The sequence below is a fragment of the Engystomops pustulosus genome, chromosome 10 (genome assembly GCF_040894005.1).
Source record: "Engystomops pustulosus chromosome 10, aEngPut4.maternal, whole genome shotgun sequence".
In the NCBI taxonomy this organism is placed as follows: Eukaryota; Metazoa; Chordata; class Amphibia; order Anura; family Leptodactylidae; genus Engystomops; species Engystomops pustulosus.
In genome coordinates this window covers 62,473,757-62,748,926 of record NC_092420.1, presented here as the reverse complement: position 1 = coordinate 62,748,926, position 275,170 = coordinate 62,473,757, and the positions used below count along the sequence as shown (strand labels likewise).

Below are 275,170 nucleotides of genomic sequence, written 5' to 3'. Positions count from 1 at the left end.
AATTTCATCTTTTTTGGTTCACTCCTTAGGGTGCATTTATTTGGTGCAGTTCGAATTGCAGGTTTTTGTTTTACATGTGAAATATGTTTTTAAGCAAAGAAACTGTGCCAAAAACACTTTATGGGTAAATTTATTTTCCTCAAACGCTTTACTGTAACTTGTGACTATATGATGCTGTCTGTGGATCAGCCATATCTAATCTTGGAAGCTGAAGTGATATTAGTCTAAATCTTTTATGTGGGAAGTTGTTCATCAGCGGGATCCTTATGTATATGCAGGGGCGTTGCTAGGTCAAAAGATCCGGGGCACGTGTCCCGGATCTTTTGGCCGGTGCCCCGGATCTCCTTTCTCTCTCTTCACGATCCAAGTCCTCTGGACATAGATCGTGATGAGACAGGCACAGTGTTCACTGCTTTCCCTGCAGGACCTGTGATGATGTCTCGATCACATGACCTGCAGGGGGCGGCAGTGCACGGATCTGCAGGAGTGAGTGAGGTGAGAGGGAGAACCTAGGAAGATGTATATGGGCACATAGCAGGGGGATATATATGGGGCACATTACAGGGGGATATATATGGGGCACATAGCAGGGGGATCTGTATGGGGCACATTACAGGGGGATGTGTATGGGGCATATTACAGGGGGATGTGTATGGGGCACACTACAGGGGGATCTATGTGGGGCACATTACAGGGGGATCTGTGTGTGGGGCACATTACAGGGGGATCTGTGTGTGGGGCACATTACAGTGGGATCTGTGTGTGGGGCACATTACAGGGGGATCTGTGTGTGGGGCACATTACAGGGGGATCTGTGTGTGGGGCACATTACAGGGGGATATCTGTGTGGGGCACATTACAGGGGGATCTGTATGGGGCACATTACAGGGGGATCTGTGTGGGGCACATTACAGGGGGATCTGTGTGTGGGGCACATTACAGGGGGATATCTGTGTGGGGCACATTACAGGGGGATCTGTATGGGGCACATTACAGGGGGATCTGTGTGTGGGGCACATTACAGGGGGATCTGTGTGTGGGGCACATTACAGGGGGATCTGTGTGTGGGGCACATTACAGGGGGATATCTGTGTGGGGCACATTACAGGGGGATCTGTATGGGGCACATTACAGGGGGATCTGTGGGGGGCACATTACAGGGGGACTGTGTGTGGGGCACATTATTGTGGGACATTACAGGGGGGATGTCTGGGGCACATTACTGAGGGAGATTACAGGGGGGATGTGTGGGGCACATTACTGGGGGACATTACAGGGGGGATGTGTGGGGCACATTACTGAGGAAGATTACAAGGGGGCTGTGTGTGATATTACTGGATGGATGTGTGGGGACATTCCTTGGGGTGTGTTCACACGTGGCAGTAGGAAAGGCCTAGGTTTGATCTCACATGAGTCTCCAGTGAAATGCATGTGATGGATAACGAGCGCCTGGTGTCTTGTATTTGTTTAAATGCAATCGTGAGAGCGCAACCTTAGGGTGATGTTACACGTGGCGTTTTAAACACGTTTTTGGCCCATTTTTAAGTAATGGACTGAAAACGCATGAATAAAACCGGACTAACAGCGGGTTCATAACGTCACGTGTGCCACCACCCTAATAGTGAAGTGGACAAGTCACCAGCAGTCACTGGATGTAACACGTAGGGATTTCTCTGGTATTTCTGTAGCTGTATATACCCTCAGTAAAGTTGTTATTGGCACAGCCACATGTGAGGGGGTTATGTACAGGAGGGGGCATTACTGAAAGTGAGATACACATGCATTGGGACCCGTGCCCCGGATCTTTTTCCATCCTAGCAACACCCCTGTGTATATGTGTTTTAGAAATTACTGTTACATATCTTATATACATTGGGGAGATTTATCATGAAGTTTCTGAGGTTCTGTTCTAGTTGCCCATGGAAACCAATCAGAGCTCAGCTTTAATTTTATAAACGGCTGTGGGAAAATGAGCTCCGATTGGTTGCCGTTGGCAACTAGAAAAGTTCTCCTCTAAGAGACTTATGATAAATCTCCGCCAGTAAGCTCATGTTAGGTTTATACTAAATTTGCATATAGTAAATGTCACGGGTGCTCCCGCGTACACCTGTGCCCCGCTGTGTGCCGGTCCCCCTCCCCCTTGCCCCCGCTTACCTCTCCTGGATCCTGTCTGTGCTCCATGTGGGCCGCACGCCTCCTTCCTTGCAGGCCGCGCACTCCCGCTTCTAGGGCACTTGCACAGACTTCTCAAGACTTAAAGGGCCAGTGTCCACCTGATTGGCGCTGGCTAAATCCGTCTCAGCCTTTATAATCTTGCACCTCCCTTCCTTCCTGGCCGGATCTTCAGCATTGTTACAGCATTCTAATGGAACTTCCAAGGTTTCCACACCTCGCTTCCCACAGCGGTTCCTGTTGAAGTGATTGCCCGTCAGCGTTTCTAGGTGCTACTGTCTTCCAGCATTTCCAGACGCCTCCGTGGTCTTCCAGCGTTTCCAGATTCCTCCGTGTCTCCTGTCTCCAGCTTTCTCATACGCTCCTGGTGTGTCCTGTCTTCCAGCGTTTCCAGACGCCTCCATGTCTCCTGTCTCCAGCGTTCCCATATGCTTCCTGCTGTGCCTTCCAGGGTTCCAGTCCAGCGGTGTCTTTAGTCCGTGCCAGTGTTACCAGTGTTCCTCCGTGTTCCTGCTGTCATCCGAGACTCGGACTGTTTCCTGCAAATCCTGTATGTTGGCTGCCATGCGGGCCTCATACCATCTACTGCAGTGGTCCAGAGGGTCCACTGGTCCACAGACTCCTCCCTCCGGACTCTTCCCATAGAGACTTTCCTCCCGGGTACTCCCAGGTACCTTCAGTTGTCTGTGTGACCTGTCACAGTAAATTACATATGCATTCTGAAACCAGGGAAGATTGTTCACAGCTAAGTGATTGGTTTGGGTTTATAATTCATTGCTGTTTTAAAAGATCCCTTAGGTTACATAAAAGGGGTCGTCCAGTCCTAGCTAAGACAGGTTTCCACTCCAATTTTTCCTTTGGTGCAAAATGTTTGTTGGCCACTTTTTTTCTCTTACAATATATTTTACATGGGTTAGGGCATTTCTGTCTGTGTTTGTTAATAGGGATTTTTATGTTATAATTTCATGCTCTTGATTGATCATTTGTGAGGTCAGCATAGAAATCTTATGCTTCATTGTAGACGATATCAAATAATCTACAATGTATTTGCATATATAATTACACTTCCTTCCTGTTCTGAGAAATCAGAGATTTACAATATCTGCTATTAAGTCCATTGACCTTTAGCCCCTTATCTGTGTTGTCTCTGACACTTTATGGTGTTTGCCAAATTTTCCTAAGAGGGTTATTCCCATTTCAGCAAATTAATGTTATTAAATGTCATACAAACTTCCAATATACTTCCTGTATCAATTACTAAAGATTTTCTAGATCTCTGCTTGCTGTCCTTCTATAGAAAGCTTCTATTTTTACCACCAGTGGACAGAACCTGACCATGGTCACACAGGTGCAAGGCTCATTATATCACACAGCTCTGATTACTCTGTATGATACTAACGAGCTGTACATCATGGTCAGATTCTGTCCGCTGGTAGAAAACATAGAAGCTTTCTATACATTGACAGCAAGCAGAGAAAACAGTTAGGAATTGATACAAAAAGTATATTGAAAAATTTTAGAGCTTTTTAATATACAAACAATAACATTAATTTGCTGAAATGGGAACACCCCTGTAAAGCAAGAAAAGGTTCTTCAGAGACCTTGCACACTAGTGTATAAATATTGCATACATTATTACAATATGAAATTATACATTATGTCCTAAGAATGATGCAATAAAAAACTATGCAGTTGAAAGTTTTAAAGCAGGCCCGGCTCCAGAACCCGGCATACCTGAGCAAGTGCCAGGGCCAGAGAGCTGCCGGGGCCCACTCACGCTGCGCACATCTTCTATCTCTACTTCCTGTGATGAGAGACTGTGTCCTGCACTGTTCCTCCCCCGAGAGGACACAGAACAGGCAGAGGCTTCAGAGCTGCCTGTGTGATGCAGCACATCATAGGTCAGTGATGGCCAACCTATGACACGCGTGTCAGCACTGACACACATAGCCATTTTCAGTGACACACGGCTGCTGGAGAAAAATTGCTGTAGTGCAGTTGTCTGTTGTCTGGGGCCGGTCGGGCGGTCGGTTGACGATGTGGTCTGCAGCGAGCGGCTGCATCTCAGTCAGAGAGATCGCAGCTGCTGCTCCTGTCCTGCTCTGCGGAGGCCGCCCAATGACGCCAGAGTGGAGCGTGGAGACAGAGCAGCCCCAGCTCGCAAAGACGCAACCTATGCTGTGCCTGCGCGGGAACATCTACACAGGAGCTGAAGCGGCCTGAAGAGGAGTAACGGAGGCTCGTGGTATCGTTGGAGCCTGTGCCAGTTAGTCAAGTTAATTTATTGCGTTGAGCTCTGCCGGGCTGGGCTGTGATGTACACTCTTTGGGGGGCACTTCTCAGGACACAAATGTCCTTAAAACTAGCTGTTGCTGGACTGCCACAGGTTCGCCATCACTGGAAGAATTCCCCCTCCCCCTCACTTATCTTAGTTCATGGCACCCCACACAAGTTAAATAACAGCAAGACCAACAAAAGAAACCAACTGACAGATTAACAAAGAAGTCACTAAGCAGGTAAGTTAAATAACTATACGTATTTGTTATTTAAACTCTAAATATCACAAAATTAGGTTTTTTTTCTCAAGGTGACACACCACCCGAGTTATGCTCAGTTTTTTGGTGAATTTTGACACACCAAGCTCAAAAGGTTGCCCATCACTGTCATAGGTTAACCCCCCCCATCTCTACCTTCCCCCCATCTCCTCTTCTCATGGAGCTGCAGTAATGCTGAAATCTGGCAGCTCTGAAATCGGGACGAAGAGGTGGAGGAGGAGAAGCCTGAAGACTCCTCTGTGTGACCCCAGGGCTGCTGCAGACACCACAGGGAGTGTGATGGTATGTGACATGTATGGTTGTGTATGACTGATCCATATAGTGAGTGTATGGTATGTGTGATGATGTGTTTGCCTGCACGTGTATCTGTCTGTCAGTGTGTGTGTGTTTGCCTCCATGCTTGTCTGTCTGTCTGAATTTAGCTATACTTGCCTGTATGTGTGACTGCCTGTATATATGTCTTGCTGCATGTGTGACTGCCTGTACATATGTCTTGCTGCATGTGTGACTGCCTGTATATATGTCTTGCTGCATGTGTGCCTGCCTGTATATATGTCTTGCTGCATGTGTGCCTGCCTGTATATATGTCTTGCTGCATGTGTGACTGCCTGTATATATGTCTTGCTCCATGTGTGCCTGCCTGTATATATGTCTTGCTGCATGTGTGACTGCCTGTATATATGTCTTGCTGCATGTCTGACTGCCTGTATATATGTCTTGCTGCATGTCTGACTGCCTGTATATATGTCTTGCTGCATGTGTGAATGTCTGTTGGTTTATAGACTAGAAATATTAATCACCTCAAATGTACATGAGAAGGAGAGAGGCTTCTGTTTCAGCAGTGATGTGTATTATGAGATTCTGCAGCAGCAAAGTTGTGTATTATGATGCATTGAAGCAGCTGAAGTGTGTATTATGAGGTTCTGCAGCGGCTGAGGGGGTGTATTATGAGGTTCTGCAGCAGCTGAGTTGAAGCTTCAGTTTTATTACTTGGCAGAGGGGAGGGGCACAAATTTTTAGGTTTGTCCTGTTGGTTAAATGACCTCAAAACTGCCCTGACCGTGACACGGCTGTTTGGGATGATAAACTGGGGAATATTTCAGGAAACAGGAGACTATTTTAGTTTCTGAATTTTAAATGCTGCCACGTGAGTTCACTGCAAAGGGGCCCACTGAGGCACTGTCGCCCAGGGGCCTACTGAAATCTGGAGCCGGCCCTGCTTTAAAGGAAATGTTTTAAAATGTTCTTTTCATTATAAGTTCATTAATAGCGCCCAAATTAGAAAATGGCACTTTTTTGCAATTTTGAAAAATGTTCAAAACTCAATAAAAAGTGATCAAAAGGTCCTAAAGTCTGAAAAAATGGAAGCATTGAAAATGTAATCAAAAGTCACACAAAATGACACCACCCACAGCGCCAAAATACATGAAAACATGTATGAAAACATTATAAAACCTACACAAATTTGTCATCCCTCTGATTGTACCAACCCAAAGAATAAAGTAGACATGTCATTTGGGGCGCACAGTGAAAGCCACCCACAAGAAAAAGGTGCAAGTGCGTTTTTTCACCATTTCCACTGCATTTGGAATTTTTTTCCCGCTTCCCAGTACACGGCATGGAATATTCGATAGCAGCCCTATGAAGTGCAATTCTACGCAGAAAACAAGCTGTCACAGAGATCTTTATGTGTAAAAATGAAAAAGTTATAGATTTTTGAAGGTGGGGAGTGAATAATGGAAGTGAAAAAAACAAAAAAGGGCCAGGTTGTTAGGAGGTTAAAAAAATTTGGGGATTAGGGTGTGAGAGTGGGTTCAGGATATGCATTGTATCAAAAATTGGGGGTCCAGAGTGTGTAAATGAAGTAAGGCCAGGATTTTAACTTTTTAAAAGAGATGACTCTAGTAAGAATGCCTATAAAGGCATTTTTAAAATTAGCATGGAGAGGGCTATACCACTACTCCAGTAGGGGCATCAGCAAACAGTCAAATGCTGGATTACTACATAGATCTTATAATAATTAAACACTGTCTGATCACAATAAGATTGTAATGTAATAGGATTATAATGTAATGAAAGCGTTTGATTAAAGTTCATTTCAAGGTTAAAGTTCTCACGATAAACCATGTAATTTCTACTTTTATAGCTATTGTTTATTACAGTGACGTTTTATTTTTCTTACCACCCACAGAATTTCTTGGCTTCCCTCTCTAGACCGAGCGCATGGGTAAAGCACAATAGGCTGTTATCAACAGTGTCTTTCTCTTCAGCTTTCTAGCTCATATTACAGGGGTTATATGAACTGAGTATAGATTTCAGCCATATTTGCTTTGTTAAATGCCACTACAGCAGTTGTATCTATGCTGCTCCCATGGAGATGTTTGTATGATTGGTCACGCTGTAATGGCTGCAAAGATGTGTCATTTGTAGTTCAGAAGCAGAAATATATGATAAAAAATTATCATTTAAAATGGAGTCCCGGTTACTGTAGTTGTAAGGGTAATAGATACTTTATGTGTTTAAACTTACTATACGCGGTTCAGAATCTGGTTCCTTCATAAGTAGTTGCTTTAGATGAAGCCCCTTTATATTTAAACAAAATATAAAAAAAATATACATCACACTTATATTCCCTTACGATTATTTTCATTATAGCAAAAAATATCTAATTTAAAACAATGTTAAATAAAAAACTAACATCCTCACAATGATCCAATGAGCAATAATGACCCATTGCTGCCGAACTTACATGTTTTGCAACAATAACACGTAAAAGGTCTTGAATGGTCTCACGGTTTTACCCATGATGACCAGAGATGAGCGAGCACTAAAATGCTCGAGTGCTCGTTACTCGGGTCGAACTTTTCATTTTTTAGCATTTTTCACTGAAAGAACACGTAGAAAGAACACTAAAGAAGAACACATTGCAGATGTTCCGTACATCTGCTAACTCAGAGGTCCCCAACCGCCGGTCCGCGGACCAGGACCGGGCCGTTGGAGTTTATCAGCCGGTCCACGCAGGGGCGGCACCGGCCAGCACTGAGCTCCCGCACCGGACGGGACCACGTTGCAGCCCTCCATCCGGCACCTTGCTCCCCGACGCTGCCAGCACCTTACGCCCACCCTCCGACGCTGCCAGCACCTTACCACGGCCCCCAGAACCTGCCGGCACCGAGCTCTCGGCTCCCTGCACCCAGGGGCACGCCTGCCATGAGGCGAGCTGAGTATCTCGCCTCAGGCGGCGCGCCTCCTGCTGGATGAGGGCGCAGCACCGGGCTCCAGCCCGCCGGCGGACACATACTCTCACCCGCCGCCACATGCTCCGGCTAGCACAACCCCCTGCCAGCACATGTACCTGTCTCGCGGCTGGCATATCCACATGCCCGCGGCCTGGCATATCCCCCCGCAAGCCGGCACTTCCCCATGACAGAGGCACAAAATAAGGAATACAAATAAGATAACATTAACGTGACAAGAAACTGTAATAAGAGTGTCAGAATCAGTCGCTCGATTGATAGTATCAGAGACAGTCGCTGGAATAAATCTCCCCATAGAAACAGAGAGACAAAGGAAAAAAAGGCAGCACACCAGATTGTAGTTAAAAATACCTTAGTGGATTTGTTCCATGTGAAAGAGCTAAGGTATTTTTCACTACAAACTGGTGTGCTGCCTTTTTTTCCTTTGTCTCTCTAACTGAAGGACTTGATCCCGGCCCTCTTAGGTGTGCACCCGCTTTTTATAATTATTTTTGTTTACCCATTTTCTGTTTTGATAGCACTGCTTGGATATTTTCTTACTGCATAGAAACAGAGAGACAGATACAGAGACAATCAGAGAAAGACAGAAAAAGTTGGAGAGAGACACAGAGAGATACAAATACAGTCGGAGAGAAAGATACACAGAGACTGTCAGAGAGAGACAAAGAGACAGTTGGAGAGAAAGAGACAGTCAGAGAGAGACAGTTGGAGAGAAAGAGACAGAGAGAGACAGTTGGAGAGAAAGAGACAGTCAGAGAGAGACAGTTAGAGAGAAAGAGACAGTCAGAGAGACAGAAAGAGAGACATGGAGACTGTCAGAGAGAGACACACAGGGGCTGTCAGAGAGAGACCCACAGAGACTGTCAGAAAGACACACAGAGACTGTCTGAGAGAGAGACACACACACAGACTGTCTGAGAGAGAGACACACACACAGACTGTCAGAGAGATACACACACAGACTTTCATTTAGACACACACACACATAAACTGTCACTGAGACACACACAGACTGTTATTGAGACACAAACACACAGAGACTGTCAGAGAGAGAGACACACAGAAGGTGGGAAAGAGACACATAGAGATAATCAGAGAGAAGGAGACACAGCGACAGTCAGAGAGAAAGAGACACAGGGAGTATGAGAGAAAGAAAAACAGAGACAGTCAGAGAGAGAGAGATAGATACATGTAAAATATTTGTTGTATTTTGTTATAGCTTAGCCCAAGACCGGGGCCGTGGAGCACCAGTCCCAGGCTGGGGTCAAAAGAAATTAAAATAAAAAACCTGTATACTCACCTCCGACACTCCTCTTCTCCCCGCGGCTCCAGGTATTTCTGTGCCCCTGCAGCATCCCGGCAGACATCTATGTGTGCCATCAGTGCGCACGCACTATGACGCGGCCAATTACTTCATACTGAGTGCGCAATGGAAGCAAACATAGATTGCTGGGAGCCCACGGGAGAAAAGGGGGTCAAGCAGGGAACATTACTTTGGGGGATGGGCAGGGGACATTATTATTTGGGGCTGCCATGGATGACATTGCCATTGGGAGCTGCTATGGGGACATTATTGTTGGTGGCTGCCATGGGGACATTACTATTGGGGGCTGCGCTGAGGACATAACTATGGGGGCTGTGATAGGGACATAACTATGGGTGCTGGGCAGGAAACTTCACTGTGGGTAAGAATGTATGAGATATGTGTGTGATGCATGCATATGCCTGTTTGTATGTTTATGTGTCTGCATGTGTGTGTGAAATAAATGGACATGCAGGACATACCTTGTGTGTGTGTGCCTGACATACATATCTGTGTGCATATATCTGAATGTAATCGTATATATAAGTTTGTATATTTGTACTTATTAATGGGTATATATGATAATATGAATGTGTACATTTCATTTATGCAGGCGATTTATTTGTATATAGGATATTATTTATCAGAGATGTATAAAACAGTTTATTAAATATGTAAGGCTCCTCTCCATTGCACCTTTTGTCTTCCTGTTACGTTGTTTATAACAGCGAAAATAAAGCTGCAGTGCATTTTTTTTCTATTTCATTGATAAAAACACAAGATGTACACTCACCGGCCACTTTATTAGGTACACCATGCTAGTAACGGGTTGGACCCCCTTTTGCCTTCAGAACTGCCTCAATTCTTCGTGGCATAGATTCAACAAGGTGCTGGAAGCATTCCTCAGAGATTTTGGTCCATATTGACATGATGGCATCACACAGTTGCCGCAGATTTGTCGGCTGGACATCCATGATGCGAGTCTCCCATTCCACCACATCCCAAAGATGCTCTATTAGATTGAGATCTGGTGACTGTGGAGGCCATTTGAGTACAGTGAACTCATTGTCATGTTCAAGAAACCAGTCTGAGATGATTCCAGCTTTATGACATGGGGCATTATCCTGCTGAAAGTAGCCATCAGATGTTGGGTACATTGTGGTCATAAAGGGATGGACATGGTCAGCAACAATACTCAGGGAGGCTGTGGCGTTGCAACGATGCTCAATTGGTACCAAAGGGCCCAAAGAGTGCCAAGAAAATATTCCCCACACCATGACACCACCACCAACAGCCTGAACCGTTGATACAAGGCAGGATGGATCCATGCTTTCATGTTGTTGACGCCAAATTCTGACCCTACCATCTGAATGTCGCAGCAGAAATCGAGACTCATCAGACCAGGCAACGTTTTTCCAATCTTCTACTGTCCAATTTCACGGACATTGTTTTGTCTACGGACTGTGCTTCTTTATTGTCAAAAGGTCTTAACTTTGCTATTAGTTATACCTTTGACCCTGTTGAATTCGAAGTTGATATGTTTAAAGCCACGCGTAAACTAAATTTACATAAATTATTTCAGGATAAAACTGATGTCCCTGGTAAGCAATGTATTGGTGAAGTCCCTTCTACTGTAGCCCCCTTGGGTTTTTTCCCCATGATGTTGCAGCTCCTATCCAGTATTCCGACATCCAACTACTGTTAGATTTAGACCAGGCAACGGGTGACTCTGACCATACAAGTAGGCCAGACTCCATTGTGGAGATACTGGCCTTCCGTGGGGGTATAGGCTCCACATTTTGCCCCCCTGTCTCGACCGGTTCTCCTGTCAAAATCTTCAGCCAGATGGTCATTAAGGATATTAAATCCCTGGTGTATCCAGTGGCCCCCAGTAACCTTACTGAGGGCGAATCACGTGCCCTCCGCTGGCTGAAGGCCCCTACAGATATATTGGTAAAACCGGCCGATAAGGGGGGCAACGTGGTTCTGATGACTAGGGACTATTATGAGAGAGAAGCCATGAGGCAGCTACAAGACAGGTCCACGTACACACCCCTGGATAGCAACCCCACTGTTAAGTTCCAAACCAAATTAAGAGACTTTCTTAGATGGAGTGCGAACAATGGCATTCTGTCAGAACGCACAGCCGAGAAACTCTTCCCCATAAGTCCAAAACACCCGTGCTGGTACTTCTTACCAAAAGTACACAAAACCCTCGTAAGTCCCCCCGGCCGTCCGATTGTGGCAGGCATTGGTTCTCTGTTTGAACCCTTATCCCAATTCTTAGATTGGTTATTACGTCCCTTGCTCCCCGAGATTCCATCTTATTTAAAGGACACCAACACCTTTTTGGAAGTTATCCGTGATGTACAGTGGCAGGAGGGAAATCATCTGGCATCTGTAGATGTCGAGAGTCTGTACACACAGATTCCGCAGGAGCTAGGAGTGGAGAGTGTCCGGGATGTATTTAGAAATGCAGGCCAAAATAACACGTATATTGATTTTGTGTGCAACGGACTTCGCCTCGTATTATCCCACAATGCCTTCACCTTTGATGGTAAATGGTACGTCCAGAATACGGGAACCGCTATGGGTACCCCTGTCGCCTGTCCCCTGTCGAGGGCCGCTATATTTTTTCTATGGACAACCCGTATACCACCAGGTTGAAGGCATTCCACAGATACGTGGATGACGTGTTTATTGTGTGGGAGGGTGACGAACAGTCCTTTCTGGATTTCGTAAAGTACCTAAACCAGGTCAACCAGTTGAATATGAAATTCACTGCAGTCTTTGGTGGGACCGAGTTAGACTTTCTGGACGTTGAGGTTAGAGAAGTGGATGGTAAACTTTGTACTTCGGCCTATAGGAAACCTACGGCCACCAATTCACTCCTCCACTACACTAGCCATCATCCACAGCACACCAAGGAAGGTCTGCCTTATAGCCAGTTCTTGCGCCTTAGGAGACTTAACAGCGAGGAGTCTAATTTTCGTAAACAAGAAGATGAGTTACAATCCAGGCTATTGGAGCGTGGATACCCTGCTCCCTTAATTGAAAAAGCCCGATGCAGGGCTGAAAAAGTACCCCGCGGTAACCTCCTCAAGACCAAGAAGGGATCACGGCAGCAAGAAGGGAAGAGTGGTGATAGACGTTTCGTCTTCACTTTTGATTATGGACCGTGTGAGTCTGCCATTAAGTCAGCCATTAACAAACACTGGCATATACTTGAGCAAGACCCTCAGTTGGCAGAACTTACCACTCATAGACCCATTGTAGCCTTTAGAAAATGCACTACCTTACGGGATACCCTGGTCCGGAGAAGGTACTCCCCTCGTGATGATTGGCTACAGAGAGGGATCCCCAGGGGAAATTTCAAGTGCAGGTCCTGTCGCCATTGCAGTTTTAACAGTCAGGCCAAATATATCACTTTTGGAGGTATCACTCAAAGGGTTAACACCTTCATCTCCTGCAGATCTACTTTCGTCGTGTATATAGTTTTCTGTCCATGTCAAAGATACTACATCGGCAAAACGATCAGGAGCCTCTTCACCAGATTTAGGGAACATAAGAGGTCCATAATCACAGGAAATGGCTGTCCCCGCCTGATCGAGCATGTCAGACAGCAACACGATGGGAATGCCGATGTTCTAAGGTTTGCGGGCATAGAGAGGGTGGAATGTGGTCCCGAAGGTGGGGACCGCTCCCTCAATCTCCTACGCCATGAGAGTAGGTGTATTATGAAATTCGGAGCCCTGGGTGCACTGGGACTTAATGATCGCAATGATATGGAGGTTTTTCTTTAAGCCTCTATAATGTGTTCAGAAATTGTACATCTTTACTGCTTTGTTTATGAACATGATGTCGTGTCTCCAATAAGTGTGTTTTTAACAGGCAACACGGTCTATACATTGACCTCTCACCCATTCACACGTCACCTTACCCTGCTGCCGGACATGATTTCCGTTTATCTGTACAGCTATCACTGCCCAGTATTGGAGTGGTACAGAAATTCTGTCTCGATTTAGGATTTTACTGCCAGCACGGTATGTTTTATTAGATTGTTTATTATTACCATGACGACGAGTGTGCGCCTCCTCCCCTTTATATCCGGTGAGGTGTGCGCATGCGTCGTCACTGCCTTGAGAAAGCGTCAGCAGTCACGAAACGGCCCGTCGGCTCAGCGACATTGCGTGCCCCCCTGTGTACCCACTGTATGAACATATGAATAAAAGAAGACTGTTTTCACGTTCGGTGAGTGCCACTCCACCACTTTACTCTATGTGGACTGTACTTAGAGTTAGAGCACAACAACAGTGAGACAGCACAAATCTCCACTCTGGATGTGCCCGTGATGTATCGATCTCTGTAATTGAGTCTACTGTCCAATTTCTTCTGCTGCTGTAGCCCATCTGCCTCAAAGTTCGACGTACTGTGTGTTCAGAGATGCTCTTCTGCCTACCTTGGTTGTAACGGGTGGCGATTTGAGTCACTGTTGCCTTTCTATCAGCTCGAACCAGTCTGCCCATTCTCCTCCGACCTTGTCATCAACAAGGCATTCCCGCCCACAGAACTGCCGCTCACTGGATGTTTTTTCTTTTTCTGACCATTCTCTGTAAACCCTAGAGATGGTTGTGCATGAAAATCCCAGTAGATCAGCAGTTTCTGAAATACTCAGACCAGCCCTTCTGGCACCAACAACCATGCCACGTTCAAAGGCACTCAAATCACCTTTCTTCCCCATACTGATGCTCGGTTTGAACTGCAGGAGATTGTCTTGACCATGTCTACATGCCTAAATGAACTGAGTTGCCGCCATGTGATTGGCTGATTAGAAATTAAGTGTTAATGAGCAGTTGGACAGGTGTACCTAATAAAGTGGCCCGTGAGTGTATATTTAGGTTTTCCCCGTGTGTCTCTCTGTTGTGGATCAATATAGAGCTTTGTGTATAATAATCTATGTTTTCCATGCCCTTCCTATTCTTATTATAGTATTGGAGAAGTATGCTGAACACTGCTATAAACATCAGTTACTAAACACTGCCCAGAAAACATCAAACATTTGTCTTGTATTAATGATTTACCCTATGAGATAATGGGGGTCATTTATCTTTAGTTTTCTTGCTGTTTTTCTGTCTTTTTTGAGGCACTTTTTGGCGCATGCAATTTTTGCGTCGTTTGGGGGATATTTGGAAATGGACATTTGTTTTTCGTCAGTAAGACACATTTTTCTTCTATTCCGGATGTGCTAAATGTCGCAATTGACATAATTTCAAATTTGCTACTTTTTTGGCACAAAAAACTCAAGACAAAACCATCCTTAAGGAAAACTTAGAAAATGGAAAGAAGTGACTTGTGTCGTTTGTGCGACATTTGTAACAAATGTCTCAAAAAGATCTGAAAAAAATCCTCCATTTAACGCAAGGAAAAAGTCAGATTGCTAAATTACCAAAGAAGCAGATGGGAAAAAAGACAGGAAAAAACAGCCAAAACAAACAGAGATAAGATAAATGACCCACAATGTGTTTCATTTGGGAACATTTGATTACAAGGTTCAAAGGTTTCATCTTTGTTTCTACCTGACAAGTCACATTTTTTCTAATATTTCTAATATTACACATCGATGGCATTACAACATATACGGTACTTACCTTTGAACTTCCTTTTACAATTAACCCACATAAGAATTTGCTAACGTCGTTGTGATGTAAAAATGCATTCACAATTACCTTGACAATGACCACACCCTGTTTGATGGAGGGCATATTTTTGTATCTGTATTTGTGTATCTGTTTTTCTTCTAGGCTCTTTATTTCACAATGGTGTTTTTTTTATACCTCTCAATACTTTACCCATATTTGCGATTCAATCGTTATATCAGGTTGCCTTTGTTGCTTCTGACCATAGCTCGTAGTGGGTTATTAGCCTGAACAGATCATGGTTGTAAGTGTCAGGTACCTGCAGTACAATAACATGTCTGTAGACGCTATATGTTGGACACTTGCCTTCTGTTGTATATGAAGCAGACACAGCGGGGGTCATTTACTAAGGGCCCGATTCGCGTTTTCCCGACGTGTTACCCGAATATTTCCGATTTGCGCCGGTTGTACCTGAATTGCCCCGGGTTTTTGGCGCACGCGATCGGATTGTGGCGCATCGGCGCCGGCATGCGCGCGACGGAAATCGGGGGGCGTGGCCGAACGAAAACCCGACGTATTCGGAAAAACCGCCGCATTTAAAAACCGAAAAAGTGTTGCTCGGGAAGCGCTTACCTTCACCTGGTCCGAGGTGGTGCATTCCGGCGCGTTGAGATGATTTTCAGCGCAGCAGCGCCACCTGGTGGACGGCGGAGGAACTACCTTCACAAATCCCGGCCGGACCCGAATCCTGTGCAGAGAATGCGCCGCTGGATCGCGAACGGACCGGGTAAGTAAATCTGCCCCAGCATGTTAAACAGTTCTCCATTTACTTCTATTGGACTGCCAAAGGAGAAAAGGTTTATTTTTAGTTTGGTAAACGTTTTCTTTGGTTTTAAGTATAATGATGCTATACAAAATATTGGTATCACATTCTAAATTCTGGGATGAAAACGACTCTTACTGTGAATTGGATAAATATGAGACATTTTATTTTACATGGAAATAATGTTTATTTGCTAAGAGAATATACTGTACATGGATGCTGCAAGTTGATCATTTTTCCATATTAGTAAACATAATGCTTAGGTTCTCATACTCTCAGTTCTGGATTCTTATTTTTCCTTTGGCAACTGATAACACAGGTAGTAATACTTATAATAATACAGATAATGATTACTGATGAACATACTAACAGTGTAACTGTGGTTATATTTAAGCCATCGGACGTGTCTTTTGATGGTCCAGTGGTGGGAGCCGGTGGTGATGGAATGACAAGAGCGGCCTGGGCTATGTTGGAAACATCTGATCTTTTATCAGCTTTATCAACAGCAACTAAAGCCAAGAAAAGAATAGTCCCATTTTCTATAACAACATTTTCTGGAACAAATGAGAATGTTTCTATGTTTCCAGCTTCTTGTGGGGAGATACTGGATATATTCACTTGAGTTGATTCATCAAAGTTCTCTCTCAGGTCTTTAGGATTTAGACTCATCCTTAAGTCATAGCTTGTAGCTGGTGGAAGATGCATAAAATATATCAGGTTAATACTTTAAGTAGCCTCAAAACATTGAGTGTGTATGCATTGGAACAGTAACTCTAATATGTACTAGATTCATTACAGTGTATGAGGTTGGATGACAAATTTCATCTTTAGACTGTCTAGTTTATTTTTCACTTTTGTTCATTGTGTTCTTAATTTGGACCTAAAGAAGAGAGTGATCTGCTCCCAAAATGTATATTTTACTTTCACACCCACAAGACATTAAGGGAGTCATTTATATTTATTTTTAGACATTTTTTTGGTGCATGGCAATTTTTGTGTCTTTTTGGGGACATTTTGAAACGTCCGCCGGACATTTGTTTTTTGTCAGTAACACTCATTTATCTTTTGTGCATTCATACAAAAGTACTCACCCAAAATGTTACTTCCCTTCACATCACCTATTTGCTTATTTCTTGATTCCTTTTTGTAAGAAGAGGCTAAAAAACTGTCTAAATACACAATATCATGTGGAAGCCACCTGTTTGCTGAAAATGGAGCAATAATTCTGGCACATTTAGTTCTCTAAGTTTCCCTAATAATTTATAAGGCCCTGCAATGTTGATCTAAAAGAAATTAAAACTCACTGAAGGTTCGAACCCAAATTTCCTAATCTTGGGGAAAAATGTATCCCCACTTTCCTGCGTTAATGACATATCTTTAGAATTTTATTAACCATAATGTATACGATTATTAAACTGAAGAAAAGCATGAACACACCAGCCAAATTCACCATCACTTATTTGAATACCGTATCTACTCGTGTTTAAGCCGAGTTTTTCACCACAAAAAATCTGCTGAAAAATCTCACCTCGGCTTATGAACAAGTCAATAAAAAAATAAACTTACATACTCACCCTCCGGCATCCCCGATGCTCAACGCGGCTCGTCGTGGGTCCTCTTCTGTCTTCTATCTGCAGTAACAGCCTTATCATAGTATGCGCCGCCCGCCACTGGTGATATCATAGTATGCGCCGGCCGGCAGATCACATGGACGCATCTCTGCTGGCTGTTACAGCGGAAAGAATACAGAAGAGGACCCGCAACCAGCATCAGGAAGCTGAGATGAGCATCGGGGATGCCAGGAGGTGAGAATGTAAGTTTATTTTTTTATCCGGGCTGTAAAGTAAGAGGGAGTAAAGGGGACTGGCTGTATACTTAAGGGGGTTGGCTGGCTGTATACTTAAATGGGCTGGCTGGCTGTATACTTGGGGGGGCTGGTTGGCTCTATACTTAAGGGGGTTGGCTGGCTGTATACTTAAGGGGGCTGGTTGGCTAAATACTACTGGGGGCTGGCTGGCTATATACTACTGAGGGCTGGCTGGCTATATACTACTGAGGGCTGGCTGGCTATATACTACTGGGGGCTGGCTATATACTACTGGGGGCTGGCTGGCTATATACTACAGGGGGCTGGCAGGCTATATACTACAGGGGGCTGGCAGGCTATATACTACAGGAGCTGGCTGGCTATAGTCTACAGGGGCTGGCCAGCTATATACCACTGAAGGCTGGCTATACACTACAGCGGGCTGGCAGGCTTTATACTACAGGGGACTTGCTGGCTATATACTGGGAAGCTGTGACCAATGCATTTCCCACCCTCGGCTTATACTCGAGTCAATATGTTTTCCCAGTTTTTGGTGGTAAAATTTGGGGCCTCGACTTATACTTGGGTCGGCTTATACAGTAGTAAAGTCAATGGATGTGTACACAAGACTGGTCATGCCAATACACAGCCCATTCATTTCCTCTTAATAAATAAAATAATCAATAAATAAATGTTAAAATAACCAATAAATTGCTTAGCAAAGTCTCACCAGTTCCTTGATCCAATTCATCACCAGTGGCTGTCCAGGATAAAACAATACTTTCATCTACTATCTGTGCCTCTAAGTCAGTTATTTTATCTGGTTGATAAATGTCTGTGGGAAGTTGTGCTGGTACATCAGAAATCACAAAAGATCCACCCGACGCAGTTCTACTAAATGTATCCACCACAAGTTGTTCTTCATCGATGACGGGTCTTGGTGGATTCATGGTGACTACACCTAATTCAAGCAAAAATAACAAGTATGGTATGTGTCAAGATATTTTTTCTGAGTTTTTTGTGCACTCAATTTCACGAGTGTGCACCACATTTATTCGACACCTCTGCACCCATTTAGGCGCAGAATTTTGTGGCACCGCACCCACAGACTTCTTTTACAGACATCATAAGGTGGATATATTCTGTTTGAGGGTTTCAGCTTTTGCTGCAGGAAGCGAACTGTGACAGAAAGCCTAAGTGCACATTACTGTACATTTTAAATATGATAAAACTTATGGAGCATCACTGGAGAAATTATCACTACTGAAATATGTGTCATCAGTGGACTTTGCAAGACCTGAATATAACAAGACGTATCCCAAAAAAAAAACCCTACAGGATGATCCAGGGATTCAGCAGATGAAAGTAAATATATCTTTCTTGCTTCCCCCTGATTAAGTCTCTCAGGGGTTACCCATTGAAACTGGAAAACCCATTTTAGTTGAAATGTGACTCATGAATAGGTTTCAGCGTCTTAATGTGAACAGTCACTAACATGTATATGCTTGTATGATAACAGCAATAACATATATACCGTAATATTAATAGAAAATGTACATAGTTTCATACCATCTTCTATATAGCCTGGTATATAAAGAGCGCGGTTTCGGTGAAGTACCAAACGAGCATTTTTTTGGCTACTTTGAACTCGCACTTTTAAGTTATATCTTCCATTAACAGAGAAGGATGTAAAGTATTTTGAGTAGATACCGTCATTCTTAGCAATGTCAGGACCTTGTGGAAACAAAAGGACACTTGTAATTCTACAATAAATAAATATGCACCTCAGTTCCTTAAATTCTAAATCAAATATTCTGGAAAAAGCTCTAGAAAACATTTAGACATCTACTTGGAGTCTTATTCTAGATTATTTGTTTAACCCTTTACACTGATGCCCTTTTTTGTTTTTGTATTTCCATTTTTTGTTTTTGTATTTCCACTTTTTTATTTTTCCATGTACAGAGCTTTATAAGGGCTTCTTTTCTGTGCAGCAAATAGTACTTTCTATTGGCGGTATTTAATTTTCCATGTCTTGTACTGGGGAGCAGGGAAAAATCCAAATACAGTGAACTTGCCTAAAACATGTGTATACTGTGTGGACCGTCTCAGGGGGCAAACCTAAAGTAAGCCCAAAATCCCTCCTATAAAGTGTGTACAATATACAATAATTCAAAATACCTAAACCTAAACACACGGTAAAGAGTAAAAAAAATCATACACCGCCCCTAAAAGAATCAATGCATAATGTGTGAAGACGAATCCAGTACAAAGTACAGCAAAAATAGGAGGGAGAGACACGGACACATGGGTGTATGGTAATGCCCATTTGGGCTGTACTTCATTTATTTTTCTTACTCTTTACTGTATGTGCTTGCTTTAGGTGAAAGTATTGTGATTTATTGTCTGTTGCTAACATTGGCTTGCACTTTATAGAAGGGATTTTGGGCTTAGTTTAGGTTTGCCCTGATATGGTCCGCACTGTATACACTGTGCATTTTTAAGTGCTTTATGTGTTTTTTTATGTGTCCAGATTGCACTGTTAATAAAGATGACTGTTTTGATTATGTTTTTATATGCATCCACTCTGCTTCTCCTTTTTCTTAAAGCCTGGAGTCTCGTACAAACTCAGGTCTGTCGTGATGATGGATTGTTGCTCCCCGATGATGACACGGGGATTGACTGTCACAGCCAAGATGGGGGATACCCACACAACTTTGCTGGCGCCATGTGAAGTGCCAGTCCGGGTGTGAACTCTGAGTCCTCTCCATACACTCCTTGCCGCATGTAGACATAAGATTATGTTGATTTGCGGCAAGGGGTTAAATACTTTGCTTCATTGAAATAGCAATGTGTTTCAGTCGGACACCATCTTCAAGTTTTCAGAGTTGTCCCGGAATCTAAATTGGAAATCTTTTTACCCATATACTACTTAAAAATGAGTTTAAAGTTAAAAATGTAGGTAATATTAAAATATAGCCTTCAATAAAAGAAAATATCCCTCTGATTTAGTGTATAAAATTCTTATGGCCCTGTTAAAATAAACTACAAAAAAAATGTAGAGTTTATCCTGGAAGCTAACCCCATTATATTTTAGGTGACTGTTATTGAATACAGCAACATAAGTGTAAAGAATATAAAATGCTTTCATTTTGACATTCCAGATGATATTCCTCCTGTATATGTGTTTTGCATTGCACATTTACCTGCTCCGTTATCCAGAAGTTCTAAGGTCTCCGATTTTCCATTAACTGCTTCTATGATGGCAGTAACCTTAACATTTACCACAGGCAGTAAACCTTGACTAACAGAGGCATAGACTACAATGGGATTGGGGTAGGTAATGGTGTCTTGGTTCATATGGGCATTTACAACAACAGGAGGAACGTTTTCATCCACAGCCTTGGAGGTCACAGTTATTCCCATTGCTTGAGATGATGAAAGGCTATTGCAAAGGCTGTACTGCCAGGGTCCCCTCTAGAGACAAGAATTAAGCAAGTGTTAACACCTTTAAAAGTTAATGTCACAAAAAGACGTACAATTATAGTTATGACATAAAACACAGTTTTGCATTTCTCATTAAGTCTAGTATCTTATATCTTTATACTTTGTTTCTGAAAAATGTAAATTTTTATTAGAATATTAGAAGATGGATGTTAGTTATGTGTTGAAGGCTATAGCTGCTTTTTCAGTGAATTCATGTAAAATGATCTGTAATAGAATATGACTTTATATCTAACAACAGAGTTTTCTTTTTTATACAAACATCATGTATTTGTAAGAGACAGTTGTATGTGTAGAGGCAGTAGATAAATTATTAAATATTTATAATATTTTCACGTGGCTTCATGCCTTATTTTAAAGGGAGCCTACACACGATAATATAATTCCATGTGTAAATACTGCATTGTGTATACTGCATCTTTTTCATCTAAGATTTGCAGACATACCGGGGAGAATTTATTAAGACTTGTGTATTAAACGCCAGGCATGAAAAGTCCGCCTGATCAATCGCTTTTCCACCAGATCCTATCGTAAATATAGCTTCCATGACTCGCCCCAACAAAGTCCACCTACTCTTAGAGAAAGTGGCATGTGGCCTAGGAAAACTGGCAAACAAGGTATAGTAAATGGCCCCACATTTTCTCTAACTCAGTTATGCACTGTCAATCTCATTTGCATATGAGAAAAAAAAATCTAATTTTCCATGAAATAAAAGATCACCGTGAACTAGTAAAGGATTCTTTGAAAAACTTAGATAGTGCCCTATGCAATGCTAACCTATGACATAATTTGAGGGAAAAAAAGACTTCTTTATGGATTTCTATCTAATTCCTAACATATACTGATTTTACTCAAGTTACTAATGTCAGGAGTAATGGATACTGAACCACCACAGACAATGACGTAAGCTGACACCTGGGAGCGGAGTCAAAGTGGTACCCGGTTTTCACCAGAGCCCACACCAAAGTGGGTTGGGCTTGCTGTGGCGTGGTACCACCAGGTCACTCCACAGGCAAGACTTTGTCTGCGGTGGTGGCCAAGGCGAGGTGCACAATCGTGAGGCAGAGACGAGGACAGACAGGAGGCTGAGACAGGCAGCACAGGATCAGAGTCGGGGACGTAGTGGTCATGACAGGTGGCAGAGAACTGGTCAGGAACAAGAATCAAGGTCACAATGGGAAATCACAATAATCGCAGGGAAGTTTTGTTGAGGAACAAGGATCTGGCAGGGAGACACAGGAAGGGGCCTGGAATTTAAAAGGGAAGGGGACCAGCCAGCGCCAATTATCGGTGCACTGACCCTTTAAACCTCAGAACGCTGGAACGCAGCGAGGAGCGAAGAAACCACCCATGGAAAGCTGACAGGTAAAAAGGGCTGATGCTGTCATGAGGGGGCAAAGAGAGGCTCAGGTGCGCCTGAGACCTGGGACATGGCTCGCAGGAGCACCCAACTAATTTCTATGTTATAAAGATTTTATGGAAGTGACTATTGCATACCTCTGCCGTTCCTGGTATTTGAAGTCTGGAAGATTTGGTAGCACTGTCACTAGTAAAATCTGCTGCTGTATACAATTTTCCATTTGGATCCTCCAAGTTAATAATCGGTACTGCCGATTGCCAGGTCACAAGGAAGAACGTGTCATTTCCCACAGTGTTATCAATGAAAACTGTGCCGTTTAAGCAATTCCCGCTTGAAATTGTAGCTGCTGAGCTCTCCAGCTGTGTGTGGGTTGAAGCATTTGAAACATAAGACATTACATTGATAGAAATTATACAATAGCATGAAACTGACGAATATTTCTGTCTTCCTAATCAATTTCATCAGCTCTAGAGTCTCTCAAAATGGAAGATCTAGCAGATATATTAAATTGACATACACTAATTTCATGAATCTGTTGCTCTTCCAGTCTTGCCAAAATTTCAGCAACATTCAATGAAGTTACATTTGACAGGAATGTGCACCATCAATGCAAACTAGTTTGTAAAATCGTTTGCAAAAAACAAGTGTTACATATTACATTAAAAAAAAAAATATGTGTACAGTAATACCTGAATGGATTGTTTACTGATGTCTCCACTTCCAGATGGGATTGAAGAGAAAGCATCAATCAAACCAGTTGCGTCAAAGCTATCTGTAGCAAAAAACTTCAAACCACCTGAAAAGTATAAATTGAATTTAAAGGAGTATTTTAGTTTCACATTTTTAAGATATGTTTCTTCATGGAATTGGAAATCACAGCATTTTATTATTTGTTTTATCATTTATTTTATTATTTATTATTATTTTATTTATTATTTGTATTATTATGTAAAGGAAGTATTATTAAAGAGGACCTACCAGGCAAAATAAACTCTCTGGTAGCCCTTACTAAAGTTAGCAGCTCTTTAACCCTACCCCAGTTATAGAAGTGCTAAATCGCTTGTTATAAATGTGTGTGTAAAATGTTCACCATTGTAGATTCCCCCTATTGGTTTTTGGAGCACAGATTATGCTGGAATAAATTTTAGGTGCTCAGGCACATTTGCAGAACCCCTTGGAGAGAAGCCCACCCAAAGCGTGGCCTTAACCCCCTCAAGGGGATTACCAAGTTGTATAATCATTTTAACACACAGGTGTTGCATTCATTTATTTTTTACAGATAAAAATTATGAAAAGGGAACATATGCGGAGGACATGTATCAAGGAAGTGACAATGTCCACTACAATTTTGCCAAAATTTGGATGAAAATTAGACTGTAGTACCTGAAGATGAGCACCAGCCATCCATTATTCCTTTCAAGTGTCGCTAGATGAGCCACATTCGACCCCCTGTGTTAGCCCCTATAATAAATCTAGCACATCTCTATACTCCCTGATTTATGTTTGTCTATATATCCAACAAGGTGACTATATATCCAAAGCTGAAGTGCAACCATTAACACTCTCCTCCTTATCACAATTTACCTGTTTTTGTTGCAATTTCTTCAAGGGCCGCTGCAGCGCTGTCTCCTAGAGCGATCACATGAATTATTGCTCCACTGTTTATTATCTCATTGTAGCAAGTTCTTGGGAAATTGCTATCTTCCCCATCTGACAGTAAAACTATTTCAGTACCATATGTAGTTTTATCCCTAGTTCCTTTATTGACCTGGAATATAGATTTAGTTGAAATCAAATGATTACACAAGTGACAAATTCCACATTTACATAAGAAATAGAATATAAGCCGCAGACACAAGTATTGATGCAAAATTTCTTATATTATTCTTTCCAATAAATACAAGAAAAATACATTGTACAAAAGTGAAAGTTTATTTCAACATTAGCAATCAAACAAGCACGCTCCGCTCACAGTTTTGCATGTGAGTTTTGCATCCCCCGTAACACTGGCCCAAGCTGCAAGAAAAGTGCTTTGCAGCACACAAGCCAGGAGCACACCACTCCTGCATCTGGGGCCCACAGCTCTCTGCAGGAAGCTCAGATCAGATATTTAATGGTGACAGCAGCGGCCCTCCTTCTTCTGGCGGGCCCGATCATTACACCCCAGCTAAGAGGGTCCAGCCCCTGAGTAAATCCAGAGGTGCACTTGGCCATAATGAAATCTGTCTGGTGGTATTCCTTATAGTTTTTGCTATGTAGTATAGTAAAGATGCCTGGCCTCTCCCTGCTTCATTACGCCACTTTTAGAAAAAGTTGTGTGCATGTTGGAAAACCTTCAAAAGATGGCACTTCCTGCACCAGGTTTTGTGACTTTTGTTACCCCTTGTCCTCCAAAAAACTGGTGGGTAAGACAAAATAAATGCCCCTATAGTACGATATTTCGCTGTAATAATATGAAATGCAACATTGTTTTTGCAATAAAAATAAATGGTAGGTAGATCACCACTGCGATGATAGGGGGAATCTGCAATGGTGACAGCTGGGGCTAGGTGTGGTGCTGAAGGGACAGAGGTACTTTGGTCACAAAAATGTGAAATAGAACGATACTGAAGACTGCTGTGCAGTGTATACACCACTAAGTGCAACAGCAATAACATGCTAAAAAGAAATCATACAAAACAGAGTTAAAAAAAGGTTAGATTAGGGCCCACAGTTACAACTATGTTGTAGGTCCTTAAAAACACATGAGTCCTCTTTTGGCATTACAATTTCATAAAGAGGCACATGCGATAATTTTTTTTTGTCAGACGCCATGTTAGTACAACAACAAAAAAATATTGTGTCATGCTCCATTGGATGATGTGCTTATTGAGGTATTTTCCACCTCCAGAAAATTCGCCGTCCATCATTACCCTGGGCACTGGCATACAAGTGGCATACTTGGCTCTTCCTCGTTTCAGAGAAGGCCTTCCCATTCGAGCAGCACAATAAAATAATGATCTACTTTTAAAAGAGTTTGTTTCTTTCTTTTTGCTCTATAATTTTCATCTCGGGCGTGTACCTATATAAATAAATGGGGATGAGTGCTAGGTGTTGGAACAATGGCTACCCCACATCCAAAATTAGCATTGTAGTGCATAAGCCCAAAATGCAAGCTTCGTATTAGGCCCAAATTTAATTCTGTATCTTTTAGATCACTGTCACCTGTAGTAAATTCCATGAGTCTTCCAGTATAGTGTACTCCATACAAGAACAATTAGAAAATACACTTTTATAGGCAATTATACATAAAAATACATTTTCATTACCTCAAAACCTTTCCGAATTCCATCACATATGTTTGTTCCTCCATTTGCTTTCCTTACGAGGAGACGACTTAGCTGCTTACGCTGTTCCTCAGTGAATATTTGCACCAGGTTTGAAATAATTGTAGCAGAACTGTGAAATTCCACAAGTCCAACAAATGATCCATCTTCAACTATCTGCATGATAAATACTTCTGCAGCCTGGATGAGTCTCAAATCTCGATCACTCTGTAAATGTAACAGCAGACACAGAAAGCTAACAAGAAGGCAGGACAAACGTGACCGTTTTTGGATTGTGGTAGTATTTGTGGGAATCGTTGTTCTGCAATCGTTGGGCAGCTCCATGATATATGAAAGGTGGTACCTCTAGCTCCGCATCCTCTCCAGCACAGTGAAGAGGAAGGTTATATTGAGGCTAGTCTTGCTGGCGAGAAATACCATTGCATTGTTATCTTAGTGATTGCCTCTAGATTGTTGGTGCATCGGAAGGTAGTTTGGGTGAATAGAAAGGTTTTGTACCACTGAATAAGGTCAAAGTTTGCCCCTAGTTCTTCTTCCCACTTATGTTCCCAGTGATATATTTGTTTTTTTCCATTGTGTTTTTAATACCTAGGGTTCTGTAAATGCAGGAAATGCCTTTCCTCATCTTATTAGGGTCATCAAAAAATTTTAGTAGGTGTTAAATAATCTCTACTTTTTGTGATAGAAACTGTCTGATTTTAAAATAGAAAAAAAAATTCATTATCTGGCAGTTCAAACTTGTTTTTTAGCTCAGAGAAGAGGAGTAATGCTTAGCCAGAAAATATGTTTTGGATAGATTATATTCCATTTTCAATCTTTCAGTGCTTAGGCCTAAGATTTGGAATTTGGGTTTCTAAAAAGGAGAAAGGAATCTGGGAGTATTGTATAGAAGCTAAGTCTTGTTTAGCTAACAGCAGAAGTTGTTTCAATGCCCAATTAGATGTAGAGATAGCTGAGTATTGTGTTGGGGGAGGTATGAGGTTGCTATAATTCTGTAAGTAATACAATCAAGAAGATTCCAACACCACCTGGGAAGATTCCCGCTCCCTGACTAATTCTGGGGTGCAGCTGGATAAACGTTAATCCATTCATATGCAAATAATTTTAAAGGGCCAATAAAGGGCCAATAACAAGAAAAAGAGAAGTAGGGAGATGGGTATGAAGCGGCTACTAGAGGCATGAAGTAGTATTCACCCCCAGAAGCTTTTGAAAATAATTTTCATATGAATGGATCATACCGAATATAAGCCGAGTTTTTCAGCTCAGAAAATGTGCTGAAAAACCCTAACTCGGCTTATACTCGAGTCAAGAAAAAAAAAAAAAGTGAACTCACCTTCCGATGCTCCCCGCCATCCATCGCGGCTCTGACATCAGGCCCCGGTCCGTCGCAGATTTTGTGACTTAGGCCAATTGCTGCCGCCTGTGTGTGCCGGCATTGGCACACAATATTATGTCAGCGTGCGGCTGACATCATCGTGCCTCCGACGGACCATGTGCCGATGTCGGAGCCGCGATGGATGCCTGGGAGCATCAGAAGGTGAGTTCACTTTTTGTTTTTTTCCTACAGGAAGGGGCTAGCAGGCTATATACTCGAGGGGACAAGCAGGCTATATAATCTAGGGGGCTGGCAGGTTATATACTACAGGGGCTGTCAGGCTACATACTACAGGGGGCTGGCTGGCTATATATTACAGGGGGCTTGCAGGCTATATACTGGGGGGTCTGTGACCACCCTCGGCTTATACACGAGTCAATAGTTTTTTCCAGTTTTTTGTTACACTAGTACAGTAAACCCCCAATGGAGCTGTAGAATGACTGAGACTTCTGGAGGAGTGTAGAACATTCATGGACTGCAAAGTTGCAGAGGTCGATGTTACACACATGATTATATACAAATACACATGAAACACACTACAAAACACCATATAGTGATATATATCAAGAATACGTCACAGCATACCGCAACAGGAACTACTTCAGAAACTAGTCTCCAAGTGGAGTGGAAATTACTTCACTACCCACCAGGTTAACATTAGCTGTATCAAAAACTGGAAAATTAGTGCTAATAGTGAATGACAATTTCTACTTCTGGCACATGAGCCAACCAAGAAGAACAGAAATTAAAAGGAGTGCACCACTTAAATTTTTTTGGCAATTCATTCAGATCTGGCCACTTATACATATTTGGATATTACATTCTAACACAGTTACAAGTATTGCAGTGATGGGACCTCCATGGAGTACATCGTTTCCATAGTTTTTTTAAATGGACACACGTGTGAACTCAGGCTATTACTATTATTATCTATTACTTATATCAGTAACACCTTAAATCTATTCTGTATACTGGCACTTTATTTTCCAGGGCAAGGACATTTTTGACCAGTGTAAAATGCTGAATTTGTTTGCAACTTCCAAAAAAATAGATGAGCATGAAAGGTTGCTTGATATCTTCATTATATCATTCATATATACAATTAAAGGACCACCACTATCAGGGACTGTAAACCAAGTACGCTTGGAAGGATCTGCTCTTTGTTTAGCTTCTTATTCCTTGTTTTTTCCGAGAAAAAAGGATTTTAAAATTATACAAATGAGCTTGAGGGGCTCTGGGCTCTAGAGGTTTAAATGCAAAATGTTTAAACCCTTTATTCATAAAAAAAAGGGCATAAGCAGCTGTGGAAAAGTGGATCCTGCTAGAGAGGGCACACACCAGAATGTAAGTGTGCTTGGTTTACAATACTTAATCCTGGGGATAGATTTCCTTTAACAACAGAGATGATCCAAATACTTACTGCACCCATACTTCCTGACACATCAGACACTAAGGTGACCACCCTGTCTGACACCTGATGAAGAGTGATGTTGGGTTCAGGAATATTTGCATTGGTTATTGCTGGAGTAGTCTTTATGTCAGTTGAGTTCATGATTACATCCCATGTACTGCGATAGTTGCACATTCTGTTCTGTAAATTTGGAGCTTCTGTGTTGTGGCTCTGAGCATCACAGAATTCAGACACCTGAGAAAATTAACATTTGGTAATATAATTAATTTATGTTGACTTATTTTCAGTAATTCCAGAATTGATGGACCATGGTCTTACATTTCTACAGATTCCAGGTCACTTCTGTTCAGCTAATCTTTGCCAAGGCAATAAGGAAATGGAAGTATGTATTTTAAATTACAGTATACTGAGAACCTAGACTACTGTGTTACTCATGGCCCTGCCCGGCATGAAAGAGGCCTGTTCACCTGGACAAAGCTACCTATGACACAACTAGCACTATGCCATGCATTACGCCAACACTGTACCGTAGTCATCATATAGACTATTTAGTGTAGCAGTTTAGGCTATACAGGACTATCATACCATTCCACAAAGGTTTTCCCCTGAACTATATAAATATCAGGAACAAAATAAACAGATATTACTTTGAAATTAGGGGACCTTCCATGTGTCTTTGCCAGTCCCCAAGTGGAATATAAAACCCACCTACAGTGGTCACCCAAATAAATTTTAAGTGACAAAACGCTACAATTTAACAAATTGGAATTATTACATTCCTTTTAATAGATAGTTAATAAAAGTTACATTTTATACACAACATTCCCCTTTCTTTTCCCCTTCCCCTTTTTGTTCCGTTGAAAATGTAGCATTAAAAAGTGTGATGGCTTTCAGGAAATGCTGCAGATTTTTTACCCGCTATTATTATAATTCAGCAGAAGAGCCTAAAGGCTATGAACAGTACCTATTTTATTTATAAAGAGACTTAATCATTTTACTGATATGGACGATTTTGAAATGTCCTACCCTTTATGCCAATCAGTTTCCCTGGATGTCTATATACAGGAGAACTCTCCTGTTCCCTCTCTCCGCTAATGTACAAGCTCCAGTGAGTACTATGCCTCATCTTCCTAAGCCACACACCCTCTCTTCCCCTCTCACAGCAGACAGCTCAGACAGATAAGGCGCACTCCCTCTGCCTCCCTTCTTCAGTCACACCCTCCCATCTCACAGCAGACAGCTCAGACACATAACGCTCATTCCCTATGCCTCTCTCCTTCAGTCACACCCTCCCATCTCACAGCAGACAGCTCAGTCTAAAATATTGCCATATTGTAGCCATATTGTAGCTGCCACAGGTAATAATTGTAACTTACACTAGGTATAGCCTGCAGATACATTATGGACTGTTTGGAAGCCACTTTTTTGTCAGGAACAAAAACGCAGCCATCTTCATACAATCCAGTGTTTTGGTACCTTTGGCACTCACATTTGTTCCCTTTACATTGTTCTTTCATATAAACACCAGTTAGTCCAACGGGACATCTGACAAAAAGTAAAAAACACATCATTATATTGTATATGCCAATCCAGGTTAATGAGATTCAGTCAGGAATTCTCTATGCTACATGTGAACCTAGCCTTGGACTATTTGTTTACAAGTGTACTATGGGCACATTATGTTGACAGCTGTGACAGCTCCTAGAGCGTTATGATGGTATTTTGGTCACTGACACCTGTCCGTCATGATTTTAACCTCTTAAACTATAGCTGCCTTAAAAGTGATCTTTAGCAGAGGATTGTTAGTGGCAAAATTCAGAAACTACTACTGTTCTACAAATACTGAGTTTTGTTAGAACTGATTATTATATTTAATTTTTTTAATGCAAAATTGGTTCCCATACCTTGTACTTTCAACATCACCACTATTAGCAATGTAGAATGGTGATAAGGAATTGTACTCATCAAAGACCCCCCATCTGAGGTGAGCCCACTCATGGACAAAGACTCTTCCTACAACAACAGAGCAAGATTCAGAAAATTTCCCTTCAAAGTCATTGTCCGCTGTTAAGTAATGCATTAAATGGGTTCTGTGGGTTCTGGGGCAGAGGCAAAGAAAAGAAAGCATACCCTAGATGGGACCTGGAGCTATCTTATTTTTTGGCACTCATGCCCCAGATTCCTGGAAAACACCATTGACATAAAGGTAATTAAACCAATGCCTTAATTATGCCATAACTGCTTCTGTTATTTGTAAATTTAGAAAATAAACATAAAAACTATAGTAAATCCATGTTAGATAATAGTCTGAGGTGTTCTGGAAATTGTATCAGCATTATATATAGGATGAAGAGATGGGATCATAAAAATGCTGTTTATGACTTTTATTTAAAGGGAACCTGTCACTACATTTGCCCAAACACAGCCAGTGACAGGTTCTTATAAAGCTCTATTAACTGACCCCCTTCTTAGCGCTTGAGTTCTACTGTATATGTCCCTGTTTACATTTATTATGCAGATTATATTTTGGGGTTATGCGACAATTGGAGATGGACATAAGACTTGCAACTTCATGCATGAATGTTACCATATTTTTCAAGTCAACTTTGTGAAGGAAAAAGCCCACTCTTGCAATTAGGACTAGGAATTCTAGGAACCAAACATTAAAAATTAAACATTAAAATTAAAAATGTTTACCTCTAGGTCCATAAACTGATAACAGTTTATCATCTAAAAGAAAATCTGGAGTTAAATGAATGTATACTCCTTTTTCCCCACATTGGCCATACTGTAAAGTGTATGGGTCATTTCCGTTCTTCAGGTGTGATTTGGCAATAATGACATCTGCCTAGTTAAAAATAAGAATATTTATATTAAAATAAAAAGTGAAAATTATTCACATTATTCCACATTCTTACTTCTATTATAGACATTATCATATAGAATTTGTTGTACTATGTGGCAGACACCCTTTGCTAATGTAACTGCCTGCAGGATGGGGCATTACGAACCAAACCAGTTCTAGTCGGTTTCCTTGCTAGTGCACAGCTCTGTACACTAATTCAGGTAATTTTTTCTATTTCCACTGGACACCCTCCTCATTTCTTATCCTATACTACCATATAGTGATATTTTGTGGTATCACATCTGCCATATGCTGTTTAGAGGGTTATTGTTCACACTTTTTATGTGGTTGATAAACAAAGACTACCTTGCAGGTAGCTCCTCCTAAGTTTATAAGAGGAAGCTCCTTGCAATGCTCTAGGTTTGGTCAGTGTCTTTCTCTCAGCTCCCGTCTTAGACACAGGTTCCAGTATTTCTCCCTGCCGCTGTGTGTGCCTAATTTCAGAGATTGCTCCGGAGAGCAGCCTAAGCTTCTATACAGTCTATTGGACCAGGGCTGAGATACTATACCAAATGAGCTACAGATCCAACCAACCACTGTCTCGTGGAACCCTGTGCTTGTAACCTACTGCTGCATTGGACTGTCATCCGAATAAAGAGACTGTGAGTTTATTGTTCATCATCCCTGTCTCCACGTGTGTTCCCTGCTGCCGATAACATCACGGGCCTCCCCTTCACCATCTGTCCAGGGTTTCATCACTACATGCACACTTGGAGTGCCTCTCACTACATTGCCGCCTTGCCCTCTTCTTGCATCCCTTTGCTATCCCTGACTAGTGTGGATGAGGCCTGTTCACCTAGATCAGTGATGGCGAACCTTTTAGAGACCGAGTGCCCAAACTACAACCAAACCCAATTAAAAAAATGTAAAGTGCCAACATGGCAATTTAAGCTGTAACGTGTTGCTACCTGTTGTATCACAGCTTTTACTGTCACTAGGAAATACAGTTCATCCTACAAATAACAAGTCACCATACAACTCTGTAATTCAATAAATAATAAGAGTTATGGCTTTAGGACGGTGAGTAAAAAATGGAAATGAAAAAACAGAAAAGGACTGTAGGATTAAGGCTACATTCACACTGCCGTTGCCCACCCATACCATACCGTAGCGGGCAATGGGGAGAGGAGGTGAGCGCAGCTCACCCCCGCCCCTCTCCATAGGAAGTTATGGTGCACAGCGCCATACTACGGACAAAATTGGACATGTCCTATCTTTTTCCGGAGTACGGAGCGGTACAGTGCTGCACGTGTGCTGCAACGTACCGCTCCCGCAGGGTGCCGTGCAGCCATTGGCGTCTATGGGGGACGTATATCGGCCGTATATACGTCGGCCATATATACGTCCCCCATATGTCAGTGTGAATATAGCCTAAGGGGTTCAAAACACTCACATTGATAACTCACATTGATATCATTCCAAAAGGTGTTGTAAAGGTTCTAAGGCTGAAATGATGAAACTTTTTTCTTTAATTTAATTTGAAATGTAATAGACTTTTACATTTAATATTAATTTAAACATTTAGTTAACTGTTTTGCATATCCTACCTTATCATATGTTTCCGTTCTTGTTTTGAGATAGTTGTTTTTTTTCCAAGTAATGGGAATTAAGATCTTAGCACTCTGTATGAAGAGTCTGTTTTTTGTGGCAAAGAACAAATAGCTTGTGGCATCTTTCAACATGTTCTTTATATGAGGCAAAGGAAAAATTGGAGTTAATTTTCACACAGGCAAAAAGTACTCCATCACATAATATTTTATCACAAAATATACATCCAACATGTACAAAGAGAGGATGGAAAGAAGTAGACACTGAGGTTTACATATTGAAGAAGGAGATTGAAAACACTTATTTCAAATATTCCAAAATTTCCCTGGTTCGCTCTTATGTCTGTTGGTATAGGCATTTTTATAATGGAGCATGGAGGATGCAGTCCATTTTTTATTGTATGTAAAGATTTTGCAATGATCTGAATATTCAGCAAAATAAAAAAAAACACTGATCATATCTGGACTTGTATTGTTTGGAGGTAAGAAGAGCATAGTTGGATCGGGGTAGCCAGTTATCATCAATATGAAACCCTGGCCGCCAAACTACTGTATGAACTCTTCCCCTATAACTGAGCCTCCTATGGACAGAAAAATTACCAAGATACAAAGAAAACATATAAAACTACTGAATCCAACAGCTCTCATGGTTACACAAAACATAATACAAATACCATTTTGATTTCACAGGTAATACAATCTTGTGAAGAAAACTGCTTCCAATACCTTACAACTATTTAGAAAATTAAGCTAATTCATACTTTTTACTTAGTCAAACTATTGTTCAAAGAATTCCCTACAAATTCCTATATATTGAATGCATTATCTGTTTTTCTATGTTGGATTTTATTACTATTTCCTCTGGTTTCAAAGTCTTTTTATTGTTTGAACAGTAGTTAAGTGTTACCAATGGATTAGTGCAGTAGGAGGTTTCTTACAACTTCTAAGTTTCATCTTCTGCTCTATTTATAATTTAATTTTAATGTGTATGACAGACAATGTAGATATATTAACCAGACTCTGTTCTTTACAGAGTAAAATTTCAATATTTGCAGATGATACAAAGCTATGTAAAGTAATGATTACAGACACAGATAATATATTATAGCAGAGGGATTTGTAGAAGCTGGAGGCCTGTGAAGAGAAATGGCTAATGAAATTTAATGTAGAAAAATGTAAAGTAATGCACTTGGGCTGTAGAAACAAAAAGTACAACTACCATATATACTCGAGTATAAGCCTAGTTTTGTGCTGAAAAACCAAACTCGGCTTATACTAGAGTAAAAAAAATATAGATTTTACCAGGTTTTTATGGTAAAATTAGGGGCCTCGGCTTATACTTGGGTCGGCTTATACTCGAGTATATACGGTATATTTTAAATACTGAACAACTTGGTAAAACTGCGGTAGTAAAAGCCTTGGGGATATTGGTGGACAGTAAACTTAATTTTAGAGACCTCAGGCGGTTGCTATTGAGGGAAATACAGATATGTAATTAATCAAGAGGCAAAAATGCTCATAATATGGACATATTTTGCCCTTGTACAAATCACTTGTCAGACCACACAAAGAATATTGGGGCATATATACTTACCTGTCTGACAGAGTTCACCGAAATTGCATTGCATTGGATTGCGACAAAATTTGAAAATTAAATCCCGCGCTCAGTCTGAATCAGTTGGATCAGCACCCCCCCCCCCCAATTTGTGTCAGATGAAAGCCGGCGCAGCTGCGTCAAAAAACAATAGTGTGCGACACAATCACAGCGCAGACACCTGTTAAATACATGTAAAAGGCGTGCAAATCCGAAAAAAGATGATCAGTACAACAAAACTGAGACCTACGACCCCATTGTGTACATTTTAGGGCTTATAAATGAACTGGGATGGGTGCAGAGAGAGTAAACGATTGGGAGGACGAACTACAATATTATTATTGTGCTTATAAAAAAGACAACTAAGGGGAGACCTCATTACCATTAGATAATTTGTACTAAATGATTTCTATACTGCCGCCTGTGACCCCCTGACAAGGGGTCAAGCTCCACGTCTAGAGGTTCTACCATCATCATAGACAGAGATTTTTTTGCTGTAAGAGCAATGAGACTATGGATCCCGGTCGCAGGATGTTCATATGGCTGATGCTTTGTGCATGTTCAAGAGGGGCCTCAATGCTTTTCTTGAGAACAAAAATATCATGAGATATGGGAACAAAGCATTTATCATTTATCAAGAGCCGCATGCTATAAGCAGTGTGCAGGTGCGGGGGCAGAAACACCTTGCGCAAGTCCACTCAGCGTAGAGGCGCTTCAAGGTTCAAGGGGTGTACAGGCCCAATGTCTTAAAGGTTGGTCTTGATCGTCCTGTGTCTTTTCTAATTCATATACAGGCGGTCCCCTACTTAAGAACACTCGACTTACATACGACTCCTAGTTACAAACGGACCTCTGGATATTGGTAATTTATTGTACTCTAGTCCTAGGCTTCAATAAACAGCTGTAACAGTTATCACAGGTGTCTGTAATGAAGCTTTATTGTTAATATTGATTCTTATGACAACCCAACATTTTCAAAATCCAATTGTCACAGAAACCGAAAAAGTTCTGGCTGGGATTACAATGATAAAATATACAGTTCCGACTTACATACAAATTCAACTTAAGACAAACCTACAGACCCGATCTTGTATGTAACCCGGGGACTGCCTGTACTATAAAACTATGCTACTAACTCTCTTGGTAGAAACATTTCTCTTTTGAACCACCATCCTGAAATGTTTGACACATGTTATGTATCGTTTTAACTCTTAAATGTAGGGGTTTAGTTACAATAATATCTAAGTCCTAGTGTTTGCAGGGCCTCAAATTTCCCAGTGAAAATACATTAGTATTAAAAATGCCATATGATAGATGAGGGGCCCTGTTAAAGATTATGTTAGCATGTTTTGTTTTTCTCTGTCTACTGCTTTTGAGAGAAACTGAATGGTTACTTGACCATAACCTGATACCAAATAGACCACGTGCTTAGACCCACAAAGTCATTTTAGAAGTCATTTTAGAAGAATTTGTCAGTATGTATTTTACCAAGCATTACACAATGCCATTTGAAGTCAATGGAGAGGGGATATTTATCACAGTGGGGCACATTTACATACCCGTCCGCTCGAGCTCCCCAAAAGTGCATTGTCCGACCAGAATGCACTCTGCCATGATTCACTAAGATTGCGTGCCCGATATCTTGATCGTGTTGCTTCCCCGCTCAACTCCACCGGGGTTCAACTTCTTCCCGGTGTATGTAAGTGTTCAGTCCGAATCAGTCGGATTGTCCGATGGCACCATACCCCCCCAGATTTCTATTGCATGAAAGCCAGAGTAGACACGCTACAATCCAATTGCCTGCGATGCTATACCCAGTTATATACCTGTCAAGGAGGCGCAAATCCCGCAGAAATTGGAAAATTCTACGAAAGTGTGATCCACTGACCCTTAGTGAATAACCCCTACTGTCTGCTTTCTTATACTTATTTTTGAGACTTTTGTTGTCGCAAAAAAGTCTCAAAAGAAGAACAAGAAGGCAGACAATTTGGGGATAACCTCCCAAATTTGCCAGTGACTTAAACAATCTATAACAAGAAATGCTCTATCAAACCAATCCCCTCCAACTTAGCCAGAAGATGAGGACAACTGCGAAATCTTTTTAAAGAAAGAAAAACATAAACGCCACTTCTGAGCCAAGCAATGAAAATAATAATTATAATATTGGTAAAAATCTATCAAATGTCTTGACCAAATCCTCAGGAAATATGTTTCTTGTAGGGAATTGACCAAACAAAACATTGTTATGATGAATAAAAAAACAACATTAGATATTCCACAATTTAACTCTTACCTGTACATTTTCTATAATTTTAGGATTTTCAGGTATTCCTGGGTGGATTGCAATAACAATATCCTGATAGCCTCCATTATTAAGTGTCACTGGAGAACTGCTGCTTATAGAAAACACACTGAATAGTAAAAAGGAACATAAAATCGCTCTTCTGGCCATCCTCTTCTCTTTGCTCCTTTTACACTCACTGCTTATTGCTTATCCATTTTAAGAAGCTGTACATGGTGCTTTTTGTTATCAGTGAATGTAAATGGACTTTGTTTCTTCAGATTATTATTCGTTCTATTGCAGTATGGTTAACACCATGAGTTGTAACTTATTAATGGCAGCGCAGAGTTGTGTAATTGTAGGAAGGAAATGGAAACCCAATGAATAGGAAAACTTAGATTTGGTAGAGGAAACAGCATGACTATATGCTTTCCACACCCTGCATTCCTATGGATTTACAACCCGTACATTGCAATAGACATGCAATAAATGCCTTCGAGGTTAATAGTGGAGAAGCGCTTACAGGGCAGACAGAACTTTAAAATTTATAAAAATAAAACGCTTTGTGTTGCCACATTCTGGCACCTGCCACTTTTTTATACTTTGTTGTATGGGCAAGGTCACTCTGGGCAAGGCTGCATTTTTTGCAAGACGAGATGATGTTTTCATTGATAATATTTGGACAACTGTACCACCTGCGCTCACTCCATGGGACAATATATGTTGGTTATTTTGGAATGTAAAGGTACCTAAAATGTTTATTATTATTTTATTTGTTTAATTTTAAATATTTTTAGGGAAAGGTGGGTGATTATTCTTTTTCTACTACTTTTCTTTTATTTCATGCCCCTAACCCCCTTCCCCCAGGCTACTAGAACGACATAAAGATCTCTGTGAGGGCTTGTTTTCTGCATAACAAATTGCACTTCATAGTGACAGTATTTAATATTCCCTGCAGTGTACTGGGAAGCGGGAAAAAATTTCCAAATGCAGTGAAAATGGTGAAAAACACATTTGCACCGTTGTCTTGTGGGATTTGAATTTTTAGGGTTTTTATTAATACAATTTTTCCATTTTTTAATTATTATTTTTACTATTTTTCAGACTCCCTAGGGTACTTTAACCGTAGGTTGTCTCATCGATCCTACCATATACTGTCATACTACAGAATGGCAGTATATGGGGATTTTCCTCCTCATTCATTACAATGTGGTAAAAGCACATTGTAATGAAGGGGGTTAACACGAGTCAGCCAGCTGTCATGGCGACGGATCGCCGCTCCCCAATGACGTCACGTGCAACGATCCTCAGTAAGATGGTGGTGCCCATGTGCCACCATCATTTTGAAGCCGCTGCTGGCGATCGGGGGGTGTTACTGGTAGGTCTTTGTTGCAATATGCAGCAAAAACTTACCGGCTATGGAGAGGGCTCAGCCCGTGAGCCCTCTCCATGCACCGGGACCTGGCACACCGCGTACTACTACGGCACGCGTCGGTTAGGAGTTGAGGAGTTTGCTCCCTTTTACAATATATAAAATATATTGCTTCATCATTAATCATGGCAACCATATAACACAGCTGACACCCACCGTTTATGGAGAGGGCTCACAGACTGCTGCCATAGCCCTGTATCCCATGATGAAGCCACCCAATCTTGTCATTTTAGGCTTTTGCTTTTATTGTAAAAAGCCTGGCAATACACTGAATGTAGGGCAGATATTACAGACTTGCACTCTACTGATAGATGGCAATTAATCCTCAGAGCAGATCTTATGCATCCCCTCTAATAATGCCCCCTTTCCTGCAGCCCACTGTAATCCCCCTTTTCCTGCACCCACAGCCCCTTATGATGCCCAATGTGATAACAGCACAGCACCAGGGAAAAGCCGAAATGACACAGTTGAGGTACTGCAGCCCCCAGGAGGATATTACTTCCTGGATACCAGAGAATACCTCTCAACTTTTGTAGGAGAGAAAATTATTTTTGCCATGAACCACACCTTTGCTTTGCCCCTTACTCCACCCCCTCACAGTATAATTTCGCCCTTAGTGCCTCCATCTCCGACTTACATTGGGGGTCATTTACTAAGGGCCCGAATTGCGTTTTTCCATCGCGTTACCCGAATATTTCCGATTTGCGGCGATTTTCCCTGAATTGTCCTGGGATTTTGGCGCATGCAATTGGATTGTGGTGCATCGGCGCCGGCATGCACGCGACGGGTATCGGGGGGCGTGGTCATAAGAAAACCCAATGGATTCGGAAAAAAACGCCTTATTTAAAAAAAAAAAAAAAAAGTGTCGCTTGACACGCGCTTACCTACACCCAGGCTAGCACGGTGAACTGCAGTGAACTCCGACGGAATTCAGCGCAGCAGCGACACCTAGTGGACATTGGGTGCACTACATTAGTGAATCGCCGGAAGACCCAACTCCTCCACTGAGAACGCTCCGCTGGATCGCGACAGGACTGGGTAAGTAAATCTGCCCCATTGTGTCTCCCAACTCCCTGTCCCATTGTAGCAACTTTGATACTGTGCCTGGAATGGGGACCGGAGGGCTGTCCTACAGCCTGGCAGGTCTCCAGCAGGTGGTGTGTGCAAGAAATTAGATCAGGGAGAGGCTGTTGTACTGGTTTTCCCTGGGGCAACCCTTAGAGTCTGTAGTGTGTGTCCCTGGATGGTGGATGAGGGCGCCCGTGATGGTAATACAGCCAAAGCAGGGACCAGACCGAGGCAACATTGTGCATAAAATAACTTACAGTTCTTAATTCGAACCAACAGCAGCAACGGGCCAAACGATTCTGTACAAAGGCAGGTTACCGGGAGTGATCTTGGGGAGCCAACCTGAGGAATTTGGTCACCAGCCTGGTTGCAGATGCAGGGTGGGATGTAGCTGGAAGCTGCAGCTCTAATGCTGGTTCTTCTGCGTGAACTCACTACAGGGGTGAGGCACACGCTCCAACTAATCACTTAGTGTGTGGTTAATGTGCTGAGGCCTGTGGTCAGAGCACGTGCTCTGAGGTCTCTTTGATAAGAGAGCTGGATTCCAAGAGAGCTAACTCCTCCCCTGACTAAGGGTTTTGTTAATCCCTGGTCAGGTGATCTCACTCTCCAATCACATTCCAGTTACAAAGATGGAACATCATTGGATGATAAACATTAAACATTCTTAACCCTTGCCTATCCAGGCAGTATCTACCGCTGCATATTACCTCTATAAGTACTGCATGGTACAAGGGGCTTATTCGCAACTACTCCTCTGCCATGTGCCCCATGTCTTCTCCTCACACAGCCTGTAACCCCATGTCCTCTCCTCACAGCCTGTAACCCCATGTCCTCTCCTCACACAGCCTGTAACCCTATGTCCTCTCCTCACACAGCCTGTAACCCCATGTCCTCTCCTCACAGCCTGTAACCCCATGTCTTTTCCTCACACAGCCTGTAACCCCATGTCCTCTCCTCACACAGCCTGTAACCCCATGTCCTCTCCTCACAGCCTGTAACCCCATGTCCTCTCCTCACAGCCTGTAACCCCATGTCCTCTCCTCACACAGCCTGTAACCCCATGTCCTCTCCTCACACAGCCTGTAACCCCATGTCCTCTCCTCACAGCCTGTAACCCCATGTCCTCTCCTCACACAGCCTGTAACCCCATGTCCCTCTCCTCACAGCCTGTAACCCTATGTCCCTCTCCTCACAGCCTGTAACCCCATGTCCTCTCCTCACAGCCTGTAACCCCATGTCTTCTCCTCACACAGCCTGTAACCCCATGTCCTCTCCTCACAGCCTGTAACCCCATGTCTTCTCCTCACACAGCCTGTAACCCCATGTCCTCTCCTCACAGCCTGTAACCCCATGTCTTCTCCTCACACAGACTGTAACCCCATGTCCTCTCCTCACAGCCTGTAACCCCATGTCTTCTCCTCACACAGCCTGTAACCCCATGTCCTCTCCTCACAGCCTGTAACCCCATGTCCTCTCCTCACAGCCTGTAACCCCATGTCCTCTCCTCACAGCCTGTAACCCCATGTCCTCTCCTCACACAGCCTGTAACCCCATGTCCCTCTCCTCACAGCCTGTAACCCCATGTCCTCTCCTCACAGCCTGTAACCCCATGTCCTCTCCTCACAGCCTGTAACCCCATGTCCTCTCCTCACAGCCTGTAACCCCATGTCCACTTCTCACAGCCTGTAACCCCATGTCCTCTCCTCACAGCCTGTAACCCCATGTCCCTCTCCTCACAGCCTGTAACCCCATGTCCTCTCCTCACACAGCCTGTAACCCCATGTCCTCTCCTCACACAGCCTGTAACCCCATGTCCTCTCCTCACAGCCTGTAACCCCATGTCCTCTCCTCACAGCCTGTAACCCCATGTCCTCTCCTCACAGCCTGTAACCCCATGTCCTCACCTCACAGCCTGTAACCCCATGTCCCGCTCCTCACAGCCTGTAACCCCATGTCCTCTCCTCACAGCCTGTAACCCCATGTCCACTTCTCACAGCCTGTAACCCCATGTCCCTCTCCTCACAGCCTGTAACCCCATGTCCTCTCCTCACAGCCTGTAACCCCATGTCCTCTCCTCACAGCCTGTAACCCCATGTCCTCTCCTCACAGCCTGTAACCCCATGTCTTCTCCTCACACAGCCTGTAACCCCATGTCCTCTCCTCACAGCCTGTAACCCCATGTCCTCTCCTCACAGCCTGTAACCCCATGTCCTCTCCTCACAGCCTGTAACCCCATGTACTCTCCTCACAGCCTGTAACCCCTATAAAAATGTCCTATATTTGCCCTTACACCTCTTTGACATCTTCGCAGGTTTTGGTCAATGGTCTCAAGGAGAAACGACCATAAGGGTCTTTTGATTCACGAGGCTTTAACCATCCTCGTCCACGTTGCAAGAGTGAGTTCCGAATTAAATGAGTCTGTATCCAGCGCTGGAATTTGACTAACTTGAAAGAAAAGACAATACCTGTCCTTAACTGAAGTTAGCAAACAAGACTGATGTGTTTATTGTGGGACCAACATTTATAGAAAACCATAAGGCACTTTACATAAGGCATGTAATTAGAAAAGCAGCAACTATAATTGGGTGTTCTCACCCAGGAAATGTAATACTATTTGGTAACTTCACACAAAGGAGTCTAATACTATTGGTTACATGCAAATACTGAAACTTCCCAGGTGTTCACCTGGATACCTTCCACTAGGTGGTGCTAGCGAACACTAAGTCTTTTGTGTGCTGACGGACACACCTAAATTTTAGTTATCACTACACAAAATTATATGAAATGAATGCTGAGTCTTTAAAATGTCCGACAATATAGAAAATGGTGTCTGAGTCCAGTGTAATATCTTTAACATTTGTAAATTCCCTCTCCTTGTTCTCCTGCTTCATGACAAACATCATATTCCTCCAACTAGGGGGAACTCAGGGATCTGTACAGCTTCCTTTGACTTCCATGGTAGCCGCAGTGATTCATATGTAATGAGCGCCCCCTAGTGGTAGTTCTAATGTTAATGTTTTTGTAAGTAGATTGAGCAACATGATGTTGAAATTAACCCCTTTAGGACGCAGGGTTTTTTCCCTCAATTCTCGCTCTCCACCTTCAAAAATCCATAACTTTTTCATTTTTACGTGTACAGACCTTTCCTGTAATGTTATTTATTTTTAACATGCCGTGTACTGCAAAATTCCAAATGTGGAAAAGTTGAAAAAAAAACGTCACGTTCTTGTGGGCTCAGTTTTTACGACTTTGACTATGCGCTCCAAATAACACCTCAGTTTTATTCTTTAGTTCGGTGCGATCGGGGTGATACCAAATTTATATAGGTTTTATTGTGTTTTAATACATTTTCAAAAATGAAACGAATGTGTACAAAAAAGAAAAAAAATTTTTTGCCATCTTCTGAAGCTAATAACTTTTTCATACTTTGGCGCACAGAGCTGTGTGAGGTGTCATTTTTTGCGAAATGAGCCGACGTTTTCATTGCTATCATTTTGAGGTCTGATGTAAAAAGGTGTAAAAGTCGCATTTCGGACATTTGGGCGCCATTTCCCGTCTCGGAGGTCACCGCCGGTCGTAACCGTTTTTATATTTTGATAGATCGGGCATTTTGGGACGCGGCGATAGCTAATGTGTCTGTGATTTTTACTGTTTATTATGTTTTATATCAGTTCTAGCGAAAGGGGGGTGATTTTAATTTTTTATATTTTATTAATTTCTTTAATTTTTTTAAACTTTTTTTTTCACTAATTCTTAGACCATCTAGGGTACATTAACCCTAGATAGTCAGATTGCTCCTACCATATACTGCAATACTTTGCAATACATTTTTGCACATGATTCATTACAATGAGCCACTGGCTCATTGTAACGAATCTGCAGAAGCCATTAAGCCTCAGGTCAAACGAAGACCCGAGGCTACCATGGCAACCAATCGCCACCCCCCGATGACGTTCTGGGGCGCGGCGATCGGAACAAAGATGCGGGCGCCGCTGTCTTTTAAATCAAAAGCACCGACCGTGGTTATTAGCGGTGGGGGTTTGCTGCAATATGCAACAACCCCCACCTTTGTATGAAGAGGGCTCAGCCCGTGAGCCCTCTTCATACATTCCCTGTACCTCTGTGCCGTAGAGCTACGGCTCAGAGCGTTAAGGGTTAAGTATTATTTTTACAAACCACCTGTAACAGAAGTCCATAAAAGTGGGTCATAGGCTACATTCACACAAACGTATGGGGGACGTACACTCACCGGCCACTTTATTAGGTACACCTGTCCAACTGCTCTTTAACACTTAATTTCTAATCAGCCAATCACATGGCGGCAACTCAGTGCATTTAGGCATGTAGACATGGTCAAGACAATCTCCTGCAGTTCAAACCGAGCATCAGTATGGGAAGAAAGGTGATTTGGGTGCCTTTGAACGTGGCATGGTTGTTGGTGCCAGAAGGGCTGGTCTGAGTATTTCAGAAACTGCTGATCTACTAGGATTTTCACGCACAACCATCTCTAGGGTTTACACAGAATGGTCGAAAAAAGAAAAACATCCAGTGAGCGGCAGTTCTGTGGGCGGAAATGCCTTGTTGATGCCAGAGGTCAGAGGAGAATGGGCAGACTGGTTCAAGCTGATAGAAAGGCAACAGTGACTCAAATCGCCACCCGATACAACCAAGGTAGGCAGAAGAGCATCTCTGAATGCACAGTATGTCGAACTTTGAGGCAGATGGGCTACAGCAGCAGAAGACCACACCGGGTGCCACTCCTTTCAGCTAAGAACAGGAAACTGAGGCTACAATTTGCACAAGCTCATCGAAATTGGACAGTAGAAGATTGGAAAAACGTTGCCTGGTCTGATGAGTCTCGATTTCTGCTGCGACATTCGGATGGTAGGGTCAGAATTTGGCGTCAACAACATGAAAGCATGGATCCATCCTGCCTTGTATCAACATTCAGGCTGGTGGTGGTGGTGTCATGGTGTGGGGAATATTTTCTTGGCACTCTTTGGGCCCCTTGGTACCAATTGAGCATCGTTGCAACGCCACAGCCTACCTGAGTATTGTTGCTGACCATGTAGATCCCATTATGACCACAATGTACCCAACATCTGATGGCTACTTTCAGCAGGATAATGCACCATGTCATAAAGCTGGAATCATCTCAGACTGGTTTCTTGAACATGACAATGTGTTCACTGTACTCAAATGGCCTCCACAGTCACCAGATCTCAAACCAATAGAGCATCTTTGGGATGTGGTGGAATGGGAGATTCGCATCATGGATGTGCAGCCGACAAATCTGCGGCAATTGTGTGATGCCATCATGTCAATATGGACCAAAATCTCGGAGGAATGCTTCCAGCACCTTGTTGAATCTTTGAGGCAGTTCTGAAGGCAAAAGGGGGTCCAACCCGTTACTAGCACGGTGCACCTAATAAAGTGGCCGGTGAGCGTATATACAGCAGACGTATATACGGCATATATATGTCCCCCCATACACTTCAATGGCCTCACGGCACCGTACAATAGGACATGTCCTATCTTTCTACAGAATATGGCGCCGCGCACTATGCATTATGCAGCCATAATGTAAGTTTTTATTTGTATATTTATTCACATGTTGGCATATAAAGCTTCTGGGGAGGAGATTTATGGTGCGTTGCCGGGAATTGTAAGTATTTACCCCGTTACACTGTCTCCATGCCAGATGGACGTGAAGGGGCATAAAGCCACACGATGTGTAAGCTGCTACCTAACACAAAGTGTGACTCCCACCTCCATCACACTAAAACTTAAACAGAGCCTGTCACTAGGTTTTACCCCATTAAACTACCAGCCATTTCAGATCAGGTATGAAATGTTTCTCGTAGAATTCCCTTTTATATGTGAAGTTCCACCCATTTACTCACACAAATTCTCCCCCAAAGTCAGAGAAATATGACTCTTCTCATCCCAATTTCACCTGAGACGAGTCAAGTTTAGTGGTTGCAGGGGTATTGTCACTTTAGAAGGTCCTATCTTCTGTTCTATAGCACCTCAAAACATGTTTATTGGATCGTATAAAAGATAAGGATCTCATCTTTCAGATCACATGGCTTTGTAATCTAGGTGAAAGAGGAGATCCATATCTTTAATATGACACAACAAACATGTTTCTAGGTGCTATAAAACAGAAACAGATAGGGGCAATACCCCTAAAACCACTAAACTTGACTCCTCTCATGTGAAAATGGGATGAGAAGAGTCATATTTGAATGACTTTTGAATATTTGAATGAGATTTTGTTTGGGTAAATAGGTGAAATTTCACCTAATAGATGAAATTCTAGAAAGGACATTTCATCCTCTACCTTAGGGGACTGGTAGTTCAATTGGTCTAAAACTGATGACAGATCCCCTTTGAAAATCATGCTTGACTTTGATAGATTTCCTTTAATAGAAGGATATCTAGTTAAACAGATTCCCTTGAAATATAGTTATTTCAATGGATGCAAGACCCCCTCTAGTTGGTAAGTTGATCTAATCATCACAAATGAGATATTTCATGAGATGAATTAGACTGTGATTAAGGACAAAATTTGATGTCTGGAACACATTGGGGGATTAGAAGGAGATGTGATATCATATACTTTTAAATATGCCACAATAAAGGATGAAGTTTTAAATTGAAGTTTACAGATTTCAAGTGCTGAATTATTCTCTTTGTATTTTGAATATATATTTGTCTCCATAAAATTCATGTAAAATGAGAAATCAGATCTCTGTTTAGAAGATATAGTTAATGTTATTGGTCTCCAACACCAAGTGAATCGATGGTAAAACAGCTTGAAAATTGAGCTGATCAGACTTGTGTACCTGGGGGCGGGGGTGAACATTGCTAATCACTGGTAATACATACCAAAAACTTCTCTACATTTTCTCGGTTACATCTGCTGTACGGGACACAACAGGTTAAAAGGAAAGAAAAAGAATCCAATTGGAAGCTAGAGAATTGTTTGCATATTTTTGTTATTTAGTGATATGGTATTGAACAATTGTAAGAGTATATATTATAATACAAAACATTGATTACAGCATACAAATCGTCTATTCATACATGGTTTACAATTGAAATACAGCATCATTCAGGTTCAGTTCAGATCCGCATTGTTCATAGCAGAAAATATTTTTTACTAACACTGACAATACTCTCAAATAAAAACTTATTGGTAACCTAACACATCGGGGGAGATTCATTATGGCTTCTCCCTGCCGGTTTCAGAGTTCTACAGGCATGTTAGGGCTGAGAGCTGGCGGGTTGGGTTAGGACAGGCCGGGGTGTGAACGTCCGACCCATCACATTTACTATAGTCTCATTAAGGATCCCTTATAGCTGACACTGATCAGCCTTACAATGTAGTCTCCCTAATGTTTTCTTTGTTCATGTGGAGCTACTGAGCCGATCTGTCTAAACTACGATACATAAAACGTTCTATATACATATGACATTTTGCCATAATTTTTTTGCCATTTATGTTTTCTATTTATTTTAATTTATTTTTTGTGAGAAAGTCATCCTGCTTTAAGGCTCTGATCAAATCATAATGAATTATGGATTTTGAAATATCCTTATACAAATGCCTTAATACAGCTCCAACGGATGCTGTAATGCAGCAGTCATCACTCACATCAGTCCTGTCTCTTATGTGCCTCACTGTGATCTGTGAACGTGTTACCAAACTTTCTTAAATGGAACCTAGCAGCCAAAATTGATCTAATAAACCATTATGAGTTTGTTGTGAATGAGCTTCATACCGTTCAGTTCACGTTTCTTTCATTGTCCAGTGTGGTGATATCATCTGGAAAATCAACTTTTAAGTGAGATATAAAATGGTTCTATAACGTCATGGAGGCAGAGAGCTCAGCACTGAAGTCCAGCTCACCCAGCCTCTGAATGCCCACTTTGCTGTGATTGGTGACCCAGCTCTATAGATGTTTGGTGAACGATGTCTATCACAAGCTAGGGGACATTCTGCGGTGAGGAGAGCTTGACTCCAGTGCTGAGCTCTCCGGCTGCATGACTTTATAAGAACCAATTTGTATATCATTTCAAAGAAACATGATCTGGAAGGTGATCATCTGCTTCATAAGTGTTAGTGGTTTATTGGGTCAACTACTGCAAATGGCTTGTGTTGAATCTTAACACTTTTTTACAACAGATAAGATAAATCAATAATTTTTAAATATTTACAAACAAGTTTACAAAAAAAATACCATTTCTAATAATGGTGAATATGGATAGGTAGAAGAATACTATATGCTGTACGGATATTGTCTATATCTTTTTTACTACCTACACAATGACTTACAAATGTAATTATGCAGAGACAAATAAAATGTTGTTTAAAAAAAAAGTGAATACGGAAAACACAGCTTGTGCTTGGTAAATGGTTTTTGTAAAATTAGGTGAAAGGCAGTTTTTTCCACTACATATCAACTCTTTTTATCCTTGGGTTGTGTCTGGTTTGTGGTATATCTGCTTTTACTTAAATGAGGCCACTGCAATAGTGTGAGTGACATTGTTTGTTAACAAAATAGGCCCCTTTTCAGTTCCCACACAACCCCTGTGATGTGGTTCCCTACAAACAATCCCTTCCACTTAGAACATTGTCTAGCAGTGAAAATAATACTAGTAAATAGGTAACATACTTAGTGCAGTATTATACAATATTATACTAATGTGGATCTGTATCTACCTGTTCTGTAATATCTGGAAAAGTATACAATAAGACATATAATAACAGCCAGTACAACGGCAGTAACACACACTATGACTACAACTGCGGTCACATTTATATTACTACCACCTTGCTCAACTATGATGCCAGTTGTGGTTAATGTTAGAGAACTGTTAGTCGGCGTACTGTTAAATATGTTTGGAGGCTGCGTCAAGGTAGTTGGTGAAATGGTTCTTGAAGAAGTTGAAAGTGTTGATGTAACGGTGGAATCGGTGTTGTTGGAGGGATTTATACTAGTACTTGGTGAAATGGCTCCTGAAGAAGATGAACGTGTTGATGTAACTGTGGTATCTGTTGTATTGGTGGGCTTTAGACTAAAAGTTGGTGAAATGGTTCCTAAAGAAGTTGAAAGTGTTGATGTAACTGTGGTATTGGTGTTGTTAGTGGGCTTAATACTGCTAGTTGGTGAAATGGTTCCTGAAAAAGTTGAAAGTGTTGAAGTAACTGTGGTATCTGCGTTAAGGGTGGGCGTTAGACTGGTAGTTGGTGAAATAGTTCCTAAAGAAGTTGAGAGTGTTGATGTAACTGTGGTATCAGTGTTGTTGGTGGGCTTTAGACTAATAGTTGGTGAAATGGTTCCTAAAGAAGTTGAAAGTGTGGATGTAACTGTGGTATCGGTGTTGTTGGTGGGGTTTATACTAATAGTTGGTGAAATGGTTCCTGAAGAAGTTGAAAGTGTGGATGTAACTGTGGTATCGGTGTTGTTAGTGGGCTTTATATTTGTAGTTGGTGAAATGGTTCCTAAAGAAGTTGAAAGTGTGGATGTAACTGTGGTATCGGTGTTGTTGGTGGGGTTTATACTAATAGTTGGTGAAATGGTTCCTGAAGAAGTTGAAAGTGTTGATGTAACTGTGGTATCAGTGTTGTTAGTGGGCTTTATATTTGTAGTTGGTGAAATGGTTCCTGAAAAAGTTGAAAGTGTTGAAGTAACTGTAGTATCTGTGTTAAGGGTGGGCGTTAGACTGGTAGTTGGTGAAATGGTTCCTAAAGAAGTAGAAAGTGTTGATGTAACTGTGGTATCTGTTGTATTGGTGGGCTTTAGACTAATAGTTGGTGAAATGGTTCCTAAAGAAGTTGACAGCGTTGATGTAACTGTGGTATCATTGTTGGTCTGCTTCAGACTGGTAGTTGGGGAAACAGAATTACTTACAATGGACAATGTACTATTTGTGGGGAGCGGGGTAAATGATGTGACATCAGATGAGTCTGTGCTATTAGACAATGTTATTGTGCTTCTACTTGCTTCAAAGGATGTTGCGTCAGTTGCAAAACTAGAACTGTTGTATGTTGCATCCGTAGGTATTGAAGAAGGTTCTGGTGGTGTGCTGCTTGGGATCCCAGCCTGGGCTATGTTTGATATATCAGATTCTTTATTATCTTGATCAATGACAGTCAATGCAAAGTAAAGAATAGTCCCATTGTTATTTCTAGGTGTAAACGTGAATGTTTCCATGGATCCAAATAGTTTTGGGATGAGATTGGAGATTTCTACTCGAGTTGAGTTTTTATAGTTGTCCCTGAGATCTCTTGGGTTGGTGCTCATTCGCAAGTCATATCGCGAAGCTGATAAATAAACAACATGACACTTGTGAGCAATCAGAATAGCAGCAATAAAGCATTGATAACAACGGTTTCTGGCAACAACACCTGAACAAATGTAATTCTTAGACAATATGATCTAGGTAACATAAAAATATATTGAAGGATGGAAAAGGTTGTAGAACAGAATATTCTTGGTTGTCATATAGTGTACATCCTTGATGTTCTATTGGGTGGAGACTAGAAATGTATCAATTGACCTTTGGAAAACTAAGGTAAGAGCAAAAGGAGCTGAGCATAGTGTCCTATAAAAGTAGACAGCATGTTCTAGAGCAGGACATTGGGGGAGATTTATCATACACCGGCCCTGCGTGCGCTGGCATTTGATAAAGCACTGCCAGCACGGTAGATACATCAGGAGACTTAGACCTCCTAATGTATCTGCCAGCCATGCTGGTGGCCAAAACTATCCCTGGTCTGACCTGGCATATTTTGCAAAAACATTCAGGCCCAAAGAGGCTGAAGTGTGCAGGCACGGGGCAGGAACGCCCTTATACTCAATTATATCCATCCATCAGAGCTAGAAAAATGTTAAACCTCAGTGCAGAGACAAGTAAATCTCAATGTGAACCTATGGGGCAGTAGGTGTCAGCCGGTCTCTGCATCAACATTGTGAGATTATGGGGCACATTTACTTACAGGGTTACTTATGGAGTTCACAGAAAGTGCATTGTCCAACGATAGTGCGCTGTGCCACAATTCATTAAGATCGTTTGCCCAATATCATGAATATGTCGCTTCCCCCGCTCAGGTCCAATAGAGTTCACCATCTTTTTAGTGGTGCATCTAAGTGCTTGGGCTCGCAACACAGTTTGAAAGTTAAATCCCACGCTCAGTCCGAATCAGTCAGACTGACGGCACGTCCTCTAATTTGTGTCGCATGGAAGCCAGCACAGCTGCGCCACAAGAAGAGTCACGTGCGCCACAATCCCAGCGCACACATTTATTAAGTAGCTTTGTAACCCTTTTTAGCCCCGAAAACTGTGCACAGTCCAACAAAAGTGCGTGTGCGACCCTTAGTAAATGAGCCCCTATGTGTTGAATTTGATGGACCTGTGTCTTATATGCACCGTTTTTACTATGATACTATGTTTCTGGTGCTTGTTTTTATAATTAGCAGCAAAAAAATTACTGCTTTGTGTTTAGTAATCTATGTACAAAATATTGCATTCTACATTGTTTATTCACGGACAACACCTGCTATAGAAAATCATAGTGTGTTATAAAGATGGGTGCGGCATCTTCCCACCTTACACAAATAGGATTGTTATGTACATACAGTTTTTGTTTAATTTTATAGCATTGATGAGACTGAAATGCCAAATTATGGTAATCGTAAGAAGCCAACAGTGTTTTATATAGGGGGGATTTATCATGATTTTTACACCCGAATAACAGTGTTCTAGCCATGACTGGGCCAATGTAGGCCAATGTAGGTAGAACCTGATGTAGAAATACATACTGCGCAGACACCTGACCGGATACATCAGGAGGACTCAGCCTCTTGATGTATCCGCTCATGCAGAAGGGGGCAAGGATTTCATCATACACCATCACACAAGCACTGACATATGATAAATCTCATAAATCCCCAATTTTCCCAACTCCAAATAAATAACATACCTTGGTTTTGATCCAGATCACCACCAGCTGCCGTCCAAGACAAGACAATTGAGTCTTCTTGCCTATTTGCTTCTAAATCAATTATTTTACAAGGTTTATAGTTGAAAACTTGTGGGGTTCCTGGAACATTATACACTATGAACAAACCCCCAGAAACAATTCGACTGATGTAGCCTCCAAGAATATGAAGATCACTATCATTAAATGATGGTTCTGGTGGATTTACGGATTGTACACCTAGAAAAAAAGTACAACGAAATAGTTGGATCATTTACTGCCATAGACATAGACATTTACTGTCAATATTATGATGCATCTGGCTCAGTTTTATCAGCCAAAATCTTGGAATTCTCATTCGTTGAATTGCCTTGCTACTTTTATTTTTTAGGGGATCATAGAGATCAAATGTCAGATCATAGTGAGTCTGACCAATAGGATTCCCTTCAATTATCCAGACAGGGGATTGTGTGGCACGTACCATTTTCTGTATATCCAGGGATGTAAAGAGCACGATTTCTAGGCAATGCAAGTCTGGCCTCTGCATATTGACTTTTTACATGAACTATTAAGCTGTAGCTTCCATTTTCCCTGAAGGAAGTGAAGTATCTTGAGTAGACGCCATCATTTTTGAACACATCAGCACCTAATAGGATAAATGTATCGATATTAACCTTTAAAAAGGTCTTAAATTAAAGATTGATATTTTTGTCTAGATTATTTACAATTAGAAATCAGTCATTTTAGTTATTTGGCTTATCCTACCAGCACACAAACTAGTGGACTCTTGGCCTGTGCGCAATTGGCCCTAAGCATGCATGCTACAATACAAACACATGCAATATAGGACCTGCTCTATAATTTGTTAACCAGGACAACTGGGATGATTTATCAAGCTGCCTAAGAGTAAGAATGTGCGTAGTTGCCCATTGCAACCAATTACAGCTCCCCTTTAAAATATTCATGAGCACTGGTAAAATGAAAGCTGAGATGTAATTTTTTGCCATTGACAACTAAGCACATTCTTACTCTTAGGCAGCTTGATAAATCTTCCCCAATGTGTGTGAGCCTATAGAAAAGTATTTGTCTTTGTGCTGTTCATTAAATCAGTGAAGAGCACATGGACAAATTGCACATTCATATGTATGTAGCCTTGGTGTGGGAAAGTGTGTGTAGACTCTTTAGCTCCAGATTTATCAAATGTGTAAATCTTATTTTTAAAATTAGTTGGAAAAATTGCCACACTAGTAGAGGGGTGTCACAGAAAACATTTAAGGTCAGAAGTTTTTAAGATGCATCTAATTTCCCAAATATTGGACCAGATTTATTATTCTGGCTGTGCCAGTTTTTTGTTGTACGTTGCACTGAAATGAACATCTTTGGAGCTTGTGTTTGCCCCAGTTTTGTGTTGCAGCAGCTTTGTGTCATTTTGATATAGGGGTGAGTTATCGCTTAGTTGGAGTTTGCAACAGATTTAGTACAGCAACTTGACAGAATTGTGACACACAATGGGGCAGATTTACTTACCCGGCCCATTCGCGATCCAGCGGTGCGTTCTCTGCGGTGCATTCGGGTCTTCCGGTGATTCACTAAGGCAATTCCTCCGACGTCCACCAGGTGTCGCTGCTGCGCTGGAGTTCACGATCCGATGCTTGGTGAAGGTAAGTGCGTGTCCAGCAACACTTTTTTTTAAAAATGCAGTGGTTTCTCCGAATCCATCTGGTTTTCGTTCGGCCACGCCCCCGACTGCCACAATCCGATCACGGGCGCAAACTGGGGGCAATTCAAGGAAAATCGCTCAAATCGTAAATATTTGGGTAACACATCGGAAAAACGCGAATCGGCCCCTTAGTAAATGACCCCCACTGTATGTTAAAGGTGCACTTAATAAAAGATACTTCCAGAGCAGTGCAGGGTGCGCCAGATTATGGAAGTATTCAATTATCTGGTGTACTCTGCACACTTGCAAGGCAAACTGCAAATTTTGATAAATCTGGCCCATTGTATGAAACTCAGTAAAAATTACAATGTAGTAAAACTTGCTTTGCAAATTCCCTTCATAATCCATCTCCAATGATTATCAGCAAAATTTGAAGTGTTTCCTAGAAAAGCTGAAAATCTCTTACCTGCTCCATTGTCTAGGAGTTCCATGCTCACAGTTTTGCCACTTTCTGACTCAACAACTGCTGTCACATGTAGATTTGTCACCGGCATCTGACCTTGGCGCACTGATGCATAGATAATCATTGGGTCGGGATATTTGTTTTTCTCCTTATTCATATGGGCATTTACGGTAATTGGAGGAACATTTTTATCTGCAGCCTTTGAAGTTACTGTCAATCCTATTACTTGACTTGTTTGGATGTTATTACAAATGGTGTAATTCCAGACTCCAGTCTAAAGAAAATAAATGTGATATGAAGGTTAAATACATTCACCGGTGGATGTTTGCTGATCTTTAAAAATGGCGCAGACATGGGACAGAAACGCCTAGTGCCTCCCCCACCTTTCTGCAAGCTGTGCTTTTTCATGAACACATGGTGTGAATATGGCATGGTTGCCCAAATAATTACAATTTCTTGCAGTGTGCAAGAAATTGCTATTAAATAAGTGCTTTTACATAAATAAAACTGTCATCGAAGCACTGAGAAATCTTCCCCATACAGTACATGTATGTTTAACAAATCTGGTCATCATCTTACACATCTGGATAAGCAGCAAACTGCAGCAACAAATGTACAATGCTGTACATTTATTCATCACTAAATTAGCCATCCAGTTATCAGTAAATGTTGTACTACCTCTGCCTTCCCAAGGATTCGAAGTGTAGATGAATTGGAGTTTGTATTATTGGTGAATTGAGCCGCATTGTATCTGTTTCCATTAGGATCCTGTAAACTGATGCTTGGCAGATAGACTTGCCAGGTAACTTGGATGAAAGTGGATTTGCCAACTGTGCTGTCAATAAAAATGGTGCCATTCAAACAACCTTCTGACTCAAGATATTTATTTCTGCTTTCCAGCTGTAATAATACAAGAATAAGAAATCAGGATATTGATTCAATTTTTTTATAAAGTATATTATAGAAAAAAATGTAGGAATAAATAAAGTAATTCACTTGTATACACATTGGTTTTGCCGGAAAACTTTTTGAATAAAGCTACAGAGTTTAGGGGCTGAAGGGAAAATAAGGGAAAATAACATATCTAAATCCCCAGCAAGTAATGGGTGAGGTGGGCCTTTTTTTTTTTAAAGGAAACCTAATATTACAGATGTATCTAATAAAGTAGATTCAATGGCAGGTTACATTTGTCTGCCCTAGCCCTATAGTAGTTTTGATTAAACTATTAGTTCAGCAGAAGCTTTAAAAAATGTTTTCTTTTACATATGCAAGTTATCAGAGGCTACTGGGGCATGCGCAGCAGCTGCGGCTTCACAGACCAGTGCGTGAAGCTACATTGCAGATGTCTGGCTTTGCAGGCGGGTGTGTGCAGCTACAGCGAGCTGCACTAAAAAGAAGCTGGGCAGAAGGAATCAAAAGAGGCTACTGGGCTGTGGAGTAGCCATAGCTCCTGCTCCACAGTGCGGCTACTCCACTATCTAAGATAGCATTATTAGAAGCTTATGCCTTACTAAAAAATGTTGTACCATAGAGCTAGGGCAAACTAAAGTAACCTGCCATTAGATCTATTAGGTAGACGGAGCCTGGCTGCCATCATTAAAGTCCCCATGTTAGATCTTTGGTAAGTTTTTCAAGTGCGAAGGTGGTCATGCAGCATATGATATAAGAAAATAAATTCTTCAATCAGATTTGCATTATTTCTTGTGTTTCAAAGGATATCAAGGCAGAGTGGTAACAAGAACCAGGAATGTTCCATGTGATTCACAGCTATTTGACCTGTTCAATGTGTTGTCCATGGTGCTGAATACAGAGCTACTCGATCATTGTGAATATACATGAGAATCTCTAAAGAATTCTTGTGTTGCTAACTTTAGAACCATAAGAGATATTGTGAATATGATTTGTGCAATTAGTTTTTGAGACGATTATTTGTATTTCTTTGATATACATGACATGCAAAACCATTGATCCATTGAAAAAACTTGCAAAATTGCCCTTGATCCAATATGTCAGCTTTCAAGATGCTGATCATGTATCATAAAAGATAGACCATTCACCCAATACTTGCTGGGATAGTCAGGTATATCATTGTCCCTTTTGTTTCGGAAATAAAAGGGTGTCGTATGCAGTTATTGGCCAACATATGTGGCCATGGCTTTGATCATGTGCAAATGCTGCATTTGTGGCTACTAGATCTGTTTTCAAATGAAAAGGAAAAAAGCTTGGTATAAGAAACACCGCACACACGATTGTGCGCAGTCTGTGGATACGTGTCCGTATGCAGACCCATGGTTTTCAACACCTGCACTTTATCAGTTAATACAGTGCTGGTGCTGCAGTCTGAACGGCAGACGTGAAGTTCTTGCCCCATATTCTTATAGAATGCAAAGTCTTCAGTCCGCTGCAAGGTGTGCAAAGTGTGGGGCCTCTTTTTAATTTATGTTGGGATGATAGAGAGGCGGTCCTATCTCTATATGCACACTGGCACTGCCATTAGAGCACAGGAAAAGCAAAGACAAGTGATACAAACGTTTTATTTTACAAACCTACAATGGGGTTCATTTACTAAGGGTCCGCGGACGATTTTTGTGTTGCGCCAAATTGCCCTGGGATTTTGGCGCACGTGATAGGATTTTGGCGCATTGGCACCGACTTGCACGTGACAGAAGTCGGGGGCGTTGGCCGTCGGACAACCCGACGGATTCAGACAACACGCAAGATTTTATATTTAGAATTGTGCACTTACAAGCACTGGGAAGAGGAAGATGAACTCTGGCGGACCTCGGCGTGGAAGCGACGGATGCAGGAACTTGGGCACACAATTTTAGTGAATCGCGGCAGACCCGAATCCTCATCGGACAACGCACCGCGGGATCGCGATAGGACCGGGTAAGTAAATCTGCCCCAATATTTATCAAACTTCTCATCACTAATTGCTCTATAACATGATTTATGGACATTACATGGACCCAGGTCTGCTTTGCATCACTGACCTCAGTGTACATTTAAGGTGAGGTGTAGAAAGGGTTAAAAGCAATCTTATATCTTACCAAGAAAGACTGGGTAGTGAGATCACCACTGTGACTAGCAATTTCATTGAAGGCAATGAAAATGTCATTAGCATCAGGAACATCTGCTGCAAAATGTTTTTTTCCTCCTGAAAGACAATGAAATAATAACTAAATATTACACAACAATACTGACATCAGTAAATATATTTGGAATGGGCACATGTTGTTTTAAAGGGGTATTCCAGGTTCACATGATAAACATTCAAAAATGCATGCATTTTCAGACGGCCTAAAAACTCATGCTTTAAAACGGTTTAAAGAACGTGACGTTCGGCACCACCCTTAACAATAAGTCACTACAAGTGCAACCTTTTCACATGTGCAAATTATGTATATTACCTGACCCAGAGACATCAAAGCTCTACACCTACCAGTCATATCCACAATGCGCTCAAGTTGCTTTGATGCTTCAGAGCCAAGTGCTATCATATGGATAACTGCACCACTAGATGATATCTGCTCGCTGCACTTTGCTAAGTTTGAGTCTCCATCTATGGCTACCAATATTTCAGTACCAGCAGCCGAACCGTTCAACTCTTGATTCACCTATAAAGAGAATGAAAAATCAATGTCATGCACGTTTGACACTTCTAAACTTAAAGGGGGTATACCCCTGGGCAGTCACATTTAATTAAATTAATGTCTGTCCATACTGCCACTTTGCTGAATAAAGTTTGAAAAAATGTTGAGTCCTACCTGACCACCTGGCTTCAGCAATCATTACTACAGGACGGCTGCGGGACATGTAGTAACTCCAGGACATTTCATATACAAAAACTTTTTGTTTCTTTGTACAATCACTCCAGCAGTGGTGGCCGTATCCGAGGACACAGTCTTGTTTCTAAGGGACCATATGACTACATTTATGAGAAACTATCTTCACCCAGGTAAATTTATTTTAATAACATCTTATTGAAGAAATGTTTATATAAATGGCAGATTAATGACACTGAATGTGAATGCCCAGGCGAGAATACCCCTTTAAACATAAATTTTTGCCAGTACAGTAACAAACCTTAATGGCCTCAAGAATTCCCCGGCAGATATCAGCATTCTCATTTAGGGTGGTTGAGGGGAGCAGTGATATCAACTCTGATAGATTTTCTTCAGTTATTCGTACGGGATTAGAAACAACAAATGCAAAAAAGGCAAATTCAACAATCCCAATGTAAGTTTCCGTTTCAGCAACCTGAGTAAGGAAATATTCAGCCCCTTGCAATAATCGACCAAGGCGATGTGACTGAAAAAATAAAACAAAAAAAAATTAAATCCATGCACAGCATTTAAATGGGTTTTCCAGCATTCTGGAAAAGCCAACTGGTTTCAACATTGAGTCAGTCCTTGGCATTGACGCAACAGAGGACCTGGGAGCAGGGCGAGTACAATCCTGGAAAGACCCTTTAAGAGCTTATTACATGTCATATTGTCTCATGCTACCTGCTTTTCTACATACTTTCAATGAAAATGGGAGTGTTACCATAGAAATATCATCTTGGTGTTTCTTGTTGTGACACATTGTAAAGAAGTCATTCAATGAATGAGGCAGGCTTTCTTTTCTGGAAGACAATCCTCTTTATCTGGCAAATATTCTCTGATGCCTAAAGTTGTATATATCGTCTAACATAGGTGCTCAAATATCCAATAGAAAGATTCAATTGCTTGGTCATAAATGGGCCAAGTGTCCAACAATATAGACTTATAAACTAACACTACATGAGATTTCTAGTACCATATGAGGGAATCTTATTGAGTACACAGACTCAATAGAGAACATGGTAATGCCTTCTAGTTACATTTCAACATTCCTGTACGGGGACTTTATGCTCAAAGTTATGTCTGTGGGCTCTTATGCATATCTCTACTCTGAGTACCAAAGTAGAGACTTTTTACTTCCTGCTCTGCTATAGATTTAAACTTTATTAACTTCCTCTTAATTTTTAGTTTTAAGTTTTGTTGATTGGGAGGCAAAATGTGTACAATATGTGGGAAATATAAATAGCAAGATAAAGTCAATAATGCACAATATCTGAGGAATATAATAACATACAAAAAAGCACAACATATTGACCTGTTGAAATGTTTACGTATATTTGTAAGCATAATTTCTTTGTCTTTACCATAAAAAATTTATGGATGAAAAAGAATGCTGGAGTGGAGTTTCTTTATTTTTTAAATTGGGCTATTCTCCATTTCATTCTCAGTCATTAGCATAATGTTAAATGTTGACTTTAGAAAGAAGGAGGCCATGGAAAACTGGATCTATGAGGAAGTGTCCCTGGTCTATCCTGCTTGATTTTAATAGTAGATATCCTTTAAAAAGAAGTGAGGCACATGGAGTTGCATTCCACCCTTCCTCCCTCTTGGTGTTCAGGTGCCTCAAGGAATTACATATGTCATGTTATAGGTATATCCTCCCCTGTTTTTGCCATTTACCATTAACATAAAATACACTTGTTTTGATAGTAAACTTACTTGATCCATGCTTCCCGAAATATCAAATGCTAATGTGATCACCCTTTTCCGGGACTGAATAAGCGTAAATGTAGGGACAGGAAGATTGGTTTCAGATCTTGGTGGAGTAGAGATTATATCTACAGAGTTCCTGATAATGTCCCACGTGCTGCGACAATTACACATCTTATTTTGTAGACTTGGAGCTTCAATGTTATGGCTACTGTCATTACAAAAAGATGTTATCTATGCAGAGAAAAAAAAAAAGAGGGTCACAACTTGTAAGTATCAGCTAAGTGTTGTCCAGGGAATACTTTCTTACAGAGGAATGAAGCTTGACAATTACAGTTCTTAGTCAAAGCTCGCAACTTGATCATTCTGAAACAGCAACATCCCTTATACGAGTTTATAGAGGACCTGTCACCCATAAAAAAAGGCACTAGGAGCTGTTTACTAAAGTAAGCCTAGCGCTGGCCCAATTTTAGCAGTGATAAACTTCTAGTTTTATCAGAACCTTCCGATAAAGCTAACAGACACAGCCACGCAGTACAAGAGGAACGCCGGACCTATAAGCCGGGGGTGACTGCCAGGCTTCATGTGGCAGTCACCACCTCCTAGTCCCTCCCCCTCATGAATATACCGGACCGCTTTGAGCAGTTCCAATAAAGCATGCAGCGCGGTGGATTAGTGGTTAGCATTACAGCCTGGGGACCTGGGTTCAAGTCGCAGGGTCAACATCTGCAAAGAGTTTGTATGTTCTCTCTGTGTTTGCGTGGGTTTCCTTCGGGTCCTCCGGTTTCCTCCCACACTCCAAGTAACATACTGGTAGGTTGATTAGATTGTGAGCCCCATGGGACAGGGACCAATTTGGCAAGCTCTGTGTAGTGCTGCGTAATCTGTGAATAAAGGAACTCTTATCATTACTGCTAAAAATTGGCTAGCGCTAAGTAAGGAGCTCCTAGTGCCTTTTTATGGGTGACAGGTCCTCTTTAATAATAATGATAATGAACTAGCCATAGGATAGGTCATCAGTATTAAGTTGGTGCAGGTTCAACAATTAGGACCCCAGATGATTACAGCCGCCTCCTAGTGCCAGAATAAGAACATGAATAGGAACTGAAAGTCCAGACCCGGCTGTATCAGCAGCACCGAGAACTACAGCTTGGTTGGTTACACAGAATATACACCTGGTAGTAGTATATTACCAGGCCACAGTTTCTTAGGGCACATGGATAATTATCATTATAAAGCTTTATTTGTATAGGGCCATCATATTCAGCAGTGCTGTACACATCAAGTACTATGGCCTAAAAGTGCCAGAGGATGATGTTTATATAAGAAAATATTTGCCTTTGCCTTATCAGATCTTATCAGACATCAAAAACATCAAACTAAGGAGCAATCCCGCAGTTATGGAAAAATTCGGAGGCATGTCACATGAAGTGACACTCACAGAAATATTTTTTTATACTGCTTCACACCCTGAGTGTTAACAGTCATAAGATAATGGAGCTGTTTGGCGATGGAATATGACTATATTGATGTAATGTCAAGGACAAAGTGTAATTCACAAACTCCAACTTTAACCACTTATAGTCCATCAGATGTTCAACCTCAATGAATACTTACAGATTGAAGCCCTGAGTGATACATGATGGATTCTTGTACATTTTGGACCTTCTCAGGCAAAAAGAGACACCCTTGTTCATAAAGACCAGTGTTATAATCAATTTTACAGTCCCTTAAAGAACAGATGTTATTTTTACATTCCCGCATCATGTAACTGCCTGAAAGACTGGCAGCGCATCTAGGTTAAGAAAAAGAGAAATGTTTGTTGGTATAAAAATGTCTAACAGTGGATTCTTACGAATTTTGCTACTGTATACATTATTAAAGGGAGTCTTCCAGATGCTTCTTACTAAAGTTAATTAAAGTTCAATATAGGGGATTACTTCAATTTGCAGATAGATTTAGCAGGGTATAAAAAGGCCACATGTGTCCTACATCAATCCACTGTCTGCAATTGCACTAATCTTTATGACTATACCTTATTCAATGCCACCCACCACTACCTTCAAAGGAGCATTTAAATAATTAACATCCGTTTGATCAATAAGGCACATAAGCAGTTAATGTCTGAAGTGGACTAAGGACTTTTTATAATTTCCTAAAACGTCTTAAATTTGGTGCAGCTACCGACTAACTTTTTCCTGCACCACGGGGGTGTGTGGCATAGAATTGTGCCTAAATTTGCAATCTTTTCCATATTACAGGAAAACAATCCTGGAACCAACAAGTTGGAAATCAGGACAACCCTTTTATTATCCCAAAACCAGAAAACCCACCATAACCAACACAACAAAACACAAAAATGTCTATAAAACGGTCTCTAGCATTCTGCAATAACACTCATTGCAAACTGGAAAATCCTGTTAGTGGTTAAAATGACAATGAACAGATTACAATTCAGTGTTTTCCAAGAATAAATGAACAAACAGTAACAGGGTCAAACATGCCTGGAGGGGTCAAGATGACTCCACCATTTTACAACCATTCCGCCTCTATGGACATGGGTCTGTTGCACACATGAGGTCTCAATATAAGTTGTATTTTAACCAAGAAAATTACAAAGAGCCCAATCAAGAAAGTCAATCGTCTATAAAATGTATGAGGTATTTGCCATAATTGACAGTGAGCAAACAGATAAGTGCAGCACCAAAGTGTCTTTCTGTCACCTTGACATACAGAAATGTTAGGTTTCTGGATGTTATAAAGTCAGAACTAAATGTGGACCAATGGGGACATCACATATAATATTCAGAATGACTATAGTTGTTTACTGCTAGAGTTACCTGGTAGCTTCTACTTTCAGTTCTCCTGAAATGTAATAGGGAACTTTATCATTTGTTTCCTCAAAGACTCCCCAACGAAAGTGCGCCCATTCATGAACAAATATTCTTCCTAAGAAAACACACAAAGAAAAATAACAGTGTACAATAGTGATGACGAGCCTTTTAGAGACAGAGTGCCCAAACTAGAACCAAAGACCCACTTATATATTACAAAGTGCCAATAGAGAAATTTAATTTATGATTTAGCGCCTTGCTCTATCACAGCATTCATTCATATCAGCACCCTGAGGATACCAATGAAGCAGAAAATAGGAGAAATTTGGATGATCATTGTAAATTCCCTGCAAGGTCCTCTTAGCAGAAAGAATTGTCTGGGGCCACAATGATAATCCATATCTGTCCATATCTTCCCACTCCTCCTGTAGTCCCAGATAGAGCTGTCACTTTAAAATAGCTCCGTGCACAGCAAGTTCTAGGCAGTCTGGGACTGCAGGAAGATACCTCTACCCCTCTCTGGTGAAGGCCTGGGTGCCCACGGAGAGGGCTCTGAACACCACCTCTGGCACCCATGCCATAGGCTCGCCACCACTGGTCTACACAGTAATAGACATCAGTTTTGTGGAATCCACATTATGGAGTCAGATACAGAGTCAGTTTTGAGTGGGGCTGGTGGTAAAGTATTGACTGCAACAACTGCACCAAAATGACATTTTCTAAAAGTTATATTTACCTTCACTGGAAATTTAAGACATTTAAATTATCTACCCATAAAGTATGTGACCAAAAGTATAAGGGCAAACCTCCTATTTATTGAATTCAGGTTTCCCCTGCAGGGCTCACCACATGCACTGGGAGCCAGGTAATGTGAAATAAAGTTTTATAAAGTAGTGGCAGTATTCAGAATTATGACAAAGTTCCAATGACAGGTGTTTAACCGGAGCTGTTAAATTCCTTCAGGACTCCCCTCCCCCCCACCACTATATACATCTTCCCACTCAGCGATATAGTTGCCGCTGAGCTATTGCTGCCAGTAGAACACCCACAACATTTAATTGCTGGTTGATGTAATTATTTTCTGTTACTCAGTTTATACTACTGCTTGATATTTATCGTTGTACTATGTACTTCCCAATGGCGGCTGTTGTTTTTTGCATGCCGTCATACCTTTTAAAATTGAAAATAAAGTCTTTAAAGGGCTTATCCAGGTATACAAATTTACTTATGGCCAGGCTGGGGTGGGCTATTTAAAAATAATAAACGTGTACTTACCTCCTCCGGCGCCACTGATGTCCTGCGCCGCGGTCCGTCTCATTTGTGCGCCGGTTTGTATACAGGGGCGCACAGGGAGCTTCCAGCCGGCCGGAAGCTCCCATCCGACACCATCTCCCAGCGCTTACAACGCTGAGAGATAGGGACGGATGGGAGAAGCCGGCCACATCGCGGACCGGAACCTCCCTGTGCGCGGCTTCTGTGCCCCTGTAAACAAACAGGGCACGGATCAAACGGACCGCGGCGCGGGACATCAGCGGCGCCGGAGGAGGTAAATACACGCTTATTATTTTTAAATAGCCCGCCCCAGCGCGGCCATAAATAAATTTGTATACCTGGATAACCCCTTTAAAAGAAAAAAAATACTTGTGTATTGATGACCCATAGAAAGAAAGTAACATGTTTATTAGGCTATACGATGAACACCAAAAGAAAAAAGTAAAACAAATCTATTACAGAATTGATAAGTTTCCTAACCCCTCTCCCCCCAAAAATTAGTTTTGATCAATAGTGCATAACCCCTCCAACACTTCAAAAAATGATTCTCATCCTGCAAACAATAAGCCCTCTCATGGCCACATTAAAAGAAAAGTAAATATTTTATAGCTTCCTAAAAACTGTTACATCTTATAGGGTAAAAGTGGCTTCCCTTCTACATTCGCTGTGCGCCCATACAAGCACAAGGAATGTGGAATGGGTCTGGCTTTGCACAATAATGAAGGTATTTTACATGAAAAGTATCATATTGGTTTTGAGTATCGTGATACTTCTCCAGGTATGGTATCGCACTTAAAATTCTGGTATCGTTGCAACCCTAGAGCATAATGGAACAGATTTTCATAACTGCAAGCAGTTACAAGCCTTACATCATCAAGCACAATACCAAGCAAATTATGATGTGGAAGAAGGGGCCTTATATAATCAGGGTCAAAAGAGGATTGGCTGTGGACAAATGTAATGGATGCTAGCTCTTTAATTATTAACAGAAGACTTAATGCACATCCAGTAGGACAACATTAGTAACCATAGAGGTGAGCATTCTTCGGGACTATAAAAGTTTCTAGATGCAAACTTTCTATATAGCAAATAAAAATTCCATATTTAATTTATCCGTGCAAATACAGTGAACTTTATTCTTGCAAAATTTAATATCATCCATGTAATGAGCATGAAACTGGTTATCTGGTTATAAAAATTTACTTATGGCCTGGCTGGGGCGGGCTATTTAAAAATAATAAATGGGTACCTACTTCCTCTGGCACCGGTGACGTACCGTGCCGCGGTCCGTTTGATCCGTGGTGGCACAAAAGCCGCGCACTCGGAGCTCCTCCAATCCGTCCCTATCTCTCAGCATTGTAAGCGCTGGGAGATGATGTCGGATGGGAGCTTCCGGCCGGCGGGATGCTCCCTGTGCACCCTTGTAAACAAACCGGCACACAGATGAGATGGACCGCGGCGCAGGAGATCAGCAGCGCCGGACGAGGTAAGTACACGTTTATTATTTTTAAATAGCCAGCCCAGCCCTAAGTAAATTTTTACACCCGGATAACCCCTTTAAAACTTATAAAGCAAAGAGAATTATGAAAGTTGAAACACCAAAAAGGCCCCATATGCAATCTATACCGCCCTCCAAACATCAAATCCAACAAAAAACAAAAAACAAAAGAGCTAGTGAATATAAAAATGTTTTTACTTTATTCAAAATAATTCATACAATGTATAAACACCACTTTCAAAAGGGATTCTTGAAAGTCGGAAAAATAAGGGGAACAGGCAATGTCCCAGATGGATGTGGGACAGTCACAAAGAACCTATGGCCCCCCTATCCTGATTCTGCCTCATAAATAGTGCCAAAAAAGAAATAAAAAAGGAAATGTTGTGTCCAAACGTAGGACTAATTTAGGAAGGTAGTGGACCTCTGTACTATAATGGCAAAATTGGTCAACCGGAGGTACCATCCGGTATTAGTAACCCAGGTCAGAAGGCAGGCCACACTTACCTAAAGGCATGGTATAAATGGCGCAGAGGCAGTCAGAGGGAGGACCAACAGGAACACCCCTTTTGTTTTTTGGTTTTTGTAGAATTATGAAAGTTACCTGGAGATCCATACACAGCTGACAGATGTGTATTTAGCAGATAGTTAGGTGTAAGATGAATGTGTTCTCCTCGCTCTCCACAGCCTCTGTACTGAAGAGTATATGGGCTGTCATCAAATTTCAGATATGGATTTGAAATAATAACGTCGGACTGTTGGAACAAAACATGTAGGTTTAAAGGGTTATAGGGTTGTATTCATCACAATACAGATATTTTCAGATATTTATTATACAGCAAGAATAAAACTCCAGGTAGTTACTGGTACATTTTGTTTTCTACAGTGCTATAAAGCTTTAGCTCACCTGCTCTATTACTGCTCTAGTAAATTTACCTTTATATTGTGCTCATACACTGCTTGACACACATCTGTATTTACACATAGGGGCTTATTTACTAAGGGTCGCGGATCGCACTTTCACCGGACTGTTCATCGTTTCCGGATTTACGCAGCTTTGACAGGTATTTAACAGGTGGTTTTCATGCAACAGAAATCGGGGGCGTGCCATTGGCCGATCCAACAGATTCGCACTGAGCGCGGGAATTAAGGTTTAAATTGTGTTGCAAGACAATGCACTTACATACACCAGGAAGAAGGAGGTGAACTCCGCCGGACCTCAGCGGGGAAGCAACAATCTTAGTGAATTGCGACAGAGTGCATTATCGTCATTGCACTTTGGGTGAACTCCACGTACCCGGTAAGTAAATTAAGTCCATGGAAAACTTTACCTTTTCATATGTTTCTCTTGTGCATGATTCATAGTGGTTTTTTGATGTCCAAGTTAATGGAATTAAAATCTTCACATTTCCTATAGAAAGACGGTTCTCTGTAGCATGGAATAGGTAGGCCGATGCATCAGTCACCATATCCTAATAAAAGAAATGAAGCTGATACAGAGGAACTGAACAAGCACAGCTTAATTAAATATGTTATATTTTCCCAGAAGACACTTAAAGGAAACCTACCACTTGTAGTGGCAGGTTTCTGATGGAAATACCGTGCACCAGCTCAGGCTGAGCTGGTGCCGGAGCTTATTTTAGTTAGTGTTTTAAACCGCGGTATCGCGGTTTAAAACACTTTTTAAACGTTATAGCCGGCGCAGGCAGGTACGCGCTCGGCGCTTACCGTGCACGCGGCTCTCATTCACTTCCTATGTAGCCGCGTGCACGGTAAGCGCCGAGCGCGTACCTGCCTGCGCCGGCTGTAACGTTTAAAAAGTGTTTTAAACCGCAATACCGCGGTTTAAAACACTAACTAAAATAAGCTCCGGCACCAGCTCACCCTGAGCTGGTGCCCGGTATTGCCATCGGAAACCTGCCACTACAAGTGGTAGGTTTCCTTTAAAGGGGTTTTCCTGGAATCACTTGTGGGGCCAGGCCTTAAAAGTAAGTTTACTTATTTTGCTCTGGTTCTGGGTTCCTGCACTTTGCCAGACAAAGTTGGGCCCTAGGCTAAACTAAAATGTTATGAACAGTCACAGTCAGTAAGAGGCTGCTTTAGCCCTGTACAATAATAACACTTTGTAGTTATACACACGAGTAAGGTAAGAGAATCTGTTATATGTGACTGCGGGAGAATTTTATAGGAGAGACAAATGATAGGTAGATTAATAATAGAAGATAATTATGAAAGATGATTTAGATTTATAGATATATAGATGCATTAATATAAAGTAGATTATATATAGATAGATGATAGATGATAGATATGAGAGATAGATAGATACAATAGAAGAGAAATAGTGCAACCAGCACTTCAAAGATAGTGTTGTATAATAAAAAAGTATGGACCCTCATGAATAATTTAATCAAGAATAATCAGTTCTTGGCTGTTCCAGGGTTTGCAGCCTGTGAATCCACATCATGATTTGTGGTCTCTATTTGCTTCAGCAGCAACTATTAAAGAATGTTAAGGAATGCAGTAATTGTTGTTGGTGAAAAATTCTCTTTAAGAAAATAATAGGAAATGTCCCCAGTGATCAATGGGTTCTTACTAGAATATGTTTTCAAATATATATGGAAAAAAAGTAATTGAATCATAACATCAAATAAACAGAGGCATTAAATGTAGGCCACACCTGTAGGTTTAGTTGATGCAGTAGCAACTGTTATTTATGACCCTAAACATGTGTCCTTAAAGACCGTCTTTACACAGTTGCCTCAAGTTTTTCAAGTTTTTGAAGAAGTTTTGATGTCAAACTCATATCACAAAGAGTGAAGTAAAGTATTGAGGACAGGTACTACTACTCATATTATTTAAGTCAACAACCGGTTCTAGCCTCAACAGTGTATCAAAAATCCAATGCAGATCCTTAAAGGGGTATTCCTTAAAGGAGCATTTACATTTCATTAAATTCATTTGCCATATGTAAACATTTCTTCAATTGGATGTTATTAAAAAAATGTTCCTGTGTGAAGATAATTTCTCATAAATGTAGCCATGTTGCCCCTTAGAAACAAGATGGCTTCCTCGGATACGTCCACCTCACATTTTGGCAGCAGTGGCCAGACATGCACTGTTGACCAGTGCCTGACCTCCTGGATCACCATTACCATTACCACATGGCGGCTGTGGGACATGCAGTAACTCCCGGACATTTTATATACAAAAGCTTTTTGTTTCTTTGTGCAATCACTCCGGCAGAGGTGGCCGTAACCAAGGACACAGTCTTGTTTCTAAGGGACCATATCACTACATTTGACATTGGGGGTCATTTACTAAGGGTCCGATTTGTTATCCGAATATTTCCGATTTGCGCCGTTTTTTCCTGAATTGCCCCGGGATTTTGGCACACGCAATCGGATTGTGGCACATCGGCGCTGGCATGCACGCGACGTAAATCGGGGGGGCGTGGTTGAACAAACACCCGATGGCTTCGGAAAAACCCCCGCATTTAAAAAAAAAAATTGGTCGCACGCGGCATACTTACATGCACCAGGAAGAGATCAGTGAACTCCGATGCAACTCGGCGGACCTCGGCGCAGCAGCAACACCAGGTGGACATCGGGAGCAGGACCTTCATGAATCGCCGAAAGACCCGCACGCTCGTCCGAGAAGCCGCCGCTGGAACGCGAATGGACCGGGTAAGTAAATGTGCCCCATTATCTTCACCCAGGGACATTTTTTTTAATAACATCTAATTGAAGAAATGTTTATACATGGCAGATTAATGAAACAGAATGTGAATGCCCAGACGAGAATATCCCTTTAACCTTTACCAGAACCCTTACTTGACCTACTGTTACTTAAAATAAGATATTATTGTTGGACCAAGTTATCAAGATCCAAGGTAATTTTTTGCATCTAAGAAATCCAAAAAAATAACTCCTACCTTAATTTTTTGAATAAGCATGTCATCTTCCTGTACTCCAGGGTGGATTGCAATGACAATATCATCATAGTTTCCATTATTCAGTTGGATAAAAGATGTATCTATTACTGAGAGTATATGAAAAAATATGGCAAGACTGAATATATTCTTCATCGCTGCTTGTCTTCTTTCTCAATGTTACGGCTCACTGGTGGTGCATATCATAAGAAGGCTGTCATATCTTTTTATAACAGGCAAATGAGGTCAATCAACATTATAGGGTGATTTACAGAATTTTAAAGGAATATTGCATTGTGTGTTATTGTTTTTTCTCCCCCTGAAATATCTTCCAAAATAGCTCGCATGTGAACTTATCATGAAACTACAAGATAAAATATTTCTATTTTAAGGAATCACATGTATCCAGTGGATTCATGACATGCCTCGAGAATTGGCGTTCTGTATGAACAGAGGTGATATGGACAAGGATAGAAAATTCAAGGCGTTCATCACTGATTGCAGTCTGTTATATTGCTGGACAGCAGTGGCCTACAACCAGTGTATTCCGTTCTGTGGCTGTTGTGGTTAAACAGTTCAGATCCTCTCAAGTAGATCCTAAGTAGAGATGAGCGAACACTAAAATGCTCGGGTACTCGTTATTCGAGACGAACTTTTCCCGATGCTCGAGTGCTCGTCTCGAATAACGAACCCCATTGAAGTCAATGGGAGACTCGAGCATTTTTCAAGGGGACCAAGGCTCTGCACAGGGAAGCTTGGCCAAACACCTGGGAACCTCAGAAAAGGATGGAAACACCACGGAAATGGACAGGAAACAGCAGGGGCAGCATGCATGGATGCCTCTGAGGCTGCATAATCGCACCATTATGCCAAAATTATGGGCAACAGCATGGCCATGACAGAGTGACAGAATGAAGCTAGATAGCATCTAAAACATCCAATAATTGACCCTGACACTATAGGGGACGGCATGCAGAGGCAGCGGCAGCAGGCTAGAGAGTGTCATGGCGACATACCCTAAATGGACTCAGGCTTCAAACCAATGGGTGGCAGAGAGGAACCAAAGGAGGTGAGCAAGAAGCGCTCAAATAATATCGGTACATGATAAAAGTTTGCCAGTATATTTTGTGGATTACACAGCAGGGTGGCGACAAAGTTAACATGGAAGCCATGAAAACAACCCAAAATTCTGCCTGACACAGCTCGTTTGATAAGGGGACCATGTATGGAGGCAGTGAACTAGTAGTAGATTAAAGGTGCTGCAGTTAAAACTATGTTAGTTGGATCTTGGCATGGAGCTGGCGCTCCGCTGCCAGGCGAGCTTTCGCCAATCCAAGCCCCTGTCTATAGGCTACTCCCCAAACAGCACTTCTAAGAACCTTTTGTATAAGATCAAGTGTAGTAGCGTTCTTATAAGTTTAGGATATGGCGGGTGAGGGGAATGTAAACAGATGCGCAAGAAGCGCTGAAATAATATCCCTAAATGGTAAAAGTTTGCAAGTATATTTTGGGGATTACACAGCAGGGTGGCGACAAAGTTAACAACTTTGATGTGGAATGCCCTGTAATAGCTCTTGGGCGGTGTGCCTTTTATCGCCTAGGCTCAGCAGTTTCAGCACCGCCTGCTGTCGCTTAGCGACGGCACTGCTGCTGTGCCTAGAGCTACCGACTGATGGCGCCATGCCCACGGATGGTAATTCGGAGGAGGAGGAGGTGGAGGAGGGGTGGGAGGAGGTATAGTAGGCCTTTGAGACCTGGACCGAGGTAGGCCCCGCAATTCTCTGCGTCGGCAGTATATGACCAGCCCCAGGGTCAGACTCGGTCCCAGCCTGCACCAAGTTAAGTGTAGTAGCGTTCTTATAAGTTTGGGATATGGCGGGTGAGGGGAATGTAAACAGATGCGCAAGAAGCGCATGATGCGCATGGAGCTGGCGTTCCGCTGCCAGGCGAGCTTTCGCCAATCCAAGCCCCTGTCTCTAGGCTACTCCCCAAACAGCACTTCTAAGAACCTTTTGTATAAGATCAAGTGTAGTAGCGTTCTTATAAGTTTAGGATATGCCGGGTGAGGGGAATGTAAACAGATGCGCAAGAAGCGCTGAAATAATATCCCTAAATGGTAAAAGTTTGCCAGTATATTTTGTGGATAACACAGCAGGGTGGCGACAAAGTTAACAACTTTGATGTGGAATCCATGAAAACAACCCAAATTTCTGCCTGACACACCTCGTTTGATAAAGGGACGATGTATGGAGGCAGCTATATGGACGACTTTTGGAGGTAGCAATGGAGACAACGTGTGGAGGCTGCTATGGAGACAATTTAATTTGGATAGTGCCTGTATGTGGCAGTCCCAAACATTTTTCAAACCAGAGGAGCAGGTAGGTGGCCCTCCAGTAAAATGGGATAGATTGAGTGCCTGTATGTGGCAGTCCCAAAAATGTTTCAAACCAGAGGAGCAGGTAGGTGGCCCTCCAGTAAAATGGAATAGATTGAGTGCCTGTATGTGGCAGTCCCAAAAATTGTTCAAACCAGAGGAGCAGGTAGGTGGCCCTGCAGTAAAATGGAATAGATTGAGTGCCTGTATGTGGCAGTCCCAAAAATTGTTCAAACCAGAGGAGCAGGTAGGTGGCCCTGCAGTAAAATGGAATAGATTGAGTGCCTGTATGTGGCAGTCCCAAAAATGTTTCAAACCAGAGGAGCAGGTAGGTGGCCCTCCAGTAAAATGGAATAGATTGAGTGCCTGTATGTGGCAGTCCCAAAAATTGTTCAAACCAGAGGAGCAGGTAGGTGGCCCTGCAGTAAAATGGAATAGATTGAGTGCCTGTATGTGGCAGTCCCAAAAATTGTTCAAACCAGAGGAGCAGGTAGGTGGCCCTCCAGTAAAATGGAATAGATTGAGTGCCTGTATGTGGCAGTCCCAAAAATTTTTTAAAACAGAGGACCGGGTAGGTGGCCCTCCAGAAAAATGGAATAGATTGAGTGCCTGTATGTGGCACTCACAAAAATTGTTTCAAACAGAGGACCGGGTAGGTGGCCCTCCAGAAAAATTAAATGCATGAAGTACTATAGCAAGAGCCAGTGGGCCCTGTCAAAAAATAGCCATTTTCCTCTGCTTTACTGTACAAAGAGGAGGAGAAGGAGGAAAATGAGGAGGAGGAGGAGGAGTGGATCAATTATTCAGGTTGAGCTTCCTTCACCTGGTGGAGATTGGAAATTCTGAGAAATCCAGCCTTTATTCATTTTAATAAGCGTCAGCCTGTCAGCGCTGTCAGTCGACAGGCGTGTACGCTTATCGGTGATGATGCCACCAGCTGCACTGAAAACCCGCTCGGACAAGACGCTAGCGGCAGGGCAGGCAAGAACCTCCAAGGCGTACAGCGCCAGTTCGTGCCACATGTCCAGCTTTGAAACCCAGTAGTTGTAGGGAGCTGTGTGATCATTTAGGACGATGGTATGGTCAGCTACGTACTCCCTCACCATCTTTCTGTAAAGATCAGCCCTACTCTGCCGAGACTGGGGACAGGTGACAGTGTCTTGCTGGGGTGACATAAAGCTGGCAAAAGCCTTGTAAAGCGTACCCTTGCCAGTGCTGGACAAGCTGCCTGCTCGCCTACTCTCCCTCGCTACTTGTCCCGCAGAACTACGCACTCTGCCGCTAGCGCTGTCAGAAGGGAAATACTGTTTCAGCTTGTGCACCAGGGCCTGCTGGTATTCATGCATTCTCACACTCCTTTCCTCTCCAGGGATGAGAGTGGGAAGATTTTGCTTGTACCGTGGGTCCAGGAGAGTGAACACCCAGTAATCGGTGCTGGAATAAATTCTTTGAACGCGAGGGTCACGGGATAGGCAGCCTAGCATGAAATCTGCCATATGCGCCAGAGTACCAACGCGTATGAATTCACTCCCCTCACTGGCCTGACTGTCCATTTCCTCCTCCTCCAACTCCTCCAACTCCTCTTCTTCTGCCCATACACGCTGAACAGTGAAGGACTCAACAATGGTCCCCTCTTGTGTCTCGCCAACATTCTCCTCCTCTTCCTCCTCATCCTCCTCCACCTCCACCTCCTCCGATATGCGCTGAGAAACAGACCTCAGGGTGCTTTGGCTATCAACAAGGGAATATTCTTCCCCCGTCTCTTGTGACGAGCGCAAAGCTTCCGACTTCATGCTGACCAGAGAGTTTTTCAACAGGCCAAGCAGCGGGATGGTGAGGCTGATGATGGCGGCATCGCCACTGACCATCTGTGTTGACTCCTCAAAGTTACTCAGCACCTGACAGATATCAGACATCCACGTCCACTCCTCATTGTAGACTTGAGGAAGCTGACTGACCTGACTACCAGTTCTGGTGGAAGTTGACATCTGGCAGTCTACAATCGCTCTGCGCTGCTGGTAAACTCTGGATAACATGGTCAGTGTTGAATTCCACCTCGTGGGCACGTCGCACAACAGTCGGTGAGCGGGCAGTTGGAGGCGGCGCTGCGCTGCCCTGAGAGTGGCAGCATCTGGGCTGGACTTCCTGAAATGCGCACAGATGCGGCGCACCTTCGTGAGCAAATCAGACAGATTGGGGTATGTCTTGAGGAAACGCTGCACTATCAGATTTAACACATGGGCCAGGCATGGCACATGTGTCAGTCTGCCGAGTTGCAGAGCCGCCACCAGGTTACGGCCGTTGTCACACACAACCATTCCCGGCTTGAGGTTCAGCGGTGCCAGCCACAGATCAGTCTGCGCCGTGATGCCCTGTAATAGCTCTTCGGCGGTGTGCCTTTTGTCGCCTAGGCTCAGCAGTTTGAGCACTGCCTGCTGTCGCTTAGCGACGGCACTGCTGCTGTGCCTAGAGCTACCGACTGATGGCGCCGTGCCCACGGATGGTAGTTCGGAGGAGGAGGTGGAGGAGGGGTGGGAGGAGGAGGAGGCATAGTAGGCCTGAAACACCTGGACCGAGGTAGGCCCCGCAATCCTCGGCGTCGGCAGTATATGAGCAGCCCCAGGGTCAGACTCGGTCCCAGCCTCCACCAAGTTAACCCAATGTGCCGTCAGCGATATATAGTGGCCCTGCCCGGCAGCACTCGTCCACGTGTCCGTGGTCAGGTGGACCTTGTCAGAAACGGCGTTGGTCAGGGCACGGATGATGTTGTCTGACACGTGCTGGTGCAGGGCTGGGACGGCACATCGGGAAAAGTAGTGGCGGCTGGGGACCGAATACCGAGGGGCGGCCGCCGCCATGAGGTTGCGAAAGGCCTCGGTCTCTACTAGCCTATAGGGCAGCATCTCCAGGCTAAGCAATCTGGAGATGTGCACATTAAGGGCTTGGGCGTGCGGGTGGGTTGCACTATATTTGCGTTTCCGCTCCAGCGTCTGGGGTATGGAGAGCTGAACGCTGGTGGATGCTGTGGAGGATCGTGGAGGCGACGATGGGGTTTTTGTGCCAGGGTCCTGGGCAGGGGGCTGACTAGCAGCTGACACAGGGGAAGGAGCAGTGGTGTGCACGGCCGGAGGTGAACGGGCTTGTTGCCACTGAGTGGGGTGCTTAGCATTCATATGCCTGCGCATACTGGTGGTAGTTAAGCTAGTAGTGGTGGAACCCCTGCTGAGCCTGGTTTGGCAAATGTTGCACACCACAGTCCGTCGGTCATCCGGTGTTTCCTTAAAGAACCTCCACACTTCTGAAGATCTAGCCCTCGCCGCAAGAGCCCTCACCACGGGAGCTTCACTAGTTGACAGTGGCGCTGATGCACCAGCTCTGGCCCTGCCTCTCCGTCTGGCCCCACCACTGCCTCTTCCAACCTGTTCAGGTCGAGGACTCTCCTCCGTCTCAGAAGCACTGTGTTCACCCGGCCTCTCAACCCAGCTTGGGTCTGTCACCTCATCATCCTCCGATCCCTCAGTCTGCTCCCCCCTCGGACTTCCTGCCCTGACAACAACTTCCCCACTGTCTGACAACCGTGTCTCCTCATCGTCGGACACCTCTTTACACACTTCCACTACGTCAAGAAGGTCATCATCACCCACAGACTGTGACTGGTGGAAAACCTGGGCATCGGAAAATTGCTCAGCAGCAACCGGACAAGTGGTTTGTGACTGTGGGAAGGGTCCAGAAAACAGTTCCTCAGAGTATGCCGGTTCAAATGCCAAATTTTCCTGGGAGGGGGCAGACTGGGGGGGAGGAGGCTGAGGTGCAGGAGCTGGAGGAGTGGGGATTTCGGTGACATGGGTGGACTGCGTGGAAGACTGACTGGTGGTGGACAAATTGCTCGAAGCATTGTCAGCAATCCACGACATCACCTGTTCGCACTGTTCTGGCCTCAACAGTGCTCTACCACGAGTCCCAGTAACTTCAGACATGAACCTAGGGAGTGTAGCTCTGCGGCGTTCCCCTGCTCCCTCATCAGCAGGTGGTGTCTCACCCCGCCCAGGACCACGGCCTCTGACCCCTGCAGTAGTTGGACGCCCACGTCCCCGCCCTCGTCCTCTACCCCTAGCCCTCGGGTTAAACATTTTTAAAATGAGAGTTATAACTTTTTTTTTTTTTTTTACTTCTTTTTGTTTTTTTTGGTGTTTTTTTGTGTTTTTTTTTTTTTTTGTGTTTTTTGTTTTTTTTTGAGTTTTTAAAACCAAACAATCCTATCCTATTGCTATGGCTATTTTCTAGCCAAGTATCAAAGGAAGCACACTACTATGCCAGATGAGATGACACTGAGTTATTGCCTAATAGAAATCCAACCCCTACTGAATTTTGCCACTTCGGCCTTTGCTATGGATATGTGCGCCACTAAGCGCAGAACACAGCGGTCGCAAGTCTCACTACAAATTGCTCAGAATTGGCAAGTACATGCACTGCAGAAACTACAGCCACCAGCAGATCAACCAGAAATCAAATATATAGAACGCTACTGTAGGCTTCAAGAAGCTGTTTGTATTCTCCTATGGCTATTTTCTAGCCAAGTATCAAAGGAAGCACACTACTATGCCAGATGAGATGACACTGAGTTATTGCCTAACAGAAATCCAACCCCTACTGAATTTTGCCACTTCGGCCTTTGCTATGGATATGTGCGCCACTAAGCGCAGAACACAGCGGTCGCAAGTCTCACTACAAATTGCTCAGAATTGGCAAGTACATGCACTGCAGAAACTACAGCCACCAGCAGATCAACCAGAAATCAAATATATAGAACGCTACTGTAGGCTTCAAGAAGCTGTTTGTATTCTCCTATGGCTATTTTCTAGCCAAGTATCAAAGGAAGCACACTACTATGCCAGATGAGATGACACTGAGTTATTGCCTAATAGAAATCCAACCCCTACTGAATTTTGCCACTTCGGCCTTTGCTATGGATATGTGCGCCACTAAGCGCAGAACACAGCGGTCGCAAGTCTCACTACAAATTGCTCAGAATTGGCAAGTACATGCACTGCAGAAACTACAGCCACCAGCAGATCAACCAGAAATCAAATATATAGAACGCTACTGTAGGCTTCAAGAAGCTGTTTGTATTCTCCTATGGCTATTTTCTAGCCAAGTATCAAAGGAAGCACACTACTATGCCAGATGAGATGACACTGAGTTATTGCCTAATAGAAATCCAACCCCTACTGAATTTTGCCACTTCGGCCTTTGCTATGGATATGTGCGCCACTAAGCGCAGAACACAGCGGTCGCAAGTCTCACTACAAATTGCTCAGAATTGGCAAGTACATGCACTGCAGAAACTACAGCCACCAGCAGATCAACCAGAAATCAAATATATAGAACGCTACTGTAGGCTTCAAGAAGCTGTTTGTATTCTCCTATGGCTATTTTCTAGCCAAGTATCAAAGGAAGCACACTACTATGCCAGATGAGATGACACTGAGTTATTGCCTAATAGAAATCCAACCCCTACTGAATTTTCCCACTTCGGCCTTTGCTATGGATATGTGCGCCACTAAGCGCAGAACACAGCGGTCGCAAGTCTCACTACAAATTGCTCAGAATTGGCAAGTACATGCACTGCAGAAACTACAGCCACCAGCAGATCAACCAGAAATCAAATATATAGAACGCTACTGTAGGCTTCAAGAAGCTGTTTGTATTCTCCTATGGCTATTTTCTAGCCAAGTATCAAAGGAAGCACACTACTATGCCAGATGAGATGACACTGAGTTATTGCCTAATAGAAATCCAACCCCTACTGAATTTTCCCACTTCGGTCTTTGCTATGGATATGTGTGCCACTAAGAGCTAAACACAACGGTAGCAAGTCCCCCTGCTAATTTCTCACAAAATGGTAAAAGATGCAAATTAAAATAAAAAAAGTAGAACGTTATTGTAGCCCTAAGAAGGGCTGTTGGGTTCTTTGAGAATCACTCCTGCCTAACAGTAAGCTAATAGAACACCCTAACGCTTTCCCTGACCAGCAGCAGCTCTCTCCCTAGCGGCATCCAGAGACAGAATGATCCGAGCAGCGCGGCCAGCGGCTAGTCTATCCCAGGGTCACCTGATCTGGCCAGCCAACCACTGCTATCGACGTGTAAGGGTACCACGTCATGCTGGGTGGAGTGCAGAGTCTCCTGGCTTGTGATTGGCTCTGTTTCTGGCCGCCAAAAAGCAAAACGGCGGGAGCTGCCATTTTCTCGAGCGGGCGAAGTATTCGTCCGAGTAACGAGCAGTTTCGAGTACCCTAATGCTCGACCGAGCATCAAGCTCGGACGAGCATGTTCGCTCATCTCTAATCCTAAGGGAAGTCACATCGAAAATGCAGCCATATATATAGAGTTCTGTAGAGCTGTTTAGTGTTAGTAGCCGCAGAACTGTGAAAAGTAATTATATTCCAGGATTGTAGCTTGCCTTGGAGCACTAACGGAGTGTCATAAAATTGCAGTGCTCTGAGATGTCTGCATTGTACTAGCCTCTGCTCTAAATTGGCTTGTAATACTAAATCAAAGCCTGCCAGGGCTCTAACAGCAAAGCAATTTGAAGACCTTCATATTAGGGAACCAAGTCAAACCACAGTTCTGATGATTGAAGAGCTCTCCAGAGCTGCTACCTAAGGCCTCATGTACACAAATGCATTTTTGGCTAGCTTGGCCATGGTGTGATGAGACACGGTGTACTTACTGCTCCCTGAGAAAATTCAATGGTGGCCGTGATAGGGCTGCAATTTGTGTGACCAGATTACGGTCACAAAACCGATCATGTGAATGAGACCTGACACTGCATGCACTTGCATGATCAAAACTACTGATATATTTTTGTTAAAATGAAGTTTACTTCCTATGAAAGGTGTAGAAGACCAGAATTTCCCTATTCCCTGTACTCTGCCTGCCCTGACCTGGATTGTCCTTTCTGACCATATAAATTTTGCAATTTAATGACAAAAAGAGGATACACTAGTGCCATCTGTCCCAATAGAGCCAGCAGTCACCAACATCGGTAATGGTTAATTAAATAAAAGCTTTTCCATTAAATTATTTTCCTACTGTGAAATGCATTACTTGCACAGTATATAGACAATGCTGCCATCACAAAACAGAAACAATGAAGCTAGCCATTATTTTGGATAGCCCAATATTAGTACAGGCAGTCCCCGGGTTACATACAAGATAGGTTCCATAGGTTTGTTCTTAAGTTGAATTTGTATGCAAGTCAGAACTGTATATTTTATAATTGTAGATACAATTTTTTTTTTTGCCCCTGTGAAAATTGGAGTTTCAAAATGTTTTGCTGTAATGGGACCAAGTATTATCAATAAAGCTTCAGTACAGACACCTTACAGCTGATCATTGCAGTCTGGGACTATAGTAAAGCATCCAGAGAGCTTCACCAGGGTCACAGTGGGCAGAGGGGTCCGTCTGTAACTAGGGATTGTCTGTAAGTCAGGTGGACCGCCTGTATTTACTTGGTATGTAGGAATAGAAGAATGCGTCACATTCTCTTTGTACATTTTTTAAATCCTTATACTATTTGTGAATGTAATCCATCATAAAGATCTTAGAAATGTTAGCAACGGTTATAGCTCTACAATAATACACTGCTCTTTATGTGATTGGACTGGAAATCCTGTTTTATGTTATGTTATGCGCCTATATAACATAAATAGAGACAACCTATGCAGTGAATGACAAAAACAGCCAAGGTCATAGTTGGCAATTTCTAACTATAATTCTGCTAATCCATAGAAATGGCACATTCTCCGTGGTGTGTGTTTCACATAGTTATATATTCAAGGCATATCTCACAAGTGGCCAATTTTATTTCCATAAAGTTCAAATTTAGCCTTAAATACCGTTTCTAAGGGAACCACCTAAAAATATTGTCTACACCTCACACTGTCTCTCTATCTATCACTTAAGATATATATATAAATCTGTTTGTATGTGTTTTTAGACCAGGACATATTGGAATCTCTTTCTACTAGTAATAAACCAGATTCTTTTGGGGTGTGAGCTAAAACTTGTTCTATGCATATATTTCAATGCCAACTGAATGAAGGCATCACACCATATGCTTTAAAGGGAACATGTCATCAGGTTTTGACGTTTTAACCCAATGAAAGATTCCTGTATTTAGATATTGATCCCCAGTGAAAACCACTGGGCAACTTAATACAGCCTCAAAGTCAGGGTTCCACACCGCTACCTCCTTGTCCCCTCTTTTCTAGTGACCACGCTGTACCAATACATCGCCAGGCACGTACACTGATCAGTGGAGTCTATACATTGATGCATGCGCATAGAAATAGTAAATCTGTTGAGTGGACTCCACTGCCCGTGGACATGCCTGATGTTGGATTTTAACATCACGGTCACTAGAAGGGATGGGGCTTGGAAGGATTGGTGAGGAGAGTTTACTACATGACACCATGAATCAGAGGCCACATGTAGACACCCACATAACTCGGGGAGGAGGGGGCTTTGCAGGCAAGGAGCCAGGAATGTATTTAAATATTGTTTTAAGATGAATGGCAGAACGGATTCATTAAATAAAAAGATATTGTGATGAATATGCAAATAGAAAAAAGAACCTGTCATGAGGTTAAAATGTCAAATCCTGATGACAGATTCCCTCTAATGTTGAGGTCAGCTACAGGTACATGGCATTTAGCTAATAATATCTAGGAAAACACATTCCCTCCTCCGTGCCTGGCATGGAGGGTGTCAATCACTCGGGGGAGTACCTGGCAATGCCCTATAGATGCCGCTGTCACCATAACTGCAACATCTATAGGGTTAAACAGTCAGGATCATGAGTATCACAATCCCAGCTGTTGAGGTGCTGAGCTTCTGTGTCTGCTTGATTGCTACATATATCGTACATATATGTAAATATCGTACATATATGTATGTATGCAGCAACAGACCCATTTCCTAACGTACATGTACGTCTTATGGAGTTAAAGGGTTACATTCACTTTGTAGTTTGTGTCTTTTTTAAACACATGTTTTTAAAAGTAGCAATTTTTTGCACAATTCAATTCTAGCACCATATACTAGCATTGTAGTGGAGTATTTTGCGTTAAATGGGTTTTCCCACAAAACAAGTTATAGGGCCTAACTTGTTGATCTATGGAGGTCTCAGGGATGAGACCCCGACCACACTCGGTGTGCCCCACTCGGACCCCTAGTCACTCCCCTAGATGAGCATAGCAGTCGGTGCACTTAGCTTGGCTCTCAATAGAGCTGATGGAAATGGGCACACTATGGTTACGGTGCTTGGTATGGGGACCGGATGGCTGAACTATAGCCTGGCAGGTCTCCAGGAGGTGGTGTGTGCAAGAAATATGGAGGGAGAGGCTGATGCCATAGTTTCTCCCTTGCACAACCCCTGAGGTGTATGTAGGAGTCCTGGATGATGGAGGTTGGCAAGTCATATTAAGGGTTATTAGACGGATGCATGTTGTTTCAACTTACAGTTCTTTATTCAACTTTAAACCGCAGGCAAAGGCCAAACGGTAGCAGCAGATTCAGCAAGCTGGTGGGAGATAGCTGGTCCACATGAGTGCTGTCCACAGCCTGGTAGTAGCTTCACTGGACCTCTGCACTGGGGCTTAAGTCTCCTGACTTGCCCTAAGGTATCAGGCAATGGCCTGAGGTACCTCTGCTTCCTGGTATAGAGACACTGGTTGTTGCAACACTGACATGTGCTGTTTACTCCTCTGCTCACTGGAGCTGACATGTGCTCCAAGATGGAGTCTCACACTCTCTGACTGAGTCTGCAGACCATGTGCTCCAGCCCACCAGGGATTTATATACTTTCTTGGCCAGGTGGTAGCAATTCTCCAATCAGCTTCCAGCTTGCTTTACAATATCACAAGAAATATCATTGGACAAGAACATTTCACAGCGTTAAGTCTTACCTCACCAGGCAGAGGCTACAGCTGCAATTACAAAGTTCTCCAGTACTTAGAGACCTCCTAGATAGGTGATCAGTCTCCCTAACAGCTCCTTGCATGGAGAGTTGGCAGGAGTGTTGCATTTGTTTGTGAGGAGACATAAGGGCTCCATCCAAAATCCAGCTGTTGACGCTGTAGCATCACAGAATCTTTTACATTCCAAACTTTATCCAGGTGAACGTTTGTCTGTTGTAGATGTGTCCTAATGTTACTTGAGGAATGTTTGTCCACAGAAGTTCTTTTCTATACGCTACAAGAGCTCAGTCCAGGGTAATAGCATTCCTGCATGAACTTCTTAATAGGAGAACTGATGGTAGAAGCCTTTAAAGATAAGGACTTTGGCCAAACAATCAAAAAAACATACTCTCCAACATCCATCACTGGTCCGGTGTGACAGTTATTCAGCACTGTCCCACCATCCCGGTCAGTTGGAAGAATGTCCGTGTGTGTCTCACGTTGTCTCGCCTCCTGTTCCCATTACCAACATATTACAGCTGCAGAGCAGCCAAGGCATCGGGACCAGGATATGGGATCAGCTCCTGCTTCATCCATACATCTGCTTCTCTTCAGCAGACATGTTGAGATAGCTCCTCCTCTTGGTCAACTAAGAGCACCACTAATTATCATAGCCAGCCCTCCAATATATACTATTGCCAGCCCCGCCCTCCAGCCAATACTATATCCAGCCAAGCCTTCCAGCATATACATCTCTAGACCCCCAGTATAATCTACAGCCCCCTGGGGCCTAACCTTTTCCTGTGGCCGGGGCCCAGAATACCGGAGTGGCTGGCTAGTGTGGACTTGGGAATGCTGTGGTCATGGTGCTTGGTATGGGGACCGGAGGGCTGACCTACAGCCTGGCAGGTCTCCAGCAGGTGGTGTGTGCAAGAAATAAGAAGATAGAAGCTGATGCAGTGGTTTCTCCCTGGGGCAACCTTGAGGTGTCTGTAGGATGAATCCCTGGGTGAAAGATGGGGAAGCCCATGGTGGTAAGCAGCCGGGAGCAGTATCCAGGGATCAGACAGAGGCAACGTTGTGCAAATCAACTTACAGTTCTTTATTGAACAGCAAGCAATGGCCAAACAATTAACAGCAGATTCTTAAGCTGGAAGCGTCATGGAGAGCTGGTCTACAGGAAGGTTACATGCTACCTGGTAGCAGGTTCAGGCTTGGCTGGTGCAGATGGAACGGAGTCCGGTTGCCCTGGGTGCTAGGCGATTGCCTGAGACACCTGTAGTTCCTGGAATTAGGACATTGGCCGTGGCAGACAGACCCTGACGTCTGGTTCTGTCTGCAGACTCTAGCAAAAGACCATGTGCTTCTGGTCAGGTAATCCCTGGTCAAGTGGTAGCACTTCTCCAATCACCTTACAGGAACATAATTGTACAGGCACACATCATAGTGTTAACTGTTGCCTTACCAGGCAGTGGCTACAGCTGCAGTCACTAAGTTTTCCTAGATAGCATCTGGATGAGTTGAGCAGGCTAACCAGATAACTCCTGACCAAGAGAGGGCACTATTTACAACAACCACCTTGCCTGTGCATCGGCAGGGGTGTTGCATATGTAACCCCTCTTCAGGCCAACATCTACAGGAAGGGTGTATGGTGACTTCAAACTCAATATGACACAGTGCCACCACCCTAATCTTGCTCGGAGCTCTGTAGATTTGCAGAAGGGTTTTTCTCTTCTGCCAGGGGTTGACTCGGGAGATCCCAGCCAAAGGGAAAAACCCACAACAGATAAGAGTAAAACAACCTTGCAGATTTATTGTAATGGGGTTGAATATGGATGAGCTAAGTGGAATGAATGCAAGCAAGGAAAAATCATAAAGAGATAAAGTATGATACAGCTGCAATATACTAAACTGCTATTGGAAGTAAAGGGTAATTGCCTATACCAATGCTGGCTAGGATTGCAGAGGGGTCCCTTTATATAATGAGGTCTGTGAAAAACAAAGGGTGTGACAACACACTCTTTACCCGGAGAGGATGATATACTCTGTTGCCGCAGACGCTGGCACGCTTTTTGCATCATTGGTGCACTTAATGGGGCACATTTACTAAGGGTTGCACTGGCATGTTTGTTGGACTGTGCACCTTTTTTTACATGGCTAAAACGGCTTGCAAAGGTATTTAAAAAGTGTGTGCTCTGGGATTGTGCTGCACGCAACCCTTTTTGTGGCGCAGCTGCGCTGGCTTCCATGTGGCACAAATTAGGGGACCTGCCGTCAGACGGTCCGACTGATTCGGACTGAGCGCGAGATTTAACTTTTAAATTGTATCAAAAGCCCTATGTTTAAAATGTTTTTTTCCAGCTAGATGCGAGGAGCCAGTATATCGATAAAATCATCAAAAATTTATTAAATCCATAAAGTGGTAAAATACACAGCACAGCATAATGGGGAAAAAAAAGGGGAAAGGGAGAACATGAAGGCTACAAGCCTACGCGTTTCGGTACATTACCTTATTCATGAGAAGCCATGAATAAGGTCATGTACCGAAACGCGTAGGCTTGTAGCCTTCATGTTCTCCCTTTCCCCTTTTTTTTCCCCATTATGCTGTGCTGTGTATTTTACCGCTTTATGGATTTAATAAATTTTTGATGATTTTATCGATATACTGGCTCCTCGCATCTAGCTGGAAAAAAGCTTTCTTCCTCGATTGTTGCTTCGTGTGCACCTGTGGCCAAGGTTGTCCATGCTGGAGCCATTTGGAGCCGAGAAAACGAGGATTGTCTGGATTATGTGGTGAGCTGACCTACGATAGTATTTCGTATTTGCTGATTTGCTTTATTATGTTTAAAATGCACCACAAAAAAGAACTCTGAACTGTGATTCTCTGCACAGTGTATTCAGTAAACTCGGTTAACCCTGTAAGTAAATGTGCCCCAATGCTCTCAGTCCTCTCAGCAATGATTCTCTTGCAAACTCTTTAATAACAGTAAAGTCTACTACAAACTTTTAGGCAAGAGTAAGAGGGACAAATAGTCCCTCTCCCTTTTTTTTATAAACCATGCCATTGTCCCACCCAGAAGCATGGTGTAATATTAACCTTAATGGTCCCCACATAGTATAATACCCCTGAATGCAATATATAAAACCCTCTTTAATTTTATACTCCCTTTACATTTGGTTTTCCACTTTCATTTATCTGCCCAAACTAATACATACATCTGTACTCCAACCCCCTCCCTTCCTCACATGGTGTGGCCCTCTGTCCTCCAGCCCCCTCCTGTCCTTTATCCTCCACTACCCATGGCCTCCTGTCCTCCATCATCCTCCTGTAGCGCCCTGTCCTCCAGCCTTCTCCTGCTGCCCCTTGTCCTCCAGCCTCCTCCTGCTGCCCCCTGTCCTCCAGCCTCCTCCTGCTGCCCCGTCCTACAGCCTCCTCCTGTAGCCCCCTGTCCTACAGCCCCCTCCTGTCCCCTAGCCTCCTCCTGTAGCCTCCTATCCTACCCCACCTGTGGGCCCCTGCCCTTCAGCCGCCTCCTGTGGCCCCATGTCCTCTATTTCATAATTTACTGATGCCGTTCCCCCAAGCACCTCCCTCTGTGTCCATACTGTGCTCCTAGGAAACCGCCGGCCAGGTCACTGTCTGCCATCCCCCCTGCCTGACGTAACAGTTGGATGCATTCCTCCCCCAAAAGATGGCACAGCAAAAGCCCTGCAACCCACCCGGCAAATAGCCCTCCTCCCCACATGATTATTAGCTATTGAAACCCCTGGAAATGATGTACCTGAAAACTAGATCTCATCCACAAAAAATCACCCCCCATATGTCAAAATTAGAAAAAAATAAACATTTTATAAAGTGTTCAAACAACGAAGAAAACAGTAGTCCGGCACCATACGACCCCAATAATGCCTGGGTCTCGACAGCAGCACGGCCGACTATAGGCAGGGTGGTCACGCCTTCTTGCACAACTAGGAATACGGTGGTGCTCAGCAGGAGCAAAGATAATCCAAATAGAAATATAAAGAAGTTCAGCGGCACTCACCATTCAGTGCGAAGAGTACTTTATTGAGGTGTGTACAGGTACAGAGCGGGGCCAAGCGGCGACGGGCCGTTTCGCGCTAATCTAGCGCATTCTCAAGCCGAATGACGTCACTTCCCGGCGCCGCGCACCTTATATGCGTCGGGGCCGGTCGGCGGCGTCATGGAAACAATAATACAACAATAGGCATTAAAATAAACGTGAATGTGACAGTTAAAATACATATAGTGTAACAATATTAAAATCACACCAGCACAATGTGCCGGTACTAGGACCTGCTGTTAGGAATGGAAATTAGGCATGAAGCGCAATAATGACCTAAGGGATGAACACTGTACACAGAGTCTAATGGACAACAAAATGTATATAATAGATACCGAAAGAGGAGTTTACACCTAGAACAACGGTAAGTACATTTATAAGAAGCAGCTATAGTCGTTTCTATCGTTCAGACCTAAGGCGCCCGTGGCGTTGAACCGGATGATCTGCTTGCTTTCCTGCCTAAGTAGCTGTTTTTTTCTGTCCCCACCAAGGGGGTCCACTTTAACCTGCTCTAACCCTGCGAAGCGTAGAACCCGTGGGTCTCCGCCGTGCTGTTCTTTTACATGGTCGATCAGTCTGGGGCAACCATCCCCCGTGCTGATCGATTTGTAATGTTCCCTGAACCTAACATATAACTTACGTATTGTTTTTCCAATGTAGAATAATTTGCATGGGCAGAAGATAATATAGACTACATATGTGGATTTACATGAAATGAATGACTTAACCCTGTGTGTGACGCCTCCCAGTTGGATAGTTTTGAGCTGACTGTTGTATTCACAAAATTTACAAGAACCACATCTGAAGTTACCCATGGGAACACTTCTGTCCAACCAGGATAAATTCTGTGTGGAGAAATGGCTACGTACTAGCATGCCTCTGACTGTAGGACACCGTCTGAAGGCGATGCATGGGCGTTCACTAGCGATGTCCTTGAGTTGGGGATCCTGATCTAGGATGCTCCAGTTCTTAGTGATAGCCTGACGTATGGCTCTTTCGCAGGGACTAAACTCAAACGAGAAAGTGAGCTTTTTTCTACTTTTTAAAAGTTTTTGGCCCCCTGTGTGTTGCCTATTTTTCTGTCTGGAATCAGGATCCAACAGGTCTTTTTGGGACAACATGGAAGCTTTTTTATAGGCCTCTAAAATGATCTCGTTGGGGTAACCCCTAGCCATAAGTCATTCACCTAGTTCCTTCGCTTGTTGGCAAAATAAAAGGTCATTACTGTTGATGCGTCTGAGTCGCAAAAATTGGGCGTAGGGCAAGCTCTTTTTAGTGTGGGATGGGTGGTAGCTCTCGAAGTGAAGGAGAGAGTTTGTAGCTGTCTTTTTTCTAAAAGCAGAGGTACACAGTTCACCCTGACTCTCGAAGACCTTAACATCTAAAAATTCGATGCTTTTCTCGCCAAAAACTGCTGTAAATCTCATGTTCATGTTGTTATAAGTGTTAAGGTATTCAACAAACTCAAAAAATTCGGCACGGGTGCCCTCCCAGACAATAAATACATCGTCCACATAACGGTAAAATGCCTTGATGTTTGAGGCGTACGGGTTGTCCAGAGAGTAGACACAGCGGTTCTCAAGAAAGGCGAGAAACAAGTTGGCTGGTGTGATTTTAATATTGTTACACTATATGTATTTTAACTGTCACATTCACGTTTATTTTAATGCCTATTGTTGTATTATTGTTTCCATGACGCCGCCGACCGGCCCCGACGCATATAAGGTGCGCGGCGCCGGGAAGTGACGTCATTCGGCTTGAGAATGCGCTAGATTAGCGCGAAACGGCCCGTCGCCGCTTGGCCCCGCTCTGTACCTGTACACACCTCAATAAAGTACTCTTCGCACTGAATGGTGAGTGCCGCTGAACTTCTTTATATTTCTATTTTATAAAGTGTAACATGTGACACTGCAGATCTGCTCTGAATGGCGCTCCTTCCCTTCTATCCCCGGCCGTGTGCCCTTACAGCTTTTTAACCACATATGGGGCATCCTCATACTCGTGAGAAATTGGGTATCAAAATTTGTGGAGTCTTATGTCAGTTTTTACTTTATGACAGTTTAATTTTTGACCAAAATTAATACCTGTGAAACATCTAAAGGGTTAACACACCTCTTAAAGTTGAGTTTTCACACATTGAAGGTAGCAGTTTCTAGAATTACATAATTTATGGGGTTTTACTGCTATTTAGGCCTCTCAAAGTCACTCTCAGAGAGTTTTCACTATTTTCATAAAAATGAGAACAATTGCATCCACAATCCTGAACCTTCGAGCAACCTAAAAAAGAGAGAGGATGTATAAAAAGTTACACCGATATAAAGCGGACTTTTGGATGCTATAACTATCTGCCTGAAAAGCAGAAAATTTTGAACTTTGAAAACGAATGATTTTTTAAAATATTTGCCAAATTTCCACTTATTTCATAACACAAAAGATATCAACAAAATGTTTCTATTACTTTGAAGTACAATGTATGACGAGAAAACAATCATAAAATTCCCTGGATATGTTAAAGCATTACAAAGTTATAACCTCCTATAATCACACAGGGAAAATTTTAAAAATCAGACCTGGTCCTAAAGGTCTAAAATGGCTTAGGCCTGAAGGGATTAATACACTCTTACACACGTGTATAAACTATACACTCACCGGCCACTTTATTAGGTACACCATGCTAGTAACGGGTTGGACCCCCTTTTGCCTTCAGAACTGCCTCAATTCTTCGTGGCATAGATTCAACAAGGTGCTGGAAGCATTCCTCAGAGATTTTGGTCCATATTGACATGATGGCATCACACAGTTGCCGCAGATTTGTCGGCTGCACATCCATGATGCGAATCTCCCGTTCCACCACATCCCAAAGATGCTCTATTGGATTGAGGTCTGGTGACTGTGGAGGCCATTTGAGTACAGTGACCTCATTGTCATGTTCAAGAAACCAGTCTGAGATGATTCCAGCTTTATGACATGGCGCATTATCCTGTTGAAAGTAGCCATCAGATGTTGGGTACATTGTGGTCATAAAGGGATGGACATGGTCAGCAACAATACTCAGGTAGGCTGTGGCGTTGCAACAATGCTCAATTGGTACCAAGGGGCCCAAAGAGTGCCAAGAAAATATTCCCCACACCATGACACCACCACCACCAGCCTGAACCGTTGATACAAGGCAGGATGGATCCATGCTTTCATGTTGTTGACGCCAAATTCTGATCCTACCATCCGAATGTCGCAGAAGAAATCGAGACTCATCAGACCAGGCAACATTTTTTTCCAATCTTCTAATGTCCAATTTCGATGAGCTTGTGCAAATTGTAGCCTCAGTTTCCTGTTCTTAGCTGAAAGGAGTGGCCCCCGGTGTGGTCTTCTGCTGCTGTAGCCCATCTGCCTCAAAGTTTGACGTACTGTGCGTTCAGAGAAGCTCTTCTGCCTACCTTGGTTGTAACGGGTGGCGATTTGAATCACTGTTGCCTTTCTATCAGCTCGAACCAGTCTGCCCATTCTCCTCTGACCTCTGGCATCAACAAGGCATTTCCGCCCACAGAACTGCCGCTCACTGGATGACCATTCTCTGTAAACCCTAGAGATGGTTGTGCGTGAAAATCCCAGTAGATCAGCAGTTTCTGAAATACTCAGACCAGCCCTTCTGGCACCAACAACCATGCCACGTTCAAAGGCACTCAAATCACCTTTCTTCCCCATACTGATGCTCGGTTTGAACTGCAGGAGATTGTCTTGACCATGTCTACATGCCTAAATGCACTGAGTTGCCGCCATGTGATTGGCTGATTAGAAATTAAGTGTGCGCCAAAATGGTACCACTGAAAAGGACAACTCAACACGTAAAAAATAAGCCCTAACCTAGCTTCTTCAACCAAAAAATATTGAAGTTACATCTCCGAAAAGATGGCGATGCAAAAACAAATTAGATTTCCTCTATATTAGTTTTTTTCCTGTAAAATGGTAAAATAGATGAAAAAGGTTTTAGAATCCTTATATAGAGTAAGCTAAATCCAAGTGAACAGAAGGACCAGGTCCATTTGAGCACTTGGACTTGTTGAGGTGGGGCAACTCACATCACAGGAAGCAGAAAGTGTTGGTACTTCCTGGGCGTCTCCTTCTCACTTTATATCATCAACTCTGAAGATGAGAATTTGCACTTGACCTGGGGGAGCACAGATCTACTGAGAAGATTTCTCCCTCCACAGGGGCAAAGTGTAAGGAAGAAACGGTGTACAGTGTGATTGTGTCATGTATTGCACGTATTTGTTTGCAGTATCTTTGTGTTATATGTATTGTTTGTATTCATGTGCAGTATTAATGTGACGTCTCTATTGTATGTGCATTATTAGGCCACAGTAACATGTGGAGCTTGCAATAACACATGGAAGGGCTTGGCCCTAAAGTATATTCCTTTCTGTTGACACATGTGCTGTCTTGGGCAGTGTTCACACGTTGCGTTTTGATCATTTCAGTAACTAGAAGGAGATTGGCCCCAGTGCAAAGTCTGTGCCAGGCCCCTGACTATAATGTATGGTTTATAGTACAGGCAGTCCCCGGGTTACATACAAGATAGGGTCTGTAGGTTTGTTCTTAAGTTGAATTTGTATGTAACTTGGAACTGTATATTTTATCATTGTAATCCCAGACAGAATTTTTTTTGGTCTTTGTGACAATTGGATTTTAAAAATGTTGGGTTGTCATAAGAACCAGGATTAACAATAAAGCTTCATTGCAGACACCTTTGATAACTGTTACAGCTGTTTATTGAAGCCTAGGAGTAAAGTACAATAAATTACCAATATCCGGTGGTCCGTTTGTAACTAGGGGTCGTATGTAAGTCGAGTGTTCTTAAGTAGGGGACCGCCTGTAATAGTCTTCTCATGTTTGAAAGTGACACCATGAGGGCCCCCTAAACCTCTTGGGCCCTGGTGCGACTGCAACTACTGCACCCCCTCAAGTTACGCCCCTGGTTTTGATTGTTTTGAGACACAATCCAAGGGCTTCCCTCTTGACCACATGATGGAAATGCAACATTACCTCGATATGTGATTACAGGGGAAGCCCTTGGATTTCGTCTCAAATCAGAATGTGTGAACACAGCCTTAGGCGGCATTCACACATCATTTACATTACTATAGCAATTTTGGCACCATTTCCATGCAATAGCTATGCAATTCAAAAATGTGAAGTCTGAGTGTGCTTAGACTGTGTTTTTGCACCGTTCTTAAACGGGCTGAAAATGGATGCTTTAAAATGGTCCAAGAACGTGATTTGTGACAGCACCTGAGCTTTCTAAATATGCAAAAGGATTTTTTTTTCTGTAATGAGATGAGATTCCTTGAATCATGCAGATATGCGGCGCTGATACTGTAATGATTACCGTTCATTGCTGCTGTGAAGCGGGACCCGGCACAGTCCGCGAGCACAAACTGACCACGGCTGCACGCACTCCTTCTCTTTGAATTGCATCTTGAGACACAATTCAAACAGAATGGGCAGGGGCTCACATAACATGTGGGGCTTTTTACCGATCGGATGTGTTTTAATTGAAACACGTGATCGGGACGAGACCTTCCCAGTTCTGATTGGTTTAAATGCATTTTGAAACACAATTCAGTGTGTGAATGCAGCCTTTGGGCTGTGAGCTCATGTTGCATTTGTTAACGCTTTGTAAAGCATTCAATTCTTTTTTCGTTAACATTATGGGGAAATTTATCACCGCTTGTACACCTGAAAATACAGCACACAAGCTGTGATTTCTGCGCAGAGGCCAGGCATTGCCACTTCTTCCCCCCCTTGGCCACCTTGGTGTGCAGGTGCCATGTCGTGCAGTGGCCCGCTTCAGGGCGTTGCTGCACTGCCATTACCCTGCACCTGAACCCCGGCGGCGCTGTGCATTGTTCTGCACAGGAAATATCAGGAGACCAGACTATGATCAATGTGTATTAGGGGGCATTCGTACAACCATTCAGGGGCATAATTTGTGGCCTGATCCCTACCCTCATAGACTTCTATGTCTCCGAGGCCTAAGTTATCATGTCCCGTTGTGTGTAACTGCGTTGACTGTGTTGGGGCCCGGCCGCTCGTGTTCCTATGGAAGAGGTGATGAGCTCTGCACCCTTCTCCTCCCGGCCATGTGCTTGTCCAGGAGAGCACATGGCTGTGTGAATGCAGCTTTATGTTAACATTGCATTCATTGAAATGTGATGTAAATGCAATATTAACATAATGTAATGACGCATTCAGACGTTTTGTTTCAACTGTGTTTTCAAATGCGAACAGGGAGGATGTGGCCCAAAGGCATTTGTTTCCTCTAAAATGCATGCAGTCAGGAATAAGCACCATGGGGGAGATAAAAGAATTTTTTTTTATTATTGGGCAAAGATAAGTATAAGACTGGGGTGTTCTACTTTGCACCTCCTATTAGTACATTTTGCTGCACCACAATATTGAATTTTTCCCGTGCAGAAAGGACATTTATAAATGTCATGACAGTGACCAACTTCAAACGGTCATATCTCTGGAACCCTGACACAGAGAAACATATATCATATAAATCATGCATAGAGGAGACACTAGAATTGTGTTTCTATGTGCAAGGGTTCAGGAGATATAGGTGTTTAAAGTAAGCCCCCCTTCAGCCTGTGAGCCAAAGGCAGAATATAGAAGAAGCTGCTGGTGACTTTCACTTTGCAGAAGTACATGCACTCTCTGCATCTGTAGCTCAACCTGGAAAAGGGTGATGGCATAAAGTACAGCACTAAAGTCAAGCTCAAATCAGTTTATGTCCAGCTTGCTATCTCCGCTACATTGCTCAGTGGGCGATGTCATAGCCACAGTCAGGACAGCCATCAGGAAATTCGGGGCCCCATACAGCAAAAGTGTCTGGGCCCCAACACACCCCAAAACCGAACAAGCCTCCTGCCCCCCGCAGTGACCTTTCACAAACAGGGTTTGAGGCCTGTTGCTACGACAAGGCACACTCTTCTGGTAGATTGCCAATAGGAGTCATACTTTTGGTCAAGTATATTTATTATAGTGCAAATATGGCATCAAAAACTAAAGCATGGTGAACAGTAAACATATAAAAGTGTTTAACAGACAACATATAACAAATATAACATTATAAAGTGCAATTGCTAGGGCCGCCACTATCTTTTAATGTTTTAATAAAGAATTGTGTTAATTACCAGTGGGGGTGCTCCAGTGCACCTAAGGGCTCTTTACGTCACCCTGCCACCAGTCCTGAGGTAATCTGAAGTCCTGGTACCTGTGCCTGCTCAGCAACCTCTGTGAATCACTGCATAAGGGTCAGGACTTCATATTTCCTCAGAACCAATGGGAAGGAAAAGAAGGAGCGTTCATTGCATGCCCCAAGGAAACCTAAAGTCCCAGCACCTGCACACTGATTCACAGAGGCTGCTGAGCAGGCACAGGTATCGGGATTTCGGATCACCGCAGGACTGGCCGCTGGGTGACATAAGGAGCCCTTAGGTGCACTGGAGCACTCCCACTGCTCCTAAGCTGGTAATTAACATAATTCTTTATAAAAGCATTAAAGGATAACCATAGAGGCCATTTTGATGGAACTTACAGTGCTGAAGTCAGGGTCATCAGGTGCATAGCATGATACCTTCAGGTACTATGCTGTGCACCTGGTGCTCGATTCCCTTTAAACAAGGGATATATATAAAGACAAAATACTCATGTACCACACTATAAAAATAACTTTATTAGATGCATGCATCTATAAGTGTGTAGTCACAAGAATGCCAATAAATAAGCATCAGCATTCAATGGATAAAGTAAATGCAACAATGTTTATAAATATATGTAAACTTCACCATAGGTGTAAACAAAAAATTAAACCAACTCAAATCACTTTGAGCCTCTATTGCAACAAACAGTTGGTCCCAGCAGCTCCAAAAAAGTGTACAGTTGGTGCAACATGGTCCTTGTGCTGACTGCATCACAAGGACTGCACTTCTCACATCATAACCCATATATGATGCAGGGAGCTCTGAGCACTTGGAGCTGCAGTGAACTGTAATGACATCGTTTGTCTTTACAGTGCACTGCCACTCCAAGCACTGTGGAATTCCTTGCATTATAACTGGCTTAGGGTGCAGTCCTTGTGACGCGGTCAGCAAGGACCATGTTCTACAAACTATACTCTGGCCTGAAGCCACATCAGCTAGATCTTGGCAAAGTAACCGCAAATTCAGATTCACGGAGCAATCAGTCTTCTTACTTTCAGATTTGCAAAATCTTTTATCAAATCTTTATAACAGAGTTGTCTCGCAAGTTCATGTTCAATGGAGAGGATTGCTAGGCTGTTTAGACGTTGCTCACTCATTGTAGAACGCAGATAGTTCTTAATCAATGAAAGTTTGCTAAATGCCCTCTCTCCTTCTGCCACTGAAAGTGGGAGGGTAGTGAAAATCTGAAGAGCAATACACACCTCTCCAAATATTCCTTGAAGCTCTAGTTCGTAGATTGCGTTTAGCAAATGTAAGGGACCCATGTTTTCTGGAAATGTAGCTTCATACACTTTCTGAAGATGTTGTAGCTCACTGAGTAAAGATGATGTGAAATCATTAGGGTATGCTGAGATCAATTCTTCAGTCGATGCCACCAGATCTTCTTCGCTTATTGTTCTCACTTTCAAGATTGGAGAAAATAGTTTGCAGACTTCTTCCATAGATTTGAAGCGCTGATGAAGGTCAGAAATTATTGTGTCCGTTGCCACAAGGAAGACATTAGCTTTAAAGTGCTCTTCAGGATCTTTTGCATCATGATGCTTTGATTTCCTTTGCCGCAGTTGTTGGTGGTTCAGTAGTTCCTTGGGAATCTCCATACAGTCTGCTACTGCACTAGCTTCAGAAAGTAAAACAGGCCACTTTTCTCTAAGCAGCTTCATTTCGTCAGAAAGAGCTTTAATGTTGGCAACTCCAATTTCCATTGAAATAGACCTTGATTGAAGAATTTTGTTTCTTTCCTCAAAGCTGGTAAGAACTTTTACCCAGAATGTTGCTAAAACCACTGCCCGAAAAGATGAAAAATAGTCATACAGACCTTGGGCATCTGAGTGTACATCATTTGAAAGTTTTCTGGAAGCAAGAACTTTTTCCAGAGCCTTCAAAATACTTGGTAGGTTCTGTGCAATTGGCCGTACAGCTTCTATTCTTGAACTCCACCGAGTTTCACTTAAACCATGCAAAGACCTTCCGACTTCCTCAATCAGTGTGTTCCATCTTGCAGGGCTGCTGCTGAACAGTATATATAGCCTGTTTACACTACCAAAAAATGTCTTCATTTCAGGGCAGCTTGCGGCTGCATGTACTCCCACAAGGTTTAAAGAATGTGCAGCACAGGGACAAAACAACGCTGTTGGGCATGTCTCCTGGATTTTGGCTCTTACACCTTTAATTCTTCCAGACATGTTGGCTCCATTATCATATCCCTGCCCTCTGCAATCTTGGAGATCAATGGCATGTTCATTCAGTCTTGACATGATCATATCAGCGATTTCTTCACCTGTCTTCTGAAAAAAATCACAGAATTCAATAAATCTTTCTTCTATATTCCATTTTCCATTTTGGGGATCTCTGTAAACGTATCGCAAAACAATTACATTTTGCTCGGTGTGTGACACATCAGGGGTAGCATCACAAATTATTGCAAAATAAATTGCTGCTTTCCTTTCAGAAAGTATGGCATTTAGGACATGTTTTCCACAAATATTAATGAATTCGTTTTGTGTAGCCCAAGAAAGGTAATGAGCTGGAAGTCTCTTTCCCTTTTCTTGGCTAGCCTTGACTTTTTCTAAATGCTCTCTCAATACAACATCGTATCTTGCCAATATTTCCAAGGTTCCCAGAAAGTTGCCATTATGGATTTCTCCTATCCTTTGGGAGCTCCCCCTGAATGCCATATTCCGGGAAGCTAGATGCAATGTGACATCTAACAGTCTTTCTAAAAGTGCCACAAACTTATCAGCTTCCTTTGACAAATTTCTTTGAATCACAAAATCAACACCATGACCACCTATAGATTTCTGAAGTGTTCTCCAGCTCCAGTAGTGCTTTCTGTGTTGGGCAGATTGTTCATGCTCTGGCAACTTCATGTACAACCGATGCCACATGTACTTTGAAGGATCAAAACCATCCTTCCTACAGAGGATGCTTCCTTTTTTAGTGAATCGGTCATTAGAAAATGCCATACAAGTTGCACAATAGAGCACTTTTTTGCTTGGACTCCATCTCAGCCAGTCTCTTAAAATCTTCTCACGTCCATTTGATGACTTGGCATAAAGAAGAAAGTCACTGAAAGAATGGTCCTTAACATCTTTAGGTAGCGATTGTGCCATATTATTTAATTGTTCGGCATTGAAAAGTCCAGAGAGGACAATCTTCTCCCTTTCATTGTCCTTGAGGACATCTGGCCAAAGTGCTGGGTCTTTCCAGTCAATTTCTTCCTCACTTGACTGTTCTAAGGAAGTTAAGTTAAGGGCAACATCTCGAGTCTCAGGGTTAGAATGTACATCTGTGCTGGAAGGTGTTTCTTCTTCCATCTCTGTACAAGCACTGGAAGACATAACTGCGCATGAAGAAGAATCTTCTTCTATAGTGACTGGTCTTTTTGGGGACGTGGTGCAGGACTGTGTTTGTACACCTTCTTCTAATACTGCACAAGGTGGCACATTACATGTTTCATCCTCTTCTTCCATCACTGAAGAAATGCTTTCAGATGCAGCGTGACATGATGAAGCAGTCTGCACAATCATTTCCTCTGAAGTTTCTGTCCGTACTTCCTGAACTTCATCTCCCCTGTCACTTTCTGGCTTTTTAAAGTACTGCTCTATGACTTTTTTTTTCTTTAACTTTTCCTCTTCAGCTTTACGCTGTCTTTGCTCCTTCCGTTTTTGAGAGCCAGATTTGTGATGGTACATTGTTAGGGTTCTCAGAATTTACTAGCCAAGAGAAAATAATGGACTTTTGCTAGTAATCAAGGTCTATGAAACACTGCTTGTTATGTATAAGGCTGTGTTCATGGGTGCTTTTACACGTAGCGTGTTTGCTGCGTGTTTCTCAGGACGGACCTGCCCAGAAAACCCACTGCGGGTATTTTCCTTGTTGACTATAATGGGATCGGAATAAATCCGCAGTAGTATTGGATTTGTGGATTGTCAATGGGGAAAATACCCGCAGCGGGTTTGCTGAGCTGGTCCCGAGAAACACGCAGCGGGAAACATGCAGCAAACATGCTACGTGTGAAAGCATGATTGCTGATTGCTGCCTCCATTGCAAGTGACAGACCATGGGATGCCTTACATTATTTATTTGGAAGATGGGAAAAGGGCTTTTTTGAAGTTTTATTATGAGGGGGATTTATTGTACAAAAACCTTTTATTTCATATATGTTTAGGTGCCCACAGTAGGGCTAGTACCATTTAAAAGAGCCCTTTCACCAAATCCTTAGGACTTGTTCACATTGTATGGTGTGAAACTACAGCTCCCAGTATGGCCTGAAGAAGTGTAAAGGGATACTGAGAGTTGTTGTTGCATAAAACAATGCTACCACCCATCATTAGCTGTACATCACCCAGGTGACTACAACACTCATCATACACAGTCAGTAGCAGAATAATCATTTCCATTTAGTTACTTACAGGTGACGTCTTCTCCTGAGTTCTGAAGCTTTATTCTTTCTTAGTTCTGTAGCTTTATTCTTTACCAACACATTGGCATCCTGCAGACTGACACAGACTCATCTCAGTGCCACATGCTGTGCCCTGAATAAAACAGCAGCATTAGTGCTACACACAGCAGGGCCCCCAATAGTAATGCTACATACTCCGAGCCCTATGTATATAGTGCCACATACACTGTGCCCTCTGTATATAGTGCCATATGCCCTCTGTGTATAGTGCCACATTTTAACAAGTCGCATCATTGTGTTTATTATCTCTGTACAGTGACATCGCTGTGTGTATTATTCCTGTACTGTGACATCACTGTGTTTGTTATCCCTGTACAGTGACATCACTGTGTTTATTATCCCTGTACAGTGACATCACTGTGTTTATTATCCCTGTACAGTGACATCACTGTGTTTGTTATCCCTGCACAGTGACATCTCTGTGTGTATTATCCCACTGCAGGAAGAGGTAAGTGGTCTGTGTTTGTGTGTTTGTTTTCTATTTTTCAGGGTCGTGAATGCAGAGGACTACGTCGGATTCGGTGGACTACGTCGGACCAGCTTGTGGGTGGGTGCCGAGGTAATAGATGTTGGGGTTAGTGCTGGCCTGCCATTCCGGCAAGCACTAAGCCCAGTATTAGTAATCAGGGCCGTCTGTAGATAGCCGCAATTACTAAAACTGTAGTATTGTAAAAAAAATACACACACAAGTATAAAACATTTTATTGAAATAAACACTCCCCCAGACCCCTGTTTGACCATTTTATTAAAAAAAAAGCTGGTCCGACGTAGTCCTCTGCATTCACGACCCTGAAAAATAGAAAACAAACACAGACCACTTACCTCTTCCTGCAGTGGGATAATACACACAGCGATGTCACTGTACAGGGATAATAAACACAGTGATGTCACAGTACAGACATAATAAGCACAGTGATGTCACAGTACAGACATAATAAGCACAGAGATGTCACTGTACAGGGATAATAAACACAGTGATGTCACAGTACAGGGATCGGCGCCTCGTGGCCTAATCAGACCTCAGGTCGGCGTATCGTGCCCCCATCAGACCTCAAATAGCGTCCTGTGCCCCCATCAGACCTCAGGTCAGCTTAATGTGCCCCATCAGACCTCAGGTCAGCTTAATGTGCCCCATCAGACCTCAGGTCAGCTTAATGTGCCCCATCAGACCTCAGGTCAGCCATTTCTGCCCCTATCCATCAGACCTCAAGTCTGCCATTTCTGCCCCTATCCATCAGACCTCAAGTCTGCCATTTCTGCCCCTATCCATCAGACCTCAAGTCTGCCATTTCTGCCCCCATCAGACCTCAGGTCAGCCGTTTCTGCCCCTATCCATCAGACCTCAGGTCAGCCGTTTCTGCCCCCATCAGACCTATCCACAACCCCCCCCCCCCCCCCGGGGCCCCAGCCACAAAATATATTTACAAAAAGGAAAAGGCTGCTCCGGTCTTCTTCTCGTTCTCTTGCGCGCGCCTTCTTCTCCTGCAGACAGTGTGTGATCCCGCGAGACCAGGCTGTGACCCAGCACTGGATCTCGCGGGATCACACAGCCAGCCCAGGAGGAAGCGCGCAGAGACCGACGCGACGCTGGCGGCAGGGTAAGCATGAAAGAACTGTACGCAGCGCACTGCGCACTTAACCAGCGGCCCCCGGCGCCTCCACCCCACACATATTGTGCAGCACAGACCGCACAGTCTGCGGCCCACCGGCCGGGCCCCCCCCCCCCGTGTCTTAGAGTCCGGGCCCCATAGGGCAGTACCAGTTGTACTGCCCTATCGGCGGCCCTGGCCACAGTACATTGGAAGTTGGATGTGCAGCCAACATCAGTGCATCTTGTAGGTGTGGGGATGGACGATCCCCTTCAGTATGGCGGCCCACATAGGCCAGCAGTGTTTAATTGTTAAGATCCGCTATCAGTGCCATCAAGACAAAAAATGTTAGTAGTGAGTGGGGTTGCTGTAATATGAAGCAAACACCCACCATGTATGGAGAGGGCTCAGCCTGTGAACCTTCTACATACACTCCTTGCCACAGGACGCAGTAATAGTACATCCATTTGTGGCAAGGGGTTAATAATGTTAAAGGGCAGATTCTAAATAAACAAGACTTGTACTTTTCTCTATAAAAAATTATTAATATTTTTTTTCAAAGGTTGCCTACTTCTGAAAAAGAGGGCCAAAGCATTTCACCCAAAAGAGCTTTACAAAATGGGCTACAAGGATGCCAGCCGTCGTGCAGAGATCCGCAGGAAGGCCAAAATACTCAAAGATGTCTCCAAACATTTATATCAGAAGTTTGGAACCAAGCATACACCGCTTGAGATCCTAAAGCGGTACAATTACTTGAAAAACCACCAATATCCTTTGCTTTGTGCAATTCGTCGAAATATTGCATTAAGTAAGTGCACAAAAAACAAACTGAAAACTTGGTGGACCTTGTAAAAGTCAAGCAGAAACTTACACTTTATCCTCTCGAATAATTAGAACGATCCCAGCATCCTAATGCAGAGAACATTGAGAGGGCCGTCCCCAAATTACAAGCTGAAATTTCAGAGGAGCCATCACAGGTACAAATGAAGAAACTTCTTAGTGTATTAAGTCACCTATACAGGCAGTTTGTATTTAAGTCAAAACTAGGGTTCGTGTGTAAGTCGGGTGTCCTTAAGTAGGGGAACTGGTAATTCATTTAAATATTTACATCTGAGTTTTCCTCAATCACATTTTATATTGCCCCACAGAGTAACCCTGGAGAAAGGGAAGAAGTGCTGACCCTTACATTAGAGCCGATCCCCAGCGAACGTCAAACACCGCATGACCTGCATGCCAATCCTACAACTTCTACATTGGACCTGATCCTACAACAGTTCCAGCAAGTTTCTGTAAAGTGTGACGAAATTTTGAAAATTATTAGAGACTTGCGTATCAAAGTGAACCAGCTTGAAAAACGAATGTTAACAATGTAAGTGTTGGCCATGTAATACTAACTATCCTCCATCTACCGTATAGGTCTATTTTGCTGCTTTAGAAAGCACTTTATTTTTGGATGGCTTTTTTTTTTTTTTTTTTTTTTTTTTTTTTTTTTATTAAACTTGTGAAAGTTTAAAATCCCTATTAAAGGGGGGTGGTTCCCATTTCATGAAAAAAAAATATTTATTTTCTTTATACAAAAAATGCAAATTAGCAATTTTCCAGTATGCATTGTGCATCAATTCTTCATGCTTTTCTGTATCTTTTAACTTAAAGCTTTCAGGTATGCTTCATGTGGGCAGAACCGCTCCATGGTCATGTGATGTCACACAGGTGCATGACTTGTTATAACACACAGCTTTGATTACTCCCTGATACTCACCTTGTGCACCTGTGTAACATCACATGACCATTGCTTACTTCCTGTAGATCGAAATCTGTCCATGAAGCTTTCTGTAGAATTACGGTCTAGAAAATGGTGAGGAATTGATACAGAACCTATTGGAAGGTTTCATAGCTTTTCACTTGAGATACGATCAGTGATTTGCTTAAATGGGAACCCCTTCATGGATTGTTCCAAGCCATCCACTTTCAAGCTGAAGCGTTTACTTGAGTTACTTTAAACAGTGTCTCCATTTGTCACTTTTGATAGATATATATTGTGAAGCAATCTAGTTCTAGTCCTTATGCTGGCATTTCTAGATGTTGCCTTGTTTTGTGATGTTTGTTTACTTCAAAATTATTTCGGTGCTCCTAAAACTAAAATTTTTTGACTGTTTAATAGAATGGACATTTGAGTTAAACTGCATTCAGCACAACTTCTTTTTTTTTTTTTTTCATTTTAGTTTGATTTGAACAGTTTTTGGATGGAAATGTGGATTATCTGGTTTTGGTTTCATTTCAGTTGGCCAAAACTTCATTTTAAAGAGCACTTTAAAAAGGCTCAAGTTAATTTCTGCCAATAAAAAAGGCTTTTCACCGTTTAACTGTTAATGTCAACAGGGCGCCACTGGCCGCATTGTTTAGAAACCAGCAATTCACCTTAAACAATTTTAGCAAAAGGGCAATTTCCAAAACACAGAGATCCAAAATTAGATTGTAGAGGCATCCAAATATACACAATAACCCAAGAAACAATGGACATAAACATCAATAAATGATCAAACATGATTACTATAAAAACAAACTTTTATTAATGCGACTAAAATAATGCTATAGAACAAAAAAAAAAATCCTTCAAGAGAAAGAACAGGTAGTGGGATGTACAACAAAAACATGGCACAAGGAAAAGTATCCACACACAGCCACTGTCAGTACAACACATGAATAGCAAGAAAAGCTAATGCTGGTAAAGATACTTCTCGGCAATCCAGGGAAATAATGTGTATACGGATGTATCCAAGAAGGACCCACTGAAAGCTAAATGGATACATCACAATAAGTAGAAAAGTCCTAATTTTCCCCTGAATTAAGTGGCAACTGATGAGTTCCTTGTGTGAACGCCGTCTAGGTCTCCTCTTGAAAGTATTTTTAATAGCATTTTCAGAGACCGGACAATGTTTGTCCGTGTAATGTAGTTTGGGGAATGCCTTGTTGTGCACTTATTGCTCGGAGGCATATGATGAGCAAAAGCGATTTTCCTTATTTTTAAAAATGGCCATTAGGGAAAGCCTCCTTTTTTCCCCATATCCTTCTAAATCGGGAGGCCATTGTTCATTCTGTTTGAGGCATTATTAATGCACTTACATTGCATTGAGTTAAGCGTATTTTGTTCATCTTTGTCAGGCCACAATTCTATTTAGGTACTCTGTCTCATCATCATTGTTTTATGACCATGGGTCTCATCTTGAGATGCAGTGTACCCCTTTGTAATCCTCCTAAAAGTGTACCTAGAAAGAATTGTAAAGGACCAACCAAATCACTTATTCTAATTGCACAATAGACTATTTTACTTTTTTTTTTTTTTTTTTTTTTTTTGGTCCATATGCCCATTTTGCATTCCTGTTTTTTCATCCCAATTTGTAAGCCACTGGAGGCCGCCGTGTCTGGTCCATGGAGGAGGGTCTAAAAATTTTTAATAAAGATTGTTCTCAAATGCAAAGAAGTTGTGTCATGCCTTTTACTAGGTTTTCTGTCTTTAGGTTTTTATTATGAATGACAACCACACAAGGCGAAGTACAGTATGAAGACATGAAATATTAAGACTAGTTTTTATAATGCCAGCACTACCACGCCCATATCTGCTAAGCGGCTCCTGCCTCTTGGAAAATACAGTCGTAAAATCCACCAGTTCCGACCAGTAGACTAGGTTGTAACTGGCAAAGTTTTTTTTGTGCTCTAGACTACGCCAGAACTCAGACTGAGACTATAGTAAATGTGGTGAGCTGGGCTTCAACACTATAACATGTTCATAGCGGCGTGCGGGTAGTAAAAACCCGTAAAGTAATGGGGAAACCATAATATGCCTGTGTTTTCTAAAGGATTTCTTCACCCATTTTCCCAAACTTGTCAAGCGACCAGCAATCTAGAGAACAGGTACAGAGTAACAGTTGTAAATGAAGGGAATATCCACACACGAATGGCCCTCCGTTGTAAGTATACATATGGGGTCTTGTTTGTGTGAATTCCTCCTCATATACACAATGTATACACTCATAAAGCCTATTCATATAAAATCCACAAACGGCAGATAGCAAAGGTGTGGTGGCCCAGGTGATGGTGACCTACGCGTTTTGCCCTCTCTCAGGGCTTAATCATGGTCTTTAACATACACCTAACAGCATTTCGATTTAAAAACCCCCGCTTCAGTGATGGCGTGTGACGGGGTATAAATACTTCCCGTCCGGTGTAGTCCTGGGTGGCGAAGCCATAGCCCTTCCGCTTGTCGAAGAACCGGACCATGCCGGTGGTGCGGTTCTTCTCAACCCAAGCTCCCGCTGTGGATCTGCCGGCCATATACCGCTGGGCCTCCTTCTCTCGGCGTCGCTGTTCCGAGACAGCGTCTCGGAGTCGCCGGCGGGTGGCCTCACCTCGGCCTTGAGGCTGCGGAGGTTTCGGTGCTGGGGCTCGTGGCTCCGGTTCGGGTTCGGATCTCCTTGGACGACAGGTAGGTGCCGGAACAGGAGCAGGAACCACCGGAGGGTCAGGAACCACTACAGCGGGGCTAGCAGGCCGCGCAGCAGGAGGAGTAGGCCTCGGAGTAGGTGGAGCGGCAACACTAGGCCCAGGCGTTGGCTCCGCAGGAGTCGGGGCCTCCCCACGTGGCGCCTCCACGTGGACCCGCGGTACCGGGATGGTAGCCGGGATAGGGACGAGGAACCGCCCGGGTGGAATTTGATACTGCGTCACCGTTTGGTAGCATGTCCTGGTGACGAAGGCCCGAGTCAATCCTCGGTGCAGCCGATGTCCAGCGGATGGTCTTCGGACAGGCTGCGCAGAGAACACCACCATAGTCTCTAGGACCTCATAAAACTCCGGACGCTCCACAGGAGGGAAAGGTGGAGGACCCCACATGGCGTTGTCCTCGCTGTCCAAAGTCCACTCAAGATCTGGCCCTTCTCTGAGGCAGGGCAGGAAGTCCGCCTCGAGCCAGTGGGAGGAGTCCAAGTCCTTCCCGCCAAGAGCTGTGGCGGGCTCTAATTTTTCCTGCGCCACAGGAGGCGGGGTTCGCGCCCTTCGCGCGTGGGTGGAGCTTGATGCGTCATCTGGGTTTCCCGCCAGTGAAGGTTTTGGCGGGCTTGAATTATTTGCTGCGCCACAGTTCCTGAGGTAAAAATCTTCAGGCGCGGCAGCGCCGGATGTAGCAGAGCTGGTACAGTTCTTGCCAGGATTAACCTCTGGAGTGCGGGAGCGGCGCTCGACAGCACGTGGCAGCAGTATAACACAGTTCATTCCAGAAACGTACAAGTCCTTAGGCCTAAACCCGGATGGCAGCTGGGTTAGGCAGCACAGTCTTTTTAATAAAAGAAAGTCTTTAATGCCGTAATAAGGCACAGAAGTCTATATCCTGTTCGTGACGCCACTTGCAACATCCCCCACCGGGGCCTAGCCTTAAAGGTGAGGCCTGGAGACAGCCGGGCCCGCGATACCGGAGTGGCTGGCGGTTGCGGCCTAAGCACGCTGTTGTCACGGTGCTTGGTACGGGGTAACCGGAGGGCTGTCCTACAGCCTGGCAGGTCTCCAGCAGGGTGGTGTTGGCAAGAAAAGATGAGGGAGCGGCTGCTATAGCGGATCTCCCTGGGGCAACCCCTTAATGTCCCGAGTGTGAGTCTCTGGGTGATGGACAGGGTGCCGGTGATGATGGTAGTTGTAGTAGCAGGGACCAGACGGAGACAGAAGTTGAAGAAAACAACTTACAGTTCGTTTATTGCAACCGGCAGGAACTGCAGAAAACGTGTCTTTAACAGGTGGAGTACTGGAGAGGTATTTGGAGGGAGCCACAGGATGTAGTTCACCAGCCTGGATGTATAGGGCAGGCTGGGAGGCAGCTGTGTCCTTAGAGGAGGCTTCAGCTCGGTCCTGGATCTCTTCAGGTATCACCCTTGAAGGTAGGAATGATACCCCTTTTCCTCACTACACTAGCTCTAGTCTAATCTTCCACTTCAGGCAGGGGCTAGGCTCTTCCTGCACTGGTCTGGTATGCTAGAGACTCTGAGCTACTGCTCAGCTAACTACTCTCTGCTGTCGTCCTGCAGACCCAGAGGGCCTGACTAGGACTGGTCTCTCTCCTGAGAGAGATTTCTCTCTTTCTCCTCTGGGGAGAGTCTCCTCCAGAACATTCTGGGCTAGGGGGTTTTATTACCTCCCTTTGGTCAGGTGGTGGCTGCTCCTCCAATTACCTCTCAGTGCACAGTCACAGGATGTAACACAGACATTGGTCAATAGCATCTTGCATTATACAAAATACTTAACCTCTGCCTTGCCAGGCAGGATTAACCACTGCAATACCCCTATGTCCTATCAGGACCATGTAGTGTAATGTGGTGTTACCTACAGGTGGGACGTATTCACAAGCACTACCTCGCCATTGCATCGGCGAGGGTGTTGCACAGTCACGTGACAAGGCTCACGTGACCGGATTGTGTCACGCCCACCCCGGTATAGCGTGGTATCAAAATTCATTAAGAACTGTAATAGGAAGTAAGTGATACCACGCTATACCGGGGTGGGCGTGACACAATCCGGTCACGTGAGCCTTGTCACGTGACTGTGACGTCACACGCCATCACTGAAGCGGGGGTTTTTAAATTGAAATGCTGTTAGGTGTATGTTAAAGACCATGATTAAGCCCTGAGAGAGGGCGAAACGCGTAGGTCACCATTACTTGGGCCACCACACCTTTGCCATCTGCCGTTTGTTGATTTAATATGAATATGAAATAAAGGACTTTGTTTTATCTGCACATCCCTTGGAGCGCGGACATCGTTTTTTCTTTTTTGGATTTCGTGCCTATAGTCCGTGGGGCTTTATTGGATGCATCTCGCGCAGAGGGGACAATGGTGCCAGAAGGTGAGCAGGAACTACATCTCTTTTTTTCACTCATACAGCCTATATACAATATATGTATGTACAATATATGTTTGCCCACTCCAAAATGGCGGAAAAGGTGGTCGGGGCCACTTCTCAGCTGAAAGTTTGTCAAAGTTGCATCCCACCTGCAATGGTGTGTAAGGGGTTAATCACTGCACACTGAATAACCTTTACTTTTCAGGATCTCTGATTGCTGTCAGGTCACTGTCATGAGGGGGGGGGGGTCCGTTCATTGACAACAATCAGAGGTCTGTTGGAAATCTGCAGAGCATCCCTGGCTGATGATCACTTAATGTGCTTAAACCCCTCCTGGTGCCCAGTTTGCTTCTCAGTCCCCGGGATGACTCTGTTCTCTGTTTTGGTCTGAGCTGCTTTGTGGCTTGGGCTGCTGCCATTCCCACGAGGCCCCGGCGGCTCAGCATCTCTGTGTTCAGTCGGTGTGGCAGGATGTGGCCTAGGTATTGCTGCTGTGGCTGTGTGAGCCAATATACATGGTGAGGATCCAGCGGGGCCCATGCTGTGGGAGCTCGGGGAAGGGGGGAGCGGACTTCCAGCGCACTGTTCTACGGCCCCAGACACCTGTTGTGGTACCTGGTGTTACATCTGCACCTCCTCCACCAATCCCTGCTGGACTACGCATGAGGCCTGCGAACCATCATCTGCCTATACCTTGGTCTGGAGTCGGTGCAGAGACCCAAGATCAGATCTGGGACAGCAAGGTCTGCGCCATCTGGGAGAGGTGGCCCCTGTAATGAAGTAGCGCCACATTCGGCTTGTGAGCACAGCAATGATCAAATATGAATCGCCCTTGCCCCACAGGCCCCTGGATCTTGCAAGCCATGTAGCAGCCACTATAGCTGCTACGTCCGTAGCTAAGCCACTGGTAGTAAGGAAGCCTACCCCATTTTGATTTTACTATCCTAAATTTATTTTTTTATTTTTATTTTTTTTAAATTGACCTCACTTGTTGCTTTTAGGTGCTGTCTCGGGCTCCCCGTCTCCTCCTGGTCCCGTACATTAGGCCTGCAGAGCAGTCCAAGCATCAGGGCCAAGAGGGAGCGGGATCAGCCCCTGCTACCTCCATACAGGCTTCTGCATGGCATGTGAGGTAACTCCTCCCCTTGTCTGGCCCCACCCCTCCCCCAAGTTACTGTCAGAGACCGGGAGAGTGGGTGACTGCTGTAGGGGAACGAGGAAAGGTAACAGAGAATTTTTTTTTCTGTTTCATACGAGAAACGGGCCAACGGAAGAGGGGGATAGAGGGTAGGGGTCCACAGGAGGGGGCTGTAGAACGGCAGTAGGAGGCTGGAGGATGGGAGGAGCTTCCCTCTCTTATTATGCCCCCAGCTGTTCGCCCCTTATATTATGCTCTGCTCAACAGCTCCTCCTCATAATGTGCCCCCAGCTCCCCCTTGTTGCTAGTAAAAAAATTTTAAAAAAGTTACTCGCCTCTCCCTGTTCCCCTGCAGAAGTCCTCATCGTTGCTGCTGTGTACAGCCCTGAAGCCGGCTTGCAAGATGACATCACATAGTTCCTGCCCGTACTGCTACACACAGCAGCAGCAGAGGCACAGTGATAATGCAGGGAGCTGACTGCTATGTTTTTATTTCTGTATTCAACTTTGACTGGGTAACCTCTGACCATTTACTTCACTGATGATAGCATGAAAACCGCCCCCCCCCCCCTTCCCCCTTGCTTTTCCCATCCATCAGTCCCTACCCTTGATTTTGTGAAGTTTATGTATTTTATTTTGGTTTTTGAACCAATCTAATCTTGCCACTAAAGGCGATTAATATTTGTATTTTATTTATTTATTACTTATTTATGCCAATGTTGGCGTTTGTTTGACCTTGTTGGTCCTCGCTCTGTTTTTTACCTTTCAAAAACCTTCTTTAAAACAATAAAGATAAGTAAATGATCATTAATAATTTCAAAATAAAATGTTTTGGGTCAGTACCAGATCCTTCATCAATACATAAATTGACACAAATCATGCTTTGGTATATATTATACTTATTTAGGTATGTTTTAAACCATTCATCGCAATTTTTTATTCAGCATTTACACCTTAACCACAACCAATCACATACTGGCAATCCACTTTTAACATGTCACACTAGCAATCAGTGATTGAGAACATTTACAGATGTGTTGCTGACCTCTGCTGGAAGAGACTAGGAAATGCAGGTTAGTACTGCTGAATCTTCAAATTTCACTCATTGCATATTGGGTAGAAATAAATTTATATCGACCATTTTCCAGTAAAAGTATTAATTTTTTTAATTATTTATTCATAATGTTCGTATGTTTGATTTTGTGTTGACACATTAGAAAGAACAAATTTCTTTTAGCTACTAGTTTGTAATTTTGATCCCATAGTTATGAAAGCTGTAGTGACAGATAGGAGAGCAGCACTAGCAGTGAAGGTATTGTCATAATATTGGTACTGTCACTAGTGGCGACTTTTGGGATAATAGCTGCCCGGGCAATGTTTGATGGAGATGATCGCTGCAATGCTTTATCTACTGCAGTTAAAGCAAAGAACAGGATTGTACCATTTTGTACAACTGCATCTTTTGGAACAAAAGTGAATGTTTCACTAGATCCAGCCGGCTGCGGTGTCAGAATAGAAATGTCCACTATAATCGAGTTGTCAAACTTCTGCAGCAGCTCCTTCAGATCCGTGCTCATTCTCAAGTCATACCTTGATGCTAAAATAAGAACAGAAATCAATACAAGGTCAATTACATAATGGTCATTAGAGGTCAAGTCAGCTCTGTGATGTCTGGTTTGCTAACATTGTGTATTCTATAAGATAGGAGCACACTGTACATTGGCCTTTTGAATGCTATACATGTATTCATTTTTCTCCACTGATACAATTCATGATCACTCACAGGGGTTTCACCCAAGTTCGCTCAATTTTACATCGACTTTTACTACCTTAGTGCGTTGGGCTGTCTGAGCTGAAAAATATGTACTCGTGTATATTTGTTTTGGCTTTGTGCTCCTGCCATATTTTTCTTTTTCTGCTGGTCAGATATGTCTTTAATATATCTCCATTAAGATCTTTAGTGTATTTAGTGACTTTTTAAACAAAAGTTACAAAAAAGTCCCCCAAAAAGTCACAGTGCTTTCCTTAGCAGGTATGGATTTGCAACTTTTTTGTGACTTTTTACAAATAATCTGAAATCTACAGAAAATTAGGCGATGGTGAACTTTTAAGGAAGACTGTCTTAGGCAAAGAAAAAGTTACAATTGTGCATGTGCCAAAATTAAAGTCGCACAAAATTAAGAAAAGGCCAAGCCAAAGGTACATGGATACAAGAAAAAAAAATCAGTTTCCTATCCATGTGCCTGTGATTATGCATCAACATCACAACTATTTTTCATTTTAAAACCCAAAAAAGATAATGTGATAATACATATTTTCTCCATTCTTAGCATAGATAGTATCTGTGTGTTGAGTTTTACCCAGGCCCCTTGGCTTGAATGGGCATGTTTTGTCTGAAAAACAGATGAAAATAAAATATTTTCCATGAAAAATATACATATACAAAGGGATGTATGTAATATATGAACTGACTTTGAAAAACATTGACAGCACAGAGATAAAACAGAGTTTTGAAACATTTTGGAAATATACAGTAAATGGTCTCCCGTCCCTATCCCACCATCAGCAGTCAGGAAGGAGAAACAATCAGAGCTTCTGCGCAAATGTTAAGGTCTTGGACTCTTCAAGTGATATAACATTTTGAGTCAAAGATGCAAAGTATAACTAAAAAGGAAATAAATTCTCACCAGTTCCTTGGTCCAGATCATCACCAGTGGCTGTCCACGATAACACAATTTTATCACCTTCTACCCATGCTTCCAAGTCCGAAATCCTCTCAGGTGCAAAAATATCTGGTCTCGGCCCAAGAGGAACATTAGAAATCACAAATGAACCACCAGCCGATGTCCTACTGAAGTCTCCCAAAGTAACCTGAAGGGTTGTGTCATTTTCAGCAGGATTTGGGGCATTCATAAATATTGTACCTGTAACACAAATACATTATTTTATGTATTCCTAAAAAAAAGGTGTGCAATTTACAAAAGAAAATTCCCATTAACTCCATTATGTATTTTGACAAACTAAAGAGTTTCTGGATCAGGATATACAGCACACAACCTCCTTCTAGTTTCACACTTCTCGTGTGTTTGCCTTCCAAGTAGGGGTCTCTTATCCCTTTTACAGTAAGTAAGACCTCTTCTTTCATATCTGTCTAATTTATCCATCCCTATCTCTTACTCTCTCTCTAAACTATCTGTGTATTTCGTGTTCCTGCTGATTCCTGCTCTGACCATGTTCCCTTCTCAGTAGGTGATATTTTGTTCCTTGCAGTCTCTTGGTTTTCCAATCCAAAATTGGCTTTATCATATGCAGCCTCTGCCATTTCTCTAATTATAGAGATTAGAGACTGCCCATGATGATACAGCAGTCAGCCTGTTTTTGCAGGCTATGCGCAGTGGCAGGCCACACACCCCACTGACAACAAACACCCCTCTACAACAGGCAACATCCAAGATCCTCCCTCCCTGACAATGCACAAGCTCGCTCACAACACAAACCCCTCCCGCAATGACAATAATAAAGCTTCCTTCACTGATACCTGAGTGAAGTTGGCCCCCCCCCCACCTTGTTCAAATCAAACAAAATGGGTGTCAAACGTTTGTGCTACGTTTGTGCTGGTTTGTGCAGCAGAAATTTTTGTTTGTGCCGCCATCGTTATCGAGATTTTAATGAAAGTTTCCAGAGGTCATCAGAGGTCAACAAGCCCCCCCCCCCCACATTGCCCAATTCAAACAAAACTGGTGCCGAACAATTCTGCTACGTTTGTGCTGCGCAAATTTTTGTTTGTGCTGCTTTTGTTTTGAATATATGAACAAAAAATTAAAGTTCAAAAGTTTAAGCAGCCCCCCCACATTAACCGAATCAAACAAAACTGGTGTCAAACGTTAGTGCTACGTTTGTGCAGCAAAAATTTTTGTTTGTGCCGCTATAATTTTTAAGGTATGTTCAGGTGTTTGAGGTGTTTAGGATGAACTGGTAAAAAACAAACCTAGTGACACTTCCCTGGCTTGATCACCAGGGGGAGCTAGAAAACACATTGTACTTTGGAAGAAATGAACTCTGATGACCTCTGCAAAAAAGTATGAATATATTAAAAATGATAGCGGCACAAACGAAAAATTTTGCTGCACAAACGTAGCACTAACGTTTGACACCAGTTTTGTTTGATTCGGTTAATGTGGGGGGGCTGCTTGAACTTTTGAACTTTAATTTTTTGTTCATATATTCAAAACAAAAGCAGCACAAACAAAAATTTGCGCAGCACAAACCAGCACAAACGTAGCAGAATTGTTCGGCACCAGTTTTGTTTGATTTGGGCAATGTGGGGGGGCTGGTTGACCTCTGATGACCTCTGGAAACTTTCATTAAAATCTTAAAAACGATAGCGGCACAAACCAGCACAAATGTAGCACAAACGTTTGACACCAATTTTGTTTGATTTGAACAAGGTGGGGGGGCCAACTTCACTCAGGTTTCACTGATGGCATCCAAGTTCCCCAGCTGAAAACAAACCATCTCCTACTGAGAACAAACAAGCTTGTCATCACCAAAAACACATAATCCCCACTAACAACACCCCCCCCCACTGACACCATCCAAGCTCCACTCACTGACCACATACCCCTCCCCCACTGACAACATTCAAGTTCTCCCCACTGACAGTAAGAACCCCACCCCACTGACAGCACACAAGCCTCCCTCACTAATGACACACACCTCCCCACTGACAAGACAATGTCCCCCTTACTGACAAAACACACATCCCTCCACCACTGACAATAAAACCCTAACCCCACTGACAACACAGAGCTTTCCCAGACTGACAACATCCAAGCCCCCCCTCACTGACAAAAAAACCCCTTCCCCACTGAGAACTCACAAGCTTATTGTCACTGATAACACACACCACTTTTTCAATGACAACACACACCGATTCACCACTGACAACATCCAAGTTCCCCCTCACTGACAAAACACACTTCTCCTGCTCTGACCACTCCAAACTCTCCCCTCCCCCACTGACAACACACAAGCTCTCCCTCACTGACAAAACACACTTATCCTGCTCAAACTCTCCCCTCCCCCACTGACAACACACAAGCTCCTCCTCACTGACAACACACACCTCCCCACTGATAATATCCAAGCTCCCCCTCACTGACAAAACACACTTCTCCCACAGTGGCAACATCCAAACTCTCCCCTCCCCTACTAACAACACACAAGCTCCCCCCTCACCCCCCACTGACAACACTCTTCCACTGACAACATCCAATCATCCAAGCTCCTCCCACTGACACACAAACTTCCCCCCCACCTCCCACTGGCAAAATCCAAACTCCCCCCCCAAACATCCAAGATGCCCACTCCTTAATGACAACACACACACACTGTCCTCCACTGACAATAGACAAGACTCTCCTCACTGTCAACACACAAGTTACTTACCTCATGTTTCCTGTTCCTCTCCCCATTGCCATCTCTCCTGGTGAGCAGCCCATGCTGTGGGAGTGGGGTCCCATAGCTGGAGGAGGTGCAGCTACCTCTCCAGCTCTGGAGCCTGAGTCTCACAGAATGAAAGGGGTGGGGACAGCAGCACAGGACTGAGCAGAGGAGAATCTGTACATCCAACCTGCGCCCCTTTCCAGCCTGAGCAGAGGTGGCCCAAGGCCGTTACCTACCTTTACTTAACCCTCGTCTCAGCACTGCAATAGACTTAATGCTCTGACATTCCGAGTGAAGCAAACTGTTACTGAGGGCCACTTATTGTAACTTTGTTAGTGGCCCCAGAAATGCAAATTCTGCTGCTTCCAGCTATGTACAAGAGTTGCACAGGCACTGGGGCTCATTTACAAAAGGTTGCGTGTTTTACTTTTGTTGGACTGTTCGCCTTTTTCGGGGATTACACCGTTTGCACAGGTATTAAACAGGTGCCTGGGCTGGGATTTTGGCGCACGCGATCCTATTTTGGTGCAGCTGACTGGCTTCTGTGCAACACAATTTAGGTGTCGTGCCGTCAGACGATCTGACCGATTTGGACTGAGTGTGGGATTTAACTTTCAAATTGTGTCGCAAGCCCAAGCACTTAGATGCACCACTAAAAAGATGGTGAACGCTGTTGGACCTAAGCGGGGAAGCGTCACATGCAGAAAATCAGGCGCACGGCAATGTGCATTGGAGTTGAACAATGCACTTTCGGTGAACTCTGGGGATGGGGTAAGTAAATGTGCCCCACTGTGTCAGAACACTCTCTCTCTTCTGTGACTTCCAGTACTTCTGTCTGTGTTATGCTCGACCTGAACCCTGAGCCTGCATCCAGCGTAAGCCAGAAGCACAACCTGAACAGGAACCTTAACCCGTGTGTCCTCTCTGACCGGGAACCTGTTTGTTGATATTATTATGTCTGCATATTTATCTGCCATGACAGAATCATCATCCACAACATCCAAATCTGGTGTGTAAAATAAGGTGGCTTTCGTCAGTTGCAGAGCCTGGTTCTATTGGTGCTGAACTTTTGCAGCTGCAATAACAGCACCTCCCTCACACTTCAGTTAGTCAGTTGGACTTTCTACTGACACCACAAGTCTTCTGTCTGTGTTTTGCTGAACCTATACCTGAAACTGTATTCAATCTAAGCTGTTACCCTAAACTCCAGACTGTTCAAGAACCCTGAACCTGTATCTAAGCCCGGATCCCGTCTGACCAGAAACCCTCAACCTTGTACCCTGCCTGATCCAGAAATCCAACCCTGTATTGGACCCTGAGGCTGTAGATCTTTTGTTTTATATAAAAGTAAAATACATTACAATATATAACACAAACCAAACATAATATACAATATATACAATAACTTACCAGCCCCATCCACAACCCCCACCAAACTGATTATCACATCCTAAACCAAACCAATAAACAATGTCAAACCACACCCAAAAATATACATAAATGACCATAAATAAACATAAACGCACCCCACACCCTCTAATAACAAAACACCCCACACAGATCACATCCCACATCCGTGTTTTTTTGTTTTTTTTTTCTTTCTTCCTCTTCCTGAGCCTGTACCTTGCTCCCAAGCTTGTTTCTTGATACTATTGCGTCTGTGTAATTTTCTGCCCATCATGCTGGGAAATGGTAAGAAATTTTTAATGGAATCAATTTAGAAAATTGCTCAGTTTTGTATTTAGTAAGAAAATAAACAATGAGCCCTTAAACATTCTTTTGAGCCTGTATAAAGGATGTTTCTTGAAACATTTTGATGCAGAAATGAGCAGAAAAGTAGTTGTACTTACCATTTTCCACATAGCCAGACATATACATGGCCCGACTTGTTGGTGTTGCCAGACGACTGCCATCTTTTCCTTCTACACGTACTTTTAAACTATATCTTCCATTTTCAGGATAAGAGAAGAAGTACTTTGAATAGATGCCATCATTCTTCACCACATCGGCACCTTTCAAAGGCAACAGAAATAGTACTCAGTCGGTAGTGCAAATGTTACAAAAAGTTACACAGAAATAAAGTGGAGAAATAAAGGAAATCTATCATGAAAATCAAGCATGAAAAGCATTTCAGACTCATTAGCATAATTTTGGAAGTTGATTTTAGAAGGAAAGAGGCCATATATAACAAATAGAAGAAGATTATCAGTCACAGGGGCTACCAGTTTTCATTTTTGATGCACACAACCATTTTTCATGCGACACAAATTTCTACACTGAAGGGGGCGTTCTAGTACGTGCGCCAGAAATCCTGGGCGCCCTCTGCCCTATCCACAGGCAAACTACACATAGTACAGACTGCACTGTTCTTAGTAAATGTGCCCCACGGTGCCTGGATCAATGAGTAAGTGTCCTTGGTTTATCATGCTTGATCTTGATGGAAGATTTCCTTTAAATTGTAGAGACCTGATTCTGTGGTCCCAGTGCACGCACCATTACCCCTCAAATACGGTAATCCTATGTGATCACGACATTTGATCACATTTACTTTAGTTGACCATGTCGAGGTTGAGGGAACTGTTCATTCCTTTGTGCAGCCTAGAGTTTTCCAGGCACAAAAATTATTAATATTTATTATATAATATTATGTAAAAATGGCATTGACTGCTCCCCTGGGAGCTAATAAAACAGAAAATAACAAATGCAGAACATTTTCAAAACATACCATAAGTTTAAAGGGGTTTCCTGAGACTGTAAAACAAAAAAAAATGGTGGCCAGGAGGGGGCTTTTTCAAAAAAATGTACTCACCTCTGTCTCTCCCAGCATCCCACGCTGCTATCTCTCCGTGCCGCATGTAAACAAACAGTGGCATGGAGTCTGCGCTCAGCTTCCAGCTGGCCAAGGTGGCCGGCTACGCCCACACGTCCTGCATGATACAGAGCTGGGAATAGGGCAGAGTGGCCATGGTCCTTGCCTATGTTTGTTTAAATGGGGCACAGACTGGAGAGGTGGCATTGCCAGACACTGGAAGGGGCCGCGAATGTAAGTATATGTTCCTTTTTTTCAGCAGTCCCCTCCCGACACCAATGTTTTTTTATTTTACAGTTCCGGACAACCCCTTTAAGTAACTCCCCTTTCTACAGGAGACATATAAAATAAATAAATAAAACATATTCGTTATCACCAAAATTGAAAATTTTTAAAATTTAATTTAACAACCAGTATTTACTCTTAGCTCATTAAAATATGTACCTGCCCCATTGTCCAATAGGTCCAAATAAGTGATATTTCCAACATCTGTTTCAATAATGGCTCTCACTTTCACCCCAGTCACAGGAACGAGCCCCTGGGTGACTGATGCATAGACAATCATTGGATTTGGATAGCTGTTTCTCACGGCATTCATGTGAGCCTGGACAGTAATTGGCGGCACGTTTTTATCTGAAGCTTTAGAGTTAACAATAACTGATATGACTTGACTAATTGTCCGTGAGTTGCAAATGTTGTATCGCCAGGTTCCTTTCTGAAAGAGATCAACATTGTACATTAACTAACCGAAAAAAAGAGGCAATACAAGGCAATGTGAACATAAAAATAGCAAATCAAGCTTGAAAGCTTCTGAGGATGTCATGAAGAATGAGAAGTAAATGCAAAAAAGTTTGACTTATTTTCTTATACCTTGGGGCCATAGGAAAATGTGTCCCACACAACCCTTGTAGTCCTCGGCACTTTTAAGAAACATTGTTTTTTAGAATATGTGTTATGCTTTTACCTTTAGGCCTCCTGCACATGACAATGTGCACATCACAGGCTGCAAACAACGGATGTGTGGTCTGTTTGTGTGTCGTACGTGCAGACAGACGTATGTGCCCAGGGACCGCAGACTGTGCCAATAGTGCCAGGACCAGGAGGCACGAGGATGAGGTCCACTTCCTGTTAGTCTGCTTTAAATACTCAGCAGTGAGGGACACTCACTTCATGGGACTATCAAATCTCCTCCTAGGATTCTGCTCCATGGAGGAGGAACAGGAAATCCCCATCCTGCCGGGGGAAGAGGAGACCACAATGGCCATAGCTGCACAATATGTCACTGCCTGCCATAGGCTGAGAGACGTGTGATATACCAGGGACTGAAACATAATAACACCCCGAACCACATGTCCCCCTTTGCTGTTCCCCGTGACCCTGTACCCCACCTTTATTCCCCACAATCCAATATTTTATAAATGGGTTGGCAATGCTAACTTGTTTTGGTCCTGCCAATAAAGCTTCTTTGAATTTGAATTCAAGCCAGTGACAGGAGAAGATCCTGGCTGGGCCATAAACGCAGGGAGGAATAGGGCCTGCTCTGAGTTTTGTGGCTCAGGCAGTCAGCTTGTACACAGAGTTCGGTAAACCAGAGCCTTGTGTATGAACTCATGTTCATGTGCGTGAGGTCTTATATTAATGTTATTTGTGTGGTTGTTTTAATTATTAATACAATATTCCTGGGGGCCAGGATATGGTGGTATTGCCATGGTGCAAACATTTATATGGGGAAGATGGTCTTGTCTTCCTAGGGCACCAAAATTCCTTGCCCCAGCCTTACTGCATGGAATCTGTAGTCCCCCTAAGGTTCTCCACCACCACAAATGATAGAGGCTGCACGTAGAGGAAAAGAAGCTATTCAGGAAAACAGTTTTAAGGCACACCGGCAGTAAGAGACATAAGACCAGGTAAGAAGCTTAGGGGCTTCTTTTTCAAAAATATTGTGCCAAATTGTCAAGAACTAATATTGTAGGGCAGGCATTTCTCTAACTTTTTGTAATTCCCATATGAAGGACAATATTAACCCCAGTCATGGATGGAACAAGAACACCCACAAAATGTAGACTTTTATGAAAATACTACCTACATTGGGGAAGATTTATTTATAATGGCACATTCTTCACCAAGTTTTATAACCATTGTACCTTGTGTGACACGCCGGAATTACAAAGAGGTTCCAACCTCTTAGTGGCTTCTACTGAAAACAAGTGTAATAGAGAGATGTGCACACCTTTTGTTTTTACGATCCATTTCAGATATTGAGTTACAAATACACATACATATAAGTGTTACCATTTTACTTTACTGTACCTCAGCTGTTCCTGGGATTGCAAGCCTAGAAGATTTCGAAGTGGAGTTACTGGTAAAATCAGCTTGGGTATATATTTTGCCTTTTGGATCTTGTAACTTAATGTTTGGTACTTCAGATTGCCATGTGACTAGAAAGAAAGTGTCATTTCCCACAGTTCTGTCAATGATGACGGTGCCACTTAAACATTTGCTTGGCTCAACAGTTGACCCAGAGCTTTCCAGCTGTCAGAAACATAAACAACATTTTAAACCACCGCCCTTAGTGGTCCTATGCTCAAGAATACAGGGGCACAACACTTCCAGTGGGGTGCTAGAAGATGAGGGAACAGGGGTCTCGTCAATGGAATAGGGAGACAGGTGGGTTTTCTGGATATCCATCATAGCTAGTGAGCACATTGCAGCCAATAAGTTAATGTCAGAAAGTAGGGCAGTGCTTCACAACCTCTAAGCCATGTGCACACGACTATGCTCGATCTGTGAAAAATGAGCCGTGGACTGCACACTTGACCACAGTGCTGGGGTTGGGGAAAAATTAAGGTACAGAGTCCCTTTTTCCCTGCAAAACAACAGCGTGATTACAGATGAGCGCTGATATTTTGAAGAGAAGAAGGGACTCCATGCATCATTTTTAACTATGATGAATAGAGTCCCATCCCCGACACTGAGGTCAGTCCGCAAAATCCAGTCAGCATTTTTTTGTCCTCATACACCCTTAGTGTTGGCTTATTTTTTCATCCATATACTGTAAATTCTGCTTTACGTACACTATTTGCCCACTTTCCTTCTAACATACCATTGCTTGTACGTGGGTCTGTAAGAGTTATATTATAGCATAAAATGCTTTGATGGCACAGATAATGCTGAGTGCTGTAGTATTCTTCTTGTTAAATCTGACAGATACTGAAGGTAAAATTAGCTTGGGTATAACCAATTAGCTTGGATGTAGCATTATACTACACATTACACACTTTTAGCCCTAGTAGCGGTCCACTACATGCCCCCTTTTTGCCTCCATTTTAAACTTGACTTTTCAATTTGGGGGGTATTTTCCCTGCACCAGTGCCGGATGCTGCAACCAGTTCAGACCAGCCAACCTGTTAGGCCTTTACAAGTGTCATAAAAGGCATCTACTCCTCCTTGCTTATTTATTCCCTCCCCTTATCCATCCACACTTTTTTCTGCTACAGAATATACACACACTCACCGGCCACATTATTAGGTACACCTGTCCAACTGCTCGTTAACACTTAATTTCTAATCAGTCAATCACATGGCGGCATTTAGGCATGTAGACATGGTCAAGACAATCTCCTGCAGTTCAAACCGAGCATCAGTATGGGGAAGAAAGGTGATTTGAGTGCCTTTGAACGGGGCATGGTTGTTGGTGCCAGAAGGGCTGGTCTGAGTATTTCAGAAACTGCTGATCTACTGGGATTTTCACGCACAACCATCTCTAGGGTTTACAGAGAATGGTCCAAAAAAGAAAAAACATCCAGTGAGCGGCAGTTCTGTGGGCGGAAATGCCTTGTTGATGCCAGAGGTCAGAGGAGAATGGGCAGACTGGTTCGAGCTGATAGAAAGGCAACAGTGACTCAAATTACCACCCGTTACAACCAAGGTAGGCAGAAGAGCATCTCTGAATGCACAGTACGTCGAACTTTGAGGCAGATGGGCTACAGCAGCAGAAGACCACACCGGGTGCCACTCCTTTCAGCTAAGAACAGGAAACTGAGGCTACAATTTGCACAAGCTCATCCAAATTGGATAGTAGAAGATTGGAAAAACGTTGCCTGGTCTGATGAGTCTCGATTTCTGCTGCGACATTCGGATGGTAGGGTCAGAATTTGGCGTCAACAACATGAAAGCATGGATCCATCCTGCCTTGTATCAACGGTTCAGGCTGGTGGTGGTGGTGTCATGGTGTGGGGAATATTTTCTTGGCACTCTTTGGGCCCCTTGGTACCAATTGAGCATCGTTGCAACGCCACAGCCTACCTGAGTATTGTTGCTGACCATGTCCATCCCTTTATGACCACAATGTACCCAACATCTGATGGCTACTTTCAGCAGGATAATGCGCCATGTCATAAAGCTGGAATCATCTCAGACTGGTTTCTTGAACATGACAATGAGTTCACTGTACTCAAATGGCCTCCACAGTCACCAGATCTCAATCCAATAGAGCATCTTTGGGATGTGGTGGAACGGGAGATTTGCATCATGGATGTGCAGCCGACAAATCTGCGGCAACTGTGTGATGCCATCATGTCAATATGGACCAAAATCTCTGAGGAATGCTTCCAGCACCTTGTTGAATCTATGCCACGAAGAATTGAGGCAGCTCTGAAGGCAAAAGGGGGTCCAACCCGTTACTAGCATGGTGTACCTAATAAAGTGGCCGGTGAGTGTATATTTCTTTCCTGAGCTGGTGATATAGATTAGTGCTATAAGGTGACACTTTAGATTATGCAACTGTTATTAAACATCCAAATAGTTCTCTCTATGATCATGACTTGTTCTGCCCACAGTAGGTATGCTCAAGTAGTATAAACAGTAAATCCTCAAGCTGTGTGAGCAAGGGATGTGATAAATATACTGGGATAAATAATATTCCTGTGATTTGTTTATTTTTGGAAGACACTCAGATTCAACTAAAAATGTAAAAAAAAAAACCCTGCCCACACGCATATATAGAGATACACACAGAGGGGGGGATTTATCATAAGCTGGCCCTTGTGTGCTTAGACCTCATGTTGTATCCGCCGGCCGTTCTGTCTGGCAGACAAAACTACGTTAGATCCGACCTGGTTTAGCTTTCAGTAAAAATTTGCAAACATTCACTGGTGAATGTTCGATGACTTTTAAAAATTACGTAGGCACAGCTTAGGAACGCCCAGTGTGCGCCCAGTCTGCCGGCAGCTGTGCCCCTCCACGTCCACATGGTGTGGAGGTGGCGTAGTCCCTGGAATAATCACAATTTATTGTGAAAGAAATTGAGATTATTTCAGTGCTTCTACACCAAAAAACTGGCATAGAATCACTGATAAATCTCCCCCAAAGTGTACAAGTACAAGTCAAGTACAAAGATGTCCAACCTGAAAAGAGATGTCACCAGTTGATGGCTGAATTCCACTGAAGGCATCAATCAAACCATTACTGTCCACTTTATCAGTTGCTTTGTAGTTTAATCCTTCTGTAAAAAAAAAAACACAGCCACTCAAAATGTTTTTTGCCACTTTCATCTTCACACAAGTAGTCAGGTTGTACATTGCATGAATGTGTAGCAAAAGTCGGACTAACATTGACCAAAGTAATAGCATAGTATAGAAAATAGCAGAATATCAGGACAAAGTGCACAATATCAGAACAAAAATAGAATGAACCCTCCATAGACTGAAGGCAGGTCAGCTCCCAGAGTTGAGGTTCTGTCGTCTAAAAGTAGTATAATTGACTGTCAGCTCTGCTACATATCGGGGGGAAAAAAACTCATATATGAGTTCAGTCCTCAGCATGGCTCTCATTATGGCCGTGATCATGGACTGATCATTGACTGATCACGGAATTTTGTGAAACAGGCCTAAGTTGTATTATTTGCTTGTGAAGGTAGTCCCAGTGTATCCATCCACTTACCCCATATTTTTTCAAATTTTGTTATACAATTTCATTTTTGGTATGACCCATATTTTAAATTATATTAAATTTCCTCCTGTATGCTTCAAGAAGAGGCATCTTTTCATATCCGTTAGTGATAGAGGCATACTTCCCTGGAAGCTTCTTATAAAACCTGTGTAGCAAAGTTATCATACTCTGTGCTAAAGAGTGATCTAATATCTGTACATTTCTGCCGGTGCATTGCTTTCCGCCGGTGTATGACCCCTTAGTTCCTGTAACGTTAAGCCCACCTGTCATTTCAGCAATGTCTTCCAGGGCCTGGGAGGCACTAGGTCCAAGAGCAATGAAATGAATTATAGAACCACTATATTTTATATTAGGAAAACACAGTGTAGTGTCAAAGTTGTCTTCTCCATCTGTCAGTAAGACAATTTCAGTGCCATGTGTTGATCCATCAAATTTTTCGTTTACCTGGAAATAGGTGATAAATACATTTTTGTGAATTGAAAATGTGTATGAAGTTTTAAGTCAGTGAAACTATTAAAGGAAAAGTGTCATCAGGAGCCCTTTTTTTGGCTCCCCCATGTCCCCATAGATAATAGTATACACACTGCCAACGAGTTTTTACAGTAAAATGGCTTTTGGCATTCTATCTGTCTGGTTCACATGGCTGAGGTTGGTCCAGGATATGCTCTGGGAGCATGGGCTATTTTTAGTGTACTGGCTGTACTCTAAAACAAATATAAAAGTACTTTGACAGGTCTCCATTAGTGTCAGTGGTTATTTGACCTTTTGGTGGTAAGAAATTGAGTGATTTGGGAATTTTTTCAGAAACCAAACAATGACCTCACATCCAAACACAAAATATTGCTATAGAAGTCTTATAAAATGATGACTTACCCTAAAACCTGTCAGGATTCCTTGGCAAATGTCTGTTCCACTACTCAGCCTAGTTGGTAGTAGAGATTTTAGATAGTTTCTTTGGACATTGCTGGTAATTTTTACTAACTGTGAAATTTCATGAGTTTGATGTGAGAATGTGACTATTCCAACATAGGATCCAGTTTCAACAATCTGAGTAATGAAAACTTCTGCAGCCTGATAGAGTCTGCCAATCCGATTATCCTATAAGTATAACACAATGAACAGTTCATGTTTATGAGATTTAAATAGGAAAGAAGATTAAGCGATAATAAGTCTTTGTAAGGAATGGAACAAGTGATAGGTAAAGGAGCGGCAGTATGCATCCTACTAGTTCCCTGCTGGCCTCTAGTACCTGATCCTATCTCACCCCATAGGAAATGCCAGGATCTCCTGTATTTCAAGATGGAAGAAGAAATTGTAGGGTGATTTTGAGATCTTGTAGACTTTAATAACTTACACTATACATGCTCCAGGAAACATCCAGTACAAGAGTTATCACTCTGTCTCTTTTCTGAATAAGTGAAAAAGATGGGACAGGAATATTGGTGCTGCTCATTGGAGGAGTGGATGTTATATCAGTAGAGTTCATTATAACTTCCCATGTACTGAGTGAGTTACACATTTTATTTTGTAGAGTTGGTGCTTCAATGTTATGGTTAGTGGAATCACAAAATTCCGAGACCTGATGAAAAAAAAGAATGAGCACAATGTTAAAATGTTTGCACCCTTGACTGACACAGTTGCAATTTACATGCGGAATAAGGCAGCGCCTTTCCGTTTGCTGGCATCGTTCATGTACTGTATATATTTATATGGGGATAGATTCTTTTTTTTCCTGGGGGGGGGGCTGTATATATTTATATGGGGCCAGATTTTTCTCCTGGGGCTGGATAATGTTTATACTGGGGGGGTTTATGTACATTTATATGGGGCCTGATACGGTTTATACTCCGGGGGGGGGGGCTGTATATATTTATATGGGGCTGAATACTGTATATAATTAAACTGAGGGGGTGGGCTGCTGTTGTAGTGGAGTGGGGCACTGTGGCTGCTGTGAGGGGGGGATAGGTGGTTAGGTGTGGAGCACTGTGGCTGGTGAGGTGTGGGGTAGTGTGACTGCTGCTGGGTGGGTGATGGGGCACTGTGGCTGTTTGGTGGAGCCTTTTGGCTGCTATTGGGGTACTGGCTATTGGTTGCTGTGGAGACACATACTGGCCATTCCAATTTCTGAGGTTGCATTCACACGGGGCTATTGTGTTATGGTTGCTTTTCATAACGCACAGACTCTTCCTGAGATCACCTGTTGAAATAAGATTGCGTTTGTATCACATTAAGAAAATGCAGGAGGAGTCTGTGTTTTGAAATGCAACAAAATCACCATGCTTGAATAAAACCTCAGGTTATTGTTATTTAACAAGACATTCAGCTTTGTGGTTGCCCTCATAGGGCTGAATGTAATGGTAATTCTATATAAATTACAATTGTAGAGTAATAAAATTCGGCCCCTTTAAGGCAACCACTAGGCTGATGTGGCCCCCAGTGAAAATTAGTATGACACCCCTGCTCTAAGCAAACACTTCATCATTCCTCTGGGCTATGAAATGCTGTGTGCTGACAATGTACTTAGATTACCAGGGTACTGGTTTATCTACACTTTTATTGAGCTTCTGATCTGTCTACTAGTATCTGACACATAGAAAAAGAGAGGTGAGACACATGAGAGCTGATGAGATCCATGAGATGGATATAAAATACAATGACACTCTCACCTATAACTCACCTATAACTCACACTGTCAGCTCAGGCAGTGCCTGTGTCTGAGATGAGGCAGAGAGCACATGCAGACAAGCAAAGCTATTCATGAGAAGAATCCGACCATAGTCAAAAGATTTACAGTCGGATCCAGGGGCAACCAAAATTGTATACACCAAGACTGATAGAGACAGGTTGGAATTACATCTGTTAAATGCTGTATTTTTGTTAACAACTGTGAATTATTATATTATTTTGCTATCCTGAGTATATTTAAGAATCTTTTCTTCAGGGGAATACCACTTTAAGGCTGGCGTTTAAAGCGATAGTCATCCCCCCCCATGCCTCAACGTGTCACAATGTGAATTCTGTAGTAAGAGTTAGGTCTCATGCACACAAACATATCCCCGTACGGCTACGGCCAAGCGGGCATACGTCCGCACAAGATGCATTGCAATGCATTGTACACGGCCCGTAACACGAGGATAGGATTTGTCCTATCTTTTCCTTGTGTACAGAGCGGTATGGTGTCGCACATGCCATTGCCATCTATGGGGGGCGTATGTACGGCCACAAGCCACCGGCCATACATTTGTCCCCCAAACGGACATTGATATTGATGACCTCTCGACTTAAATAAAAGCTCCAGTTCCAAAGCGGTGGTTATCCCAGCGGCAACAGGCTTTTAAAATTAACTGGGCACTTATGACATTAATACTCACAGATGATATTGCTTGTGAATACATAATGGATTGCTTGATATTCTGACTCTTCTCTGGAACGAAAACACAACCATGTTCATACAGTCCAGTTTTTGGGTCAATAGAGCACCATTTTAAGTTACAAGAATTTCCTTGACACTGATCTTGTCTCTTTACATTAAGACCAAGGATGTACTTGGAACACCTGGAATAGATATAGCACATGTTATTTCACGACAAAATTTACAAGGAAGATATAAATAAGAAACATGTTTGTAGAAGGAAGAAGATATAGAAGATTGGATGGACTCTTTAAGGACCAAACTGTTTGGGCCCTAAGGACCCAGCATTTATTTAAATTTTTCCATCCTTACTTCCAGAAGGCGCAACTTTTTTTTATTTTCCGGTCTACATAGGCAAGATTTATTCTCTTTATAACTCTTTATATGGAGGAGAATTAAACAAAGAGGCAATATGCTTCTTTTTTTTTTAATTAAAGGAAATCTACCACTAGTCTACTGGTGGTAGTGTGTCCTAATTAGACTGCTTGATCAGTCTAGGGGATGGGGGGACCATTTTTAGCAGGTTTTTAGACATCATTATTAATGAATTATGAACTTTGTAAAGCAGCAGTGCCAGAGCGCCTCTCGGCTTGGCTGGCTTTTAATTTACTCACGCACCCTGCTGCAAGCCGTGTCCTGCTCTCAGCGAGGGAATTACGATGCGGCCAGTGACGTCAGAGGGCCGGAGCATGGAGAGAGCAAGGCGAGGAGGTCCCTCACTGCGCTGTTATGTCAAATTAATCCAGTAGAAAAGTAGATCACAAATTTATTGAACTTCGGACAGGTGAACTACACTTTTCAGGAGTGAACCTCTCCCTTCATCAGGTTCCTAAAACTCTATTACCACTGAGATGAAGGTGGTCCTTTGGGATAACCCATATGTTCCCTCTAGAGATGAGCGAGCACTAAAATGCTCGAGTGCTCGTTACTCGAGTCAAACTTTTCCCGATGCTCGAGTGCTCATATCGAATAATGAACCCCATTGAAGTCAATGGGAGACTCGAGCATTTTTCCCTGAAAGAACACATTGAAAGATCACAGTGAAGAACACATTGCAGATGTTTCCATACATCTGCTAACTTATTCAAAGACACGCGTGCTGAACAGTGTTCTCCACAAAAGTATGTGAAAAACAATATGTGTGAAAAACACATTGCAGTATTATGGCTTTTTTTTGCATGACTAGATTAAATTTTTAGGTACAATTTTTTCTTCCATCAGACTTTTTGAAGACTTTTTGTTTTAAAGTTTTGGGAGACCGAAAGAACAAAGATTTCCTTTTTGTTCTTGCTTTTTATGTTTTCTACTATTCACTGTACAGGCAAAATAATAGGATTTGTTTTTTCTCTTATTTTTAGGGAATATACTAAAGTGTAAATAAAGGAGAAATAGTGGTGTATTTCTTTTTTACTTTATCTTATTAAACTTCATTCCACTTTTTATGTTATATCAATCCCCATTGCCTCCAATGACCTCCGCTGAGCAGGAGGGAGCAGGGTGGGGAGATGGAACCTACTGTGTCTTTACAATCTATGTTTGACACACTATACATTGGATGCCTCCGTCTGCTTTCCTGAGGTATACGCTGAGAATATAACATAAACATGATGTGAATCTAGAGTTGTATAAATAACAATAAATATAATGTAAGCACCTTGTTGCTTCTACTTTTCCATTTGTTGCAATGTAGTATGGTGTGTCTGCGTTATACTCATCGAAGACGCCCCATCGCAGATGAGCCCATTCATGGACAAACACTCTTCCTGAGGACATAATAAATAATATACGTTACAAAATATCAGCAGTACTGATGAGCAATCATTTAAGGTTAATTGGTCCAAACTGATGTTGCTCCAATTGTTCTGTTAATTGGTATATAAATGCAAAAAAAAAAAATTGTATGCAAACTGAGACAGTGTTTTGGGCTGCACGGGTAATATTTCTAGGCTTTATTCTTGGCTGGTAACTCCCACCAGTACACTTCCTTATATTAATAAGTGGGAGACAAAACTGGGAGAAGAGCGCCACTTGCGAGACAGCTGTTTTATATGGTCTATCTATTTATCTCTGATTGAGGTGGGCTACAAGGTCCTAATGTTCTGGTATATGGTCCAGCAGAGGCTCTCCCATATCTTCCCTGACTCTTCAGCTTCTTGTTTCAGAAGTTGTGGTCAGGAGCGATTTTTTTACATACTTAGTGAACTTGCCTGACACTATGTTGATTCTGGGTATAGGTACATGGACTGATCTTTAAAGGGGTATTTCCACGAAGACAAGTTTCTTAAATGTACACAATAACAAAATAACACATTCTCTAATTTAATGTTTTTAACAAAAATACAGCACTTCACAGATATAACAGATTACAATCTGTTTTAGATATAATTACAATCAGTCTTGGTGTACACAATTTCAGTTGCCCCTGGTTCCCAACCTAGTATCTTCAGACTTTAGGGTCAGCAGCCATTTTGGTTTTCTGTCTGACGGACATAGAGCTGAGATTACTGTCACTCTCTGTTCCCTGCACTCTAGCCCCTCCCCTTCCTGGACGGAGCTCACACATTGATACACACACGCTGAGTTCTTGCCGGCAGCAGTGTGAGGAGAACTACAAGCTACAGACAGATAAGTTCTTTATCTGGGGAGGAAGGCTCAGATCTAGCAGTGTGTTGTGGAATAAGCATCTCATGGATCTCATCATATCCGATCTTTCTCATTTCTTTGTACTATAATCGGACACATAGAAAATGTGCAGATACTAAAAGAAAGTGTATATAAACCTTGTACCCTGATAATATAACCACATTTTCAGCTCACAGAACTGGATGGCTCAAATTAAAAGTAAAGGAATAAAATAATATTTATTGTGTCAATATCACTATGGGATTAAAATTTGAGAATTTTCTTTAATGGGCAAACCCCTTTAAATTCACACATGGTCACCTATAAAAACCACCTGGCAGATACCTGATGTTTTTTTACAGGACAAAAAAATAAGTTTTTATTTAAATAAAAAAATTTGAAAAAATAGCTTTTGTTTTTTTTTTTATTTTCAGTACCTTTTACCTTAGTAATGGTAGTGTTTATTAGATGGCACCTATTACTAAGGCCAGGGCTTAGTGTTAGCCAATAAAATGACCAATTCTAACACACTGAGAGCTGGGTACAATCCATTATGGGGTGGCTGCAGACTGGTAAGGCTGCTTTATTCGGTCTGGCTGGTTATAGAATTTTTTAAATAAAATCAGTAATTCAACAATAAGAATGTGATAGTAAGCCAAGCAGCAGCAGCTTGACATTACTGAGGTGGAAAAACCAACTGTTTCTGGGCCCAATAATGCCAAAACGCCGTCACCCCAGTACCTGACCATCCAATTACTGAATTGAACCTGGTCGTTACTGGTACCCTTGCTGGTGATGGTTGTTGAGCTTGTAAATACTTACCCTAAGTTTAAAAAATACATCATTTTTCAATTTTTATATTATAATTCCCCAAAACACCCTAGTTACCCATTTTATAAAAATAAATTATTGATCAATAAGTAGTCAACTGCAAGCATCTGAAATACAAAAAATGAAAACAAAAATGCACTGGAAACGTGGTATATAAGTTTGTTGCACAAGGTTTAAAGGGAACCTGTCATCAGAAATGGTCCTAATAAACCACTACTAGTATATTTTTAAGCAGCTTAACACCTTCCAGATCATGTTTCTTTCATGGCTCAACGTGGTTCCATCATGCAGAAAATAAACTTTAAAGTGTGATATAAACTGGTATAAAGTCAAGGAGGGGGGGAGTTTAACATTGAAGTTAAGATCTCCCCACGTCCTCCCATGTGATTGACATAATGCACTGGACTTCAGGAGATCTGCTTAGTGATGTTTCTGGATGCAGAACTATACATTACATTGAAGGGGGCGTTCTAGGCAAGGAGAGTTTGACTTCAATGTTAAAATGACTTTACTTTATACAACTAATTCACATCTCACTTCAAATTCAATTTTCTGTATTATGCCACCATTCAGGACCATGAAAGAAACATTATCTGGATGGTGTTTAGCTGCATGACAACATAATAGTAGTGGTTTCTTACGTCAATATCAGCTGACAGGTTCCCTTTAATGTCTTAGCGCAATAGGATGTGCATGTACGTTGGGAAATGCGGTCAGTTGTTGCATCCCGACGTACATGTACGTCTCGGCGATCACTCGGGCCCAGTAGAAGAGCCCGGGCGATCGCTGAGGGAGTTCCGCAGTATGTGACAGCTTGGCTCCCACAGTAACAGCTGGGATCGTGTCATAGTGACCGCGGCATCTATGGAGCAGAGCACGGAGGTGCCAACTGGTTCCAAGGCAGCCCTGGGGTCCTATGAAGTTCCCCAGGACTGCTGGCAGTAGGTGCAGCATATGCAGAATGCATAGGCTGACTATGTAATATGCTGCAATACATAAGTATTGCAATATATTACATTGAACAAATCACTTGTTCATGTCCCACCCTTGAACAAAGTGAAACAGTAAAAAAAAGGTTAAAAAAAAGTGTAAATAAAAATAATATAAATAAATTAATAAAGATCCCCTGATACCCCATCACAAAAATTTTGTTAAAAAAGCTGCAAACATTACGATATTTTCACATCCAACCTCCTAAAAAAAAGGATAAAATGTGATCAAAAAGTTACTTTTAACCAACATGATACCATTAAAAATTACAGCTTGTCCTGCAAAAAATAAGCCCTAAAACAGCTCCAGATATAAAAAAAAATAAAAATGTTATGCCTTTTAGAACATGGTGATGCAAAAACAAGCAAATTTCTCGACAAATGAGTTTTCTATTGTGCAAAACAAGGTAACCATAAAAAATCTATATAAATGGGGTATCGCCGTAATTGTGGTGACCTATATAATAAAGATAACATATTATTTTTATTGTACAGTGAACGGCCTACAAAGAAAAAACTAAAAACCCTAAACCAGAATGAATGATTTTCTTATTCTCACCAAGAAAGAGTTAATAAAATCTCATCAATTAGCTATTGAACCCCCCTAAATGATTCAAATCAAAAGTGGATCTCATCCCGGAAATAATAAAGCCCCCATATGTCCATGTTACAATAAAATAAACATTTTATGACCTGTAAAATGTGACAATGCAGATCTGCTCTGAATGGCGCCTCCTTCCATGCTATGCCCAGGCGTGTGCCCATACAGCAGTCACTACCACATATGGGGTATCAGTGTACTCAGGAGAAATTGGGTATTAAACTTTGTGGAGCCATATGTCATTTAAACCATTGTGAATTTTTAATTTTTGGCCAAAATTAATGTATTGTCAAAAAAGTTACAAATTGTAAATTTCACCTCCACTTTGTTTTTACCCCTAGTGAGAAAGTGAGAGGTGTTGTGTGGGAAAACCGCTATCTGTCTTACAGGCAGATGAAATGCTGGTGGTAAAAGCCCTGGATTTGTCTGCAGTGACCCAAGGGTTAATGCAGACATGTGGTAAGCAGGAATAGTCTGTTTTGTCTGTGTTGGCCTAGCTTACACAGACACATTGGTAATGTCCGTACTGGGCCTGCTTATTATGGAGTAGGGGTAGGCTGGTAGTGGGACTCCTACTCCACCCGGGCTTCGGTCCAGGGCTTTTGTATAGCCCACAGGTGCGGGTCACAGGCCTCGTTAGGGCCTGATTTAGTCTGCAGGCCAGAAGCAGTAGGAGAGGCCCTACCTGGAGAGCTGAAAGCGAGATTGCATTCTCACAGCAAAGGTAACTGAGGGTCTCCTGTCTTACTGCTGGCCAAGAGCGTGTGCCAGGCAGCCTGGTACCCGGATAGCTAGGGTCCTCCAAATGTATTAGACAGCGCCTAGCCGGGCAGGAATTACTTTATAATGTTTTTGCATGTGCCTAAGCCAAGGCTGAATTTGTGTTCTGTTTTGCAAGTGTGAATAAACACATAAGTTGGACTTTTAAACCTGCGTGTGTCACTGCTTCCTGCACTGCTACCAGTCAACTACCAGAGCAATTCCCCACACCCTGTAAAACACCTAAAGGGTTAACAAACTTATTAAAGTTGGTTTCTCATACATTGAGGAGTGTCATTTCTATAATGGGGTAATTTATGGGTTTTACTATTATTAGGCTTCTTAAAGTCACTTGAAAACTGAGCAGGTGCCTGTAAACGTAGGTTTTGGCGCCATAACAACCGAGGAAAATGAGAGTATGCGGAAAAAGCCATGGAAACATAAAGCATTTATGGAAAACATTTGGGAAATGTTATTTATAAAGTTATTTGGGCGCTTTGACTATCTACTTAAAAAGAAAATAATTTAGAACTTTAAAAATTGAGAATTTTTTCAAATTTTTGACAAATTTCTATTTTTTTTTATAATTAAACGCAAAATATAGCATCCAAATATTTCCACTAATTTGAAGTACATTTCTGATGAGAAAACAGTCTCAAAATTACCTGGATATGTTAAAGTATTTGAAGGTTATAACCACTTATACACAGGCTGATTTAAAAAATTGTGCTTGGTCCGGAAGCTCTAAAGTTAAGCTCCTTAAGGGGTTAATGATTTGGCCCAGGAACAAAAAGGTTAAGAACTCACTCCACATTCAAGAAGGTGAAATATAACCCGTAGACCAGCTTTTAGTTGCTCTAATTGTAGAAATTATAAACTGTAAAGTGCTGCACCATAAAGATACAGGTACTTGGCTGTCCCCTCTTTACTTATTAAATAATAAAGCTCTGAATTTGTAATTCCATGCTTGTTGCTTGAATAGTTTTTTTTACATGACAATATATATCGAAAAGAAGTATAAGATCCGACAGATCTGTCGGATCTTATACTACTTGAAATCTTCCACCGTTCTTCACTGGAGGGTGGAGGGTGGACTCACACTCACCCCCTTCCCAGACTCTATTCATATTTCGAAAAGGGGCATTTAGATAATTCACAATCAACATCTATTTATTTATATAAACCTAAATTAAATGCCCATTCCTTAAATGTTTCGTACCTCGAGGTCCATAAACTGTGAGTAGATTGTCATCCAGTAAAAAATTAGGTGTTAGGTGGATGTACCTCCCTGGTTCCCCACAGCGACCATATTGTAGAGTGTAAGGATCATCTCTGTACTTCAGGTAGGAGTCCGCAATGACAACATCAGCCTAGATGAGAACCATGCAGAAATTGAATCAATAATCATCCCAAAATACAATCAAAACTGTTCATAAGTCACAACCTTAAAACGTTTGATACATCTTAGGCCCAGTTCACGCGTCATTGGTTTCTTTTACAATCTCCGTTTTAGAATGTTATATCCTATTTCATATATATGACACAGTGATAATGTTAAATATGACATCCTCGTGACTGTATAAATATAAATGGTCTCTTTTCAGAAGAATATAGAAAGAAGGATTATCACACTTTTCTTCCAGCAGATAGAAATGATACTATCTGTAGCTGCCCATGTGATGCTGTGCTGAGGCATTATGTGATTAATAACATACAATAATAACAGACGTCTTATAGATTGGCGTGCTCCTTTAAAATAAAAACTTACATTCTAAATTGAATGGCATTCTAAATTTTTTTTTTAAAGGTAAACATAAAGGAACATTATAGAATAATAATACTCAACCTTTTCATAGGTCTCTGTTTTACTCTTGGTGTAATTTCTGTTCGGCCAGGATGAAGGGATTAGGATTTTCACACTTCTTATAAAAAGTCGTTTCTTTGTAGCATAAAATAGGTATGTTGTTGCTTCTTTAACCATATCCTGAAAAAAGGAAGAGAGTATAAAACATTTATAAAACAGATTCCCATCATTTTATATAGTTTTCATACATAGGACCATAACACTCAATGAAACATCATGAAAATAATTGCCTAAATAGTGAGTAAGAAGTCTGCACAAATATTGCAGCAGGGGATAAACAGTATACACGTTTTAATAACTTCTATATGGTACCTGGATTTTTGTGATTATTTTAGGGTCTTCTTGTAAATTTGGGTTAATGGCAATAACAATGTCTTCATATCCACCATTGTCAAGCTTCACCATAGAGCTCTCAGCTTTCCAGAAGATAACACATGCCACAGTGATCCATGCAAACATCCAGAGTTTCATCTTCTTCCCTGCGCAAGCTCCTGTGCCTGAGGTGAGTGTGAAAGGCTGCAGTATATATCTTTGTTTTATAATCTGTTACCACTGGAGATGCTCTGTATATTTACCTGCCAGTAAATGATGGAAGAGGTGAATTCCCCTTGAAGAATAGGTCAATAATCTAATATGAATCTTAAACTGCTCTCAAACTGCAAACACATGTTTAGAAATGGTAAAGAATTAAAGAGAACCCGTCATGCAAAATAACCCCCCCCAGCAAAATTGCGCCATCCTCCCCCAATAAAGTTGTAGCAAAAACGTGGCAGAATCAGGGTCGGTCCTGAAGGGAAAAACTGAAATGCCTCCACAATTAAAAGAGTAAGAGGACAACTGCTATGGGATCGCGGCAGAACCCAAATCCCCGTCGGACAATGCACCGTGGGATCGCGACAGGACCGGGTAAGTAAATCTGCCCCACTGTATATACAACATATACACAAATATACAGCATATGTACACACATCCAGTATATACAATATATACACATATATAAAGAATATATAAATACATACATTTAAATATGGCTCTTTTCTCCTCAGGAAAATGGTGCTCAGCTTCAGAAAGGAGCAGCTTTTCCACTCATCGTCGCATCAGGCCTGTAACATGGGGTCGGGATATGATGGCGGGGTCATATGACGTGACCTACTGACCCGACAAGGGGAAGGTGAAAGTAATAGAGAGGGCAGGCAGGCCGCATTTGAGGTGGGCATGCCGGACTGTTCACCTGCAGTCAGGAGAGGTAGTGGGACGGGTCTAGGGGCAAGTCATTAACAAGTTATAATTCAGCTGTCCGTTTGCTGTTTTTAGGAACCTGCCAGCAGGAACATAGGGGGCAGACCCAGGAGCACATTAATAAATTATGCTTGGCTCATCCATATCAGGCTCCCCTGCATCGCAGGACCCGGCTGCTACAGCTATTGTTACGCACCTGGCCATCCCAAGAGTCTATGTACAGCCATCCCCACAGTCTATATACAGCTCCCTAAAGTCTATATACAGCTCCACAAAAATCTATATACAGACCCCCACCAGTCTATTTGTATGCAGCCCCCTCACAGTTTATTTAAAGCCCTACCCCAGTGTATATACAGACCCCCACAGTCTATTTGTATGCAGCCTCTTCATAGTTGATACAGAGCCCCCCATAGTTTATACATAGCTCCCACTACAGTCTATATACAGCCCCCTCTATAAGTCTATTTGGATGCTGCCCCTCAGTTTATGTACGGCCTCACAACCCCCACAGATTCCAGTAATGTCCTCACAGCCCTCCCAGCAATTCCCACAACTCCCCAGTAATGTCTACACAGCCCCCCTAATGTCCTCACAGCGCCTCCAGTAATATCCCCCACAGCCCCCCAGTAATGTCCTCACAGCCACTTCCACTAATGTCACCAGAGGTCCCCAGCAATGTACCCTACAGCCCCCCAGTAATGTCCTCACAGCCACTTCCACTAATGTCACCAGAGCTCCCCAGCAATGTACCCTACAGCCCCTCAGTAATGTCCTCACAGTCCCTTATTGTCCTCTGTGTGCAGTGTACCAGGAGTCAGCCACAGTTTCTTGATGTGATGTGAGGACAACTCAGGAAAGGCCTGGCTCAGGGGCGTAACTACAGTGGTAGCAGCCATAGCAATTGCTATGGGGCCCACAGTGTCATGGGGCCCCGTCATCCAACCTAACACTAAAGAATAGAGGATGTGCACCATTATATACATATTTTGCTGCACATTGTACATTATAATATGTATATAACATATATGTGATGTATATATGCTGTACGTCTGTATATGGCACTATATGTGGGTGTATATGTGTTGTGTATATGCTCTATATGTTGTAAGTGTATAAATGTGTGTATGAGTCAAGAACTATATGTTTATGTACATAAATATATGTATACATGAGTGTAATATACACATTTTAAAGTGGGAAGGGGGGGCGCCATTCTGATATCTGCTATGGGGCCCTGTCTTTCATGGTTACACCTCTGGCCTGGCTGCAGCCATCTTCCCCTTCCCTCAGGACTGCTGAGACTGTTAGTGGTGAGGAATCACAAAAGATGACTTCTCAGCAGGAGGTGAGAACACACACACTGCCAGCAGAGAGGTGCCATTTCAGCCACTGAGGCCCAAAAATAGTGCAAACTCCACTATGTGCAGTTTGCATGTAAAGGGTGTGACAGATTCATGAAATGTATCGCCCGTCCTTCATGAATCTGGTAACCCCGGCACTGCTCTTGCAGAATGCACCATTTTTTTGGGTGCACTTTGTTCATGCTGCAGAATTGTGACGCTGTCAGTAATAAATGTGGCGCACGGTCTGACTAAGCAGTAACAGCCCCTTTAGGTGCACATTATTTCTGTCTTGTCGGACACAAAACTGGCGCAGCCGTTACACAAAACTGCCGCAGACACTTCTTTTCAGTGCAAAGGCTGACAGACAGCTGGTGCAAATGCTTTAATAAATGGGGGTGAGAATGTGCAGCGCTGCAGTCTTGGATTCTACTGACTGTGACTGCAGTTTCCCCATAGCAGATGCAATGTGGTAAGCCACAGTCAGGGGGGTCTTGGGCTAATGACCCCTACTGCTGCATCTTCCACTCTAAGGCCCAGGAGCTGTCACCTAGGCAAAAGCAGTGGTGGTTACATTGGTTACATCACTGTCTGCCTCCAGTTATCTTAAGACGCACACAACGCTAATTGCTATTGAGAGCCGGGACAGCACCCCCAGGTTGGAAGGCAATGGTGGCACCCTAGGCAAATGCCTACCCCTCGTCCTAGCCCTGAGGACAGGAGTGGATGCAAAGTAGTGATTATGACAAGAGATATACATGGTACTGTATGTGGCAGCTGAAAAATGTATTTTTTTAAAGGGGTAGTACCACGTTTGCATTTTCATGGGGGATAACAAGCTGCTCAGTCAGGGTTTAACTGATGGTCCCTCAGCAATTTAGAGAAAGGGGGTCCTGTTCTCACTAATAAGTGGTGTAGCAAATGCATCCTGTCACTTCAATCTATAGTATTGGAGAGTCTGAAATTGCTGAGCACAGTGCTCAGCTACCTAAAACGGTGAATGAGAGTGACAGATAGCTGAGCTGAGAACTATTGAATGGAGTAGCAGCACACATGTTCGACCTGCTGCTCTACCAAATAGTGAGAAATGGTTCTCCTTCCCTTGGATTGATAAGAATCCTTTTGCATGATCAGTGGGAGTCCCAGCAGTCAGACCCACACGATCACTCGCTGTGGATGGGGATAATATGCAAACTTAACACAACAATTTTAAGGATAAAATAGTCACCAAAAACATTTAGGAGAAAAATGTCAAGTGATGTAAATTGTCTGAAGCTTTAAAAATTGTATTGCTAGAGAGTCACAGTTTTTGCTGTTACAATCTCCTCCTGGTATTTTACACTAATATCACCATGGATCAGATCCCTGACCAAATATTATAATCAGCCATACAGTAGAGGTATTTTCCCATTCTATTAATCCATCTACTTTCCTTTGGCTTTGATATTGCCTGTGACATATCAACAGTATTTCCTGGTACATATTTAAAGAGCCTACGCTGTACCCACAGCATAACCTACTCAGGATTGTTTGTGTTCTCTTTGTCTACATTTTATTTCCTTGTATACAAAACAAATAAAATTCAGTTAACTTTTGATTACTCCCTATGTGTGATAAGTTTTTTTGGCCCAATTTATGCCACCATTTTCGTTTAGCAAGATGTCCTTATACAATCCTTCTTGTGTGAGCTTGTACTATAGATCAGAAAACTCTGGTATACAGGAGAAGAATTTGCAGCTATATATATAGAAATATGCAAATACATAAGGGAAATATGTATAGCATGCATAATGCTCAAACAGGTATATCTATTCCAAAAGGAACAGACTCCCAACTTTGGACATTGCTGTTTTGATGTTTTTGTATCTCATCAGCACAGTGTACAGTAGGAAACTGATGGAAGGCTGTAGAGGCAGGTCATGGAAGAAACTAAATTCCTTAAGGACAACTTGACATTAGGATCAAGGTTTGTAAACCAAGCACACTGACATACTGGTCTGCACCCCCTCTGGTAAGATCTATTATTCTTTTAGCCTCATAAGCCATTATTTTTATGAAAAAAGGGTTTTAAAAAGGATGCAAATAAGCCTGAGGGGCTCCAGGCTTAATAGATGTCAATGGAGCTAGGAGCTCTTAAAGTTTATTTTCATCATATTTTTAAAAAAATTTTTCATAAAAAAAACAATGGCTTACGAAGATAAAAGAAGGGTGAATCCTGCCAGAGGGGGCACACACCAGCATGTCAATGTGCTTGGTATAAAATTCTTCATCCTGGTGGTAGATTTCCTTTAAAGCCACCTTTGGAGGCATCTGTAGTCTTAATGATATAGACTACAGCTATAACCTCCACCAATTAACCTATAACCTGTGCCACCCTGACCTGCCTTGTACCTTGCTGTGCTCACATTGGGGCACATTTACTAAGGGTCCGAACAGCACATTTTTGTCAGGTTTCCCGACTTTTTAACGTTTTGCCCTGAATGGCCTCGGGTTTTTGGCGCACGCGATTGGATTGTGGCGCATCGGTGCCGGCTTGCATGTGACACAAATCGGGGGCGTGGACGTCGGACAACCCGAGTGATTCGGACAAACCACTGAATTTAACGAAATTGTGTCGCAAGAGCAGCAATCACATACACCAGGAAGAAGAAGGTGAACTCCAGCGGACCACAGCGGGGGAAGCGACAGATGCAGGAAACTGGACGCACGATCTTAGTGAATCGCGATAGACACGAATCCTCATCGTACAGCGGGGATCGCAACGGGACGGGTAAGTAAATGTGCCCCATTGTGTGTGTCACAAAAGGGGCAAATCTCACTAAATCCATAGCAGTTGCACAGCTATGTGACTTTTTCATACTTTGTGCACATGAAAACTGGCGAGATATTTCAGTGTGATTGTGGTTTTTATGTTTAAGATATGCAGAATCAGGGTTGAATTTGGGGCAGAATGGTGATCTAGATAGACAACAAACTTGCCCGCCCCCACATACCATAAAGTCAGTTCATAATAGGGTCAATGGTAGAGAAGATTTTAGGCAGGCAGAATGAAATACATGAACCTACCTTTTTCCTCACACAGCTCACACCCCATATCTACTGTAGTGAGTTTCTCTGCATGATGATAGTGTCTCCTGGGAAGTATAAAATAAACCTGCACTCTGTGTTATAATGCTGTGAATGGAGTCAGCAGGGTGTTCCTGAGTTGAGAGGAGTCAGGCCACCGCACACCCTTTCTCCTCTGTCCTGCATGCAAGAGGCGTGCAGAGGACAGAGAATTGACCCTACCAATGCACCGGATTTCACTGAAGAGTGAGGGGGATCCTTTTATAATTCACATGAGTCACTGACTCATTTCAATATTATCATACAGTAAATTACTGGGGGTCCTTCATTTTGGGGGGCTAGATGTGCCTGACAGGTTTATTTTAAGTTATTTATTTAAGAAAGTTATGTAATATATAATCCCCCATCCAAAGAAATTATATATAGCACCCATGGTTTAATTAAAATCCTATATGCAGAGCCCCCCATGAGCTGAATATAGCAGGGGATCAGTGGTTATTCAGCGTTGGGGGGGACTGTGTTTCAATTTCCGCCTCAGGCAGTAAAAAGTCTAGAATCGGCCCTGCTTACCACTCAACTGGTTGAAGGAGGACTCTGAATTCCAGCAATAGCACCAGGGATAGCACAGTACAATAACAAAACCAGCACAATTCTGTGGTAAAGTTTTAATTTTACTTAAACAATTCTTTAGTGAAAAGTCATTGCTTCTTGACCTGCTCACATATTAGCCAGTTCCACCTATCCGAATAAGACTTCGAGACATAAAGGGGTATTCCCATCTGGGCATTCACATTTAATTAAATTCATTTGCCATATGCAAACATTTCTTCAATTGGATGTTATTAAAAAAAATGTTCCTGTGTGAAGATAATTTCTCATAAATGTAGTCATGTAGTCCCTTAGAAACGAGATGGCTTCCCCGGATACGACCACGTCACACTCTGGCAGCGGTGGCCAGACATGCGCTAATGAGCTCTGCCTGACCACATGGATTCAGTGATCATTACCACAGGGCGGCTGTAGGACATGCAATAACTCCCAGACATTTAATATTCAGAAACTTTTTGTTTCTTTGTGCAATCACTCCAGCAGACGTGGCCGTAACCAAGGACACAGTCTTGTTTCTAAGGGATCATATGACTACATTTATGATAAATTACCTTCACACAGGAACATTTTTTTTTAATAACATCTAATTGAAGAAATGTTTATATAAATGGCAGATTAATGAAACTGAAAGTGAATGCCCAGACGAGAATACCCCTTTAATGTGACATTCAGACAGATTTTCATGTGCAAAAGGGAGAAAAATTCCAATTCCTTGTTGTTATGTCAAATTCTGTATTACATAGGTGTACACTCAAACTCTATTGCTTTAAGGGGAGAATATACCTCTCCAAGAAACCAAGTGTCCACACATTGGGGTGCTCTGCCCGTGTAAAATGCTGGGTGCGACTGATTCACTAAGAACATGCGCCAGAAATCATGAATCTGGCACTTCCCTGCACTGGCCCGACAGAGTTCACTATCTTTTTAATGGTGCAACTTTAACATGGGGCGTGCAACACAATTTGCATGTTAAATACGGCGCTCAGGCCGAATCAGTCGGACCCCTAATTTGTGTCGCATAGAGGCCAATGCAGCTGCGCCACAAAAGGGTCATGTGCGACACAATAGCGGCGCAGACACTTCTTAAATACCCCTGCAAGCAGTTTTAACCTAGAGGAACGTGCAAAGTCCGACAAAAGTGCGGCCCCATTGGCCCACATTTGTTACAGTGTTTGCACAAGTTTTATGTCACTAGACTTTTGTGACAGTGACGTTTGTCACTGGGACTTTTCACTAGAAAGAAGGTGCAAACTACATGTATTTAAAAAGAATTTGCACCAGTTTTGTGTTGCAGCTGTGTCCGACAAGACAGAAAAAAATGTGCACCAAAAGGGACATGCCGGTGCACAATTCTGTCTGTGCCACGGTTTTAAAGCACGAAGAAAGTGCATCAGAAAAAAAATGGTGCATTCTGCCAGAGGAGTGCAGGGGACGCCGGATTCATGAAGAATGTGTGACACATTTCATTAAATTGTTGCACACTGTACCCTCTACAGGCAAACTACATATAGAACAGTTTAATATTAACACAGGGGTTAATAATATACTATAGTAGCCCATGTGTTTGAGGAGGAATGTGCACTCCTCTACTTGGAGTTAGTTCATGGGAAGTGAAATTACTGTCAGGCCATATGTTCTACCATTACAGTCTTCTAATGACTTGACAATGCAAACAGTTACACAAATAATAATGCAAAGACAGCAGCAGCACATACTATACCTGTCACCGCTGTCACATCAATTTTACTACTAGTTGGTCGTGGGGCAGTAGTAGGAGCTGGTGGTGGAGGGATAAAGAGCGCTGTCTGAGCTATGTTTGATATATCTGATTTCTGAGACATTTTATCAATGGCAAGCAAAGCAAAATATAAAATTGTTCCATTCTTTATAACTACATTTTCTGGAGTAAATGTAAAGGTTTCAGTGGATCCTGCTGGAAGAGGAGTAAGGGTGGACACATTGATAAATACTGATCCATAAAAGTTGTCTCTGAGTTCTTTCGGACTGGTGTTCATTCTCAAATCATAGCTGGTAGCTGGAAATAAAAGCAAACACATTAAAATGGACTGAAATACTAATTTTCAAGCACATGTATAAGGGCCAGTTCACATGTTAGATTTTGGCACAGATATTAACCATAATCCATCTCTCACTGATTTCAATGGGAGGCGTTGTGATTTCCTGTCATGGAAAAAAGAACAGCACTCCTGTTGACATTTCACTAAAAATATTCCACATGAAAGTCAAAATCCATACCAGCAAACCTGACATGCAAATGTGGATGCAGATTTAAATCTGTGTTGAATTCCAAAGTCAAAACATACCCTTAGGAAAAGATGAAGGAGCAACTGAGCTTACAAATATCCTAATGCAAAACTAAAATAATTACAACTTACAATTTTTCAACAATAAAGAAAACTGATGCCCAACTTATTACTATAAAGAAGACTCAGAGAAATGGTCCTATACATGGGAAACCACCTGCTCTTATTTCTATCAAAAACAAATGTGCAAAACTGACAGATCGGTCTTCAGGGTTCTACCTGATCCCAATAAAAGAAAGGTGTCCACTGATAATCTTACAACAGAATACAGCAAAATCTTCACAGAATATAGCAGGATAATAGGAGAATGACAAGAAGAAAGATATGTATACGCAAATATTTTACTATAAGATTTATTCTTTGTCCAATAGTTGCTGGGTGTCATAACCTCATTTCAAAGCCCAACTAAACAGTGCCCAGTGTAGGGTTTCTGAAAGCTCAGTATTCGGACATACATTTCAAACCAGTTCAGGTTATGCATGACCAAAATAGGTCCACTAGATCATGAAGTGAATATTATATTTAACTAGAAATCTTGAGCATTTTGTGATGTCTCTATGCACAGGGCACAGAAAAAGGGATTGTCTAAATGAAGTATCCTTTTTGACGAAGACCCTCGTAAAGAAACTATACAGGTGGTACATGTAAAGACACATGGAAGGGGATTAAGAGGATTTAGCGTTTACTTTATAGAAATGGGATTCATAGCTATTAATAAGTAGAATGCAGTTCAACGTAACTTCCTCCTGTTATATTTTACTATCGGATACTTATAAAATTAAACCTACCATTTCCCTGATCCAAGTCATCGCCAGTGGCCGTCCATGATAGATTGATTTCCCCATTTTTGATGTCTCCATACAAATCTGTTATCTTGTCTGGTTTATAGATGTCTTGTGGGATATTAGGGGGGATATTAGACACATCAAATGCTCCACCTGAGGCTATCCGGCTGAATTCACCAAGGTTTAGGTTTTCTTCACCGTGTTCTGATCTTGGTGAGTTCAAAGTGACTTTGCCTGAAATATATAAAAAACAAATGTATTACCTGTATTACATATTATATAGATATATTAAACGAAAAATATTGTGGAACTCAAATAAGTTTAGGGAAATTATATGTTTTTGTTTAATGCCCCAAAAGAAGATACACAGATTGAAGAATATTTTGAATCAAACCTATTAAAAATAGTACAAGCTGCCAAAAATTGAATATCTGAATTGGAGCTAATTGACAGTACCCCGGCACAGCCACTATACAGTAGAAAGAGTTATTTGCATTTGACCCCTTCCATTGTACATCCGCTGACGCCATTAGTCTTGTAAACAGAAAATACGAAAGAGAGAAAGATTTTTTACTCTGACCGGAGCTCCAGATGTTCAAAGTGCACTCTCCTTCCAGAATGTTTCACAATTCTTTCATTCAATGGTATCATTTTCTATTGTATTGCATCGATGGAAAAATAAAATTCTTTCCAACAAGAATAGGTCACTATTCAGAACATTCTAAGTGCGGCTTTCTTCCCTCAAATCCACCATTCACCACAGTAGAGCGTTGGAAGAAAATATGCGCGCAAAATAGCATAGTATGTTCTTTCAAGTTGAGATTTATTAGTAAAAGTTATATTCACAGGAGCAATTCTAAAATGCACATATAAAACAATATAAAAGCAGGACGCCAACTTCATACGCCGAGAGGAGAGTTCGCTTTGAACATCTGGAGCTCTGGTCAGACTAAAAAATCTTTTTCTCTTTCGTATTTTCTGCTTAATGTGGGACTATTTGGATTGGTCCTGGACTGTTGTGTAGCTCTGTGTGTTTGAAGTGTGCTGCACAGTCCCTATAGAGTCTTGTAAACAGCTAGCAGGCAAGTGTGTCACATCATAACCAATCCCATATTGTTGCCCTATAAATATCAAAAAATTATCAATATATTTAGATTGGGAAAAGTCTATGTCATTTACATACTGGGGCACATTTACTTACCTGTCCAGCGCGCTATCCCCGATCCAGACTGTCCTACGATCCTGCGTTGTTTCGCGATCAACGTAGCTCGTGCGCCCGATTTCCTGCATCTGTGATTCCCCACTCAGGTCCTCCGGAGTTCACCTTCTTCTTCCCCGTGCTTGGTATTGCGACAGAATTTAAATGTTAAATCATGCGCGTTGTCGGATCATCTGACAGCCCGTCCCCCGATTTGTGATGCGGGAAAGTCGGCGGCACCCCTTCTAAATGCAGCACACATCGCAACTCGCCGGGTATTCCGACGATAGTGCGGACTGCGGACCCTCAGTAAATGAGCCCCACTATGTATTAAATGGAGACTGTTATTTACAAAATACCTCCCATACCAATAGATACGGTATGTAAATCAAGTTACATCTGCACTAGAGTTGCATCTGGACACATTTGGAACATTTGTTTACAAACACTTGAAAATATCAGGCACTGCTTAAAGGGAAAAAATATTATCAAATTTAATTCATGTTTGTGGTGTCAAGATCAGTCAATTATAATTATAGATGGATCAGGAAAAATTGGTGACCAGCATCGCTGCATCTCCATGTATTTTGCCACTATGGTCTTCAAAAATTCAGCTTGGAGCTAATGTAATAACTCATACCATTATCCACATATCCTGGCGTATAAAATGCACGACTCCTGCGCACTGCTAAGCGGCTCTTGCCCTTTACACCTTCAACGCGCACTTTTAGATTGTATCTTCCATTGGTTTTAAAGGCAGTGAAGTACCTCGAGTAGACCCATCATTCCTAACAATGTCTGCACCTAAAATTACACCAAAAAAACACACAAATGAAATGTAAGTATAACATAGAACGCCATCAGGAAGCTTTAATAAATTATATTTTTTTCATTTTTTGTTAATTATTATTTTAGCTGAATTTTTTTCCACTAAAATATTCAAAACCATGAAAAATATTCAGGGGGCATAATTTATAATTGTTTATAAGTGTGTGGAAGTATTATAAACAGGAAAATGAAATTTAGCTTAAGGAAACGCTGTAACTGTTAAAAATATTTTCAAGCTTTATTGCAAAGGGAAGAAAATGTATAACAATTCGAGGAAAACGAAAAGGTGGATATTGATAGCAGGCTTCATTATCCACTTTTTCTTTTTCCTCCTTGAATTGTTATACATTGTCATTTGTCATCCCTCTAGTCTTTACTACTCCCTATTTACAGCCATTTTTGGGTGTTAAAATTTGGGTCTCCAAATTTTTTCCTGTTATTCAAATGAAACTGTCAAACCCAAATTCCGCTGTACCCTATCATCACTAGTAGTGAGATTTGTTTTGGTACTGTACAATATACTTAAAGATTTAGTGCTGAATATATGTAGAGAGCTTGGTTCTTCTATACGGTATTTATGCGCTCAGCTTGGATATGATACTAAACATGTTTTAGTGATGCATTTATGTTGAGTTTGGATCTGGTAATGTATTTGGATAGTGGAATTTGTTTTGGTACTGTGCAGTACATGAACCAAGATTAAGTACTGAATATATGTGGAGAGCTTGGTTCTTGTACTGTATTTATGTACTTAACTCGGATATTGTTTATGTAACATGCTACTGGCACTGTATTTAAATATTTTGGTTTTGGCACCCTCCAAATGATAACAATATATTTCTATAGGGGAATAATGCAAAACATTGTAATGTATATAAAAATACTCTATAATATACCTGCACCATTATCCAGAAGTTCTAAAATCTCTTCTTTTCCAGATGCAGGCTGAATTATTGCTGTTACTTTTGCTCCTTTCACAGGTAACAAGCCTTGATTTACCGCTGCATACACAATCATTGGGTTGGGGTAACTGTTTGTGGCTGTGTTCATATGAGCGTTAACAGTAACTGGACGCACATTTACATCTGCAGCCTTAGAGCTCACAATTACACCTAGGGATTGGCTTGATACAATAGCATTGCAAAGGCTGTAATCCCATTGTCCAAACTGCATAGACAAAATGGCAGATTACAGCAATCATTTATTAGACAAAAAATATTAAATATATACAAATGTAACATCTGAGATTTCCCAAAGAGGAACTTTCACCACCTCCAACTCCAATTTGTACATCTTTTATTGGGAGCTTTTCTACCAATTCCACTGCAGTTAGTTTTGATATCTCCCATTTGAATTAGACTCTCTACTGTCAGAAGGGAGGTCCCGGGATGTATGCTCCGCCACATGATCTCCCTCCTGACAGTGGAAAGCCAAATGAGCAATTAGGATGCAAGTTTCTGAGGTTGGTGTAAGTGGTGCGAGTCCCTTCTGAAGGACAACTAAGTTTGTAAGTTAACAACACATTGGGGCACATTTACTTACCCGTCTGCTGAAGTTCACAGAAAGGCACTGTGCCGCGATTCATGCGACACATTTTGAAAGTTAAATCCTGCACTCACTCGGAATCAGTGGGATCGTCCGACGGCACGCACCCCAATTTCTGTTGCATGAAAACCAGCGCTTCTGTGCCAAAATCCGATCACATGTGTCACAATCCCCTGTTAAATATCTGACACTTCCCAAAAACATTGGGAAATCAGACGAAAGTGCGTCCGCGGACCCTTAGTAAATAAGCCCCATAGGATTTAGTACTGCAGAAATTTCGCTACAAGTAACGACCCTCACCCCTTCTGGGCTGGTATTAAATAGGAGTATAAAATAGGAAACACATCAGCTTATGTAACATACCTCTGCTGTTCCTGGAATTGCTAACCTACAGGATTTAGAAGTTGTGTCACTGGTGAAATTTGTCTTTGTATACACTTTCCCTCTAGGATCTTTTAATAGAATATCTGGTTGAGAACTTTGCCAAGTAACTACAAAGAAAGTGTCATTCCCCACTGTTTGATCGATGAAGACACTTCCATTTAAACATTCTTTAGACTTGAGTACAGATGCGGTGCTTTCCAGCTGTAAGGGAGACACATATAAATAAATGTAATTTATAGTATGTAATCAAACACATTTCTCACATTGTTTTGCAACTACTTGTGTTTTTAAGTGAATAATGCAAATAAGATATTACAATATTATACCAAGCACATTTATTTATTTATTTATGGTTGTGGCACTTTATATTGGTATCCCCTAACAATTTGATCAGTGAAAGTCAGACTTTTGGAACCCCGACCACCAATTACGAGAACAGAAGTCCACTTACATCTAATTGATGGAGCGGTAGATCAAGCATTCAACATCTAATGGACTTGCTGGCAATAGCTAAGCATAGCACCCATACAATATGGGTGGGAGTGAGTTTCCTGACCCTCTCTAGGAGCTTAACAGCCATGTTACCTAAGTTGTGCAAAGGCAAGTCCAGTTTTTTATGTATATATGTACTAGCTGTAGAACCCAGCATTGCCAGGATAGTAAATAACTGTTCTTAGCTATATCAAAATAGAATGAGTTAACAAAACATATTTCAAATCTAACTCTCCCTGCCTGTCGCTCAGTCACCCTGCCTGTAGCTCATTCACTCTCCCTACCTGTTTTTCTGTCACTCACTCTCCCTGCCTGTTTCTCACCCACTTATCCTGCCTGTCTCTCACTCACTCTCTTTGACTGTCTCTCTGTCACTTACTCTCCCTGACTGTCTCTTTGTCACTCACTTTCTCTGCCTGTCTCTCACTCACTCTCCCTGGCTGTTACTCTGTCACTTACTCTCCATGACTGTGTCTCTGTCACTCACTCTCCCTGACTGTCTCTCTGTCACTCACTCACTCTACCTGCCTGTCTCTCACTCACTTATCCTGACTGTCTCTCACTCGCTCTACCTGCCTGTCTCTGTAAAACAACATCCAATCACGGCTCAGTTTCCAACTGCCACAGCAGCAGCAGACAATGGCTCCTGTGTATGGTGGTGAATAAGTGGACTTTGGAAAGTGTGGGGTAAAAATTTAAACTCAAAACCTAGGCTATGACGTTCCCTGAGTCACAGAGAGCGGCCGTGCAAAATTTGGTGATTGTAAACGTGACGGTAGAGGTTCCTTTAGTGGACATACATACACACATACGCTCAGCTTTATATAGCTAATATAATAAGACCACTAATTACAAATTTTATATATATATAGACCACCATTTAGACAAAAAATGGTGTATGGTCTTAAACCCACTTTTTAATAGCTGTGTAACTAGATTGTCCACTGTGTAATATTGGATTAGATTACCTGGATCGACTGCTGAGAGATATTTCCATTTCCACTTGAAATTCCAGTAAATGCATCTATCAAATCATTTGCATCTAATCTTTCACTTGCTGAATATTGACTTCCACCTAGAAAATTGGTTGATAATTTAGTGAATGCCCAGGATGTGTTTCATTACAAATTGCTACAATCACTACAATTTAACCTGCATGGCTGTGTGGTTAAGTATGATATAGGTTAGGAGGATTATCAATAAAGCTTAATTGCAGACACTTTTCATAACTCTTATATTAACCATTACAATCAGGGACTAAAGTTCAATAAATTACCATCATCCAGAGAGCTTCAACAGAGATCACAGAGGACGAGGGGTCCATCTGTAACTAGAGTTGTCTGCATGTCGGGTGTTCTTAAAAAACATCTACCACCAGAATGAAAGATTGTAAATTAAGCACACTAACATACTGGTTGGTGCCCCTTCTGGCAGCATCTACAGTACTCTTCTTTTGGCTTCTTAATTCATTATTTTTAAGGAAAAAAGGCTTTAAAAATTATGCAAATGAGTCTGAGGTGCTCCAGCCCCTCAGGCTTATTTGTACCTTTTTTTTGTAAAAAGCAGGGTATACGAAGATAAAAGAAGAGCAGATCGTGCCAGAGGGGTTGCACATCAGCATGTAAGAGTGCTTGATTTACAATCATAAATTCTGGTGGTACATGTCTTGTAAGTTGGGGACTACCTATATGTGTCTACACAATATTCAATAATCCAGTATGAAGGTGGCTAGTTATCAGAAAATGGAACTCACCTGTTTCTTCAATCACAGTTTTCAATGATTTGACCCAATCTGGTCCCAAATTAATGAAGTTAATAACAACTCCACTTTTATATATATCAGGAAAACAGAGGGTTGGGTCATAATTGTCCTCTCCATCGGATAACAACACTATATCAGTGCCTTGTGATGAATTGTCAAATGCTTTATTGACCTTGTAAATAAAAAAAAAGTCAGCAACGGTAGACAATGCAAAGAATTTATCATTGAATTTATGGCAATTTTCAGGTGCACAACTATCTCACAATTGTCTTAACTGCTGATTTGTGCAAACATTTCAGACTATTTTTGCGACCGCTGCCAACCTACTCCACTTATCACTAGCCTACTTATGCCAGATTTATATAGTGAATTTATATGTGTAAGATTGCACTTCAAAAATTCAGGCGCATATTTACTCGTTTCATTCTGGACTAGGAAATACTAAATCACCCTGTTACTTTATTAAGGTTAAAAACTTCAACCATATTGAGATATACACCTGAATGCCAGCCAAGATTCCTACACATATGTTTGTTCCTCCAGTTGCTGTTTTTGGAAGAAGAGCTTTCAGGTTCTCGCGGTCCTCATCACTTCTTATTTGGAGTAATTGTGAACGAACAGTAGCAGAAGTTGAGAATGTGACAATTCCAAGGTAAGATCCATCTTCTATTATCTGCATGACAAATATCTCCGCTGCTTGATATAATAGAGCAATGCGAGTCTACCAAGAGAGGAAATAAAGAAATCCTATTGTAAGACTTTATCAGAATGCACAAAACAGACTTTGGGGGACATTTATCAGGGCTTCTACGGCAGAAAACTGGCATAGAAGCCTTAAAATAACTGCAGTGCCTTGTTAACAGCAAAGCACTGCAATTATGATCCCCTTTTTGCCATTGCTCAGCCACTTGCCGGATACATCAAGAGGCTTTATGGGGTTATAATGGGAGAAGGATATATATTCTCTATATATTATTCTCTATGGAGCTGACGGAAATAGCCGAGCGCCGCGCTCATCGATCTCTGTCAGCTCCATAGAGATTAATGGAGTCTTCTTGGAGTGCAACAGGGGTACATCGGACCCTCGTTCTCCTGGTCCATGGTGGTCCCATCACTGAAATCCATGTGATGAGCAAGTTAGGCTCCATCCTGCGGCTACTGCGGATTGGGTCTAACTTGCTACGACGGGAGAAACCCTTATTATGTTATTGGGTTACTAACGTGAACATAAATTTACACTTGTACAGATGACCAGTCTGGAGTAAACTTACCGAGTTATAGTTTGTAAAGAACTTACTTGAAAAAGTAAAAGACAAATCATGAATTTACTTTCGATGTACACACAACCAAACAGAAGTGAAATACTATTGGTAAGAACATTGGAAATTAACATGCTGGCACTTTTTATCAGAGAGCCAGAGTTGTACTGAGCTATAATACTGTATGTATAGAAGTCTAGGGGTAAAACGTCTAGGCACATTACTTGGACAGGTAAAGCTCTCCAGAATTAGTGACATGCTCATTGCATGCCAAATATTGAGGCCATTTTCTGCTGTAGAAATTTCTTCGTAGTTCAGAACTTTGAAGGGAGTCAGCATGCATATAGCACATTAAAATATGAAAACGTTAACAAACCTGTATATTTTATATTTTATATAAGCCCTTTAACTTTTTATATTATTTTTTTTCGTTGTTGAACAAGAGAATACATTGTTTTTTGTACACACAGTAAACCAAATCTGTAACATCTCTTTACTTATTAATAAACGTTTTATCCGGGGTGTAACTTGAAGCTGCTAGGCATCGGTTCATATATTTTTACCAGGCCCCTAACTATAATTTATTGTTTTTGATACTGTTCTCTTCATTTAGGAAAAAGGTGGCCCCTTTGCACCCCCTCATTTTATACCCATTGTGCCATCATGCTTTTTACCTTAAATTGCAGAATAATAAATAATTACTTACTCCGTACATACTTCCTGACACATCCAGGACAAGGGTGACCACCCTGTCTTTAAACTGTATGACAGATATAAAAGGAGCGGGAACAGTAATATTTTCTAATGGTTGTGTAGAGTTTATATCAGTGGAACTCCTGATGACATCCCATGTACTGCGAGAGTTACACATTCTGTTCTGTAACGTTGGAGCTTCAATATTATGATTACTGGAATTGCAAAATTCTGAAACCTTTGAAAATAAGAGAAAAAATTATTTATGGCATATGTAAACAGGTAAATTTGTAATTCTTAATCATATATGATGAAGAAAAACTTTTTACTTTTGGATCTTATGGCATGTAACTGTTTATTTAAAGCCTACTTCTGGTAATAAAAAGAAAAGTTACCACAAGTGAATAGAGCATGTATAAGTAGGAAAGTTGTAATATTTCTTACAGAAAAATTATACTTTCTCTTTTTACTTATCCTTTGCTTTACTTAAAGGGAACCTACCACCACAAATCTACCTATAAAGGTAGATTGGGTGGTAGGTGGATCAATGGGACGTGAGGATAGCCCTTTTAAGGGCTAATCCTCACATCCCCACACTTTTTTGATAACTTTTATTAGATATATATTCAAATTTATTTATGTGGCTACTGGGGCGTGGAGTAGCCGCATCTGAGGTTACATGAGGCGGCTACTCCGCGCCCCGGTAGCCTCTTTTCCCCTCCTACTCACCCATCTTCGGCGCGCAGCTCCGCGCAGCTCCGCGCAGCTGCGCGCCGAAGATGGGTGAGTAGGAGGGGAAAACTGTGCCCTTTAACTGTAATAGGACCAGTATGTATATTGAGCTGTACACAAGGAAGTCTCTGGAGAGGGACTATTTTTAGAATCTGACATGACACTACAAATGGTTATAACTTTGGAGTGCTTTAACATATCGAGGGGATTTTGAGAGTGTTTTCTCCTCATAAAGTGTACTGTATTTTAGTTGAAAAATTAGGGTGATATGTTTTGCTTTTAATTATGAAAAAATGAAAAGTTATGAAAAACATTTCAAAATTCTCTGCTTTCCAGGCATATAATGATACGACTAAATAACTTGATAACTAACATCTTCCAAATGTCTGTTTTATTTTGGCATGCTTTTATTATGTGTCCTCTCATTTTCCTACAATGTTATGAGGCTTAGAATTTTAGCTGCAAATTTTCACATTTTCATTTAAAAAAATATCACTTAATCTTAGTTTTTGAGGGACCTGTTCATATTTCAAGTGACTTTGAGAGCCCTAATTAATTACCAAACCCCATAAATTAGCGCTTTATAGAAACTACACAAGAAGTATGTTAACTCTTTAGGTTTTTATTACACGGGTTAAAACAAAATAGAGGTGTAATTTACCATGCACCATAAGGTTTAATTTCTTTGGAGTATGCAAATACCCCATATGTAGCGGTAAACTTCTGTATGGACACAAGGCAGGATATAATAGTAAGTGCCATCCAGAGCAGATCTGCATTGTCAAATTGTACTGGCTATAAAATTAGAAATTTGGGGAATGTAGACATATGAGTAGAGGTGAGCAGACTTGCTATTACTGGTCAGGTTCAGTAGCCCAACCCAGACATATTGTTGGATTGGTAGCCGAAGAGCCAATCCAGCAAGTGAACACCCCTAGCTGCTAGTCATGGCTGTTACTGGCCAGGGGAACCCTTAGTTCCAGTTTTTTCTCTTTTTCTCCTAATTGCCATTCTTCCCAAGACCCCTGCTCCTGTGAGTGTGTATGTACAAGTCCGTTGATACTTACAGAAGGTAACGCTTGCAAATACATAATGGATTGTTTGACATATTGGTTTTTCTCAGGTAAAAACATGCAATCCTCCTCGTAAAGGCCATTGTTAGGGTCATACAAGCAGGATGCCAGGAATTTCCTTGGCATTGGTTTGTTCTTTTCACATTCACACCAGAAATGTCAAGAGAGCATCTAATGTGGAAACAATCAGTTTATATCAAGGGCAAGATAAACACTGGAATATTGATGATCACTAGAAGAATAATCTATGGTGTTATGATATGATGATGTGTATACCATGTATAATATATCTTATTACCCCAGCAAGTAAGGGCTTATCTTTTTGGCTATGTCTGGAACATAAAAGCCACCTTGAAAGTTTTTTCCTTGTAATCAGATTTGCATTATCTGTTGTGGTTAAAAAGAAAGTTGCAACAACAATCTGGAACGTTCCATGCAATGTACTTTATGGGGGTCATTTACTAAGGGCCCGATTCGCGTTTTCCCGACGTGTTACCCGAATATTTCCGTTTTGCGCTGATTTCCCCTGAATTGCGCCAGGGTTTTGGCGCACGCGATCGGATTGTGCGCATCGGTGCCGGCATGCACGCGACGGAAATCGGGGGCGTGGGCGAACGAAAATCCGACGGATTCGGAAAAACCGCCGCATTTAAAAAAAAAAAGTGTCGCGAAAATTGCACTTACCTTTACTCAGCCCGGCTCAGTGTATTCCAGTGCGTTCCGATGCTCTTCAGCGCAGCAGCGCCAACTGGTGGACGGCGGAGGAACTACCTTAGTGAATCCCAGCCGGACCCAAATCCTGCGCAGAGAACGCGCCGCTGGATCACGAATGGGTCGGGTAAGTAAATCTGCCCCTATGTCTTTAATGTGTTGTTCATGGTGCTCAGTGCAGAGCTAAATCCTGGATCCAATCTTTACAAACACATATGAGAATAGCTGGATTTGATAATTTGAAAACCAAAAGAAATATTCCAAATCTTATTGATTTACCATGATTACATTACCATCTACCAATTATTGCAAATCTTGAATATAAAAGTAACGTCCTAGTGCTGTGTTCGTGAGCTGAGCTCTCTCCATACTGCTGCACCTAACTTACCATCTAATGGGCACCACCATCTTGGATGGCCGATCAACGCACCCATCCCAACCCCACGGTTATGTCCTCGGAGGGCAGTGCTTGGTTCATGGTAATCTATAGTCTCATGAAGACTTGAAGACTTGCCATGTGTAATGATTTCTAATAGCCAGCAGATAGCAGGCTATTAGAGATCAGAAGTAAAAATGCTATTTACTGCAAAACAGTAGTATTGCAGTATATAGTATTAGCAATCAAACCCTGCAGGGTTAAAGTCCCCTGGAAGGTCTGAAATAATGGTAGTCGAATCCCCCCTTTCCCTAGAACACATATAAAAAGCATAAAAAGTATTGCTGCATCCCAAAATGCCCGTTCTATCAAAATATAAAAAATATTAATCCCGGCCGTGAACACCGTAATGGAAAATAGCGTCCAAATGTCTGGATTGTCACTCTTTCCCCATTTTTCCATCCATGAATATTTGAATAAAAAATGATCAAACAGTCATATAGGTCCCAAATTAATATAAATGAACACGCCAGCACATACCCCAAAACACCTTACATGTGTACACCAAAGCATGAAAAAGTTATTGGCCTCAGAATTTGGCAAAATGGCAAATATTTTTTATGTACAAAATTAAATTTTTAAAATCTAATAAAATATATCATTTTTATCCCTGTCATTGTAGTGACCGAAGGAATAAAGAGAAAGTGTCACTTGGAGCACGGAATAAAACATGTAAAAACAAAGCCCACAAGAAAACATCACAAATGTGTTTTTTTCTCAATTTTACTGCACTTGGAATTTTTTTCTCAGGTTGAAAATCAAGTTTTTGGTTGCCAAATGCAATTCATGTATACAGACAGTCCCCGGGTTACGTACAAGATAGGGTCTGGAGGTTTGTTCTTAAGTTGAATTTGTATGCAAGTCGAAACTGTATATTTTATAATTGTAGATCCAGACAAAAATTTTTATCCCCAGTGACAATTGGAGTTTAAACATTTTTTGCTGTATTGGGACCAAAGATTATCAATAAAGCTTCATTACAGACACCTTACAGCTGATTATTGCAGTCTGAGACTATAGTAAAGCATTCAGAGAGCTTCACCAGAGGTCAGATGGGTCTGTCTGTAACTATGGGTTGTCTGTAAGTCGGGTGTCCTTAAGTAGGGGACCGCCTGTATTGATTTGTTTTATAAAGAGGTTGTAAGTCATTTATTTAAATATGACTAAGCTGCAATACCAGTCACGGCCTACAGACAAGAGTGTCAGTGTTTCTTGTAAAAAATAACTACATTTTTACCTTGTTGCTTCTACATTGAGATTTGTGGATACATAATATGGTTTGTCAACATTATATTCATCATATACTCCCCAGCGAAGATGAGCCCATTCATGAACAAATACTCTTCCTGAAAATATATCAATCAATAAAGTCCACACATTATTACACTGTTGTATGTAGACATTTTGAGTATATACATTTGTAACTACAAAGATATAAAATATATTAAAAATCAAGTGAAATGTGTAGCAAAATTTTAAACATGGACATCATGGGGGTTATTGGGGGTAATTTGCCGGCTGTAGTGAGTGCGCTGGTGTGGGGACAGTAACGCCGTGCCCCCCCTTCATGCCCCTCCATTTTCCACTGGCCGGAAGGTGGTGGATTGGGGAAAACAATTGCAAGTGTTATCAATAAGTTAGCAGAAGCCCTGATGAATATCCACCCCATGTGTTTATGCGTAATAACTTTACTCTTCCAATTATAAGATGATTGCATAATTGTATTTTGTATTTAGCAGATTTTCTCTCTGTAGGCTCCACCTTTAATTCTCAGTTATCTCAGAGCTATTGGGTGGGGTCTAGTTGCCAAAATGCCACCCTATAAAATAGAAAAGAAACATCCTATTTAGCTCTAGAACCTTCTGTCTGTGTCTGCTTCTCCCGTCCATCATCCAGCTTACTCTCCCTCTCCATGGACTTACATGTAATTTGTATAGAGCAGGAGAAACAATTTGCACTCATCCTTTTATGTTGTCCTTCAGTAATCTTTATTCTAAAGTAGAAGTTACACACCCTGTTTCCCATAAAATAGGACATCCCCCGAAATTAGGAACTAGTACAATTTTGTTCAAGCTTAGAAATATAAGACCTACCCTGAAAATAAGACCTAGCGGCAGTCATTGCTACAGCCCCACCTCCCCCCCCCCCATACATTGGTATAAGTAGATATATTACATACTCCAAGAGGTTGGGACATGGGTGACCATTTATGGAAGAAGATCACTTACTGTTGAGCTGCAAATGCTCTACAAGCAGCTACCAGGACAAGAAGGCCTCATTTAAGGAGAGTGTGATTGCTAATTTGAGAGATTAGGGCCAATGATTTCAATAGAAATGGAATCACAAGAAATTCAGCATGAAATTCAGAGTTTGGAGAGTTATAAGGATGTAAGAGAAGATGATCTTTTGTTTAACAATAAATGTGAAGTCTTGTTCTTGGAAAAATAAGACATCCCCTGAAAATAAGACCTGGTGCCTCTTTAGTAACAAAAATTAATATACAGAAAGACACTGGGGCACATTTACTAAGGGCTTTGCGCGGCACTTTTGTCGGACTGTGCAAGTTCTTCTAGGCCAGTGGTGGCGAACCTATGGCACGGGTGCCAGAAGTGGCACTCAGAGCCCTCCTTATGGGCACCTGCGCAATCGCTCCAGAGTTTGCCAGACAGGACTCAAGGCCTCTTGCAATCCCAGGCAGCCCAGGACCCTAGAAGGAAGCTACAATGATAATCCAAACTTCTACTCCTTCTTTCTACTGTATTGGTGTCCTCAGGGGACTATACAATTTAAACATATGACAGAGCAGGGAGTAATAAATTACTGCTTAAATTGTCGCATTGGCACTTTGTGTAAAATATGTCGGTTTTGGTTGTAGTTTGGGCACTCGTTGTCTAAAAGGTTTGCCATCACTGTTCTAGGCTAAAACGGCTTGAAGAGGTATTTAAGAAGTGTCTGCACCGCTATTGTGCGCTGGCCTCCGACTGAATCGGACCAAGCACCGCATTTAACTTGCAAATTGTGTTGTTAAAGGTGCACCACAAAAAAGGTGGTGAACTCTTTTGGGGCAGTGCGGGGAAGTGACAGATTCCGGATTTCTTAACGAGCTTAGAGAATCGCTGCACCCAGTTATACTCAGAAATAGCACTTTTAGTGCGGTTTCCGACTTTCTAGGTAAATGTGCCTGTCTTATTTTTGGGGAAACACAGCAGTACAGGGGGGACTGAAGTGATGCAGAGGCTTGACAACATGCCACAATTAGCATAGTACATGCGAAACGGACATCACTTTTCTTTACAGCACATCTACAATATTCCTGCCCCCCCCCCTTGTACTATGTAACTTCTACATTGGAATAAAGATTACTGAAGGACAACATAAAAGGGTGAGTTTCTCCTGCTCTATATGGCTTTTGCATTGGCACTGAATTCTCTGTTGGATTGTCCCTTCTATACAATGGGGCACATTTACTTACCCATCCCATCGCGATCCCAGCCATGCATTGTCCGATGAGGATTCGGGTCTGCCGCGATTCACTAAGATCGTGCGTCCAATTTCTTGCATGTGTCGTTTCCCGCGCTGAGGTCCGCCAGAGTTCACCATCTTCTTCCCGATGCATGTGAGTGCTGATCTTGCAATACAATTTGTTTTTTAAATTCTGTAGTTTTTCCGAATCAGTCGGGTTGTTCGACGTTCACGCCCCCCGTTTTGTGTGGCATGCAAGCCGGCACTGATGCGACACAATCCGATCGCTTGCGCCAAAAACCTGGTGCAATTCAGGGCAAAACGGAAAAAAAATCACAAAACCCGACAAAAATGCGGCGTTCGCACCCTTAGTAAATGTGCCCCAATGTGTCCTCATACACTGTGCTTGAGGATTGTTTAAATGGAATCCCCCAATTTTTACTAATGTGGTTAGCAGCAGTGTCCGTCTTGACAACCATCATCTTACGTGTAATTTGATACCTCTGTAAATTTATGCACACACATAGATGTTCTTCCAGTTTGCCATTTCTTGCACAATTTTTTAAAAAGTAAAGGGAGCCTATAAGGTCCAAAATTCCTCCCAAATAAGCCAATGATATTACCTTGTGGCCACATACTTATGCAGCAACACCACTATATTAAAACAATAAATAAATAACTAGAAGGACTTGGATTTAACTTGATTACCTCTAGGTCCGTACACTGAGATGAGAGTGTCATCTAGGAAGAAATTTGGTGTGAAATGGATATATCTGGCTGGCTCTCCGCAGTTCCCATATTGTAATGTGTACGGGTCATCTCCATATTTCAGGTATGGATTGGCAACAATGATATCTGCCTAAAATTCAAAAGACCAACATGTTACACTACTAGTAATCCTAAACATTAAAATGGTGACCCAAAAAGACCAACTTAGGACCACCACAAATCTCATACTGATGACCTAAACTGAGCCTGTTAAGGACTCTTGGTGATCTGTGCCATGGGATACTCTGTGCCATGGGATAACAAAAGAATCCAAAAAGACCAAATGAAACCATAATTGTTTATAAAAACACATCTAGTAAAATATATATTTAAAAAAAAGATGCCATCACCAGAGTTATGGGAACAGAGCTCTCCTAAAAGGGAAGTATTTTCTTTCTTTTAATATAATAGAATCAAAAACCCCCTTTAATTACACTTTGCTTATATAAAGCCAAATTTCATAGGAGTTATATCATTACTAATGTTATTTCATACCCTACGTTTTTCTATTTAGCTTCTTACCTTCTCATAAGTCTCTGTTTTTCGTTTGGTGTAATTACCTTTAAACCAAGTCATGGGAAGTAAGATTTTTGCACTTCTTATGTAAATTCTTTTCTGTGTAGCATTAAATAGGTAATGTGTGGCTTCATTAACCATCTCCTATCATTGGAAAGAAGACCAAATGTTAAAGCAACTGTGGAGTATTCAAAATTACAATTCTTTAGATGAAGTTTGTTTAATTGATATGAATGAGCTTAAAACATGTACAATTTATATGCAGAAAATTAAGTATTTGAACATTTTTAAAGTTTCATGTTTTTATGGCAGATTTTAATGTATGCACTTTTCCTAGTACCCTGCTTATCCTTGTCAAGAAAAAAAGAGCCTGAAATGCATAATAAATGTGGTGCCAAGAGGTGAGTATAGATTTTTCTTTTTCTTTCAAGAGAGCCTTGCTGTGGACATTACTTTAAAAGAGGGCATCTGGGCTGGACATTTTATTAAAGAGGGCATCTGGGGTGCGCATTTTATTAAAGGGGAATTCTGGGGTGGGCATTTTATTTAAGGGGGCCATCTGGGGTGGACATTTCATTAAAAGGGGGCATCTGGGGTGCGCATTTTATTAAAGGGGAATTCTGGGGTGGGCATTTTATTTAAGGGGGCCATCTGGGATGGACATTTCATTAAAAGGGGGGATCTGGGGTGGACATTTCGTTTAAGGGGCCTCTGGGGTGGATATTTAGTTAAAGGGGCCTTCTGGGGTGGACATTTTGGCATCTCGGGTGCTCATTTCGTTGAAGGAGGCATCTGGGGTGGATATTTAGTTAAAGGGGCCATCTAGGTGAACATATTGTTAGAGGTGGCACATCAGGGGTGATCATTTCATTAAAGTGGCCATCAGGGTGAACATATTGTTAGAGGTGGCACATCTGGGGTGATCATTTCATTAAAGGGGCCATCAGGGTGGACATATTGTTAGAGGTGGCGCATCTGGGGTGATCATTTCATTAAAGGGGACATCTGGGTTGGACATTTCTGTTCTGGACAGCAGTCGGGTGGAGGGTTTCATGCAGTTGGGGAATGTGATTGGTTTTCCTAGATAAATGGGCTGTAAGAGCAGGTTTGAAGTTCATCATTAAATTACTTTTATGAACAGTATAAGATTAAGGATATAGTGTAGCACTTAAAGGGAACCTGTCATCACATTTGCACATGTGCAGCCAGTGACAGGTTCCTATAAAGCTCTATTAACTTAGCTAAAAATTGTTTCACTTACATCTACATAAATCACCTTTTATCTTATATTACCTGGCATCAAAGGGGTCGTGTCCTGCTCGACCGGCCCCTCCCATCTAATTCTCCCCATGTCTTATGCCTCCTTACTGGTTACAGTTCATGTTATGTGACCAGAGTGACAGAGGTAATTTAGCCTCTTAACAATAGCAAACTGTTCCCCATGCATGTATCTGACCACACGAAGTCACAGCAGCCTCCATGGACTTCTACTCTTCCTCATCCTCCATGGAGGCTGCTGTTATTGCATGTGATCACATACACGGTGTACAGTTTGCTGCTTGAATGGAACCAAGGCACCGTGTAAAAAATGGACACAATATTTTTCATCTGTACATAGAGTTTTATATGTCTGTTGTTTATATAAGCAGACAGTCCCTAAGTACAACGAGGCAGAGCAGTGATTTGAAGAGACACAGAGCAAAATAGTGGGCGTGGTTCACTGCCAGCCTGAGAGAGAGAAGAGTCAAAAACAGCAGACATGAGTAAGAAAATTTAATTTGTAATTAAGGTACAGTGCCTCACTGCCAGCTAATTTTAGATGTTATGGGGGAAGTCTTGTAACCCATTATCAGCAGGAATTGTTAGTCAGGGTGGTCAAAATCTTAAAGTCATGTGAACAGCCCGGGGCCCATGGGACACTTAATCTGCCACTGTGTGGAGGGATGCGATAAATATAAAATCGGGTTTCTGACTGATGATGAGTCCAGTTTGGGTCTCAAAATGTACCTAATTTTACCCTTATGTTTTAGAATCACCCTAGTCTATGTGCCCATAGACAACATGGATTTTATATTTATTCTTAATATAAATTTAAAAAATCTATATTTTTCTTATGGAAGAGCACATGGATGAATGTTTTTTTGACTAGTGATAACTTCTCTTCAACTTCTCCCTTTCCCTCTGCATAGACTTGAATGCTGTTTGGAGCTTCTATAGATGAGAGTAGTGACAGAAAAGATGAGAACAATAGAGGGGGGCTGATAAGTTGGGGGAGGTAAGTTGTGAAGGGTTTTTTCTCTCCCATAAAATATAATCACAAAGTTTAAACAAATAAAATATTATGGTATTTACCTTAATTTTTTCAATGATCTTGGCATTTTCAGGCAGTCCAGGGTGAATAGCTATAACAATATCTTCATAACCTCCATCAATAAGTTTAATCATGGAACCTTCAGCAAAAGGGAACCTCTGGAATAGGAAGAGCACCGCAACCAGCCAGAATCCCATTCCTGCTTTCATGGTGGATTAGAACCACCCGATGGTGGGAGTTTATATAGCCCCATAGAGAACCACCTCTATGTCTATTAAAATATTCTCTATTTTTCCATTGGCAATTTTTTTGCTTCTTAAGTCTAAAATTAAAGTTTTATTGCTGCACTTCATAGTCCAAGTTATGAAATATTTACTACTGTACATAAAGGGTGAGTAAAGCAAGGTTTTCACAGTACGTGTAAGATAAGATGATTTTACTACTACTTTTACTACTGGACTGCATAAGAAGCAATTGACATTGAGATCCACTACAGACAAATGAAGACAGAATATTCATCACCCAGTTAAGTAAAAAAAAATCTCCTCATGCATTTCAGGGTACACCTAAAGGGGATCTCCGGGATCCCCACTGATAACTCGATTAGGGTAATTTGTATGAGTGGAGCAATACTCAAACATTGTAAATGTTTTGATACCTTTTTATGTTTTCACAATAAATTCGGATTTTATATGGTACCAGAAACAGACTATGAAATATTTGTTTTATATGTATAAAAATTCATTTAAGATTTTTCCTTGTTTCATTTCTAATTTATTATATTAAATTATCAAATCCAGCCATACACAAGAATATATGGGATTGGATTGTTTTGAGGGACAGTTATGAAGAATTTCTGCTGCAAAAAGTTCCCTAGGTACAGTGGCTTCCATAATGCTTTAATTGAAGAAGTTTGAAACACCTTGGACTCTTCCTAGAAAAAAAGGAACTGGATGGGAGGAGTTTTGGTAAGAAAAGCGACTTGAATGTTTGTATGATGTTAGTAAATTGGTCTTAAAACTCTCCTATTAAATTATTAGAAATGTGTCCATCATTTACATATCTGTGACAGAAAAGAATATGAACTTATGTGAATGTTCCCTACCATAAAAACTTTTTTTTTATAATAAATAACTTCATTTTATAGTATACAACACCTCTGTCACATACATCATAAAGCTTTATTAAAAATCCGTTCTTTCCTCTAGAATAATTACAGTTTCTTCTGAAATATCATCCGTGGATGTGACATGCATAGGTAATTCCTGATCTTTGCACAGTGCTTCCTGTTTTGGTGTACCGGTATAGAATTCCTGTAACTCAATACTGTGTGCATCGCTTAATAATTGAAATGAAGCCTGTTTCCTCCAGCAGTACAGGCCACCGCCTAATAAAAGACATAGAGAAAGTACAGATAGACTGATAACAATTACTGTTGTGTTAAACCGAGGAACAGCTGAAGAAATGGCAAAGTTTAGATCTTTTAGCTGAAGTACATGTCTAGTCACATGGACCACATTTGATACTGGGGATTGTTGCGCTGCTTTGTCAGTTGCACGGATTGCGATGTAAAGGATGATGCCCCTGTCCCCAGTCCCGTTGTGAAGCTTGAAGGAGAAGGTCTCTCGGCTGCCAGCAGGTTTTGGGTGTACTGATGAGGTATTCACAACTACAGCCATGGGAAAATGTTGTTGTAATTCTGATGGACTATTGCTCATTCTGATGTCGTAACTGGATGCTGGAAAGGAAGAAGTGATCAGTGAATTATTAATAATGGACATCCAATACCGAAATTTTCAGTTCCTTTTTATACATGGTGGAAACATCTGAGAAGTATTTTTACTATTGAGTATTTTGTGTCATTTGCACTACTGGCATGTCCCAGCATTGGGGCTCATTTACTAAGGGTCCGCTGAGCCATTTTCTTTGGGTTTCCCGGCGATTTCTGTTTTGCGCCACATTATGTCGGGGATTGTGTCGCACACAATTGGATTTTACCGCATCGGCACCGGCTTGCACGTGACAGAAATCGGGGGACGGGCCGTCAAACAACCCGACGGATTCGGACACCACGCAAGATTTAACATTTAGAATTGTGTCGCAAGACACGCACTTACAAGCACCAGGAATAAGGTGAACTCCGGCGGACCTGAGCGGGGAAGCAACGGATGCAGGAACTCAGGCCCACGGTCTTCATGAATCGCGCCGGACTTCCGACGAGGATGGTTCGACGAGGATCGCGACAGGGGATCGCGACAGGACCAGGTAAGTAAATTTGCCCCATTGTGTTATTAAACTGATGCGAAAGATTATCCTAATTCTTATTCCTGTGACATGGAACTAACTACGGCATCATTTTTTATTGGAAACAATATGAGATACATTAGCTAAAAGTTTTTTTCCTACTGATTCTGCAAAAGCCCCAAAATCAGTGTGAACAAACACAAGACTGAACACCTTGTAAAATTTGGTTATATGGCACAATAATGGACTTGAATGGAGACGGGTGACTAAGTTATCCTGTAACTTTAAATACTAGGGGGTCTTTAAAGTATATGAAGGGAATACTTTAACTACTATTTAATTCATAAATATTAATAAATAAAGGGATATTTTAGTAGTTTGCCGAGCAACTATTGGGATTTATGAAATCCATTACAAATATCACATGACATAAAGATTTTTTTTTAGGATTGCTTCTTTAAATCAGAAATACACAATATACTGCATAACATACAGCATTTGTTAATTCAAGGTGGAACACAATCCAAAATATGAGAAAAAAATTGCCTACAGAATTTTCATCAATCCCCGGCTACATTATAACTGTCAGGTACCTAGTAACTATATACATTTTTAGGTTTCAACTTTCCATTTATTGCTTTTTTATGGTCCAAGCTATAGGCCAAGTAAACATTTTAAGTATCTGAATACTCTAGTAAAAAGTTTTTCAGAACCTAGATACTAATAGGACATGATATGATAGGACAATACTGTTTGACCAGTTGGGATTTGACCTCCTGACCCACCATTGAAATTGCTCTTATTCAAGTTCAACAGTTCCTATGTGGCTATGTCTGATGCTGCTACTTCTCCTAGTTATGTGAGTGGGATTAGCTGGAGTTAATGAAACTTGCTCAGATATTTTCAGAACTCTCATACTAGTAAATGACCACCTCAAAATGGTGCTTCAATATGGTCAGGGCACTCACATTTTAACGATAGATAAGTGTCCTTTTTGAGAGACCTATATCGATCAGAGATATATGGATTTTCTATAAATGTCTAAAATTAGAATGATCCTTTATATCTCATAAAGGTGATTTTCTTACCAATTATTCCTTACTGTAAGTATAGCACATTTTTAAGGTTACTCGGCTAAAATAACCAATTTTTTTCTAGTTTGTGTGTGTATTTTTTTTAAAATTCCTGTCGCCCTTTATAGTCTCAGATCAAGGCTGGACCTTCTAGATATGTAAAGAAATAAATAGCTTTAGATAAGAAATTAGTTTCAAGGAACACCTACCAGACCCTTGGTCATAGTTGTCTCCTGGTGCTGTCCAGGTTAATATAGCGTAGTCATTTTGTAGTCGTGCTTCAAGGTCAACTATTCTACATGGAGGGAAAATATCCTTATTTTCCATGTTCTCCAAAACATAAGATACTTTAAAACTTCCAAGAAAGTGGATTCTGCTGAATGGTTCAATAGAACGTTGTTCAAAACTAGTGACGATAGGTTTAGGAGGATTCATATTGATGGTGCCTGCAAAAAACACACAGTAATCACATATAGGCACATATAGAGGGGCATTGGTAAACTTGGGAAGGTAAAGGGGAAGTCGTTTCTGCAATTAAGATCCTACTATTTATAAGATAAAACTTGATTGTTTGTTCTGGAGAACCACAGGCGGTCCCCTACTTAAGAACACCCGACTTACAGACAACCCCTAGCAAACGGCCTCTGAATGTTGGTAATTTACTGTACTTTAGTCCTAGGCTGCAATGATCTGCTGTAAGAGTTATCACAGGTGTCTGCAATTAAGCTTTATTGTTAATCCTGATTCTTATAACAAACCTATCCTGTACATAACCCGTGGCACGTCCTGTACTCTACTTTCTGCTTGTACCGACTTTGGTTAATCTCTCCCAAACAATAGGCAAAAAGAGCCATTCTGGTCAGGATCAATAAGTGTAGAAGACCCCTAGCAGATGGCAGAGGTCCTGGTGCATTTATATCTTGTGCCATCCCTATAAACCTAGTATTACTAGTGATTGTTATTTGACGTAGATGTATGTGAATAATGATCTCACTGTGATGGCGAACCTATGGCAAGGGTGCCAGAGGCGGCACTCAAAGCCCTTTTTGTGGGCACCCGGGCCATCGCCCCAGCACACCAGTCAGGACTCAAAGAATGTTCCTACAGTTCCAAGCAACTTAAAAGATGCTGCTTTCAGTCATATTTTGATACTTACTTCGCTACTTGGGACTGTAGGAAGAGGGAGAACTAGACAGGGTTTGAATTATTTTAGGAGCTCCTGCTGGCCCCACGATCCTGTGTACAGAGGGAAACTGATGAAAATCTTCCATCTTTCTACTGTAATGCTCAGGAGGACAATATGATTGAAAGTTGTTGAACAGGGAGCAATAGGTTACTGCTATAATTTCTGGTTGGCACCTCGCGATAAATAAGGGGGGTTTTGGGTTGCAGTTTGGGCACTCGGCCTCTAAAAGGTTCGCCATCACTGCACTATGGTGATAATAAGATGGAAATAATAGTATTTTTAGTACTTTTCTTACCATTTTCAATGTAACCAGGAACATACATTGCTGCGTTGTTTAATGCAGGCACCAGTGAGGTAGTATTTGTCGATTTTGCAAGAATTTTCAGTGCATATCTGCCGTTTTTAGGGAACAAAAATATATATCCGGAATATATGCCATCATTCCTTAAAGTGTCAGCACCTAGAATATACATAAGTGCAGAAGGATCATATGAGCAGCACAACACTGTATACCATTTGGTTAAATAACAATATCTATATATATATGTCTATGTCTACAGTATATAAATTTATACTTTAGTTCCTGTCAGAAAGAGCTACTTTTAGATTTGAATAAAGGTGCCCTATACGTTTAAGACCCCTGGATAGTTCTCTTCCTCACACTTCCTGTGCCTTTTAAAATGGATCCTTCATCATCTACATTTATTAGATCCTCTTTGCACTAATATGTACACTGTTACAGGTGGCAGCACTGGGCATACCTGGGCAAGTGCCAAGGCTGCTGGGGGACCCACATAAGCCTGCACATAAGTAATCTATGTGGGTCTATGTGGGCTATATCTAATTAATCCATAGGTCAGTGATGGCGAACCTTTTAGAGACCAAATGCCCAAACTACAACCAAGACCCACTTATTTATCGCCAAGTGCCAACACAGAAATTTTATTTGTGATTTATACTCCCTGCTCTGTCACAGCTTTCATTCATATCAGCACCCTGAGGACTCTAATTAAGCAGAAAATAGAAGAAAGTTGGATGATCATTGTAGCTTCCCTCCAGGGTCCCATAAACAGGAAGAATTGTCAGGGCCGGAGCAGGAGCTACAATGATAATCCAGATCTGTCCACACCTTCCCACTCCTCCAGTAGTCCCAGGTAGCACTGTCACTTTATAATATCTCTGTGCACAGCAAGTCCTGGGCTGTCTGTAACTTCAGGAAGATACCTGGAGTCATCTCTGGTGATGGCCTGAGTGCCCACTCAAAGGGCTCTGAGTGCTACCTCTGGCACCCGTGCCATAGGTTCTCCATCACTGCCATAGGTTGTGAGGGGGGCTTATATAAAATAACCATGAGGCGGCTGTTTGATATGATAAACTGGGGAACAGGAGACTGTTTTAGTTTCTGAATTTTTAATGCCGCCACGTGAGTTCACTGCAAAGGGGCCTACTGAGACTCTGTCGCCCAGGGGCCTACTGACACCTGGAACCAACACTGCACTGCTATGTATGCTTTGTGTGACTGCAATGTCTGTTTCCCCCATAGAACTGTGCCACTATCTGTGAAGAGCTTGAATGTCAATAAATGTGATGTTTACCTGCACCATTGTCTTTGAGTGTCACAATGATAGGATCTCCAGATTCGGATTCAATGACAGCCGTCACATTAGCTCCCTGCACCGCTATATGTCCTTGCTTAAATTCTGCAAAAACAGTCATAGGCTGCTCAGGAGTGATCCCCTCATCAGTCCATTCACCGCTAATAGTGATAGGGGGTATTGTAGATGATGACGGTCTTGACGTCACTAGAATACCAACAACCTGGCTCTTTTTTAGTGTGTTTGTTATTATATATGTCCAAAAACCTGCCTAAAAAAAATAAGAACATTCATAAAGACCACAATCAAAGAAGAAAACATTTAAAAATTGTTATACCTGAATATAATTTTACCTGAGACATTCCTGGTATTTTTAGATAGGATACTTGACATAATAAGTTATGGTCAAAGTTTTCATTGGTATAATTGAATCCTGATGGGTCTCGAATAATAACATATGGAGGGTCACCAGCCTCCCAGGTAATAGTGAATACTGTATCATTTCCCACAGTCTTATCCATAATAACCAGGCCAGAAAAATGACCCTCCACCTCAATAAGTCTCTGGACACTTGTGATCTACAACCAGACAAAACAATTATTAGCATAATTAAAAGATGAACTGTTATGATGGACCTTTGAGGAACCTCACCTTTGTAAGAAGATCTGGCGGGTCTTTGTTTACAGGAAATATTTCAGTAAAAGCTCCAATCAGATTGTCTGAATCTTTATTGTTTGACGTGAAAAACATTTTTCCTCCTTGCATTGCGGAATAGACAGAAGAGAAATTAATGTTCGACAGAATCCGTTCTTCATGCACATAGTAAACATCAAACCATCATCTAATCATGTCTCGAGACAGCATAGGAATGTTTATGGTAATGCAAATTTTTGGATTGCGTCGGCTAGATATACCCCATCCGTGTGCCAAATTAGGGCATATAGACATCATTTATGTACACTTTCTAACAAGCATGGGGGTTATGGTTGTTGAATTGAAGCAGGGGGGTCCGGAGTTTGAATCCCACTAAGGAGAAATGCATTGAGTTTGAATGATCTAGAGTTTTTGTGTAATTCCTCCAGGATCTCTGGCTTCCTACTGTATTTCAAAAAAATACTGAGAGGAAATTTGGAATGTGAGCCCTACTGTGAACATTGAGTGATGGCAATGTATGTAAAGATGTTCTGCAGTGCATATTAATGCTATATAACGGTAAACAAGATACAAAATAAAAAATAGGACATATTTCCTCATGGTTGGTCTGATAATTCTCCTCTCCGACCAACCTCTTTTTTATTTTTTGTCACTGATTTTTATTTGAGCCAAACATGCATGTACAGAAAATTGAAGTACATGTCCAAGCAACCTTTTTTTATAGAAATTGAGTGGCAGAAGTTATAAATGCTAAATAAACATGTAGAAGGAGGTCATACCCCTTTAGTCTGTTTTTTCCTGTTTTAAAACTCCCACACTAACTAGCATGACTGCACAGATACAAAAGCCATAAAAACCTAAGAATGTGTATGAGAAAAACATAATAAAGATTCTGTAAAAGGCAATCTTCAAAAAAATCTACTGATTGGTAGGTACCGGTTTTGGGTGCTTGCCACTCATCTGGCCCACAGGTAAATCGCCGATGGGCTTTTGAGCTTGGTGGTACCCAAGGACAAGGCACTCCATGTGCATTATACAGATTTTCAGCATCTAAACTATCCAATACATTTGTATAATAATATGTTTCACAAAGGTGGAAGGGCTCCTAAGATTTAAAAGAGGCAAAGGCTAGGCAGATACCTACTGCTGTAAGAAATTTGTGTAGGCTATATTTTAGGAATTTGCTAATGGATATCAGATAATATTTACATGTAAATGAACAGTGGCTAATTTTTTTTTTAAACATGTTAATATGCATTGATCTTTCAGGAGGAGCATTACATGGCCTTCAAGACTCACCAAGGAAGACACATCATTCTGGAGAAAGCTACTGTAATATACGTCAACCTTTATTTAATTACACTTTTACACTCAAGAGATTTGACATTGCACCTAGAGTCATAGCAATGTGCCTTATCTCCAACTTGGAGGCTGCATGTACATAACCTGGCAATCTTACAGTTTCTGTTGTTGTTCTGCATTTGGCATCTATATTTTTCTAAATGTCAAATTGGAACATATTTCTAAATCCATCTTGGCCTCTGTGCCATCATAACATTGGGATGATTATCTTTTCACTCATTTGTAACTTATCATTGGAGTATTTACAGGCTGCAGCGTCACCAGCAGTATAAATGATCATGTGTACAGTATGTGGAAACAAACCTGTGCTTTCTGTTAAGGACTCCAGTTCAGGGTCAGCATCATGTCCTACAGCGATAGTGTGAATAACTGAGCCACTCCCTAAAACATTTGTTAAACAAGTAGGCAAACTTGTGTCCCTTCCACTCACTGCCAAGATGATTTCAGAACCTTCTATGATTCCATCAAGACCTTTGTTCACCTGTAAACATACCAGAGTAGTATTAAGGACCAACTTCCTTATACGTTCCCCTAATTTCTATGTCCTTTATAATTCTTAATGTACACGCTGCATTTCCTTCTGCCCCTCCTTGAATGGTGGAGTCCACCTTTGTTTAACTTTGTTTAATTAAAGTGATTGGACTTGATTAGGAAAAGCACACATGTATAAGGAACTGCCTAAGGAGCTCAGAGACAGATCTGGCCAAGGATATAAAAACATTTCTGCAGCACTAATGGTTCCTAAAAGCAGAGTAACATCCATAATCCTTAAATGGAAAATATTTGGGACACCACATTTCTTCCGCGACCTTCCGCCACCTAGCCAAACTAAGCAATTGTGGGAGAAGAGCCTTGGTGAGAGAGGTGAAGAAGAACCCCAAGATCACTGTAGCTGAGCTCCAGAGATGCAGTAGGGAGATGGAAGAAAGTTCCACAAAGTCAACTATCACTGCAGAGCTTTATGGCAGAGTGTGCAGACAGAAGTCTTTCCTCAGTGCAAATCATATGAAATATGAAATTCTGCATACAGTTTGCAAGAACAAACTTGAAGGACTCCCAGACTATGAAAAATAAGATTCTCTGGTCTGATGAGACGAAGATTGAACTTTTTTGGTTTGGAGAAAACCAGGCACTGCTCATCACCTGCCAAATACAATCCCAACAATGAAACATGGGGGCAGCATCATGCTATAAGGGGGGAGGGGGGCAGCTGCAGGGACAGGATGACTCATTGCAATTGAGGAAAAATGAATAAGGCCAAGTACAGAGATATCCTAGGTGAAAACCTCTTCCAGAGTGCTCTGGACCTCAAACTGGGCCGAAAGTTCACCTTCCAACAAGACAATGGGGGTCATTTACTAAGGGCCCGATTCGCATTTTCCCGACGTGTTACCCGAATATTTCCCCTGAATTGCCCCGGGATTTTGGCGCACGCGATCGTATTGTGGCGCATCAGCGCTGGCATGCATGCGACGGAAATCGGGGGGCGTGGCCGAACGAAAACCCGACGGATTCGGAAAAACCGAACAAAAAAAGTGGCGCGGAGCTTGCACTTACCTTCACTAGGAATAGGCCGGTGAACTTGAGTGCGTTCCGATGCTCTTCAGCGCAGCAGCGCCACCTGGTGGACGTCAGAGGAACTGCCTTAATGAATCCCGGCCGGACCCGAATCCACCGCAGAGAACGCGCTGCTGGATCGCGAATGGACCGGGTAAGTAAATCCGCCCCAATGACTCTAAGCACACAGCTAAAATAACAAAGCAGAGGCTTTAGAACAACTCTGTGACAATTCCTGGCCGCCCCCACCCAGTGCCCAGACCCAATTGAGCATCTCTAGAGAGACCTGAAAATGGCTTTCACCAACGTTCACCATCCAACTGGAGGGAACTGGTGAGGATCTGCAAGGAAGAGACAGAGGATCCCCAAATCCAGGGGTGAAAAACTTGTTGCATCATTTCCAAGAAGACTCATGGCTGTACTAGCTCCAAAGCCGCTTCTACTCAATACTCATCAAAGGGTCTGAAAATTCATGACCATGTGATAATTTAGGTTTGTTTAATAAAATAGCAAATATTCTAAATTTTTGTTTTTTTCTATCAAGATGTGGTGTAAAGTATACATTAATAAGCAAAATAAAAAACTTTTTTGACTTTACCAATTGGCTGCAATGAAACAAAGAATGAATTATTTAAAGATGTCTGAACACTTTCTGTACACAATCTATATGCAAAGTAAAAAAAAAGACAGTTGACAGAATCTAATAAAAATATTTTTTTTGAAAAGCAATCATATTTTCACACTTTTACCTGCAAGCCTGCTGAGATACCTTCACAAACAGACATCCCACCACGAACTGTATCTGGAAGGCATGAAGTAAGATTCCACCGAACATCCTCACTGACAATATGTCTTAAAGTACTCTTCACTTCTGCTGTTTCATTAAATGTGACAATGCCAACATAAGAGCCAGGCTCAACCAATTGCTGCAGAAAGATGGCTGATGCTTGTCGAAGTCGGTGGAACTGCTGACCCTACTTATAGAACAATAAAGCGTTTCAGGAAAAGATGTAAGAACACAATAATAGCTTAGATATTCATTTATTGTTGTCTATAAAATGTACACAATCACTTTTACTTCTAGAACATGTATATATGTACTTTAAAATGATCACTAACAACCTTTGCCATATATCAATTGTACAAATACATACAAGAAACTTTTGGAATATTGAACATCTAAGCAAAGAAACATTCTTCTTCCACCATTTATTAGGCTGTTTTCCTGCTGCCTACACAGATGACATTTACTCTGAAAACTCTACTTGAAATCTCGGAGACCTCACTTCACTCTAATTCCAGTTATCTATATCATAATAAGAGATGAACAGATTTAAATCTATGGTGGATTTATTACCACACCATCAAGTTTCCTGTACTTTCTTTTTACTTTTTTCACTCAGTTAAGAAAAAAGGTACAAGATGCTTTTTGTCTCAAGAGACTTTCCATAGCAAGCAGTAACATCACGCGGTAGGCTCCATAGCACTGTGGTTTTGCTTTTGTTTCCGTAAATACCCAGAGTATGGGAACAAGCAGGTACCATATTACAGCACATCAAATATCTGTTTCTGATGTCAGAGTAACTGTCAATTTCTATGTTGTGTATTGGGGGAGAGTTGAGAATAGTTTTAGAATATACTTAAGAAATTCTGCTTAGTTCTTAAAGAAACAGGCTACAATGTGCCTTCTCCCTGGACGTAGTATGCTATAAGCATTATTTTTTTAAACATCAAGCTAAAAGTAATGGGGCTAATCCTCACTGCCCATAGCTGTGTAAACAAACACAGGGAGATTAGATGTAAGATCATACTCAGATACAATGTATCTGGAGTACAGATCTCTAAAGGAAGGAGCTCTGTAGCTTGTTTTTTTTTTTTCAAACTAAGCATAGTAAGGATAGTAATTACCTTAGCCATATTATCTGAGATGTCCAAAACCAGGCAGATCACTCTTGCTCTGGACCGAAGAAGTAAGAAAGAAGGTGGTGGGGGTGGTCCAGTGCCTAAAATCGGCTTAGTGGATTTAAAGTCAGCTGAACTTTTAATAACGTCCCAAGAGCTACGATAACTGCAGATTTTGTTTTGCATATTGGGTGCTTCCTTATCATGATCCTGTTCAGTACAAAATTCCACAATCTGCAAAAAAAATTACAATATTGATATTTTTAAACCGGAGCATAAACCGGAGCAATATTGATATTTTTAAACCGGGTTGCAGCCTCTGTATCGTAATAATCTATTTTGTCAACAGTTTACAAATAATATCACTAAACTTGCAGGTAAAGGGGTTGATAAACAGTCATCACATAGAAACATCAGAGCACCCACCGCTGGCACCCTGACCGTTTACCAGTATGGGTCAGCCCCCATTCCTTTTCACTACATGCTCAGCAGATGTATTCAAAATTTATAGTAATGAGTGAAACAGATAAGTTCATAGTGGGCACCATTTTTAAGGGGGCACTGCTCTATACAAACCCTGTATGCTGATCTATAATGATCTGCAGCTTTTGAACTCCTTTCAAGTATACTTCTTCCATAGGGCCCGCAATGATCTACATTTTAGGTGAAAGTCTACTAAACAGGTGAGTAAAGCCCCTCTGCTTCAGGCCAGAAACTGTTAATGGATTGACTGGACATATATTTACTGTCTTTCCTAACTGTGGCCATGCAGTGGTGAAGAATCAGTAGCTGAGGTCCCCTATTCTGGTGAGTGATTGGTGGGTGTCCCAGGGTTCAAGCTACTATTAATAACTTATCCTGTATAAGTTATTCCCCCGATTGTGGGAACCCCCCATATAAACCTTTTATGGAGCTAGGAAGCTTATATACTGAGCTCAAAGACTTAGATAACTTATGAGTATGTATGGAATGCACAAAACACAAAAATGTAAACCTATAAAATTCATACACAATGTTATCTATCTTTATTATATTTTTTTGTGCATGAACCAAAGTCTACTCTTATATATTTTTGAAAACGAGTTTCATTTCTGTAGCATGTTCATATATTATTGGAACCACCATTTAAAGGAAATCTACCATCAAAACCAAGCATTATGAACCAGGGGGACTTCTTATAACAATCTTCCAATAAGAATCTTCTTATATTTGTTATCCATTTGTTATCCATGGCCCCTTTCCTTAAAAAATCAAGTTATAAAACTATGCTAATGAGCTAAACGGCTTGGGGAATTACCAGAGCTCCCCTGTGCTGTTGCTTTGTAGACTGTTAAACTGTATAACCCCCACCTACACCCCTCAGTACTTTCTCCTCCCTATTCCTAATGTAATATCAGTGTAGCAGAGGAAGTTTCAGCACACAGTGGGAGGGGGGAGGTGCTCCTTGTACACTCTAGATGCTATGTTCACATTGCAGCACTGAAGGGCTTTGGTAATGCCACCTAGTGCCCTTCTGGCTCATTCCTTTCATTTTATAATTTATTTTCAGAAGGATTGAGGTCATGGATAACAAATACAAAAATATTACCACAGCCACAGTGCCTGAATCTATAAGTAAGTGCCCCTGGTTTACCATGTGTGATTTCTATGCTAAATTTCCTTTAAAGCCCTACAGGCCACTTTATCTCTTCCTGCCAGCCTACAGGCAGATGGTAGCATGGAGTGGGCTCATGTGCTTTCAATTGCTGATAACTATCATTGTCTTTTGCAGTCAGTAAGTTAGCTGTGATTTTTTTTGTATATTATGACATATTTCAAAATACAAACCATGAAATGATGATTTAAGTATCTGTAACCAATCACCATTAAAGGGATGATTATCAAATACATTCTCAAGTAACACTTAACCAGATAGGTTAACACACCATTGTAAATAATGAAAAAACTTCTTAGACCAGCACCAACAACCAACAGTGAGGGGTCATAATTCATCACTTTTTATTGCTAAATCTCATAAAAAGTCTAAAATATCAAACATTGATTCCAGTACAGAAAAAAAACGAATACCCAGTTACCACATCCACTATACAGACAATGTAGATAATACTCGAATAATTCATACTAGTGTTCAATGCCCCCGCTATATGTTAGAAATCCAGTCTCATATATGGTGACAACCTGACAAAGGACAAAAGACACTAAGCCATGGACACACAGTATGAAGGGTAAACAGTAGAGATGAGCGAGCACTAAAATGCTCGAGTGCTCGTTATTCGAGACGAACTTTTCCAGATGCTCGAGTGCTCGTCTCGAATAACGAGCCCCATTGAAGTCAATGGGAGACTCGAGCATTTTTCAAAGGGACCATGGTTCGGGAATAAAATGTGTTAATTAATTGAAAAAGAATGTCTTCTGATAAGTTAGCAGATGTATGCAAACATCTGCAATCTATTCTTCACTGTTCCGCCCGTATATAATCTCCCGACAAGTTAGCAGATGAGAAGAACAGTGAAGAATAGGATCATTTAAGTGAAAAACACAGTGAAGAATAGATTGCAGATGTTCGGCACATCTGCTTACTTGTCGGGAGATACGCTGTCTCCGTGCCCCGCTGTCTCCGTGCCCCGCTGTCTCCGTGCCCCGCTGTCTCCGTGCCCCGCTGTCTCCGTGCCCCGATGTCTCCGTGCCCCGATGTCTCCGTGCCGCTCCGTGCCGCTCCCCGATGTCTCCGTGCAATGATGTCTCCGTGCGGCTCCCCGCCGCTCCCCGATGTCTCCGTGCCCCGCTGTCTCCGTGCCCCGATGTCTCCGTGCCCCGCTGTCTCCGTGCCCTGATGTCTCCGTGCCCCGATGTCTCCGTGCCCCGATGTCTCCGTGCCCCGATGTCTCCGTGCCGCTCCCCGATGTCTCCGTGCAACGATGTCTCCGTGCCCCGATGTCTCCGTGCCGCTCCGTGCCGCTGCCTGATGTCTCCATGCTGCCGCTGCCCCATGTCTCCGTGCTGCCGCCCGGTGTCTCTGTGCTGCTCCCCGGTGTCTCTGTGCTGCTCCTCGTTGTCTCTGTGCTGCTCACCGTGTTCTGCAATGTGTTCTTCACACATATATATTGTTCTTCACATACTATTTTGTTCGCACCGTTCCGCGCGTATCTCCCGACAAGTAAGCAGATGTGCCGAACATCTGTAATCTATTCTTCACTGTGTTTTTCACTGTGTTTTTCACTTAAATGATCCTGTGTTCACTGTGTTCACTGTTTTTATTCTATTCTTCATTGTTCTTCACTGTGTTTTTTTAATTAAATGCTCGATCTCGAGCAGGGGAAATACTCGTCCGAGCAACGAGCCGTTTCGAGTACCTTAATACTCGAACGAGCATCAAGCTCGGACGAGTATACTCGCTCATCTCTAGTAAACAGTCTTTACTCATGATGTTTGTAGATGAGAGATATGACTCTTCATACTGTGTGCTTATGGATTAGTGTTTTTTGTCCTTGGTTGGGTTGTCCCCATAAAGGAGACTTGATTTATCAGATCTTACGTCCTAACTTGTTAAGATATAGTGGGGGCATTATACACTACTATTTCAGCATCATTTACAAGTGTCTGTATGAGAGTTGTGGTACATTGGACATTTGGGTCTTCTGCAATGGAATAACATGATGCAATGTGAGATAAATCATTGACTCCCTCAGTGTGGGTTGTTGCCACCATTAACCATGACCTTGTTACATTGAAAATGCTCTGCGATTTGTTATGGACTTAAGACTAGCAATGAGCAGACCGGAACCACAATGTTTTGGTCCGTGCCAAATATTGAGGGTTTGGGTCCCTGAACTCCCTGACATTAAATGCCACCAGCAAAGCCACCCACCGTAGGTCGACGATCCTTGTGAAAATGGTGGCATGCTTCCGCCATTTAAAGGGCAGCACCCACGATCTGTGCAAGCACTGAACATTGATGTTACTGGTGGGTGTGAGTGTTCTTGGGCTTAGGTTTGGATTCACTCGGCCAAACCCGAAAGGGTCTGCTTATTCCTACTTAAGACTCTTCATTATGGCCGTTGGAGTCTTTTGGGCATTCTCAGTGATTAACAGATGTTCTCTTAAGAGTTTACATATACAGATATGATGAAGACTGCCTACGGGACAGTACTCAGAACACACAGCCTATATAGTTGTGCTACTGATTTACTAATCCCACATCTATCATATATGTCAAGAAGCAATGGAAAAGGAGGATCCAAGACTAAAAGTAGGAGCAGCTTGCATACTGCATATTAGGGTCCTGACAATAAAATATTTGGTACATTTTTTAACATCTTACTGATAAGCATGATAAGAAATGGAAAAGATCCAAGTAGAGGATATCAAATACACTGCAATACCCTCAGGGAAGTTGCATGTATTCACACACTTGGAATAAAGGGAAGTTTATTACTATTTCATAAGCTATGTTGTAATATATAATCGCCATAGATTTTCTTCACTTACTGAAGATAATGATTGCATGTACATTATCGATGATTTCCCTTTTTGATTGCTATTAGCTAAGAACATACAGCCTTCTTCCAAATTCCCAGTCAGAGGGTCAATGATACATTCTCCATCAGAACAGGAGCGTTTCTTACAAACATACATTCCCACCATCTCAGAGGAACATCTACAAAACAAACATAAAAAGATTAAAAAAACATGCTAAAGAAGCATAGTGAGGAGAAAAAGAACAAAACTGTCTCTATCCCAATAGGGTAAAACACAGACATACATGCAATGATCCCTCCTCTTAGGATCATGTTGTAGGCAGTGTAATAAAGTCATTGAACCATCTGGGGTATTTTCTGCTGGAGTCTGCCCACAAGTGGACAGGCTGGATGTCATTAGGAAGTAAACATTCTTCATTCTATTCAGGACAGGGAATGGTATGGGGCAATATATTCAGAAGGCCTAATTTTTTATAATCAGATGACATGGTGTTGACATTTTCTTAATCTGGGTGCACAATGTAGAAACTTCTCTAGCATGGGACATGTTAAGAACATTGGGGCACATTTATCAAGCTGTCTAAAAGTAAGAATCTTCTTAGTTGCCCATGACAACAAATTACAGCCCTGCAATGAAAGCTGAGCTGTAATTGGTCGCCATGGGCAACTAAGAACATTCTTACTTTTAGACAGCTTGATAAATCTGCCCCATTATTTCTTTTTAGGGGCACAGTGTGGACATGCCTATTAATGAGAGACTCAGTAAGGGAAAAGTTTTTTTTGCATTCAGCCTCCTCTAAACAAAAATGACCTGTGTATGGTTAAGTGTCCCAAATAACCCTTACAGGTTCCTTTTAAATGGTTATGCTGTCCCTTTCATATAATAAAATCTCAACAAAGACAAAGGTGAAAAGATTAAATTACTGTGGGTTTTAGGTCTCCTTTTGGTCCATTTCTGTAAGAGCTCAATGTTGAGGTTTTAGCTCACAGTCTTATTATTTTGGCAATGTATCTTTACTGAGTTTTATTGTCTTACTTTAAAACATTTCTCTTAATCACTTTGACTGACCTTTACTTCCAGTACGTGTAAAACGTCACCAATAAATCTTTACAGTCTAGTAAAAAGATTGTACATAAAGAAGCAGGCTTTTCCTTAGTCTTTATCAGCCTCTGATCAGTCATTCAGTGAATAACATTGATTACCTCCTGTCAAAAGTTTGGATATATATTAAGCAGTAAGTAAACAGATCTACCTCTGAATTTCAGTTCAACAAAGCTCCAGCATTGCTGTGTAGAGGTGAACATCCACATTGCAGCCATAACTTTACATTGGTGATCATCCAGCTCCTTCATTCTTCAAACTTAATTTTATATTTATTTAAATGAGACAGAAGAGCTCCTGGCTCTAGCTTCATGCCCCCACCATTCTATCATGCCATCTGCATCCTTCGTTCCTTCCCCTAGCAAAAGACATCACTCTGTTTTCAAGACTTTTGGCGCATGCTCGCTATGATCTGCTACACACTGAGGTTTCAGCTTCCTTGTCACAAGAGCTAGGTGACATCTACTAAAGGCATCTAAGGGCCTACTAATGTCCGAGGAGCAAAAAGGTGTGGTAGAAGTGCTGCGGTGGGCGTGAGCCCAGAGGGTTTAAAATGAAGGAACCTACTGTTAACCGATGTAAGGCTTTTGGCTTCAATGTGGAGATTTGTCGATGTGAAATCCACATAAAGCTGCCTGTACACAATCATTCTCTGTCATATTTCTACATGATGAAAGGACTTCTGTCTACTGCATTGTGCTCGGTCTGTGGGACCTGACCAGAAAGCGGGTCCATTTCCATTTCCATTGGCTGAGCACATGCATGTGCAGGCGGATAAAGTATGAAGACCATTCCCAGAGGGGCTACTTTTGGTAAAATTTTGCGGAAAATTTCCACAGTATACTAACCAAGCAGCTAAGAAAAGGTCAAGAGAATTGAGTAATTTGACTCATGGAAATAACTGGCAAAAAAGTAAACAGCAAATTTTTATACATATATCACAAAGCATAAGGGTCCTACACAGCACAACCTAAAGAGGACTTTTTATCAACTTCGCCACACCAGTTATTTGCATCCATAATAGGTGTCTAAGGATTGGGACAAAGAAATGAGTTGTGAAAGGAAAGATGTCTCAGCGACGCCTTAGTATTCCTGCTTCAATCTAATTATAATGTACCGTATATACTCGAGTATAAGCCGACCCGAGTATAAGCTGAGACCACCAATTTTACCACCGAAAACTGGGAAAACCTATTGACTCGAGTATAAGCCGAGGGTGTAGTATACAGCCAGCCCCCATGTAGTATACAGCCAACCAGCCCCCATGTAGTATACAGCTTGCCCCCAGTAGTATACAGCTTGCCCCCAGTAGTATACAGCTTGCCCCCAGTAGTATACAGCTTGCCCCCAGTAGTATACAGCCTGCCCCCCAGTAGTATACAGCCTGCCCCCCAGTAGTATACAGCCTGCCCCCAGTAGTATACAGCTTGCCCCCAGTAGTATACAGCCTGCCCCCAGTAGAATACAGCCTGCCCCCAGTAGTATACAGCTTGCCCCCAGTAGTATACAGCTTGCCCCCAGTAGTATACAGCCTGCTCCAAGTAGTATACAGCCTGCCCCCAGTAGTATACAGCCTGCCCCCAGTAGTATACAGCCGCCCCTATTAGTATACAGATAAAGAAATAAACTTAATACTCACCCTCCGTTGTCCCGATGTTCGTCGCGGCTCCCGGCGGCTTCCGATCCCCATCGCGGCTCCCGGCGGCTTCTTCACTCTGCTCTGTCGTCATCCGCGGCGACAGCGTCGCAACACAGTGTGCGACGCCCGGCAGATCGCAAGAACGCGACTCTGCCGGCTAGAGAAGACAGAAGAGAAGACACGGGGAGCCGCCGGGAGCCGCGACAGGGATCGGGAGCCGCCGGGAGCCGCGAGGAACATCGGGGACACCAGAGGGTGAGTATTAATTTATTTTTTTTATCATTGACTCGTGTATAAGCCGAGGCGTGGTTTTTCAGCACATTCAGCATATACGGTAACTTTCTTTGTGACCCAATGATAATTACCTAAAACCTATTATATTGTATGATTCATGAGGATCCCCATAGAGACTGTTTATCTTGCCACATAGTAAAAGAAAACGTGTAACAACTTACCGTGTTGCTTTAATTTCATTGTCAACTGAAAGAAAGAAGGGTTTCTCATAATTATATTCATCAAATACACCCCACTGGAAATGGGCCCATTCATGGAGAAAAACCTTCCCTAAAGAAAGTGAGAGATGGAAAGTCCATTATTAAATATGTACAATAATGTTGAATATAAGAGCTGACATTTATACAACAGCAATTCCTTTCATATTGGATTAATGTACAGTATATATATATACAGGCAGTCCCCGGGTTACATACAAGATAGGTTCTGCAGGTTTGTTCTTAAATCGAATTTGTATGTAAGTTGGAACTGTATATTTTATAACTGTAACCCCAGCCAAAAAATGTTTAGTCTCTGTGGCAATTGGATTTTAATACTTTTGGGTTGTCATAAGAACCAGCATTAACAATAAATCTTAATTGCAGACACCTGTGATAACTATTACAGCTGATCACTGTAGCTGGGGCTAAACTATAGTAAATATTTATAGTGAATAAAGAAAATCTTACCTCTTGGTCCATAAACCGGAAGGAGATTGTCATCCATTAAAAAATCAGGCGTAAAATGTATGTATTTTCCTTTGTTTCCACATCCTTTATAATGTAAGGTGTACGGATCATTTCCATAACTGAAGTTAGGGTTGCTGATCATCACACTTGCCTTAAAAGTAATGTTTTATTACTTATTTATAATTTAAAAGATTTTAAAGAGTTAGTGCTGTTCAAATTTCACCTTATTACGGCCCACAAATAACAGAGTAATAAAGAGTACAAATAACATAATGAAGACAATGGAACAAACCATTCCAGTAAGAGAAAGCTGCCTGAAGATGGCTGCATGGGGTTGTACCACAGGTGAATAAATCACTTGCATCTCGAGGCAGCCCCTTAAAGCAAGCACCCGACCTGGACTGGATCCATTATCGCTGTGCCACCCAGCCCTCTTTTTGTATGACAATGAAACAAAATGTAATTATAATGTAATATACTGCAGAACTACTGCACACCTCCTTATAGTACACAAAAATAAGGGTGATGCCACACATGGCGTTTTTGGTCCGTTTTTGGTCCGTTTTCCCCAATTATCTTAATAGATAACAGGTTGTAAGCAGCCAAATGCATGGTAAACGGCCAAAAACGGACTGAAAACGGATATTTAAAAACGGACCAAAAACGCAATGTGTGGCATCACCCTAATGCTGCTTCTGTTGTGCTGTTATAGCGCAATGGAATATGAAGCTCTATAAAGATTATTATTATTAACACATTAATGCCCTCTTTGCATTATTATTATGCCCTTAATGTGATAGAGGAGCCTCTACAAATTCACACTACTGTTTGTGTATTGTCCGGTCCTGGAAAACGTATTTGCTTATTTCCCAGTGGAGCATCAATGCCTAGAAGTCTCCACATATAAGTCTGCAAGGTGGCCTTAATTGGCAAGGTCTTTATTAGGAGAGCTCTTACTCCCTCATCCTATCAAAAGCCTCTCACTCAGCTAAACCAGTTCCCTACAATGTACTGAAGAGTCACAACCATGTCGAAAAAGTGCTATCTACAGTTGGGAATCTGTTCCTTCTGCAATTGATATACTGCTTTGGCTTTAATCCCACATTATGTCATTAGGTGAAGTGTTGTTTGATGGTAAAGGGGCTGCATTACAAGCTGGCAAAAGAGCCATAGTTTTTCATGTCCCATCCTAGAAAATCTATTTGCATGTTTCCCACAATCCCTTATTGGAGCGTCAATGTCTCCACACGCCTGGAAGGCAGCCTTAAAGGGGTATTCCGGGAATATCAATGTCTGACTCAAAAACCCATGAATGATATAAATAAATGAATACAACAATACTCAATGTCATTAGCCACAAAACGGAGCTTAAATAGTTAGATTCCTCATAGGGGAGGCAAACAACTGGCCCCCTTTATTGGAAAAACTATAGGGCCCGTATATTAACTTTGTGATCTATTCTACTTAATTTTCCAGACAATCCAGAATTATTAAGAGTCTCTAATCTCTTAATAAATCTTGTGCTTAAATTGCACTGAAATGCAATTCTAGGGCCACCCAGGGGGTGGGGGGGTTGTTATGGAAATTGTGGCATGCAATACTTAACAATACTTACTTGCACAGGCACTTATATTAATATACACTACCTTAGTTTGGCCTGTTATCAGTGTACTTTATAGGTAGGTGTAGGTTTATGTGGCATTATTTATATATAAGGTGTGTCAGCATTGGACACTATACAGGGCAACACAAATACATCAAGAGACAAAGGCATAAACATAGTACAACATACCTTCTGATGTGCTTCATATCGTGGTCTCTGGAAGTTGAGTGACTGCCATGTATTTGGTACAAGTATTTTTACCTCTCTGTAGAAGAATCTCCTCTTAGTGGAATTGAACAGGTAAAACGATGCTTCAGAAACCATATCCTGCAAAACAGAAAAGGAGCATTGTAGTAGAAGAAGTAAGAAAACTATTGTAATTTTCTATTGTTTGAAGCCCCCATTACTTCCCAAATCCCATGTATGTATACACACCAGCGCCATTTCCATTGGCAATTTTATGTTCTTGTATTAATAAAGATTCAAATTTTATATCAACACTCCTAACCTTGTTTGTGTCCATTTCCCCTTCAAGAAAGGGGTACCCGTTGTTCCCTTACTACAACCATTTAACAGCCATTTTTGGGTGTTAAAGCTTGGTCTCCATTGATTTCAGTAGGGTTCGAGTTTGGGGTAATTTAGCCATTTGGACTTTTTTTCCATTACAGCCTTTACCATAAGAGAAACTTATTTTTATCCTCTGAGAAATTGGGGATGCAGGGGTAACTAATGTTTTTTTGATTTTGTTCAATTAAAATTTTTTATTAATCAATTTTTTTAGTATTATATAGAAAACCCTGACCTTAACCCTGACTCTGAGAGGCTCTTGGCTTGTCATAGCAACTGAATGTGACTTTTGGCCTGGCGCAGGAAGAATTTTCTGAATAGTCCCGGTACAGGTCATGGATACTTTTAGGTTACAACTTATAATTTTGGTATATATGAGGTATGCCATCTCCTATGTAATAGGATAGAGATGGCGAATCTGTTTGAGACAGAGCACCCAAACTACAACCACAACCCACTTAGAGCAGGAGATCTAATGTTTATCCATCTCTGTCCATACCTTCTTGCTCCTCCTGTAGTTCTGAAAGCCAAGGTGGTGCCACTTTAAAATAGTGCTGAGCATAGCACATCCTGTCTATACAATAAACAAATTCAATCTATTACAATAATAATAGTTCTCGCCTTTTAAGCAGAGTCTCCACCTCTAGTATTGGGTCCACAGAATTTCCCCAGATTTTGATTACTCCATCACTGCTTCTATGCTACCTTCTTACTAATTGTGCAGCATTGTTTAATCAATTAATTTCTTTGAAAATTAAAGGAAATCAACCACTGAAAATAACAAAAAAAATCCTACAATACTCCCCTTCGCTCCTCTTCACCTTGATCCCGGCACTGTCTGTTGCTAAACTTGACACGCCAGGATCACCTAGAAAACAAATGTAAAATTAGCAAGATGGAGTGCGTGGGAGAGATGTCCAGCACTCCGGGCTGCTAATTATGCAGGCCAATGCATGTTAAGCATGGGAGAGGGAGGTGGCGAGGGCGTGCATAATTAGTAACCTGGACAACCAGACATCTTGTCCCTGCACTCTGTGCTGCTAAATATGAGTTTGTTTTCTAGGTGATCCCTGTATGTCAAGCTTAGTGACGGACAGCGCAGGGATCAAGGAGGTGAATATTTCTAGGTTTTTTTTTTGTTGATTTCCTTTGAGTAAAAACCCAGCTACTGGGAAAGATTTTAATAGATATGTTTTTAAATGATTGTGCACACATTAGGATGCGCTGGTGAATTAATTAGTGCATTAATCCTGACGCTTCACACAAAGTGTGTAGTTTGATATAAATCATGAGCCACCAACCCCTTTCTTTACCCCTATACCAATCTTGTGCATGTGCAATAGTAACACATGCCACAACCTGAGGGTCTATACTGCACATGGACAAAACATGAGCTGAGGAGGTGTGGTCCACAACATGAATATGGTACACTGTAATCCCAGATTGGGTTACAGTTAGGAAGCTGGAGTTCTACGGCACTCTGTAGACACAACCTAAAGCACCTAATTCCTAATTTGCATACCACTAAACGATGATTTTAGTGGTAAAGGAGCCTCATTTAGAGGAGATAAAGGTATATGCACAACGTATATAAAGAGCCCTACATGACTTTGAGAGGTTAATTATTGCTGACTCATTCCCTTAAAATAGTTTCCGTATTTTACCGAATTTTACAGTACTGACAGTCATAGGCTTCTCTGGAGACAAAAGTAGGTTTGTCCCACTATCTAAATAGATAAGGCATGTCACATGCTGTAATTCTGAATGATTCAATTCAAAAATATATGCTCAAAAGTTCAAAAGTAACTTTCCGAAGGGTTTCCTTTAGAATTCCTGTACATCCATAATTTATTGACATGAATGATTATGTTCAGCGACAATGTATAATCTCACATTCCTCCCTCCTTACCTTAATAGCAGTGATTATCTGTGGATTTTCGGGCACTTGCGGGTGCACAGCAATAATCACATCCTCATAGCCATGGTCCCTCAGCTGTACACTGTATACTTGTTGTAACTTCCAGCACAATACAGCCAGACTCAGGAGATACATGGCTGCCTGCATGATCCCTGGAAATTTTCATACTGCTCTGCTTTGAAGGATTATTCACTGTCAGCATTGTGAAATTCAGGGTGTGCCAATATAAGAGACCGGTTTAGGGATTGTGTTTTGGGAGGTACATTTAATTTTTTTTCCCCCTAATGTTCCTTTAATCATCTGCATAATGGCTGCTGTGTAATGCACAACAAGGCGGAAGGTCCAATTAAGAAACAAAGTAACATTGTAACAAAAGTAAAAAAGAAAATATAGGAGGAAATGTTCATGTATTGCTGGTGTTGTGCAATCCGACTAATTGGTAAAGGAGAGATATAATTAGGGTTACAGCTGGAAAGGAACCGGCTCATAAATGAGCCACTTTTACCTGTATAAACCAGCCAAAGCTTCATTATTTTTTCTTGTAATAATACTTGGCGTGTAATAACAGTTCTTCTTACTGTTCAGTAAGGTAATTTACATGTCTTTCCTTGTGATATGCACTAGTCACAAAAAGTTATATAGATATTTGACTTTCAGTTGAAATTTATGGAAAATATTACAAAAACAAGCGATTTTATATATTGAAAGTAGGACATTTAAGTGTAAGCATATATTAGTGTTTTCCTCTGTTCAAACAATAGGGCTCATTTACTAAGGGTCGTGCTGCTTACTTTTGTAGGACTGTTAGCTTTTTCGGGGTTTGCACGGCTGTGATAGGTATTTAACAACTGTCTGCGCTCGCATTGTATTGCATGCGATCGGAGTGTGGCGCGTCTGCGCTGGCTTCCATGCGACACAAATTCGGGGGGCGTGCTGTTGGACGATCCGACTGATTCGGACTAAGCACGGGCTTTAACTTTCAAATTGTGTCACAAGCCCAAGCACTTACATGTACCATTAAAATTATGGTGAACTCTGTCTGACCTAAGCGGGGAAGCGACATATGCAGGATATCGGGCGCATGATCTTAGTGAATCGGGGCACAGTGCATTATTGTCAGACCATGCACTTTTGGTGAACTCCAGCGGATGGGTAAGTAAATGTGTCCCAATGTATTGACACAATACAACTAGGAGCAGAATAAGACTGCAATGGGTCCTGGGCTGTCTGAATATTATAGCCCCTATAAGACTGAAAATCACTTTGCACATATGGTACTAGAATCAAACTTCTTGGGGAATGGAGGACGTGTCTCTTCTGTTTGCTATCAGTCTGCGGTTTCAGAACCTTTGTAGGACCTGAGATGGATCTTGTGTACATGTGTATGGAGAGCATGCACAGATGTATGAGGATTTCATGGGTGAAGGCCCTTCTTAGTATAACATTTGATGGGTGATTTGGGTGGCCATGTGCCCTGGGATAACACCCTATCTATATTATAATCCACTACTGCCTGTAATAGTGGGGGGAGGTGCCCAACTAAAAAACCCCCCAAAAAACAGGAATGCATTCCTGGAGAGAATTGGTTGGCTCTACAGTCATGGCCAAAAGTTTTGAGAATGATACAAATGTTAATTTTTACAAAGTCTACTGCATCAGGTTTTATAATGGCAATTTGCATATTCTTCAGAATGTTATAAAGAGTGAACAGCAATTAATTGCAAAGTCAATATTTGCCTAGAAAATGAACTTTTTCCGCCAAAACACATTTCAACTTCATTGCAGGCCTGCAATGATATTGTTTCAGTGATTGCTCCACTAGCACCGGTGTGGGTGTCGATGAGGACAGGGCTGGAGATCAATCTGTCATGATTAAGAATCACATCACTGGACACTTTAAAAGGAGGCTGGTGCTTGGCATCATTGTTTCTCTTCTGTTAACCATGGTTATCTCTAAAGAAACACATGCAGTTATCATTGCACTGCACAAAACTGGTCTAACAGCTAGAAAGATTGCACCTCAGTCAACAATCTATCGCATCATCAAGAAATTCAAGGAGAGAGGTTCCATTGTTGCAAAAAAGGCTCCAGGGCACTCAAGAAGGACCAGCAAGCGCCAAAACCATCTCTTAAAAGTGTTTTAGCTACGGGATCGGGCCTCCAGCAGTGCAGAGCTTGCTCAGGAATGGCAGCAGGCAGGTGTGAGTGCATCTGCATGCACTGTGAGACTGCGGAGACTCTTGGAGCAAGGCCTGGTGTCAAGGAGGGCAGCAAGGAAGCCACTTCTCTCCAGAAAAAACATCAACGGCAGACTGATATTCTGCAAAAGGTACAGGGAGTGGACAGCTGAGGACTGGGGTAAAGTCATTTTCCCTGATGAATCCCATTTCCGATTGTTTGGAACATCTAGAAAACAGCTTGTTCGGAGAAGACAAGGTGAGCGATACCACCAGTCTTGTTTCATGCCAACTGTAAAGCCTCCTGCAACCATTCATGTGTGGGGTTGCTTCTCAGCCAAGGGAATCGGCTCTCTCACAGTCTTGCCTAAAAACACATCCATGAATAAAGAATGGTACCAGAATGTCCTCCAACAGCAATTTCTCCCAACTGTCCAAGAGCAGTTTGGTTATCAACAATGCCTTTTCCAGCATGATGGATCACCTTGCCATAAAGCAAAGGGGATAACTAACAAAACATAGAGATTTTGGGTCCGTGGCCTGGAAACTCCCCAGATCTTAATACCATTGAGAACTTCTGGTCAATCATCAAGAGACGGGTGGACAAACAAAAACCAAATTGTGACAAAATGCAAGCACTGATTGTGCAAGAATGGCCTGCTATCAGTCAGGATTTGGTCCAGAAGTTGATTGAGAGCTGCCAGGGAGAATTGCAGGGGTCCTGAAGAAGAAGGGTCAACACTGCAAATATTGACTTGCTGCAGTAACTCATTCTGTCAATAAAAGCTTTTGTTACCCATAATATGATTGCACTTGTATTTCTGCATGTGATAAAAACATCTGACAAACACACATAAAAACCAGAGGGCAACAGATCATGTGAAAATATAATATTTGTGTCATTCTCAAAACTTATGGCCATGACTGTACAATCCACTTCAGGTTTACTGTGGTCAGGGCATTCAGTATATGGCTCCGAGTCACTTTATGATTACAACTTGTGGGGGCTTTGCTTTATTTCGAAAGAATGGCAAGTAGCTAAACATACGGTAAGAAATTGGAAAACAGAATTCATCAAAAGTCTTCTCTATACAGCTGCAGTCATGTAGCATAGAGGTTAAAATCCAGGAACCCAAACAGCAACGGGACAATCCTGCTCTAAGCCAAGCTGCGCATGGGACACTGCATGTCGGTGGAAGTTAAATTGTCTGACGTGATACGAGAAAGAAAGAGTGGTGCTGAGCCGGTGAGTGTGCTGTAGGAAGATGGTGCTGGTCTCACGGTTATATATCAAAGGCAGATCAACTGTCCAGAAGAGACATTTGGGGTGGACACTTTTGAAATGAAACAGGGAGTTTGCCACTTTTGGCTTGCGGTAGACAATCATTTGTACCCGATTCTGCACAATTTGTACTTCGACAAATAGGAACTCCAGGTTCCTGGTCTCCGAACTTATAGGTAAATCGCATTTACATGTTGTTGTTTTCATTTAAGAAAATGACAAACCTGAACTTCTCCTCAGAACCCGGCAATGCCCAATACATCTTTTTCAATGCCCATTAAAAGAAAAAGCTTTAGGAGTAAGAATAAAATCTTCTGCTTCACCCACAAACAAGACATACAGTAGGTCTGATTTTTACCAGCCATGGTGAGGACCTGATAAACAGATTCAATGCCTTGTGTACAAATTCTAAACATCTATGGAAACTAGATGGAAATTCTCTTGCCAAGGTCAATCTATGATTGCTTTAAGAAACGGTTAGAGTTGATATAAGGAAGTAGGGGGTGCACAAGACAGTCTATATTACTTGTAGAAGGATCCGATACCTGCAAATGCAGGTCGAACTGTGGGTTGGCTCAGTGACTCATGGATTTAAGATAGAAAATTCCTACATGAGGAAAGGTAGGAAGAATTTTACAGCCGTTTTCTTATATTGGATATCCATGGCCTCTTTTCTTCAAACGCCAACCTATAAAATTAAGCTAATGAGCCAGAAGCTCTAAATGCACAAGTTGTTGTTACATTCAGGGGCAAACTGGATATGTAATCCACCGGGGAGATTCCCAGTGGACTGACTGGTCTGGGGCTTGTATTCCCCCCCGAGGGTATTGATCAAAATTTTCTTTCGTTGCAACTTTTGGTGCCATTTCACAAAGTTCACCATGTCGTTTTTTTTCAGTGCAGAACCTGATTTGTTATAAGTTTCTAAATGTGGACATCTGGAAAAGTAGCACATTTTGGTGTAATTGAGTTTAAAAGTCACACTTTCTTTTAGCAAATAACAGCCATTTCAGAGCCATTATAATAATCAGCCTTTGTCTAATCAGACCCAGTCCAGTTCTGATCAAACATCTGTCCCGACGGGAGGTTGTTTTCCCCTGTAACTGGGGCTCTTATTTATAGTTTTCACCTGTAACAGAGGCATCTGTAAGAAAAAAAAAAGTAAAATGCAAAAGAAAAAGAAAAATTCCCCAGGGGTCTTTAATGACCACATGGGGGACATATAAAGTTAAAAACACACAAAAATCAAACAATAATCATGCACTAAAATTTTATAAAAATAAATTTCTCCAGTTTTTGTAACCTTAACCCCCAAAAAACTAAAAATATAAATGGTCCCTTAACTTTTTTATTTTTAACTATCCCTAAGCGTCACAAAAAAAAACAGCAAAAATTTTTATGATGTTGCAACAAAAAAACGCAGAAAGCTGTGGCGCTTAAACCAATAAGTATGAGAATTCATTAGAAACGCTCTGGTCAGGAAAGCCTTTTAAGACCTGGACAGAAAGGGGTTAATAATAAAAAGGCAGATAATGAAATTTAAAAAAAGCCGTAACATTTATTTAACACTAAATTTTTTTACACTTTACACATGCTAAAAAAGCATAGATGACCAAGTAAACATTGTATTTACACAACACGTTATAAAAAAGGTGCAAGTTTTCTGTAGTCTTCACCTGTTGCGCATCCGCTCTGTAGACTTTAGCATCGCGCGCATGCGGAAGCAGAGACTGGGTTGCAGGTCAGTAACGTGAGATGGTTAACTTGCTGGGTAACCTATATGGATTATTTAGGTATCATTAGGCTTTGCATTTTAGAGGGCGATGAGTAGTGCACAGTTTAGTGACTAATGGGACAATCTGTGATGAATAATAACATTGCACACAGATGATGGGTCGGTGCACATGTAACGTTCAGGAATGGTAATAAAGCCTTCATGTCAAAGATTACTCTAGAGTCCATGGGCACGTGAGGACAGCGGGGCAATGATTATTATGGTCAATGAATATCCATACCGGGTGACATGCAGCCGCTGCACTTACATGGCAGTATAAAGAAATCCTGAATCCGGCCTCAATGGCAATGGATGCTGCAGTTGCCGCATGATGCAGTACACAGAAAAAATTATGAGATAAAATATGTGTATGAAAGCGTCATGTCATGTACACAGATGTAACACAGGACAATACAATGCAGCAAAAAAACAAACAAAACGCTTTACATTGCATGGCTCCAATGCAGGTCTGAACCCGACAGGTCAGATTAACAAGAATTTTATAAGTAGCACAGATGATATAGTAACCTATCGAATATCCTTATAGAAAAGTTTATTTCTTTATTCCCTTTCTTCACGCTTTTATTACTGTGTTGAAATAAACTTCCCTCCATATTGAAGCAGGGAACAGATAGATAAGAAGTTGTCATTGACTTAGGTAAGTTTGTCCAATGACTGTAAGAGGTTATCTCCTTACGGAGCTGAATTAAAAGGTAAAATATTCCCCAAATGTGTAAGGAGTTAATCTTTAGCCTCCCCTCCTTATCGATCGGATGTGTACAGACTTCAGAACTGATATTAGATATACTGCAGGGGAAGAAACGAAAAAAAAGAAAATGGAGAGTTTTCTTTCATAAAAGTTATCAAAGTTTACCATCCTCACCGGTGCCAGTGATTAATGAAATAAGTATAGGCCTTTAAAAAACTAAATACTTTCTGAAAAAGATCGAAGTAACTGGGAAAAATGTTTTTTTTTTTTTTTTAAATTGCATCATTTTTTGAACCAATAACCACACACACACATGATATGTTCAAACAATGATGCCCTGGAGAGTTTTACAGCATTATTAATTTACAGCACTACTAAGATCCCAAACCAAAAGTGAATCTAGTAAAAAAGGAAAAAGGCTAAGTGCATCCTTTGTTATTTGCATTTTTTAGGAATCCATCTCAAAATCCTGAAAGGAAAATTACAACATGGACTGCAGCAATTTTTTTTTCCTGAAAAACATATTTGAAACAAACCACAAAAGCTGTTTAACAGGTTAAATTATACATAACAAGTTCATAAATCTAAGTGGTGGGAGTACCATCAACCCCAATGGGAACAATGCTGCAGTGACTTTTTTCGCTAGGCAGAGAATGGAGCTGCTTCCTGTTCCATTCTGAGTTTATCAGATGTAACGACACTTGATGTGTGGGGGTGCGGGGTGTTGGACTGCAGGTTTTAAAAGTGTGTTGTCCAGTTTGGTAAAACATTTTTTATATCTCTTCTGTAGATTGGAGAGCAGCGGGGGATACCTGATCTACATCATATGATCAGTCTTTTGATTTAAATAGGTGATACATAAAGCTTCATTTCGGTTAGGATGGTTCTTATTCAGTCCATAAACTTCGGACCATATGATGGCCAAATTTCCAAGAACAACCATTACCAAAGCTTGCAGCATCATAGTCATCCGCCATTCTGGAAGCTACTGCATCTCTAGAGGACTACTGCCCCATACTAGAACCATATTTTCTGCAGAGGCTGACATCGTCATAGATTACTAGAGATGGCTACATCCAGCTCCTGGGGCTCAGTCTGGGGAATATGGTCGGCACATGACGGAGACAGCCTTAACCTACCTGCACAGGAGCGTATGCTTTATAGTGGTGCTACAGTGGATCCACACGTTGTTGTTTTTTGGTCCGTGTGTCATCGTTGTGTGAGGTCACGCAGATAAATGTAGAATCGTCTCATGCAGGGGCTGTGGAGACCATGGCTGTGTGTATGATCCAAAAGAAATGGGAACTCAACTTGAATGGTGGCTCCCCTAGATGATATCCAGAAAGAAAGCACCCCTCCGATCCCAGGTGAGTAACCACCAGCCCCATTACTACTTTCTATTTCCCTAGATGCTTCTGGTTGGTCTTCTACCTTCCTTATTTTAATTTGTTTTTACAGTATTGTTGGGATTTAATTAGATACCATTAAAGGAGCTTTTACCAAGTTTTATTGTTATTCCCTTTCCATTGACTTGCCAATATCTGACCACTCTCGTAAAACTGAATGACCTCCCGCTTCATTCACTCACTGAGAACAGGAATCCAGTTTGGAATCCAATTGTGCAGGTCCATTCTTGTGATCAGTTGGGGTCCCAGCACTCAACCCCCCCCCCCACCTTCCCTGATCAGAATGATAAAACTTAGGCTGCATTCACACTACCGTACCGTAGCGCGGCGGGCACACACTGGCTCACAAGAGAGGAGGAAGGGTGAGCACTGCTAGTCTCTCTTCATAGAGATATATGGCCCATGGCGTTGTAATACGGGAGAAGATAGGACATGTCCTATCTTTTCCCGGGTATGGAACAGTACAGTGCTGCCACACCGTACCATGCCATACGCACATTGTCGTATACATGTCTCCTGATGATCGTGTGAATTTAGCCTTAGTACAACCACTTTAAATTAATTTGAATTACAGTAAGACATTAACTGGACCCTCAGCCTACACACATGGGGGAGATGTATGAATGTGTCGAGGTCATTAGACCAGTGCAGAGTAGAACAAGACAGTTTTCTTCTGCTCTAGATTAATCCCCGTCTCTGATGAAAGATGGTTAATCTGGAGTAGCCTCATAATATTTGGTCTAGTTTCCAGCACCACGATATTGAATGTCGCAGTCACATCCCCATTTTGGACAACTCAGAAAACTGCCTAAAAGTCACCACAAACCCTCAATAAATGTGGCGTAAATCTGCAAATTATTCTAGTTTTCTGGTGTAGGCAAATTGGCACATCTCCCCCATCATGTTTTTTGTGAGGCAAATATGAATAGATCCTTAAAAGTGCTTTAAATGTGTGATGTCTAAAGTATCCCTTAAAAGTGTTACAATAGACTTGACCAACAATCATCAGACAACGACCAAAATAGAAGAAGCAGAAAACCCTTTAAATTCTTAACATTTGCTATTTTTGAACTCAATACATAAGTGATCACCTCGTATTGAAAATCCTTACACTGCACGGCACACACATTCTCAGGCAGTGGCTGACTGGATGGCGATATATTATATGTGAACAGGGCCAAAAATGATGGACCTACAGGACCCTGGGAAAATTCAGAAAGGGAATGGTTTAGTATTTTATTTTACTTGCTGGAAAACCCTTTAAGCAGGTTTCCACTTTCATTCCACATCAATAGCAATGTCTTCCAAGGAGCAGGTTATTTTCCATATTCCGTCCTATCAGAACAAATCTACATTCATTCTTCGTCAAATCTGTATGTGAAAGGGGCCAAAATGATGGACCTGCAAATCCCCTGAAGTGTCAGAAAGGGATTGTTTTAGCATTTTATTTTAATTACTTATTGGACAACCCCTTTAAAGCAGGTTTCCAATTGCATTACAGTGACAATGTTTTGCTCTTACATTTACATTTGTTTGTAGTCAAACTTGCTTAGTATTAAGGCAAAAGTGACGACATAGAGAGAAGGATGTATCCTACAATATTTCTGGAATTACAAGTAATGGGTCACAAACTTCATACTAGTTCCTGCTTTCTACACCCAGAAAATGAAGGAGCGTATTAAGTATCTCAGAGTCAGAAGACATGTGTACACGTGATAAGTTATATTTACAGTCACATAAATTAACTAAAATCAATCATACAAATGTACAGAAGCTTATGTTCGCCATCTGAAATATGTGTAGGCACATAAAAAGGATAAGATATGAGTAGTGACTACCAGCGATGGGAACCAGTTCTCTCTCTGTATTTAGGGTTAGCCGCACCCCAAAGTGTCTGATAAAATTCCCCAAAACAATAGGTGTACAATTAGGGGTCACCAAATAACGTTACAAAATTGGTCCATATTCTGTCTTACTTTTTCACCGACAGCTGAAAACACAGAATGGTGAATGGACACAATTTTTTGGCAAAGCCTTCCAGACAGAGAACATAGCGGACTTCATTAAACCTCACTAATGTAACACAAACCTGAGCCTAAAAGTAGCAGGCTTGTGATGAGAGCACCTTATGACACATTACATCCCTAACACCTTGTGCAGGAACATAAAGGATTGGAAATTTGCAGCCATTTCAGACCGTGTTCGGCGTATGTAATACTTTATATCCATGTACTGCTTATTGACCCACAATATTTTCATCATATGCACAAACTATACAATTTTTGCTACATCTTCACAAGGCAATGCTACTTGGGCATAGCCTAGTCATGGCCTGGACCGGTATACATGGTAGCATTCAGTGCAGCAGGTTTTAGAGGCACAAGGAAACTGGGAGAGACACTAGTGCATGTGGCTGTACAAAGCGTGTACTGCAGCATCTTACTAGGTTTGGGAAAGGCTCATGTCTCAGCTCAGGGTCTTTTGGTAACATCCATGGGGAATGGGGATGGTGGGGGTGGAGATCTGCATTTTGCAAGCAGCCATTTGTAAGTCTTGCTTCTTCAACCGTTTTTTCTTGTTCTTATTTGTGAGTGAACACCAAGCTGTACATTCTCATAACTGGTTATGGAAACAACGTCTTTCCATATCAGATGGATACAGTCCTCAGTTCCTGGTTCTTCACCAACTTATCCGGGCCCAGAAAACATGCAGGAAAACGTTCCTCACCTTCACCGATTCAAGATATTCCATGATGTGCCAAATTCAGAGCCACATAGTCACTGTTCACCTTCTAAAACTTAAACTGTAGACGCAGATGGGGAGGATGTCAGAATAGAGCTCAAGTCTTCCATAGGGGGTCATAGATCAATGCAGGATCCAATGTAAAATTAGGAAGACTGGCAGAACGTGGAGGACGCATTGGTGAGGGATATTCATTTATAATATGCATTCCTTGGTGTCTTACTGGTGGTACCCACAAAGGGCTCAGATCTCGATATCATGGTCCTAGTCTCTGGCAGTGTTCATGAACCGAGGCTTAGTTAGTTTTAATGTCAAGTTGGAAACGCTACCAGATGTGGGATTCACAGTGTGTCATTTTGATAACGCCAACCCCTCCACCTAACCGCCGGTAGTTCATGCCTCCATACAGTCTGCAAAGAGAAAAGACAAGTTCAATAACTTTCTAAAGTTCATGGCGTGTAACCACCCCCAAAACTTTAATATCCCTTATTGAGGTAACCTTGTTTTACTTTATGTTGGATAGGCCAAGACAGCAAAGAACTTCTATTTTCCATAGGTTTATATGTACAGAAGGCTTCTTTACTTCATATGTTAATTACTTACAATGGCAGAAATGACAGGTTGCTGCACTATTGTTACAGAATAGTATGAGCGAAGGGGCACAACATACATGTTACCTAGGGGTTTCAGCCCCTTTGTTTGGACAACAGGTATAGTTCTATCATTTATACCCCCGATGATCAAAGCCTATGACTTAGCCCCATAACATGAGCAAATCTATTATCCTAATGCCTCTGTACAACACACGGGTTCATGTAAAGATGTGAGCCCCCTGCAATCCTTCACCAAGAATAATGGCGGATATATGGAGGAAAGGGAGAGGGAAAAAAAGAAGAGATGAGATGAAATATAGTACAAGTACATTACATAAAACTGAATGATTAAACACTGCAGTTTTCATATCTTCCACTGGATGTCAGTCCTACAAAGTATGTATGTATATATATATATATATATATATATATATATATATATATATATATATATATATATATATATATTATATTTCAACAAATAAAGGTATTACAAGAATACACCTCTGTTCGTTTACATTGCTGCGCTTGATGCAGTATCAGTTTCAATCGTTACAATTAAAACTAATACTGTTTCTGGCAGTGGCGGGATGGGAGCGCCTACCAGAGGCCAGGAGAGACGGGTGGCGCCATGTAGGCAAGTGAGTGGGGAGAGAGGCGACTATAAGTTTTTGTTATTTTTTTGTTTTCATAAAGCTCGGACAACTCCAATAGAAACATTTGGGAAGAAAGTGACTAGCTAGCAGAATATGCATGTGGAGGGAAGGAGGATTCTCTACTGTAAAAGGGATCATACGCTGTGATGCCAAATGAAAGGGTTTCCTAACAACACGGAAACATAACCTATTACTTTTATAATGGAGAAGACAAACTCATCTCAGCTTACCAAAGACGCTTATACATCAGGCTTATATGGTATTCAGGACTGGTAACAAATTTCAGGGGTTGTACTGCAGCAATACAAATGGGAACCACTCCCCTACTAGTGATAACTGCATAAATGGGGTGTTTCAGATCCCAAATCACCAGACATTTATGGGGCACTGTATGAGCTTTCCAGATATATTTTTCTGGTTTCCAAATTAGTGTCTATTCCAACCTATATCTTTAGTATATACAGAAGACCATCTGAATCCTTAACCAAATTCTGAAAATGATCAGGAGGGGCTCTGTGGCCCAAAGGTGTTAATTCAACCCAGAGCCCCTCACGCTTATTTGCATAGTTTTGAAAGCCTTTTTTGGGTAAAAAGGACATAAAAAGCTAAAAGAGTGGATCCTGCCAGAGGGGCACACACCTGCAGTGTGTATGGTTTGCAATCCTACATCCTGGTGGTAGGTGCCCTTTAATTATCATTGGCTGATTTTGGTTTACAGTGGTGAACCTAGTATTCCATTGCAGTAAGTGACACATACCTCCAAGTATTAGCATCTGGATCAAACACCTCTATTGTCTTCAAGTACGTTGTTCCATCAAATCCTCCTACGGCCATCAGCTGTCCATTTACCACTGCAAGACCGACCTATGGCATGAAACATACGCAGATTCTCAATAGTTCATACTACAAGTAATTTAACTTTACCTCCTAAAAAGCATTTATATAGCGGCAACATATTGTGTAGTGTTGTACAACGGCAGTTCCGACGGGGCTCGTCATTAAAATGACATACTAAATTGTATGCGTTTTGAGTATGGGAGGAAACTATGAAGGAAACTATGCATAGGGAGAACATAGAAACTCCATGTAGAAGTTTCCCATGGATGAATTTTAACTTAGGACGAATTGACTGGAGGGGAATAGATAAGCTAGGCTATGAGAACCTCCGGGGTGGCTAATATTACATTTAGGATATATTCAAAACTCAAATTGGTGTGACATATAAGAGTGAGCCAATCTTACAAGATTGCATTAGTGTGATAAACTACATTACGCAAAGAACGCTACGGCTACCCTCGTAACTATGTATGCATACTTTAAACTAACAACTAAAGAGGATACGACATACCAAAAGTAAATGTAAAAATTGATCATTTTTATTGAATACAAGTATGTTAAAATCGTGACATAAAATAGCATCTCAGGAGAGACATAAAAGATATAGAGTCCATAAACAATATTGATTCAGACATATATTGTAGTAGTATTGAGAACAACTATCTGCAATGTATCATGTATACCAATATCAGCATATTGCCCATATCAACCTATAGTTTTGCCCTATAGTACAGCATCATACCATGGTTCTACATTGCTGGGTTAGACATTGCAGAAAATGTAACAGGTGGACATACTACTGACCCCTTGAGAAAGACCAGGTGGGTTGAAACGCGCGTTGAGGACTGCAAGCAGGCCAGGTAGTATGTCCACCTGTTTTCTGCAATGTCTAACCCAGCAATGTAGAACCGTGGTATGATGCTGTACTATAGGGCAAAACTATAGGTTGATATGGGCAATATGCTGATATTGGTATACATGATACATTGCAGATAGTTATTCTCAATACTACTACAATATATGTCTGAATCAATATTGTTTATGGACTCTAGATCTTTTATGTCTCTCCTGAGATGCTATTTTATGTCACGATTTTAACATGCTTTGTATTCAATAAAAATTATAAATTTTTACTTTTGGTATGTCGTATCCTCTTTAGTTGTTAGTTTAAAGTATGCTTACATTTAGGATAACCTGTTGAAAGCACAGATGTACAGTGGGTATGGAAAGTATTCAGACCCCTTTACTTTTTCACACTGTTTCATTGCAGCAAATTGGCAAGATCAAAAAAGTTCTTTTTTTTTTTACTCAATGTACACTCTGCTCCCTATCTTCACAGAAAAATACATAAATATAGATATTTTTGGTAATTTAAACAAGAAAAACTGAAATATCACATGGTACATATGACACATAAGTATTCAGACCCTTTGCTGTGGCATTCATATTTAACTCACATGCTGTCTATTTCCTTTTGATCGTCCTTGAGATAGTTTTACGCTTTCATTGAAGTCCATCTGTGTTTAATTAAATTGATTGGACTTGATTAGGAAAGGCACACACCTTTTACTTAAGACCTCACAGCTCACAGTGCATGCACATGAGAATCATGAGGTTTAAAAAACTGCCCTAGGAGTTGAGAGGCAGAATTGCATACAGTGTGCAAAAGACACTACAGGGGGGCGGGAGGGGTTTATGAGGAATAAAATTCTTTGGTCTAATGAGATGAAGATTGAACTTTTGGGTGTAAATTCTAGGTGGTATGTGTGGAGAAAACCAGGCACTGCTCATCACCTGCCAAATACAATCCCAACAATGACACATGGCGGTGGCATCATGCCATGGAGGTGACAGGATGACTGGTTGCAGTTGAAAGAAAGGTGAATGCGGCCAAGTACAGAGATATCCTGGATGAAAACCTCCTCCAGAGTTGTCCAGAGCTCAGATGGAGTCGAAGGTTCTAACAAGACAATGGGGCAAATGTATCATAAGTCTGTCTTCTGTTTCTTGAACTTTTCTTAGCTTTTCTGCTTGTCAGATGTATCTTAGCGGTTGTTCCTTATTCATACATGTGGCATCTGGTCTTTAGTGAATTTGCGATGTTTTAAAACAAAAGTTGCAAAAGTCTCCAAAAGTCGCAATCAGTTCTCAACTAGTTTCTACGCCTGGTCAGGGACAGTCTTAGATTTGTGCCAAAATATGCGCCTTTTTCTTTCACATCTGGATTCAGGTGATAACTCAGTGAACACTGAAGAAAACTTGAAAAGTCCCAAAAAAAGGCAAGCCAAAAGATAGATACATGTGCCCCAGTGACCCTAAGCACACAGCTAAAATAACAAAGCAGTGGCTTCAGAACAACTCTGTCACCATTCCTGACTGGCCCAGCCAGAGCCCAGACCTAAACCTAATTGGGCATCTCTGTAAGACTTAAAAATTGCTTCCACCAACGTTCACCAGGAAGAGGATCCCCAAATCCAGCTGTGAAAAACTTGTTGCATCAATCACACTCCTGGCTGTACTAGCTCAAAAGGAGCTTCTACTCAATACTGAGCAAGGGGGCTGCATACTTATGACCATTCGATATTTCAGTTTCTCTAAATATCTACATTTCTGGTTTTTTTTCTGGCAAGATAGGGTGCAGAGTTTAAATTAAGCCCTTACCAATTGGCTGCAATGAAACAAAGAGTGAAAAATTTAAAGGGGTCTGTATATTTTCCGTACACACTGTATATATACCCAAATGTCAAAGCCCTTTAAAATGTTTTTATGAAATGGTAGTTATTCCATAAATTAAAAAAAAAAAAAAATCAATGCAAATCATGTATGTTCCTACCCCACTCCGGCGTGAGGTCATGGCGACTACTGGTGACCACTGGTTGGTCCTGGGATTGTACCGCTCAGCACTACTCAGCTCTGTGGTGTCATCTCTTCCACCTACTGCATAGATCATATCCTGGTACACAGCACAGCCCAGATGTTTTCGGCGGGTACCCATGGGCGCTATTGTGTGCCAGCGGTTTTCCTGAGGATTGTACCGCTCAACTGAAATGGGAGAACACGAAGCTGTGAGCAAAATTTAGTATATAGTCTTAGAATTGTAAGGTGTAAACATTTCACAATGGATGAAAATGTATTTTGTGTACCCATTTAAGATAATAGGGGGTTCTTATGTATAAATCATCAATAATTTATTGTATCATGATATCAACCTCAAGAAGGCATGTCCTCTAATAACAGTAATGGTAATGACAAGAGGTCAGATAAAAGTTTAGTTATGCATTAAGTTAACAACATTGTTATAAAATGTATAATATACTTTTTTTTTAAGAAATATGTCCATGTGTCCTTTTTCCCCAGCCTTTCTTCCTTGCTTATTTAAGCAGTTTGTGCAAATCAGCTTTCTGTGTGTTGAGAGATAAGCGAACCTGATAATGTTTCTAATGACTGAATACTGTATAGACAATACAGAGATAGTTTAATCTCCTCAGAGAGCTGAATCAAAGGAAATATTCTCTAGATATGGAAAGAGTTCATCTTTAGCCTCTTTTCCTTATCTCTATGCTGTGCAGGGGACATCCGATGCAGGAGAAAGGAGTAGAAAAAGGCACAGATAATCAGTTTTTCTTAAAGGGGTTTTCCCACAAATCAAGTTAGCCCCTATCCACAGGATAGGACCTAACTTGCTGATCGGTGGTGGTCTCAGTGATGAGACCCCCACAAATCACGAAAAAGAGGAGTCCGATGGGGTGCCAGGTACCTCAGTCAAACCCCTCATCACTCTGAAGATGTGGGTCTGTCTGCTCCATTACTCTCCAGGAGCGACGAGTGGTCCGACTGAGGTACCTGGGACACCATCGGACCCCTCAATTCCGTGATCTTTAAAAAAGTATATTACAAAGTTTCCAATCATCCCCTGCTCTTTTCAATTCTGCTACTAAACATTTGCTACTAAGATTTACTTATGCTTTAACGTAAAGGCTGAACAATTGTAGACCATCTTGCAAAGTCAGACAGTTTAGTCCATATTGACCGTTCCAATCATTCCAACCATACATGATCAATGATATCAGGTGAAGGTCAGAAAATCTGGGATATTCTAGGACTAGCGACTTTCAGGTAAAACATTTTTAAACATTCCAGACGTCTTTTTAGACAATGATGGGCTCTCTTGGGTCAGCTAAGGATTTAGTAGATCACCTGAAAAATGATTGTGTTGCCCTGGCTGTCCTCACATGTCCATTTCAGGAAATACATTCCCTATAATATCACAATTTTAGAGAATGTTCTCTTAGAATTCTATGTGGTGCCATTTGTTTCCTAGGCGTGACCCTATACAGTATTGCTTCCAGTGTAGAGATGCCTCTTTGACAAGTGGAATGGTATATATGGAAATAACAGGGAAACATAATGAAGAGAATTATGAGTGTATGAAGAGCTGACAGATCCTTTATAAATCTTTATAGAGTATCCACTCACTTGCCCGGGAATCCATATTCAATGTCAGCATTCAGTCTTCAAACATGTCACCAAATGTTACAGTAAATGTCCAAGTTACAGTATAAAGAGTTGCCAAAAGGGTTTATGTATGAACCTCATACACTTCATTAATGTGGATCTATCATGAGAACATCTTGTCCTATTCAATTACAGTGAGGTATAATGAAAGATCCACTGGGCTATAATTCCAAATTGCACATGAAATATTCTACCTCTTGGCTAATCGCCAATAAGAAAGCCCTCACTTCGGAGTGGCGGAAGGTACTGCGCATGCGGGGCACAGGCTTACTAGCCAAAGAGAGCTGCGGAGCTATAACGATAAGTAAGACTTCAGAGCCTTCCAGGGCATGGTGTAGCCTTAGCCCCAGTGCTCGGCCGGGTTACTCCACAGCACAATAGCCTCTGGGGGTTATTAGCATACACAAAATATAAAGGTTTTATTTGGTAAGTTAGGGTGAAAATATTAGTTAAAGCGAGTGTAGGAATCTACCATAAGGAATACCTTACTTTTAATGAAGTCCTATGTTCCAGTTATGGAAGTAGGGAACTGCAGTGTACAGTCAAGCTACACCCTCTCCTCAATATCACTGCTAACCTGGCTGAAGAGAAGTTCTAAGGGAGGGATGAGGAGGAAGGTTGATTTCTCTGCACATAGCCAGCGTCATTATCAATCACTACTTCCTAAAGGAGTGGTCTATTAAGCAGCAGAGTTGAGTCACACAAAGCAGCTGTCTATTTCACTACCTTTTTACGCCATCCTCAGGAATTCTCTTCAGACAGGATAGCAGTGACAGTGAGGAGGGCTTGGTAGCTTGACTGTATACTGCAGCTCCCCCCTCCATGACTAGAACAGAGGACATCTGAAAGTCTTTTTTTCTTTAGAAGAAAGGTGGCTCTAATACCATGGATAGAGACATCAGTAGAACATGTAAGATATATAAAAAGGACTGTTTGTAGCTTTTCTGGTGGGGGATTGGGACCTCCCCTGGTGACAGGTTATCATTAAAGGGAACTTGTCAGCAGAAATGTATTCAATTTATAAACACCTTCCGGATCATGTTCTTTGTATGGGTCACAATGGTGACTTCATCTAGAACATCAGTTGCGAAATGCAAAAAAGTTGCATAAAAAGGGACAGGGTAGATGTCAAGCTTCCGAACCCACCCAACACTTTTAGGAGACTTGGCTAGTGAAGTTCCAAGATGAAGTGATATCACAGCAAAGGAGGCAGCATTCTGAGGCCTGGAGAGCTTCACTTTAGTGCTCTCCACCTCTGTGACCTTAAACAACGATATTGGAAGCATCAGAGACTGAAAACCTCTGAAGTCCAAGATTCCAAGATGTAAAACCCTCAGGTTTTTTTTTTCTTAAAACAAACCCCTTCATATATAGCTCAATTCATATCTGGTGATGACGGACCACTGGAAAAGGTTGTAGTTAGATTTCATCTATTCATATATTGCATCTATTTGACTCAAAGAATAGTTTATTACAAGCTGTATGTGGCTCACGCTGCAAATCAGAATGAATGAAAAATAAATTTAATCTATATAAATCTAGAATCTACTTACCGGTATTGAGAGGTGATGTTCCATCTGAGCCCCCGACAGCATACAGAAAACCACCAAGGACTGCAACCGCCACTCCAAGCCTTCGCGTACTCATGGAGGCAACTCGTGTCCATTTATTTTCCTTTGGGTCATACCTAAGATACAGGGGGCAAAAGTCAGGCAACCGAAACTTTCTAGAACCATGGCCATGAGGCCCATTGCACCCTCTCCTGTCTACTTTTACCTCTCAGAGCTCCCACTTTGCCTTCATTTACAGTACCTTGTTACACCCTCTAAAACTATGCAAAATAATGAGACCTGGCATCCACATCCATTATACACAAAAATCTGCAATTGCATTTCATAAAGAGGATGCAAAATTATCTAAGAAATTGCAAAGAATTTTCTTCCCATGTATTCTCTATGCCAGGGGTCTCCAAACTACGGCCCGCGGGCCACATGCGGCCCGCGGACCGTTTTGATCCGGCCCCGACGCTTGGCGCACAGGCGCCGGTCCCCCACGCCCTTCGACAGTCGGGCAGGAGCCTCCGTCCGTCCGGACAGGAAGCTCCTGCCCGTCACTGTATAGTGCTCGGTGCGGCCGGTAACGGCCGCTCGAGCACTATTACTGGAGCGATGTGGCCGGAAGACAACCCCGGCGCACATCGCTCCATGAACTAGGCTGCGCGACCGCGTGATGACGTCATCACGCGGCCGCGCACCCCTTCCTGCCCGGACGCGGCAACAAGATAGAAGACTTAGGTAAGTAGAGGACAGTTTTTATTTTTTATCAAAAAAGATTGTGGCGACTGGGGGCCAATAGTTAGTTAGGAGGGGCAGCTTAGGAAATAATTAATTATGAGGGGCAGCTTAGGAAATAATTAATTATGAGGGGCAGTATAGGAAATAATTAATTATGAGGGGCAGTATAGGGAATAATTAATTATGAGGGGCAGCATATAAAATAATTAATTATGAGGGGCAGCATAGGGAATAATTAATTATGAGGGGCAGCATAGGGAATAATTAATTATGAGGGGCAGCATAGGAAATAATTAATTATGAGGGGCAGCATAGGGAATAATTAATTATGAGGGGCAGTATAGTAAATAATTAATTATGAGGGGCAGCATAGGAAATAATTAATTATGAGGGGCAGCATAGGAAATAATTAATTATGAGGGGCAGCATAGGGAATAATTAATTATGAGGGGCAGCATAGGGAATAATTAATTATGAGGGGCAGCATAGGATATAATTAATTATGAGGGGCAGCATAGGAAATAATTAATGGTGGGGGGGCAGCATAGGAAATAATTAATTATGAGGGGCAGCATAGGAAATAATTAATTATGAGGGGCAGTATAGGAAATAATTAATTATGAGGGGCAGCATATAAAATAATTAATTATGAGGGGCAGCATAGGGAATAATTAATTATGAGGGGCAGTATAGTAAATAATTAATGGTGGGGGGGCAGCATAGGAAATAATTAATTATGAGGGGCAGTATAGGAAATAATTAATTATGAGGGGCAGCATATAAAATAATTAATTATGAGGGGCAGCATAGGAAATAATTAATTATGAGGGGCAGCTTAGGAAATAATTAATTATGAGGGGCAGTATAGGGAATAATGAATTATGAGGGGCAGCATAGGAAATTAATGAATTATGAGGGGCAGCATAGGGAATAATTAATTATAAAGGGCAGCTTAGGAAATAATTAATTATAAAGGGCAGCTTAGGAAATAATTAATTATGAGGGGTAGCTTAGGAAATAATTAATTATGAAGGGCAGTATAGGAAATAATTAATGTTGGGGCCAACATAGGAAATAATTATGAGGGGAAGCATAGGAAATAATTAATGGTGGGGGCAGCTTAGGAAATAATTAATGGTGGGGGCAGCATAGGAACTAATTAATGGGGGAGGGGCAGCATAGGAAATAATTAATGGTGGGGGTATAGGAAATAATTAATTATGAGGGGCAGTCTAGTAATTAATGGGGGGAGGCATATTCAATAATTAATGGAGAGGGGTCCCAGTATATTTAATAATTGGCCCAATTAATTAATTAATTGGGGCAATATATAAAATAGTTCACAAGGTGGTGCAGTATGTTAAATAATTAATTGAGGGGGTACCAGTGTATTGCGGATGCGGTCACATGGACCGCTATTTATTTTTAAACTTTAGTCCGGCCCTCCAACGGTTTGAGGGGGACAGTGAACGGCCCCCTATGTAAAAAGTTTGGGGACCCCTGCTCTATGCTGTTTTCTCTGTAGGGCTGCACCAATGCCAGAATTGTTAGTGTGATATGATACCCACAGAAGTATCACGATACCCGATACAATACTTTCAAGAAAAGAAGAACGCAATGCAAATGTCGGGGGTGGAGCTCAGCCCAATCGCATATGCGTTTCCAATGAAATGCGCGCGATCAGTAATAATCAACCAGCGTTTTGATTAGAGAACTTTAGTTTCTTATATTTATTGTGAAAGTATTAATTATTTTGTGTCCTATACATTTTTATTAATTCAATTAAACTGTATTCATGATATGTTTAACTCCTTAAACGTTTTTTCTTTAATGTTTTGCTCTCAACCTTCATCAATCTATAACTTTTTCTTTTTTATGTTTAAAGAGCTGTGTGAGGGCTTATTTTCTGGGTAACATATTTTACTTCCCATTGGCATAATTTATTATTCCATGCTGTGTACTGGTAAGCTGGAAAAAAATTCCAAATGTGGTAAATGTGCACTGTGTCTAATACGCAACTTTTTGGTGAGATGAGCTGATGTTTTCATTGCTGTTTTTAGGACTGTGCAAAGTTTTGATTACCTTTTATTACATTTACATATGTGATGTAAACTGGTGTAAAAGTAGCATTATTTTTGTTATGAGGTTCAACCCGGAGAGTAACCGTTTTTATATTTTGAGAAATCAGACATTTTGGGACATGGCGATACCCAAATGTGTGATTGTTACGGTTTGTCAGTTCTAGCAAAAGGGGGGAAATTTGAATTTTTATTACTTTCATTTTTTTTAACTATTTCTTAGACTCTCTAGGGTACTTTAACTCTAGATGGTCTGCTTGTTCCTACCATACACTGCAATACTACTGTATTGCAGTATATGGCGTTTTTTTTGCATAAGATTCATTACAAAGTGCCACTGGCACATTGTACCAAATCTGCTAAGACCACTGTGATGTTACAGGAAGCAGCAAATCCAACAAAGATAGTGGTGTATGGAACAAGATCAGAGGTTTCGATAAATCGTGCAACTGTCGTGTACTGTAGATCGTGTACTGTAGAGTTCATATAAAATTCAGCAATAGTTTGCTTTTTAGTTGCTTATACACATCTAAGGTGAGGTACCCAACACTACACACTACATAGACTGGTGCCAAGGATGAGGTCACACCAGTCTGTGTGCTCATATAAATGTTTACTTAGGGAATACGCCTTGCTGGGACTCTGTAGGAGACTTGTACTGACTATGCTCTCGATTTTTTAATTATTACATTACCAGGTTGAGATGTTTAGTATCCAAGGTGTGATTTCCCAACCTGCTCTTACCTATGGCATTTGTTTGAGCTTTATTCCTTTATAATTATAATTCACATTTTAGTGAATGATATAGATTATAAAGGATGAGAGAAATTGTCATATTTGTATTTTTATGTAAATATAGAAAAAAAAGGGTCAATGAAAGGATGAAGGAAAAATCACCAGAGGCACGTCTCAATAATAGTAACCTCAATAGTAAGTTCTCCTGAGTACCTCTTATGGTTTGGAGTGCAGGTGCGATTTCTAACTTGTGCTCTACCCAGTTTCCCCTAAAAAAGGACAACCCCTGAAAATAAGACCTAGTACAAATTTGTTGAAGCTTAGAAATATAAGGCCTCCCCTAAAAATAAGACCTACAGCACCCCCCTCCCTCCACCCACACACACCATGCATGGGTTTGTAGATCATTTAGATCTAGATTTGCAAGAGGTTGTGACATGGGTGAAGAATTCATAGGATAAAAATCACTAACTATTGTGTTGCAAATGTGCTACAAGCAGCTTCCTGGACAAGAAGGGGTCATTGTAGGAAAGTGTTAAGCATGATAGATGGGGGCCAATGATTCAAATACAAAGGAGTCACAAGAAATTCTGTATGAAATTCAGCGTTTGGAGAGTTATAAGGATGTTAGAGAAGTTAATCTTTTGTTGAACAATAAATGTGAATTCTAGTTCATGGGAAAAAAATACATCCCCAGAAAATAAGACCTGGTGCTTCTTTAGGAGCAAAAATTAATATAAGACACTGTCTTATTTTCAGGGAAAGGTATTAACTTCAATGGAGCTTCTGGAAATGGCCCATAGAAATTAATACAGTGCAAGAGCAGCATTCACACCAGCCATCCATTCTACACAGGGCTCTTATGGGCCCCTGTATTTGTGATCACTGAGGGGCCCAGCATTCAGATCAGCAGCAGTCACTTACTCCCTGTCCTGTAGATAGAAAACAGTAGGAATATCTCTTTATAGAAATTGTTGGAGATTGTTAAAAAATAACACAAAAATATATGTATACCTACCTTTCAACAATATTGAGGCAGGAGACCCCATCCTGACCGCCTACGGCATAAAGATATCCGCCTAGAACCGCAACGCCAACACTTGTCCTGCAGGTGCTGGTTGGAGCCACGTCACTGCTCCACTGATTTGTCTTTGGGTCATACCTTGATGGATGGAAGGCTTTATCAATTTTTTTCCACATTAAAAAGTATTCTCCAATGTTTTAAGTAGACAGAATATTATATATATTAAAATTTATTATATATACCTTTCTACACTGTTGAGATATGAAGATCCATCATGGCCTCCTACTGCATACAGAAGGTCATCTAGAACACTTACTCCGACCCCACAGCGCCTTTTGCTCATGGAGGCCACCATTCTCCACTCATTGGTCTGAGGGTCGTAACGTTCTACACTAGAAATAGCATCTCCACTGCACCAGCCTCCCACTGTAATGGAAATGAGAAAACAGGTAAGACACTGTGTATAATCTGCTCTATCATACAGATTAGACTGCATGCACAACTGGAAAGGATTCCTTTATACTTAGTTCCTCTGATATTTATTGTAAAATGACATATGTACCTGCAAACAGCACCTCTCCACAGCGGATGGGCTTTCGAGGTCTTGTTCTTGGACCCTGCATTAGTGGGCGCTCTTGAGGAAGTAGTAGGTAGTTCTTGGCTTCATCAACCAAATCCCTGTAATCATGGTTAACATAAAACACAAGATAAACAAAAGCATTTATTCTTTTTCTTATAAAACAGACGTAATTTAATGCAATGCCCAGGACATGGTCGTCTTACATGTCCTTCTTTCTAACTACAAAGAGACTACTAAGTGGGGACACGATTAATTTCTATAAATATATGAATGGTCCATACAAAAGATATGGTGCAAAGTTGTTTCAGGTTAAATCAAATCAAATGACAAGGGGGCGCTGTCTCCATATGGAAAAAAAATCAAGGTTTAATCACTAGAGGCAACAGGGCTTCTCTACTGTGAGAGCTGCGATTCTGTGGAGTAGCCTGCCTCAGACGCAGGTCACAGCAGGGACAGCAGAGAGCTTCAAGAAGGGTCTAGATGCCTTTTTACACCTAAATAACATTGATGGTTATGTTATATGCAATTGTTTCCCCTAAATCCTTTCTTCATCCAATCACTTCCTTGAACTTGATGGACATGTATCTTTTTCCAACCGTATAAACTATGTAACATGAGAATGGGAGTTTGCAATACTACATTAGAGCTACATCATATAATAGACTGGAAACACATTTAAAATTTGGTTGGTTGCTTCTGAGACGTGTACCATGTACCATGTTCATAAAATTGAAAAATGTTAAGCCCCTCCGCTGAACGAAATATACCTTCATAAAACCCAATTAAAAATCAATCAGGATCATATGGCACCAGTGGTATCATCCTGCATCAGAGCTGGCCCTGTTCTAACCAAAAACTGTGATGCATATACAGCGCCTGGGATCTTGTGTGTCATACAATAAGGAAATGGCAAAACTATTAAATTCAGTTCAAAATGTGATCCAAAAATATAACAATTACATAACACAAATCCCAGCAAAACACAGAGATTAAACCAACTAAGAGGATAAAGATCATCTCAGGCATTGGGTCTCTCAATGAGCGGCTCAGTGCCTGGGTTGATTCGCACCTCCAACCATTAGTCGCCAGAACTCCGGGCTTCCTTAGGGATAGTTCAGATGTACTGCGCTTCTTTGAAAATTTTGAATGGGACAGTTCCTTTCTTTTTGGTACATGTGATGTAGTTGGTCTCTATTCTTGCATCCCCCACACCTTAGCCATCACTGCTGTCCAATACCATCTGGATAAATACAGCAAATTTGATATTGACCTAAAAATGTATTTAATAGCTTGTATTGAATATCTTCTAAACAATAACTTTTTTATGTTTAATAAAGAATATTTTTTACAAATTTGCGGTGCCCCGATGGGTTCAAAATTTTCCCCATCATTGGCCATATTATTTATGGCGTGGTGGGAGGAAACCAATATCTTTTCGTCCTGCAATCCTTTTTTGCATAATATTATTTTTTATGGAAGATATGTGGACGATATCCTGATGGTTTGGCAGGGTGACGCAAAAGATTTCCAAATGTTCGTTTTATACATCAATGATAATGATATTAATTTGAGTTTCACGTCAGAACAACCGTCCACCAGTATACATTTTGTGGATATCAATCTAAAAGTTGCATCTGAATGCAAATCAGTCATAACAACCATGTTTTCAAAACCCCTGGCAGGGAACTCCATTTTATCTGCATCCAGCTGTCATCCCATACACACTGTTAATGCAATCCCATATGGAGAATTTTTGCGTGCAAAGCGTATTTGTTCTAATGACACTGAGTTTCAAACACAATCTGTGGCCATTGAGGATAGGTTGAAAAATAGGGGCTATCCCACCCCAATACTGAAGGACGCCAAAAGGAGAGCCACAAGAGTTAATAGGGAGGAACTTTTAAAAAGAAAGAAGACCTCCAGAACTGATGAAACTATAAATTATGTCCCCACGTTTAGCACCCCGTACAGTGCACAGTTCAACAAGGTTAAGAACATCATTCAGAAATACATTCCGGTTTTAAACCAGGATACAATATTATGTGAAATAATGAGAAATGGTCACAGAAGCGTAGCGAAGCGAGGCAAAACTTTGGGCAACATCCTTTCACCAAGTACATTTAATCCTAAGACGAATAATGCCAACTGGTTGTCCGTGAAGGGCTTTTATAAATGTGGTGGAAAAAGATGTGGTGTTTGTACATTTGCAGCCAACAGGACATTAGAATTTGAAATTGACAATAAAGCAAATGGAAAAATAAAAACGTTCATCAATTGTGACACACAATATGTTGTCTATATTATCCAATGTACATGCTGCTCAATGATCTATGTTGGCTGCACAATACAGAAATTAAAGACCAGAATCGCACAACATTTGAACAGTATTAGGAATGGTGACTCCAATGCTTCAGGAGCCGCCAAACACTTTATTGACACTCATAATAAAAATCTCTCCAGTTTCCGCTTTTTTGGCATTGAACAGGTTAACAAACCTTCCAGAGGCGGTAATTGGAGAAAACTCCTCCTAAGAAGGGAGGCGTTCTGGATTCTGTCTCTAAATGCCAGATATCCCCGTGGGATGAATTCGAAAAATGATTTAGCCTTTATATACTAACATACAATATACATACACAAAATGGTTTATAACAAACATACGAAAAGGCCTCCTTTATATTCTATTTTACGTCTTGTTCGCCAACATACAGAAGTAGAATTTAACTGCAGGTGTGTTACCAGGAAATGACGTAATCCACAGGTATCGTTCAGGTGTGCAACAGGGTTTATAAGTGTTGTTTTTATGTTTGGTGTGTTATACCATGATTAAGGCTCCGCAGTGAGCTGAAACGCGTAGGTCTCTGTCACTGTAACCTACACCTCTATGCACAAGCCATGTGCGTTTTTTAATGGATATTGAATAAAGTAACTCGTGATTTTTTATCTACAAAGTGCTCCGGTTTTTTCCTTCAAATTTTCCTTGGATTTACCTTTATGCCGGACACCGTTGCAGCACTAAAACTACAGAGGAACCCAAACTACGGACCAGCCAGGGTATGTGAGTACACCCCTTCCTTTTTTCTTTTTGAATATGTATTGTTGAAGCATCTGGCAGCTTCTTATTGTGGTGTTTTTCTCACTACCCTATACAACAATGTGGCGGTCCGCAAGATGATATAAATATTATCATATGTCTAACGTCTTCACGTATGGATAAATGGACAGTGCTAATTGATATTGAAGAAATTTTATGAATCTTTGTGAATCTAAAAAGCACATAATATGGGTCCTCTATCTAATATTTTTGGTTAAATCATATCCATTTTACATTTTTGGACTATTTATACGTCGTACTGGTCACTACAACGCAATAATCGCAACTATGACTCACGAACAAAGACTTCAAAGACTAGCATCAATCTTTGGTCAAAATTCAGACACTGTGTCGGTTTCCACAACGAATTATAAAGATCAGCTTCACCAGTGGGAGAAATTGTCCAAGCAGGAGCTTCGGGTGTGGTGGGACCACAACACCCTGAAAACATACCTTGAGAAGGAATTAATCCCTAGAGGTTTAAGAATTTACAAATCTCCTACCACAGTATTCTGCGAAGAATTCCAACAAAAATGGAACAACGTGCTCTCTAAATGTTCAAATGACTTAATGCAGCTTATTGTCTCCTATGAGGAGAAAAAATTGATAGATCTAAAACAGCAAATTTCAGTTATCGAGGAAAACCTTACCTCCTTTTCAGAGGATGCGGAATATGTGAAACTACGATCTAAGATACAAAAGGACCTGGACACCACGGAGGAGGATATAACGAAAATAAAAAAGAGGAAATATGATAGAGATGTGGAGGACTTTACTAAAAACCAAATCTATGATTGGAAAATATATCGTCCCAGGAATTATGGAAATATTAGATCCATTTTAAAAAAAAGATATGACTCACAGGCATCAGATACATCTGACTATCAGAGAAAGGTCAATTTCACGTCATCAGAAGGAGATACCTCGGACACCCAATCCAACATGAATGACTACAGAGGGACAAATACGTCTGGAAACAGCACCTACAAAAAAAGATATTCTAAAAGCAAAGCGTCTAGTGAGAATCCATCAAAAAACGGGGCGTCCGAAACAGAAGAAGAAAGCATGGAGAAAAGATACTCAACTCGCAAGAAGAAGAAATGAATGACATGGACAAACCATTTTCACAGGAGAACGTTATAGTTCTTTCACCTACAATTTTGTCAAGAGATCAGTTGGCAGTATTAGCCAAAGGACTTAATTTCGTTCCATCCCAAAATTTTGACATTTTTCAAACGTTACTGGATGTAAACCGTTTTGTTAGAACTATTACTGTAAAAAGACATTTTTTCGATAATGTATCTCATGATAGTGACAGTCTTTCTCCATTTAGCCACTCTCCTGTAGCCACCGATACAGTTAATGAATCCAGCCATTCTCCTGTAGCTACCGATGTAGTCAATGAATTCACTGATCTGATGTTCCATGAACAAAATGCTCTAATGAATTTACATGAGCTCAGTGAATTCAGGGACCTCCCACTTGTAGATGCCTCAGATGTTAAACATGCCACAACTAACAAGGATTTCTATCCAATAAAATCTAGAGTACCTGCATTAGATCTCTTTCAAACTCTTGTTGAGAAAGAGTTACATCAACTCAATAATTCAATCCGGTCTGCATACCATTCTCCACGACACAATTTGAGTAATAAACAATTCCAAGCCATACAAACTATTAAAAGAAATCCCCATCTGATAATTCGCAAATCAGATAAAGGGGGTTCAGTGGTAGTTATGGACACAGGTCTATACGTGCATCTAGCTAGGAATATCCTAGATGACCCTAATACTTATATCAGACTTCCAGCAGACCCTACATCCTCTGCCAAACAAATTTTAAATCAATTAATTAATGATGGTACATCCCTGGGGGTCTTGGACAAAAAAAACAGCCAATTTTTTGAATGTGGAGAATCCTAATATGCCTATATTCCACGGACTCCCAAAAACTCATAAAAATACATTTCCTCCTCCACTTCGTCCGATCATCTCAGGCATTGGGTCTCTCAATGAGCGGCTCAGTGCCTGGGTTGATTCGCACCTCCAACCATTAGTCGCCAGAACTCCGGGCTTCCTTAGGGATAGTTCAGATGTACTGCGCTTCTTTGAAAATTTTGAATGGGACAGTTCCTTTCTTTTTGGTACATGTGATGTAGTTGGTCTCTATTCTTGCATCCCCCACACCTTAGCCATCACTGCTGTCCAATACCATCTGGATAAATACAGCAAATTTGATATTGACCTAAAAATGTATTTAATAGCTTGTATTGAATATCTTCTAAACAATAACTTTTTTATGTTTAATAAAGAATATTTTTTACAAATTTGCGGTGCCCCGATGGGTTCAAAATTTTCCCCATCATTGGCCATATTATTTATGGCGTGGTGGGAGGAAACCAATATCTTTTCGTCCTGCAATCCTTTTTTGCATAATATTATTTTTTATGGAAGATATGTGGACGATATCCTGATGGTTTGGCAGGGTGACGCAAAAGATTTCCAAATGTTCGTTTTATACATCAATGATAATGATATTAATTTGAGTTTCACGTCAGAACAACCGTCCACCAGTATACATTTTTTGGATATCAATCTAAAAGTTGCATCTGAATGCAAATCAGTCATAACAACCATGTTTTCAAAACCCCTGGCAGGGAACTCCATTTTATCTGCATCCAGCTGTCATCCCATACACACTGTTAATGCAATCCCATATGGAGAATTTTTGCGTGCAAAGCGTATTTGTTCTAATGACACTGAGTTTCAAACACAATCTGTGGCCATTGAGGATAGGTTGAAAAATAGGGGCTATCCCACCCCAATACTGAAGGACGCCAAAAGGAGAGCCACAAGAGTTAATAGGGAGGAACTTTTAAAAAGAAAGAAGACCTCCAGAACTGATGAAACTATAAATTATGTCCCCACGTTTAGCACCCCGTACAGTGCACAGTTCAACAAGGTTAAGAACATCATTCAGAAATACATTCCGGTTTTAAACCAGGATACAATATTATGTGAAATAATGAGAAATGGTCACAGAAGCGTAGCGAAGCGAGGCAAAACTTTGGGCAACATCCTTTCACCAAGTACATTTAATCCTAAGACGAATAATGCCAACTGGTTGTCCGTGAAGGGCTTTTATAAATGTGGTGGAAAAAGATGTGGTGTTTGTACATTTGCAGCCAACAGGACATTAGAATTTGAAATTGACAATAAAGCAAATGGAAAAATAAAAACGTTCATCAATTGTGACACACAATATGTTGTCTATATTATCCAATGTACATGCTGCTCAATGATCTATGTTGGCTGCACAATACAGAAATTAAAGACCAGAATCGCACAACATTTGAACAGTATTAGGAATGGTGACTCCAATGCTTCAGGAGCCGCCAAACACTTTATTGACACTCATAATAAAAATCTCTCCAGTTTCCGCTTTTTTGGCATTGAACAGGTTAACAAACCTTCCAGAGGCGGTAATTGGAGAAAACTCCTCCTAAGAAGGGAGGCGTTCTGGATTCTGTCTCTAAATGCCAGATATCCCCGTGGGATGAATTCGAAAAATGATTTAGCCTTTATATACTAACATACAATATACATACACAAAATGGTTTATAACAAACATACGAAAAGGCCTCCTTTATATTCTATTTTACGTCTTGTTCGCCAACATACAGAAGTAGAATTTAACTGCAGGTGTGTTACCAGGAAATGACGTAATCCACAGGTATCGTTCAGGTGTGCAACAGGGTTTATAAGTGTTGTTTTTATGTTTGGTGTGTTATACCATGATTAAGGCTCCGCAGTGAGCTGAAACGCGTAGGTCTCTGTCACTGTAACCTACACCTCTATGCACAAGCCATGTGCGTTTTTTAATGGATATTGAATAAAGTAACTCATGATTTTTTATCTACAAAGTGCTCCGGTTTTTTCCTTCAAATTTTCCTTGGATTTACCTTTATGCCGGACACCGTTGCAGCACTAAAACTACAGAGGAACCCAAACTACGGACCAGCCAGGGTATGTGAGTACACCCCTTCCTTTTTTCTTTTTAAGAGGATAAAACATTCAGAATGTAACATACCTGCATTCTTCATCGCTTTTAATCAATGGATCAGAGCCCACTGTTCCCACTAAGAATTTTGGACTCAACAAAGGCAATCGGACATGTTGTAAAACCTAGCAAGCAAAAACAACAAAAACAACCTGCTCACTACACAGATAGTCAAAGTGCAGAATTGTACATAAGAGGATATAACTTGTCGATAGAGGTCCAGCCAATCATCAAGGCATGTGCAGATAGCTCCATTCACATTGTGTTCATGGGTGCAATTACCGTTATTTTAATACCTAGGTGTCCGGGTGCTTATTTGAGACACCCATTTCATATCGTGGGAAAATGCAGGCACAGATCACAGCTACAAAACACTTGTCATGCCTCAGGGGGGCTCATTATCCCCAATGCCATTCAATGTATTCAATGATTTAAGGGCATGCACGATCTCTTCGAATCTTGGGGTAAATCTGAACTGTAACATAAGACTTAAAGGGCAGGATGAAGGACTGTATGCAAATGAGCCTGAGAGGCTCCAGGATTTATAGGTGTTAATGGAGCCTGGAGCCCCTCAGGCTCATTTGCATACGACCATTCGTCCTAGAGGCAGATGTCCTTTAAGTTTACGTGGCCACCCACTGTGGCTGTAGATTTGAAACCCATAATGTGGTATAAACCCAATACAGAACAGAAATCAATGCAAAATGCTTACACGTGAAAATTCACAGTGTGAACATTCTAGAACAATCTCAGCACTTCATGTTGTAATATGCACTGAACAAATGCGTTTGTGTACCTGTGGCAGCTGCGGCCTCCGTTCCTGAATGCTATATTTCACCCAGGCCATAACCGCGTTGAACACCTGCTCCTCACTGCGCACATTCAGCTCATCACTGGAAATGATGTCGATCAACTGATTCGCCGGGAGAAGCATAAACTCCTCACTTTCCATAACCTGTAATGGAAATGAGATGGATGTAGAATATGAGCTCGGGCAGGTCTATAATGCAGCAGTCACATCATACATAATCTATACACCCAGATAACTATTCTGTAATACAGTAAAGGGATAAAATAAATATAAAAAACGGAAATTAAGAATACAGCGGCTTCCGGAAGAAAAAAAGCTATGAAAAAGATTAAGTTGAGCAGGAAGCTAGGACTTTTTGTGGTCACAGTAACCTTGGGTGAACAATGTGATTGGGACTATGAGTTGAACATGGCAATTTTTGGCCTGCTATCACGTGTTATAGTCAAAGTTGCTCTGTGGCCCTAACCCAAAAGGAATTTACAAATGGGAGCGTTCTGCTGGAGATGAACACATTTCAAATGTGGTTTTAGCACAAATTGGTGTAATTTTTAAACGGTTAAAGGACATTGAGCACCAGGATGAAGGATTGTAAACCAAACACACGTACATGCTGCTGTGCGCCCCCTCTTTGACGACCTTTTCCTTTCTTAGTTTCTTACGCCCTTGTTTTTCGGGAAAAAAAAGTTTTAAAAATGATGCAAATAAGACTGAGGGGCTCCATGCTCAATACATGTCAATTCTGAGCCACTCAGGCTCATTCGCATAGTTTTTAAAACTTTTTTTTTTAATTTAATAAAAACAAGGATTTAAAGGGCATCTGTCACCGGGATGAAAAACTGTATGCAAATGAGCTCGAGGGGCTCCAGGCTCCATTAACACCTATGGAACTTGGAGCCCCTCAGGCTCATTTACATGCAGTCCTTCAACCTTTAAGGAGCTGAAAAGAGAACAGATCCTGCCAGAGAGACTACACACCGGTATATCAGTGTGCTTGGTTTACAATCCTTCATCCTGGTGGAAGCTTTCCTTTAATATTCCATAAACACCTTTGTCCACGACTTTTATTCCATAACCTTAACCCTTTCAGGACTCAGCCTTTGTCATTTTTGCCTTTGCTTATTACTCAAAGCTATAACTTTTTTATTTTTTCCATTTACAGAGATGTGTGAGGGTTTGTTATCTGTGGGACAAATTGTACTCTTCAGTGGTGCCATTTAATATACCATGCAATGTACTGAGGCCAATTTGGTGTACAGACCTGTGTAAGGTGTAATTTTTGGAGGAACGTGCTGGCGTTTTAATATCAATTGGACCTATATATATATCATTTCAAAATTCAAATATCTATGGATGGAAAAATTGTGAAAATCTGACAATTACTGTGTTCACAGCCAGGAATAATCTATTTCATAATTTGACAGAACAGGCATTTAGGGACAGGGCGATATCCAACATATGATTTTTACTGTTTGTTTTTATGTGTGTTCTAGGGAAAGGGGGGAAACTGAAGCTTTTCCTTAGTTTTTTTTTTTTTACTATTCTTTCAGATCCCCTAGGGAACTTTAACCCTGGAGGGTCTGATCACTCATCCTACAATAATACTGCACTGCAGTACATGGTAACTTTACTGCTAGAGATCAGTACCCATGCCATTGCAACCAATCGGCACCCTCCTTTATTATGTCCAGATATTTGTGCAAAAATCTGAGTACTATGCATATTGTGTGTTTGGATATTTGCCGGAAATCTGTAGCGCGATATAAGAGCAGAGTAGTGGATGGGATACCAGTCCACTATAAAAACAATCCACACTGAAAATCTGCAGAGAAGATCCAAATTCTACCTATTTCTTAGAATTGAGCTATTCAAGCCCATTCCTCTGCTGGAGATGGTGCAACTGATGTCCAGCGTATCCTGGAAAACCTGTATGTATAATTTATAGTGAAGTATAGAAGCGTCTACTCTCCACACCCCCAGCAGCTGCTAGGACCCTGTGGTAGCCGTCCAGGCAGCACTATAATAAGGCCGTGTCCTTGTCGGAACCTGCTCCCGGATCAGCTGATGGCAGCTGCTCAGATTCTGCCCAGGACCAACAAGTCAGCAACTTGTAAATCCCATTAGACTATACAAGCACACACAGTGCAGACTGGCTTCAATCTATGCAATTGTAAAACCATTGAATAGGAATTAGTATCATGTTAAAAAACTCTCTAAGCTGTTTCCAAGTTCTTTGGAAGTTTTTCATTCTAAAGTTACTGGTGGTCTGGGATCAGACATCACCAATCGTGTAATACATATGTAGGCGATTTTCACTGCAATAATTCATTTACATTAAAGGGAAGATGGACTGAACCACACAGACTCAGCACAGGGGGAGCACAAACTCCTATGACAGTTACTACTAATGACATTGCTCCGCAGCAGGTAGAGATGTGACTGCAGTTGCCCCACGTGATGCTAAACTATGGTATTATTACTCAGCTGACCAGGTCACAATGAGTTTTTAGTACAACATGACAAATGTAATAATAAATATTAGATTAAAACTTTACATTTTACTAATCATTAAAGGGGTATTCACACTAAGGCAATATATTACATTATGAACAGAAAAATAACATTTTGTAATGTGTTATAAATAAATAAAAATCAAGTGTTTCACAGATATATTTATAGCCTGTCTCCCTCCCCCCCGTGACACGTGGACCATGCCTCTGCACCCGGACCATTGCATGGCAAGTGAGGCCACTGCAGCCGGGTCCGACCATTGCAAGGCAAGTGAGGCCACTGCAGCCGGGTCCGACCATTGCAAGGCAAGTGAGGCCGCGGCAGTGAATTGACTATTATATGACTATATGTAACTGCTCTTCTAGTTCACACCCACAGATCTAAGTCTTACACTTATCATGAAAGGATCACTAGGGGATTAAGATTTGAGAATTTTCCTTTGTGGGCAAACCCCATAACTGTACATTTCCAGTTCCATAATGTAACTAATACAGAACTTTCTGCGACTTTCTCATAAGCAGCAGTGTGCAGAGCTGTAACTGTAGAGGCTTTGAACCCCCGATATTTGCCCAGATGGATAACATATACACTTCTATGTAAACATGTTTAGGATTCTAGGCTCGCAGTGATGGATCTGAGCGGGGATCAGCTGTCACTGCAACTCTACACACGGCTCCCTGCAACCCTGTCATCTGCTCAGAGATTTACAGAGCATAAGAAAACTTGTAAATAATTGGAGGAGAGTTTTCTGATGGCTCATGGACACCATTACATACATACAGCGATTCGCTGAACGAACAAATCTGATAATCATATGCGCGGTCTGTCTGTCCATAGCTAGAGAGCTAATGAACACATGGACGGCTGCAAAAGCGGGCACCATTGCTGCACTGCCTTCTAGTCACTGTACTTACAGTATAAAAAAGCGTCACCATAATTCACCAACCCTGCAGAAAGCAGGTCAATTCAAGTAAAATGCCCTAAATGCAATGTGAACACAAACATTTTTTCAAAAAACGTTGCATCCATTAATAGTGAACATAGAAGTTCTCTGTCGAGGGGAGTGAGTCACAGCTGCACTGTTTCTCCCAAATAGCTGAAGTGCGCCAAGTGTGCCAATTAACAGCAGAAATAGAAGCAGCTTCTGGTTGGATACTACAGCAGTCATTCAGAGAGAGGAGAGGTGTTGGAGCAGTTCAGAGATAACACAACACAACAGCGTGATAACACTCCCTCTAGTTTTTCAAGTCCAGCTACAATCCTGTTCACAACCCGCTTGTTTCATCAGATTTTTAGCATCAGTTTTGAGTCAAAAGCAGTAGTGGTCGTACAGAAAGAAAAAGTGCAAATCTTTGTAATATCCCTTTTATGTGTGTAGTCTATCCCCAGATGTGAGCTGGCCCCAAAATGTTCTAGGTAAATACTTGAACCCCCCCTATAATACAACACTTCATGAACATCCTATAATTTTCTATTGCCATATTACTCTATTGTTCATTCCAGAAATGGCTATGCTGCAGGTTTATCTCACAATACTAAGGATCCTGCAGAAAGTGGGCTAAAACCCAGCCCACTGGGTACATCGGATTCCAAAGATCATCATTTGAAGTCTGCAGAAGTCACCCTACATTTTTTACATCAATGCTATAAGGTACATATCCTCTGCAGTAAATATGTGGTTGTCTGCATCAAGTGCATCACCGACACCAAAAAAATGCAAAAACAGCATCCAGAATTGAGGCAAGTAGTGTTTGACCTCAACAAGTCCTGTCTGGAAGTACAATGACCTAGCGCAGTGATGGCGCTCTGAGCCCTGTCAGTGGGCACTCAGACTGTAGCCCCAGGATAGAATTCACTAGACAGGAGATTAAGGAATCCTTCTGCAGGCCCAGGTAGCCCAGGACATGACACGTTGAGCTCTATTTTAAAGTGAAGCATCCGGGTCTACCTGAGACTGCAGTAAAAGAAGGTGTGAACAGGGTCAGATTATCATTGGAGCTCCTGCCCTTGGTTGTCAAGGGAAGTTCCTATAGCAATCTGAATTTTTCCTCCTGTCAATGATATTGGTTTCCTAAGTAACATTGAAAGCTGTGGTATAGCACGGAGCAAGAAGATTGCGATAAGTTACTGTCCAAATTGCTGCGTCGGCACTTTGCAATAAATAAGTGGGTTTGGGTTGCAGTTTGGGTGTGAATAAAGTGTGCATAACAAGCCTCAACCTGGACCCATAACTGCAGAACAATACACCAATACATGCAACCAAGTAGCAAGACAACATTGATATTTAGCAGCTGTATACAAGTAATATTATATGCAATGCAAGGAGAAGCAATGCATCCACAGAGAGCACCATACTGCCTACCCACAACATACATACAGTAGTGGTAGTGAACTAGTTATACAGTGCAAAAATGACAAAAGTCAAGTTTCTACCATCCACAAGTCTTAAGAATGTGAATGCTACATTCAACACAGGTCACATACGACTATAATGCACTTTATTGACCTAAGCTCTGGAAGACCCATAAACAACAACCCCTCCCCATTCCAATATATTTACCAGGAGCCATAGGGTCCCCATAACTGCTTGCAGCTTCTTACACGATCCAGAAATGGCATGTGAATAGACCATGGCTATCACAATCCGGGTTTGATCTCTAAATAGACTTGCTTAGAGGGGAAGCATACAGACACGCGCTTCCTGGCAGAGCCCTGAAACCAAATCTCATGGAATATCAGAGGCATGTCCATCCGTGAAAGAAACTGACGGAAAACCCACCGGGACCCCAGTAATAGGACACCAATTACAGGACTCACTACCTCGAGTGCTAGATCCTCGGTTATGCTGGGCTGACTAGAGATGCAAGGTCTATAGAAGACAAACACTAAAGAATAATCTGCATGTATTTTAGGCTCCATAAACTACAATGAAAAAGCAATTAGAGCCGACAATCGATAACATAATGGACAAATTGTAAAAGCCATCAATCTGACAGATCTGTCATCTCTAGGACAATGCTTGGCCGCTGCCGTCTATTAAATAGTTTCCATACATCCACTTGTTTGTACAGTACAGCGAGTCTGTACAGAAACTCCCAGCCTAGCAAAGAGCCAACATATTCTACATATCTACAACATCCCGCAGCTTCCCACTCTGGATAATGAGTGTAGCTGGTGAGGCTAGCCCGAAATCTCCCACTTCATCCCCTTTCATACTGGTAGTTGCCGGCACGTATCTCCCATATTAGTTGCCTCCCAGCTCTGGACATACACAGTTTGCTTCAATTTTAATTTGTAGACTCCTCAGCTCCTTCAGCATGTCCGGCACCGGGAGGTAAACAATCTTCTGTATGATATGTGACCCACACTAACGACAACATCACAAGAGGGGAAGGGGATGAAAAGGGAGATGAGCGGATAGCTTTCCAGGATGACTCTGTGACAGCACCGTGGATAACCCCCATGACTAGGTGCTTCATTGGGAATGATCCCGGTACAGCTTCAAAGTTTATATTCTGCTCAATGTAGTAGAAGACTATTTTGGGAAAGACGTGTTTGAATTGTGTTTGTTGGAAGATGCAGGAACCAGTCATCAGGTTGATGACAAAACATGATGACAGGTTCCCTTTGTGTAAAGTGGCTTGTCCAAAGTGAACGACCTATACGCTGTACACTATCTCATACACAAGCTGCAGAATTTTTCTGAGCATTCATTTATATTTGGTGCAGATCTAGAAATCTGTGGAGTAAATGTTTTGCTGCGTATTTGATTGTGTTGCCTTTAAAGTCAAATTGAAGTTTCTACGGAAAATCCACCACTAAATATATGTGTTGCCTGCAGAGTTGTGAAACTTGATGCTGAATTTTCCAGGTAAAGATATACAGTTTGATGTGTGGTGCAGCGGGATTATCCTTATTCTATGGCACTAATTTGCATATAGTGTCCAACCACAGGTCTGGCATTAATAAGCTGTATATATAATTTAATGACCTGAATTTTGAATTTGTGTTGAAATTGTCTGCGTTTCCACTGAAAACAATGGGACTCATATGCTGTTGCAGAAGCCTTTTTCTGAAATGCTAGAAAAGCTTAAGATAGTTACAGCACTGAGTGATGCACACGGACATACATAGATAAATATATCTATAGGGGAGTGCAAAGCATATGGTTTGCATGTTTAATAGGTGGAGACCAATAGCTGTCATCATCATGTCACTTATGACATATTTCAAGGACATTAAACACACAAGTGGCAGGAAACATAATCCCACCTAAAGTATTGACTTTCTGGCGTACACATTTTCCATCACCTTACCTCCTGGAAGTTATGCTGGGTAAACTTGTCTGCAATTCTCAGCAGCTCTCTGCATGAGTGAGTATCAGCGAAGGCTCGGATACCTAAGCAGTTGGATGGATCGAGCTGCCTCTTCAGGAATTCACAGCAGGCCTCCTGGATTTCTGCAAGCTGGAGGAGACAGGCGGCCGGTAGCAGCGTTTGCACATTGCCTTCTTCTACCGTTATTTGTGAGGTGTATGAGAAGTCAATAAGCAACTCCATGGCTCGCTCATCAATGTCCCGGATCACTACCTCAGTCTGTCGACTTTCAGCTAACTCTCCAGTAAACATTGCTCGAAAATACGGACTGCAGGCGGAGAGGATGACCCTGTGGGCATAGATCTTTTTGGCACCAACCACAAGAACTACATCGCAGAGCTCTCTGTGCTTCCGCAGGAGGTTAATGACCTCCAATGTCTGCCGTGGGTGTTTATCTGAGACATAAGGCATGCGGGCCGGTTGCGGGACCCCTTCTGGTAACTTGTTGGGGTCCCCCAGGGTGCAACGACTCGTCACATCCATGCCAGTCTCACCTGGGCGAGTGCTGAGACACCTGCAAGACAAAAAATTTTGATAAACAATGAACGTTTGTCTTTTGACTTCCATCAATTTCTATTTTGTATTTCAGGAGTGTCATAGACAGAAAATTAAACCTTCTTTATTAAAAATCTCTTCCCCATAAAATCTAAATTCTGTCAAGTACTAAGAACGAAGGACAAGGAGTTCACTCAGTTGCCCAACAACCATAACTCGAGGCCTCACTATATACATTAAATACTGGTCGGGTGTGCAAATCCGGGAATCTGAGTGGGGACAGGGATGTTACAGATTAACCCTACTTGCCATTTTAAAACCAGTGGCATAGCCCTTATGTTCCACAAACACAACAGTCAGGAATGACAGGAAGCCCCATAGACATACCGGTAATATACATGTCATTACCATTTACACAATAGTCAAGACCAAATAAAACCTATCATCAGAAATCTACCTATTAAGGTACATCTGATGGTAGGTTGCTAGTAATGTGCTAAACCCCAAGCTATATTTACCGAATCCTAAAATATTTTCTTAACTAAGCAATATCTAATACACAAATTATCAGCAGAGGCTACTGGGGCGTTGGGTACCCTCTCAAGGCAGCGGAAGAAAAGACTATTCCTGTCCTGTAGCCTCTGCCGATAATTTGCATATTAGTTAAAGTATTGCTTAGTTTTGAAAATATTTTAGGATTAGGTAAATATAGATTAGGGTTTAGCACATGACAAGGAATCTACCATCAGATCTACCTTTAAATGTACTTTTGAGTTATAATCCGCATGTATGTAGGTGGTATTTGTAGCATCCATACCTTTAGCTGTGGGTTTCACAAACAATCATTATGGTACCTGCTTTTGCATCAAATCGATTTGCTAAATTTGCATTGAAAAGATACAAATCTCTTTCAGGGAAGTTCAATTGGGGATTTATTGGTTCTTCATTTTTCCCTTTAGAACTACAGCATTTACTCTAGCAGTGAAGTGGATGTGAACAAAAACTGGATATTGAATGCATAGGGTAACATCTAAGGAACCCCACAGTAACAAAAGAATCTAAAACATACATGTCCCTCGTGAGTCACAAGTGTGTAAGACATTTCATATAAAATAAATGAGCCACATGTAATGAATATAATAAAAATATCTGACTGCCGCAATTTTGCTACTAAACATGATATTAACTAATAAAAGTAGTATATTTTAAAGAGAAAATGTCTGCATCTTTCCATTGCCTTTACTCTACAGACATAATGTGGTGATAGTTGTCATAATCTTTATGCAGGATACCCATAAGACTGCACCCATCTCTAATCTGTAAGACCCATTACCAGGCTATAAGATCTGGCATCTGTGCGTCGTCTCCGTCCTTAGGAGCTGCTGCTGCTGGGGCTGATACTCACTGGAGAAAGTGTCGGATGGACAAAACAAGGAGAGACTTCTCCAGCTCTCCCATCATTAATCCAACAGCTGCAGGCTGAAACCGGAGCCCAGACCAGCGGGCATAAGGCTTAACAACTCAGCTCTGCACTTGGCATAGGAGTAAACATTAAAACGTGTTTATATATAGATCGGACGGGGAAGGGAGGGTATGCCGTCCATTTGTGAAAAAAAAAGAAGAATTCTTAGAAACACAATAAATATTTTACATGCTTCTACTTTCAGTGACAAATCAATACAACATTTATCTGTATAAATAGGAACTCTGCATAATAACCTTCTGTACAAAAATCTAAATATCTTCATATTTAAGAGAACCTCAGTCCAAATATCCCTATTTCAGACACCACAGAAGGATATCTTCTGCTCTAGATCCCCAAATGTGTATAACAAGTATTTGTCATGTTACCTAGACTTTTATAGGACAGCCCAAGCTGCAAACACAGGCAGGAATAGGACCTACAGTTTGCACATGGATTCATGAAATACACAGCCATGTGCATTAAAATTAATGTGCCATTGTGCCATCAGATAAAAAAAGGGATACATGCAGACAAAACAACGGTCATATGCATGTGGCCTAAGAAAGATCTGAAAAATCCTCTAGCTATCCTTTGTTGGGAATGGGGCGCACAGTGATAATCCGTTTGCTTCCTAATTTAAAATTTACAAGAGGATTTCTCTCTGATGAAACTACTCCTATAATGGTAGAAATTGTTTGTTACAATATCCTTTGCCGAAGTGACCCAGCCCCTTTAATGGTGGAGATCTTTGAACCTTGGCATAAGCTGTGGCAATATATGGAACAGAAAAAAAACGGAAGCAAATTTATCACACTATGGAATGTGTCCCATCATATCAGGAGCCACAGATGAGACGCACTGCCCTTCCATAAAGGCTTTTCCAGCCCATACATATCCATAGGACTGGGGATTAATACAGGACTAGTGGGGCCCCCATAATCAGCGGCAGCCCTTCTGCATCCTGGACAGAGGTGGAAGCAGCCGGGAGCCACTCACTTCACCCTCCATGGCAGTTCATGATCTATCCTATAATAATAATAATCTTTATATAGCGCCATCATATTCTGTAGCTTTACAAATCATCCTATCAGCAATTTCTGAGATTTAATTTATCTATTGGCCTGGACTTTATGTAATGGGCAATTTCTAATGTATGTAGTGACTGGTTATTATCTTGTGCAGCCATTTGTCTTAAAAAAAAACCAAAACACACGACTAAAAATAAGCACCACGTCATTGAATATGGTCATTGCCATCTGTGTAGGGCTATGTACACATGAACATGACCATAAACAATGGGTCTGTAGTCTGCGTCCCATGTGTCACCGGTGTGCTGGGTCCACACTCACCAATGATGTGTATGAGCCCACAGAATTACATGGGGAGGTGGGTTAGCCATTGAAACAGTGACTTGTACACTGCCAAAACATTGTGGATGTTCAGGGTCGTGAGTACCATCAAGTAGATGTAGTCAATATGGCGGTATACCTCTATTCTAGGTGTAGCTCTACCATTGCCATATACCCCAGGTGATATGTAGCAGTATACTTCTGTATTTTGTGGAAGAAGTGAAGTTAAGTTTCAGTCTTTAAAGGGGTGTTCCCACTAAGGAAAGTTAATCCCTATCCACGGGATAGGACCAAACTTGCCGAGACCCCTGCAGATTGTGAAAACGAGGGGTCTGTCAGACTAATGGAGCAGATGGCTGCACATAACCATTCTGCTCCATTTATCTCTATGGAGCTGAAGGAAATTGCTGAGAAAGGAAAACCCCTTTAAGTACCAAAGGGATCAAGCATTGCAGCGGGAGTCAACGCACTACATTGTATTCACCATGGATATAGATCTCGTGTAACCCGAATAGGACTTTAGCTTGTCTCAGTGGGGTGCGGGTGATCATTAGGTATACCTCCTCCTCCAGTACTCACCTACGCATTGGTTTTCTGTCCATGCACAGTGAAGAGAATTCTTCACACAAAGCGTAAAACCAGTAAAAGGGAAGACAGACGCATGGAGTCCCCGCAGGTCCTATGTGTCGCTGTAGCCAGGATGATTTTCTGTGGTGACCTACGTGGTATCCAGTTTATAGTCTTCTGGATTAGCAGAACTAGTAATCCTTGCAGCATCTAAAAAATAAGAGAATACACTGCGGTAACAACGCAAGGAAATCCAGCGGTAATCATAGGAAATAAGGAAGAAGGAGCCGCCAACAGTCACATTTTCCATCATACAGAACTATGCAGAGAAATAGATGTTATTAAGGAGACCAGAGAGAAATAATGAGAAATCCATAGGTTCTGGATGAATTCTGCAATGTCATAGGCAATTTAAGAAGCTGGATTAAGTCCCAGAACACAGAAACAAGGCAACCATCAGTGCGGCCTCTCTACATCGGCTTTCAATTATAGTCCACATTCCTCTGCAAAGTGTTTCTCAACTCCGGGAGATAAAAGCCGGGAAGAACATTCATATTAATGGTGAGAAAGCACCGGGGTGCCAGACATAAAGGAAATCTACCACTAAGATAAAGGATCTTAGCTTCTTATGTCCTTCCTTGTTTTTACAAGAAAAAGCTTTCAAAATTATGCAAATGAGCTCCATAGCTGTTAGTTGAACCTAGAGCCCATCAGGTTAATATGCATAATTTATATAAATATATAAAAAAAAAGAAGAGCAGATCCTGCAGGAGGGGGAACACACCAGTATGTAAGTGTGCTTGGTCTACAATCCTTTATAGTGGTGGTACATTAAATATCCAGATGCCACACAGAGGTATCACATCCAGACACGCTCCACGGCCTGCAGATATCATTTTACTGGTCACTTACAGGTTTTTATCTACATTAAATCTTGCATAACCTTGTAACTACATTGCTCTATGATCTTGTAATGAGCTTGAGACATAGATGAGATATTGATGAGCCTGTATCATAGATCAGAGCTGCATTCACAGTTCTGCAGGCTTCAGAATTCCTGCTTGATTCTAGGTGTTCTCTGTCCCGTCCCTGGAAAGTGGCGCCATAGAGTAATCTGAAGAATCGTAAGTTCCATTATGGGACAGCAGCCTCAAAATAATAGAGATCTGTCAGACCACAGATGTTTTCAGTGACATTCAGCAGAATATAATGTTTTTGATCAGCACATAATAATTGTATATTTTATGGAGTAAAGAAAACAATATACTGTACAGGCAGTCCCCAGGCTATGTACAGGATAGGTTCTGTCTGTTTGCAATTAAAGGAATTGTCCACTTTCAGCAAATAATTGATATTGTTTGTGTGAAGAAATTTGATACGATTTTCCAATATACTTTCTGTTTCAATTCCTCATGGTTATCCAGATCTCTGCTTGCTGTCCCGGTAGAGAAAGCTATAAATGTTTACTTCCAGTGGAGAGAAATCTGCCTATGGTCATGTGATGTTGCATAGGTGGACGAGCCATTAGTATCACAGAGAGTAATCAGGGCTGTGTGACACTAACAGCTACTGCACCTGTGTGACACCACATGGTCATGGACAGATTTCTATACAGTGGAAGTAAACAAAGAAGATGTCTATAGCAGGACAGCAAGCAGAGATCTAGAAAATTGATACAGAAAGTATACTGCAAAATTATACAACTTTTCATCACACAAACAATATAAATTATTTGCTAAAAGCGGACAACCCCTGTAAGTTGCATTTGTAAGTAAATTGGAACAAGTCTATTTTTTAATAGACAAAGTATTTTTCCATCCCTGTGTTTTAATTTAAAAAGTGTCTGGCACAAAAATCTGCAACTTTTTTTTTGCTTCCGGAATCTATTACATATAACTTAGTTAGTCCCCCAGAAACATACATTGCATGTATTACATAGAGCAGTGATGGCAAACCTTTTAGAGATCGAGTGCCCAAAAAGAGACCCAAAAAGCACTAGCTTTTCCCAAAGTGCCAACACACCAATTTAGGCAGTAACAAACTTATTACTACCAGAATTTTGGAGCTCCAATCCGACTCTGTCTACACCTTTTAACTCTTCGGACAGGACCAAGCAGCACAGGATGGGTCACTTTAAAATAGCAGGGCACTACTTGGACTGCCTGAGATTGTAGGAAGATGCCATGTCTGGCAAACAGATGCTATGCCTGGGAGACAGCCTGTGTGCCCACAGAGAGGCCTCCGAGTGCCATCTCTGGCACCAGTGCCATAGGTTCGCCACCATTGACATAGAGGATGACAAGAGACGGTGGGGGGCTGACTGCAGGTGGCCGGAGAGACCCCCAAATGAGATTTCTAATACTTGCACGTTGCATGTGTATGTGGTTTAGAGGCGTATAAGTCCCAACACCAAAAGAAAGTGACCAAGGCATCTGCATGTCATCTAGCAGAGCTCTAGTCCTGCTCATGTTCTCAATGGTCTATAGGAGTCTGTCACTGAAAATATAATAGATTCCATGTAAATGTATGCAGCTCAGGATGGAGGTGCCAGTCCTGTGTTTTGACACATGTTGGGAGTAGTAGTAGTTTTACAAAAGCTAGAAAAAATTGGCTTATAGAAATATGCACAAGTAGGAGACACCATATAAATGTTAGGCCCAGTGAGAGCGTGATCCTTGTCATCTACAAACTAATTCCTCATCTAATGACTAGGATGTATGGGGCACTAGTGGATATAATATACAGCACTGTAGTGATGTATGGGGCACTAGTGGATATAATATACAGCACTGTAGTAATGTATGGAGCACTAGTGTATATAATATACAGTACTATAGTAATGTATGGAGCACTAGTGTATATAATATACGGCAGTGTAGTGATGTATGGGGCACTAGTGGATATAATATACAGCACTGTAGTAATGTATGGAGCACTAGTGTATATAATATACAGTACTGTAGTAATGCATGGAGGACTAGTGTATATAATATACCGTACCGTAGTAATGTATGGGGCACTAGTGTATATAATATACAGTACGGTAGAAATGTAAGGAGCACTAGTGTATATAATATACAGTACTGTAGTAATGTATGGAGCACTAGTGGATATAATATACAGCAATGTAGTAATGTATGGAGCACTAGTGGATATAATATACAGCACTGTAGTGATGTATGGGGCACTAGTGGATATAATATACAGCACTGTAGTAATGTATGGAGCACTAGTGTATATAATATACAGTACTATAGTAATGTATGGAGCACTAGTGTATATAATATACGGCAGTGTAGTGATGTATGGGGCACTAGTGGATATAATATACAGCACTGTAGTAATGTATGGAGCACTAGTGTATATAATATACAGTACTGTAGTAATGCATGGAGGACTAGTGTATATAATATACCGTACCGTAGTAATGTATGGGGCACTAGTGTATATAATATACAGTACGGTAGAAATGTAAGGAGCACTAGTGTATATAATATACAGTACTGTAGTAATGTATGGAGCACTAGTGGATATAATATACAGCAATGTAGTAATGTATGGAGCACTAGTGGATATAATATACAGCACTGTAGTGATGTATGGGGCACTAGTGGATATAATATACAGCACTGTAGTAATGTATGGAGCACTAGTGTATATAATATACAGTACTATAGTAATGTATGGAGCACTAGTGTATATAATATACGGCAGTGTAGTGATGTATGGGGCACTAGTGGATATAATATACAGCACTGTAGTAATGTATGGAGCACTAGTGTATATAATATACAGTACTGTAGTAATGCATGGAGGACTAGTGTATATAATATACCGTACCGTAGTAATGTATGGGGCACTAGTGTATATAATATACAGTACGGTAGAAATGTAAGGAGCACTAGTGTATATAATATACAGTACTGTAGTAATGCATGGAGCACTAGTGGATATAATATACAGCAATGTAGTAATGTATGGAGCACTAGTGGATATAATATACAGCACTGTAGTAATGTATGGAGCACTAGTGTATATAATATACAGTACGGTAGTAATGCATGGGGCACTGGTGTATATAATACACAGTACTATAGTAATGTATGGAGCACTAGTGTATATAATATACAGTACGGTAGTAATGTAAGGAGCACTAGTGGATATAATATACAGTACTGTAGTAATGCATGGAGCACTAGTGGATATAATATACAGCACTGTAGTAATGTATGGAGCACTAGTATATATAATATACAGTACTGTAGTAATGTAAGGAGCACTAGTGTATATAATATACAGCACTGTAGTAATGTATGGAGCACTAGTGGATATAATATACAGCAATGTAGTAATGTATGGAGCACTAGTGGATATAATATACAGCACTGTAGTAATGTATGGAGCACTAGTGGATATAATATACAGCACTGTAGTAATGTATGGAGCACTAGTGTATATAATATACAGTACGGTAGTAAAGCATGGAGCACTAGTGTATATAATATACAGCACAGTAGTAATGCATGGGGCACTAGTGTATATAATATACAGCAATGTAGTAATGTATGGAGCACTAGTTTATATGATATAGAGCACTGTAGTGATGTATGGAGCACTGGTGTATATAATACACAGTACGGTAGTAATGCATGGGGCACTGGTGTATATAATACACAGTACTATAGTAATGTATGGAGCACTAGTGTATATAATATACAGTACTGTAGTAATGTATGGAGCACTAGTGTATATAATATACAGTACGGTAGTAATGTAAGGAGCACTAGTGGATATAATATACAGTACTGTAGTAATGCATGGAGCACTAGTGTATATAATATACAGCAATGTAGTAATGTATGGAGCACTAGTTTATATGATATACAGCACTGTAGTGATGTATGGAGCACTAGTGTATATGATATACAGCACTGTAGTAATGTGTGGAGCACTAGTGTATATAATATACAGTACTGTAGTAATGCATGGAGCACTAGTGTATATAATATACAGCACTGTAGTAATGTATGGAGCACTGATATATATAATATACCAGTGATTTTCAACCTGTGTGCCGCGGCACACTAGTGTGCCGCGACACAAGGTTGAGTGTGCCGCGGGGGAAAGTTGCCCGAACTAGGCTGCCCCGGTGTCGAGCTGCCGCCGCGCCCCCGTATTTCTGCCCCATACTTACCTCCAAGTCCCGCGTCGGCGATCCGATTGTCTTCTGTAGCTCCTGTACCGCGCGGCCCATGTCACGTGACTGACGCGACCTGACGTCAGGTCGCGTAAGTCACGTGACCAGAGGCGCGCGGTGCAGGAGCTACAGAAGGTGAGCGGATCGCCATTAGGAGTGACGGTACGCGGAAGAAGACATCAAGGGTAAGTATATAAGGTTATTATTTGTATAAGGAAGGTAGCAAGGGTTTTTTTTTTTTTATTAGTAAAGGTAGGCTGGGGCTTTTTATTTGTTAAGGGGGGCCTCTAGGGCCTTTTAATTAGTAAAGAGGGGCCTCTAGGGCCTTTTAATTAGTAAAGAGGGGCCTCTAGGGCCTTTTAATTAGTAAAGGGGGGCCTCTAGGGCCTTTTAATTAGTAAAGGGGGGCCTCTAGGGCCTTTTAATTAGTAAAGGGGGGCCTCTAGGGCCTTTTAATTAGTAAAGAGGGGCCTCTAGGGCCTTTTAATTAGTAAAGGGGGGCCTCTAGGGCCTTTTAATTAGTAAAGGGGGGCCTCTAGGGCCTTTTAATTAGTAAAGGGGGGCCTCTAGGGCCTTTTAATTAGTAAAGGGGGGCCTCTAGGGCCTTTTAATTAGTAAAGGGGGGGCTCTAGGGCCTTTTAATTAGTAAAGGGGGGGCTCTAGGGCCTTTTAATTAGTAAAGGGGGGGCTCTAGGGCCTTTTAATTAGTAAAGGGGGGCTCTAGGGCCTTTTAAATAGTAAATGGAGGCCTCTAGGGCCTTTTAATTAGTAAAGGGGGGCCTCTAGGGCCTTTTAATTAGTAAAGGGGGGCCTCTAGGGCCTTTTAATTAGTAAAGGGGGGGCTCTAGGGCCTTTTAATTAGTAAAGGGGGGGCTCTAGGGCCTTTTAATTAGTAAAGGGGGGGCTCTAGGGCCTTTTAATTAGTAAAGGGGGGCTCTAGGGCCTTTTAAATAGTAAATGGAGGCCTCTAGGGCCTATTAATTAGTAAAGAGAGGCCGCTACGGGCTCTTAATTTGTAAAGGGAGGCCGCTACGGGCTCTTACTTTGTAATGGGAGACCGCTAGGGCCTTTTTATTAGTAAAGGGAGGCTGCTAGGGGCTCTTGATTAGTAAAGGGAGGCTGCTAGGGGCTCTTGATTAGTAAAGGGAGGCCGCCAGGGGCTTTTTATTAGTAAAGGGAGGCAGCCAGGGGCTTTTTATTAGTAAAGGGAGGCCGCTAGGGCCTTTTTATTAGTAAAGGGAGGCCGCCAGGGGCTTTTTATTAGTAAAGGGAGGCCGCTAGGGCCTTTTTATTAGTAAAGGGAGGCCGCCAGGGGCTTTTTATTAGTAAAGGGAGGCAGCCAGGGCCTTTTTATTAGTAAAGGGAGGCAGCCAGGGCCTTTTTATTAGTAAAGGGAGGCCGCCAGGGGCTTTTTATTAGTAAAGGGAGGCTGCTAGGGCCTTTTTATTAGTAAAGGGAGGCCACCAGGGGCTTTTTATTAGTAAAGGGAGGCCGCTAGGGGCTTTTTATTAGTAAAGGGAGGCATCTAGGGGCTTTTTATTAGTAAAGGGAGGCAGCCAGGGGCTTTTTATTAGTAAAGGGAGGCAGCCAGGGGCTTTTTATTAGTAAAGGGAGGCAGCCAGGGGCTTTTTATTAGTAAAGGGAGGCAGCCAGGGGCTTTTTATTAGTAAAGGGAGGCCGCCAGGGGCTTTTTATTAGTAAAGGGAGGCCGCCAGGGGCTTTTTATTAGTAAAGGGAGGCCGCCAGGGGCTTTTTATTAGTAAAGGGAGGCAGCCAGGGGCTTTTTATTAGTAAAGGGAGGCAGCTAGGGCCTTTTTATTAGTAAAGGGAGGCAGCTAGGGCCTTTTTATTAGTAAAGGGAGGCAGCTAGGGCCTTTTTATTAGTAAAGGGAGGCCTTTTATGACTGTTTTAGTGTCATTTTGTGCTATTTTGGTTGGTGGTGTGCCCCAGGATTTTCTAAGTATAAAAAGTGTGCCGCGGCTCAAAAAAGGTTGAAAATCACTGTAATATACAGTACTGTAGTAATGCATGGAGCACTAGTGTATATAATATACAGCACTGTATTAATGTATGGGGCACTAGTGTATATAATATACAGCACTGTAGTAATGTATGGAGCACTAGTGTATATAGGATACAGTGCTGTAGTAATGTATAGAGCACTGGTGGATATAATATACAGTACGGTAGTAATGTATGGAGCACTAGTGTATATAATATACAGCACTGTAGTAATGTATGGAGCACTAGTGTATATAATATACAGCAATATAGTAATGTATGGAGCACTAGTGTATATAATATACAGTACTGTAGTAATGCATGGAGCACTGGTGTATATAATATAGAGCACTGTAGTAATGTATGGGGCACTGGTGGATATAATATACAGCACTGTAGGAATGTATGGGGCACTAGTGTATATAATATACAGCACTGTAGTAATGTATGGAGCACTGATATATATAATATACAGTACTGTAGTAATGTATGGGGCACTAGTGTATATAATATACAGTACTGTAGTAATGTATGGAGCACTAGTGTATATAATATACAGCAATGTAGTAATGTATGGGGCACTGGTGAATATAATATACAGCACTGTAGTAATGTATGGAGCACTAGTGTATATAATATACTGTACTGTAGTAATGCATGGAGCACTAGTGTATATAATATACAGCACTGTAGTAATGTATGGAGCACTAGTGTATATAATATACAGCAATGTAGTAATGAATGGGGCACTAGTGTATATAATATACAGTACTGTAGTAATGTATGGAGCACTAGTGGATATAAAATATAGCACTATAGTAATGTATGGAGCACTAATGTATATAATATACAGAAAGGTAGTAATGTATGGAGCACTAGTGTATATAATACACAGTAACGTAGTAATGTATGGGGCACTAGTGTATATAATATACAGCACTGTAGTAATGTATGGAGCACTGGTATTTATAATATACGGTACTGTAGTAATGTATGGAGCACTAGTGTATATAATATACAGTACTGTAGTAATGTATGGAGCACTAATGGATATAATATACAGCACTGTAGTAATGTATGGAGCACTAGTGTATATAATATACAGTACTGTAGTAATGTATGGGGCACTAGTGAATATAATATACAGTACTGTAGTAATGTATGGAGCACTAGTGGATATAATATATAGCACTGTAGTAATGTATGGAGCACTAGTGTATATAATATACAGCACTGTAGTAATATATGGAGCACTAGTGGATATAATATATAGCACTATAGTAATGTATGGAGCACTAATGTATATAATATACAGCAAGGTAGTAATGTATGGAGCACTAGTGTATATAATACACAGTAACGTAGTAATGTATGGGGCACTAGTGGATATAATATACAGTACTGTAGTAATGTATGGGGCACTAGTGTATATAATATACAGTACTGTAGTAATGAATGGAGCACTAGTGGATATAATATACAGTACTGTAGTAAAGTATGGGGCACTAGTGTATATAATATACAGTACTGTAGTAATGTATGGAGCACTAGTGGATATAATATATAGCACTGTAGTAATGTATGGAGCACTAGTGGATATAATATATAGCACTGTAGTAATGTATGGAGCACTAGTGTATATAATATACAGTACTGTAGTAATGTATGGAGCACTCGTGGATTATAATATACAGTACTGTAGTAATGTATGGAGCACTAGTGTATATAATATACAGTACTGTAGTAATGTATGGAGCACTAGTGTGTATAATATACAGTACTGTAGTAATGTATGGAGCACTGGTGGATATAATATACAGTACTGTAGTAATGTATGGGGCACTAGTGAATATAATATACAGTACTGTAGTAATGTATGGAGCACTGGTGGATATAATATACAGTACTGTAGTAATGTATGGGGCACTAGTGAATATAATATACAGTACTGTAGTAATGTATGGAGCACTAGTGGATATAATATATAGCACTGTAGTAATGTATGGAGCACTAGTGTATATAATATACAGCACTGTAGTAGTATATGGAGCACTAGTGGATATAATATATAGCACTATAGTAATGTATGGAGCACTAATGTATATAATATACAGCAAGGTAGTAATGTATGGAGCACTAGTGTATATAATACACAGTAACGTAGTAATGTATGGGGCACTAGTGGATATAATATACAGTACTGTAGTAATGTATGGAGCACTAGTGGATATAATATACAGTACTATAGTAATGAATGGAGCACTAGTGTATATAATATACCGTACCGTAGTAATGTATGGAGCACTAGTGTATATAATATACAGTACTGTAGTAATGTATGGAGCACTCGTGGATTATAATATACAGTACTGTAGTAATGTATGGAGCACTAGTGTATATAATATACAGTAGTGTAGTAATGTATGGAGCACTAGTGTGTATAATATACAGTACTGTAGTAATTTATGGAGCACTAGTGGATATAATATAAAGTACTGTAGCAATGTATAGAGCACTGGTGGACATAATATACAGTACTGTAGTAATGTATGGAGCACTAATGTATATAGGATACAGTGCTGTAGTAATGTATAGAGCACTGGTGGATATAATATACAGTACTGTAGTAATGTATGGAGCACTAGTGTATATAATATACAGCACTGTAGTAATGTATGGAGCACTAGTGTATATAATATACAGCAGTGTAGTAATGTATGGAGCACTAGTGTATATAATATACAGCAGTGTAGTGATGTATGGAGCACTAGTGTATATAGGATACAGTGCTGTAGTGATGTATGGAGCACTTGTGTATATAATATACAGCACTATAGTAATGTATGGAGCACTAGTGTATATAATATACAGCAGTGTAGTGATGTATGGAGCACTAGTGTATATAGGATACAGTGCTGTAGTGATGTATGGAGCACTAGTGTATATAATATACAGCACTATAGTAATGTATGGAGCACTAGTGTATATAATATACGGCAGTGTAGTGATGTATGGAGCTCTAGTGTATATATTATATACAGCACTAGTGTATATAATATACAGCACTATAGTAATGTATGGAGCACTAGTGTATATAATATACGGCAGTGTAGTGATGTATAGAGCACTAGTGTATATAGGATACATCACTGTAGTAATGTATGGAGCACTAGTGTATATAATATACAGTACTGTAGTAATGTATGCAGCACTAGTGTATATAATATACAGCACTGTAGTAATGCATGGAGCACTAGTGTATATAATATACAGCACTGTAGTAATGTATGGAGCACTGATATAATATATAGCACTGTAGTAATGTATGGGGCACTAGTGGATATAATATATAGCACTGTAGTAATGTATGGAGCACTAGTGGATATAATATATAGCACTGTAGTAATGCATGGAGCACTAGTGTATATAATATACAGCACTGTAGTAATGTATGGAGCACTGATATAATATATAGCACTGTAGTAATGTATGGAGCACTAGTGGATATAATATATAGCACTGTAGTAATGTATGGAGCACTAGTGTATATAATATACAGCACTGTAGTAATGTATGGAGCACTAGTGTATATAATATACAGCACTGTAGTAATGCATGGAACACTGGTGTATATAATATACAGCACTGTAGTAATGTATGGAGCACTAGTGTATATAATATACAGCACTGTAGTAATGTATGGAGCACTAGTGTATATAATATACAGCACTGTAGTAATGTATGGAGCACTAGTGTATATAATATACAGTACTGTAGTAATGTATGGGGCACTAGTGTATATAATATACAGTACTGTAGTAATGTATGGAGCACTAGTGTATATAATATACAGCACTGTAGTAATGTATGGAGCACTAGTGGATATAATATACAGCACTGTAGTAATGTATGGAGCACTAGTGGATATAATATACAGCACTGTAGTAATGTATGGAGCACTAGTGTATATAATATACAGCAGTGTAGTGATGTATGGAGCACTAGTGTATATAGGATACAGTGCTGTAGTAATGTATGGAGCACTAGTGTATATAATATACAGCACTATAGTAATGTATGGAGCACTAGTGTATATAATATACAGCACTGTAGTAATGCATGGGGCACTAGTGTATATAATATACAGCAATGTAGTAATGTATGGAGCACTAGTGTATATAATATACAGCAGTGTAGTAATGTATGGAGCACTAGTGTATATAATATACAGCAGTGTAGTGATGTATGGAGCACTAGTGTATATAGGATACAGTGCTGTAGTAATGTATGGAGCACTAGTGTATATAATATACAGCACTGTAGTAATGCATGGGGCACTAGTGTATATAATATACAGCACTGTAGTAATGTATGGAGCACTAGTGTATATAATATACAGCACTGTAGTAATGTATGGAGCACTAGTGTATATAATATACAGCACTATAGTAATGTATGGAGCACTAGTGTATATAATATACGGCAGTGTAGTGATGTATAGAGCACTAGTGTGTATAGGATACATCACTGTAGTAATGTATGGAGCTCTAGTGTATATATTATATACAGCACTAGTGTATATAATATACAGCACTATAGTAATGTATGGAGCACTAGTGTATATAATATACGGCAGTGTAGTGATGTATAGAGCACTAGTGTATATAGGATACATCACTGTAGTAATGTATGGAGCACTAGTGTATATAGTATACAGTACTGTAGTAATGTATGCAGCACTAGTGTATATAATATACAGTACTGTAGTAATGTATGGAGCACTAGTGTATATAATATACAGCACTGTAGTAATGTATGGAGCACTGATATATATAATATACAGCACTGTAGTAATGCATGGAGCACTAGTGTATATAATATACAGTACTGTAGTAATGCATGGAACACTGATATATATAATATACAGCACTGTAGTAATGCATGGAACACTGGTGTATATAATATACAGCACTGTAGTAATGTATGGAGCACTAGTGTATATCATATACAGCACTGTAGTAATGTATGGAGCACTAGTGTATATCATATACAGCAGTGTAGTAATGTATGGAGCACTAGTGTATATAATATACAGCAGTGTAGTGATGTATGGAGCACTAGTGTATATAGGATACAGTGCTGTAGTGATGTATGGAGCACTAGTGTATATAATATACGGCAGTGTAGTGATGTATGGAGCTCTAGTGTATATAATATACAGCAGTGTAGTGATGTATGGAGCACTAGTGTATATAGGATACAGTGCTGTAGTGATGTATGGAGCACTAGTGTATATAATATACAGCACTATAGTAATGTATGGAGCACTAGTGTGTATAATATACAGTACTGTAGTAATGTATGGGGCACTAGTGTATATAATATACAGTACTGTAGTAATGTATGGAGCACTAGTGTATATAATATACAGCACTGTAGTAATGTATGGAGCACTGATATATATAATATACAGCACTGTAGTAATGCATGGAGCACTAGTGTATATAATATACAGCACTGTAGTAATGTATGGAGCACTGATATATATAATATACAGCACTGTAGTAATGCATGGAACACTGGTGTATATAATATACAGCACTGTAGTAATGTATGGAGCACTAGTGTATATCATATACAGCACTGTAGTAATGTATGGAGCACTAGTGTATATAATATACAGCAGTGTAGTAATGTATGGAGCACTAGTGTATATAATATACAGCAGTGTAGTAATGTATGGAGCACTAGTGTATATAATATACAGCAGTGTAGTGATGTATGGAGCACTAGTGTATATAGGATACAGTGCTGTAGTGATGTATGGAGCACTAGTGTATATAATATACGGCAGTGTAGTGATGTATGGAGCTCTAGTGTATATATTATATACAGCACTAGTGTATATAATATACAGCACTATAGTAATGTATGGAGCATTAGTGTATATAATATACGGCAGTGTAGTGATGTATGGGGCACTAGTGTATATAATATACAGTACTGTAGTAATGTATGGAGCACTAGTGTATATAATATACAGCACTGTAGTGATGTATGGAGCACTAGTGTATATAATATACAGCACTGTAGTAATGTATGGAGCACTGGTGTATATAATATACAGCACTGTAGTGATGTATGGAGCACTAGTGGATATATTATATTACAGCTCAGCAGAGGGCGTGTAAGGACAGCAGTATATGACTCTCGGTACCTCCGCCTCACATGGAGCTCACATACACAGACCATCATACAGCCCGGGCCGCTCACCGGTGACACAGCACGACCACACACAGCCGCTTCCCAACCGGAATCTTTGCTCTCCCTCTGCCACCGAACCGGAAGTGGTCCACCGCCTTTCTCTTCCCCCTGTGTCACCGGGAGGAATGTCCGAAGGGTTTCCGGCTGCTGAACCAGAAGGAGGCTTGACACGCATTTCCGACTGCACAGCAGTCTCCATGACAACGCGTCTACAGCGCCCTCCATTCATTGTACTGAAGCGTAGAACAGGTGAGGGGATGGAGAGGAGATGCTGTGTGCTGGGATGGCGGCCACTGTCTGTAGCTGTGGGACAGTCTATGCTTACATAGTGCCAGCCATTGTGTCCTGGAATTCCCCCACAAGTGTCAGACATAGATAGTGGTCCTATATGTACTGCCCCTATAAGTGCTAGAAGCAGTGCCCCCATAATCATCAGGTGTACTGCCCCTATAAGTGCTAGAAGCAGTGTCCCCATAATCATCAGGTGTACTGCCCCTATAGGTTCTAGAAGCAGTGCCCCCATAATCATCAGGTGTACTGTCCCTATAAGTGCTAGAAGCAGTGTCCCCATAATCATCAGGTGTACTGCCCCTATAGGTTCTAGAAGCAGTGCCCCCATAATCATCAGGTGTACTGTCCCTATAAGTGCTAGAAGCAGTGCCCCCATAAGTTTCAGGTGTAGTGCCCCTATAAGTGCTAGAAGCAGTGCCCCCATAATCACCACGTGTACTGCCCCTATAAGTGCTAGAAGCAGTGCACCCATAATCACCATGTGTACTGCCCCTTTAAGTGCTAGAAGCAGTGCCCCCATAATCATCAGGTGTACTGACCCTATAAGTTCTAGAAGCAGTGCCCCCATAAGTTTCAGGTGTAGTGCCCCTTTAAGTGCTAGAAGCAGTGCCCCCATAATCATCAGGTGTATTGCCCCTATAAGTGCTAGAAGCACTGCCCCCATAAGTTTCAACTGTACTGCCCCTATAAGTTCTAGAAGCAGTGACCCCATAATCACCACGTGTACTGCCCCTATAAGTGCTAGAAGCAGTGCCCCCATAATCATCAGGTGTAGTGCCCCTATAAGTGCTAGAAGCAGTGCCCCCATAATCATCAGGTGTAGTGCTTGAGTCAATAGCATCATCACAATCACAGGTGTGAGGCATAGTTCCCCCATGGGTGCCAGAGTTACCTAAACTGATATTCACCTGCTTCATTATCGCTCATATAATCACAAAGGTAATGAAACAGTAATGAAAATCCATATAAAAAAGGCCAAACGAAATAGTCTTTTTCTGATAATTTAATAAAGAAACACAATTTTCTACCGGATGTTGGATTGACTTTGTCTTTTCCTCCTATACATTTACATCCTATACCAGGGATGGCGAACCTTTTAGAGGTCGAGTGCCCAAACTGCAACCCCAAGCCTGCATATTTTTGGCAAAGTGCCAAAACAGCAATTCAAGCAGTAACTTATTGCAATTTTCTTGCTCTGTGCTGTGCCATCAGCTTTCAATGGGTCTGAGGGCACCAATATCTTTGTCAGAAGGAGAGGAAATTTGGGTTGTCACTTGAGCTTCCCTTAACAGCCTCCTAAACAGGAAGATTCAGGGGTCGAACAGGAGGGGCTCCAATGATAACCTGACCACACCTCCTCTCTCTTCCTGCAGCCTCGGGTATACCAGGATGCTCCACATTAAAATAATGCTAAACATGGCAAGTCCTGAGACTGCAGGAGGATCCTGTCTGGTGTACTCTGCCATGGGGCAACAGCCTGCGTGCCCACTGAGAGGGCTCTGAGTGCCACCTCTGGCACCCGTGCCATAGGTTCGCCACCACTGTCCTATACTAACTCATAGGATCCACAATATGTTAAAAAATATTCTGAATTCAGTAAGCACAATGGTATCCAGGTGCCAAGTTACAGTAGCACAGCAGTTGCTCTGTTCCCATGGTCTTTGGCCTCACATTATTCTTTGGATACTTTGGGATAACAACATTGGGGAAATATATGCAACGTGCAAGTGTTAATGTCAGGTATCTATACATATTGTAGCCCTGTCCTTAGATACACAGACAGGCCTGTAGAACAGTTCTGCTTTCAGACACTACAGTGCATACACCACTATCCTCTATAGGTGGTAGCCCATCCCCCCCACCCCCCCAAAAAAGAAAAAAATAATAATTTTGCTGGGCAGAATAGATGGGACATGACATTGCCAATCCCAAAGCTTCTTGCATGGCCTTCATCATTACAAAACCATTATTGTCAGTGAGTGGAATGTCTGGATCTGTGAAACACAATGGGGCACATGTATCATAAGTCCGGCTCTGTTTGTTTTTTGGGACTCTTCCTTGCTTTTCTGCTGGTTAGATCTTAGCATTTTTTCCTGATTCCTGTGGCGTTTGGTCTTTAGTGAATTTGCCACTTTATAAACAAATGTCACAAAAAGTATCCAAAAGTCACAACCAGTCCCAAGCTATTTTCTATGCCTTGTCAGGGGCAGCCGTAGTTTTGGGCCAAAGGTTCTCACTTTTTTGCGACTTTTTAAAAAAGTTTCAACTTTCACATCTGGATTAAGGTGATGATTCAGGGAACACTGCAGAAAACCAGACAATGGTGAACTTTGAAAGGAGACTTTTTTAAAAGTTGCAAATGAGCACAAGCAGCATGAAAAGTCTCAAAAATTGAAGAGAAATGGAAAGCCGAAAGTTTGATACAATGAATAGATTTAGGGTGATGTTGTATGTTAATATTGAACCTTTTATCTTTTTCACTATTTAGGATGAATCTCCTGACTCCTCTATCCCAGGACAACCCTGTTCTTCAATGTGCTTTGGAAGGAAATGTGCAAGGTCTCCAGTCCATCTTTGAAGATCCAGAGAATGATCACCATGAGCAGAGTGGGACCCTGCTAGTAGAAGAAGACCTGCTGGGGAGGAACCCCTTGTTTTTAGCTTGTATACTGGGACGTACAGAAGTGGTGAAGGAGTTGGCTAAGTATGGAGCCAATATTAATCAGCAAACTGCTCGAGGTAAGTGTCTTTATATGTGAGATGTGCATATAATTGAATATGGTTATCTTACTGTATGGACCTGCAACATAACAGAAGTAGGCCAATCTTCTCTTCAAACTACATTTTGGAGCTATTTTCATTTTTATTTCAGAAATTAATATAACAGATAATAGTAAACTTTGCCTAAAGCAGCTTCTTTCTGCTCTTTTTCCTGTGGTGAGCAGCATATTTTTAAGCCTTCTGAGGTCCCTCTAGTAAAAGAAGGCTAATTGTTTATATCTGTCAACCTCTGGCCGGCACGGTGGCTCAGTGGGTAGCACTTCTGCCGTGCAAGCACTGGGGTTCTGGGTTCGATTCCCACCCAGGTCAACATCTGCAAAGGGTTTGTATGTTCTCTCCGTGTTTGCGTGGGTTTCCTCCGGTTTCCTCCCACACTCCAAAAACATACTGTTAGGTTGTTTAGATTGTGAGCCCCATGGGGACAGGGACCAATTTGACATGCTTTGTGCAGCGCTGTGTAATCTGTGTGCGCTATATAAATAAAGAATTATTACTTTGCCTCTGGTATTGCAGTTTAGCTTTGATAAACATAAAATTGCTGAGCTGCAATACCTCACTTTATCTATGGATAGGTGTGACACTGTTTTTGGAAGAAAAGAAGGCTTCTCTTTGTAATATATGAAAACCTCTTAAGTCAAATAAAACTTCAGGTAAATTTCATGTGGATTAGCCTTCCCACTGTGATTTATGGTTGCACCATGTAACTAAATCCCTCATGCTGCAGAAAAAAAGCAGCAATGCAAGGTGATTGTGGTGCAGTCTAGGGTTGCACAATGTACCGAAACCTCAGAACTTTTCCATGCAGAAATGTTCAATACTGGGTTTCTGTCATTTTTGATACTTAAAGGGGGTTGTCCGAGTTCTTAAAAAAAAAACTGCTTAAAAAAATAAAGTCCTACTTACCTTCTGGTGATCTCCGGTATCAGCTTCCGGCCGGACCCGACAACCTTCCGGCCTGCATTCACAATGCTGTGAATAGGGACGGATAGGCTGGATACCGGAGGGCGCCGGAAGGTAAGTAGGACCTCCCGGCCTCCCTGAGTTTTTTTTCAGAACTCAGACAACCCCTTTAATGCCTTGTGCCAATGTACAGACTCCTGGGATCTGTCTGGAAGGGGAAGTGTCGGGTTGGAGAATACTTTGTATAGATGTGTCAGGAAAGTGGCAGAGCAGAGACCATGTCATCAGGGAAATATTATGAACTGTCCATATATGTGAATCTACATCTCCAAGGGCTTCTCCTGACACATGGTCTCTAAATTATTTCATGTTATTAAATTAAATATTTTTTTACCCACAACATCCACTTTCTTTAGACTATGGGCTCACTTGTTGTCAATGGGAGGATTTTATGTAACTACGGTAGGAGCTTCTATAGAGTTACATTATTACACAATTTCAATGCACTGGTAAATAGAGATGGATGTTCTCAGAAATCTCTCTATCTGTCACTGCATTATTTTTTAAGCATTTCATTAATACAGTTAAATTGAACAAAAATGTATAAGATACAAAATAAGAGCTCATTCATATGGGCGTGTCCACTGCACATCCACAAAAAATGCATGTGCAACACCCCTGCCAACGTATAGGCAAGGGGGTAGTTGTGAATAAGTCCCTCTACCTTTCAGGATCCATCTGGTGAGCCTGCGCAACTCAGCGGACAAGGGATAATGCAGCAAGATCTCAGGTAATCTGCAGCTGTAGCCTCTGCCTGGAAAGGCAGTAGTTAACCCCCTACCGACATGTGACGTAATACTTCGTCACATGCCGGGTGCGGGTGCATGGAGAGGGCTCACGGGCTGAGCTCTCTCCATAACCGTTAAGTCTTTGTAAGCAAAGGCTTACCGGTAACACCCGCGATCGGTGCCAGCAACTATCGCAGGTGTTTTCCAGCTGATCGCTGCCAGCGGCTTCAAAAAGATGGTGGCGCATGGGTGCCGCCATCTTTCTGAGGATCGTCGTTCCCGTGACGTCATTGGTGAGTGTCGATCCGTCTCCTTGGCAGCCTCGGGTCTTCCGAAGACCTGAGGCATTTTCGAGTTAACCCTTTCATTACAATGTGCTATCAGGAGGACAAAAAAATAATTTGCCCTACAAGTACCAGTTGATATTTTTCCAATGGAATCCCAGTATGATAGCACTAGAGATGAGCGAGCACTAAAATGCTCAAGTGCTCGTTATTCGAGACAAACTTTTCCCGATGCTCGAGTGCTCGTGTCGATTAACGAACCGCATTGAAGTCAATGGGAGACTCGAGCATTTTTCACTGAAAGAACACATTGAAAGAAGAACACTGAAGAAAACTTTGCAGATGTTTCCATACATCTGCAATGTGTCCTTCACACATATTGTTCTTCACATACTATTGTGAAGAACACCGTTCTGCACGCGTGTCTTCGGATAAGTTAGCAGATGTACGGAAACATCTGCAATGATTTCTTCACTGTGTTCTTCACTTAAATGATCCTGTGTTCACTGTTTTCTTTGTATTCTTCACTGTTCTTCACTGTGTTTTCTTAAGTAAATGCTTGATCTTGAGCAGGGGAAATACTCGTCCGAGCAACGAGCCGTTTCGAGTACTTTAATACTCGAATGAGCATCAAGCTTGGACAAGTATACCCGCTCATCTCTAGACAGCACCTTTTGTGCTCAAGTGCTGACCTCTAGTGGTTGTATTACAAACAAAATAATGTATACAGCAACATTGTAATAATAATAATAATCTTTATTTATATAGCGTCATCAAATTCCATATCTCCAATACAGATCATGTACAAATAAAAAAAGGCATTATTTTAGTAATAACATTGTCATATGAAACAATAGGAGTGACCAGGGGCATAACTAGGTGAATCAGGACCCCATAGCAGACTGCTGAAGAGGGCCCCCCTTCCCGCTCAGACAATATACATATTTGTACACATTTATGCACTGATATATACATTGCATCCCCTTAATTACATCTTCTTTGGTTTGAGCATCCTGCTACCTACCTCCCCAGTAGACCAGATCCAGTGTCTAATTACTACTCCAGTATTGTCAGCAGTGTTTTACTTACTTCCCGAGTAATTGAAGGATCCCCTCTGTCATTCAACAGTCATGGAAGCTGTCATCTACTTCTCAGCAAAATTCTACCAGTCATAGTATCATATTAGATTTGGCTGCTCTAGAGGAATGCAAAAAACTCCTAAAAATCCTAAATCAAATGGTTATAGACAAATAGTAGAGAAAAAAATTCCTTCCCAACTGATCAGAATAAATTCTTGGATCTACGTCCTGCTGTTTATATTTTAACACTCACCCGAACCAACTTCAATGTCTTCTCCCCTCCGATTTCCATTTACTATCTCAAGGCCAAAAAAGATAATGCCTTTAGGATTTCTATTATGTCTCACTCTAAAGTGAGCCGATCACAGACACATAACCTTTCTTTATATTCCGAACATGTTCTCATATACGAGTTTTAAGTTTCCTCCCTGTTCTTACAATATACAGCATACCACAAGGGCAGATAACGGCATAAATTACTGAAGTAGACTCACATCCTATATGCTGTTTAATATAATATATGTTTCCTCACCTCTATATCCCACAAAGTTTTTCACCACCATATGCCGGAGGATTGGAAGGCCTGGGATATGAACTTATAATTCTTGGAACTTTAACTTTTTTTCTGATGTTGCCAACAAAAGTGGTGTGAAGGATTTTCTATCTTGAGGCTGCACCTTTGGTGAGTTGGTAGGAGTGAGTGTTATATATATATATAGTATATACTTGAGTGTAAGCCGAGGCAACTAATTTTACCGCAAAAAACTGGGAAAATATATTGACTCAAGTATAAGCCAAGGGTGCACTGGTCACAGCCTCCCCAGTATATATCAAGCAAGCCCCTAGTAGTATATAGCCAGACCCCAGTGGTATAAAGCCAGCTAGTCTATTCCCAGTAGTATATAGCCTGCCAGCCTCCTTTAGTATATAGCCAGCGCCTTGGAGAATATAGCCAATCAGCCCAGTGTAGTATACAGCCAGCCCCTTGTAGTTTTTAGCCAACCAGCCCATTGTAGTATATAGTCAGCCCCCTGTAGTATAAAGCCAACCAGCCCAGTGTAGTATATAGCTAACGAGTCCCCAATACAGGCAGTCCCCGGGTTACATACAAGATAGGGTCTGTAGGTTTGTTCTTAAGTTGAATTTGTATGTAAGTCGGAACTGTATATTTTATCATTGTAATCCCAGCCAATTTTTTTTTTGGTCTCTGTGACAATTGGATTTAAAAAATGTTGGGTTGTCATTAGAACCAGGAATAACAATAAATCTTCATTACAGACACCTGTGATAACTGTTACAGCTGTTTATTGTAGCCTAGGACTAAAGTACAATAAATTACCAATATCCAGAGGTCCGTTTGTAACTAGGGGTCATATGTAAGTCAGGTGTTCTTAAGTAGGGGACCGCCTGAACTCACCTCTCTGACACCCCAGGCAGGTTCTCTTCTTACTTCATGTACATCAGTGCCAGCTCCCTGCGTCGCAGGGCACTTGAAGTAAGAAGAGGACCTGCCCGGGTTGTGTCTGAAAGGAGTACCCAGTTTATTTTTTATATAACCGAGTATAAGCCTGAGCTGAAAACCTTGTCTTAAACTTGAGTATATGCGATATATCTCTGATTGTCATTATGGCTTCTTGGGAATGAAGCCTCTTTTAACTTCTCCTGCACAAGAGATTGAGACCAGAGGAATAACAACACTACTTAATTTATTTCATTCCCTCATATATCACTATGATGCACAGAGTACCACCCCGGCATTATGGCCGGTTGTGCTGCCAGCCTAACCCTATCCGTTTCCTCAATAGTTACACCTAGAATAGTCACCGCTTGATATTCTCCAGACTTAATGCTACATTCACACTACAGTATGGGGGACGTATATACGGCCGATATACGTCCCCCACAGATATCAATGGGCGCACGGCGCCCTACGGGAGCGGTACGATGCAGCACACGTGCGGCACCGTACCGCTCCATACCCGGTAAAAAGATAGGACATGTCCTATCTTTACCCGTAATACGGCGCCGTGCGCCATGTATCCCTATGGAGAGGGGCGGGGGTGAGCTGCACTCACCTTCTCCTCCTCTCCCGTGCACTGCCGTTGACCACTACGGTATGGTACGGGCGGGCAACGGCAGTGTGAATGTAGCCTTAGGCTACATTCACACGGACGTATGAAAATGGGCGTATCCATACCGTACCGTTTTTTTACGGATTACATACGGCCACATCCATTTCAATGGACAATACGTCTGACCATTTATATTGCCGTTGTTAACTCTGTTCCGTACCGCACCGTATACTAGCCGTATAAAAATATAGAGCATGTCCTATTTTCTCCCGTATTTCAGTTCTGTATGCCCTGGAAGTCTATGGGGACGTATAAAATACAGGTTACATACGTGCAGCATACGGATGAAAAACGTCACGTATATACGGCCCGTAAATACGGGACTGGAGAAATCATACGCCCGTGTGAATGTAGCCTTATTTCTCTCTCTAATTATAGGAAAGCCTCTCATCATGTCCAGATACCTCCGTCACTGTCATCTCTAGTAGTGACCGGTCCGTAGACATTGTTACCAGGCCCATTAAAGAGAATGAGCAGCGAGGAGACTCCATGACGCAGCATGATAATTCCACTATAATGTGCCGAGTCTAGTCCACAGGATCTTATTACAGAAATGTGATATCCTGGTGTACAGCAGATGGTTACATAGTCACTGCTAGTGTGTTCCGCAGTGTATACCAACACATTATAATATTACATTCTATATACAATGTACATAATCAATGGGCACACAATACACAAGGCAGAGGGCGTTCTGCTATAACAAGGCTCCTTTTGCCCATATGTTTGCCTGTGTTACTTCTTGTAAGGTTTGTTACCTTATTAGTTCCAGGCTGTTTATGGAGTCTGCACTTTGCTATATCGTAAAAGACACTATGATGCCCCCCTGATTTGTGTTGCATGAAAGCCGGCACGATTGCGCCAAAATCCGATCGGGTGCACCAATAACCCCTTTTAAATCCCTGTCCCAGCGGCGCAGATGGGAAGTCCGACAAAAGTGCGGTCCGCGGGGGCCTGAGTAAATGAGCCCCATTGTTTTCAATAGGTATTTTCACATTGTCTTATTTATTCATGCCCACACACTCTGTAGCCACAGAAGACTTTCACCAACTCCTCAATTGACTGAACCCTCCTCTTACCTAATAGTGACAAAAAATCCACCTGATTCCCCAGTGGACACTTCCATTCCAGTAGGGGATAAATGTAGAAACTCTTGGGATCTAACCGCTGGTCTTCATGGTTGGCCTCACAGAGTAAAAGAAGTGACTTATTTTAAGCTCCGATCCAGTAGCTCACAGAACCACAAGCCTGATATAATCTGAAAGATAATATTTTTATCTTGAAATAGGAAATTATATGAATATGTTTCTAGATACTATAAAGCCCAAGATAGGGGCATCTGAAGTTACACTCCCCTTTCAGTCTCTAAAAGTGACTCTTCTCAGCTCATTTGCATATTACATATACTTTTTTTTTATACAAGGTTTTACATAAAAGTGTGAATTCTAGATATGACATTTCATACCCTGCCTGAGGGGGAGAGTAGTTTTAAGGGGTAAAATCTGGTGGCAGAGTCACTTTAAAGAAAAAACGTAAAAAGGTGGTGGCACATTCCATCGCTCTTCTAGACGCACGGCCTACACATATACATGAGGCCTATAAATAGTGTGTGAACTTTGCCTTTAGACCTTTATAAGATGCAATAACTTTTTATCATTTTTGACTTTTGACCAGCAATACATGCAGCGTAAATAACTTTATATCCAGCCATTAAAACACAAAGCCATGTGCTGTGCACGTAGTACAGACGCTACTGGAGAGGTGATGATAATTCATGTCTCATAACCATGGAGAGTGGCGCGTTACCAATGCTTCACACCGGACCCTCTTTGTATCATCAGACAATCAGACATTGGCCCAGATATATTGTTGTGTCTGCACCAGTTTTTTGTCTAAGTTTTGTCTAAGGGTCTTTTGAGCTTGCACACCCATTTATTAGTGTTTAGCGCAACATATTGGGGCACATTTACTTACCTGTCCACGGAGTTCACAGAAAGTGCGTTGTCCGTCGATAATGTAATCTGCGGCGATTCGCTAAGATTGTGCCCCCGATATCCTGCATGTGTTGCTTCCCTGTTCAGGTCTAACATAGTTCACCATCTTTTTAGTGGTACATGTAAGTGCTTGGCCTTGTGACATAATTTGAAAGTTAAATCTCGCGCTCAGTCCGAATCAGTCAGATTGTCCGACGGCACATGGTACGTCCTGTAATTTGTGTCACATGGAAGCCAGCGCACAAACAGTCCGACGAAAGTGCAATCCACGACCCTTAGTAAATAGGCCCCTGTGTCTTGGTTGTATTTTGTCGGATACTTTTGAAAACTGTGCACCCAAAGGGGTGTGGTAGTGCTTATTCGTAGTTTGCGGCACATATTTCGCTATGCATGGTCACAGTGCGGTGAGATGTGTGCGGTGAGAAAATATTCAGCCGCAAATTGTATGGCCGCATATTGGTCCTCATTACTTTTGTGTGAGCCATAACACCTACCATGTGAATAGGTGATGAGAAAAACCCCTTTAAATAGATCCTTTTAAGGCCTCTACCAACACCAACTCTTTGGGGGACATTTATGAGTATGGGGGACAAAACACCGGTTTTGTGGCGCATTCAAAACACAAGTGGGTTCTTGTCCAAAACGCACACGCGTTTGCAATGTATCCTGATGTATCTGGCGGCACCAGAGAGATGGGGTTTCATCATATCCATGTCTGATTAGGTCTATCTGATTCAGCCAAGGACCACCCCACTAACTGTAGCCAATTCAGTAACGTCATCTCCGGCTCACAGCCCGGAGAGCTGGACAGCGTGCCCGGCGTTTGTAGCTGCTTTTTATAACTCTTTTTTACAGCGATCTCGGTGTCTGTCAACATTAAAGAAGACCAGGGCCGGTTTATTTTACTAAAATATAATATTAGATTTCCTTTAAGACAAAGGCAGCTTGGGACATAATTCATTTTGCCCTCAATGTCTCCAGTTCTTTATTTCTTTACTATTTTGCAGGATATTCTCCGTTGCATAGTGCTGCAGCTTGGGGTCAGGTCGATGTAATAAAGGCACTCGTTGACCTAGGAGGAGATATTTTACTACTCAATTTTCGTGGTGAAAAGCCCTGTGAGATAGCCACCAGATACAACAAGACAGAATGTGCAGATTTCCTGAAATGGGCCGGTAAGTGCTTTTATCCCCTTATGTGTGACTTGTGATTACTTCTAGCCTAATGGACTGTATCATTTTTCTTGAACTGTGATTATTTGCATCCTTCCTTTTATTACTCTCATGGGAATTTCTTCTGCTCAGAGTCTATACATTGGTCTGTATTTTATATGCTGAGGATCAGATCTGCTTTTATTAGCGCTCGTATATCCTTACACCTTCATTCCTGTGTTACTTCTCTTCTACTGACAGATGCTGTTATTAAGGAGTGATCCCCCACTGTAACACTTTTCGGCCTGTGTTACCAACTTGGAAATTTCCCTGCACTCCACACACGACTCTATCAGGCTATATCTCCCTGCAGCTCTCTCTTACACTGCACTACTTTACAATGAGACATCATCCAGGAACAGCATGGGATCTATTTCATAAGTACGGTAGCAGCACAATATCCTCTGTAGAGGATTTACACAGACTCTACACCAGCAGTGTTTTTTAATTAACAAAATCCAAAATTGTCAGTGCTCTACTCCACTGTTTATAAAGTTGTCCTAATACTTCTAGATGTCTTGACATTATCCAATAAAATGGATAAAAGTGAGCTGTATGATTGGGGTATTTGTTTAATGGTTGACTTTCTCTGAACAGCGAGTAGAGCAGATAAGCTTTATGTTTATTAGTGTCATTGAGGAATGTTGAGCTTATAGGTTGGCAAGAACAGAGGAAGGCGCTCCAATACTGTATGTAGATAAGACAAATTGCTTCTTTTATATACACTGTACTATGGTTGAGATGTGATGGATCTTCCACTTATAGCAGCAGAACACCTGCAGTGACACACACCTTTGTACATAGTGCCTTGCCTTTACTCTCAGTACTTCAGGCTATTATAACTAGCACCTAAGTGATCAGTGGCTACTCAAAAATCAGATAGTGTGTGTCTCTCATTAATTTTCAGTAGAGACTTTACATTAAATTTATCAGCATATTTTTATGAATGTTTATTCATCTATGATGAATTCAGCAAACTAACCGTGACACCAGCACAGTAATCCTAGAAGTATGCTTCAACTTTAACGAGGTTTTCAAAGGAATTGTTGTAGTGAACATTTCACCTGAAAATTAACTTTTTTGCAGCCAAGATGCCTTGTTTAAGATATTTTTTTTAGTAATTCTTGATTACCGGTAGTTTTTTAAATATGCAGACTTGAAAAACCGCCTTGTCTTATTCACTGCAATTGTGCAAATTACTTTATTCTACTAGATTCGTATTTTAAAGGTGAACATTTCCCCAACTCTCTAAACACCCCGGGGGAGGGGGGGGATTTTATAATGTGCCTCAGCAGGCGTGTAACTAGGAGAGGTTTAACCCCATAGCAGACTTCTAAATGGTGCCACCCTTCTAATTAAAAAAATACATATTTGGACATTTATACACTCATATATACATGTAAACTCTTATACATCCATACAGTATTTACAGGCGGTCCTCTACTTAAGAACACCTGACTTACAGGCGACCCTTAGTTACAAACGGACCTCTGGATATTGTTAAATTACTGTACTTTATCATTAGGCTACAATAAACAGTTATAACAGTTATTAAAGGCATCTATAATGAATCTTTATTGTTAATCCTTGTTCTTATGACAACCCAACATTTTTAAAATCCAATTGTCACAGAGACTGAAAAAATTCTTGCTGGGGTTACAATTATAAAATATACAGTTCTGACTTACATACAAATTCAACTTAAGAACAACCCTACAGAACCTATCCTGTACGTAACCCGGGGACTGCCTGTATACATCATATTATTACACATGCTGTATATACAAACAATACACACCATATACACAAACATAGAGCATACCGTATACACAGAGACATTCAGTACAATGTACAGTTATACAGCATATACGCACCCACACACATTGTATACACATCACATATACACGTCCATACATTTATACACACATATCTACGGTGGTTGTGGAAAGTATTCAGACCCCTTTCAATTTTTTACTCTTTGTTTCATGGCAGCCAATTGGTAAGAACAAAAAAGTTCTTTTTTTGCTCATTAATGTACACTCTGCTCCCCATCCTGACAGAAAAAAACAGAAATGTAGATATTCTTACTAATTTATTAATGAAAAAAACTGAAATATCACATGGTCATAAGTATTCATTGGTTCCTGAACACAAAAGACCACATAGTGAGGAGCATACAATTGGTGAAAACCATTGGAAAGACCACAGTGTGTTGTAAGTCATGTGTAAAGTTGTCAGAGGTTGTACAAGCTGATTACTTCCAGTCATGTGTAATTCAGCAGACACGGCTTCCTCGTTCAGCTCCTCATACACAGGGTAAGAGGTTGTTCTCCATCTTTGCTTGCTTTTTAGCCTTTCTTGACCTTTCTTCTATAACATGATTACTAGAACATGACTACAGGAGCCAGAAGAAAGAATCAGTCATAGACCCTCATGACACTTACATGGTTAGAGATAGATTGTTATGACGGTCAAAGACAATTGATTGAAGTGTCCATCTTTTATCAAGACTGGATCTAGGATGACATCAGATCCATCCAGATTTTTTGAGGGGGTTGAAGCAACTTTGGCAACTTTTGTAAGAAAAACCAAAAGAGATGTTTTGTCTGCTATGATAGCTTTTGAGTGGGGTCAAATTCTCCAGGGACCAAGCTCATGTTCTGGCTCTACTATTCCCCCCAGGTAGGGGATGAAATGTCCTTTCTAGAATTCCCTCTTTTATGTGAAATCTCAGCATTTACCGATCAGAAATTTCCCCCAAAGTCTTCTTATCCTATTTTGGTATTAATTGAGTCCAGTTTACTGTTTTCAGGGGTAATATCATTTCAGGGTGTGAATGCAAATTAATTAATAATTGTAATGAGTAATTTATTGCCATGTGCCTGTGCTTAGGTCATTGACCTTTCCCTACGGATAGACATTGTACAACTCTGTGGGGGACATGTATCTGTATTTTGACCTTTTTTATTTTCTTTTCCTTTTGCATTTTTTTTTTAAACTTTTTGGGTGCGTTTTTGCCATGGTCTTACAAAGTTAGCCAGTGGATGTGTCTATTGCAATTTTTCTAAATGCAGATGTTTTCTTTGTTTTGCAAAACAAAGTACAACTGACCCTATGCTTAGTTCCATTTATGCATCTAAAAAGTCGCAAAAAAGCCTTGAAGTTGAAAAACCAGGTGTGATGTTTTCAAAGCAATGTTAAAGGGAACCTACCACAACGAATCTACCTACAAAGGTAGATCGGGTGGTAGGTGGATGTACGGGACGTGAGGATAGCCCTTTTTAGAGCTAATCCTCACGTCCCCGCTAGCGTAGCATAAACTTTATTGCCCTAATATGTAAATTTTATTAAGCGGCTACTGGGGCGTGGAGTAGCCGGACACGAGGCTACACGGCGCGGCTACTCCACGCCCCAGTAGCCGCCTTCCCCCGCCTACCCTGTGATCTTCGGCGCGCAGCTCCTGGCGCAGCTCCTGCGCGCCGAAGATCACAGGGTAGGCGGGGGAAAGCGGCTACTGGGGCGTGGAGTAGCCGCGCCGTGTAGCCTCGTGTCCGGCTACTCCACGCCCCAGTAGCCGCTTAATAAAATTTACATATTAGGGCAATAAAGTTTATGCTACGCTAGCGGGGACGTGAGGATTAGCTCTAAAAAGGGCTATCCTCACGTCCCGTACATCCACCTACCACCCGATCTACCTTTGTAGGTAGATTTGTGGTGGTAGGTGCCCTTTAAACCTTCAGGTTTTTTTTGCGGACATGGAGACAAAACGGAAGAATAATGGAGACAGAATAGAGAGAAATCGCAACAGATGCACAACTGGAGCTGAGCACCAACACCAATGTGAAAGAGCCTTTAGACTGTGAGGGGCAGTCCCAGGATTTTATTATAAAGAGTAATTTGAATGCTCAGGGTATGAAATTGAGCACTAAGACAGCACATGTCACTTGTGTCTCTGTTTCTGCACCCAAGGGTTTTATTCTGTCTGTCTTATTCTCACAGCCGCAGGTAAATGGTCATAACCATTACAGTATCAAAGGGTAGTGTCATATCAAAGATAAGAAACTCATCCTTCACATCCCATCAAGCTTAGGGTTCTAAGAGCTACAGAACTGGATCTTTATTGGGCAGCTTGCAATTCCAACTGTCTTTAGTTGACCAAATCTCTGGTTCGGAAGCTCATCTACCAAAGCCTGACATGATCTGAAAGAATAGGTCCCTTATCTTTAATATGACACCAGTAGCATGTTTCTTGGTATTATGGAACAGAAGATAAGGGGCTTCTGGAGTGACACTCCCGTGCAACCACTAAACTTAACTTATTTCATGTGAAAATGAGGTGAAAAGAGTAATATTTTGGAGAAGATTGGTGAGATTTTACTTAAAAGATGGAATTCTACAAAGGACATTGCATACTTTGAGAAGATTAGTAGTGTAGTGGGGTAATATCTGGTCACCGATTTATGTCGGTTCATTCATTTTTTTTTTTTTGGTATTGGCCCCAACTGATATTAAAATAAAGAACATCTACTACTTGGTCCTTATCGCCGATCCAGCTCAGCTCCTCCTGTCACTTCCGCCTCTGTTGGTATATACTATACTGGTGTAAAGTCATAATCTGTAGCACATGAACACTTGCTGAATAAAATCACAGCTGAGCCTCTGTATACTAATAAAGATCTGTAGTGAATGGTAACAGTTTTCATTTTACTTCAGTGAAAGTACAATTGAAACTGGAAGTTTTAGTCACTTCTTATCATATGCAACTAATGCTATAATTTCTTACAGAAGCCAGGCTGGCCTTCAAGTCCTACATCAGCTTTATCCAGCAGACCATTTCAGACCCAGAAAAAGTTCACGGACAACTTAACAAAGCAGATAAGGTATGCTACTGTGTTTGATTGTTACTATCTGGTAAACAAAGTAACAAGAACCTGCTTTAAAGGACATCTACCAGCAGAACCTATGGAGTCTGGAGCCCCTCAGGCTCATTTGTCTGGTGGTAGATGCACTTCAAAGGAACACTTACTGTATTAAACAATGTAACTATTTTTTAATATGTGTCTTTAAAAAAACCTGTCAAACTAAGGCTATGTACATCACACAAGTGCTACGCCAGAGCAATGGTTGTTCTGATGGGACATCCTAAAAATGCTGCATATTTAACTAGCCTTGTGAGTTAATATTTAGGGGGTGAGAGATTTAGTGTGAAACAGGAATTTTGTGGTGTGATAATGCAGTATCACTTTTAGTAAATATGGATTATTTCTTTAAGAACCAGGCGATCAATGCTTGCAAATCAAAAACAGAGTGGCTGCAGAACACCAAGGATCCAACAACACAAGACTTCATGGATCAGCAGCAGCAGCTAGAGAACGCGGTGCAGCACATCTTCACAAAGCTCAATACACCACGTAAGGATCAAGTATAGATCAGTATTTCCCAGTGATTAGGGAATGGTAACAATTAGATACAATGTCCTAGAGATATGAAGGTCAGTTCATGCTCGCCATCATTTTACATCAAAGCAGCACAATACACGTCGAACATGCAGATCATTCTACGATCCCAAGAAGGGTGAAAGCCACAGCACATTTTGGATTTCAGTGGAGGTGTCCATGGCAAGTCATTACACAATGCAATAATTCACTGTAATACTACCAATACATTTCAAATTGGGCTTATTCTGCAATAAAAAGTGGGTCCCTAATTGTCAAACCCAATATTGGACGTATAGGATTTTTAACATCTTAAAGGGGTATTATACTTAAAGGGGTTTTCCCATCTGGGCATTTACATTTAATTGAATTAATTTGCCATATGTAAACATTTCTTCAATTGGATGTTATTAAAAAAAATGTTCCTGTGTGAAGATAATTTTTCATAAATGTAGGTATGTTGTCCCTTAGAAACGAGATAGCTTCCTCGGATACGACCACCTCACATTTTGGCAGCAGTGGCCAGACATGCGCTATTGAGTCCTGCCTGACCTCCTCGCTTCAGCAATCATTACCACAGGACGGCTGTGTGACCTGCAGTAACTCCTCTGACATTTTATATACAATAACCTTTTGTTTCTTTGTGCAATCCCTCCAGCAGAAGTGGCCGTATCCGAGGAAGCTATCTCGTTTCTAAGGGACCATATGACTACATTTATGAGAAATTATCTTCACACAGGAACATTTTTTTAATAACATCCAATTGAAGAAATGTTTACATTTGGCAAATGAATCCAATTAAATGTAAATGCCCAGATGGGAATACTCCTTTAATGTGATAAAAGGCTCTTTCACATTGGCGTTGGTGCTCAGCTTCAGTTGCACTTCCATTGTGTTTTGTCTCTGTTTTGTGAAAAATTGCAGGTTTAACATTGCTTTGAAAACACACACCTGATTTTTCAGCTTCATCAAAGAAAAAAAAAACTGATGTTTCACCAGGTTTATTTGGTGGACCCATAGACTTCTATTGCTTTCCGTGATTCGCACCAGTGACACGTTTCATAATTTTTTCCACGGACAACAGATCAGTGAAAATACAAGCCAATTTGAAGACGCCTATAGAAATCAATGGCTTTGTGAGGCATCCGTGAAAATCACTGAACCACGGATGAGAAAAACAAGGCCAATGTGAAAGAGACCAAACTCTAAGTAACCATGCACCTTCAGTCGATGGGGGATGAAGTGAAAAGTTGCCGGCAGCAGTGGGTGTACAGTAATGCCCCGTGGCGGCCCATCCTGGTCGTCCGCACCCTCTGCTTGGCTGACTGCGCCCCCCCCCCCTCCCCCTTCAGGTGGCGGATTGGGGCAAATAATTGCAAGTTCTAGCAATAATTTTCGTGGCGCAGAGGCCCTGATCTGGCTCTGATCTAATGCTAGATATAGGCACAAATGGACTATAAATTGACTTTTCTGTCTTCCCACAGGAGCAGAAACTGGAAAGTCCAAGACCGGGACATAACTGGACTTCATTCAGTACCAATTGTAAGCCCTTAAATAACCTTCCCTCATTACTGCTTATAGAAAAAATGACAATAAAAACTAAAATCTGCAAGTTCTAATTCCGTTTTTTCATATATGTTGTCAATAATGATGTATTGCTTGAGAAAGACTAAGTGTGGCCATTAGAATGAATACAAATAGCCAACTTTATTCCATTTCAGTAACAGAAGCTGGAGAGGGGCACAAAGATTACAGGAGACCCAAAACTCTGAAATCTTTGTGCAAAATGTCTGCCACAAGGAGGTTTTGTGCTACTCTAATCTGCAGCAGATTACATCTCAGAAATCTATGCAAAATATCTGCAAATGGAACAAAAATGTTCCCAGTTCAGTGCAGACAGCGGCTAAAGATTTTAAAACCTGTAGTACCGTATAAATCTATTTTCTGTTAGAAATTCACAGTGCAAAAAATTAATCTGAATGAATCTTCTGTTATTAGCAGGAGAAATTTGCATGTAATTCTGTTACATCTGCTTGTACCCTAAAACAGTTCTCCCAGGCCGTACTTGCACGTGGCAGTGTATTGCATTTTGAATCACAACACAAAAACTCCTCCCAAGATCACAAGTTGTGGTAACATTGCGTTTCCAATGTTACCAGATGCCTTTGAATGGCTACGTAAATGCCAAATAATTTACTATTAAAGGGGTTATCTAGGTGTTAAAATTTACTTAGGGCAGTGCTGGGGTGGGCTATTTAAACATCTACTTACCTCATCCGGCGCTGCTTAGGTCCCGCGCCGCAGTCAGTCTCCTCTGTGCGCCGCTTTGATTACAGGGGCACACAGGGAGCTTCCGGACAGCCGGAAGCTCCCATCCAACACCATCTCCCAGCGCTTACAATGTTTTTATTACGGAGGCTGCGTTCACATACAGTGAATACATTACTTTTTGAGATGTCTTAGTGTTAAAACCCCTTAAGTACCGGTAACAAGTTAGGCCCTATCCACAGGATTGCCAACACTCAGGGTCCAACAGACCCCCCGCCGTTCCTCAGACTAATGGAGCAGACGGCTGCGCATGACTGTTCTGCTCCATTAATCTCGCAGGAGCTGACGGAAATTGCTGAGCGCTGCGCTCAGCGATCTCTGTCAACACCATAGACATTAATGGAGCTGTCTGCTCCATTACTCTTATAGAGTGACGAGGGGTTTTTGCGATCTGTGGGGGTCTCAGCACTGATCAGCAAGTTAGGGCCTTGGATAGGGCCCAACTCGTCTTCATGGGAAAACCCCTTTAAAAGACTTATTTTTCACTCCTCACCTTCAAAGACCCATAACTTTTTTTTCCCTTTAGGATCTGTATGAGGGCTTGTTTTACTGCACTTCGTAGTGACAGGATTCAATATTCCATGCCCTGTACTGGGAAAAAAAAAATCCAAAATTGGTGGGGGGAAAAAAAAAAAAAAAAAAAAAAAGCATAATAAAATGCATTTGCGTCGTGTTCTTTGTGGGCTTGGATTTTATGGCTTTCACGAAGCAAAATGACATGTCTCCTTTATTCTTTGGGGATACCAAATTTATATAGATTTATGATGCCTTCATACATTTACAAAAAATTAAAACCTGTACAAAAAACAAACAAAAAAAAAAAATTCCACATTTGATGGTCTTATCTGACAGTAGCCAGTTTTTGGCCTGTGTTCTGGGTCCTTATACACTTCCTGACTGAATTTCACCACCAAGGGAACCATTGCTTACACTACAAAAAAAATGCCTAATACCCAAGGACAAAAAGTAATTTACTACAATGAGGGAAATGAATTAATCTTCTATGCAATAGTCTTAATTTGCAAGAAAAAAAAAAAAAAAAAAAAAACCCTGCACCACATTTAAAGTATTTAGACAGTTTGTCACACCTACTTTGTTTTCGACACCTAAAAGGTCCGTGTGCCAAAAATAGTGCTGACCCAACAGAATTTTGTCCTTGTTTTCTGGTGTAAAGTAATCCAACTAATAGAAAGTGCAAAATATGACTAGACAGTCTTACAATAGAAAGATTTATCATCCAACACCAGAGATAGAGATCCCCCTTTAACTAATTCTCTGCTTCTCCCCCTCCCAAGTTCATCCCCATCCATTCTAGAGAGTCAGTTTTTTTTTTTTTTAATTGAATTTTGTTACTTGCCCTAAATTTGCATTACATGTGTACTTGCCCTAAATTTGCTTGCGAGCAGGAACTACCACTTTACCTCTAGATATTTGGAGTATATAACAAATTCGATTGAAGGAATCAGACTCCAGTGTCTTATTCTGCAGCAGATCTGCGGAGTCTACTTTATACCAGCCATTAGTTGATCTAGTTTAGGTCTGCATTTTCTGGTGCCTGGGCGAGGCCACGTTTCTTTCCAGATACATTTGAAAACAGCTTGAAAATCGTCTAAAACCCTCAAATGTGCTGCATGGCATTTCAAGCTGAAATGACTCCATCATTTTGGCGTAAACCGCCTCTTCCTGCAGCGTTTGAGTTTGGTTTCAAAACAAAAATTCAAATGCCGCGTGTGAACACATCCCCTTGGGCCGCATTCACACCTATAAGTTTGAGACACAATCCGAAGGCTCCAACTGATCATATTCTGAGGTTACATTGTTTTTCCATCGAGTTTGCTAAACGCAGCGTTACCTCAAAATGTGATCAAGGGGGAAGTCTTCAGTTAGTCTCAAAACACAATTAAAATGCACATTGTGAATCAGGCCCGAGGTTCTGCACAACAGTTATCTATGTAATAAAAGTAAGGCTTAGTGTGATGCCACACATGGCGTTTTTGGTCCGTTTTCCAAAATTATCTTAATAGATAAACAAGTTGTAAGCAGCCAAATGCATGGTAAACTGACAAAAACAGATGTTTAAAAACAGACCAAAAACGCCATGTGTGACATCACCCTTAGGGACAGTCCTCTGAGCTCTGGTACTGGCTCAGAGGGGGCTCCCCTATGTGATATCATGAGATAATGGATATTTGCTGGGGAGCAAAAAAGGTCGATGCACACGATTTACTACCAAAGTTTATAACTAAAAAGAGACTCATATTTTTCACTCAGGAAATTTTTTTATTTTATTGCATCAAGCCCAGAATAATGATTGGCATCAGGACTGAATACACCCCAAAAAATAAGTACACCAGAACAGATGCATAGTTCAATCAAAAACTATTACATTATTCGTTAGAAAGGCACCATGTTCCAAGAAAATGGCTGGATATTCAGGGATTTTGGTGGGGGCAGAGGCCAGTGCAAACATTTGGCTGGAAACGCCAGAGACATTAATATCAATCATAGGAAGTGCTTTGGATCCCTTCACCCCTCTTATAGCAGAGTTTAGAGAATTTCACATGTGCAATACAATTTCTATTGATCACATTTCGGAGATCTGATCCCCAGCAGCCGTTCAATCAGACAAAGCCCATCACATTTCATACGAAAACCCAAGGAAACATCTCTTCATCCGAAGTCATCTTTATTTTGGTTGCGCTGTGTATCTCAGGTATTTCTTGCCAGAAGGTAGTTCTTTGGTGGTAACGCCACAGGTGAAGATCTTGCTGGCTTCTTCTTCAGGAACGTTTGGAGTAACCATAACCTTGTCTCCAGGCTGAAATGGAGACAATTAGGATTAGGCTTTACATAGAGGCCTGCAGTAAACATTGGATTAGATTGCACAACAGCAGTAACTATGGCTTCTGTATCTATGTTAGAGATTGTCAGGTGGAAAGCCTTGAGGGCGGAGGTTTACAAGACTCTGGCTGCGTTTACACAAATCAGATTTTCAGATGCAGTTTCTGAAGTTAAAAGAAGGTGTGGATCATGATGGGCGAGGACATTGCAAAAGCTATTCCTCCTCTTTTTAACTTTGACATTGAAAATTGTATCTGAAAAACGCACCCTGAGGTGGCTCACATGATGCGTTGAGTCACTTTTTTTGACGCATTCCAAAGGCTTCAGCCTTGAACACATGCCCAAGTTACATTGTGTTTTAGCAAATGCAATGGAAACAGACTGTTACCTCAGCATGTGATCCAGGCTGGAGCCTTTAGAATGCATCAAACGCATAAAAAAACCAGGGCGCAATGCATCGTGTGAATGCACCCTCAATGGGTTTTAAAAGGCTTTGCCCCTTCTCTATATTAACCCTCAATACATTCTCCACAGGTTTAAAAGTGCTGATGTCTCTCCATCATTCTTACCTTCCAGTCCACAGGGGTTGCCACACTGTGCTTTGCCGTTAGCTGAAGGGAGTCTACAACCCTCAAGATCTCATCGAAATTTCTACCAGTGGTTGCAGGATACAAGATTGACAGCTTCATTTTCTTATCTGGCCCGATAATGAAAACCTAAAACCCAAGAGGGTAAAATTACATACAAATTCCATTCAATATCAACCTGGGGCTATAATGGCACACATGTTCCACAGGTTATGCATCAATTTTCTCTGCACTACATCCACACTGTGGCTTTTTGGCACCGGAATCACAGTAGAATTGGGTTGCCACTACTCGTACACAACATTGAGCGTATTGTGTGTGGATTTGCCACATGCCAAACCCACACATGCCCCATAATAACATGTCACATAATGCTGCAAATCACGGTCAGGAAATTAACCTTTGCAATGCCAAAGCTAAATCACAGCCTTATACAGTACATGCAGTATTTACCACTGCGGGAAAATTCTGCAGCCACTTATGAGCAGATACTCGAAGGGTCTCAGTACATCAGTACTCACACATCGAGCAGTCACTGGCATCCCATCATTGTCCTTCTCATCTGGATCCAGCATACCCAGTTTTACAGCAAGGTCCCTTTTGGGGTCTGCAATAATTGGAAAAGGAAGTGTCTCTGTTGGCTCATCACTATTGTAAGAATTTATATCCTGTAAAAGACAAAGCATATATAAAGCAGGAAAATAAGGATAATAAATAATACATTAAGCAACATAGCAGGAATTACAGTAGTTTTACTTGTAGTTCTTTGTACAAGCTGAACCAATGCGATTTCCCCAAACACAGGACATATCACACTGTCTGTTGCAATGTCAGAAGTGGCAACAGGTCCTGTTTAGGGCAAATTCACACTGGGAAGTCTTTGTAGTAGAAACTTCTGCAACTGAAAATCTGTTTTATTCATTGAACCATGTTTGTTTTGGAGCCCAGCATGTGGATTATTGCATGCGCCATAGAGGAAGCAGACATTTTTTATTTATTGCAGGAAGTTCTTTAGCAAATACCCATGATAAATGCCTTTAAAGGGGTAAAGCACTAAAAGTTCTTTGCAGTCTGTAGGAGCCGTGGTCATGTGACCCTCCACCATGATCCCCACTCATATTGCAAGTGGTTTGAGGGGGCGTGTGGATAGCTTTGGCAAACCCCCTCCAACCATTGGCATGGGACTGGAGTACACAGTAGGGACTTTTACTACCTCCTTGATCCGTTGGAAGCACGTTGGACCCGGGAAATCAGAGTATTATGGACTGCAGAGAAAGTACAGGTGGCCCTATTAGAGTCTTGTACTTGCCCTAGTCAACTGTCCCATTAGTGGTCAACCCCTTCAAGAGGTGTGTTCCAGGGTTTAAAGGTTTTTTCATCTTATATTGACAATTAACAGATCAGAGACTGACACTTGGCATCCCCATGATCGCTGCGTGAGGAGACTTAATTATTTCAGTCGGGGCTCCCACACACTAGATGTGATTGGTCAGTGACCAAACTTCTGGGGATAGGATTCCTTGCAGCAAATCCATATAGTGATGCAAGCAGCAGTGCTGTAGTGTATTAGATTACAGTGGCGGTGCTGCCGTTTAGCTGGGAGGAAGGGACTCCTTGCATCATTATTAATCAATATGCAAGGAATCCTGTCCCAACAGTGAGGTCGCTCCTTCACCGACTACGTCTGGTGTGTGGGAGCCCTGAGCTACACAGTCTTCACGACTTACCCAACACACTTAATGCCAAGCATGGTATTTCAGTAGGATTAGAAATTATCCTGGAATAACCTTTAAATGAGGAGGGTAAGCTGCGCTCCTTATAAATACAGGGAAATTGGACACCCCTCTAACCCATGTCATATTCTGTGTTACTACCATTGCAACCCCCTGGAAGTGCTATTCACAGCCGGAATAGAAACCCTATGAAAAAAAATATATATTACCGTACATTTCTCTTCTCACAAGGTAATCAAATAATTTCTGGGGACCCCACTCACTCAAACTCGAGTGCTGAGCATCACCCCTTTCAGCAGACCTTCAATGGGTGGTAAAATAACTGCATGTCCAACGTTCAGTCTCCACATGTAATCTGTGCATGTCCTTCAGTCTGACCAGTCAGTACATGATCTAAATGGGTTTGATAAATACAAGGGCGCCTATACCAGTTCAGATCTACAGCCCGTTCAGCATTTACCTTGCTCCAGCCAAGATGATCTGGAACGGAATCTATGGACAGAGCGATCATGCGGACATTTCGTTTCTTGAATTCCTCCGCCAGCTTCACTGCCCGTCCCAGCTCGGTGGTACACACTGGTGTGTAGTCCCTTGGGTGGGAGAAAAGAATACCCCATCTGAAGAGAAAAGGAAGTGTTACATATAACTTGAGGTCATCATCATCAACCTAAACTATCCAGTTAAAAACTAGAATCCAATGTTCTATGACTGAAGAAGACTGAAGAGACTCCGTGCCACCTTGTCATAATTTTGTACAAGATCTGCAAGTCAGGTGTTCTTAAAGGAAACCTACCAGTTAAAAATGGTAGTTCTAACCCACAAATACATCGCACCAGCTCAGGTGAGCTAGTGCCGGAGCATATTTTCATTAATGAAAGAAACCCTCGATTGCTTTATTAAAGTGTTTTATACCTTATATTATGGCTCGGCGCACCATGATACGGGCTCGGGGCACCATGCGCGCGACTGTGCTTGCGGATGATTCGGAAGTGCCGGAGAGCCAGTGACGTCACTGAGCTCTCGGGCACACTCGCACCTGCGCAACTTCACACGGCCGGCTTCACATGCGAAGCTGCGCAGGCGCGAGTGTGCCCAAGAGCATGTGACGTCACTGGCTTTCTAGCACATCCGAATCAGCCGCAAGCACGGTCGCGCGCATGGTGCACCAAGCCGTAATATGTTGTGCCGAAGGGGGTTTGTAATGTAAGGTATAAAACACTTTAATAAAGCAATCGGGGGTTTCTTTAATGAAAATATGCTCCGGCACTAGCTCACCCTGAGCTGGTACGATGTATTTGTGGGTTAGAACTATCATTTTTTAGGGGTAGGTTTCCTTTAACCCCTTAAAGGAAACCTACCACTTGTAGTGGCAGGTTTCCGATGGCAATACCGAGCACCAGCGGTATCGCGGTTTAAAACACTTTTTAAACTTTATAGCCAGCGCAGGCAGGTACGCGCTCGGCGCTTACCGTGCGCACGGCTACATAGGAAGTGAATGAGAGCCGCGCGCATGGTAAGCGCCGAGCGCGTACCTGCCTGCGCCGGCTATAAAGTTTAAAAAGTGTTTTAAACCGCGATACCGCGGTTTAAAACACTAACTAAAATAAGCTCTGGCACCAGCTCACCCTGAGCTGGTGCTCGGTATTGCCATCGGAAACCTGCCACTTCAAGTGGTAGGTTTCCTTTAACGACTTGGCCTTTTTTTAGTTTTTTCACTTCCATTTTTCACTCACCAACTTCAAAAATCTATAACTTTTTTATTTTTCCACATAAAGATCTCTGTTATGGCTTATTTTCTGCGTAACAAATTGCACTTCGTAGTGACGGTATTTAATTATCTATGGCGTGTACTGGGAAAAAAAAATTCCAAATGCAGTGAAAATGGTGAAAAACCACATTTGTGACGTCTTCTTGTGGGCTTGGATTTTACAGCTTTCACTCTGCATCCCAAATGACATGTCTACTTTATTCTTTGGGTCGGTACGATCACGTGGATACCAAATTTGTATAGGTTTTAGAATGTTTTCATACATTTAAAAAAATTAAAACCTCCTGTACAAAATATTTTTTTTTTATTTTGCCATCTTCTGGGGCCAATAACTTTTTCATACTTTGGTGTACGGAGCTGTGGATAGTGTCATTTTTTGCGAATTTTGATGGCGTTTTCATTACTATAATTTTTGGGACTGTGCGACCTTTTGATCACTTTTTATTAATTTTTTTATATTTTTCAAAATGGCTTTTCCGTTACGGGGTTAAACAGTGAAAAATCATTATCATATTTTGATAGATCGGGCATTTTCGGACACGATACCTAATGTGTTTGATTTTTACGGTTTATTTATTTTTATATCAGTTCTAGGGAAAGGGGGGGGATTTGAATTTTTAGGTTTTTTTATTATAATTTTTTTTTTTTAACTTTTTTTTTATTTTTGCTTTTACTATTTTTCAGACTCCCTAGGGTACTCTAACCCTAGGTAGTCTGATCGATCCTATCATATACTGCCATACTACAGTATGGCAGTATATGTGGATTTTACTCCCCATGCATTACAATGTGCAATTAGCACATCCCTGGTGACAGGTTCCCTTTTCACTAAAGACAGGTAGCAGAAGTTTATTACTCCTGCAGTGCCAATATGCATCTCTGCCTTTTCTAAGCATTTGCATTACAGTATAATTGTGTGTTATACCTCCTGCTTCTTCTCAGAGGTCACAGCCTGGTCAGTCTGACATCAGTGGGAGAGGGACAAGCTGTACAGGAGCACAAAGATGGAGGCAGCCTGCAGCTCAAACAGGTCACATGTTGTTTTTTGAAATGCAACCAAACCAAAGTCCAGCCTCTGTGACAACCCCAGGATTTTGTCAGCATGCAAGAGTAAGTTATAACACACAATTATACAGTAATGCAAATGCTCAGGAAAGGCAGAGAGGCATGTTTGCACTGCAGGTGTCATGGGCTTTTAGAATCTGTGTTTAGTGAAAAATGAGGTCCCTGGTGACAGGTTCCCTTTAAGTCAGCGACTGCTTGCAAACGTGTGTGATGGTCAGAGCTGGAATTTACAATGCACGGTAAAGTGTATGGTGAAAACACCACCCAATGTCTATATTAGGAGGCTCTGGCCTTTGATTTCTGTGGCAGATGGCTTTGCCTGCATATAGGCAGGACCTGGGGTAGAATTACGCCTTAACCTGCACACTCCCAGGCTCCAGCTAGTGCCGCCAGGCACACCCACCTCATCCCAAGCATTCCCAGAGTACCAGGAATTGCAATTTTTTCAAGGCTTGTATGCCAGAAAACTGCCACACAAGCCCTGATAAATCACAGTATGTGACCTATGTCACATCACTAGCATCATTGCTTCCGTCTCCGAGCATTATTGTGCGTTTCACACATATCAGGGGGAAAAAAAATGATATCATCAGGCCCCACGGATAAAAAAGTGTCCATCTATATAAACAGGGAGTGCCAGGACAAGTCTGTCTGGATTCTGAATACTTCTGTCCTGTACAGGTACAACACAAAGATAAATTACTCCAGAAGAAATTACAAAGCAGCTATGACCCCCCCGCCCCCTGTGATTGCATAACATATTACAGAAGCTGTGAAGTTGCCAACAGACATTGCACAAATACCGGTGACGTCCTGGTGCGTATTAATATATAACTGCTATTTCATGTCAGTAAACCTAGTTATAAGCCCTGAACCAACAGCTTCATCCAAGGAGCAATATAATTCTGCATGACTGAAGAGAGGCTGAAGGGCTATAATGCCGAAATACCACGCACTCCATAGTGGGAACATTCTGCACTTGTATTTTGTGCTGCACCCCCCCCCCCAAAAAAAAAAATTAAAAAAAATTCTTTTGTAAGTAAATATGCCAAGGTTTTTTTTAACTATATAATACAAGCAGAAAGCTCCATCCATACACTGTGTAGTGGTGGTTCAAAACATTATGTGTGGCAACACTCCAAGGGTGCAGTCACACGGTGCGTTTAGAGGCGATTTGCTTAAAGGGAACAAGGCACCACTATTTTCACAAATACAGGTAGTGGCAGGTTCCTATAGAGCTCTAGTAACTATCTGACCCCCTGCTTGTAGCTAAAAGTAGTTTCCCTCAGATTCCCATTAAATCAGAGTTATACTCTTGCCTGGTATCTATGCAGCTTTGGAGCGAGTCCAGGGGGCGTGGCCTAATGTCATGTGACCAGGGTGACATCAAAGGTCCTTAAGCTACTTAATATGAAAACTGTACCCCATGTACATATCAGACCACATAAAACAATCACAGCAGCCTCCATGGACTTCTACTCCTCTCCATGCAGGCTGCTGTGATTTCATGTGATAAAATATACTGTGAGACATATATGCTTAGTGTCCAGTTCCTAATGCTACAAAAGCTATAGGACCTGCGATGATGTCACCCTGGTCACATGACATTATAGCAGCATACAGAGATAGGATGAAGAGAAACTGCTGGACTCAGCCCGAGGAGGCCACGCCCACCTGGACTCGCTGTAGCTGTGCTTAGTTACAAGGTAAAAACTATAAAGTTGAATATATGGGAATCTCAGGGGAATAATTTTTAGCTACAAGCAGGGATAGTCACTAGAGCTCTATAGGAACCTGTCACTACCTGTATTTGTGAAAATAGTGGTGATGGGTTCCCTTTAATTACATTACTGTTAACATTTGAGTATACAAAACGCTCTGTAAACACGTTACCGCATGTGTTAACATAATGCAAACAAACGCATGGTTAAGACCATGTTTACTTTGTTACAAATGTTAACAGTAATGTCATTAAGCAAATCACCTCTCCTCAGCTGTTGTAATTTGTTTCAAAACACAACCGAGACGCACCGTGTGACTGCGACCTAAGGACGTGTTCACAAATTGCATATTGTGTGGACATTGTTGCTGAAAATCTGCAGCATAATACAGTAGTAGGAAAGGGAATCCTTACAGATCTTTGAATGTGGTTTTCTATAATAACGGGTGCATGGGCCTGTGAACATCTGGATCACGATGCAGATTTTAGCTTGAAATGACAGCAGATAAAACAAGAGGTAAAGGGAAAAAAAAAGTGCGTGCAGAAAAATACAAATAAAAGCCATGCATATATGATGCAGATTTTCATGCATATTTAATGCATGACAATCTTCAACTTGTAGAAATAACTTAGGCCGCGGTCACACGTATCGCTAGGCGTCCGTTCATAGCGCGACGCTAGCACACAGGGGGCGGTCCTCGGCCTAAACGCACATGCGTTTCCAGATAAACGCATGCGATCGGCTCATCAATCGCATGCGTTTCCCTGGAAACGCATGTGCGTTCGGCCGAGGACCTCCCCTGTGCGCTAGAGTCGCGTTATGAACGGACACCTAGCATTACGCGTGACCGCGGCCTTAAGAGAACCCGTCATGCAAAATAACCCCCCTAAACTAAATATATTTTCATAAACTGCCATTAGAGAGCATTGCCTGTATCCCTTCATTGTCCCTCTACATGCCTGTAAACCTAAGCAATGAGGTCCTAAAGCTGTATGCAAATGACCTGTGAAATGTCCAATGAAGCATTAGCATATTCAAGCTGTCCACTCTATTCATGAGTGGGAGGTACAGCCACACCCCCAGTGCTTGACTGACAGCCTGTATAATGGTGTGAGGCTGTATAATGATGTGCTTCCTGGTGCTGGTGGCCACACCCCCTGCAGCCTGTGTGTGCATGTGTATGTGTGTATAGGAGAGATACAGCAGCTCCAGGCAGCCATGTTACAGCAGAACATGTCAGGTACTTGTGTAGCTGATGTCTGTGTCTCTCACCTGTGAATTAGGAGGATGCAGCAAACACATTAGCCATGCTTTACTATACATTACACACAGACATGAGCAGGGGGAGGAGTAACAGGTGTGACATCACTGCCTCTGACCATGTGACCAGCCTCATTTACATGATAAAGAATAGATGATTTTACAATGAATAATGTATGAAATAACTAGATAAAGGCTGGGATGGGATCCTTGTGAGCTGCTCCAACAGGTAGAGGTGACAGGGCAAGTGGCAGAGACCTGATGACAGGTGTCCTTTAAGGCTATCTGCACTTGTTCCATATTACCGGCAGCGTTAGGCTGGTGCCACACGTGGCACTTTGTCTGCGCTTGCAAACACAGACAAAGCCGCGGCCACTGGGGCGGGCCGCGGCGCGATCGCATCGGCGTTTCTATGGAAACGCCCGCGATCGGAAATGAGCCGCCGGTGTTTTGCGTTAATTTTGCAAAACACCGGTGGCTCGTTCCCGATCGCAGGCGTTTCCATAGAAACGCCAATGCGATCGGTCCGAGGCCCGCCACGGTTTGCGCAGCTATGTCTGCGTTTGCGTGCGCAGACAAAGCGCTACGTGTTTTCAAACATCACAGCTGCATCGCCTAATTAAATAGCTGTCAACATTAAGTTTACAAAAAGCAGCCATTAACGCCATGTTAAGGCAAGCGTAAAGGCTATGTAAACAGTAATGTAATGTTGTGATGCGTTTCAAAACATAATCGAAACGCAACATGTGAACGGACCCTAATACAGTCGTAACAGAGTATTTACGCTGCAGATTTTTGATCCACAGCAAGTAAGAGACATGTCAATGCAGGTCATGCAATAACTTTTAACACTGATGAATTTGTAGCAATTACACCTCACACAGCGCTCTAGAATATGTGCAGGTAGATTAAGATGATGAAACTCTGAGGGCGCGTTCACACGTTCAGTTTTTGAAGCCAATAGCAGCTGTGATTTATACTATTGAGCTGTGCTACTCCTACCCTTAGTTATCACTCCACTCCTGGTTCAGACATCAAAAACTGCATCTGATAAACTGAACGTGTGAACGCACCCCAAATGGCTGCAGGTGAGCTGCCAACCCTACAGCACCTACCTTGTGGCTATTACACCCCATCCACATTACCCAGAACCATAGAGGAAACTATGCAAGAAATGGGGTTTTCTAAAAGAGGGAAAAGACACAACATGCGATAATCAGGAAGGGTTTGAGACAAAAATATAACAGTGCAAACCAAGCTTAAAGGGGTTGTCCGAGTTTAAAAAAAAATATATATGTGGCCGGGAGCGGGGTTACTAAAACAATAAAGCTGTACTTACCTCCCGTTGCCCTCCCGTATCCAGCGCTGCTGTCGCTCCGGTCCGGGGGCCATGTAAACAAACATGGCCGCCGGAGCAGCGCTGCATTCAGCTTCCGGCCGGATGCGACAACCTTCCGGTCCCCATACACAATGCTGTGTATAGGGACGGATAGGCGTACCCGGCCACGGCCGGCCGGAAGCTGAATCCAGCGCTGCTCCGGCGGCCATGTTTGTTTACATGGCCCCCGGACCGGAGCGACAGCAGCGCTGGATACGGGAGGGCAGCGGGAGGTAAGTACATCTTTATTGTTTTAGTAACCCCGCTCCTGGCCACATATTTTTTTTTTTTTTAAACTCGGACAACCCCTTTAAACATGAATTAAGCACATGCAGGGGAAGGACGTCTACACAATGCCATACAGGTCTGTGGTAACAATCCAGTGCAGGCAGGATTTATAATCCAGATATATAAACTATTACACTGCATTGTGGAGGTACAGGATCCATGCTGTCAGTGACCTCTGCTTCCCATACATTGTGCATATAGAATATTCACTATTGGGTACTACAAGTCCCAGCAGTTCAGCCAGGCCTGTACCAGCAGTACACACCGTGCTCTTATGTAACTGCCACTTACGAGTCTCCCAGGAACTCATGGAACCTGATCTGGCCAATGGTCGTATCGGCCTTGAAATCCGGAAACATATCGCCGAGCATTATCCCAGGCATGGCGACAGCGAAGAGTGACGGGCAGACGCAGCGCTGTGCAGATTATAGGGCGGGCGAGGGGCGGGGACACGGGAGAGATTGATGGGCAGGGCAGCGCAGTAGAGACTATTGGGCGGGGACAGAGGAGAGAGTGACAGGCAGTGGCAGCGCTGTGCTGCTTATAGGGCGGGCGATGGGCGGGGACACAGGAGAGAGTGACGGGCAGCGCTGTGCTGATTATAGGGCAGGCGAGGGGCGGGGAAACAGGAGATTGACGGGCAGGAGGAGGCCCTTTGCTGATTATTGGGCGGGCGAATGGCGGGGACATGGGAGAGAGTGATGAGCAGTGGCAGCGCAGTGCAGACTATAGGGCGGGCAAGGGGCGGGGACGAGGGGAGAGAGTGACGGGCAGGAGGAGGCGCTGTGCTGATTATAGGGCGGGGACATGGGAGAGGGCGGGTGCTAATACAAATGACGCGGCGAAGGGAAAGTGGGCTGATCGGTGAGGGCGTGGTTAAATTGTAGGTTGTCTTTTCTATAGATACTGTGGTGACGTTATTGCGTTTCTTGTGCGTTATCATAACTAGCTGTGGTTAAATGATCGACTATATGATATCTGATATTTATATTAGGCGTTGTCTCCACAGTCACATGGAACTGTAGTAGTGTTATGGTGCTGCAGGTTTTAAGGCCAAAATTAAGAGTGGATTCAATGATGAGGATAGGGGGGAATGTGGACTATGCAAAATCCAGCAATGGATATAGTGTCATACTATTCTTGTTATGTAGATAAAGCTCAGTACTGCTACTGTATATATAAGCACAGAACTACTACTCCTATTCTGTATATATTGGCACAGGACAGTACTTCTACTCCTATACATATGGGCAAAGCACAGAACTACTACTCCTAACCTGTATATATAAGCACAGCACAGTATTATTACGCCTAACCTGTATATATAAGCACAGGACAGTACTACTACTCCTAATCTGTATATATAAGCACGGCACAGTACTGCTACTCCTAATCTGTATATATGGGCGCAGCACAGTAGTACTACGCATAACCTGTATATATAAGCACAGCACAGTACTACTACTCCTAATCTGTATATATAAGCACGGCACAGTACTGCTACTCCCAATCTGTATATATGGGCGCAGCACAGTAGTACTACTACTCTTAATCTTTATATCTAAGCACAGCAAAGTACTTCTACTCCTATACATATGGGCAAAACACATTACTAGTATTCCTATCCTGTATATATGGGTATGTTACTACCAATCCTATGTTTTATGAATAGCTCCCAACCGTCCCAGATTTGATGGGACAGTCCCAGTTTTTCATCTCTGTCCCGCTGTCACGGGTAGCTAGGAGATTGTCCTGGATATTCCCTCCAGGTCCCGCACTAGCTGCGGTCCCGGCTCTGTGTCCCGCATAATGGCCAGACTGGTACATAACCAGGTTTCTGTTACTGGCAGTACTGAATGACTTCCACAGACTCTAGAGAAATCGGGCAGGAAATCCTTTTGAGAGAGGTGTCGGGATAGCTCACAGGGACCACGTCATCAGGGAGATATGACGGTATGTTGCGTCTTTCAGGTACATTACTGTGACATCACTATGGTGCATCTCCCAGGAACATTACTGTGACATCACTATGGTGCATCTCCCAGGTACATTACTGTGACATCACTATTGTGCATCTCCTAGGTACATTACTGTGACATCACTGTATTCTATCTTCCAGGTCCATTACTGTGACATCACTATGATGCATCTCCCAGGTACATTTCTGTGACATCACTATGGTGCATCTCCTAGGTACATTACTGTGACATCACTATGGTGCATCTTCCAGGTACATTACTGTGACATCACTATGGTGCATCTTCCAGGTACATTACTGTGACATCACTATGGTGCATCTCCCAGGTACATTACTGTGACATCACTATGGTGCATCTTCCAGGTACATTACTGTGACATCACTATGGTGCATCTTCCAGGTACATTACTGTGACATCACTATGGTGCATCTTCCAGGTACATTACTGTGACATCACTATGGTGTATCTCCCAGGTACATTACTGTGACATCACTATGCTGCATCTCCCATGTACATTACTGTGACATCACTTTGGTGCATCTCCCAGGTACATTACTGTGACATCACTATGCTGCATCTCCCAGGTACATTACTGTGACATCACTGTATTCTATCTTCCAGGTCCATTACTGTGACATCACTATGATGCATCTCCCAGGTACATTTCTGTGACATCACTATGGTGCATCTCCTAGGTACATTACTGTGACATCACTATGGTGCATCTTCCAGGTACATTACTGTGACATCACTATGGTGCATCTTCCAGGTACATTACTGTGACATCACTATGGTGCATCTCCCAGGTACATTACTGTGACATCACTATGGTGCATCTTCCAGGTACATTACTGTGACATCACTATGGTGCATCTCCCAAGTACATTACTGTGACATCACTATGGTGCATCTTCCAGGTACATTACTGTGACATCACTATGGTGCATCTTCCAGGTACATTACTGTGACATCACTATGGTGCATCTTCCAGGTACATTACTGTGACATCACTATGGTGTATCTCCCAGGTACATTACTGTGACATCACTATGCTGCATCTCCCATGTACATTACTGTGACATCACTTTGGTGCATCTCCCAGGTACATTACTGTGACATCACTATGCTGCATCTCCCAGGTACATTACTGTGACATCACTGTATTCTATCTTCCAGGTACATTACTGTGACATCACTGTATTCTATCTTCCAGGTACATTACTGTGACATCAGTATGATGCATCTCCTAGGTACATTACTGTGACATCACTATGGGTGCTTCTCCTAGGTACATTACTGTAACATCACTATGGTGCATCTTCCAGGTACATTACTGTGACATCACTATGGTGCATCTCCCAGGTACATTACTGTGACATCACTATGCTGCATCTCCCAGGTACAATACTGTGACATCACTATGGTGCATCTTCCAGGTAAATTACTGTGACATCACTATGGTGCATCTTCCAGGTAAATTACTGTGACATCACTGTATTCTATCCTCCAGGTACATTACTGTGACATCACTATGGTGCATCTCCCAGGTATATTACTGTGACATCACTATGGTGCACCTCCCAGGTACATTACTGTGACATCACTATCAGTGCATCTCCCAGGTACATTACTGTGACATCACTATGGTGCATCTCCCAGGTACATTACTGTGGCATCACTATGGTGCATCTCCCAGGTACATTACTGTGACATCACTATGGTGCATCTGCCAGGTGCATTACTGTGACATCACTATGGTGCATCTGCCAGTTGCATTCCTGTGACATCACTATGGTGCATCTCCCAGGTACATTACTGTGACATCACTATGGTTCATCTCTCAGGTACATTACTGTGACATTACTGTATTCTATCTTCCAGGTACATTACTGTGACATCACTATGGTGCATCTGCCAGGTGCATTACTGTGACATCACTATGGTGCATCTGCCAGTTGCATTCCTGTGACATCACTATGGTGCATCTCCCAGGTACATTACTGTGACATCACTATGGTTCATCTCTCAGGTACATTACTGTGACATTACTGTATTCTATCTTCCAGGTACATTACTGTGACATCACTATGGTGCATCTCCCAGGTAAATTACTGTGACATCACTGTATTCTATCTTCCAGGTACATTACTGTGACATCACTATGGTGCATCTCCCAGGTAAATTACTGTGACATCACTGTATTCTATCTTCCAGGTACATTACTGTGGCATCACTGTGGCACATCTTCCAGGTACATTACTGTGACATCACTATGGTGCATCTCCCAGGTAAATTACTGTGACATCACTATGGTGCATCTCCCAGGTAAATTACTGTGACCTCAATTTGGTGCATCTCCCAGGTACATTACTGTGACATCACTATGCTGCATCTCCCAGGTACAATACTGTGACATCACTATGCTGCATCTCCCAGGTACATTACTGTGACATCACTATGGTGCATCTCCTAGGTACATTACTGTGACATCACTATAGAGCATCTTCCAGGTACATTACTGTGACATCACTATGGAGCATCTTCCAGGTACATTACTGTGACATCACTGTATTCTATCTTCCAGGTACATTACTGTGACATCACTATGGTGCATCTCCCAGGTACATTACTGTGACATCACTATGCTGCATCTCCCAGGTACATTACTGTGACATCACTATGGTGCATCATCCAGGTAAATTACTGTGACATCACTGTATTCTATCTTCCAGGTACATTACTGTGACATCACTATGGTGCATCTCCCAGGTACATTACTGTGACATTACTGTATTCTA

General features: G+C 41.6%; 7 protein-coding genes, 1 long non-coding RNA gene and 1 pseudogene across 17 annotated transcripts; 2 read left to right on the top strand and 7 right to left on the bottom strand.

The window, feature by feature from the left end:
• Window positions 1-15,903: 15,903 nt before the first annotated feature.
• On the bottom strand, window positions 15,904-40,226 carry LOC140104031 (calcium-activated chloride channel regulator 1-like). 4 transcript variants are annotated; one of them, XM_072127369.1, is made up of 15 exons: window positions 40,064-40,226; window positions 36,866-36,965; window positions 32,979-33,116; window positions 31,224-31,374; window positions 30,431-30,539; window positions 29,903-30,071; window positions 28,536-28,760; window positions 25,723-25,947; window positions 23,999-24,182; window positions 23,104-23,210; window positions 22,552-22,773; window positions 20,757-21,027; window positions 19,123-19,287; window positions 18,284-18,514; window positions 15,905-16,435 (listed from the first exon to the last, which is right to left on the bottom strand). In XM_072127369.1, the coding sequence occupies exons 3-15, from the start codon at window positions 33,111-33,113 to the stop codon at window positions 16,014-16,016; spliced, it is 2,616 nt and encodes an 871-aa protein (XP_071983470.1). In that variant the 5' UTR covers window positions 33,114-33,116; window positions 36,866-36,965; window positions 40,064-40,226; the 3' UTR covers window positions 15,905-16,013. The 4 variants fall into 4 exon arrangements, with proteins under 4 accessions (XP_071983471.1, XP_071983468.1, XP_071983470.1 ...); XM_072127368.1 differs by lacking the exon at window positions 40,064-40,226 and adding an exon at window positions 39,611-40,001; XM_072127370.1 differs by lacking the exons at window positions 36,866-36,965; window positions 40,064-40,226 and adding an exon at window positions 39,611-40,001 and having other exon boundaries at window positions 15,904-16,435.
• Window positions 40,227-48,063: 7,837 nt separating this feature from the next.
• Window positions 48,064-68,690, bottom strand: LOC140105220 (calcium-activated chloride channel regulator 1-like). Its single transcript, XM_072129171.1, has 15 exons — window positions 68,538-68,690; window positions 65,935-66,075; window positions 65,208-65,358; window positions 61,843-61,951; window positions 60,620-60,797; window positions 59,012-59,236; window positions 57,555-57,779; window positions 56,911-57,085; window positions 56,519-56,625; window positions 54,147-54,368; window positions 53,472-53,742; window positions 51,827-51,991; window positions 51,349-51,585; window positions 48,193-49,689; window positions 48,064-48,098 (listed from the first exon to the last, which is right to left on the bottom strand). The coding sequence occupies exons 1-15, from the start codon at window positions 68,688-68,690 to the stop codon at window positions 48,064-48,066; spliced, it is 3,891 nt and encodes a 1,296-aa protein (XP_071985272.1).
• Window positions 68,691-93,731: 25,041 nt separating this feature from the next.
• On the bottom strand, window positions 93,732-238,683 carry KLHL20 (kelch like family member 20). Of its 5 annotated transcripts, none has more exons than XM_072127977.1 (12): window positions 238,539-238,683; window positions 225,079-225,276; window positions 221,131-221,704; window positions 214,292-214,450; window positions 213,526-213,620; window positions 206,328-206,443; window positions 206,008-206,191; window positions 205,760-205,903; window positions 201,188-201,321; window positions 197,953-198,182; window positions 195,040-195,146; window positions 93,732-93,816 (listed from the first exon to the last, which is right to left on the bottom strand). In XM_072127977.1, exons 2-12 carry the CDS (start codon window positions 225,099-225,101, stop codon window positions 93,747-93,749), a joined length of 1,836 nt encoding a protein of 611 aa, XP_071984078.1. In that variant the 5' UTR covers window positions 225,102-225,276; window positions 238,539-238,683; the 3' UTR covers window positions 93,732-93,746. The 5 variants fall into 5 exon arrangements, with proteins under 5 accessions (XP_071984078.1, XP_071984075.1, XP_071984079.1 ...); XM_072127974.1 differs by lacking the exon at window positions 93,732-93,816 and adding an exon at window positions 191,723-193,443; XM_072127978.1 differs by lacking the exon at window positions 93,732-93,816 and adding an exon at window positions 191,723-193,443 and having other exon boundaries at window positions 197,953-198,161; window positions 238,539-238,682.
• On the bottom strand, window positions 107,226-132,088 carry LOC140104131 (calcium-activated chloride channel regulator 1-like). Its single transcript, XM_072127513.1, has 14 exons — window positions 131,878-132,088; window positions 131,548-131,685; window positions 130,921-131,071; window positions 125,554-125,662; window positions 123,859-124,042; window positions 121,842-122,066; window positions 121,361-121,585; window positions 120,751-120,931; window positions 119,944-120,041; window positions 116,849-117,070; window positions 114,983-115,253; window positions 113,580-113,741; window positions 108,972-109,208; window positions 107,226-107,881 (listed from the first exon to the last, which is right to left on the bottom strand). Exons 1-14 carry the CDS (start codon window positions 132,034-132,036, stop codon window positions 107,550-107,552), a joined length of 2,694 nt encoding a protein of 897 aa, XP_071983614.1. The 5' UTR covers window positions 132,037-132,088; the 3' UTR covers window positions 107,226-107,549.
• Window positions 138,441-159,375, bottom strand: LOC140104277 (calcium-activated chloride channel regulator 1-like; annotated as a pseudogene).
• LOC140104278 (uncharacterized) lies at window positions 145,988-159,442 on the top strand. The gene is made up of 6 exons (XR_011850287.1): window positions 145,988-146,065; window positions 147,684-147,792; window positions 157,128-157,191; window positions 158,440-158,553; window positions 158,980-159,065; window positions 159,175-159,442. It is a non-coding gene; the product is annotated as an uncharacterized lncRNA (long non-coding RNA).
• Window positions 160,264-183,123, bottom strand: LOC140104256 (calcium-activated chloride channel regulator 3A-1-like). Of its 2 annotated transcripts, XM_072127720.1 has the most exons (14): window positions 182,935-183,123; window positions 180,648-180,785; window positions 178,856-179,006; window positions 178,349-178,457; window positions 175,163-175,331; window positions 170,681-170,908; window positions 169,522-169,746; window positions 167,519-167,696; window positions 165,851-165,957; window positions 165,553-165,777; window positions 165,200-165,470; window positions 163,900-164,064; window positions 162,628-162,864; window positions 160,264-160,839 (listed from the first exon to the last, which is right to left on the bottom strand). In XM_072127720.1, exons 1-14 carry the CDS (start codon window positions 183,088-183,090, stop codon window positions 160,286-160,288), a joined length of 2,913 nt encoding a protein of 970 aa, XP_071983821.1. In that variant the 5' UTR covers window positions 183,091-183,123; the 3' UTR covers window positions 160,264-160,285. The 2 variants fall into 2 exon arrangements, with proteins under 2 accessions (XP_071983821.1, XP_071983822.1); XM_072127721.1 differs by lacking the exon at window positions 163,900-164,064.
• ANKRD45 (ankyrin repeat domain 45) lies at window positions 238,594-257,043 on the top strand. The gene is made up of 6 exons (XM_072127979.1): window positions 238,594-238,778; window positions 241,309-241,559; window positions 249,786-249,953; window positions 254,775-254,869; window positions 255,262-255,400; window positions 256,909-257,043. The coding sequence occupies exons 2-6, from the start codon at window positions 241,310-241,312 to the stop codon at window positions 256,941-256,943; spliced, it is 687 nt and encodes a 228-aa protein (XP_071984080.1). The 5' UTR covers window positions 238,594-238,778; window position 241,309; the 3' UTR covers window positions 256,944-257,043.
• A 2,968-nt stretch (window positions 257,044-260,011) lies between these two features.
• LOC140105133 (peroxiredoxin-6-like) lies at window positions 260,012-270,843 on the bottom strand. Of its 2 annotated transcripts, none has more exons than XM_072129057.1 (5): window positions 270,685-270,843; window positions 263,374-263,530; window positions 261,702-261,848; window positions 261,163-261,309; window positions 260,012-260,570 (listed from the first exon to the last, which is right to left on the bottom strand). In XM_072129057.1, the coding sequence occupies exons 1-5, from the start codon at window positions 270,774-270,776 to the stop codon at window positions 260,439-260,441; spliced, it is 675 nt and encodes a 224-aa protein (XP_071985158.1). In that variant the 5' UTR covers window positions 270,777-270,843; the 3' UTR covers window positions 260,012-260,438. The 2 variants fall into 2 exon arrangements, with proteins under 2 accessions (XP_071985158.1, XP_071985159.1); XM_072129058.1 differs by lacking the exon at window positions 270,685-270,843 and adding an exon at window positions 270,067-270,134.
• Between the last annotated feature and the right edge of the window lie 4,327 nt (window positions 270,844-275,170).

Coding starts and splice junctions, on each gene's coding strand:
- LOC140104031 (XM_072127367.1), bottom strand. CDS start 37,024: ATGGCCAGAAGAGCGATTTTATGTTCCTTTTTACTATTCAGTGTGTTT. Junction 30,540..31,223: donor ATCAGTTTATGGACCTAGAG/GTAAACATTTTT, acceptor CTGTTGTTGTAG/GAAGAGTCTTTGTCCATGAG. Junction 21,028..22,551: donor AAATACCAGGAACGGCAGAG/GTATGCAATAGT, acceptor TCTTGTCTCTAG/AGGGGACCCTGGCAGTACAG.
- LOC140104256 (XM_072127720.1), bottom strand. CDS start 183,090: ATGCAGGCAGCCATGTATCTCCTGAGTCTGGCTGTATTGTGCTGGAAG. Junction 175,332..178,348: donor AATGAAATTAAAGCAACACG/GTAAGTTGTTAC, acceptor TTTGTTTTGTAG/ATGTTCCTCTGAGATGGTGG. Junction 167,697..169,521: donor GTATCTCAGCAGGCTTGCAG/GTAAAAGTGTGA, acceptor GTATGTTTACAG/GTGAACAAAGGTCTTGATGG.
- LOC140105133 (XM_072129057.1), bottom strand. CDS start 270,776: ATGCCTGGGATAATGCTCGGCGATATGTTTCCGGATTTCAAGGCCGAT. Junction 263,531..270,684: donor CATGAGTTCCTGGGAGACTC/GTAAGTGGCAGT, acceptor TTTTCTCTTCAG/ATGGGGTATTCTTTTCTCCC. Junction 261,849..263,373: donor ATCATCTTGGCTGGAGCAAG/GTAAATGCTGAA, acceptor TGTCTTTTACAG/GATATAAATTCTTACAATAG.
- ANKRD45 (XM_072127979.1), top strand. CDS start 241,310: ATGAATCTCCTGACTCCTCTATCCCAGGACAACCCTGTTCTTCAATGT. Junction 241,560..249,785: donor TAATCAGCAAACTGCTCGAG/GTAAGTGTCTTT, acceptor ACTATTTTGCAG/GATATTCTCCGTTGCATAGT. Junction 254,870..255,261: donor AACTTAACAAAGCAGATAAG/GTATGCTACTGT, acceptor TATTTCTTTAAG/AACCAGGCGATCAATGCTTG.
- KLHL20 (XM_072127974.1), bottom strand. CDS start 225,101: ATGGACAGAAAACCAATGCGTAG. Junction 206,444..213,525: donor AAAAGCGATGAAGAATGCAG/GTATGTTACATT, acceptor CCATGATTACAG/GGATTTGGTTGATGAAGCCA. Junction 206,192..206,327: donor TGGAGAGGTGCTGTTTGCAG/GTACATATGTCA, acceptor TTTCCATTACAG/TGGGAGGCTGGTGCAGTGGA.
- LOC140105220 (XM_072129171.1), bottom strand. CDS start 68,690: ATGAAGAATATATTCAGTCTTGCCATATTTTTTCATATACTCTCAGTA. Junction 65,359..65,934: donor CAAGAGAAACATATGAAAAG/GTAAAGTTTTCC, acceptor TTGTTCCAACAG/TCCGACGTTATTATTTCAAA. Junction 48,099..48,192: donor CATCATAGTTGAGCAAGGTG/GTAGTAATATAA, acceptor ATACTTTTCCAG/ATATTACAGAACAGGTAGAT.
- LOC140104131 (XM_072127513.1), bottom strand. CDS start 132,036: ATGAAACTCTGGATGTTTGCATGGATCACTGTGGCATGTGTTATCTTC. Junction 120,042..120,750: donor AGACATTGCTGAAATGACAG/GTGGGCTTAACG, acceptor TTTTTTTTACAG/AAGGATTAAACTACAAAGCA. Junction 117,071..119,943: donor CTGGTGACATCTCTTTTCAG/GTTGGACATCTT, acceptor TGTTTCTGACAG/CTGGAAAGCTCTGGGTCAAC.